At 56.2% G+C, this 265,159-nt stretch overlaps 12 protein-coding genes and 1 long non-coding RNA gene across 33 annotated transcripts; 5 read left to right on the plus strand and 8 right to left on the minus strand.

Annotated features, from left to right (window-relative positions):
* Positions 1 to 2,138: 2,138 nt before the first annotated feature.
* On the plus strand, positions 2,139 to 74,596 carry RAB37 (RAB37, member RAS oncogene family). 4 transcript variants are annotated; one of them, XM_004463815.5, is made up of 9 exons: positions 2,139 to 2,749; positions 59,492 to 59,602; positions 69,316 to 69,357; positions 70,466 to 70,532; positions 70,628 to 70,680; positions 71,634 to 71,699; positions 72,269 to 72,325; positions 72,398 to 72,474; positions 72,644 to 74,596. In XM_004463815.5, exons 1-9 carry the CDS (start codon positions 2,678 to 2,680, stop codon positions 72,747 to 72,749), a joined length of 651 nt encoding a protein of 216 aa, XP_004463872.1. In that variant the 5' UTR covers positions 2,139 to 2,677; the 3' UTR covers positions 72,750 to 74,596. The 4 variants fall into 4 exon arrangements, with proteins under 4 accessions (XP_004463872.1, XP_004463870.1, XP_012382780.2 ...); XM_012527326.4 differs by lacking the exons at positions 2,139 to 2,749; positions 59,492 to 59,602 and adding exons at positions 65,487 to 65,620; positions 68,186 to 68,296; XM_004463813.4 differs by lacking the exon at positions 72,398 to 72,474 and having other exon boundaries at positions 2,270 to 2,749.
* On the minus strand, positions 23,520 to 52,773 carry CD300LF (CD300 molecule like family member f). 3 transcript variants are annotated; one of them, XM_058284676.1, is made up of 9 exons: positions 52,707 to 52,773; positions 48,843 to 49,151; positions 47,654 to 47,768; positions 31,516 to 31,845; positions 30,076 to 30,133; positions 26,790 to 26,902; positions 25,179 to 25,201; positions 24,801 to 24,947; positions 23,520 to 24,347 (listed from the first exon to the last, which is right to left on the minus strand). In XM_058284676.1, exons 2-9 carry the CDS (start codon positions 48,921 to 48,923, stop codon positions 24,192 to 24,194), a joined length of 1,023 nt encoding a protein of 340 aa, XP_058140659.1. In that variant the 5' UTR covers positions 48,924 to 49,151; positions 52,707 to 52,773; the 3' UTR covers positions 23,520 to 24,191. The 3 variants fall into 3 exon arrangements, with proteins under 3 accessions (XP_058140659.1, XP_058140658.1, XP_004463868.1); XM_058284675.1 differs by having other exon boundaries at positions 30,076 to 30,196; XM_004463811.4 differs by lacking the exons at positions 47,654 to 47,768; positions 48,843 to 49,151; positions 52,707 to 52,773 and adding an exon at positions 47,769 to 47,911 and having other exon boundaries at positions 30,076 to 30,196.
* LOC131275092 (uncharacterized) lies at positions 56,737 to 63,565 on the minus strand. Its single transcript, XR_009182533.2, has 3 exons — positions 60,276 to 63,565; positions 59,266 to 59,324; positions 56,737 to 57,517 (listed from the first exon to the last, which is right to left on the minus strand). It is a non-coding gene; the product is annotated as an uncharacterized lncRNA (long non-coding RNA).
* Positions 74,597 to 75,999: 1,403 nt separating the features above from the next.
* Positions 76,000 to 91,047, plus strand: NHERF1 (NHERF family PDZ scaffold protein 1). Its single transcript, XM_004463820.5, has 6 exons — positions 76,000 to 76,661; positions 85,945 to 86,106; positions 87,035 to 87,188; positions 89,022 to 89,062; positions 89,886 to 89,975; positions 90,194 to 91,047. The coding sequence occupies exons 1-6, from the start codon at positions 76,221 to 76,223 to the stop codon at positions 90,386 to 90,388; spliced, it is 1,083 nt and encodes a 360-aa protein (XP_004463877.2). The 5' UTR covers positions 76,000 to 76,220; the 3' UTR covers positions 90,389 to 91,047.
* On the minus strand, positions 88,715 to 97,196 carry NAT9 (N-acetyltransferase 9). Of its 5 annotated transcripts, none has more exons than XM_004463816.5 (7): positions 97,129 to 97,196; positions 96,428 to 96,513; positions 95,392 to 95,501; positions 94,804 to 94,947; positions 93,715 to 93,774; positions 93,418 to 93,512; positions 88,715 to 93,330 (listed from the first exon to the last, which is right to left on the minus strand). In XM_004463816.5, exons 1-7 carry the CDS (start codon positions 97,183 to 97,185, stop codon positions 93,163 to 93,165), a joined length of 720 nt encoding a protein of 239 aa, XP_004463873.1. In that variant the 5' UTR covers positions 97,186 to 97,196; the 3' UTR covers positions 88,715 to 93,162. The 5 variants fall into 5 exon arrangements, with proteins under 5 accessions (XP_004463873.1, XP_058140661.1, XP_023446104.1 ...); XM_058284678.2 differs by having other exon boundaries at positions 96,814 to 97,177; XM_023590336.3 differs by lacking the exon at positions 93,418 to 93,512.
* A 128-nt stretch (positions 97,197 to 97,324) lies between these two features.
* On the plus strand, positions 97,325 to 154,795 carry TMEM104 (transmembrane protein 104). Of its 3 annotated transcripts, none has more exons than XM_058284685.2 (10): positions 97,325 to 97,449; positions 98,109 to 98,228; positions 104,833 to 104,954; positions 107,280 to 107,361; positions 107,763 to 107,859; positions 108,427 to 108,507; positions 111,637 to 111,736; positions 112,089 to 112,197; positions 135,423 to 135,516; positions 151,261 to 154,795. In XM_058284685.2, the coding sequence occupies exons 2-10, from the start codon at positions 98,184 to 98,186 to the stop codon at positions 152,019 to 152,021; spliced, it is 1,491 nt and encodes a 496-aa protein (XP_058140668.1). In that variant the 5' UTR covers positions 97,325 to 97,449; positions 98,109 to 98,183; the 3' UTR covers positions 152,022 to 154,795. The 3 variants fall into 3 exon arrangements, with proteins under 3 accessions (XP_058140668.1, XP_058140669.1, XP_058140670.1); XM_058284686.1 differs by having other exon boundaries at positions 97,342 to 97,449; positions 98,113 to 98,228; XM_058284687.1 differs by having other exon boundaries at positions 97,345 to 97,449; positions 112,092 to 112,197.
* Positions 154,796 to 156,920: 2,125 nt separating this feature from the next.
* On the minus strand, positions 156,921 to 181,088 carry GRIN2C (glutamate ionotropic receptor NMDA type subunit 2C). Of its 5 annotated transcripts, none has more exons than XM_058284680.1 (13): positions 180,292 to 181,088; positions 174,993 to 175,536; positions 172,554 to 173,152; positions 172,162 to 172,276; positions 170,975 to 171,186; positions 170,674 to 170,836; positions 170,205 to 170,358; positions 161,426 to 161,551; positions 160,943 to 161,172; positions 160,437 to 160,597; positions 159,753 to 159,940; positions 158,689 to 158,921; positions 156,921 to 158,420 (listed from the first exon to the last, which is right to left on the minus strand). In XM_058284680.1, the coding sequence occupies exons 2-13, from the start codon at positions 175,497 to 175,499 to the stop codon at positions 157,329 to 157,331; spliced, it is 3,780 nt and encodes a 1,259-aa protein (XP_058140663.1). In that variant the 5' UTR covers positions 175,500 to 175,536; positions 180,292 to 181,088; the 3' UTR covers positions 156,921 to 157,328. The 5 variants fall into 5 exon arrangements, with proteins under 5 accessions (XP_058140663.1, XP_058140664.1, XP_058140662.1 ...); XM_058284681.1 differs by having other exon boundaries at positions 171,034 to 171,186; positions 172,151 to 172,276; XM_058284679.2 differs by having other exon boundaries at positions 171,034 to 171,245; positions 180,292 to 181,033.
* Positions 181,089 to 181,999: 911 nt separating this feature from the next.
* On the minus strand, positions 182,000 to 190,584 carry FDXR (ferredoxin reductase). Of its 2 annotated transcripts, none has more exons than XM_058284689.2 (12): positions 190,444 to 190,584; positions 189,679 to 189,776; positions 186,448 to 186,537; positions 186,125 to 186,247; positions 185,853 to 185,966; positions 185,432 to 185,533; positions 184,139 to 184,246; positions 183,830 to 183,914; positions 183,511 to 183,710; positions 183,264 to 183,435; positions 182,493 to 182,663; positions 182,000 to 182,347 (listed from the first exon to the last, which is right to left on the minus strand). In XM_058284689.2, exons 1-12 carry the CDS (start codon positions 190,520 to 190,522, stop codon positions 182,211 to 182,213), a joined length of 1,479 nt encoding a protein of 492 aa, XP_058140672.1. In that variant the 5' UTR covers positions 190,523 to 190,584; the 3' UTR covers positions 182,000 to 182,210. The 2 variants fall into 2 exon arrangements, with proteins under 2 accessions (XP_058140672.1, XP_058140671.1); XM_058284688.2 differs by having other exon boundaries at positions 186,442 to 186,537.
* Positions 190,585 to 191,509: 925 nt separating this feature from the next.
* Positions 191,510 to 206,985, minus strand: FADS6 (fatty acid desaturase 6). Its single transcript, XM_058284690.1, has 6 exons — positions 206,657 to 206,985; positions 205,781 to 205,947; positions 197,736 to 197,916; positions 197,010 to 197,197; positions 195,668 to 195,847; positions 191,510 to 195,128 (listed from the first exon to the last, which is right to left on the minus strand). Exons 1-6 carry the CDS (start codon positions 206,802 to 206,804, stop codon positions 194,979 to 194,981), a joined length of 1,014 nt encoding a protein of 337 aa, XP_058140673.1. The 5' UTR covers positions 206,805 to 206,985; the 3' UTR covers positions 191,510 to 194,978.
* A 2,950-nt stretch (positions 206,986 to 209,935) lies between these two features.
* Positions 209,936 to 225,499, minus strand: USH1G (USH1 protein network component sans). 3 transcript variants are annotated; one of them, XR_009182534.2, is made up of 4 exons: positions 223,979 to 225,499; positions 220,662 to 221,876; positions 219,451 to 219,764; positions 209,936 to 210,786 (listed from the first exon to the last, which is right to left on the minus strand). XR_009182534.2 is itself a non-coding variant. In XM_004463825.4 (3 exons), the coding sequence occupies exons 1-3, from the start codon at positions 224,140 to 224,142 to the stop codon at positions 219,761 to 219,763; spliced, it is 1,383 nt and encodes a 460-aa protein (XP_004463882.2). In that variant the 5' UTR covers positions 224,143 to 225,499; the 3' UTR covers positions 218,274 to 219,760. The 3 variants fall into 3 exon arrangements, 2 of the variants coding, with proteins under 2 accessions (XP_004463882.2, XP_004463883.2); XM_004463825.4 differs by lacking the exon at positions 209,936 to 210,786 and having other exon boundaries at positions 218,274 to 219,764; XM_004463826.4 differs by lacking the exons at positions 209,936 to 210,786; positions 219,451 to 219,764 and having other exon boundaries at positions 220,658 to 221,876; positions 223,979 to 224,299.
* On the plus strand, positions 222,128 to 233,020 carry OTOP2 (otopetrin 2). 3 transcript variants are annotated; one of them, XM_004463822.4, is made up of 8 exons: positions 222,128 to 222,248; positions 225,195 to 225,380; positions 225,646 to 225,990; positions 226,448 to 226,584; positions 227,873 to 227,931; positions 228,325 to 228,458; positions 229,819 to 230,696; positions 232,557 to 233,020. In XM_004463822.4, exons 3-8 carry the CDS (start codon positions 225,678 to 225,680, stop codon positions 232,725 to 232,727), a joined length of 1,692 nt encoding a protein of 563 aa, XP_004463879.1. In that variant the 5' UTR covers positions 222,128 to 222,248; positions 225,195 to 225,380; positions 225,646 to 225,677; the 3' UTR covers positions 232,728 to 233,020. The 3 variants fall into 3 exon arrangements, with proteins under 3 accessions (XP_004463879.1, XP_058140674.1, XP_058140675.1); XM_058284691.1 differs by lacking the exon at positions 222,128 to 222,248 and adding an exon at positions 224,674 to 224,931; XM_058284692.1 differs by lacking the exon at positions 222,128 to 222,248 and adding an exon at positions 224,756 to 224,931 and having other exon boundaries at positions 225,667 to 225,990.
* A 4,337-nt stretch (positions 233,021 to 237,357) lies between these two features.
* Positions 237,358 to 243,621, plus strand: OTOP3 (otopetrin 3). The gene is made up of 6 exons (XM_004463827.3): positions 237,358 to 238,460; positions 238,547 to 238,683; positions 239,278 to 239,336; positions 239,589 to 239,707; positions 241,296 to 242,101; positions 243,149 to 243,621. The coding sequence occupies exons 1-6, from the start codon at positions 237,980 to 237,982 to the stop codon at positions 243,317 to 243,319; spliced, it is 1,773 nt and encodes a 590-aa protein (XP_004463884.1). The 5' UTR covers positions 237,358 to 237,979; the 3' UTR covers positions 243,320 to 243,621.
* An 814-nt stretch (positions 243,622 to 244,435) lies between these two features.
* On the minus strand, positions 244,436 to 261,775 carry HID1 (HID1 domain containing). The gene is made up of 19 exons (XM_058284693.1): positions 261,609 to 261,775; positions 256,695 to 256,844; positions 255,678 to 255,848; positions 254,940 to 255,056; positions 254,251 to 254,357; positions 253,905 to 254,021; positions 252,300 to 252,522; positions 252,097 to 252,153; positions 251,224 to 251,364; positions 250,977 to 251,067; positions 250,199 to 250,350; positions 250,016 to 250,094; positions 248,534 to 248,698; positions 247,076 to 247,303; positions 246,687 to 246,820; positions 246,193 to 246,273; positions 245,670 to 245,761; positions 245,391 to 245,549; positions 244,436 to 245,217 (listed from the first exon to the last, which is right to left on the minus strand). Exons 1-19 carry the CDS (start codon positions 261,672 to 261,674, stop codon positions 245,154 to 245,156), a joined length of 2,394 nt encoding a protein of 797 aa, XP_058140676.1. The 5' UTR covers positions 261,675 to 261,775; the 3' UTR covers positions 244,436 to 245,153.
* Positions 261,776 to 265,159: the final 3,384 nt, after the last annotated feature.

Genomic DNA, 265,159 nt, shown 5'->3' on the forward strand with positions numbered 1-265,159 from the left:
AAAATAAATCTGCGGGAAACAGCTGTGGCTCAAGCAATTGAGCTCCCATTTACCACATAGGGGACCCAGGTTTGATCCCCAGGACCTCCTAGTAAAAAATAAAGAAAAAAGGCATCCCAGACCTGTGTGGAGAGTGCCACACAAAGAGGAGAGGCACAGGCTCCCTCTTGAAACAACACACCAAAAAAGATGACGCAACCAGACAGAAAAAAAATAGTAATCATCTGCAGAAAAATTTGGCAATGCTTAGGGCATATAAAGTATTAATGTCCTTACTATATAAAGAGAGTTTATAAATCAGTAAGAAAAATGAGCACATTCATTCTTGAATCTTGTTTTAAAAGATTTATTTATTTACCCCCCCTCCCCCCGCACTGCTCATGGTCTAGCTCCACATGGGTCAAGGAGGCCCAGGGTTTGAACTGTGGACCTCCCATGTGGTAGAAACCAGTGAGCCAAGTCCGCTTCCCTCATTCTTGAATCTTTTTTTTTTTTTTTTTTTTTATTTAATTCCCTTCCCCTCCCCCGGTTGTCTGTTTTCTGTGTCTTTTTTTTTTTTTTTTGCTGCGTCTTGTTTCTTTGTCCGCTTCTGTTGTCGTCAGCGGCACGGGAAGTGTGGGTGGCGCCATTCCTGGGCAGGCTACTCCCTCCTTCGCGCTGGGCAGCTCTCCTTACAGGTGCACTCCTTGCGCTTGGGGCTCCCCTACGCGGGGTCACCTCTGTGTGGCACGGCACTCCTTTCGCGCATCAGCACTGCGCATGGGCCAGCTCCACACGGGTCAAGGAGGCCCGGGGCTTGAACCGCGGACCTCCCATGTGGTAGACGGACACCCTAACCACTGGGCCAAAGTCGTTTCCCTCATTCTTGAATCTTAATCCACTCTCTTCACAGTCCTCAGACTAGTATCTTTAAAACTCAGATCTGGTCCTGTCACTCCCCTACTTAAAGTCCTTCAGTAGCTTCACATTGCTCATAGATTTAAGTTCAAACCTTTAGCATGGCCCACACGCTCTGGCCCTACCTACCTCTCTAGAGTTGTCCCCCATCGTCTCTCTCCACTTCCTCTCTGGGCCCCAGCCAGACTCATCTTTTTTCAGCTCCTTGTTACCATAAAGCCTTTGCACATGCTGATCCCTTTGCCTGTACTCACCCCACCAACACCACCATGCCCTTCGCCTGACTATTGCCCACTCTTCCCTTAGAGCTCAGCAAAAACAATATTTCTCAGGGAATTCTCCTTTCATCATCTCTAGTTCAGATCCTCTTCATAACCCTTGAGTGAGATGAAATCATGGTTTTGGACCTTCAGACCTCAGAACCAGATCCTAGAAACAGTGACCCTTCCAAGGAATGTGATGTTCAGGGCACAGCAGAAACAGGCTTCTGGAACCTTTTTATCACCAACAGTCAGAGGTGGTTAGGAAGCTCAGGAGGAAGTTGAGAGGAACTCTTAAGCTATTGGTCCTTAACTTTGTTGAGTATAGACAACAAAATGAAATCCCTGGGACTTCTACCCAAAAAAGTGCACATGCACAAAACTTTTCATAATGCTTTCAATGAGGCCACAGTCTCAGCCCCGGATTCCCATGCCATTGATGCTCCTATACCAGGCCAAGATGCAGCTCTGCGAACCAGAGGCCCCAGGAGCAGGTCTCCTCTAACATTTAGAGGAGGTAGCCAGAGCTCCCCAGCCCCTGGCCAGGCAGTGTAGTAGCTACCATTGAATTCTTAGTATAATCCAGGCACCTTGCTAGGCTCGTTACGTGAATTGATTAATAAAATCCCCAGAACACCACCATGAGGTAGATAACTAGGATTATCTCCGTTTCAAGGACCCTCAGACAGGAGAGCTTAAGCACCTTGTCCAAGGTTGCACAACCAATCATTTTCAGAGCCAAGATTTTACTCCTGGAGCCCCTGCTCTTAATCAAAACACGTTCTGCTCCCCTGGGCCAATTGTTATTAACTTTTGGGGGTCGTATGCATCTTCAAGAATATCATTAAAATTCTGGAGCCTCTCCCTAGAAAAATGCAGTTAAGTAGAATTTTGCACAATATTTCTGGGACTTCAGTGACCTCCTAAGGCCCATCATTCAAACACCGCCGTTTACCCCAGACCTCCTGGAGGGAACTGTCCAGGGACCTAAAGAGAAGCAGCGCCAGCGCCGCAGGAGTTCGCCTCTGTAAACGCAGGAGGGGATCTGAGCTGTGTGCAGGGACAGAGATGCTTTGTTCACTAAGGCGAGGCAGGGAACCGCGAGTTCCCGAGACCGCGAAACCTTGAGCACCCAACCGTGTTGCTGAACCTCCGGAGTCCTGTACCTGAACGGGATACGCGCAGGCTAGACTGAAATCTTGCGTCCCTCGCATCATCCTGGAGTCACGAGACAGGGGATTGGGAGCGGACGGGATCTCAGAACTCGGGTCCCAGACGCGCAAGGGCGGTGTCGCTGTTCCTGGTGCTGAAACGCCGCGGTCGCGGAGGCGAACTGCCGCCTGCCCCCCGGGTACCGCGCCGCGGCCGCTGCGGGAGCTGTCCGGTGCTGAACCCGGATGCGGCGCTGCCCGCGGGACTTAGACCCGAGCCTGCCGCACCCAGCGGAGCCGGGACCGAGCTGCTGGGATCTCTGACGCAGAGCTCTGGGGGAGCGCAGAGGAGAGGGCTTCGAGCCGGGCATGGACCTGCAGAGACCCGACTCCTACCAGGGGGGAGCTGGCCCCCACTTCAGCGAGCATGTCCTGCATAAGGTAAGAATCTCCTCCGGCCTCCCGGCGTCCCAACGCTGGGAGAGGACGCCGTCACCAGGAGTTCTTACTGTTCCCCGCGACTTGGCTTTGGGCCTTAAAGAGAAACTGGCCCGCGTCTGAGAGCCGGGGGGCGCTTTCTCTTTGGTCCCGTTTGCGACCCAGAACTGAGGTGTGTGAGCCCTGAGGAGAGGTGGGGCCGCCGCCAGAGGCTCACTTTGCCAGGAGCTTGGCTCATTCAGTCACATCACTTGTGGCCCCTTCTCACTGGCTCCTGCCTCCCTCCCGTCGCGCGTTTTAACTCCTGCTTGCCAGAGACCTCTGATCTGCCTAACCCTGTGGGCGGCGTGTTTGTCCTCTCACCCATGCCTCTCAAGATCTGGGAGCAGAGGACAAAGATAAGTCAACTGGGCTGAAACCAGGCGCAGAAATGACCTGCAGCAGAGCCAATCTGTTGTTTGCCAATCAGGCTCCCTCAAGGATCCAGAAAACCGCTGCCCTGCAGTTCTCTGTAGCCTCCTGAAAATGTTTGCTCATTTCAAAGCTCTAAGCACACCCAGTGCTTCCCTTATTTAAGTTTCTTGTGCAACCCAAGTCCCAGTGTTGTAGGTCTTTTCTTGAAGTTTTGGAAAAAAGTATCGCGTCTCTCTGCGTAGTACTTTTTAAACCAAAATCCTTCACTTTGAAAGAATCAGCTTTATTTTTACCATAAGAAGCAAGTATTGTTCTCCAGCCCTTTCCCTGATTTGGCACTTCCCCCGCCCCTTTCAGTTTTTCCTTACATTTCCTCCTTACAATTTATTTGTTACTCCCCTGCTGTACATGGTCCTATAAATCAATATATCACTCCGAAAATTATATGAATGCAGACTTTAAAATAACCAGATCCATTCTCCTCCCCTCATAAATAGTTTATATTTGGGGAAACTGAACCTCAAAGAGGTAAAGTGACTTGTCCAAGAACACAAGCTGGTAAACAGAGCTGGTACTAAAAGCCAAGACTATGACTCAAATTCTATTATTCTTTTCTCTATACCCTTGCTGCTCAAAATGTGGTCCATGGACCAGCAGGTTGGCATTGTCTGGGAGCTTGTTAGAAATGTAATATCTACCTGCACTGCCTACCTTCACTGCCCCTCCCCTGGGAACTGCAAGATCCAAATCTATATTTTAACCAGCTCCCCAGGTAATAAATATGCACATTAAAGTTTTACATGCATTGTTCTATGCCACGCAGGCTATTTCTGAAACAAATAAAGGAAAATCTGTCAATTATTGAAAGAAGAGGGTCTTTACATTTCAATAATCCATGCAACTTCAGGTAACTGAACACCTAGGGTATAGAAAAGAGAGAAGCATGTGTAACAACTGCCCTGGTCTGGACATTTTAAAGCCATCAAAGTTTAGAGTGTACCATATTAAGATCCGTGTTCTTTGAAGTTATGAATCTAGCCCCAGTAGAGAGAGTACTCAAGCAAAGAAAAATGAATAATTATAAATCAGTTACAAAATCATCCTGGTGGCTAAATATATGGGTCTCTCCAAGTATAGTCTGTCTCACAAAGACATGAATTTTCATTTTGAAAGCTTTAATTAAGATTTGGAGGACAGATTTTTCAGACTATTGATCAGATGTGGTCTTTTCCACCTTAATTACCTACACATGAAATGTAGAATGTAACCCAAAGAACTTCCTTTGGGTTTAATGATCACCAAATTGGGAGAGACCTCATATTTTTTTAATGTAATATCTTTTTAAAAATGAATAAATTGAGTAGAATTTGGGGGAAAAAAAGAATATTATCAATGAAAAAAAAATTGGAAAAGAGACTGTTCTTACAAGTTCCAATATATTAAGGTAAGTGTCTAGTAACTGCTAATAAATACTCAGTTTGCAAGACTGAGTACCTTGAGAGCAGAAACGAGATTTAAACCTTCTATAGTACCCAACAAAGCAACATGTGCGGAAAGTTTTCCTTTTTAAATAGTGCTAATTACCTCCTGCTAATAATAGTTTATTAATGTGCATGATTTTTTATTGTGATCCACCTCAAAATCTCTTTATAAAAGGGGGTAGCAACATATTTGTATTATTTTAAGGTTGCTCTAAAATAGGCTTCAAAGAATTCTTGTTGATTAATTAGAACATGCTGGCCATGGCAGGCAGGGCTTTCCTCCAAGATTAGTTGCTAGGAAGAAGAGACTTTTTAAAACAAAAATTTTATTGAAGTATAGAAAACATACAGAAAAATGCCTTGATAAATTATCACAAAGTAAACACACCTGTGCAACCACTACCAAAATAAAGACTTAAAACCTTGCCAGCATCCCAGAAACTGCACGCATCCTTCCTCTACCATACCATTCCCTTTCTCTTCCTCAGAGACTCCATTATAGAGAAGTATCATTTAATGTTTTTATAAGCCAGTCATATTTTGCATAGGATAGCCCTAGAAACTTTCTAGAGAAAAGACATTGCTTTATGGTGAAAAGAATCTCCAGGCTTGGACTCAGACAGATCTAAGCATGTCTTTGGACCACTTAACCTTTCTTATCTATAAAATAATAATATATGACATTGTTTTTTGAATGAGATTGTTAGATAATGTAATGTAAAGCACATAATGTAATCCCTGGGCTTTAGGAAGCATTCAATAAATGGTAGTGGTTATTAGGGCACACATCTTGGGCTCCTGAGCATCTCACACCTAAAATGATGAAGAAGTTTGTGAAAAGACCAGCAGCCTCATACACAGAGATCCTCAAAAACACACACACATATTTCATAAGCACAATCCCACTCAAATAAGCTCACTTAACTCACCCATGCAAAAATCACGGCTTCTGTGCAAAATTCCCAGTCCTGATTTCCTTAGTTGAATCTCTTCTTTCCCTGTGAGAAAAGGTATTGGACACAATGAAACCTCTTGTTAAAATTCATTTATATGCAAAGCATCTGCCAAATATCATCCACCTTGGATGGCACTTGCAGTTTAGCTAGTCCAAGAGTTGGATGCTAACCCAAATGAGCTCGAGTAAATTAGAAGAATCCTGGACTGTGGGATGGAAGCTGGAAATGCTTGGAAACATGGAGTTCTTCCATCACATGCTTAGAGTTGTAAATAGAGTTGCTATTGTTCCCACGAATCTGAATATTTTATGCAACTAAATAATTTAAAGCGTGTGAACAATCTTGCTGCTCTTTTCCTCAGAGAACTCCTGGTACTCTCTTGCTACTGGTATAGTCTTGAGGATCGTCAAAGGAAATGATACAAGTTAGAGAAGTCAAAACAGTCCATGAACTGTGTTCTTGGTATGCTTGGGCCTGACCCTGGGCTCTGGGAAAATGAAATAGAGAAGGCAACTTTTGCTCTGGGTGCTTGTGAATCAGTTCAGGGTCTTAGATTCTAATTCACCATCAACAGCACACTGGTGGACATTCTGATGCCAATATTGTTGGGAGAGGGTTAAACAGTAGCTAAGTCAAAGTCAGTTTCTGTAGCATCTCACAAAGGCCAGTGACCTGAGGGGCAGAAAGATGTGGACTATTCATCTGTTTACTCCGGGCTTCACCCATCTTGGATGAAGTGAAAATAGATGTTGGTGAGGGAAGTAACTTATGCTTTATCGCCTGGTGTCTGCAAGCTCCTACCCCAAATAAATACCCTTTATAAAAACCAACCACTTTCTGGTATTTTGCATCAGCACCCCTTTGTCTGACTAATACAGATTTTGATACCAAGGAGTGGTGAAGTGCTTTTGCAATTACCTAAATGCTGGAATGGTTTTATAAATGGGTACGGGGTATTTTTTGGAGGAATTGTGAGATGCTTGATGGAAAAGGCCTAAATTGCTTTGAAGAGACTGTTGATAGCAATATGGGTGCTAAATAAACTTTTTATGATGCCTTAGAAGTAAATGATGAAACTCTTATTGGAAACTGGAGGAAAGGTGATCCGTATTTTAAAGTTGCAGAGAACTTAGCAAGATTAACTTCTGGTTAATGGAAGGCAGAATTTAAAAATGATAAGCCTGGGCATTTAGCTAAAGAAATTTACAAAGTATACCCAGAGAATGTAGCTTGGTTTCTGCTTGCTGCTTATAGCAAAATGCTAGATGAGAGAGATATACTGAGGACTGAACTGTCAGACACAAAGAAACAGAAACTAATTCTGGAAATTCCAAACCTCTGGCACTTGTAAATCAGGATTGAAGATGCAGTTATCTCAGAAAGACTTGTGGAAAGTCTTACTGTCTGATGACTTGAACCCCTGTTTCTTGCTTGTAAATCAACAAGGTTTTTGAGAGAACTGTATAAACAAAACCACTGTCAGCTTGGACTAAAAGGGACATGAAAAGGAGAGATTGAAGGAGAAACAGCTTTAAGAGGAAAGCCATGGAAGCTGAGATCTGGAATTAAGACATCACCTTGGGCCAAGAGAGGAACCCCACCCATGTGTATAGAGAGGGTGAGTTTGCACTAGCAGTTGAAGAGGGTGGATGTTCCCACCTGATGTTCTGGGCGAGTCTTGCCACCCCGGGTTACAGAGAGGGTGGAGCACATTCCCCAAGGATTATGGCAATTATGGTCAGCACTCCACAGGTCTGAGAGGGGTGGACCTGTTCCCCATGGATTAGGGAAGTCCAGGTGGTCAACTCGTTGCTCTGAGAGGGTTGAGCCTGCATGCCAAAGGTTAGGGAAGGTCAGGTGGTCAACTCATTGCTCTGAGTGGGTTAAACTTGTCTTCCAAAGGTTAAGGGGAATGTTGTCTTCATGTCACTCTACTAGGGGGGTTAAGACTCTAACCCAAAGATTGGGTAAGGTGTGGCAATCACCCTAACACCCTTGGAGGGAGAGGTCTGGAGCTTGGTTGACACTCAGATGCTTGATGAGGGTGAAACCCAGAAAATGGCCATTGGGCAAGCATGTGGAAAGGGTGGGTTCCCATAAGGCACCAAGGAGAAGAAACTATCATCTTAAGAATGACTCTCAGACTGAAATCAAATGGAGGATGCCCTGCACGTTTACTCAACTGTAGAGAACCCGTGACTCATGTTTCCCTCCCAATTTCTCCTTATGGTATGAAAATGTTTATCCTTTGTCTGTCCATTTGTGTATTGGAAACAGATAAATTGTTTTATAAGTTACAGATGTCTACAGCAGACAGAATTTTGCCCCAAGAGAAGCTGTATTTCTTTAAATTGATTGTGATATGATTTAATACTTGCATTGTTACTGATTTGAGGTTTTTTTCAAAGACTGTAATGTCTTTTTGGAATTCAGAGGACGGAGTGTAGAAGTTTGTTATGAATTCCAAAAATAGATATTGGATTATGTTTGTAATCTGGTCTGTATCTGGGCATGATTAAGGTATGATTAGGGCTTTGATTGGGCCATGTCTTTAGAGCATTCAGTTCCCATCCCTTGGTGGGTAGGGACTCACAGATAAAAGGCATGGCAAGGGACAGAGTTGGAGGGGTTTTTGATGTTGGAGTTTGATGCTGAAGCCTTAAGATGGAGTCCCAGGAAGTAAGCACACAGAGGAAAGAGAAGAAAGCCCCAGGAAGAGAGGAACACTGAGCCCAGGAAGAAGCAAGCCCTGGCAAGAGAGGAACTCTGAACCCAGAGAGAAGCCTAAGGAAGGGAACCCAGGAAACCTGAACCCTCACAGACGTTGGCAGCCATCTTACTCCAACACGTGAAAATAGACTTTGGTGGGGGAGGTAACTTATGCTTTATGGCTTGGTATCTGTAGGTTTCTACCCAAAAAAATACCCTTTATAAAAACCAACCAATTTCTGGTATTTTACATCAGCACCCCTTTGGCTGATGAATACAAAGTGGAATGATCAGAGAGAGAAGCATAAAGAGTTTTTGTCCTACAAGAAATTTCCATTCTTCTAACCCACCTGTAACATCTCTCCTGTGTAAATAGGGGAAAGTAGCAAGAAATCTCCAATACTCTCCCACTTCTCTTAGACTTGCCCTTCTACTTGTAGTTTTTGTATCCCTAAGCCTCAATGGCTCACATGCCTCTTCATTCATTCAGCAAAAAATTATTGAGCATCTCCAAAGTGTAAGAAACTACACTGGGCATTAGAGTGAATACACAAAAAAAATGGTTTCCACCTTCACAATTTTGTGGCCTACAAGACATGCACACAAATTGCTGTAATATTGTATGGAGTCTAAGAATTTCCCTAAGAAAGGGAAGGTGCAGTGGGATAACCCAGGAAGAAGAGGTCACTTCTGACCTCAACTTGAGATGTCTTCTCTCACTTATGGACTCTTCTTAAGAGTTAATATCCAAGAAAGTCAGAGTTGTCCATATCAAGCCACCTCCTCACCCCCGCGGGGCTACCACCCACTGATCTTAGAGAAGGATCTGGGTACAGGAACATTTTCATTCCCTGCCAAGAAGTTTTACCTGGTGTCTTAGTTTGCCAGAGCTGCTATGACAAATACCACACACCTGTTGGCTTAACAACAAAAATTTATTGTCTCGTGGTTTCAGGGGCTGTAAGTCCAAAATCATCAAGGCTATGCTTTCTCTCCTGTCTGTAGCATTCTGCTGCTGGCATGAAACACTCCTCGGGGACCCTTGGCTTGCATCTCTGTCTCCCTTCGCATGGCCATGCCCTTGCTTTCCTCCTGTGTTTCTCTGACTTCTGGCTTTTTCTTAACATGTATTAATTCAAATGGGCCATACCTAAATATGACCTTAGAAGGTCCTATTCACAAATGAGTCCACACCTCAAATGAGAATACATCTTCCAAGGATCCTATTTACAAGTGGGTTCTCACCCACAGGAACACAGATCAGGAAAATATCTCTTTGAGAGGGGTACCTACTTCAATCTACCATACTGGGAGAGACAAATCAACCAACAAAAGACTGTACCTCCCCTGTTCTCTTGCCTCCCACCATTCTTCAGCTCTCGGGCATTTTTTTTTTATTTTACTGAAGTATATCATTCATACATGAACACACATAAACAATAAGTGTATAGTAAAAGTTATGAACTTACAAAACAAGTGTGCGTAATATCATACAGGGGTCCCGTACATCAACCTACCACCAACACCTTGCATTGTTGTGAGACATTTGTTACAAATTATGAAAGAATATCATCAAAATCTTACTATTAACCATATCTAACATTTCATGTACTTTTCCCCCAACCCACCCTATTATTGTTTTTTTAAATTACATTTTTATTATGGAAGTTGTGAACTTACAAAACAATCATGCACATGTGTAGAATTCCCGTACAATACCCTTTCAACACACTATACCGGCTGGGGCATTTGTTTCCCATTAAACAGTGTTGATGGGATACATATTTGCAATCAAAGGATCCAATTCCACAGAAAAAATCCATTGCCTGTAAGTGAAGATAAAGATTTATTTATTTATTTATTTCTCTCCCCCTACCCCCCTCGCCCCAGTTGTCTGTTCTCTGTGTCTATTTGCTGCATGTTCTTCTTTGTCCCCTTCTGTTGTTGTCAGCGGCACAGGAATCTGTGTTTCTTTTTGTTGTGTCAGCTCTCCATGTGTGCAGCACCATTCCAGGGCAGGCTGAACTTTCTTTTGCGCTGGGCTGCTCTCCTCACGGGTGCACTCCTTGTGTGTGGGGCTCCCCTACGCGGGGGACACCTCTGCGTGGCACGGCACTCCTTGCGCACATCAGCACTGCGCATGGGCCAGCTCCACACGGGTCAGGAGGCCCGGGGTTTGAACCGCGGAACTCCCATGTGGGGGACGGACGCCCTAACCACTGGGCCAAGTCCGCTTCCCTATAAGAGAAGAAATTTTACTTTCAAAGTGAGAGCACTAGCTTCAGTCCTTGCCAGGCTTCCATGCTCAGCTCAGAAACAAACAAGAGAGCCGGGAAGTTAGCTGATCCCTGTATAATGTTTCCATTTGCCTCTTTCCCTCTCTTGCTTGCTCTGAAGAGTTAAGGATAAAGAAATGAAGTGCATATTACATCACTGGCAATCAGTGGTCCTCTCCAGCTCATTTAGCTATTTGTCGTCCCTGCCCAGATCCCAAAGCCGGCGGCAGACTTGGGAGTGGTGCTGGCTGTTTCTCTCCGAGAAGCTAATCAGGAAGTGATGGTGACTCAACCCAGCATTTCAAACTCACTTGCCAGAGCTTCAGGCTTTTGTCCCCAGAGCATTCTTCCTTTTAGTTTGGAGTCCCTGGGGCCTTTTGTGAGAAAATATCTGAGACTGGCTAGTGTTGGTGCGCTCTGCCTAATGTTTCCTCCTATAAACCATTCTGGGGAGGGATGTTGATTTCCTTCATCCTCAGGGCAGGAAACTCAGCTTTGCTGGAAATAAACAATCAGAGGTGAGTACCAGGCTGGGGAAGTGTTGAGTCCGACATCTGAAGTACCTCTAAACCTATTCCAGCAGCTCCTTGCTTCCTTCCTCCCCTTCTCAGGCAAGGGAAGCGTCCCGAGAGACCGGCAGGTGAGAACAGAGATCACAGCTCCTTTGCTAACTTGCAGCTCCCCCGCTGGGAGCAGCCGTGGACCATCTTCCCTTCAGCCAACCAGAAGAGGTTTTCTGGGCCAAGTGAGAGAGCTCCAAGGCAGCAGTAAACAACAGATCTGGAAATGTTAACCCCTAACCGATCACACCAGAGCCTCCCCAGACCTCACCCTGCTCCTGAAGCAGAAAATAATATAGCTGGTGAGGCAAGCAGGGCTCAGAATCCCCCAGCAGATGATCCCTGTTCCCCTGACCTTGATTCCAAAGTCAGTCTCCCTCTCTTCCTATTTGCATTTCTGGCTTGTTAGTGGACAGTTTTTACCCATCAACATGAGGATGTTGTTTAATGAATTGTGCTTCTGCAAATGCCCCTGGCGTGCTTGCAGATGTCATGAACCAAGTTGCATTTCAGCTCATATTGTCTCTTGCTTTGTAGGCCTCTGTCCCTGGCCACCATCAACACACACATGCACACACACTGCACACACTGCACACACTGCACACACACACACACCCCTCCTCTCACAAACAGTAGGCAGGGCCCGTGGTAAAGGGGTGTTGCTCTCTATCTCTATCTTTTGTTATGGGCTTTTTAAAGGCAAAGCAAGCCCTCCCCTTCTCCTCCTTTCCCTGTTTGAATTTTACATCCGCACCACTGCACAGCAAGTCCGGTTATCAAAAAATAGACCTGCCGTGTGTCAGAGCAATTCCCCTATGGGACAGTCAGGAACTGGCCACACCCTCTCTCTTCCAGCACCTCCCCACCCTCACGTTGAGAAGCTGTTTCCCCTTAGGAAGGGAATGAAGCTGCTGGTTCAGACTCTGTCCAAAGGGTACACACACCCCCAGCCCCTCAGGAAACTCCTCCCCTCCGGGGGGCCTTTCCAAACCCTTTGTCTTTATCCAGCAGGTTCTCCTTCTCTGGATCCCCTTCTCAGATTTTGTTAGGGTATGGCTGAGAAGTTCTGAAATCATCTTTGTGCTATAATCTAGAGAGCCCCAGTGAACCTAATAATTATTAAAAATAAATATAAACATATGGTTCATTTGCATGGCATTTTACAATTTACAAAAAGACTTTAATGTATGCTATGACCTATGTATTGTATATTAATATATGCTATGACCTATTATGCTCAGCACATGCTTTTTCCCATAGATGTTATTGTTAATTCCATATTATTGATAGGGAAACTGAGTCTAGAAAAAATAAAGTTATTTGCCCAAGGACACAGCTGGTAGGTATTATGGAAATTCAAATAATAAAAATAGATTTTTTATAACTCTTAGGTGCCAGGCACTATTTTTAGCACTTTTTATCTATTAATTCATTTGATCTTACAACAACCACATTTTAACCCCATTTTACAGATGAGTAAATTGAGGCACAGAATCATGAAAAATCTTGCCTAAGGTCACCCAGCTAATAAGTGGCAGGGCACTCCAAGCCAGCCAGAGACACAGAGGGAGGAGATCATGAGAGGGCAGGGGGCTCTGCCGGGGGCTCCGATTCTCATTACTTTAGGGTGTGACAGCAGTGGCCCCCAGCTCTGTAGGAGCAGAGACCTGATTTTGCTCACTCATCCAAGAGTGGATCCTTCTCTCCAGGCATGTTCGCATGAATCAAGCTCAGCTGCTGGGTGTATTTCCTTAGATGCCAAGCCCCGTTAGGACCAGGGGAGTGTTTGTGCTAAGCATGAAAGGTAGAAGAAGAAAAAAGAGAAGGACTTGGAGGATTCAAGTGTTTAATGATATCAGGCTGATATGGTTTGATAGCTGGCTACCCCGTGAGGACAGCTTCCATCTGCAGCCCCTTCTGACCCTCCAGTCCCTGGTCCCCCACCCTGCTGTCTGCTTCCCTAACTACTGAACTGTGTCCTAGCTTAGGTAGCATTCTGTTCTCTCCAGGTCTCCAGGTTCCTGTGCTCCTTTAGGAACCACTTGCCTTTGATCTTGAGAATGTCCTGGACTTGACCTGATTAGGAGGCAGGAGCAAGGGGTTTGGAGGGCAGAATGCCTCCTCTTCTGGAGCCCCCATCAGTCCTACCCAGAGTTGCCATCTCACACTTGTGCCTGCCCATCGCTCACGGCTGATGTCCACTGTGGGGGGTCTAGGGCTCTGGCTTTCAGGGGAGAGAACCATGCAAAGAGCAAAAAGGTGATTTCCTCGGAGACCACCACCCCACTCCCCATGCCCCCCTTGAAATCTGACATATCTGCCAGGGGATCCCCAGTGTCAGTTGGGCAAGTGTTAACATGCTGAGTGCCATGTGCCAGAGCCCAGGGCCAGGACCCATCCCCCACCCGCCAAGAGGCCATTAGTAGGCTGGTCCACCAGAGGTCTGGCACAGCCAGAGTCGACTCAGACCACGTCAGTCAGCCTACGGGGACCCGTGGACCTCAGTACACCCGAGGACTCCTTGAAGGTCAGGGACCCCTGGTGGCCCTGGGAAGGTGGGCTCTCACAGAGCAGTTCAAATGCTTGCAGTTCTGCTTGTGACCTCTAAGGCTCCCAGGTTCTAGGTCCTGACCGAGTGACTGCTTCAAAGGGCTTTAAAATGCACAGGTCCAGAAGGGAGCACCCCTCTGAAGGTCAGAATGGCTCTGGGTCCCCAAGGCAGGGATCCCTTCCATCCCAAGTCCGAGAAAGGAAGGGGTTCCCTGAGGAACTTCTGAGCAGTGCCCAAAGCAAAGAGCCACAGCCCAAGCTTGGCAGAGGCAGAGCCAAAGAAACAAAGCCAGGACTCCCTCCCTGGGCATTGCCAAAGGCCTGAGCTGAAAACCTCCAGCCAAACTCTACAATGCCAAGGCCCCGGCTCCTTGTAATGACAGGTGGGTACACAGAGAAGGGCTTGGGCAGATGAGGCGAGGGCCCAGTGAGTTCTGTAGTCATGTCCTCACTCACCCATGCTCTGAAAGGTCAGCTCCACTCCAGAGCTCACAATACAGCCCTACCAACACGTGAGAAGCAGCACGCAGCATCGCCCCTGTCCTCCACCTGCCCTGTCCACTACCTGCCCTGTCCACCTCCTACTCTGCCCACCACCTGCTCTACCCTCTGCCTGCCCTTTCCACTGCCTGCCCTGCCCACTGCCTGCCCTGCCCACCACCTGCCCTGTCCACCGCCTGCCCTGCCCACTGCCTGCCCTGTCCACCTCCTACTCTGCCCACCGCCTGCTCTGCCCACCAATTTTCTTAGAGCTGGAGGCAGTCTATTCGCAAAGAGAACTGGGCTTGAAGTATCCAAAAACTGGGATTTCGTCCTGGCTCTGCCATGAGCTCCCTTTGGCCAGCCCCATACCATGCCTGGTTTCGGATGTTCTGGGAGTGACCCAGGAAGGGCTAGCTTATTCCTTGGACAGAAGGGCAAAGAGGCAAGCAGTTCTCCTCCCCCAGGGCTAGCACTCTCTCAGCAGTGGTGTTCGCTGGCAAGGGACAGCTGTGCCCCACAGAACAGCAATCTCCAAGGGTCATGAGCAGATTGCAAAGCGTGGTGGGGAAGGCAGATCAGAAAACCCAAGGGGGCAGGGAAGTTTCTAGCCCCAGGCGGGTTGGGGGAGCCTGTGACTGTGACATAGCCTGGGGAAGACATAAAAGAGGCCTGTGTTCATGATTTGAGTTCTGCCTGAGTAGACAATAAACTTTTATTGGTGTTTATTAGTTAATGGGAACTATTATTATTAACACATGCTTAATGGTTAAGATTTGGAAAAATCAAAACAAAGAGTAAGGTTGGAGAGTGTAAACTACAATGTAAACTATAATCCCTGCAGTGCAGCAGTGTTTCAAAATGTATCCACCAAATGCAATGAAGGTGCCAGACTGATGAGAGAGGTTGTTGATGTGGGAGGAGTGGGGTAGGGTGGGGGGTGGGGTATGTGGGAACCTCTTATATTTTTTAATGTAACATTTTTTGTGATCTATAAATCTTTTAAAAAAAGACAATTAAATTTAAAAAGTTTAAAAAGTAAAAAAAGAATAAGTTTACTAGTAATGCCACTACTTCAAAATATATCTTAATTAAAAAAATGTAATTGCAGTCATATATATGAATATATTTACCTATATATCTATGAATTATATTTATCATATATATATATCACAGGCATTTTGTTTTATACAATCGATTGTCATTCTTAATACCTGCACAGTGTTACATTATATGAATACATGAAAATTCATAGCCTGTTTCAAATTTTTGAAATAAATAAAGGTACATAGAACAAAATAACAAATACCCAGGTACCCACTATCCATATTTAATAAGTGCTAACATTCTGCCTTCTAAAAAATCCACACTACAACATCCATGAGCCTTGAAAACACTATGTTAAATGAAATAAGCCAGACAAAAAGGACAAATATTTTAGTACCCTCTTATGTGACATATATTAGTCAGTCAAAGGAGTGTTAACACAAAATACCAGAAATTGGTTGGTTTTCATAAAGGATATTTATTTGGGGCAGGAGCTCGCAGATACCAGGCCATAAGCAGGAGTTACTTCCCTCACCAACGTCTATTTGGAGCAAGATGGCTGCCGACGTCTGCGAGGGTTCAGGCTTCCCGGGTTCCTACGTTCCTGGGGCTTGCTTTACTCTAGCTTCAAGGTTCCTTCCTTCCTGGGCTGGCTTCTCTTTCCTCTGCGTGCTGACTTCCTGCGTCTTCAGCATCAAACTCTAACATCAGAAATCCCCACATCAAAAGCTCCAACTCTGTCCTTTGCTGTGCCTCTTATCCATGAGTCTCCACCCACCAAGGGGTGGGAAGTCCACGCCCTAATGATAACTCAGTCATGCCCAGGTACAGATCAGAATACAAACATAATTCAATATCTATTTTTGGAATTCATAACCATATCAAACTGCTACATGACATATCTAGAAGGAAGTATAAAATACAGAAAGTAGATTAGAGGGTATCAGAGACTGGGAAAGGGGATTTGGGAGCTACTGCTTAATGAGTTTCTCTTTTGGGTGATGAAAATTTCGTGGTGATGGTTGAAAATCAGTGCCACTGAATTGTACAGGTAAAAATGGTTAAATTGGCAAATTTTATAGTATATGTGTGTAGTACCATAATAAAGTAAAATTTTAAGGGTTTAGTGGAAGAAAACAGACACCCAAGGAGCCTCCTCCAGGGAGGTGGGAGGTGGCTCCTGAGGGACCGCGCAGAGATAATGAGGAGGCACTTTGAGAGATTCTCCCAGGACCGGAGCGGTTACACACACGGTGGCTGTGAGACAGGCTGCCGAGGTCTGCGCGCTTTGGCTATCCTCTCACTCAGAGACGTTGGTGATTGTCCAAGGCCACCCAACAAGTAAGTAAAAGACCAAACCCCGGCCCAGGGCTTCTGACCCCAGCCCCTGAACTCCTCCCCCTACTCTTGCCGGAACTCCAGGGTCCTCAGGGAAAGGAAGGCTTGGCTGGAAGCTCCCCCAGGTGACCTCCCAGGATTCCGGGGAAGGCCTGGTGACAGTCTCAGCCTGGCCAGGGACAAACACAGAAGCAGGGGCAATGCCCATGGGGATACTCGTGAAGAGGTCCAAGCAGGTCCAAGCAGGCCATGGGACCAGCTCTCCCTGCAGAGCGGCTCCTCTGGGAGGTAGCCCAAAGGCCATCAGTAGGTGTCAGGAGCAGAGAGGAGCTGAGCAGCATTATCACCTGGGGGTTTGCCGTCATCAGAACCCAACTGCAGGGAGCGGGTGTGGCTCAGTGGTTCAGTGCCTACTGGGCAGGTCCAAAGTCCTGGGCTCAATCCCTGATATCTCCTAAAAAAAAAAAACAGTAACTGCAGGATCCTAAGCATTGGCAAGCAAGCCAAGATTTACTGACACCAAGACTGCTCCTGGGTGAAATCGTCACTTGATCTTCATTTTCTCCCTTATCTGCTGTCTCGTTTTGGTTGAATTTAAGATGCAATGCTCTCCCTCTCCACTAGCTGGCCTTTTACTCTCCAACATGTTTCCATGAGAGGAGACAGACAGGTGGTTTCGTCCTTCTGTTTTTGTGGTTTCGTTGTAATCTCACAAGAACTGCATGAAGTTTTGAAATGCGTGCGCCGTCTCAATTTTGCAAATCCTTCCCGCAACCAGAGAGCCGGCACTGGGCAACATGCCCGAGACCCTGGGCTGTGCCCTGTTGCTTCTTTGTCACAAAAACCCTCACCCTCCTTTGAGAGAGCACAACTTTCTGCATGAGATGCCGGCAAGAAAAAGGGACATGGCTGCTTTCTGAGTGAAAAAAACAATCACGAGATCTTTCAATAAAAGAAAAGCACAACTGGGCATTGGCTCATAGCTGGAGGGGGTGGAGGGAGACAAATAATGTTAAAATAAGAAGAGTCATACCCACTTGTAGTTTAGGACAGAGGGGTGCATAATGCAGACTAGCTAGCTCATTTGATGGTTTGCTCATTAACATCATGAAGGCAAGGAGAATGGGCTGGGACTGCGAAGGACCCCTAGAGCTGCCTTATGCCAGCATACCCCTCCTTGGAAGAAAAAGAAAAAGCAAATGCTGAGCTGCATGGCTTCAGTGGTGTTGGTAATACTCCATCCTTTCACAGGATGGTGGGCTCTGGGTATTTGTTTTATTATTATCCTTCATAATATATATACACCCATTAGGTGAACATATACTGCCCATCAAGTACGATTTAGAATGAAAAATGAGCTGGTAAATGATAGGATTGGGAATAGCTGGGATGGAGGCACAGAGGAGAGGGAGGGTGCTGGGGGAGGATGAGAGAGGCCGCTTTGTCCTGCAGGAGCCTGCAGGGAACCGAAGAGAAGACTTTGCTCAGCTAAGGGCAGCCTTTCTGCCCCCAAAGGGTGCAGGAGCCTGCTCTTTCTGCCTCGCCCTGGGGCGCAGGGTCCTTCCCCTTCCCTGCCCAGCACGTCCCCCAGGGGTGTCTTCAGGAAACAAACAACTCGGTCACCCTTGCTTGATGCAAGAACTGCAAACTGCCCCGGCAGGGCCACGTGAGGACGTGGTCATGGGGGGCTGGTTTGGGGAGGGGTTTATGCTGGGGTCAAGGGGAAGGGACAGGTGTAGAGTCGGGGTGGTGACCTTTGTCAGCGTCCTGAAAACTGGGACCACTAGAGGCCTTTGGGGGCAGGTTTGGCAACACCAGCTGGGCGGGAGCAGGGGAGATCCAGGTGTAGGGACCGGCTTGAACCAGATCCACGGCTGCCAATTCCTAGTCCATCTCATAAAATCTTAACCAGTTGGTAGGAAATCACACACACACAACTTGATTATAGGTTGGCGTAGACTAACCAACTGTCCTTTCTTGGGGACCACTGTTATTCTGGGACGTGGGTACTCAAAAGGCCTTTCTTTCATGAAATGATGGTGATAATAGTTTAGTAGAACCCTTCTTAAGCAGTCTGTCACCTAATCGGCTCACTAGGTCAGCCCACACCCGTCAGCTTCTTGGTCAGAACTGACGTCAGGCCCCCTGCACGCTGAATGCTCACAGCTGGCGGCTCTTCTCCAGAAGGCCCACTCACTCCTGTCTCACCCACTGAGGTGCACAATTACCAAGTATCAGTTGTGTTTGTCCCAAGCTGGTTTACACTGGCTGTATGTGTTAATTATAATTATGTCACTTAATTAATTCATCCACACTCTAATATATTCAGAGTGCGAGCAGAAAAATTATTGAAATGAAATAAGAATATAAACAGACAGAGAACTGCTATTTCTACAAAAATGAAATTGAATGCTTTGGAAAGACTCAATAAAAGCAGCTTATTTATAAAAATTGCTGTCAAATTAAGGAATGGTTGGAAGCAGATTTGGCTCAATGAGTAGAGCATCTGTCTACCACATGGGAGATCCAGGGTTCAAACCCAGGGCCTCCTGACCCATATGGAGCTGGCCCACACGCAGTGCTGATGCACACAAGGAGTGCCTTGCCATGCAGGGGTATCCCCAATGTAGGGAAACCTCACGCACAAGGAGTGCACCCCATAAGGAGAGTCGCTCAGGCACAAAAAGCACAGCCTGCCCAGGAGAGGCACCGCACACACAGAGAGCTGATGCAGCAAGATAATGCAACAAAAAGAGACACAGATTCCTGGTGCTGCAAAAATATAAGTGGACACAGATGAACATACAGTTAATGGACACAGAGAGCAGACAACTGTGAGGGGGGGGCCAGGAAGGGGATAGAAATAAATAATAAATAGATCTTTTTAAAAAACTTTAGGAGTGGTTGAGACAACTGTAAAAGATTGGAAGGAAAATCATAAATTTTGAGAGGGACAAAATCTGAGCGGGATTGTGCAATCAGATTGCTTCATAATCGTCTAGAATTTCTTGCTTCATTATAAAGAAACTGGAATGGGAACTTCAGGACAGAACAACGTGTGTGAGTTTTGTGCAGGAAAGGCAGTGAGCACTTTCATTCAGCAGAGAATGAAAAGCAGAGAAAGGGCCTTAAGTCTGTATCAGGGAAGCGGACCTGGCTCAACTGATAGAGCATCCACCTACCATATGGAGGGTCCAGGGTTCTATATCCAAGGCCTCCTGACCCATGTGGTGAGCTGGCCCATGCCCAGAGCTGATTCACACAAGGAATGCCATACCATGCAGGGGTGTCCCCGCATAGGGGAGCCCCACACACAAGGAATGCATCTGGCAAGAAGAGCCGCCCTGCGTGACAAATGCGCAGCCCACCCAGGAGTGGCACCGCACAGAGAGCTGACACAGCAAGATGACGCAACAAAAAGAGATGCAGTTTCCCAGTGCCACTGATAATATAGGCAGCCACAGAAGAACACACAGCGAATGGATACAAAGAGCAGACAACGGGGGGAAGGGAAGAGAAATAAATAAAATAAATCTTTAAAAAAAAAAAGTCTATCTCAAAACATTAGCAAACATCTACACATTCAGGTATTTTGAGTCAAAGTAACACATTTAATGTACCTTTTTATGATTCCCTGATTTAACTAACGGTTTCAATGAACTCATCAGTTACCAATTCCAGATACATTGGGTAAGAATGCACTTACTTGGTAAATAAAAGGCTAACTACTATATCAGTTCCTCCTAATCTAAAAAATGTATTGGTACATGAAATCAACTGGTGCTGGCAGTCTGTCCCTTCTGAGCCTGAGTGGTTAAAAACACTATTTTTCAAGGTGTCAGGCAAAGGTAGCTTTTAGCCTCACCTCAATCCCACATTTATCTTAACCATGTCTTCCAAAGGTTACCAGTCCAGTATTTTTATGTCCCTCCACTGACTCTCCACTGACAGAAGGCTCTGTCTCCTAAAAGCCAATAATATTCACATAGCTCTCAAAAAGAGACCATCCAAACCCTAAAATAATTTTAAGTGGAATCTTTAAATATTAATAATTCGAAAACCAAAGGAGGGAATCCCTAGCAATGTCAGATGAGCTATAAATCATTAGTCATTCAATCAGAGCCGCGTGGTTAAATGTCGTTTGTTTCAGCAAAATACTTTTCTGGAAATCGTACAGCAATATGGTAAATGCCTCCTTTGATCAGACCAGAGGAGTCAGCTTTGAGCTCTCCCTCCGTCTTCCTCTTTCTCTCTCTCAAGGTGCAAGTCCAGCATCCAAAATCTGCCTTGGCAAAGTCTATGGAGCAGCTGGATATGGCTGAGACAATAGCCATACACAAATCTGTAATGTTATAAAGCAATTTCCTTTCAAGCTCTTGTGCCTACCTTTCCCCCATTCTTGCCCGCTTCCTCAGCACCCCCAAAACTCATTCAGGCTTGACCAAGTTGAGCTGAATGACAGGCCACAAACCCTAAAGAACCTGCCTCCAGCAGTACCGCCAGGGTCAGCCGCTCTGTCCAGCTTTGGAATTGTCTGAACTGTGGCTTCACAAACGTCACAGGCTGCCCAACTCCATCTCTGAGGACATGAAAAGGGAAAAGGTCTGCGTTCGCACAGCCACCAATTTAGGTGGCTGGATTTTGGGTAAAAACATTATATCCAACAACATACCTTGTTTTGCAGACGCCTTTTTAAAAGCTTGACTAAGGTAATTAAAAGTGGTCCGAGTGAATGAGTCTTTCTGCACTGCTTTGCCTTTTGTTTTCAGTTCAGCCGGGCTGTCAGAACCTTCCACGGTCAGCCCATGCCTGCTGTCCAGATAAAGGCGGAAGCAGCCAGACTCCCCTAGCCATGCCAAACTGAGTTAAATTCTAGTCTTCCTGTGTTTCTAGATTTGCATTAGACATTTCTTGGTGGTGATCTTCATTAGTCTCTGTGGCAGTATATTAGCAGAAAAGATAAGCTTCTTACTATTCAATGTAAGTATGTACTTATAAATTCTGTTTGGTGCTAGCTGCTTAAAATCTCAGAAATAAACCCTTTGTGCATAATAGTTAAAAGGGCAGTGATGTACTGCTCCAAGACTTTATGTTATGACTTTTATTCTTCTGTTTCAACCCTCAGTTTGCTCTGTTTTTAACTTTTCTATTTAAAGATCTCTCTGTAGTCACTTCTTGCTCTGTAAATCTTCAAGCAATCTGGGTCAAAAATAGTTTCACTCTAACCTGACCAGCTTGTACGAACAGCTCAAGATGTAATTTAAGCCTGCTTTGGCTTGCAAATTCCCCCAGGGTGGAAAAGCTGTTGGGATTCCAGGGAATCATCTCTGGGAGCTTGGGAGCAGGAGCAGAGAGCATGCTGGGATATCCATCCACCACAGCCACCTCCCCCAGCTCTGCTCGGGGTGTTCAGAGGTAAGGGGAGTCAGGCAACCCCCAAGACACACTGATGACGACCCATTAAACACTTCTCTGCTGGTCCCTTGTCATTTCTTTCCAAATCATGATGCCTTTCCCTGACACTTCATCCTCAGCCCCCACCAACATAGAGCTAAGTGAAGTCATAGCCCTTTGTCCCCAGTCAGGAGGAAATCATTGCTCCTCGCCTTTCCTGATTTTCAGGATGGGAGAGAGAAGTGTCTGGGAAGCCGACTCTGAAATTCCTTGGGTTGCTTGGCCCTGTTTAAGGAGGGTGTACTCAGTCTTCTCCACTCCTAAGAGCTTGCCCTGTGTTCCCAAGTCTGAATCATCTGTGTCATTTATTCATTCGTTCAAAGAATGAACATTTGAGAACCCACCACTTACCAGGCACTAATGCAGGCATGGGGGATACAGCAACAAACTAAGGAAAGCCCCCACCTTCAGCATAAAATCCTAGTGGACAGGGGATAAACAATAAACCCGGGTGCCAACAAATAACTAATTTCACTAAGTATTGAAGGCAAGGAAAGAACTAGAACAACTCAGTGCAGCAGAGAGAAATTGGAAGTGGGCTGTAATTAGAACTCGAGGGGCTACTGCCATTAAGGTGATCAGGGAAGTCTCTCAGAGAGGAGACTTTTGAACTGAGATACAGTGACGGAAAGAAGCTAAATGGTCATGGGATCTGCAGGAAGAACATTCCAGAAAGAAGAGCAAATGCCAACACCCTGGGAAGGGAGCAAGCCTTATCTTGTTAGAAGGACAGAGGCAAGGCCAGTGTAGATGGAGCAGATGAAAAGAGAGGGAGACCCTGGAAATGGGGTCAAAATGGTGGATAGGGACCCATGGGTCATTTAGGGCCTCGTGAGCCTTGGAAGGAAACTACTGGAAGCAGGGAGTGATCAGCTCCATGCTTTAAAAAGATCACTCTGGGGACTGGATGTGGCTCAAGTGGTTGAGCGCTTGCTTCTCACACGGGAGGTGCCGGGTTCGGCTTCCAATGCCTCCTAAAATAAAGAATAAATAAATAATCCCTCTGGCTGCTGTGAGGAGAATGGACTGAGGGGCAGAGAATGAAAGCAGGGGGACCAGTTGGGGGGTCTGATGGTTACTTGGACTGGTTTGGAACCATGGAGACAATACAGCAGCGTCGTATTCAGGCTATGTTCTGGAGGCAGAGCTGCCAGGATTCTAGAATAAAGACAGCAAGTCCAGCATCCGGAAATACCACTGACTGTCCCTGTGCAAGTAGCTGTGCAAGTTTGTGCACCCACATGCAATCCTCCTTCTGCACATGGTGCAGGGTAGTGGCCCAGACTCCAGATTCTGGAGTCAAAACTCCCATGCTCAAATCCCAACTCACCCACTTGCTAGGAATAAAACTTGGTTCAAGTTACTGAACCTCTCTGTGCCTCAGGCCCCTGTGGGGTTGTTGTAAGAATTAAGTTAGTTACTACATGTGACATGCTTAGGGAAGAGTGTGCCTGCTCCACAGCGTATGAGTCTCCTGCAGCTGCTGTAACAAATGAACACAAATGATGTGGCATGAAACAGCACAGGTTTATTCTCCTATGGTTCTGGAAGCCAGCAGTCCAAAATCAGTCTCATGGGGCTAAAGTCAAGGTATCAGCAGGGCTGGTTCCTTTTGAAGGCTCCAGGGGAGAATCTGCCCAGCCTTTTCCAGCCTCTAAGGCTGCAGTGCCCTGCGTCCTGGCTGCATCACTCCAGCCTCTGCTTAGGCCTTCTTCTCTTCAGACCTTCTCGCCTCCCTCTTGTAAGGACCCTGTGATTACATTTATGGCCCACCCAGATAATCTCCCCATCTCAAGATCCTTAACTTAATCACATCTCCCAAGTCCCTTTTGCTTTATGGAATTAGCTATCCCATCGTACACAGTAAGCAATAAATAAAGGTTAACTACTATTATTATCATTATTACTATTCCCATGGCAGCCCCAGAGCATCTCTCTAGCTCCCTCCCCAGCTGTGTGGGAGAAGAGGCGAGGTGGAGAGACCCTTGTTCTAACTGCCAGAAGCCCTGAGTCTGGGTCCCAGGCCCGAGCCCGAGCTGGGGACACTACCGGCTGGACCAGGCAAAGGTCTCAAGTCACCGGCTGGTCGTGGTGAGGGGCTGGGGGCAGAAGGCGGACGAGGCAGGAACATGTGAGCCACAGGCCTGGGGGAGGTCCGAGAGGGAGGCCCGGAGCGCTGGCTAATGCTTCCTGATGGTGCTGTACTCCGTGGACTCCTTGTGGTGATGGGTGGGACCCTGGGCCGGGAAGGGACCCGTGTTGCCGTAGGTGGGTTCTTGGTAGGAGGTGTCCAAACACAGGGCAGCGTAGGAAACTTCCTCCTCCGGAAGGGAAGCCTGCAATAGGGTGGTGCAGGGTCAGAGAGGCAGGAGGCTACCCAGCGGGCAGAGGGGTCCTTGCTTGAGGCTGGAGGATCTAGAGGGTCCCAGACAGACCCGCCCCTTCTGCAATCGACTCCCAAGCCCCCCAGCTGCCCCTTCCCCACCCCACCCAACACGCCAAGCACCAGCCTTCGCAGAAGAGGCTCTGCCTTAACTCTGCCACCAGGATGGCCCTCGTGGCGCAGCACCCCGGGCCACCCTGCTTCTTAGTCTCCCAGGTCTCTGAGTGTCTGGCACCTGCTACCTAGACATTTCCAGAAGCCCGGGGAAGGACCTCAGGCAAGTGCTGCAGTGACTGCAGCTCTGCCTGGCTCCTGACCCCCTCGGCTGTACCCCAAAGGGAGGAGACGTCCCTCCTACAGGGTGCAACGGCAGGCTCTGGCTGGGAGACCCCCCGCAAGTACACACCATGGTGACATAGTCCACTTCTGCCTGGTCAGCCCGGACAGAGGGGGACTTGGTGGAGGCCTTTTTCCGGGAGGAGGCCCTGGAGGTTCCCGACTGCTGCAGGGTCAGGTTGGCGTAACAGGAGTCGCCCTCCAGGACCTGGAGCACCTGGGAGAGGAAGCACAGGGCGGGAGGCACCAGCCTCCTCCAGGCCGCACTGCCCTCCTGGGTCCCCTCTCCTGGGTCCCTCCGCACCGCCCACTTCCCAGTCGTCCGCCTGACCCTGCCCGCGCTCCTCCCTCTGATTATTTCCACCAACCCCTCTCCAATCCCCCCAGGGAGCTGGGCCTGGGCAAAGGGACACGGTTCTCTCCAGCCTGGCCTGGGGGACCCTCTTACCTGCTCTGAGGGTGTCCCCGCAGCTAAAAGACAAAAACAATCCCAAGTCAGAAAGCCCAGCCCCAAGATCCCAGAGGCTTCCAGGCCTGGATGAAAGCAACGCAGGAGAACGGAAGCGCATTCAGTGACACAGAGAGGAGCCTGCTCCGCACTGCCTCCTACGTGACCTCAGTCACTTGACCTCTCTGGGCTTCCATTTCTCCCCCTGAAAACTAAGGAGCCTTTGCCCCACCTGCTCCCCACATCGCAGACCACACGACCAATTGAGGGTGCAGCCTGGCTGGCCTGTGGCTCCTCTGGGATTGTTTCCTTCTATGGAAACCCAGGCCCGGCCTGGAACTTCTGCCACAGCTCTGCCTGGAGCTCCCCCGTCCCTCTACTGGCTTCATCCTCCAGGAGCCAACCCGGAGTCCTTCCTCCCTTCCCCAGCCACCCAAGGGTCTAGTCCGTCCTGCCCCGGCTCCCATGGCACTTGACTTATGGCGGTCCCATGGCCGTCATCCCACCGGATGCTAGTCAGTCTTCAGGTAGGCTGTGAGCTGCCGGGCGGCTGGACATCCCTCCGCGCGGCCCCAGGGCTTGGCTGTGCCTGGCACGTGGTGCTCAGCCAGGAAAGCCTTCTGCGGGGGCACGAGCCAGGCAGCAAGTGCGGGCCACTCTCCAGGGGCTTGCTGGGTCCTGCACTTCTCCACCTCCTCTGGCCCTTCCTCTGCCACCCCCAAGATCCCCTGCTTTGGGGACAAGAAAGAAACAAGAGGTGTTTCCTCCTCATTTTTAGTTTCAAAAGTCTAGAGAGCGAGGAGAACGGAGATTTAGGACTCGGGTCGCAGACATTCTATTTGGGAGAAAAAGTGATGCCCGAGCGTCAGGCTCCATCTCCCAGACCAAGACCTCCCTAGGCTGTGGGGAGGGGGCAGAGCTGGAGAGACACCCACTGAGATGCCCCTGGGTTCTGGGAATGTGAGAGTCGGGCAGTCGTGAGAATGCGGAAGTGAGCCCAGACAGGAAAGGGTTAGGTCGCAACCAAACCCTGTGATTGCAGCATGCAGGCCCGGGAGTCAGGCGGCTCCTCCCCAACAAGCAAGTAGGTCAGCCTGGGAAACCACTGCAGCAGCAGGAGGAGCGAAAGCAGAGGGCGCAAGCAAACTTTCTGCTCAAACCCAGAGGACTGCGGGTGCGTGGGTGCGTGTGCACGCATGCACAGGTACATGTGTGTGCACACAATGTGTGTGCATGTACATCTACACGTGTGTGTACATGCATGTGCTTGCAAGTGTGTGTGTGTCACCTTGCCCCGCGTCAGTCCTGTACCTCCTTGGCAACTACCCAGATTCTACCCAAGCGTCTGGGCACCCTCCTGCCTGCCTAAGGCAATTGCCCCTTCTAACACCAGAACCTGAAAGGGGAAAAAGAGAAGGAGGTGGGGGAGAGAAAAGGCAGTGCTGTGCAGGGCAAGCAGCTAGTCCCCAAACCTCTCAGGGCTCACCTGCAAGCCCCAGGCCTTCCCCCACCCTCGGATGCCAGCTGCCAGCAGCCTATGGACAGGGCCCCCTCCAGACAATGCCAGCCCCCCACGCTTCTACCCAGCCCAGCTCAACCAGGTCCTCTCACCTTTCTTCTGTCGCTTCAATATCCTCCAAGCCAGGAAGGAGGCTGCCACCAAGAGAAGCAGCAGCACGGCAAAGATGAGGGGAAGGAGGGTGCTGAGAGTCATGCGGCCGAGACTGCAAAAGAGGAGGCCTCTGCACTCAGACTCACCTCCCACTTCCGGGTCCCATCCCACCTGGTGGCAGGGGAGGACCATACACGTTATAACCCGCAGGTCTGTGGTTTCCAGACTGGGAACCCCCACTCCTGGGGGCCCTCAAAGATGGTTAAAAAGGAGAAGAGGCTGCCACAAGGCAGCTTCGATGTGTCTAGAAGCCTAATAGAAGGTCTCCCTGCTTCTACACGCCCCCTCCTGTGAGCACCCATCAACCCAGGAGCCAGAGGGATTCTCCCATCAAAAGCCAGAGCACTTTGCTTCTCTGCTCAAACCCCACAGCAGCCCCCATTCCATCCCCAGAAAAGCCCAAGGCTGACCATGGTCTCCACTCTCCACATCATTCTTCTTCCTCATCTCTTTCTACTTTCACTCTCGTTTGCTCTACTCCAGCCACACTAGCCTTCCTGCTGCCCCTGAAATAGTCCAGGCTCTCACCCTAGGACCTCTGTTCCAGCTGCCCTTTCCTCCCAGATGCTACTCCCTCCAGATCCCTGCTCGACTCACCCCTCACCTCCTCAAGTCTTCGATGAGGCCAACCCTGATTGCCCTATTTCATTTTGCAACCTACACTCTCGATCACTCGTACCCTGCTCTGCTCTCCTTTCCTTCACCATTGCATTTATCACCTCCTAAAAGAGGATTTGTTACGAGTTCATTATGCTCATTGTTAGCCTCTCTCTCTTTCTGGAATGGAAGCAGTATGGAAGCAAGGATCTTGGTTTGCTATGTTCATTAATGTTTCCCAGGACCCCAAACATAGTGTCAAGTGAATGAGTGAATGAATTTATCCTCCACGCAACTGCTTCAGCTAACCAAAATGTCAAAAGTAACCTAAGGCTGCAATGTCAATCTTTTCCTCCCAACTGGTTCTTCTCCAGTCCCTCCCCGGAACTCACATCCTTCCCATCATTGCCCTACTCTCTCCTCCCCTTCACAGCCAACTTCTTTCAAAGATATGTTTACACTCCTTACCCACTTGCTTCTCTCCTGTTCATGCCTCAAAACAGAGTCTGGCCTCTGCCCCTTCACTCCAAGGGCACCAGTTAGCTCCTTAGGGATAAACCCAATGGATGCAATCATTCTTCATCTTGCCTCACCTCCCTGAGAACCTGTTGGTCAAACCTCTATCTTTTTTTTTTTTTTAAAGATTTATTTATTTATTTAATTCCCCCCCCCCCCTCCCCTGGTTGTCTGTTCTTGGTGTCTATTTGCTGCGTCTTGTTTCTTTGTCCGCTTCTGTTGTCGTCAGCGGCACGGGAAGTGTGGGCGGCGCCATTCCTGGGCAGGCTGCTCTTTCTTTTCACGCTGGGCAGCTTTCCTCACGGGCGCACTCCTTGCGCGTGGGGCTCCCTCACGCCGGGGACACCCCTGTGTGGCACGGCACTCCTTGCGCGCATCAGCACTGCGCAAGGGCCAGCTACACACCAAACCTCTATCTTGAAAGCTCTTTCTTTGGATTCAAGACATAGCCCTGTCCTGGATCCCACCCCTTTCTCCACTCCCTCTTGATCTTCTTTGTAGGTTATTCTTCGAAATTTCCAGAGAATGGACTCCTTTGAGATCCACTCTTCACCTAATTCTCTTTCTCCAATACGTTCCCAATCATCTCTATCTTGCTGCCAAAGCTTCCATTTTCTGTATCTCCAGTCCAGATCATCTTCTGAGCTTCAAATCCATGTACTAACTACCTCCTGGACACCTCCATCTGGTTGGGCCCCAAGCACTTCAAACTCAAACACTTCAAACTCATCACCTTTCCCCAAAATCTGCTCTCCACACATTCCCTTTCTCATGCAATAGATCCTTCTACCCCAAATAAATACCCTTTATAAAAACCAACAGATTTCTGGTATTTTACATCAGCACCCCTTTGGCTGACTAATACAGGGCCTTTTGACCTCTTCGTATTTGCCGTATCTCTAGGCTTACCACTACCATAACCTCTTATTTGCTTAACCATCTCACTTACTGTCTGTAATTTCTGAGAGTAAGGACTATCCATATTCACAGAAATTTGTAGTATTCACAGAAATTTGTAGTATAAATCCATCCATCAATTAATTGTATCAACTCTTTTTTTGTTTTATTAATTATCTCAAAATTGTAAGTTCCTCGAAGGCAGAACCAAGTATGAGTGGTTGTTTAATAATTTTTTGTTATCATTCTAATTATAGGCTGTAAATGGTATTTACATATGGCTTTGGTTAATAAAATGAAGAAACTCCTTACCTATTACTTATTAAAAGCAGTTTGGTAGAAAAAAAGAACTTTCAAAACAGAGGTCAAATGGAAGAGGGGAAATAAATCAGGTCCCTGGTGAAAGAAAGATTGGGGGTCTCCTTACAGAGATTTTGTAGGGAGGGTAGTCTCAGCAATAAAAGACCTTGGCAAATCCAGAAACAAAGTCAAGAGAGCCAAGGAGAGTGAGAAGGGAGAAATGGAAAGGGGGCTCTCAGCTTCTCGTTTCAGTTTCATCCTTTGTAAAATGGGAACATTCACATCTGCCCTTTCCTCCTCACACAACTGTTTTAGGCAAGGTCAAAGAAAACAAAATAGTGGACAGGAAAGTCCTCTATGAGCTGTTGGATCTCTAAAGGCATGAGGAACCAACAGTATTACTGCTTTGGCCATAAGAGCTATTGTAGTTAGTAGGGGAGACAGAACTTGCCAGAGCCCTCCTTTTCCTCCCAGAAGTTGGACCGAAAGCCACCTGGCCCCATGCTCTCACCCACGCTGCCATAACAGAAGGCCTGCTTGCCTGTCTCCCATGCTAGTCTCTGACCTCCTGGAGGGAGGAGGGCAGACTCCACATCTTACATACGTATCCAGAGCTCAGCACAGGGCCTGCCCTGCAGAAGTTAACTCAATGAGTGGGATGAGTGAGTGAATGGATGAATCAACCCACCAACCAACCAGCCTACAAACTGCACTGAGCTCCAGGACGGAGGATCTATAGGGGTTAAAAGGACACAGCATGGCCTGAGAGCAAGTGGGAATGGTCCTCAGCCTCCTTACCCTCTCAAAGGAGCCAGAGGACTGGAGGCCAAGCTCTGGTCCTGGGACTGCAAAGCATTCCATTAGAAGGGTTGGGCCAAGTGGGACACAGGGGATTGCAGCATCTGATGGGCTTACCTGCCTCTGGCGCTGGGGCCGGTCATAGCAGGGGAGCCCGTGGTCTTCTCTGAGGTGGCTTGTGTTGTAAACGTGGTGGTGGTGGTGGTGGTGGAGGCAGTAGTCCACACTTTAGTTGGCGCTTGGCACACAAACCAGATCACATACCACTCTGCCTGCTGGCTCACCCCAGCCTCTGCACAGGGCTTAGCCTGAGGGTTTGGGGAGTGGGCTGCCCTGGCCTGAGGAGCCTGGAGCAGGACTATGGGGAGGGGCTGCAGCCTGGACCTCTCATACCTCCCTAGCCTCTTAGAGACTCGAGGGCCTCAGGGCCAGGTGGGGCTGGACCCACGTCCAGGGTGGGCATTAATCCTGGCCTGGGGGGGTCAGAGGGAGCCCAGGGAGAGCCTAGGACTAGGGCAGCTGGAGTTCAGGTCAACTTTAAACACTCCTGTTCTTTATGACAGTACTTCTACAGATGCCTCCTCCCCTCACCCCTGGGTTTTATTCATCCAGCAAGGACAGGGGCAGAGTGGGAGCTTGCACGGTGGTTAACATATACCCTAGCTATTTGACTTCTAAGGTCAGAGCCAGTCCTAAACAAAATCATAATATGCAGGAAGAGTCTGTATTTGGAGCAAGTTACTAAGCTTCTATCATGGGGTTACTATGCTCGGGACTGTCATGAGCATTAAACAAGATGACCTGCCCGCTGTGCTTTGAAGGCTGTAACGTGCCCCATAGGCTCCAGGTGTTGTGGGGGGGCCCTGCTGCCCCTGGTGCCCCCTTTGTTACTAGAGCCCCATGAACTTATGGTGCTTGTCTCAGGAGAAGCAGAGGCCAACAGATCAACTCATTCCAACCAAGACCTGGGGATCCCTGTGTTGACCCTCCCAGAAGCATTTCATCCTAGGACTTGGGAAGAGAAGACTGTTAAACCCAAATGCATAAATGACTCACAGTGGGATTTCAGGCACCGGGAGGGCAGCCATGTGGCTGACAGGAGGTGAGGGGGACTGTCCAGACCTCAGCGACTCGGCCGTGCTGAGCCTCTGTCTCCCCTGAGGTGGGATACGGACCGGGGATGGGAGCAAAGGCTACGAAGTCCCAGGCCAGAACTCCACAGACCACACTTGGGCTCCAAAATACCAGGAAAGCTTTGCCAGGGTCTCTGGGTCCCACGGGAGGGGGTCACTTTGGATCATGGCTAGAATTAAGGACCATCTCTATGCGCAAGAGCCCCAGACCCTGAGCTGGGTAGAGAAAACAGTGTACCCAGAAAGGCTTTCCCCCATCCTGGGAGAGAGGCCTTGGCCCTCCCAATCCCAAGCAGACAGCCAGGGTTCTGTGAGAGCCCAGGGCTCAACCACCCTCTGACCTGCTCACAGTTCTGGCACTTGAGAGAAACCTCAGGAGCCAAGACAGAGCAGGTACTGAAAAGACACATACACATGCCCCTACCTGGATCAATGGTCACTTTAACTTGGAACCCAAGGTCAGGTCCAGTTCTCTCAATCCCACACCAGTAAGTGTCAGCATCTTCTTCCCTGAGATCCACCATGGTCACGGTGAATGTGCGACTTTTCTGGTTGTCTCTGATGGACATGCGGCCCACCTTCACCTCTTGCTCTGATTCCTTGGTTTTGATGAGGATTCTGCAGCTACCCCAATCAGCTCCTCGGCACCACCACTTCTTGTTGAACTCCCACCCTTGATCATATTTACAATCCAGGGTCAACAATCCCTTCTGTGGGCCACTCACTGCCTTTGGACCGTGGATGGAGAGACAGCCTGGAAAACACAAATCCCAGAGGGCAGGGCCACAGCCTGATCCAGGTGCCTCATGAGTTGAACAACAGTCAAGGAAGGAGTACAACTTCCACGAGACAGACCTTTTATCCTTCAAAGTATTACTGGGTCAAGGCCACCAAGAAAATCCCTGAAGAACACAACTACTGATCTCAGAAGAAGCAAAATGTTGAGACTGAGCAATAATAGCTTCCTATAACTCACCCTTCCCCACCACGCTACCGCCAATATAATCTTTACATTTCAAGGGATGTCCTTTTGCAGACATCTCTGTGTTATATTGTCTGGTGGGGAGGAAATGCCTAAGAGCCCGTTTCCACAGAAGAGCGAGTACTGTGCTGACTCTTTGTGCTGATGACCCTCGGGAGGTCCCACTGAAGCATCTACATCAGAGAGCTGTGGGGGGATGTGCCTGGGGTCTGCGTGGTAAAGCACCCAGGAGGGAAGGTCTTCGAGGGTGACCAGAACAGTGGGGCCAGCTGGTCTCCACGTGTCATGGAATCCATATCACACGGACTCCCTTTTTTTCCAATAAATTGTCAATTCTAGTTCCAAACTTCTTAGTAAAAGCAAACTTTAATTAACAGCAAGCAGATGTTAGATTCAAACAGAGCGGGACCCCTGCCATGCCCTCTTGTGTCTGGTAAGACTTTTACTAAATCTAACAGAGTTATTTCACCTAAGAGTTAAAGAATGAGCAAAGTGGCATGCGTTATTAGCTCTTCCCTTCAAACAACTGCTCCAGGACAACATTCACACAATATTTTTAGCCTAGTCTTTTGCTCGAAAGCAATCAGAGCAATGGAAATACCTTAAATGACACCTCTGTCCACCAAGTATTCAGCTGAGCTAAAAGCAGACTCATTTACAGAAATGACGACTCTGACCATTTATGTACTGGCCATAAACAATACTGTGACTGTTGAGGCATAAGTTAAAGATAGAACAAGAAGCATGTTGGAGCTCTTGAAGGAGCCCTGGGAGCAATTCATGTCAGGGAAGAGAGAATATAGTCTTTCATGTGCTGAGAGACAATCAAGGCCCTGGCTAAGAGAAGGGTTGTGCCAGTGGCTTTGATTCCTGGCTCAACCACTCACAAGTTGGGTGAAGCTGGGCAAGTTAACCTCTCTGTGCCTCCTTTAAAAAATGGGGATAATAACAGTACTTACCTCTGTAATATAATATTGTGCTTAATATTAATTTTAATGTTAGTACTGCCCCTGGACAAATGAAAGCTTTAGACTGTACCAGAATCTCCTGGAAAGTCAGACTTCAAAGTGGTCTGTTTCACCACAAATCAACAGTGCTGCATAAACAGATGAATGCCTGCTCTGCACAGGCAAGGGGCCACACACCTAAATCTGTTTTCCATGACATCTGAAGGGAGCTATGAAAACGACACACACCCTTTTGAGGAAAGATGAGTTTTTAAGCTTTCTTTTGTGAACTATGAAAAAGTTTCTGCTTAACAAGGGCAAGACCACTTTAAGCTAAATATTCAAAGAAAAAAATGCATCTGAAAATTACTTACAGAAAATAAAAAACCCATCTGAAAATTGTTTACAGAAAATGAAATTTGAGATTGAGCTGGAAAAAAGTAACAAATAACTTCACTCAAATAAAGACAATATAAAATATATAAACACTCCCAAAATAGCAAAAATGAAAATACTACATATTAAAATTTATGTGGCATAGCCAAATCTGCATTCAAAAGTAATTTCTCAGGGAAAATTTTGGCATTTCCCCAAAAAGTTAAACATAGAGTTACCATATGACCCCATAAATCCATTCCTGGGTATATACTCAAGAGAACTGAAAACAGGCCACACAAAACCTGGTGCATGCATTTTCAGTATTCATAATAGCTAAGAAGTGGAAACACAAATGTCCATCAACTGATGATGGATAAACAAATACCCCATATCCATACTGTGGAATATTATTCAGCCATAAAAAGGAATGAAGTACTTATACTGCTACAACATAGATGACCCTTAAAAACTTCATGCCAAATGGAAGACATTTGGCCAGTGTGATGGTTAGGCTATTGTGTCAACTCGGCCAGGGAATTGTACCCAGTTGTTTGGTCAAGCAAGCACTGGGCTACCTGTAATGCAAGGGAATCTATGGACTTTAGTCACCATTGACTTTACTGCAGGAGTAAATCACAGATAGCTGGTCATAATTACATCCATCAGGGAGATTACCATCAGCAGTGAGTGAAGCTTAACCCAATCAGTTGAATCTCTTAAAAGGGGAAGTGACTCCAGCATTGAGAGAGAATTTCCCAGCTCATCTTTGGACAGCCAGCATCTCCCAGACCTCGTCAAGAATCTTCATTGGACTTTCATCTGAACCTGGTTGCAGGGAACCTGGACTTGTGCATCCCCACAGCTGCATGAGAGAGTCTGATAAATCTCTTACTCTCGACAGATATCCCTTGTTGATCCTGTTTCCCTAGAGAACCCTGACTAATACAGCCAGACACAAAAGACCACATACTGCAAGATTCCATTTATATGAAATTCATAGAGACAGAGAGTACTATCAGTGGCTGCCAGGGGCTGAGGGAAGGGCAGAATGCTGATGACTGCTAATGGGCATGAGGTTTCTAGGGTTTTGTGTTTTTTTTGAGGGGGGCGGGGCGGTTGGTTTTGGTTTTTAGGTACTGGGGCCGGGGATTGAACCTGGGACCGCATAGGTAGAAAACTAGCACTCAATCACTGAGCCACATTGGCTCCCCTGAGTTAGTTTTTTCATTTATTTTGCTTGTTGGTTATTTTAGTTTTGTTTTTTTTTAGGAGGCACCAGGAACACAACCCAGGACCTCCCATATGGGAAGCAGGCACTCAACCGCTTGAGTCACAACCACTCCCCTCTAGATTTCTTTTCAAGGTGATGAAAATGTTCTGAAATTAGATGAAGGTGATGGTTGCATAAGGCCGCGAATATACTAAAAGTGATTACACACTTTTAAATAGTGGGTTTTATGGTATGTGAATTGTATCTCAATGTTTAAAGTGGGGAAGGGAAGAAAGTAAATTCCTAGTTTTAAACATGCTTTAGTTAATTTTAGAAAGGAGAAAATTTATCAAGTCTTTAACCAACAAATTGGGGGGTGGGGGGTGAAATAACAAATAGTAACCTCAAGGAAATAAGAGGAAGAAAATTATACAAAGGAGAAATTAATAATTTATAAAATAAGAAACAGTAATATTAAGTTACTACAACTTGAAACTGGATCATTGCAGCAAAAAAAGAGGAGGAGGAAGAGGAAGTGAAGAATAAAGAAGGCAGGAGGAGTGGGAAAAGAAGCAACAATAAATGGAAAATATATGGTACATGTAATCAAAATGAGTAGAGATGAAAATTTTTCAGTATGAAAGGATACTTTATAACTGTGAAATTTTCTGTTAATATATACTCAGTAAAATAGAAGATAACTTTCTGAGAAAAACAAAAACAAAACAATAAAATTTATTCAAAAACAAGCAAAATACCTGAATAGAGAAATAATCACAGAAAAAAATTAAAGCTATCAAAGAATTTACACCAATAAAGGCTCTGTTGCAAGACTTTTTGTTGCGTCATCTTGTTGTGTCAGCTCTCCGTGTGGGCGGCTCCATTCCTGGGCAGGCTGCACTTTCTTTCTCGCTGGGCAGCTCTCCTTACAGGGCGCACTCCTTGCGTGTGGGGCTCCCCTATGCGGGGGACACACCTGCGTGGCAGGGCACTCCTTGCGCGCATCAGCACTGCGCATGGGCCAGCTCCACACTGGTCAAGAAGGCCCAGGGTTTGAACCGCGGACCTCCCATGTGGTAGACGGACGCCCTAACCACTGGGCCAAGTCCACCGCCCATTTAATGGAATTTTAGAGTATTCTTCATGCAGAAAGAAAAATATCCCAGAAGGATATTGTGAGAATCAAGAAGGAATATAAAGTAGCAAAAGTGGTAAATAAGAGACTAAATTTAAATTATTATTGAAACTGATATAAAAACAAGAGCAATAATACCTTATGGAAGATAAAATGACTTGATACCTCAAACTTCTTTCAAAATAATACAGTGGAGGCAGGGTAGGTGGGAAATTGGAGGGTGGATTAAAAGAGAGGGCATGAGCTGATGGGATTGTTGTATCTGGGTGATGGGCGCACGGTGGTTTATTGGACAACTCTCTCTGCCTTTGTATGGATTTAAAATATTCCTATTTTTAAAATAAAATAAAACACAGAGAGGAAAATTAAAATATGTATGGCATAAGCATATAAATTGAAGGGGCACATGGAGATAAAGGGTTCTCAGTTCCTTGAAGTACCTAGGAGGAAGGTAGAAGTATGAATCCATATTAAGACTGTGGGAAGCCAAGGAAGCATGTGACTCTCTCTGAGGCAGTCACTAAGAGAAGAGTAAGAGAGTATATAAATTCCAAATTAACAGAAAGGAGAACATACAATAGTAAAATAATTAATCAGTCAAAAAAGGCAAAAGAGGAAAAAGAAACATAAGAGAGGCAGGAGAGATAGCACATGGTAAAATAGTAGACTTATATCCTAATACATCAGTGATCTTATTAAATGCAAACAAAGTAAATGTTCTATTTAAAATATGAAGATTGTCAGACTGGATTTTTTAAAAATGATTTACTGGTTTCAAGAGAAACATTTTAAACATAAAGATGCAGAAAGGTTGAAAGTTAAATGTGAAAAAAAGATAAAACATGCAAATGATAACCAAAGAAAGCCCAAGAATTTATATTAATATCAAACAAAACAGAATTTAAAGAAAAATACTACAAAATTTTTTAAAAATCACGTCATAAAGATAAAAGCTTCAATTCACAAGAAAGACATAAAAATTCCAATTTATAGACACCTAATAACAGGGCTTCAAAATTTAAAACTGACAGAACTATAAAAAGAAAGAGATAATCCAAAACCACAATGGGAGATTGAATATCTCTTTTGTTAATTAGAAAGCCAATGGGGTGAAATAGCAGTAAAGATATAAAAATATATAAAGGGTTGGGAAGTGGATTTGGCTCAACTGGTAAGAGCATCCACCTACCACCCAGGGCCTCCTGACTCGTGTGATGAGCTGGCCCAAACTCAGTGCTGATGCTCACAAGGAGTGCCCTGCCCACACAGGGGTGTCCCCCGCATAGGGGAGCCCCACACACAAGGAGTGCACACTATAAGGAGAGCTGCCTGGTGCAAAAGAAGCACAGCCTGCCCAGGAGTGGTGCCACATACACAGAGAGCTAACACAGCAAGATGATGAAACAAAGAAGAGACACAGTTTCCCAGTGCCACTGACAAGAATACAAATGGACACAGAAGAACACACAGTGAATGGACACAGAGAACAGACAACTAGAGTGAAGGGGGGAAGAGGAGAGAAATAAATTTTTCTAAAATCTAAAAATAATAATAATAAAATGTATAATGAATACAGTTGACAAACCTGACCTGATGAACACACAGAACACTGAATCCAACAACTTTAAAACACACACATTTTTTAAAAGTGCACAGAAAACATTTACAAAAATTGACCATTAAAAAGACCAGCCATGCATCCGAACTTCATTCCTTTTCACAGCTGAGTAATATTTCATTGCATATATCTACCTCAATTTGTTTATCTATTCACCCACCAATGGACACTTGAGTTGCTTCCACCTTTTGACTACTTGAAATAATGCTTCATCAACATTGGTGTACAAGTATCTGATCAAGGCTCTGCTTTCAGTTCTTTGGGATATATACCAAGAAGTAGGATTGCTGCACTAACTTTCTCAGTTTAGCCACAGTTTGGTGGCTCCTCAGAAAACTGAAAACAGAATTACTGTAGCGATTGCTGGGCCACATGGTAATTTGATTTTCAATTTTCTGAGGAAACACAAAACTATGGTTAAAATGGGAAATTCAGTGCTGTAGGTTTGTTACTACAACAAAATGTTTAAAAAAAAATTTTTAAAGACCTGCCATTTAATAGGTCTCCACAAATTTCTAAGGATTTAAATCATTGAATTTGTTCTCAGAATACAACTCGATTAAGCTAGAAATAAATAAAACACATAATTTGAAAATTCCTACAATGTTTAAAAATTAATAAATATACTTTAAATAATGGATGAAGAAAAATACCACAATAAAAATTAGAAAATAATTTTAATTAAATCAAAACTTGTGGGATGTAGGGTAAAAGGTAAAATAGGGGTTTTTTTCAAGACAACAAGATCATGTCCATAGAAAATTCTAAGGAATACACAATTAATACTAGAAGTACAAAGAGTATTTTTTAAAAGTGAATTCAGCAAGGTTGTCAGATATAAAGTGAAGAAGAAAAGTTGTATTCTGATATACCAGCAAAAAATAGAAAATAAAATAAAAAATAATAGTATTTATGATATCACAAAACATAACATACTTAGACATTTCTTTCATGAAAGATGTGCAAAACCTCTACATTGAAAACTATAAAACATTTCCAAAAGAAATTTTTAAAAATCTAATAATTAGGAAATTATACCATGTTCTATATTAGAAGACTTATTATTGTTAGGATGTCCATTCTCCCCAAAAATTGATCTGTAGATTTAACATAATCCCAGTCAAAATCTCAGTAGAGTTTTTTGTAGAAATTGACATTCTGTTACTAAAGTGTATATGGCATGCAAGGAACCAAGACAAGCCAAAGAGTCTTAGTGAAAAACAAGTTAGAAGTCTTACACAGTCTGATTTCAAGATTTACCATAAAGCTATAGTAATCAAATCAGTGTGAATTAGCTTAAAGGAGAGACAAAGAAGTGAATGGAAAAGAATGGTAAATCCGTAAATAAATGCACATATTTGATTTTGGGCAAAGGGACAAAAGACAATTTCAATTGTCTTTTCAACAATTGGTGATGGAACAACTAGATATTCATACAGACAAAAGGAGCTTTGATTCCTACCTTACATTTTACAAAAAAAAAAAATTAACATGGATCATAGACTTAAATTTAAAAGCTAAAACTCTACAGTTTCTAGATGAAAATTTGTAGAATATTTTCGCAAACTTGAGGTACAAGAAGATTTCTTAGACAAGACAAAGAAAGTACTAACAATAAAAAGAAAAAAATGACAAATTGGGCTTCATTAAAGAAAAAAAAATGTCTTCTCAACAAAATATATTGTTTAGAAAATGAGTATACAAGCCAAGGACTGGAAGAAAATATGCACAATATGTATATCTGAAATAGGACTTATGTCCAGAATACATAAAGTACTCCTACAACTCAATAATAAAGAGAATACAGCCAAATTTCTAAAAATACAAAATACTTTAATAGACTTCACAAAAAAAGATAGTTAATGACTAATGACACGTTAAAAAGGATTCAAGCACTTGGGCGCTGGCCTACCACATGGGAGGTCCCAGGTTCCAGTGCCTCCTAAAAAAGATGAGCAGATGTTGTCTCCCACCCCAAGAGAGCTACACCCACCACAAAGAGAGCTGGACTCCGCCTCCACCATAACGGAGCTGGACGCCAGTGCAACAGAGCTAAACTCCAACCCCCACCCCAACAAGCAGAGGCCACAAGCCAGCGGACACTGTAGCCAAGGGGGAGCAGATATGGCTCAGCCCGTTGGGCACTTGACTGTCATGTGGGAGATCCCGAGATCGGTTCCTGGTGCCTCCTGGAGAAGGTGAGCAAACAATGAACAGACAGACAAGCGAACCATGGCAAGTGGGATAAATAAAGAAAAATAAAGTAAATAAAATAAATCTTTAAAGAAAAAAAGTTTTCAATATCAGTAGTCATCAAGAATTGCAAATTAAAACTACACCACAGGGGAAGCGGATGTGGTTCAAGTGATAAGGCCTCTCTGCCTTCCATATGGGAGGACCTGTGAAAAAGAAGAGAAAGCTTGCCTGCGACTGCCGCATGGTGAGCCAAGTGCCCACGCAGTGAGCCGAGTGCCCATGTGGGTGCCTGCACAGCAAGCCAAGTGCCCATGTGGTGAGCCAAGCGCCCCCATGGTGAGCCGAGTGCCCACGCATTGAGCCGAATGCCCACACAAGTGCCTGCACGGCAATCCAAGTGCCCAAGTGAATGCCCACATGGTGAGCCAGTGCCCGTGCAGTGAGCTGAATGCCCATGTGGTGAGCCAGTGCACACATGGCAAACTGAGTGCCCGTGCAGCAAACCAGGTACCCATGCAAGTGAGTCACGCAGCAAGATGATGACACAACAAAAGAGAGAAGGGGAGAATCAAGGTGAAGCACAGCAGAGATCAGCAACTGAGGTGTCTCAGGTGACAGGGAACCTCTCTCCATGTCAGAGGTTCCTGGGATCAAATCCCAGTGAATCCTAGAAGTGAAAGAGAAGACAAAAAGAGACGTAGATACAGAGGATTACACAGTGAATGGACACAGACAGCAAAAACAGCAAGGCGGAGGTGGGGAGGAAAGAAAGAAAAAGAAACTACATCACAAACCTGCTAGCATGACTAAAATTAAGAAGACTGACAACCTCAGTGTTGGGATTTGGAAGACCCTGGAAAGTTATTTTTCAATTTCTTATGAAGTTAAACATGCGTGTATCCTACTAAATGTAAATCATACATCAATTTAAAGAATCTTGTGAGATGTATGTGAAGTAGGGCTTAAAGACATTTTATTGCTTTAAATGCATTTATTAGAAATGAAAAAAGGGATTAAGTTTAATAAACTAAGCATCTATTTCAAAAGTTAGAAAAAAGAACAGGAGAAAGTCAAAGGAAGGAAATCATAAAGATAAGATTTCTAAATGAAGTAGAAAGTAAACATAAAATAGAGAAGATTAACAAAGCAAAGAGTTGGTTCTTTAAAAAATAATAATTATCAACGCTGTTCATAATAGAAAAGGAGTAATCACAAATTGTCAACATCAGGAATGGATTGGGAGCATCACTACAGATCCTGAACATATTAAAAAGATTAAAAGTATACCTAAATAACTTTATGCCCACAAAATTAACATTTTAGATGAAATGGAGAAATACCTAGAAAAAGAAATAATGCAATAGAGTAAAAGGTGCACAAAAAGACATAGAAAGTCTGAATAGTGCTTTATAATAAATAAAAGTCGTTACTATAAACCTCCCAAAAAGAAAGCTCTGGGCCTATACTACTTCAATGGAGACAGCTACCAAATACTTAAAGGAGAAATAAAGTCTTTCTTACACACAAAAAATTTCAAAGTATAGGAAAAGAACATGCCATCTCAAACCCACCAAATGAAACTATCATAACCTGCATTCCAAAGCCTGACAAGGGAAATACAAAAAAAGGCAAACATCACTCAGGAACATAAATGTAAAGTATGAGAAAAAAGTCAACAAACTGAATCCAGCAATACATAAAAAGAATAATACATTATCACCAAATGGGGTTTATGCCAAAATTGTAAAACTGGAAAATCAATATTAAATTTTCTAATGAAATCAATGAATATAATATGCCACATTAACTGAGTAAAGGAGAAAAACCATATGATCATTGCAACAGATTCAGGGAAAATTACTGTATAAAATTCAACCTCCATTCATGTAAAAAAAAAACTCTTAGCAAAATAAGAGTTTTCTCTAATAAAGATTACCTATCAAAAAAATCAATACCACACTTAAGGTGGAACATTGATGTTTACTTTATAAGAATTTGTTAACCTTTACAAATGTAAAGGTAAAAGTACATGTTTAATGTACTTTTCTGTACATGTATTTCCTACAATTAAAAAATTAAATATCAAAAGCCAATAGCCAAGTTAACAGTGAAATACTATAGGCATTCTAATTGAAATCATGAACAAAACATGGATTCCCGATAGATAATAATGTTATTCTGAAGCAAGACATGAAATAAATAAAATGGATAGTTATTAGAAAGTCAATGACAACATTTTGAGATATAATAGCCTACCTAGAAAATTTTAAATTGAAAACTTCTAATTCATAATTAAATTCTCAGTGGAGTAGCTATATACGCTATAAAAATAAAAATCAGTGGCTTTCCCATATGCCAGTAGTAAATAGTTAGAAAATAAAGTGGAAAAGTGCCCATTAGCAAGAGCAATAAAAGTGTATTAAGGGAAGCAAATGTGGCTCAAACAGTTGGGTGCTCCCACCTACCACACGGGAGGTCCCAGGTTCACTTCCCAGTGCCCCCTAAAGAAGGTGACCAAGACAGAGAGCTGACATGGTGGGGATGGCACAACAAGATGAGGCAATGAAGAGACACAAGGAAGCAGTAAGAAATACAAGTGGGAGTAAAGGTGGCTCAAGCCATTGGGCACCTCCTTCCCACATGGGAGGTTCCAGATTCAGTTCCCAGTGCCTCCTAAAAAAAAGATGACCACACAACAAACAGACACAGAAAGAAGACAGCAAGTGCAAACAATGAGGAGAGGGGGGAGAAATAAATACACTAAGTAAATCTTTGACCAAAAAAATGTATTAAATACTTAGGAATAATCTTAACAGAGACAACAAAATTTTACTGAGAGGTATAAAGGTTTAAATACCATACCAATACACACATACACACACACATATTCTAGAGACTCTCCGAAAAGATGAGAAATTTTTAACATTTTAAAGATGAGTAACAAGAAATGACCTATTCTACCAGATATTAAAACATTATCAGGCCATAGTAAAGAAATCAGCTTGGTGATCTAGCAAAAATAGAAAAATACATCAATAGACCAGAATAGGAAGTCTAAAAACAGAGCTAGCCTATTTAAGAATTCAATATATACCATAAAATCTTAAAAGATAAGGGGGAGGGTAAGATCAATGCAGAAATATTGCTGGGATGCTGACATCTCATAAAATGCTCCATTTAAGTAAATTCGGGGCAGATTAAGGAGGGAAACAAAAAATAGCAAATCAGTTTTTAAACTTAAAGAAAATGGAAGTGAATGTTTATAAAATCTGGATGAAAGAGAAAACTCCCTGAACTTAAACTAAATGGAAGAAATCACACAAGAAAGAGTCAATAAACTTGACTGCATTCACCTGTAACACTTGAACATTCCAATAGCAAGGTTGAAAAGGCAAAGAAATGGGAGAAATATTTAGAATGAATAATGCAGACAAGGATGATTATCCTTTCTCTTTATAAAGAGTGCATACAAGAGAGCAGAGGTGACTCAAGCAATTGAGTAACACTTTCCCATATGGGAGGTCCCCAGTTCGGTTCCTGGTGCCTCCTAAAGAGAAGAACAGACACAGAGAGCACACAGTGAATGGACACAGAGAGCAGACGAGTACAAACAACAAGGGGAGGGGGGCATGTAGATCAATAAAAATAAATCTTTAAAAAAAAGAGAGTGCATACACTGGGGAGCAGATGTAGCCCAGTGGTTGAATACCTTCTTCCCATATATGAGGTCCTGGGTTCAATCCTCAGTACTTCATTAAAAAAAAAAAAAAAAAAAAAAAGTGCATACAGGGGGAAATCATTAAGACCCATTTGGAATGTTAAGTGCCTAGAAGAAGCAAGTCCCAAAGAGGAAATTCAGGTGGATAATAAAATGTGAAATATTCAATCTAAACAACCTAAAAAATATTTTTAAAAACAATGCCAATTTCATATATCCAATTGACAGAGGATTTATGCCTAACATCTTGCTGGCATGGATAAAAATGGGCACTGTGGGATACTGCTGGTAGGAATTTAATTGGTTATACCATTACAGAAAGTAACATGGCAATACATATAAAAAATATTCAACTCTTTGTTCCAGTAATTATATTTTTAGGATTTGGTCCTTAGGAAATAATTAGAGTCTAACAAAAAATTAATTACAGAATGAAGTATTGAAAGGAAACCAGCTAAGAAGTAAAAATTTAATGCCTTACTGCCATTAGGTTCTCATGGATGAAAGACTTGTTTGTTTATTTCCTAATTCTTCATTTTTAGTGTGCTTTCCAAAATGTCTACAATGAGCATTTGCTATGTTCAAAACTAGAGGGGTGGGGGGAGAAAATGCCTGGACAGGGCTGTCCAGTGGTGTGGAGAGCAGAATAAAAGCCTCTGGAAATGTCCACCTCCTAATCCTAAGAACCTGGGAATATGTTCCTTTACACGGAAAAAGGGATTTTGCAGGTATGATTAAGGACCTTGAGATGGGGAGATTATCCTGGATTGTCCAGGATACCAATGTAACCGTAATGGCTCCATTATAAAAAGGAGATGTGATGGTGGAGGCAGAGGTCAGAGATGTGGGGCCACAAGCCAGGGAATGGGGTCAGACTCTAGAAGCCGGAAAAGGCCAGAAAAGGGATTTTCCCCTAGAACCTCCAGAACTTCCAGAACTGTACAATAATGAATTTGTAATTGCTAATTACCATTAAGTCTGCAGTAATTTGTGACAGCAGCAGTAGGAAACTAAGAGAGATGGCCCTTCCATTCTTACTTGCACTGTTAGCCCAGCTAGCCTCCCAATCTACTCCTGAGCATCAGGTGTTGGGCTTGACCTTGGAACTACCTGCTCCACCCACCGCTTGGTCCCCTCTGCCCCAAAGACGCCCAGTCCTGCTGTCTGAAACCACTGTCCATGAATAACTAGACAAGAACCCACCTCGAGTTCAAGACAAGACCTCAGTAGCTTGCCCTGAGAGTCAGCGCATCTCCATCACCATACCCGGTGTGGCTTAAGTTACACAAGGTAGTTAATTTTTCTCTGAAAAAGAGAGTAATTAAAAATTCCTTCCTTTCTCACAAGAGACTTAGAAAATGAATGCTCTAAAGCCCAGTGGGAACTTTCTGCTTGACATTTCTTGTGTACTTTGAAACAATGAACTCTTCAGAAGAGGGAAGTGGCGCTGGTTACATGAGCTACTCGTGCCTGGAAGTTCTATGGTAGCAGCCGGGCAAGGGTGCCACAGGGTTCATGCCGGCCACCAGGGGTTGTTAGTTCACAGTTGTGTCTGCCAACTGCACTGCTAATTTCAGACAGAGCCCCCAGGCTGCCCCAATCACCCCCAAACCGCCCCACACACACACACACACACACACACATCCCCTCCTCGTCCTCCAGTGCCCTCATTTCCAGTCCTTTATATGCATTCCCTGCCTTGCCATTTGGTCTCATACCAGATCAGCACCCAAAGTCAGTCTTCTCCATTGCTAAACGGAGAATCCAGGCTAAGCTCCATGTCCCAGTCCCAACACAACCTTGTCCAGCCTTGTGGTCCTGAACATTTCCCCTTTCTTTCCTGAGACCTTTACCCCAAAGAGATAATAACATCCTTCCATCAGGCTGCTCTGATGCAAATGATGAAGCCACAGCGGACTTTCTGTTCCTTGGACGTGACAAGGCCAGGCTCATGGCCACGCAGAGCCCTGGTGCGGCCGTCCCTGGGCCTGGGAACCTCTCCCACTGTCCCAGATGCCTGTGTCCTTCTTGTCTACCAGGTCTCGGCTCAAATGTTGCCTGCTCGGTCCACTCTGTCTAAAGCTCCACCCAAGTGGGTTTCGCTCTGGCGTACCTTCTTGTTATGTTTTCCTCACAGTACTTACCACTTCAACTTATTTTTCTCATTCCTATGACTAATGGAATGAATGGTTAAATTAGAGCCCGTCAAAGTCACAAACCACAAATAGCTGTGCAGTTGCCTGCCCCTTTCAGAGCCCCAGACGCATACGCCTGCCAAACGCCACCTGGAAACTTTTCTCAGGAGCACTCTGCTGCTTGCCGGTTCTTCTCTCTCCTCTCCAATTAACTTTCATTGAGATCTAATTCATATAATAACAATTCACCTTTTAAAGTGTACATTCATTGGCATTTAATATATTCACTAACTTATGCAGCCATCGCCACTATCAAATTCCCTTTTATCACCCCAAAAGTAAATCCTGTACTCTTTAGCATTATTTGCTTTTCCCCTCAGCCCATGGCAACCACTAACCTACTTCCCATTTCTATAGATTTGTCTATTCTGGACATTTCATATGAATAGCTTTCTACTCTCTCTGACCTTTGGTGTCTAGCTTCTTTCATTTAGCATAATGTTTTCAAGGTCCATCCCTGCTGTAGCCAGTATCAGTACTTTTATTTCTTTTTATGGTTGAATAATATTCCATTGTATGGATAGACCACATTTTGTTCATCCATTCTTCCATTGATGGATATTTCGGTTGTTTTCACTTTTTGGCTATTATGATCAATGCAGCTAAGACCATCAGTATGCAAGTATTTGTTGGTAACATGTGGTCTCTGTTCTCTTGGATATATACCTAGCAGGGGAAATGCTGGATCTTATGACAACTCTGTGTTTAACATTTTGAGGGGCTACCAAACTGTTTTCCAAAGCAACTGCACCATTCTACATTCCCATCAGCGATGTGTCCTCTTGAATTATTTTTCAGTCTTTGAGTCCCTATCATTCAGTTCTATGAAAGTAGAAAGAGAAGGACTTTGGGGATACATTTCAGCAATCATATCACTTCTTCTCTATTTGGGTACATTTGTTCATTCAGCTAACACTTATTGAGTGTCTAATCAGCACCTGGTACAGTTGTAGACATAAAATCCCTGCCCTCCTGAAGTTTACATTCTATTGGGGTGGAAAAGAAGGAGAAAAATAATGCGGGGGGGGGGGGTGCTACTTTAAATAAGACCATCAGTGAAGGTGTCAGTGAGAAGCACAGACATGGAGAACGTGAGGGCCTGGCCCCTGGGAGAGCACATTCTGGGCAGAGGGAACAGCAAGTGCAAAAGCCCTGGGGCAGGAGTTACCTGGCAGTTCACAGAACAGGCCAGTGTGGCTGCAGTGGGTTGAATTAGGAGGGAGATGAGTAGGAGAGGAGACCTGAGAGGTGACAGCAGGAGCAGCCAGAGTGTCAGCACCGGGTAGCTTCTGTGAGGACGTTGGGTTTCAAATCTGAGTAGGGTGAGAAGTCATTGGAGGATTTTGACCAGAGGACAGATGTGAGCTGGCTTACATTTTTTAAGGCTCATTATGAGAGAAAGAGATGGATGACCTCCAGGTTTTGCCTGAGCACCTGCAAAGATGGAGGTGCCATCCACAGAGATGAGGAAGACAAGGGAAGGAGCAAGCTCAAACAGACTTTGGGTTTGGGCAAGTCACTTTGGAAACGTCCAAGTGCAGATGTGGTGTAGATGTGGATATAAGATTCGGGCATCCAAGGAGATATCCAGGCTAAAGACATAAAATTGGAAATCGTCCGCATGGAGATGGTATTTAGAGCAGGTGAGGTCAGCAGGGCAGTGACTCAAGACGGAGGAGAGAAGAAGCTCAAAGGCTGAGCCCAAGGGACCTCCAGCATTTAGAAGTTAAAGAAATTCCCTTCATTTTTCAACAAAACGGTATCCATCAACTTCAAGCTTACGGCACCCCTCTGTCTCTGTCCGCACCTCACTTCTCCATTCCCCATTGTCCTCACCGAGCTCACCTCCTCTTTACCTTTGTAGACCCTCAGTAACCCCAAATGCCTCAAATCACCTTTCCCTCCTTGCCTGCACACATCTTCTTTCCTTCCTCCCAGGCCCCCTCCTCCCCCGACCCTTCCTGTGCTCTTAACACATTCACAAAGCAGGGATTCACCAGGTCTCCTGAGCCCCCAGGAGTTCCCTCTTTTCCCTGTTCCAGCAGCCCCTGCGTGGTCAGGAATCCTGCCCTGTTCTGAGTTCATCACAAAGGCCATGTTCAATTTTTCTGCACTGGCAACCGTGGGCACCAAAACGATGCATGGCTGAGTGAAACACAGAACACCCAGGCTTCAAACCTTACTCGGAAGAACTGCTCGGACGCCGGGTGCTCGCCAGATGCCTTCTTGCTGGGCCCCCTCTTCTCCGCCAGCCACCTCCTCCTGCTGGGTGAGTCCTGCCCGGGAGTGCCCACTCACCTGAAAGCCCGAAAAGCAAGGTCAGGAGCACCCACAGGGACATTTTCTCTTCACGCGGTCCCCGGTCAGCAAGAACACACTACAAAGTCAGCTCCTTCATCTCCAACCCATCTGCTTTCTCTTACTCTCACTCTTGCACTTCCTCCTTCAGGCACTTCCCACTAATGAATAAAACTAAAAGAGGAAGGAGGGGGACATGGTGAAATCTCAAAGAAGCAGCGTTATCATGAATAAGCTTTTGAGAAACACATCCACGTCTGGGGTGGGGGTGGTCTCTCTAAAATGAGAACCTCACCGTCCTCCACCCCAGATGCACTGAGTGACCCACACGCCCTCACCCAATCCTCTGCCCCTGGCGGGTTGACTGGGCAGGGAGCCCAGAAGCCCAGGAGCTCAACAGGACTGAGAGGAACTCGGGGCCCAAGGTGGAAACCCAGGGGAGTGATTCTACATCAGAAGTTAGAATAAGGGGGTGAGGAGGCAGAGGGACTCTCAAAACCCAGAATGCAGACAGAGGGGCTCAAAGAGCAGCAAGATGTTAGCAGGGCAACATGGGGCAGCTATCCTGAGAACATTCCAGAAACTCTTCCTGCTATGCCCCAGCCCAGCAGGATAGACCTTCCAGAAACCTGTCAATTGTAGTGGGGCCCCACCCTGAGGAAACCAGCTCACTGGTCATGGCCAACACCCTCCCCCTCCCCACTCCCACCCCACCGCTGTAATTAAATAGCTGTTGAAGTAAGAAAGAATGGGAAAAAAAGAAAGGCAGTGCTAGCTCTGCCAGTCTTATGCCCTTCTTTCTGACAACTGCGCCCTCCTCCCCACCTGCCCGCCCCCATCAAGACCCCAGGCGGCCCCCGGGATGGGGCATAGAGATGGTGAGAGAAGGAGGGCCTTTCTCATGTGTCACACGCACACTGTGACCTTCTGAGGAGTGGGTGGGTCCCAAGGAGGGGCAGAGACCCCTGCATCCTAATCAAGAATAAGTGTGTATGCAGGAGGGGTGTATGCACAGAAAAACACGGGACTGAAGGGCTGGTCCAGGTTGTGGCTGGAGGTGGCCTCTCACCTTACATTTCTCAGACTGTCAAGTGAGATCAGGGATGTGGAGGGAGGGCTCAGTGGCCCTTGGCCCCCTCCCTGCTCTTCCAGCATGTCCTCTGTACGGGGTGCTGTGCAGTCACACTGATGACCTCTGCAAACAGAGAAGACCTTCGGCTTCCAGAGAGGACTGAGGAATTAAGCAGGATCAGGCATCCCAGAAAGACAAGGGGAAGTTGCTTGTGGCCATGGGAGTCCTCTCCCTTCTGGGCGACGAGCAGCATCTGGGCGGCCAGCAGCGCTGCCCGGGGCCCGATGCTCCGATCCAGGCCAGCCCTTTCCCTTTGAACCAAGAGCAGAGAATTAACCGAGTGGTTCTGAGCAGTGGTAAGACTGCACTTCCCAGGAAACAAATACTTGGGGGGAATCTGGAAGAGCTGAGCTACCCTGGAAGCCTCAGACTCAAAGGCCCATGTGAGGCCTGGCGCTTTGATGATTGGCTTCTGTAAGAGGCAGTCACCTCCCATCTATGAAAATGGTCTTCTTTGGTTCTCTCTGCCCTAAAACACCTATGTGTGTGCGTGCATGCATGTGCACGTTTGTGTGTAGGCACACGCTCCGTATGCAAGTGCCAGCTGTGTATGCGCATGTGTGTGTGACTGCTGTGTAGGCATGTGTGTGTGCCTCTGTATGCATGCATGCAAGTTGTATGTGTGCCTGCATGTATACAGGTGTGCACACTTGTGTGTGTGCGTGTGTTGCCTGTGTGTGCGTGTGCTGGTGCATTCGCTGGGTTCTTCTGGTTACAGGGAACTGAGGCTTCCTCAAGCTGCTTAAACAGCAGGAGTTCATTGCAAGACCCACTTGGGAGTTACGAAAACCAAAGTCTAAAACAGGCAGAACTAAAGGAAATCAAAGAACTACGCCTCTCAGTAGAGGAGCAAGGGGAAGCAGCCGTCCACCCGATGTCACCAGGCCTGGGGCGGGACAGTTACTCAGAATCTCGGTGCCTCAGGGCGGGAGGACTTCGGCTGGGGCTCCGCCACCTGCAACGTCCTCTCTGGGGCCTTCTAGCTCCTCACCTTGCCCTGGAGCTAATGGTGCTTCAGCACCAGCTCCCCTCACGTGACCTGGTTCTTTCCAAGGCCTTATACCAAGTTTCGTATTCAAAATTTTGGTCTTTTTTTCGTAAAGAGGGCCCCATAGCTGCGCGAGCTTCAGGCCAGTGGTAGATCGGCTAAAGGCTCCTCCCCGGATGGACCCTTTGACGTCACAGTTCTTCTCATTAAAGAGGCCGAGTCTGTTTCCCCACCCCTTGAACCTGGACCGGACTTGAAACTTGCTCCAGCCAATAAAACGGAGCCTAAGTGATGGGGTGCGGGCTCCAAACCCCAGCCTGGGGAGGCCTCCTGCACCTCCTCTTGCCCTCTTGCACCTTCAGTTCTGCCATGAGAACCCACCCAGGCCAGCCTGCTGCATGGCTGTGAGGGGCCCCGTGAACAAGGCCAAGTTGTCCCTGCCGACAGCGGGCTGACCCCTACACATAAGAGGGACCCTAGCTGAGACCAGGAGAACTCAATCGCCAACCCACTGACTTGTAGCCAGGTACCCCTGAGCTCTGGGCAGTTTTATTGTTGTAGCATTATCGTGGCAAGAGAAAATGAAAAGAAGATCCACAAAACCCAGTCCCACCCCTGCGACAGCTGCCTGACCCTCTGCTCTGAATAGCTTCCAGCTGCCCATGGCTTCTGCTCACTCAGAGTCCCCACTTCCTGACTCTACCTTGCAACTCCTCACAGATGGCCCCTCCTGCCTCTCCCACCTCAAGACCCCCACCCTCACCTCCCCCTCTGACCTGGTACAGAACAGAGCATCTGAGGGGTGTAACTCAAAACAAGTTGATCTAAATTAGAAAAGCAGTGCATGTTCACTGTAGGAAAATTAATTGTGCAATACTGATGAGGTTAAAAAAGATGAATTGTGGTGGCAGACTTGGCCCAGTGGTTAGGGCATCCATCTACCACATGGGAGGTCCGCGGTTCAAACCCCGGGCCTGAGCTGGCCCACGTGCAGCGCTGATACGCGCAAGGAGTGCCGTGCCACACAAGGGTGTCCCCCGCGTAGGGGGGCCCCACGTGCAAGGAGTGCGCCCCATAAGGAGAGCTGCCCAGCTCAAAAGAAAGTGCAGTCTGCCCAGGAATGGTGCCGCAAACACGGAGAGCTGACATAGCAAGATGACGCAACAAAAAGAAACACAGATTCTCATGCCGCTGACAACAACAGAAGTGGACAAAGACGACACAGCAAATAGACACAGAAAACAGACAATGGGGGGGAGGGGAGAGAAATAAATAAATAGATAAATAAATAAATAAATTTTTTAAAGAGGATGAATTGCCTCTAATCTCGCCACCCTGAGATCATCGTACTTTTCTGTAGTCTATAGAATGGGAAATTTAGGTTCTTGTCCAGGAATTCAGGCAGAGGCAAACCTTATTTCTGAGAAAATGTGAGCCTGTGGCCGATATCCAAAGTGTGGGTTGGTCCCTCTGCAAGATGGGAATGTGAAAGGATCTCTGATTTCCAGGATATAATCCTGTTGTCACCTTTGCCACCTCCTCCTCAGGTAGCTAAGGTGTGTCACAACAAGGTAGAATAACTGCAGTTCGGGATCCCTTTGCCCATAGAGTTTGACCTTTTCTTAAGCACTGATTAATGGGCTAGATTTATTTGGAAAAATAAAAGTAAACATTTGTTCAGCAACATTTAAGCTAAATGTTGGCACTCCTCTTTACTAGAGTCATCCTGGAACATGTACTTGCCCAATGCAAGCACAGGCATTTTTTCTCATCACAAAAGTAAAATATAGTCATTCTAGAAGAATAATGAAATATAGGTGCATTTTAAATCCCTCTTAATCCCACCACCCAGAATAGCCACTATGAAATATGTGTATGTGTAGCCACTACCTATCTTTTGTTCTTTTTCTGTAGAAAAGCAATTGATTCCAAGTTAAGTAAAGAGACACTCATGGATGAATTTTCTTCATTAACAGGTTTAGAATATTTTATCAGGGTTTTTTAATACAGGAAAGTATAAAAAGAAAAAAAGGCCAATAATACCAGTTCTGAAATACCCCCAGTTAACACCTTAAAAAAAAAAAAAAAGAATGCAAGAATATGGTTAAAAAATTGAAACAGGCCCTTGACACTGATGACTATGCTTATGAGCCTGTGTGTTTGAAATTTCAACTAGGCCTAAAGCTGCAGGGTGCCTAAGAGTTACCTCCTGAGAGCCTCCATGTTGCTCAAATGTGGCCACTCTCTAAGCCAAACTCAACATGTAAATGTATTACCTTCCTCCCAGCATGGGACATGACTCCAAGGGATGAGTCTCCCTGGCGCCGAGGGATTACTACCATCACCAGCTGGTAACGCAACTAGAAAAAGACCTTGAATAAAAGGTGGGAAATGGTAAAGACAAATGAGTTTATATGGCTAAGAGACTTCAAAAATGAGTCAGGAGGTCATCAGAGGGGTCTTACTTATGCATAGCTCAGCAGGATCCCAAAGACAGTCAAAGTAGATACAATCCCAAGTAGTGGTGCTTCTGAGGGCTACAGAGACACACAGGTTCTATGATCATGACAGATTGCTCCGGAGTTCATGGCCTTGCCAGTGGGCCTTACTTTGGAATTTGTGCTCCTAATTGTAATGGAGTTGGACTCAGATGTGACCTCTCTACACATGCCTCTTCTGTCACTTTTTTTTGAACCTATGATTGGCACTGGGGTTTGTGTGTACTCAGGAGACTTGATTCTCTGGACTGTCTATGTACCAGCTGGGCCCTGAGCCTCAGCAGAGTTGTAACACCTACTCTCTGGGTCATTGGACTTACCCAGGTCAGCTGATGAGAAGGTGAGAATGGTCAACCACCACACCAGGGAACCGGAGTGTCTACAACTGCAAACAGGAGAATTGCATCCATAAGTCATGTGGGATTTAAACCTCTCTTTCTTTAGAGGTGGAGTGGACATCACCATCCCAGGAGCCACAGGAACATAATATTGGTTGACGTGGACTTGCTGGTATTCTACTACAGACCTATTGTAACTCTAGCAATGGAAGAAATTGTGTCATTGATGTGGAGTTGGTAGCCAAGGGAGTTGCTGAGGGTGGAGAGAGGGAGGAAGAGTTGTGATATACGGCATTTTTGGGACTTGGAGTTGTCCTGAATGATATTGCAGGGACAGATACAGGACATCGTATATCCTGCCATAACCCACTGGATGAACTGGGGAGAGTGTGAACTACAATGTAAACTATGGTCCATGTGGTGTGGCAGTGCTCCAAAATGTATTCACCAAATGCAATGAATGTTCCTTACTGATGAAAGGGGATGTTGATGTGGGAGGAGTGGGGTATATGGGAGCCTCTTATGTTTTATTTTTTCCTATTTTTTTTAAATGATACATTCAAAAAATATGAGGTCCCCATATATCCCCCATCCCCCTATTATGTTTTTAATGTAACATTTTATGTGACCTATTTATCTTTTCTTAAAAAGACAATTAAAATATATATTTTAAAAATTGAAACAGCTTAGAAAGTTATCAAGTGAAAAATAAAGGTTTTTTCCTCCAATCCCCACCTCACCATTTCTAGATTCTCCAAGGTAGCCACTGTCAGTTTCTACTGCCTCCCCAAAAAAGTTTATGCCTAGACCAAACACAGACACATAAGCAAAATATACAAAAGTAGTCATACCTAAGTACATCACTCTACCACTTGCCTTCTTTACTTAATAAGTTTTCCCCAAACAGTACATACCTCATCTTTAATCAGTTGTACAATATTATATCTTATGGATATTGTTTTAGTATCCTGGCTGCTAAAGCAATGGGTTGGCTTAAACAATGGAAATTTATTGACTTAACTTTTGAAGCTAAGAAAAACCCAAAATCCCCACTGGATGGAACGTGGGAGAGTTTGGGCTATGATGTGGACCATTGACTATGGGGTGCAGTGATGCTCAGAGTTGTACTTACCAGGTACAATGGATGTGTCACGATGATTGGAGAGAGTGTTGCTGTGGGGGGAGTGGGGGGTGGGGGCGGTGGGGTTGAATGGGACCTCATATTTTTTTAATGTAATTTTTAAAAATAAATAAATAATTTAAAAAAATAAAATAAAGAAAATATGAGCAAACACACACACACAAAAAAAGAAAAACCCAAAATCAAGGTATCATCAAGATGATGATTTCTCCCGGAAGACTATGGCATTCTGGGGTTGGCGGCTGGTGATCCTTGGGCTTTGGCTTTTCTGTCACTTGGCAATGCACATGGCAACCTCTCCTGGCTTCTCAGTTCCCATGACTTCCAGCTTCTGGCTGCTCCTCATGGCTTCTCTCTCTCTGTGGCCTTCACTATAAGACCTTCAATAATAGGATGACGACACACCCTGATTCATTTGGGCCACACCCTAACTGAAGTAACCTCATCAAAAGGTCCTACTTACAATGGGTTCACACCCATGGGAATGGACTAAATTTAAGGATTTATTTTCCTAGGGTACATACAAATTCAAACCACCATACTGTGTACCCCAGAAAAACATGTACTTGATCTTAACCCATTTCTGTGGGTGTGAACCTATTGTAAATAGGACCTTTTGATGTGGTTACTTCACTTAAGGGGGGTGTAGCACAGCCCAATCAAGATAAGTCTTAATCCTGTTACTTGAGTCCTTTATAAACAAAATGAACACAGAGAAAGGAAGAAGGAAAAAAAGCCACAGAGGGAGCATCCAGAAGATGGACAACTACAGAATCCAGAAGAGAAGGGAAAAACCAGGAGATGCCGCCATATGCCTTGCCATGTGACAGAGGAGCCAAAGATTGCCAGCAGCCAGACCCAGAATGTCAGTCTTCAGGAGAAAAGCACCAGCTTGATGCAGTCTTGATTTGGACTTTCTTTTAGTTTCAAAACCATGAGCAAATAACCTCCCATTGTTTAACTGGACCCATTTCTTGGTATTTGCTTAAGCAGTCCAGGAAACTAAAACACATAGGTCCAAACTACCACAGATATCCTAGTTTTTATTTAGCCAGCACCCTTTACTGAATTATTTGCTGTACTGAGCATCCTTGGACTCATATCTTGGTGTATTTTTGCAAGTAGAGTCACAGAATTACTAAGTCAAAGGAATTTGCATTTTTAACTTTGATATTGTAAATTTCTCTCCAAAACATTTGCACCAATAGATCCTCCCACCACTGATGTTTGTATGACTTTCTATTTTTCCAAATCTAAGCCAATATTGATTGTTATTAAACCATTCTATATTTTATTGTGTCAGGTTTCTCCAGAGATACAAAACCAGTAGGAGATAGACAGATGATAAATAGATGACAGAGATACATAGATGGATGATAGATAAATTGATTAGATAGGTAGATAGATATAGATAGATAGATGAGTGAGAAAGAGATAGGATAAAATGGGATAGATAGAAAGATATTCAGTTCAAAGAATTGGCTTATGTGATCGAGGGGGCTGGCAAGTTCAAAATCTGTGGGGCAGGCTCACAGCCTGGAAACTCTTAAGCAAGAGCTGGTATTGCAGTCTTGAGGCAGGATTTCTTCTTCCTCAGGAAAATCTCGGTTTTGCTCTTAAGGCCTTTCAACTGATTGGATAAGCACCGCCCCCCCAGATTATCAAAAATAATCTCCTTTCCTTAAAGTCAACTAATTGTAGATGTTAGCCTCATCTGATCAAATATCTTTGCAGCAATACCTAGATTAGTATTTCATTAAATAACTGGGTACTGTGGCCTTGCCAAGCTGACATGGAAAACTAACCATCACAAACATACATATCTATTCATATCCTTTGTTCATTTTTCTACTGAGGTTTTCTTCTGAGAGCTCTTGATATTAATAAGGATATTATTAATATCCTTTGTTCATCATAGGTGTTACAAGTCTTTCCCTTCTATCATGTCTCATTTGATGTTGTTTCTGGTGTCTGCTGTTAAGCAGAACATTTTTATTTCTACAGTCAGATCTATGGATCTTGTTCTTTATGGCGTCTGAATTCCCTGTCTTGTTGACAAGTCATTCAGAGCCACGGTAACCACCCATTCACCCAGGTTTGCTAAATGCGCTCTCTGAATCACGTCACTGGAAGGCAGTGTACTTAGCATTAACCCAGCTCCCACTGAGTGGCCACCACTGAAGCATGACCTGATGTTAGGCTTTTACCAAGGGTTGATACAATAGCTATAGGAAAAGCTTTGCATCCTCTGCAAAATTGCAATTGCCCGTTTTGTTACTCAGGGCCCCTTGTATAAGAAACCACATAACAAATTCCTCCTAGAAATGCACGCCAGGAGCAAATACTTTTTGCCTGAAAGTTCTCAGTCTTTCTTTGTCTGACACTAAGTACCACATACCTCATCTTGTTTCCCGTTTTTTCTTGACTGCCAGGAAGTCTAAAATCAAATGCAATGCTCAAATGCAATAACAACCCAACCTCATTCCAGACTGGGGAGATTTGCACACACACACACACACACAAACACACGAGCATGCACACACACACACTTTCCCTTTTCCTTTGGATATTTTCTCAGATATTATCTTTAACTGTCCTGTTGAATAAATGGTCTTTGTTTTAAACCACTTCAAATCCCCTTTGAAAGTGGGTGAGGAACAAATACAGACATAAACAAAATGACTTAAGAGGGGAAAACAAAGACACTTTCTGCATGGTGACAAGATTTACACAGATTTTGTTAGAACCACGACTAATTAATATTTTCATAAATGCTCTGGAGGAAGGAGTGTGCAGTGGAAAACATCTACATCTGAATTTGACATTCAGCTTCTCCAAACAGGGATATGTGGAGTTTCTCACATGGAGAAACTTCAGGAAAATCTCAGCAGCTGTTGCGTGGAAAGAAAAACTCCACTGAATAGCTGAGTTGGTGAGTTTAGGCAGACCCACCTCTAACACTTGGGGGCCGACGCTAGAATACAAATGGGGGCCCATAAACCATACACCTCAACATTTGAAAGCTGTGAATCAGGTTAGAAAATGATCAAATCAACCAACCTTAACAAATAAACTTCACACCAACCCGGAAGCCAGGTCTGAATGAAGAATTTTCAGAAGTTCTGCCCCAAAACACACAGGCGAGGGAGAGCGGGCCTCTCTTCCACCTCCTGCGGGTCTATTCCACAGCCCGAGGGCCCTGGGATGTACAGGTGTGACACCCAAGCTCTGTCCACACCCCTGCAGACAGCCAACCTTGGGCCACCCCTCATACCCAGGGGCGCAGCCGTGGTGGTGAGCTTGGGGAGGGGCACAGGGAGGGGAGGGCTAGGTCTAATCAAGGTCCTGGATTTAGGGGCAAATAAGTCAACAGTGCTTGTAAGTTGATCAGCTCAGCTCTGAGCTCTTGATTCTGGCCCAGAGAAAAGCTTCTGGAGTCATTGTCCACAGATTCCTGATGAGCTCACCTCTGTGGGGCTGCTGCAGCTAAAGAGGCCAATAAAATGGCCCTGCCCCTGCCCCAAGCCAGGATTCAGCGGGATCCAAAATGCTGCATGCACCCCTGGACTGTGTCCCCACTGAGGCAGGAAAGGTCCCCAAAGATGGAACTGTTTCCACACAATGAGAGAAGAAAGGGTGAGAATGCTTCACCCTGGAAGGGAAAGGAGGAGAAGATTAGAAATGGCATCCCCTTCAGGGGATGGCTGAGGTGGACGTGGGTGGACTCACCCCTCACATTCTGGAATATTCACTCCAGAAAGCATCTGTTAAAGCCTGAGGAAGGCAGATTTTAGGTGTCAGTTACTATAGGCACTGCACGTAGATAGCAAACAGCAGAGTTCTTCAAACCCGGCAGAAATAAGAGCTGAAAGGCAATTTGGTGTGGAGGGTTCTGGTGAACCCTAGCCATGTGACGTTCAAAGTCACCATCATGAACACAGTCCTCCTTGATGCCACAGTCAGAGCAGAACACTGGGCTGGGGCCTGCGGGCCTGGCCCAAGGAGACGCTGGCCATCTTAATGCCTTTATGTTTTTGCTGTGTTGCGTGTATCTTTAAGTGTGCGTGAGTTGGGCTGGCAGCTCCACCTCCTAAGCCTTTTCATTTACCCTTAATGCTTACCTTTGGAAAGTGGCTATTTAGCCACTGTTTCCATTTCCTGGCTGCCAAAACAATGTCACGTGATGGGTTGGTTTAAATAACAGGAATTCATTGGCTCGTGGTTTTCAGGCCAGGGGAAGTCCGTAATCAAGACACCATCGGGGGGTGGGGGGTATATGGGGACCTCATATTTTTCTAATGTAATATTAAAAAAATAAAGACCAAAAAAATTGGTCTTTAAAAAAAAAAAAAAAGACGCCATCAAAGCACTGCTTTCTCCCAGAGGACTGGGGCGTTCTGGGACTGGCTGCTGGCGATCCTTGGTCGCTGGCTTTTCTGCCAAATGGTGGTGCGCATGGCGGCCTCCCCTGGCTTCCACTGGCTTCCAGCTTCTTCCTGTGGCTTTCCTCTCTGTATGTCTGCATTTCCTTCTGCTTATAAAGGGCTGCAGTAATAGCATTAAAACCCATCCTCGTTCATTTGGGCCACACCTTAACTGAAGTAACCCCATCAAATGTCCTATTTACAACAGGATGGGTTAAGATTGTCTTTCTGGGGTCCCTAGCCTCCAGGCAGCCCAGCCACTCATTCATTCATCTTTGAGGGCCTGCTGGGTGCCAGCCTCTGGATGCATGTGCATTTCTCCTCCATCACTAATATTTCCTTTCACTTATTTCACCTAAATTTCAGGGAAATTCTTCCCCTGCACCTTCCCACTGCAGACTTCCCTGAAGACAGCGGCCTTTCCCCTCTTTTTCCAAACTCTGTTTCTCTTTGAAATATATTCCTCTTGAAACTCTCAGTCAATGCCAATCAATGCAACTCGTCCTGGGGCATACACCCTGACATCTTGATTTTGTTTTTACCCTACAGATTTTTACTTTAGACTTTCCCATACAGAGACCCATGGACATTGTGTTAGGGTTTTCCAAGACACTGATGCCCAGAAGAAATTAAATGCTCAAGGATATTATTAGGAGAAATACCTATGAGAGAAAATGGAATAGGGGCCAAGAGATGGAAAGGAGTCAGACCATGACCTGACCCCAGTGAAGAAGAGCGGGGAGGGACGACACATCTAGCTCACTCTGTGACCGATGGAAGTTACCACAAGGCCATTGGGGACCCTTGGAGTCAAAGCTGGCTATCAGACTGTGTCTCCCTGGTACAGGCCTGCCTTAGTGTCCCTGTGCCGCCTCAGGCTGGGACTTGCCTGTGGGAAGCACAGCCTCAGCAGAGGGGCTCTCCATCAGCTTTGCTACCCGTGGCTGGAAGTCTGCAAGGCACCTCTCATTCTCACCTCAGATGTTGGTTAACTTGGGGCTGGGACGAGATTTCCTCCATGCCTTCATGCTTCTTCTGTGAATTGATAGAAAAACAAGAGTTTGTTGTGTTTGTGTGTGTCTGTCCATGAGTGCCTGTCTGTGTGTATGTTTAGAAGGAACCCACTCCTGCAGCCTCCAGGCCATCCGGGACACCTCGTCCTTGCTCAGGCCCTGAGCCCTCTCTCTGGTGCCCTCTTTCAGACCATCCTGGTGGGCGACAGTGGTGTGGGGAAGACATCCCTGCTGGTTCAGTTCGACCAGGGCAAGTTCATCCCGGGCTCCTTCTCGGCCACCGTGGGCATCGGCTTCACGGTAAGCACTCGCCGGCATTGCCAGGTTCCAGGGCCTGGGGTGTGTGTGTGTCAGGGCCCCAGCAAGAAGGAGATGGACACATACATTGGTTCATTCCAAGAGGACGAATAAAAAGACTATTTACCAAGGTGTGGGCAAAAGATCAGGAAAGCAGGAGGCCTGGTGCAGTACCTTTGGTAAATTTAAAGGAGGCTCCATTCCATCCTCAGCTTAAAGGGGAAGGGGAAGGAACCAGCACCAGAACCCAGGGGCAAAGAGGGCTGTGGAGGGCAGGAGCCGTGACCTTCTGTGGAAGGATACAGCAGCCTGTGGTAAGACCCCAAGGAGGTAGCCAGGGGTACAAATTCTCCTTATCTCCTGAGGATCCCCATTGGCTGAACACAACCAGAAGCTAGAAAGCAAAGGAGTGTCTTGACTTAAATTGCTCATCAGCCTTCCAAGGCAGGAAGGATCTGGAGGGGGAAAGGGATGGCTTAAAATTTTAAGCATAGTCCAAACTTCACATTGTCACTTGGCCAGAGGGTTCAGGGATGGTTTTTAGCCCTCTGCCTCTCCTGCGCAGCTCAGATGAAGAGAGAATTCCTAACTTTCTCTACCAGTAGCAGCTGCGAGGACCAAAGAGCCCTTCCTCACCCAAGTAGCCCCCTTTCCTTCCTTTTTGGACTGTGCCTACCGGCTGCTCAGAGCCATCCTTGGATGCCTGGGAAGAGAAACCTTTGGAGAGGGTTTGTCTCCCCCCTTGGACTGTGGAAGGGGCAGCAGCCTCCTCCGTTGACATCTCCAGCATCCTGGTGTCTGGAAATGCCCACTTCTCAGGGAGCATGGCAGCCTCTTAGCTGGACGCAGGACCTGCACGCTGTAGACAGAGAACCGGAACGTAGCGATGACGCCCTGTTGAGAGAGCGAGGGGTCCCCAGAAGTTGGGCTCGCCCCACTGGGGCCACAGGGAGGAACACAAGGGCCCAGGAGAGATGAAGCTTTGGGGAAAATGTTCAGGAGAAACATAAGAAATATGAGTCTGGCCAAGATGTGTCCCAGGCCTGGAATCCATCCTGAAACACCAGTGCCCGGAACTCTCCCACCCAAGATGGGCCTGGCTCCATGAACAGGAGGCAGGGCAGGACTGAGTCCCAGGAGCCCGAGGCTGCCAGAGCCATCCCCGGGGTCTGGGCCCCAGCTGCCAGGAAGCAAACTTGGGTGTCCAGTACCGGGGGCCCCCACCCTGCCCCCACAATCACACCCATGCTGCCTCACCTACCCCACTTACCTCTTTGAGCTGGTCTAACCTGGAGGGTAGGTGTGGGTTGGATGTTGGTGTCAGAACTCTGATTCACACTCCATAGAATTATAGGAGTAGGACCTCCGAATTTTGCCACTAGTTTGGTAAGAAAAGTGAAGTAAATCTCATGAGAGAAGAAAAAAAGCATGTGCTCAATGAGGTCAGCTCTCTGGGAAGAGCAGGCTGGTTTCTCCCCATGCCCCTGGGACGGGCCCTCCAGAGCCTTGCTGTTTACCGGCCCCAGTCAGTGCCTGGAAGGTTCTCAATTCATCTGAGCAGCTCCCACCAAGAGAGGGTCAAATGTCCAGCTCGGGCCTCAGCCTGGGAGCACCAGGGTCAAGTGCATGCCCTGGGACCATGCCTAGGGCACAGAGGCTGCTGGACAGCTGGGACACAAACCCAGGGACCCCCCCAGTGCTGGGCCCATAATAGGCTTTCTGGGGGGAGGGATGACCTCGTGGACATGTGACCAGGTCTTGACACTAGCCACCACTGCACAGCTGCTCATGTTCATACAAAGAGATAAAATGTCTCCTCCCCTCTGCAGGCCCCCTTCCCACACCTCTATGCCATGCCCAGGAACCCTCCATTCCAATTCAGTCTCCTTTCCAGAAGCAGGTGTCTTCTCCATCCCTTGGCTAGAGCAGCTGGATCTTTGCAGGATAGCTAGAGGCTCCCATGGATGGCTGAGCAAAAAGGCTAAAGTTGACTGGGTCTCATTCAAATAGCAGTGGCCTGGAGAGCCAGGCCACCAGACACTTGCTCACTGATCTTTGTTCAAGCAGAGATTTTAAATACTACTCATCACTGGTAATTTGCAATTGCCCTGTGGCTGGCCCTGGCCCTCGCCCAGAATTCCTCTATGACAGTGACAGGAGGAGGCAGTTGGGGCAAGAGAAGCTCCTGCCCGCCCAGCTCATTAGATGGAGTGCAGCCTGGGCAGGATGGCCTCCTGGCTCTTCCACTCTGGAGAAGACAGGGGAGTGGAGTGGCTCCGCCAGCTTCCAGGGCCTCGGGGACCCTCCCCCAGAAACCACCAGGCCCATTGCCTTCTGGAAGTGGCACCTGCCCAGGTCCCATGCAGGGACTCGCACATCAATGACTTCCCCAAAGCACCAGCTCCGCTAAACTGGCTGCCAAGTCCGGTTGCTCATTTACCAGGGACCTGACATCGATGGGGTGCACACGGGAACCTGTCCAGCCAGCGCCTCTTCCCCCGGAACTGAGGTCCTCCTGGCTACTTCTCACCTCGGTTTCCCCCAAACTCTCCAGGTTTGCCCAAACGCTGCTGCAGAGTTCACCTTGAAAAGCTTTGCTCTGTCCTTCCCCGACTCTAGCCTGTCAGTGGCTCACACCTGCCCACCACATGAAGTCCACTTCCGTCACCTGCGGGCCAGGCTCCTGCACCCTCAGACAAGGGCTTCTCAGACACTGGTCCAGTGTGCAGACAGATCTCCAGGGGAAGCTTGTCAGAAATGCTGATTCCACAGGACTGGGGTGGGGGGACCCTGAATCTATTTTGATCTGTACCCCAGGACTCTGATGCAGGGGGTCCATGTGCCACATTTTGAAAAACGTGAGTTTAGGCCTCATTCCTCCAACCTCTGCCCTAGTCCCCTCTCCACATCCCAACGCTGCCCATGCCGGCCCCACAGTGAGCTCCGGGGGGTTGTTCTGCCCCCAAGGAATGGCCGCCCCTGCTCACACCTGGATGTCACAGAGGCCTTCCCCGACCTCCCCAGCTTCCAAAGGTCATGGGGACTCATCACCTCCTTTTTTAGGAAGGGCATGTGATTCATGGTACAGGAGGGCAGATACATACATTTGGAGGGAAAATGAGGTATGTCTGCAATTTGGGTTTCTGTGAAGTATGAATTTGGGGGTGATGAGAGTTGTAGGGACTTAATTGAATGGGCATTTTTTTTCCAGAAGTTGATATGTGCATTTGGGGATAATGTGAGGTGTGGGGGCAATTTGAGCTTTGTGTGTTTGTGCAGTGATGTGACGTGTGTTTATGATGTGTTGTGAACTGTATCTGTACTTGTGACATGCAGAGAGGTGTCTGTAAGTTTGGATGAATTGAGGCATGTGCATTTGGGGGGTAATTTGAGATGTGTGTTTTGGGGGTAGTGTAAGGGATTGTGTGTCTGTGGTATGATATGAAGTGTGTCTAATGTGAGGCATGTGCTTGTGGTGTGAGGTGTGTGAAGTTTGATGTGAGGTGTATTGTGTTTGTGTGATGTGTAGCGTGTGTGCGATAATATGAGGTGTGTGTGTTTGTGGTACGGTATAAGGTGTATGTGATTTTGGTGTAAGGGATGTGTGTGTCACATGATATGTGGGTGTCGAGAGTTGTGTGTTGTGGTGCGATATGAGGTGTTCGTGTATGTTTGCAGTGTACACTGTGGTATGACAGGAAGTGTGTGTGGAAAGTGTGTGTGGAGTGAGGGTGTGCACTGTGGTATGACGGGAAGTATGTGCGTGCGTGTGTGTGGTGAGGGGTATATATTGCGGTATGATGGGAAATGAGTATGTGGTGTGAGGGCTGTGTTTGTGTATGCGCCGAGCTGTGTGAGTGTGTGTGCGAGCATCCAGGGCACAGTGCAGACTGTGGCGCACACGCAGCACTGGACTGGATGGTAGGAGCCCGGGGGGTGGCGTCCTGGACAGGCGCCTGCCAGGGCCCACGTCTAAGGACACCCCATCGCCTGGGGAGCTGCACTTCCAGGGCCGGTCCTCGGGTTGGGGGCAGAGCCCAGCTCCTCTGCAGAGTGCCGCTGTGACTTGTCACCGCCGCCTTGACCACTGGGCAGGACAGGACACTGCCCTGAGGGGCACTGGCAGGGTGTGGCACACGGGCCACGCCCCAGGCCCCAGGGCGGGACAGGCGGAGGAGAGCCCAGCACCCCTCTTCCTCCCAGTTCTTGGGCTTCTTCCCTCACTCAAGCCCCAGGGTGATGCAGAGGGAGCAGGTGTGTTTTCTCTGTTACCTCTGGAGGGCTCAGGACGATGTGCAACCTGCTCACCACGAGCCATGCCCCTTTGTGTGGCTCCAGCAAGACCACAGGGCAAAGAGGGTCTTGATGGAGCCACACAAAGGGGCATGGCTCGTGGAGGGTGAGCGCGGGCCACTCCCCCTCTGTCGTTCCTCCTCCACCGCTACCCGCACCCTGCAGGGTTTCTGGCAGAGCCCTGTGCAGCGTGGAGCCTCCAGCAGCAGTGGCAGGACTGGACCAGACTGGGATGTTGCTTGCAGAGAGTCCTCGGGCCTCCCGACAGCGCCCATCTGTAGGGTGCTGTACTGCACCTACTCCCATCTAAGGCTCAACTCTTGGGTCCCACCCTGTGCATAGAGGAGGAAACCCGAGGTTCTGCCACACCCACCTCCAGAGAGGTGGCCCGAGCCCCTTGCTCTCCACCAGGCACCTGCAGCCCCGCTCACGTTCCCAGCCAGGCAGGGAACCCAGCAGCGCCAGCTGATGTGGAAAGGACATCCAATCAGGCCCCCTACCCATGGCTGCCCCTCACCCCTCACCCCAACACCTAAAGCCAGAGGTGCAGCCCCTCTGTGACTCATCCACCCGGGTCCGTTGGAACCTGCCTCCGCTTGTATAGTGGGTTAGGAAGGAAGGGTCGACCAGTGAGACCCAGGGGACTGGGGGCAGGGGCACTGAGTGGTGGGCCCAGGCCCTCAGCCCCGGAACGCTGCCAAGGCTACCCCGGGGGCACACTCCCCACCCCCGCACCGGCCCCGAAGCTGCAGGAAGCCTGGGATGTCCTGGCGGCTAATCCAACGACCCACGGCTTCAGGAATGCCTTGCCTCCCAAAGGCTGAGGGCCTGCGGGGTGTCCCGCGGGGGGCCGCGCGTGAATAAGGCCCCCCGGCCTCCAGGAGCTCCCGGATCCGGGGGAGTGGGTGAAGCCCGCCTAGGAAGGTTCTCCCTTGGCGGGACTTTCCGTGCGCAGCCTAAAAGGCCAGAAGGAAATGGGAGGTGATCAAAACTAAAGGTCAAAGTCCGAGCACCAACCAGGGGCCCGGAAAACCGCAGCACAAACGCGCCACGAGGTGAAATTGGTCGGTAAACAAAGGCTGAGCTCGGGCTGGAGTGCATTAGCAAGAGCGAAACTGCCCCGATGGCGTCCTCAGAAGGCACGGGACAGCCAGCGGCGTCCCCGGGGGTCCCCCCTCGCCCCGCCCCGGCCCGGCCCCGGCCACCTGTTGCCCGCCTGCTGGCCGGAGCTCGGGCGCCTCCTGCTGGCTGCGCTGCGCAGCGACAGCCTGGCATCCCGGCGCGGCTGGCTGGGTCGCGGTGATGCAGACCACCTGCTGCTGGCGGGGTCTCCGGACCCCTCCTCCGATGGGACCTAACCGCGACGGCTAACCCCGAGAGCACTAAGCGCAAGGTCAGAGTTGCTCAGGGGACCGGCCCGCCCCTCCGGCGCTGACCCTGCAGTGCTTCGCGCCCTCGAGGGGAAAGCCCGCGGTGTCTAGGGGGTGACCGGACAGAGGGAGGAGCCTGTCGGGGTCCAGGCCGGCCGGGAGGGGGTGGGGAAGGAGGGGGTGGAGCCTGGGGCGGGGCTGTGCCTGCGCTCTCCCTCACCCGCCCGCCCGCCCGCCGGCACCAGCTCACCTCTCATCCAGGGACATGACGGGCACTCCTGGCGCCGCTGCCGCCCGGGATGGCGAGGCCCCGGAGCACTCCCCGCCCTGCAGTCCGAGCTACGATCTCACGGGCAAGGTGGGTGGGCGCTGCACCCATCGCTGGGGACTCCCATGCCGGCTCCGAGGGACACCCCTCCCGCTCCCTTCCCCCCCTCCCGCCCCCCGAGACCCCAGCCTTCCCCGAACCGCCCCTCTCAGGCTGCGTCAGCGTTGGACTCAGCCCTTCCCCCCCAAGACGGGATCCCCCAGAAGAGGGAGGGGGTGAAGAGACACCTGGAAGGGGCAGGGCGAGGAAGGTGGAAAGGACCGAGTGACTTCAAACCTGTGGACCCCAACCCAAATTTCTTCTGCCACACCCTGGCCAATATAAGCCCCATACCTGTGGGTCGGGGCCAAATGCACAATCCTCCTGGGGTAGAGGCATCCAAAGTGCTAGAAAAGGGGGCTGCATGGAGGCCAACAGCGGGACGCCCCCTGGCAGCAGGGCAGCTGGCAGTTAACGTCCTTATCTGAGCTAAGCTCTCAGCAGGGACCTGGCATCCCATTTCCAGCCCTTGGGCCTGAAACCCTCCCGACACCCAGCCACCCTAAATCCTACCCCACCCCCAGCCGCTGCCTCTCCCCTTCCGCCCCCGCAGTAAGACCAGCCCCTCCTGCCAGGAGGATGCTGCTAGCCAGAAGTCTGGCCCACTTGGGAATTTTTAGAACCTGAGAAAGATCTCAGCCGTTAGTGACAACTTCCTTCACCTGGGGAGTTGGGGGCAGGATGTAAGTCACCCCATACCAAGGCAGGTGGGCATTGGCGGTGGCCACCCGTCTGTTTCGCCTCCAGACATGCCCTTGGAGAGGCACTCACCAGGAAGTCTGAGCGATGTGGAGGGGCCCGGAGAGCCCACTCGCCCTAACCATTTCCTTTCTAGGGTATGGATAAGTGAGGGAGGGGCTGCCTGCCTCTTTCGGTGCCTCTTTCGCTGGGAGCCCCCGCCTCCACCCCCAGTGTTTCATGGGAAGCCACTCTGCGAGTCACCCGAGTCAACCAGCCCAGAGCCGTTGAGATAGGCGTCCTGTGTGGGCTGGTGGCAGGAAATGGGCCCCCACTCCTTGAGGGGAGGGGGGCGGCTGGCTGCCGGCGGGGACCTCCTGACCTCCTTGCCCAAGGAGCCAGCTGGGCTGTTTGCCTAGGAGGTGGCGAGGCTGGGCAGCTGTTGTGTTTGATGAATTGCCGGGCTGGGTGGGTAGCTGGCATCCTTTGCTCAAGTCAGCTGTGAACTGTAAAGTACACAGGTGCTTGTCGTCCTTTCTTCCTTTTCCCTTGGGGACTGGCACCCAGGAGCCAGGCAGGAGTGCAGGCTCAAGGGAGCTCCTGACCCAGCCATCTGTCCTCCCGGGTACAGAAGAGTTAGCCCTTGGCCTCCACCAGCCTGCATTCCCTGGACCTCAGCTTGTTCCAAGGGCCTGAGTTTAAGGCAGTCTGGGAGGGGTCTGGTGGGAGCTCCTTGGCCGGATTCAAGGGAACGGAAAGTCCACTTATACCAACATAACTGGCCCTAGCCAATAACGGACTCTAGGGCGGCCTCAAAAGAATGGGCCCCCCTTTTACCTAATAAAAGACCATCCCAAAGTCACATGGTAAGCCACTGGCAAGCAGGACCCCAGCCTGCATGCACCTTCTGCTGGGCGCCCCTGCCTCTGCCAAACTAAACTAATCCCAGTGCCCCATGCCCACAGCGGGAACGCCTGTGAGCTCCGTAGTCAAGGTCAGAGCCTCAAACATAATTCAAGCCTAACCCCTACTCACACCATTAAGCTGTATAACCAGCCAGTTGGGAAAATTCCAGCATTGGGTCTAGACCCTGTTCTCCAAGGCTCCCCTCCACCCTTCCTGAAATCCCCCCAGAGGAGCTGAGCAGAGACTGGCCAGACAAGATAGGGGCGACCACACTCATACACCCTTCCACCCTGGAGCGCCTGCACTCCCTCCTACAGTGAGCCGGGCATGCCAGTTTGTATCCACTTGCTCCATTTGGGAGGCTTCTGCAGAAAGAACTGCAGACTAAACCTCTCCACACTTCAGTATAAATTTCAACCTTTCCTAATTCACACAACCCTTTTATAAACATCAAATGTTATTAGAAACTTCCAAATAAATGTGACCAAAAAAAACAACAAAAAATCCAAAAGATAGCTTGCAAAAGAGAGTGCCCCACCCTCACCAGATCCTAGCCCTCACCCCTCCCGGCAGTGCAGTCCCACTCACACATGTGCACGAGTGGAACGTATGCAGAAAGGGAAGGCATCCCTGCAGGCGGGTAGATGTAGCCAGGCCATGCAGATGTGGTTCTCTGGGGCCATCAAGCACGTAGGGGACGTGGGAGTGCTGAGGTCTTGACTTGCTTCCAGGAAACTGGATGTGGACAGGAAGGTAAGAGGGAGCATGCTCAAGTGAGCAGAGCCGAGGGGTGTGGAGAGGAGAAGCAGGGTGAAGGCAGGGGTGGGCCTTCGGAGCAAGTGCCCTCCCCTGCAGGCAGCACCCTTCGCCTGCCCTCTACCCCCTCTGCCCTTCTTTTCCAGGGCGCCTCTCCCTGGAAGCCCTGCCACTCCCCCCACTGCCCATTAACTGCCTCTGCCCCCCATCTCCTAGGTGATGCTTCTGGGAGACTCGGGCGTCGGCAAAACCTGTTTCCTGACCCAATTCAAAGATGGGGCCTTCCTCTCCGGGACCTTCCTAGCCACGGTCGGCATAGACTTCAGGGTGAGGTGGCTGCAGGCTCCTCCCAGCAGCGAGTGGGGACGGCAGCTCAGGCCCCAGGGGTGCTGCCCTCTCCTGGCCTGGCCTGCCCTGCTCCCGAGGAGCCCTGTGGCTCGCTGCCTGCAGGGACCATGGAGGTGGCCAGGTTAGAGGGGTCTGGGCTGGAGGGCTCCCTGCCCACTCACAGGATAAGCAGACTAAGGGTGGAGTCTTCTGGTGCAAGGAGTGCCCCAGGGCAGGGCAGACATATCCCTCTGCACACGTAGGGTTTCCTGGCCCTCAGTGCCCCTTGCTCACTGCCCTCTGAGCTGGGTCCCCTTGACAAGACCTCAAAGACCATCTCGTCTTTCTTGTGTTCCTGGGAAGCACAGTGCTGCCCCAGGCTTAAGAGCTGGCCTGGCTGGGGGGGAGCAGCTGGTCAGAGTCCCTCCCCCTCCCCCTGGTGAATCCATCTTGACGAATCAGCACAGGGTATCCTGAGCACATCCAAAGGGTCCAGGAGAGTCAGGTCTAACCCTGGCAAGCAGGGCTATGCAAAGGCCCTGTGCATCAAGTGTGAGGGGAGCTGAAGCTTCTTGTAGGAGAATGAGAAGGGCACCTGGAGGAAAGCTGACCCTGCAGATCTAGCCTCTGGGCTCCCCAGCTGCTGGTGGACATCTCATCTCTAAGGACTTGGTTTCAGTGAAGGAGCTGAGCTCCAGGAGAGGCAGATGGAAGTGTGGAAGGGACAGAACCTCCAGTGTCTAGCCCCCTACTGCCCATGGAGCCTGGGGAGGGCCAGGCAGGCTCCCAGGCCCCCCTGGCCCTGCCGTATTGTGAGAAGAGCTGGCGGCATCCCCCAAAGAGAGGACTCTGGAGTGAGGCCCCATGGAATCACCTGGCTGGAGGCAAGGCCGGGGCTGACACAACCCCTTTAGCCGGGGATGGGATGTTTTGTCCTCAGTCGGATGCCAGCAGAGCTGGGAAGCCAAGCGGCCCCTGGCTGCCCCACCCACCTCTCACTCTGCCCTTCTCTCTTTCAGAACAAGGTGGTGACCGTGGATGGTGTCAGGGTGAAGCTGCAGGTGAGACCAGAGCCTGGAGGGGTGGTGGGGGAAGCTTGAACCACAGGAGGCTGCAGCCCAGCCCTCAGCCTGGGGCAATTTCCTGTGGGGCCAGGAGAGGAAACGGCTTTTCTTAGTCTAATGTCTGCAGAAAAAGCAGTTCCCAGGTACCCTCTCTTCTATCCAAGGCAGCTCGAAAGGCCTTCAGACCAGCTCAGCCTTCCTCCATCGCCTCCCCCCTGTCCTGGGCTTCATCTGCTCCAGGAGGTTGGACCCCCCCTCACCCCACCCCTAGGCAGGGGAGGAGGAGACAGGACAGAAAGAGCTGAAGAACTCCAGGAACTATCCATTTTCAGATCAGCAGGTGCTCAGAAGCCCGTGAGAACCGAGAGTGAAACTGCCCCACCTTCCCGGCACAGCCCTCATAGCACACTGTAATCTAAGGTTAAGAATGAACAAATAATTACGGCTACTGAAACATTATATAGATGCTTTTAAATTTAGCCAAAAGAGTTAACATCTGAAGTTACTGAGACTGGCTACACTGACTTCATGCTTCGTATGTGGTCATTTCCAACTAAAATCCTGCCAGTATAATGATGACTCCAGGCAGATCTTACCTTTGTACACAGACATTTCCTATTGACTACTCCACCTTCCTTAGTTTGATATCCATATGAAAAACCTTGTAGCTGATCTTTGTTTTCTGGTCTCCCCGCTCACCCATCTCCCAGACCACTTGATCTCTGATAATGGTTGAGACTTTGTGACTCACCCCGTCCCTCCCCCTCCCCCCCCCCCCCCCCGTTGGTACCCACCCCCACCTGGTTCATCCCCTTAATGTTTATTAATGAAAGAACCTGTGCAAACACCACCCCAGCTACTCATTGGAATTCTGCAAAGCAAAGAGGCAGTTCTGGCTCCCCCCCTTCCCCCACCTCCCCCACCTCCACCGCCCCAGGTCACTGTGCTCTGCTTGTGCAACCAATAAACTCTCTTTGAAACTCCTGTGTCCCAGGAATTGGCTTTTAAGATGCTTCAGGAGAAAAGGACCTACATTTGCTCAGTATCAACAACCCGGGTTTCCTCTACCCTGCCACCCCCTGAGCATCTCTCCATCTCTTCCCAGATCTGGGACACCGCAGGACAGGAGCGATTCCGCAGTGTCACCCATGCTTATTACCGAGACGCCCAGGGTGAGTGATCATACACTCCAGCCCCTTCCATCATCCCATTCGTAGCCTCCATCCTCCTGCTCCACGCCTCCCCTCTGCTCTCTCCCCGTCTCCAGCCTTGCTCCTGCTGTACGACATCACCAGCAGATCTTCCTTTGACAATATTCGGGTATGTCTTCCCTTCCCCTGGCTCCCCACCCACCCATAAGTAGACAAGGCCAGGGCTCCGTGGGCCAGGATTGCTTCGTGCCTTGTGGGAAGGGGATGGAGCATGGAAGGCCTCTGCCTTCTAAAAAAAAATCAGTGCTGCTGCTGGGTATTTGATTGGCAGGTTAAGTATGAGACAAAGCAGGCCGCTGTGTCACTGTGCCACCGGCAGGGCCCTGCCTGTGATTCCTGAATATGTTTCACATCCAAGGATTCAGACAGACCCCAGCCCCACCCTAGACAATCACCTGCAGAGACCAAGGGCAGAGCCCGGCCAGAAAAGCACACACCTACATCCAGCCCAAGTGGCAAGAAAGTGGTAGGCAGAAGAGCTGATCCTCATAACCAAACCATTAGAGAGTAGACAGTAAGTCAGTGAATACAAGCTGCTCTCCTGTGCTGATGATGTATAGATTACACGAGCTCCCTGACCTCTAGGAGCTGATGAGCCAAGTAGAGGACCCAGGCACCTGGATCTGAAGCAGCTTGTAAAATGAATGGCAAGTCCATGGCACACGTGCTGCCACCTCCGGCCCCCCACTCGTGGAAGACATCACTAATCAAGTCACAGTACTTCTGATCATTGAGCTCTTATGTGGCCTTAGAAGCCTCCTAGCGCCCCCCAGGAAATCTCAGGCTGATGTGTGAGAAAACCCTCTGTGCCATCCCGTAGAACTGAGTTTTGCACTGCGTGGGATTTGGTGGGGAAGGCCCACCCAGGGGAGGGGAGACTTAAGCTGTGCCTTGAAGGTAAGGCTGCAAATAGGGCTGGAGAGGCCGAGGACCCAGAGGTGTGTTCAGGATGTAGTGAGGAGGCCAGAAAAACCAAACAGGACAGAAGAAGGAAGGGGAGTGGGAGGAGGAGCGCGGCCGGATCCTCGGCCTGGCGGGGGTTCAGCTCACTCTCCCCCACAGGCCTGGCTCACGGAGATTCATGAGTACGCCCAGAGGGATGTGGTGATCATGTTGCTAGGCAACAAGGTGAGTGGCTCGGTGGCAGCCCCTCCCTGTCCTCCTCTCCCACGCCAACTCCCCACAGCCACTCGAGAGTGTCATCTGGACATCCCTCCACAGAGGACCTTTCCAGTCTCCAGGTCTGGGGGCCTAGCCCATCTGTCCCCTGAGAGCTTTGGAAATGACCATCTCCAGAGAATGCCCAAATTACTGCCTGAGAGACCCAGGGTGGCCCAGCTGCTCGGTGCCCAGTAGATCAGAGTGAGCAGGGTCAAGGGCCAGCGGCTGAGCCTGGAAAGGGTTAAACCCAACTGTGTCACCCCTCTGAGGTTAGGCCTCCACACCCTTTGCCAAGGAGAGTTTCCCCCTTCCCCTCCCTGTGCTGGGGATGAGTTCCCAGAGGGGAGCCGGGTGACGCAGCCTGAACCAAGCAGCGTCCCTGGCCCCATGTCCACCCAAGGATTCCGCGGCGGCCTCTCCTCCGGCCCGCAGGCCACCAGCAGGGGGCGTGCAGTGGCCATCCTGGGGCAGGGGAAGGCCCCGCGGGGGGGCCAGGCTTCCTGCTCTCCCCCCCAGTGACCCTTATGGCTTGACAGGCAGATGTGAGCAGTGAAAGGGTGATCCGTTCCGAGGACGGAGAGACGCTGGCCAGGGTAAGTGACTGCTCGCGGGGAGGGGCGAGGGGCGAGGGGCGGCAGCCCCTGAGGACGCGCTCTCCCTGGCAGGAGTACGGCGTTCCCTTCATGGAGACCAGCGCCAAGACGGGCCTGAATGTGGAGTTAGCCTTTCTGGCCATCGCCAAGTGAGAGCCGAGCAGGGAAGGGAACCGTACAGGCTGGGGGGCACCATCTGGGACGCCTGCCGGCCTGGCCCTGGGGCGCAAGCACATTCCGAGGTCCTCTGCTCCGGGGTGGGGTGGCCCCTGGGCTCTTCACTCCCAGCCCAGCCCCCACCCGCTCTTCCTCTTCAAGGGAGCTGAAATACCGGGCCGGGCGGCCGGCCAACGAGCCCAGCTTCCAGATCCGGGACTATGTGGAATCCCAGAAGAAACGGCCCAGCTGCTGCTCCTTCGTGTGAACCCCGAGGGCTGGGAGGAGGCTCCGCAGGCCCCAGAGGATACGGCCATCTCCCCGTCTCCCCAGGCCCCGTGGCTTCGGCCAGGGGAGAAAACCGAGGGACCCAGAACCCACTCCTTCCCTGGAGGGAGCTCTACTCCCCGCCCCTACTCTAGTGATTGTAGCTTCCCTGCATCCTGGGGGGAGGGTAAAATATTTATATTTCACTTTCATGATAATTTAATGCAGAAAAGAAAAGGTCCCCAGAAGACCAAGGTAGGGACTGGGACCCGGTCGCCTTCTAGCACTAGGACTTCTTAGGGTGACTGGGCCTGCCTCCAGGCCACAACAAGGAGGCGTGGCTCCAACCCAGCACCAGGGGACACTTATGCACTTCTGCCCAGAACCCTGGGGTGCACAGGCAGGGAGGGGCCTGATAACCATGGAGAGGGACTGAGCAAACCCCAGCCTTCATTTCCTCCAGCTCCCCAGGGAACGGTTCTCCCTAGTGAGATGAGCCCGTGTGCCAAGAGCTAGACCAAAGCCTCAAGGAAGAGATGAGATGTGGAGACTGGGAAGAGGCCCAGCTCCCCAGAAACCAGGGTCTGTCTGGCTACCCTCTGATCCCCCTCCTGGAGCCACATCCGTTTCCCTCCAGACACGAGCACATTGGGGCATCTGGGAACACTTAATTGCTGTTCCCTGGACCTCAGATCCCAGGGGAGTCCCCTCCTCCCAAATCCTTGGACTTATCTACCTTCCTACCTGTGCCCCTAGACACAGGGAAAGCTAGGGGAGACTTTTCTTCCTGTCCCGCTCCCTTGGCAGGCTCCCCTCCCAGCCCCACAGATCACTTCTTCCAGCAGCTGTAGTACTTCTACTTGGTTAAGATCCAGTTAAGGAGAAACCCCTGGCTCCTGCAGCAGGTGGGAGACAACCCCAAATGAAACTCTCCCCATGGAGCCCCCTAAAACCCAAGCTCTTCTTCCCGGACCACCCAAACCCTTAACTTCTGGGACAGACGCCAGGGCCCAATCAACTACTTCATCTCCCCTACGCCTAAATCAGGTTAGGGAGTGGAGGTCTAAAGGAAATCTGTGCAAAACAAGGTCACGTGGATAGGTCTGGGGCGGGGACCTGGGGCAACAGAGACTAGGCGGGGCCAAGGAGATCACAGGTCTCCCTGACCCCTGGGGTTGGGAGTGAACAGGAGCTATGCAAGGCATGTCCCAAAGGCACCTTTCCCGCAGTGCCCCAGGCCAGGGAAACTGGACAAAGAGGCAGGCATGGCACATTTCTGAGGCTCGCAGTTTGTTTTCAAGGCAGAAATGTTGCTGGCTGAGCAGAGTCAGCAGCTCTTCTTGGGCCTGATAAGGAAGCTCTCCGAGGCCTCTCCCAGCAGAGGCAGGGAGGAGCCTGAGCTTGCCAGTCTGTCCTGGCACCCAAGGCAGGTCGCACCCAGTCATATAGGCTGCCTTGGGCCTCTAGCATTTGCATTTTGGGGAATTAAACTGCGGTATTTTGGAAGGTGCGAGGTGTCTGCTGCTGCTTTGAGGCACACATGAGAGAGGGAGGAATCTGTTGAAGGGACAATTATCAAACTTGGGGGAACTGACATTGGGAGTCAAATTCATCCAATCTTCCTTCAGTTTCTCCAGTTGGTCACCTGTTTGCTGGGAAGGCACACTGAATCAATAGTGGCGACCCCACTGCTTCAAAGAGAAAGTGTGTTAATGCGAGGTCGATGGGCCTGGGAAATGGAGTCCCTCAGCTCAGATCTGTAACCCAGTCCAAGAAGTTTAGAGTTTTTATGGATTCAACCAAGGGGAGGTGGAGTTGTTACCAATACAATAACAAGTATAAACTATAGTATCGTGTAAAGAGTTACCGGATTTCCTCTAGGTTCTTGGCTATGTTACATAAAAGAACTTAAGAACATGCCGATGTAGTTAGGCTAGTAGTTTATTAAGGAAATGAGAGAAAATAACAGATTACAAGTTCCCCAGCATACTTGACGGTCCAGGCAGAGAAAGGAAAAGGGATGATTTAGCCTCTGCAATCCCCTTTTAATTACTCCTCCCCTAGTTAATACTGGGGGGAGGGGCTCCAGCTCTTTGCTATTTTGATCGATAACCCCACCGGTCAATTCCCCCCACTGGGAAGGGGGGAGGCAATGATAAGGTCCCTGGAGACAGTCCGGAGCTTTTTCTTGCTCCTGGATGAAATCTCATTGCAGATGGAGGATTCTGCTGGGTTCTTCCAGCGGCCTTCTTGTAGGGGTCTCTCCCTCAGGATTTCCAGGTGAAATTCCATGGCTTCGTGTTTCATGGCCATGTTTCAGATTCAGCTCCCCATTCCCTAAAGTAGCCTGCTTCCAAAGGAGTGGGCAGTAACCATTACAGTAACAAGTATAAACAATGTAGTATGTAAGAGAATGGAAGGAAGCGAAAATGCCCACTACAAGTACAAAAACTAGTCGGCGGCTACAACCTCGCCCTCAGCAGAGCGCACCCCAGCTCCCGGCGGCCCCTCATCTGCCAAAAGGGAGCCCAAAGAAGGCTGCTCTTTCACGGGCCTCATCATTTTTCTTTCTCTTGAAAACAGTCGGGAATCCTTTTCCTGCGGCCGTTACCCAGGGGTTGGTCATCTGACTGCTCCGCCTCTCCGCACCCCAGCTCCCCCACCCTAACTCCCACGCCTTTGCCCTGGGTATCCTGTCTTCAGGGTGCTGCCCCGCGAAGCCTCGTGCTCTCGGTAAACACTTTCCCAGCAGGCACGAGCCCGCACCCCCAGAAGCGGGCCCTGGGACAGTAGAAACTGACTCCGCCAACGGGAAAATCGTTATCCAAACCACTCGGTGGGGACAGAGGCGGCCCTGCGTCTCACTCCGCCCGGGCGGTTTCCCTGGCAACAGTGGTTCGCCCCTCAGCCGGGTTTGGACCGTTAAAACCTTGGGGTCGCCTCAATCCCCGCCACAGGTGGAGGCCACCAGAGCGGGGCCCGCAGGCCCCTCCGCCCAGTACCAGGAACCCACCCCCGCCCCTCCGGCCGCCACTCGGGCCGCGGGTAACAAACACTTCCACTTCCTGAGTCCTGCGCCTTGGTCGCCGCGGGGCGCCAGGGCGAGCGCAGGCCCCGCCCCCGCGCGTTCCGATTGGCCCACGACGGTCACCTCCGGAGCGCCCCCTCCCCGCCGGCCCCGATTGGCCCGCGGCGGCCACACCCTCGGCGCGGCCCCGCCCCCGGGGTAAGGGGCCTGCGGGGCTGGGGGAAGCGCAGACGCCGCGCGCGGCGGGGATTGGTCCGTGCGCTGCTTCCGAGGCTTCCCGCAGCCGGCGGCCGCCGCTCCCCGCACACCTGCTCGCTCCGCCCGTCCCGCGGCGCGGGGATCCCCTGCCCGCCCCCTCCTTCCTCCCAGCCTCGCGGGACGCGGGAAGGACTGGGCCGGACCCGACGGGACCCGCGTGGCGCCGCTGAGTCGTTGCCCGGCGAGATGAGCGCGGACGCGGCGGCCGGGGCGCCCCTGCCCCGGCTCTGCTGCCTGGAGAAGGGGCCCAACGGCTACGGCTTCCACCTGCACGGGGAGAAGGGCAGGCTGGGCCAGTTCATCCGGCTGGTGGAGCCCGGCTCGCCGGCCGAGAAGGCGGGGCTGCTGGCCGGGGACCGGCTGGTGGAGGTGAACGGCGAGAACGTGGAGAAGGAGACGCACCAGCAGGTGGTGAGCCGCATCCGCGCCGCGCTCAACGCCGTGCGCCTGCTGGTGGTCGACCCCGACACCGACGAGCAGCTGCAGAAGCTGGGCGTCCCCGTGCGGGAGGAGCTGCTGCGCGCCCAGGAAGAGCCGGGGCAGGCCGAGCCGCCGGCCGCCGCCGAGGCGCAGAGGCCCGGCGACGAAAGTGAGCCGCGCGAGGCCGAGAAGAGCCACCCCGAGCGTGTAAGTGCGGGGCCCCGGCCAGCGGTGGGGAAGGGGGCCCGGGTCCCCCGCACGTCCAGCGCCGCCCCACCGGGGTCTTCCATCCCCCTCCCCAGACCGCCTGGGCCCCTGAGCGCCCTGGCTGCCTGCACCTCTTCTTTGGCCGTGGAATTGGGGTTGGGCGAGGGCGGCGCAGGGGGAGCCCCGTCCCCCTTGCCTCCGCCCTCTTGGTGGCGTTTTCTCCCGTTTCTCGGAACCCTCCAATTAGTTGTGTATGATGAGGAAAGGGATCTCTCCTCGGCCATGCCCACCCCAGCCCGCAGTTGGGCCGGGAGGCGGGTCCCCGCCGCCCCAGAGGGGCGCGGCTTCCTCCCAGGCCCGGGTGGGTGGCAACTGAAGCTGGGGAGACAGCGCGCGCGCTGCCCCGACTCCAAAACGTTAGAGGAAGAACGATCTCCCTTCGCGGCGAGGCACTGCCCGGGGCTGGGAGTGGAGGGGGCACAGGGCGGCTCCCCCATCCCCCCATCCTCCGCCTAAACCCGCGGGCCTGGGTGCCCTTCACCTCATCCCCCTCCTGAAGGCTCGGGTAACTTCTGGAGGGGGATGAGAGGAAGCCCCACGGCCTCAGGCGATGTGGGGGTGGGGTGCGGGGAGGAGGCGCCGAGGCTTCTCCGGAGCGGTGGCTCTGCCACCCGGGAGAATTTATGATCCTCAGGAATGTGAGGAGTAAGCTCTAGCTTTTATCAGGGCGCGGGAAGAACCTTGGAGGAGGAGAAAGCTGTCTGGGGGGAGAGGGAGTGGCAATCCGGTGTACCACGTGCAGCAGGTGGGCTCACCGCACTTGGCCAGGCTCCCTCCTTTCCCCGAACCACTAGCTCATTGGTTGTTTTTTGCCCATGTTTGGCGTTGCCCCAAATGATCCCAGTTTGGATCAGCTGCAGGAGGGGCAGCTGGCAAAACAGGCCTTGTTGATCCGAGCCTCCCGTCCCCAGGGAGGGAAACAGGGAGGCCTCAGGGTGCAGACAATGAAGTAAGTGCAGGGCCCGGGCTCGCCCAGGACCTGATGAGCTTGCACAAGTTCTCTTCCTGGTGGCAGCGTGTAACCGGGGTGCTGGGGTGCCAGCCGGAGCCTCTCTGGACAGAAGAAGGGCACAGTTCCGTTTAGAGGTAGAATATGGAGCCCCAGAGGCTCAACCGGTTGTGTGAAGGAAGTGAGGTCATCGGGAGCCCTGTCCAGTCGAAGCCAGGTGCCAGGAATGCCAAGGCCTCCAGGCTCCCACTTCCTGCTGGTGCCAGGCTGGCATTGGCAAGGGGTAGAGGAGTAGCTGGGCACCCCTGGCTGGGGTTGACACTAGGGAGTTAGAACCCGTGACCTCAGGTTCCAGGCAGGAAGCTGTTTTGAACTTTGTGCTGAGAGCATCGATTTGTCTTTTTTGTTTTGTTTTGAACTTTGGCACCCACACAACCCACCCACCCCCAAGCCACAGTGTGTTCAGCTCCTCCCTTTGCCCTTTTTCTGCTGCTGGGTGCAGTGGGGGCGGGCCTGGGAGGGAATTGGGAAGCGTGGAGGCTGGAGGCTTCCCCCACCTGAAAAGGCAGTGCGGGGGCCTCCTGCTCCCGGGGCTGCTCCCTGGGTGAGCACAGATCCCCGGGTTGTTGGTGCACCACTTGGGCCAGCTACACTCGTTAGCACTTTTCTAAGTCAGGAGTAGGGAGCAGAACTACCTCCAGCCTGTCCTAGGGAAACTATCACCAGGCGTCATGGGGTTTCAGGTCAACAAGCAAGTCCCAAGACCTCCCCGAGTCTTGGTTTTCCCATCTGTAAAATGGGGGCACTGGATTTCATGGTGCGTGCCTCCTGAAGTAACGGGAGGTACTTGAGCTCCTAGGGGCTGAGCCAAGCTCCTTTAAGCACTCAGGTCTCAGGTCTGGGTGGCCAATCGGGACTGCCAGATCCCTCTTGTAGAAAATTCCTGTAATCTGGTGCGGTGAGTGTTCAGGCAACCCACCCTGCCGTTGCAAAAAATTCTGTTAACCATTGTAAGAGGTGTGTTTGCTTCCCCCTAAAAAAGGCATTCCTTTCCTACATAAAATATTTCATTGACTTTTGCTAATTAGTTTTTGGCCTAAATTTGTTTGCAGGGTGGGTCTGGGCCCAAGGAGCTGAGTTGGAGCTCAAGCTGTGCCCCCCTCTTTTGTGAATGGCTCTCCCCTCCCCACCTCCATGGGGCGGGAGCAGCAACACCCAGCCCTGCTGCTCCCCTGCTTAAAGTCTGCCCATTCACCCCTATCACAGGACAGGCCTAAATGCTCTCAGCTTGAGCCTCCCCCACCCCTGCACTGGCCCAAAGCACCGGCCACCCAGGTGGTCTAGGTGACCACCTGGAGGCAAGTTACTCAGCCACTCTCAACCTCCTTTCCTAAATTGCGGCGATAGCAGCTACCTCACACAGTTTCCAGGATTAATTGAGGAGATATTTATATATGTAAAGCAAGTAGCTCGGTGCCTGGCACACTAAATCCGTGCTCAGTAAGTGTTGATTACTATTTGAGTTAATATTTCACAGTGATTATTACATGCCCACCCATGGGCTCTGCATCTGCCCCTCTGGTTGGGCAAGAACAGCTGTGGCCCAAGTCTGGCTCTCAGCAAGTGCTCAGTCAATGGCCGCTCTGTTCAGTAATTATGTTGTCACAATAATTATTAAACAATAGCACAATCTGGCAGCCTCCTCTCCCAAGCCACACAGAGGTCTGAATTTCCCTCAGGCGTGCCATGGTCTCGGCCTCTGAGCCTTCACGCCTGATATTCCTCTGCCTGGGAACGCTTCCCTCCCCAGCCTCTCCTGTTCTCTGTCCTTGCATCCTTGATGGCTCTGAAGACGCAATCTCTTAATTATTATAATCACCCTCCCAGGTGAGGAGTCCTGAGGACAGCAGAGGACAACAGCCATCGCTCACTTGTGTTTTTAGCCTCAGCATCTTGCACTGTGCCTGGCACAGATTCGGCAAGCTTGGTAAATGTGTTTTGGATTGATGAGTAAAGGCATAACAGCTGCCAGGGACCTTTGTCCCTGTTCCTCTCAGCCCAGCACACCTGGGACTGTTTGCGCCAGGAACACAGAGATCAGAATTCCAGGTGGAAACTTCCCAACCCTTTTTCTTGCCAAACGGCTTCCATTTTAAGACCTTTCTTAGGCGCCTAGAAAGCTGGAGAGTCTGGGCTTTAGAGGTCAACCAGATCAGAGTGCATCCCAGCTCTGCCACCGACTGGCTCTGGGACCCCAGGCCGGCTCATTGATGCCTGGGACACCAGCACTTCCCTGCAACGTTGCTGGGGAGATTCGATGAGAAGATGTGTGTGTGGAAAAGTGCCTGGCTTGGCGTGGGCTGCCACCAGACCTAACCCTGATCCCAAAGGCAGGGACAGTGCTGACCCCCCAGGTAGCCAGGGGGGCGGGCACAATTAGCCTGTCAACGCCTTTCCCAAGGAGGACCCTTCCACACTGATCAAGGCTTAGGGAGGACAGAGCAGGGTTTGGACCACAGGGTGTTTTGATTTAAAAATGAACGGGCACGTGCTAGTTTGCTCGCTTTGGTGCCTCTTACATGGAGAACTCGGGGTCTTTTTCTTCCCTGGGTCTTACCTTCAGGTTCCTGTTAGTTTTAGACAGTAGTTCTGGGGACAGTTCTCTTGAAGATAGAGGGGGGCTTCCTTCAAGGAACCCGATATGTCAAATAGGAGCCCTGCTTCCCGTCTGCAGACTTCCCATCGCAGGGGTCCCTGGGAGTGGGAGCCGGAAGGAGGAGCCCAGTGAAGGGCTCGTCTGTTCTGCAGGCCTCTCACTGGGGGAAACCAGACCCCCAGCAGATGCCCCTCTGCTTTTGCTGCTCTGCGACAGTGGTCCCACCTGGGAAGGAGACTCAGCCCAGAGCCACAAACCTAGAAACCTTTCACTGATTGCCCAACCCTGCAAATGCGGGATTTTCTCCATTTTGTAAGTTGATAGGAAGCCTTTAGTAACTGATAGCTATCACTTGTGTCTGGTGACATGCCCTATCTCATTTAGTCCACTTGAGGGCCCCCCCCCCCAGGTATCCCCCACCCGCCCTACAGGTGGAGGCTGAGGCTCAGGCAGCGCAGGAGAGGCCTCCCGGCTGGTGAGCTCCCACCACACAACAGAGGCCATCCTGGAACCCACGGGTGTCTGACCCCGGGGTCTGGGCCACAAGGCTGGGTTTTGCTTGTGGCCCGACTCTTGAGCGGGTGTCTGCCCATCACCTTCCAAGCTGTGCTGGGCCATGGCAAGGGCATAGTCAGGCTGCTTGAACCCCCTTCCTGGCAGGGTCCACGTCAGTGGGCCCTCCTTTGGGACAGGGTTCCCAGACACTGGTGTCCCCAGCAGGACATCCTTTGGGTGCCAAGAGGGAAAGGCGAGCAGGCCCTGATGGAAGAGCCAGGCTTGGAGGGGCAGGCCCTGTCCCCATCCCTTCCGTGATCCCCCGAGAAGCCCCCCCTGCTGGTCCCGGGGCTCCCCCGTAGCTAAGAGTGCTCCCTGCAGGCTCGGCTGGAGTGAAACCTTCCTTCTCCTCCCGTGCCACAGACTGACTCTGTCCCCCACCCCCAGGGATCACCTCGGGGACAGCATGGTAATTTGCAAAGAATATCTGCCTGGGTTCCTTGCGCTCACTGAGTTCACTGCTTCTCCTTTCAGCTGTGTGGACTTGGGCACTGTGCTTGAGATCTTTGACCCCGAGTTTCCTCATCTGTAAGATGGGAGCAATAACAACTTCCTCCCAGGCTCCTAATTGGGTTTTCATGAGGAAATACCCATAAAGCACCTCGCCCATGGCACATAGCAAGTTCAATAAGTGGTAGTTTTTATTATTTTACTACTGAGCCCTAATTTCCAAAGCTTCTTGAAGGTCCTTACCTAACTTTTGGGGGAATACCTATAAGGAGTTAAGTCCAGAGACTTCTGAGAGGAGGAGGAGGGATGGGATGGTGGAGAGCCTGCGGGGCGGGCGGACACGGGGCTCCGGCTCTGGACGGGGTCCAGCCAGGCAGCAGCCCAGGTACCAGCCTGCCCCATCCCAGGCTTGCCCAGCCCTGGGGAGGGAGACCTGAGCCAAACCCACCCCCACCCCCGCTGCCCACAGGAAGCCTGCCAGCCAGCAGGACCTGGCCTCAGTCCTGCGAGTGGGGGCTCCAGAAAAGCAGCCCCCCCTGCTTTAGCCCCTGCCTCCCTCCCAGTCCCCATCCTGCTGGGCTCCAGACAGGGCCTCTGCGCTCAAGGGCAAGGATTAGCAAGTGCAGATGTCCACCATTCCTCAGCCTGCATGGACTTGGGGGGACGCTTGGGGGGGTAGGGAGTCCATTAGGTGGAATGAGGTGACATCAGGGCCGTGGAGCCCTTGGTCTGGGCAGCAAAGCCCTTTGCACCTCACCTAGGGTGAGAAGAGGACACCTTTGTGCCAGGAGGTGCCCGTCGTGCCTTCTGGGTGCTGGCCCAGAGGACTGAGCTCCTGGCCACCTCCCCACCTACCTTAAGGACAGTGCCCCTTGCTGCCCAGCCACTCATGACCCCCAGACAGGGCCAGCCCCTCCATCCTGGTTTTCTTGCAAAGCTAGCACCAGGGCCAAAGCTGTGTCCCCAGATCCTGCGGAGCAGGCTGGACCGCCTCCCAGGGCAGCCACCTTCTTCCCCCACCCGGGGCCCACCAGAGGGGCCCAAGCCACCGCTGCCCTTGGGGCTGATTTCCCTGCTTCAGGCTGGCCCTGCAGCGGTAGCACCATCCATATTTGCATAACAGAGCCCTGGGCTGGGGATGCACTGGGGAAGGGTAGTTTTGGGGGGTGGGTGGTACCTCCATTGTTCCCCCCACCCTAGTGGTCTATCTCAATGCTCCTGCCGCCCCGCCCCCCTACCAGAGCCCAGAGGTGGCTGTCCCTAGAGGGGTCCATCACTGAGGCATGGGCCAAGGGGGCCCCCAGCCGCACACAGCCCTCCCCCAGGAGGGGCCGTTCCCCAGAGACAGTCACCGGGATTAGGGTATCGACTTTCCTCAGCTTTCCAGGTGGCTGCTGATGGCGCCTATTGAATTCCGTGCCCGTCCTCCACTCCCAGGGCTGCGTGGGTGGAGGTGACTGGGCGGCCACTTGGGCTGGGCTCCCGGGGGAGCTGTGGAAGGGGCAGTCATGATGGGCCTGAGAGAGGATTTGGAACAGCCCAAGAACTGGGGTGTGGTGAGAAGGACCTAGAAGCAGCTCTCCAGGCAGCGGCTTTTCTGGGAAGTGGGTCTGGTGTTGTCTGAGAGCAAGACGCCCGGCGGTCCTCCCAGAGCCAGCCCAGCCGCACTGCCCGCTGCCCCAGTGTCTCCTCGCTGTGGATCCTGAGGCTGCCATTGTCACCACAGGCCATATTCCCCTTGAAATGCCCCCTCCCCTTGCTCTGGGCCTGACTGGAGCTGGCACCCCTCTCCCACCTCCAGCCAGGCCCTCAGACCCCCCAGAGAAGTGCCCCGGGGGAGTCGTCCTGCCAGCCCAGCCTCCACCCAGTCTGGGATGGGCGGGCTTGATGGGCTGACTCAGCAGCCAGCAGTGACACCTTGGAGACAGCTGGGTGGCTCCTGCTGGGGGAGGGATGGAGAACAGCCAGGCTGGTCTCCTGGGATAAGTGGGAAGCCCCCACCCCTCCCTGCGTGAAGGGAGGGCACCCCTCCGGACTTGGGAAGCAGACAGGACTCCATAGGTCCTGTCAGAAAGTTCCAGAAAACTACCCGGGGCTTATTCCCCTGTCCAGCCACGCGCTCTGGCCCTGAAGCCACTGCCAGATCACCCTAGAGGGCAACGGTCCCAGTGCAAGGGTGGGGGAGCACTGGAGACCTGGGTCCCCTGTGTCCCCCATCTGGAGGCAGGGGGTCCTGGACTAAAGCTTGCTGAGGATCCCCCAAGCGAGCGGCGAGTGCAGCCCTGCCACCGGGTCGTGCTCACTGCCTGTCAGCCATCCAAGTTTTATCCCTCAGCTCAAGCTGCAGCTCTCACCAGGGCAGCTCTGGCTGCAAGAGGCCCTGAGCACCGGAAGGAAGGCAGGCTGTGGTTTCATCAGCTCCCAGGTCTCCTCCCAGCAGAGGCTGCAGCCACCACCGCGGAGAAAGAGGCGAGCCCCAGAGCCCCGGTGTCTGCCACTCTGACTCCAGCAGGGCCTGAGCTCCCGGTGGGCCCCCCACACACTCTGGACTTGGGGTCCTTGGGGGCAGCCACGCAGTGGCAGCAGGAGCACTGGGTTCAGAGTCAGAGACCAGAGGCATTTCCTCCACTGTGAAGCTGAGTGACGTCAGGCAGTGGGCTTAACACCTCTGAGACTCAGTTTCCCCATCTCGAAAATGGGGTGGATGAGTCCTGGCCAGGTTGCTCACAGAGGTGCCTTGGAGTGAATGGACGGAGGGGGAGGGGGTGTACCCTGTGACTCACCCTCCCTACTTTCTCAGAACCCCCTCTGGCTGGGACAGAAAGCTGAGCCTGTCCTGGTGGTGGCAACTGGTCAGACCTGTTCCTGCTCACCTAGGCGGCTTTGTAGAAGGATTAGCTCCGGGGGGAGAAGAGACTTGCTTGCTCCCGGAACCAGATCCCGGGAGGACTGTGCAGGGCCAGGGAGGGGCTGCTCCCCGAGCAGGGCATGCAAGTACAAGCCTTCCTCGGCAAGCTGGGCCCTGCGGGGGGGAGGAGGATTTGGGTGGCCCCAGGGAGAAGAGGATGCTGCGTTTACCCTGGCTTCTGTTCCAGAGCAGCTCCTGGGGCCCTAGCTCCTCTGTGGGGCCCCCACCTTTTTATAGTTTCTGTTTGGGGTGAGAGTCCCCCCACTTGTGACCCTGGTGAAGGAGAGGGACCTCTCACCCAGTTTTGGGTGAATGGGAGCTAGAGCTAGGGTCACCCGTTGGCCTCCTTCCTGTGGCCTCTCCACACCCCCACCCCCCAACATCCTGAGGCCCAGGCTAGAAAGACCCGCCCCAAGCGTTGGAAGGAAGGAAAAGCCAGTCACCCTCCACCCTTACAGAGAGCAAAGGGTGGGACTGAGCCTCGGGGAAGGAGCTGCTCCCCTGCAGAGGGTGGCTGCAAGTTGGGGTGGGAGGCCCTACACCCTCCCCTCCACCACCACCACCACAGGTTCACAGTTCTGCTGAATGTGACCCTGCCTTAGATTAGCAAGGGAAAGTCTGTGTGTGCAGGGTCCTACAGTCCACAACGTACTTCCACGTACCTAAACGCCAGCCTCACAGCTGGCCCGGGAGGCAGGTGTCAGTAGGATCAATCTATCAGTGTGGAACCTGAGATTTTCCAGAAGGAAATGACTTGCCCCGGGTCACACAGCTAGTGCAGAGGCTGGAACCTGAACCTGGACCTTGACTTTTATCCGCTGGTCCACTGCTGCGTCCCTGCAGGCCCGGGTGATAGCTTGGGAGGGAGGAGGGACCCGTGTAAGTGACTCACTCCTAGTCCCTTGTCAGGTGAATGTCTCCTGGGCTGTAGCTCCTAGGTGGACCTGCTGGAATCTCTCAGCTGAGTCAGTGCTCCAGTCTGCGTGTCCCCTGTGAGTCGGTCACACCCTCCAGGCCAGGGTCCCGCTGCTCGCCCTTTGGCCCAGCCCTGCTTTTCATGCCCCCACTTGCTCCCCAATCCAGGCTCCTTGGGGACCAAGGGGGTCCCCGAGATTCTGCTGCTTCCTTTACCAGCAGTTGGGCCTGAAGCTCCTGAGGCTGGCTGAGCCTTTGTTTTGCCAGCAGCGTCTTTGTCCTGCCCAGGACCCCTTGCTGGGCCTCCCACCCTGACTGCTCATCCGCTTTCGTTAAACACCAGCCCCAGCCTCTCCCGCTGCAGAGGATAGGGTTCAGCGGGGCTAGGGGTCCCTAGTCACAGGGCCCAGGGACCCGGCCAGGCTGACAGAGACTAAACACACACACCCACTACCAGGAGGGCCAGACTGAACTATTGGGGGGAGGGGCAAGTTTTATCAAACACATGGACATGATTTGTCTTAGAATGTCAAAGAGAAGGGACCTGAGGGGTAACCTGGCCCTCCCCCTCATTTCCCAGAAGTGGGCAGAGGCCTGGACAGGGCAGTGTCCTGCCTGGCGCCACCTAGGCGACTTACGGCAGTGCCAGCCCAGTGTTCCCTCACTGCTCTAATCTAAGCAAATCTCCATTATCCCCGCACTTCTTCCTTTGGCAGGGGTGGGATGGGCAAAGGGCACGGAAGGTGGGGCCTGGGGCACTGTGGAATGTAACCCACCCTCTGTCCCCCAGCGTGAGCTGCGGCCTCGGCTGTGTACCATGAAGAAGGGCGCCAACGGCTACGGCTTCAACCTGCACAGCGACAAGTCCAAGCCGGGCCAGTTCATTCGGGCAGTGGACCCAGGCTCACCGGCTGAGGCTGCCGGGCTGCAGGCCCAGGACCGCATCGTGGAGGTGAGGCCTCCTCACCCTCTGCCTCACGCTCTGCCCAGCTTCCTCCTTCCTGACATCCTCCCTGCTGATAATCACTCCTCGGGGCCACCATCCGCCATCTGCTTCTTGGTTAGCCCTACAGGGCCTAGCCAGCCCATAGTGCTGGATGGAAGGAAAGAAAGAAGGGGAGGTGGGCAGATGGGTAGATGAAGACAAGGAGGGAGGAGAGAAGAATGGATGGAAATATGGATAGATGGAAGGAAGGGTGGGTAGTAGGTAGGTGGGTGGATAGATAGATGAAGGAATAAATGGACGGGCAGAGGGCCTGACTGCTTCCCTGTCCCACTCTCCCCTGGGTTCTTTTCCACTCAGCAGACACACTGAGCAGCCTGTGACCCACCCATCAGTCCAAGTAGCTGCCTGGGGCCATCCCCAGAGCTTCCCTGCTGCCCGTGGTGCCCGCATCAGGCACAGGGATGGAAGGCAGTATGGAAATCCTTCTGCCAAGCCTAGGCCCTTAGGTGTGCTCATTATCACCTCTTGAGCTGTGCCCAAGGAGAGGAAACCTTGGGCAGGTCCCAGAATCACAGAGTCTTAGAACCTTAGAACTGAAAGATCAGCTCTTCCAAGACTTCTCATTTTACACGTGAGAAAACCAAGGTGCAGAAAGGACAGTCAGCTGGCAAGGACAGGGAAAGGCCAGATCCCTCGTGCCCCGCTCTCCCAGCTGGGTTTGTTTAGTCTCGTCTGGATATTTTCCGCGGCTTTTCCCACGTGTCCTGTCTCCCCATCTGAGTCAAGTGGGAGGGCCATTTGGCCTAGTTCAGGACTCTGTGGACGATGGGGGCCTCAGTGTCCAACCCAGGGACAAAGAGGCCAGTACCTCCCTGTACCTCCCTCTGCCTCCCCTGCTGAGAACCTGTGACCTTACCCTGCCCCCACTCCGCAGGTGAACGGGGTCTGCATGGAAGGCAAGCAGCACGGGGACGTGGTGTCCGCCATCAGGGCTGGTGGGGAGGAGACCAAGCTGCTGGTGGTGGACAAGGAGACCGACGAGTTCTTCAAGAAGTGCAAAGTGACCCCATCTGAGGAGCACCTGGCCGGTGAGCTGGGGCCAGAGCTTCCTGGCCTGGGTGCCCCCTCCCTCCCCTTCAGGGGTAGTTGGGGGAGAATAGGACCTTGCGTCAGGAGAGGAAGTGGGTCGCAGTGGGTTTCTGCAGATGGTATGAGCTGGCATGAGGAGAGGTTAGAGAGGTGGGACAGCTGCTCATTCAGGCTGAGGCTCCAGCACCAAAGGGAGGCCTGAGCCAAGCCTCCCTCCACCAGCAAGTTCTCAGGGCTGCATGGATGCCAGGAAAGGGTTAACTCTGGAGAGGCCTCCCAGCCTGGCCTGGTCAGATCAGAGTCCAATGACTGGGGCCCACCAGCCCGTTGTCTTGGAAACTCGGGCCTGCTGGCTCTAGAGAGCAGTGGGTCCCCCTTTCAGTCCCTGGGCCCCTGCCCTCCCCCTCCCCTACCATCCTCTGCCAAGCCTGGCACCTCCCCCTGCCCAGGCCCATGCCAGACGGGGCAGGGAAGGGCTGAGCAGCACCCTGGCCCCTGGCCTGGACTTTCTCCCTGGGAAGATGGCTCCGTCAGAGGTGCGTGCTGGCCGGGCCAGGCGGGGGGTGGAGCCTCTGTGGACTTTGCAATGGGCAGAGCCTGCCGGCAGGTGTCAGAATTGGATTTATAGGGGGCGGTCCACACAAAGGGCTTGCCAGACTCAGATCCGTAGCTGGACGGGGGCCCGCCCAGCGGCACGGCCCTCTTCCCACGCCCCCTAGAAGGGGAATTGGTCAGATGGAAGTCCTGAGCAGACTCTGGACATGGGGGTGCCTTACCCATTTTTCCCAAGTTCGTGGAAACCAGAAACTCAAATAATCCTCACCTTAGTGAGGGGGAAACTGAGGCCCAGAGAAGCCCCAGCCTCGCTCTTGGGGACATGGTACTGGGAAGACAGCTAGAATCCGGGCTCTGCTCAGCAACTCACATCCCTTCCTCTGCCTCCTCCCCCACTGTCCTCCCTTACCCCTTCACCCCAGTAATCGCCCCTCGGACATCCCTCTTTCCAGCTGTTGGGAAAGGCCTCGAAAATCCACAGAGGTGGCTGCCTCCTCCCCAGGGGTCCCTCCTGGGCTTTTGCAGGATGATGCCCTCTACCACCACCTCCCAACTGGAAGTCACCTGGGGTGTCCCCCCCAGAGGCTGCAGGGACCAGAGCGCCAGTAGCCACGTGGGGCCTCTCAAACTTCCTGCCACCACCAGGTTTCTGACTGGGGAAGGGGCCACCGAGAACACAGCCGAGCCTTCTTGCCCTCCTTTCCAGACTTGCCAGAAGAGGCAGGTGGGCAGGGACCAATCAGAATCTGGGGTATGGTTCCGAACTCTAGTTCTATATCGCTAGCACCTGGGAAGCTTTTGAAACTATGTCAGTCCTAGGCCTGCCCCAGAACCAGAGTCAGACCCCCTGGCAGCAAGCCTCCCAGGTGATTCCTACACAGCCAGCCTGGGATTTGAATCCATCCAGGCCAATAATGCTTTTTTCAAACAGCTTATTACCCATTAGTAGTGGTTCATGAAATCAGTTTAGTAAGTAGAGACCAGAATTTTTTTTAATGAAATTGAATAGAAAATATCAAAGGGCATTGCATTTTGTATTTCGCAAAATTTAGTTATACACATGTATAATCTTTATGTGCTGGGTAGTCATAATGTCTAAACGTAAAATGTACTTAAGTGGGTGATAGTCAAAAAAACTTACATACACTGACTCAGGGAATAAGATCTAATTGTCTGCCCAAACCCAACGACGCTCACCTCCTCTCCACTCCACCCCCAACCCACCCCTGTGCCCCAAAGCTTTTGCACTCCCCTCTTCTCTCTCTCCCTTTGCCTAGGTCCCCTGCCTGAGCCTTTTACCAATGGGGAGATTCAGAAGGTAAGGACTGATGCCCCCGCTGCTTCTCGGGCCCTCCACCACGGCTGGGGGAGGACAGCCGTCTGGCTCAGGCTGAACCTCAGGGTCCTCATTCCAGCTCCTTCGTGAGCCCCAAGGCAGCCGGGAGAGGCCTGGCTGGGTCCGTCTGTGGCCCGCTGTACTGGGTGACAAGCCCCCGCCTCTCAACTCCCCGCTGTACAGAAGAGGCCTTTCTTCCCCCCAAGAACAGAGTTTCAGTGTCTGACCTCAGCACTGCCGGGCCCCTGCTGCTTCCAGTCTGGGTTGGAAGAACAAAGCTGCTCCTCCCCCTCCCTCCCCGGGCAGAAGGGGGGTGTGGAGGCTGGGGACCAGAAGGCAGGGCCCATTGCCAGCTGAAGCCACGGAGGACCCCAGGGAGAGCTGAGTGCCAAGCTGATAGCTTCGCCAAGCCTCCACGCTGGATAGGCAGGCTTGGAGTCACGCTACGGAGCCAGGCCTCAGAGCAGCAGCTCTCTGCGGGGTCTGCTCAGAGGTTCCCTCCCACAGTCGGGGACCTGGGGCTGGGGATTCGTGGAGTGCCACCCGTGTTCCCCACAACAAGCAGAGGCCCCTTCTTGGTCACTGACCCAACAGCCTATTGGAGAGCCTGAAGCTTCGCTGGAGAGAGCAAAGGAGCATTTCAACTAATCCCAGGCTGCCCTCTGATCCTTTGAGGAATGTAAAATTGTAAATCCCATGAAACCCCCAGCAGGGTCAGGTGTTGGGGGTTTGGGGTGGATGGGCAAGGGCCTGTATGGAACTTCTCACCCCTCCCGTCAATCCACACCGCTCCTCTCTGCGCCAGGAGAACAGCAGTGAAGCCCTGGCCAAGGCAGCCTCCGAGAGCCCCAAGCCACCCCTGGTGAGGTCTGCGTCCAGTGACACCAGTGAGGAGGTAGGCTGGCAGCAGGCCAGGGGCGGGGCGCTGGGTCCGGGAAGCCGGGTCCCAGGACACGCTTGTCCGGGCACACAGTGCCTCTGTGGCCCCGTGCTCGTCCACGTTCCATTCTTGTGACCTGGCCTCCCTGGCAGTGCCCCCAGGGAGCCACCGCCCGAGGAGCAGGGGTCTCCTGGGGCTGACTCCCGACTTTCTACCTCCCCTCCTCTTCACAGCTGAATTCCCAAGAGAGCCCCAAGAAGCAGGACTCCACGGCGCCCTCCTCGACCACCTCCTCCTCCTCCGATCCCATCCTGGACTTCAACATCTCCCTGGCCGTTGCCAAAGAGCGAGCACATCAGAAGCGCAGCAGCAAGCGGGCCCCACAGATGGACTGGAGCAAGAAAAACGAACTCTTCAGCAGCCTCTGAGCCCCTCTCCACGGGCCACGCAGGAAAGCTGGAAGGGCCGAGCCAGCCCCCACCCCAACTTCTCTCCCTCTTCCTCCTCACTCACCCCTGAATCGACGCACCAATCAGCACCAGCATCTCCCTTCTTGATGAATCCGATTTTCCTAGAGAACTATGTTCTTCCCTTACTTTAGGGAAGGTGACTGTTTTTCTGTCCTACCCCACTCAAAAACAGACTCTTTTCCTTACCCCTCACTGAGTGCTTCATTCCCTCAGGTGTCACCTTGACCCCCTACCTGGGACATCACTGGGGCCTGCCCCAAGCAAGGATTGTAGGACCAGACAACCCCACGCTGATCAAGGAACTCTGATTGTGGCAACCACACCCCTGGGTGGACAGGCCATCGTCCTCAGAGCTGTGGCTCAGGCCTTTATTTTTGTCATTTGATTTTTTGAGTGCAGAATCAGAGCTTAGAGGAATTTTTGTTTCCTGATTAACACGATTCTTCCTGGTTGTTGTATCCAGGGCATAGCAGTGGCCTCGACTGTACACTTTTTGGTCTTCCACCTTCTGGAGTCCCAAGCAGCATGGGGAGGGTCTGGCTAGCCCCTCCCCAGGTCTGAGCCAAGCACCGTCGTTGTAAGGAACTCCCATGAGAAATTCAGTTGGCTCCTCCAAACCGCTCCAGCCTCTGTGTCTTCCTTTAGAGTTACCCCAAGGGGGGAGAGTAGAGCTGGCGGGACAGTACCATCCAAAGCTCCCTGTGGTCCCAAGTCCAGGGAGTGGGAGATGGGTGGCTTTAACCAGAAATCCGTGTCTGATCCCCCAGCTCCTGTGTGCTTGAGCTCTCTGGTTGGTGGGCATACCCCAGCTCTGCCTGTGTGCGCAGGGCTGCTGGGCGCTGACCTAGTCCAGGACCCCTCCTGGTGCAGGGATGTCTGCCTGGCGCAAGCTGAGATCCACGTGCTCAAAGCTCTGAGTGGCTTCTGAGATCCCACAAGTATTAGAAGTGCAAATCCCAGGACTAGCCAGCTTGGGACGGCAGGGACTTGGCTTTAATGCTCTGTCTGGCCAGTAGGGTACAGGATTTCCAGGAGCGGCCAGAGCTGGCACCAGATAAAACTATCTTATCCAGCCCCTGGCCTGATTGGAGGGCAGTTAGCCAGGGCCAGGGGAAATCAGACCGGTCCCCTCTGAGCCGCAGGACAAGCTGCAGAGCACAACAGGGCAGGGGGGACTTAACAAGGGCAGAATGCCCTGTCCCTCCAAGAAAAACCCAAAGTGTAAACAGTTGGGCCCTAGCACCTCTGGCCCCTGACGGCATATCCTGGAGCTTTGCCAGAGGGACCTGAGGACTGGGGCTGCCAGCCAGGGGCTTCCAGAGCAGGTGCTTGAAGGATGGAATGGAAGCTGGCTCCCCCAACCCATGATGCGACCGCTCAGAGCCGGGTTCCTGGGACCCAGGGGAACAAAGGTGGGGAGGAAGCCAGGGCACCGCTGGGGGTGGAGGAAGGGCAGGCTGCCATCTGTCCATCTAGCTCCTTGCTAGGGTCTGGACCCCACTAGCGTGTAAAGGAACCCTCTGAGGCAGCCTTATGGAGGTGCCTATCGCCCCATGCCCTGCCTGACCTGCCTGAGGACTGCCCCTGGGCTGTGGAGCCCCCCCTCTGTGGGGATGCCCTGGGGGAACCTTGAGGGAGGGACAGGTGGCTTGGAGGATAACGGGAAGTTCTTGCCTTGGACTCTGGCAGGTTCTACATTCTACGGTTCTAATACAGAGCGGGGAGCTGGGAGCTGGCAGGCCTCAGACCTCCCCCAAGACTTCCAGCTCAGTCACAAAAGAGCTGTGAGACCTCAGGCCAAGCACCTGGCTTAGCCAGGGCTGCTTCCCCACCGCGAAAATGCCCTTTAGAGTCTCTTCCAGGACTGTTCTGGCAACACACCTGCTCTTCCTTGAAGGTCACCACAGGGGGGAGGGTGGCAGAGGGGTAAGACTCAGGGTGCCCGCCCTCTCTGACCCAGGTGGGGGAGGCCTGGCCAAGCTACCTTGTGAGCCAGGTTGCCTGGCAGTCTGGCTGTCCCAGACCTGTGCCTCCACTGCCCCCTCGCGGCCTGGTCAGGTGCAGCTAATCCCAAAGGTGTGGGAGTGAGGAGAGAGCAGGAGGCCCAGCTTTTCAACAGGGGCTGTCTGCAGTCACAAAGAGCTATGTCCCAAACCAACTTTACTATAACAATAAACAGTTCTAAAGAGGAAAAAGCAAGGCCACTCGTCCCCTTCCTAAGCAGCTTCTGTCCTAGGTCCCAGCTCACACACTCCCTGGGCTCACCCCCAGCCTGCTTCTGCAGGACAACGGGGCTGAGCTACTCCCACCCCATCCCTACACAGGCTGGACACAGGCCTGGGCCTCCCAGGGAGCAGAAGGAGAGGACACGGCGAGCTGGCCAAGATGTACTTTACTCCAGGCCAGGGCCTCGGCCCCACGCAGCTACTCTGACCTTTCAGAAGAAGGGAAGCTCCGTTCTCCAGGTCCCCTTTGCCTCTGGCCTCACCTCCACCCTGACTTCCATGGGTGCACACCACCTTCCCCAGGTTTCTAGAGTGCGGAGCCAGGTGGGGCCTGGAAGGGCTGGCCCTGGGGTCAGCTCAGCCCCATCAACCACCAAAGAGAACCGGCAAGTCCAGCCCAGAGCCCCAGGGTTCCTTCCAGCCTGGGGCAAGACCAGGAACACTGGCCCTGAAGCTGCCCTTCATTTCTCTTCTGGCCTTGGGAGAGGGTGGTCCCCCTACCCCCATTCACATGGGGTGCCCCCCGTGAGGCCAGGGCTGTTGTTGGGCCTCTGCCAGCCCGTCGCTGTAAGGCCTCTCTTCCACGTGGCTGGTCTGCACCAGAAGCCACTGCCGCTCCGGCTCGCTCACCATCAGTCTGAGCGTCACCTCCTGGAAGACGCTGCTCACAGCCACCTAAGTGAGCCAGAAAGGGCAGCGCCCCAAGTTAGCCCACACATCCCAGCACTGCCCCGCCCCACCCAACTGAGGAGACCTCCTCACCTGCTCAAAGTGAAGTTTGTGGAACATATGGATACTCGGTTCATTTCCTTGCCCAATTTTAGCCTCGAACTTGGTCAGACCTAGCTTGGTCACTCCTCCCAGGGGAGAAAAGAAAGGGGCAAGTGCCAGAAGGAAGGCCCACCCCACTCCCAGCCTCCACCCTTCAATCACGCCCAGCCTGCCATGGAGGTACCTGTCACCCCCCACCCCCACCCCCCGGCCTGCAGAGGGCGCACCCCTGGCGTGCTATCCCTCACCAAGCCTGGGCACTTCTCCCTACACTCTCCTCATACTTACCGTACAACATCATCATGAGAACAGCCTCGGTGCCAAACCCCCTGCCCCGGCAGCTGGGCTCTAGGAGAAACAAGGGCGACGAGAGCTGCTCTGTGGGACGAGCACTGGGTCTGGGTGCTTCACCAAGGCGCTTCACTTCAGCCCCACAACCACCCTGTGAAGCTGGGGCTGTTATTACCACTTTGCAGGCGAGGAAACAGGCTTGGAAAGGTGAAGTGGCTCGCCTGAGGTCTCAGCTCGGAGCCCCGGCTATTGGACTCCAGAGCCAACCCCTGTAACCTCATAGGCTGTCCCAGGGAGAACTGTCAGTAGGCCCTTGCAGAAGGCTGAGAGCCAGGAAGTTAGCAGAAACTGGAGGTCCTCCTCTCCTAGGGTGGGAAAGTGCTGCAGGGAAGGTCATTTCTTTTTGGAGGATTCCCCAGCCCATGCCAAGGATGGGGCAGAATGAATTTTAAAAGCCCCCAGAGGGAAGCGGATGTGGCTAAACTGATAGAGCATCTGCTTACCATATAGGAGGTCTAGGGGTCAAACCCAGGTCCTCCTGGCCCGTGTGGTGAGCTGGGAGTGCCCTGCCACGCCGGGATGTCCCCCACATAGGGGAGCTCCATGCACAAGGAGCGCACCCTGCAAGGAGAGCCACCCCACACAGAAAAAAGTGCAGCCCGACTAGGAGTGGCGCCGCACACATGGAGCGCTGACGCAGCAAGATGACACGACAAAAAGAGACAGATTCCTGGTGCCGCCAAGAATGCAAGCGGACACAGAACACCACACAGCGAATGAACACAAGAGAGCAGACTATGGAGGGGAGGGGGTGGGGAGGGGAGAGAAATAAGTAAAATAAAATTCTTTAAAACAAACCAAAGCCCCCAGATCCAAAGGTTTAGTTCACCCCTAAGCAGGAGATGGGAATAAAGTGACAAACCCAGGGCTGAACCATCAGGCTAATGGGGTCCTAGTGGACTCACCTTGCCTGGGGCCTCCCACCCAGCTCCCCAGACTGTGCAGCCTCAGCAAGCTTAAGGGTCAGCAGATCTGAAGGAGGGAAGGCATGGGGGAGAAAAGGTAGTAGGGCCAGGTGGAACGAACCTGCAATCATGACCTCAATCTCCCCCAAGGTCGGGTCCCCGGGGTCTGTAAGGAAGAGGTTCACATCTCCTGCCATGCAGCTCTCCTCGGGGGTGCCTGGCTGGGCCTGCCATTTCTCTGCATCCAGCACAATAAAAGTGCACTCTAAGGAGGGAGGGGACAGGGGCCCAAAGAAGTGAGGTGAGGCGATGTTCCTCCCCAAGCCAGAGCACTGCCGAACACCACTGTCTCTTGGTCCAGAGCAGGAAAGGGAGCCCCGAGCTTCCTTTGGCTCAAATCTGCCTCATACAGAAGACAGTCTTCAAACAGCAGAGCAGGGGGCCCAAAGAGACACAACGACCACCCCAAGCTTGTGGCAAAGGCATACATTTACAGCCAGAGCTTTACTTTCTCTAAATACCTTCAGGCCCGATGCAGGGAGTGGGGCAGAGGACAGAAGTGACAGCCACAGGGACTGGCCCCAAGGGCAGGAGAGTATAAGGGTTCCCAGCATCTTCCAGGCTTTCACGAAGCTCAGCCAGGCTGCAGCTGGGACTGAGAAAGGGGGCAGCCCCCGGGCCCTCCCACCCCCGGGGCTCTGGTCCTCACTGTCTGCATCCTCCCGCCAGCTGTGCTGCATCGTGTACTCCTGCTCCAGGGTCAACGGCTCCGAGGCTGTTAAACGCTGCAGCTCCTCAGATTTCATCCACTCATGGTACCTGCAGGACAGAGGGATGGCCTTAGACATGCAGGAGTGATTCAGAGGCATGGGTCTGGCACTTCATAGAATGCAGAAATGAATGGGAGAGAGGGAGGGGGCACGGGGAAACACAGGGTTCACTGGAGACCCAAAGAAAGGGGTATGGCTGCTCCAAAGGCAGAGGGCCACACGCACAAGACATAGCACGAGGCTAGGCCTGTGAAAGAACAGCAGGAGGGGACAGTTCTCTGTGTCCAGCTTCCTATCCTATCTCAGGGGTCAGTGCAAGGGAGCAGCCTGGGGCCAAACATTCCTCAAATTCCTGAGGGGATATAAATGGCAAGTTGATCTCAGCAAAGAAAGCTGGACAGAGACCCACAAAGGGCGCTAGGAACCCCCAAAAGGAAAGCTAAAGGGAGAGAATACACCTCACACCACCCCAATCTACCAAACATTTGCCAACTGCCCCTGCGAGAATTCCATCCTGCATCTTGGTCCTGGCCTTTTCAAAAAGTCGACATCATAAAATTCCATCAGCGCAGAGTTTTAGGATAGGTTAACATGAAGTTTCTGAGAACCGAGCATATTCATTGGCACCAGGAAAATGTCACTAACTTACAGTTAAGCGAGAAGACTTTCTTTTTTACACACATTGAGTTTATATAAAACAACTCCTTGCTGAAAGGTTAAAAAGAAAGTGAGACGTTGAAAGGGAAAAGCAGAGGAAGGGCAACTTCCTCCAGGGAAGTCATAGCCCTCTCTTTTCAGCTTTCATTTTTTTCCTGTATGTAATTACTTCTCACCACCAACATTCCTTCTCAGAGGAAACAGCCTCTTAGAATAGGGCTAAGAAAGGCTGACGCTCTTGGCTGTGTCTTGGCGAGGTGACCTCTCCAGCCCTGGGGAGTGGCACCACGGTACCCCAGCTCAGGCTGGAACAGTTACCTGGGAACATGTGCGGAGGTGTAGGGTACCAGGACCACCTTCTTTCCCAGCAGCAAGGTGTTCTGATTCAGCCTCATGGTAGCAGCCTGGGGGAGGGGAGGGGTAAGAGTAAGGACCCTGAGCTTCCTCCCCTTTAGGGCGGGAACCTGGGCTCTGAATTCTCTAAATGGGGCTAAGTTGGCAGAAGATCCTCTGTACTGCTTTCTCTCTCCCAACACTTTAGAAAACACGGACTCCAAACCCCTCGCAAGAGGGAACCAAACTGGTTAAGAGTTCATTAGACAGCCCTTCATTTACAACTCTAGGGGCCAACCTGGACTGCCATTTCGGCCTGCCCTTCCATCCCACCTCCCATCCCTCAAACCCAAGCTCCTCTGTAGACTTACCCCCAATGCTCCCACCAGCATCACTTCCCCCAGTCCAGAGACTCCATCCTAGCTTCAATTTTCAGGTCCACTTTAAAGCTTATTTCCAACCCTTCCAGCGACCCCCCTACACGGCTCTGACCCACCCTCTTCCGCGCCCTCAAGTCTGTTTTCCCACACCACTTCAGGGTGAGGCAGGCTTAACCTTTCAGCCCCTCCCCTTCGGGAGTTGCTGCAAACTACTCCTCTCGACCCCTCCAACCGCCGCAGCCCCGGAACTGCCAAGTTCACACCCACTCCCCGCCTTCGGACACGTCCCCAGCTGCAGCGGCGCACCAGCTGTTCCAAGTAGCCACGCTTCCACACCCGGCCGGCGTCCGCCTCCTTCCGCATGCGCAGAGAGACGCACCCGCCTACTTCCGCCACGCAGACGGGAGCCGCCAGGCGCCAATCCCGGTCCCTCTCGCCAGGCCCCAATCCGGGCTCCGCAAGGCGCCCAATCAGCGCACTGCGCCCCGCCCCGAGCGCGCGCAGAAAAGGTGGGCTCCCGGCGCGGCGCAGGCGCGCTGTGGGCGCTGGTGAGGGACAGCTGGAGCCGGCAGCAGCCTAGGGGCCCGAGGCGGTGGCCGCGGCGTCCAGGACGGAGCTACGCTGCAGGTGTCGGGTCGGGTGGCTGGGGGGCGAGGGGGCGGCAGACTTGGGGCTCCTCCCGGAGGGAGGTAGAGGAAGAGAGATAGGCTTGGTGCGGGGCGCTCAGAAAGAGCAGGAGGCTTGGGCGTGGGGGACCCTAAGGCAGGGCAGAGGCAGATGGAGGTGGGATGAGGGGTGAAGGCCGGGTTAAAAGGGGGAGGCCCTGTGCCAAGAAATTGAGTTGGAGGGACGCCCTAGGAAGGCCCCCGGCCTCTTGCCATCGGCGGAGGAGGCAGACGTTTATGGCAATGCCCCGGGTGCCAGTGAAGCTCCCTGCTCCTGGAATCACGTAGGGTACCACCTCAGAGTAGTGCAAAGCGGGCTCTTGGGTAGGGGAGACGCGATGCTCTCGGAGGCTCCTTTAAGTCCCTTGGAGTCCGAGCAGCACTGAATACACTCGGCCGTGCACGGAGCAGTACCCTGCACGACGAGGAAAGAGCTCCAAGAAACCACCCTGACTTCAGTTATCCACGGAGACCTTGCCCTCCGGGATGAGTCCCGTGACAGATAATTGGGGCAGTAAGAGTCTGTGATAAAAGGGCACGAGGTTAGGAAGGGAAGTCTGCGAACCAGCCCCTACCCCATCTAGACCTATCATAAAAATTAAGTCTGCTCCTTTGTCTTAGGCAGCCCCAGCAACCGCCGCCGCCACTGCCCCTGCACAGAAGGAACCTTGACTGGTGGACCCTTCAGTTTTGAAAATGGCCGGTGAAATCACAGACACCGGGGAGCTTTACTCTCCCTACGTGAGTTTTTCTAGAACCTACTTTGTCCATATCAGTGCTCCTGTCTTCTGGAGAGGCACGTGGCCTGGGGATGGCTCTTTGGGACTGCGTTGGTCAGAGATCCTGCTTGAGTTTGTGCTGGTGAAAGCTGGGGAGAGGCAGCTTGATTTCAGAAGCAGCCACACTGCTTATGGCATGGCTTAGAACAGGTCCTAAGGCTGCGCTTCAATTTTTAGATGTTTATCAGAGAGTGGTCAGACCAAACATTCTTGACTTGCAAACTCTTCTTTTTTGTTAGAGAAATTGGAGTTTTATAGAAAAATCATGCAAAAAATAGAATACCCATGTACCACCCTATTATTTATTTATTTATTTTTGAGGTATTGGGGGCCAGGTATTGAACCTGGGACTGAGTATTTAGGAAGCCAACTCTCAACTACTGAGCCATGTCTGCTCCTCTGTGTTGGGTTTTATGTTTGCTTGTTTGTTTTTGTTTTTAAGAGGCACTGGAAACTGAACCCCAGACCTCCCATGTGGGAAGCAGGTGCTCAACTGCTTGAGTCACACCTGCTCCCCCACCCTATTATTAACACCTGCATTAGAGTGGTATATTTGATACAATTCATGAAAGAACGTTTTTATAATTGTACTATTAAATGTACAATTATAAAAATTGAGTTATGTACAATACGTCCGTCATTTACTATAAGGTTCACTGTTTGTGTTGTACAAGCCTATGTTTTTAATTTTTATTCTAGTAACATATATATACCCTAACATTTCCCCCTTTTAACCACATTCACATATATAATTCAGCGCTGTTAGTTATGTTCACAGTATGCCACCATCACCATGATTCGTTACCAAAACTTGATAATCAACCCAGATAGAAACTTTATATAATTTAATTTACACATTTTCTACCCTGTTCCCTGGTAACCTAGGTTCTAGATTCTGGCTCTATGAATTTTGACTTGCTTACTCTGTGTAATGTTTATCTCAGGGGTACTACCACTTGCAAACCATGCCGTCCTTCAGATGGACAGTGATTGTCAGCTGTTCACTCTGGGTTCTGTTTGCCTCAGCAGTTTAAGGCTTCGTTGGTTTTTTAGCTGAATTTTATTTTTTTAGGATTTTTTATTTTTTATTTATTTCTCTCCCCCCCCAGTTGTCTGTTCTCTGTGTCCATTTGCTGTATGTTCTTCTGTGTCCGCTTGTATTCTTGTCAGCGGCACCAGGAATCTGTGTCTCTTTTTGTTGCATTGTCTTGCTGCGTCAGCTCTCCGTGTGTGCAGCCCCACTCCTGGGCAGGCTGCACTTTTTTCTCCCTGGGCGCCTCTCCTTTCAGGGCGCACTCCTTGTGCATGGGGCTCCCCTACGCAGGGTACACTCCTGTATGGTATGCCACTCTTTGCACGTATCAGCGCTGTGTGTGGGCCAGCTTCACCGCATGGGTCAGGAGGCCCTGGGTTTGAACCTTGGACCTCCCATGTGGTAGGCGGATGTTCTATCCATTGAGCCAAATCCGCTTCCCTAGCTGAATTTTTAAATTGCACAACTTTTATAGTCTTGGATGGTCAGCAAAAGCATGCAGAGACTTCCATTTGCAATTTGCTGCAGTCTGCAATTAAAACAATTCACATGACCCACTATCTTGTCTTGGGCCTTTGCCCCATGCATGCGCACGCACACACACTCCCCCCCACATACCGTTTATCTTCGCTGTGTAATATGAGGTTGATAATGGTTATGTGACCGGGTCCTCTTGTCTGGATATAAAGCTGGAAGACTAAAATAACCAAATGATTGACTCGTTGTTCCAGGGGAAAGCATCACTGCCTTAAGTAGCAAGAATCCTCTTTCTGGAAAGTATGCCATAAACAGCTGCCCTGCTTTGCGTATCCCTAACCTGGGGAATCCCTTCTTTGTTTCTGCTAACCTCAGAGTCTCCATGGTAGGGTGCAGTGGATAAGGAAGTTCTCTGAGACACCCGGAAAAAGCCTCCCTTACCCTGGGGGCTTCCTGCTAGGTCTGCGCCGTTCCCATGCAGCATGAAAGGAACTTCCTCCATCTCTGTACCCTAATCAGGAAAGTCTTTTTTGAACCTTGGAACAGATAATGTCCCTCTTGTTGAAATTGTGTAACAGCTCACAGCCTCCTCTTGGAATCATCAATGAAATGGTCACACGTCCGTCAAAGTCAGCACAGTTCCTGCTTTTTTTACAATCTCTCTAAAGTGAAGAGATGAGGAAATGGGTCATTTCTATATCTGAGTTTGGGGAAGGCAAAACATTGATGTGCCCAAATTTCTTGTGTTTCCAGTTGTCCAGGCAATGATGGCAGGTTCTGCTTTTTCTCTCTCCATTTCCTGTATGTTTAGTTTTCTTGAAGGTCTGAGTTTGGAGGCTCTTCCCCCTCCGGCCCTCCCCCCCCACCCCCCACCCCGCAGTGCTCTTCTGTGACCACTTCTGTCCTTATCAGCAGCATTTCTTTTTGTTGCATCATCTTGCTGTGTCAGCTCTCCGTGTGTGCGGCACCATTCTTGGGCAGGCTGCTCTTTCTTTCCCGCTGGGCGGCTCTCCTTACGGGGCGCACTCCTTGCACATGGGGCTGCCCTACGCGGGGGACACCCCTGCGTGGCAGGGCACTCCTTGCGTGCATCAGCACTGCACATGGGCCAGCTCCACACGGGTCAGGGAGGCCCGGGGTTTGAACCGTGGACCTCCCATGTGGTAGGCGGACACCCTATCCATCCAAGTCAGCTCCTTCCTTCCTTCCTCCCTCCTCTTTCTCTCTTTCTCTCTCTCTTTCTTTCTCTCATTTTTTTTTTTTTTTGTACCAGGGCCAGGGATTGAACCCAGAACCTTGTATGTGGGAAGCCGGTGCTCAGCCACTGAGCTGCATCTGCTCCGCTGGCTGTTTACTTCCAACAAGTGCTTATATTCACTTGTCCTGCTGTACAGAGCGGTGGGGACAAGGTGGTCAATGTTGGCGATGAGGAGGTTAATCAGGAGGTAGTGAGTTAACCAGGCGGTGGTGACCAGGGTTTTGAGGTGAGAAGACATCTTCCTAAGGTTTCCTGAACTCCACCACCCTGGAAAATGATTCTGGGTTCCTCTGTGAGAGCAGAAGAAGGGTGTGAGGTCTGTCATCCCCTGAGCCAAAATAAGCTATGGGACTGTCCCCACTGCTGAATCTGCTCCAGACTCCCCTGCAGACCCCAGCTCATGACCTGTCGGCGGAACCCTGCTTGGGCTGCTTTGGGGAGACCAAGTTCCTATCTCCTTGGTTCACAAATGTGTAAGAGCCCATAACCAGGTCATTCCCAAGACAGAGCTCTCCCAAGCACTGCTTGCCCCTTGTGAGTTCTTTTCCCCTTCAGGGTGTTTGCTTTAGCTTGAATTATTCTGCAAAAAGTATGTTTAATGAACAAGTGAGCCTGGAGGGGGCTTAGATGCCAAATTCTCCCCGAGATGGTGCTAGATAACGGAACGTGGTTCAGGCTTGCACGTCTCCCTGTGAGTGAGCTCAGGTAGGCATGTTTGCTCCCCTCTTTACAGGGACCAGGAGTGACTCCAGACTCCTGCAACTGTAATTGAAGACAAGGGCCAAAGGGGTCGGCAGCTGGGAGTACCTTCCGCCAGCCAGTCCTTGCTGCGGATTGTTGCCAGCGCCTTCAGAGAAAAGAGCCCTTGTTTCACGGCCTTAAGTTCTAGCTGTTGCTTCCACAGCTCTGCTGCCTTCTGTTTCCTTTGACGACGTCCGAGAGGGGAAGCTGGTGGAAGGCCGCTGTGACCACTGCCCCGTGCGCCTCACGGGGAGATAGCTGGGATGCTGTCCCAAACTCCCTCGGGCAGAGGAGCACAGGGCAGCCATCCAAAGGAAGAGGCCCTGTGCCCTTTCTGGCTTGGTGGCCAAGGAAGAGTCAGGACTTGGAGGAAAACCCTGGGTAGTCTTCAGCGGCCACAGCATGCAGAGGCATTCTCTCTTGAGACGGCGGCAGGGCTGTATTCCCCAGTTTTCTGCCGCTTTCCTCCCCAGGAGGCAGGCCCCACGCAACCCTCCTTCCTCTTCCTCCTTCCTCACGTCTCCCCCACACGGACCTGGAGCTCAGTTCAGCCTTGCTTCCGGCCTCCCTGAGATGGGTCCTTGCCAATCACCTTTACTGGAGGTACAGAAGATTTAACTCTCACCAGGACAGTCGCTAAAACCTTGGAGAAGGAAAAGGAGCCCGACATTATCCTTCAAAATTCCCTGAGCCCTCGTGAGACACGAAGTGCTTGTTTTGGAACTAAAATATCTCAACAGAGCAGTGCCACCATGAGTGCCTGTTCAGTTCCCAGCGCTGACATTTTAACCCTGATTAACTTCTTTGTGAAGTTTTTAGAGGCTCATTTTCACTCATTTATTTGCAGTTTCTGTTGGGAACATGATTGTTACACTGTGTCCCTATCACAGTGATTCTCAACCACCTGACCTCTCATTCCTCAGGGGACAGTTAGGCCTTTTTGGTTGTCATGATGGGGAGTGTGTTCTCCTGGAGTCTGGCGGGTAGAGGCCAGAGGTGCTGCTCAGCATCCCAAAGCACAGGCAGCTGACTCAACCAAGAATCACCTGGCCCCAAGAGTCAGTCATTCCAGTGTTGAGAAACCCTGCTCCACAGCAGACCCTGGAGGGCTTCCTGGTGGAAGGAGCGTCAGCCCTCAAAGAGCAGATGGGACTTGAGGGGTGCAGGAGACAGGCCTCCCTCCTGAACTCTAGTCAGAGCGTACGTGTTCTGTGGGCAGCACCTTCTCTCAACAGGATGCTGCTAGGACTGGACCAAGTTGCTGAGAAAAAGAGGCAGCTGAGGTCAGCAAGAGTAAAGACTGCAGAAGCCTTTGGGCTCGGCAGGTAGGGGGTCACTGGTGATTTTCCTGAGGACAGTTTCAAAGCGTTCTGGGGACAGAAACCACAAAGTGCAGAAACTTGGAAATGAGGGCAGAGGATCTAGGTGGCTTCTTCAGCGAGGCGCATAATGGTGTCGAGGAGGTTTGTAGGCCGAGGGGAGGAGCTGGTAGGGAGAGAGATTGACAATAGAGGGAGGAGAGAGCTGCAGGGGGAGGGGTTGCGCAGACAGGCAGGACGGCCGGTGGAGGCCGTAGGCCCCGCGTGTCAGGTGGCCTCCAGCGTCCCCTAAAGTAGGACCCTAAGAGATGAGGGTCATGGCAGGGCAGCTAGAAGAAGGAGGTTTGGAAACACTAGGAAGTCCGCGGGCAGAGAGCAGGTCACCTGACACTGCCCGGCAGAGTGAAAGGAACTGTTCATTTATTGTAGGACCCGTCGTCACAGTTTGTTTTTTTAATCATTTCCAGGAATCTTAGGGAGTAATGGAAGCAGGTGCTGGGCCTTATCCAAGGCTGGGGGTTAGAAGAGGAAAAGGTGAGGATGAGGGAAGCTAGGGGCACGAAGTGCCTCGAGAAAAGATCCGACTGTACCGGGAAAATGGAGATGGTCTTCTCCAGCAGAGAGGGTTCGAGGGATTGGGACTCATCGTGAGGATAGAGGAGGTTTGGTGTGACTGGGGAGTGGGTAAGAGCAGGAGGTTTAGGTCAGAGAAGGAAATTTCCTGGTCGAGCTCTTCAGAGAAGAATCATCGTAATTACCCGAACTAGAGTTGGCATGAGTTAGAGTTATGTTTAGAACCTGGAAGGCAGTAGCCCAGCAATTCCACTCCTGAAAGAATTGAAGCCATATGTCCATGTAAAAACTTGTGCACAACTGTTCATACAGCATTAGTTATAAAAGCCTAAAAAGAGGAAACAATCTAAATGTCTACCCCAGCCGATGAGTGGAAAAACAAAATGTGGTCTAGCTATACCACGGAATATTATTCAGCCAGTAAAAGGAATGAAGCCCTGACATGCGCCAACGCAGATGAACCATGAAAAGGTTGTGCCAAGTGGAAGAAGGCAGACTGAAAAGGCCACATGTCGCATGATTCCATTCACACAGAATGTCGAAGAAAATAGGCAAATCCATAGAGACAGAAAGTAGCTTGGCTGCCAAGGGCTGGGGGGAGGGGGGCCTTTTTGTGATGGATGGCATTAGGCAGAGGAGATGGTTGCCCAGCCTTGCAAATATACTGACCCCCCCCCCGGAATGTACGCCTTCAAGGGGCGGGTTTTGTGGGGCGTGATTGGGGGCCAGAGGGAAGCGGGCGGCTTGAAGGCTGATGCCCCAGAGGACGACGGCAGGGGCCGAGTGGAGAGGAGGACTGAGCCGCTGCCGAGCGACCTCGGGAAAGTAGACGTGACCTTGAGGCCAGGGTTAGGGGTCCCCTGTGCCCGGGAGCCCAGGTATGGCGACCGGTCGTCAGGAAGCCCACAGTCTGTGCAGCAGAGAGCTACGCCCGTGGTGCAGTTTTGCATCATAGGAAAGGGTGGGGTGAGCGGGCCGCCAACAGGGGACTAGAGCTGGTAGTGACAGGAGCCCGCGGGCCGGGCCCGAGAGTACAAGTGTCAGCGTGCCCTCCCCCGGTTTCAGCACAGGCCTCGGCGGGTCTCCCTGGGCCCTTACCTGCTCCCCAGTGAGCCCTGAGGGCAGGAGGTGAGCCCCAGCGGGTCTGACGGCCCTTCCCTTCCAGGTGGGCCTCGTGTACATGTTCAACCTCATCGTGGGCACCGGCGCGCTCACCATGCCCAAGGCCTTCGCCTCTGCCGGCTGGCTCGTCAGCCTCCTGCTGCTCGTGTTCCTGGGCTTCATGAGGTGAGGGGCCGCGGGGCGCCGGGGGGCCCTGCGCGAGGGTGCTTGAGGGTGTCTGTGGTCGGAGGCCCCCCTCGGGGTTGCCTGGAGAGGGCCAGGGCTGCGCTGGCACAGCCTGGATGTGTCGGTGGAGGCGGGCGGGGAGTGCGTCACGTGCCCCTGGTTTCTTCCCCAGCAGATTCCCCTGCCCTGTTCTGTTTCATTCATGGCACCATCGGTTTTCACTCTCTGAGAAAATACCACCCAGCCGCAGAGAGTGAAGCTGGCCGACACCTCATGTGCTACGGGAGACCAGCTGGGAATTTAGAATTTGTTGGAGAGAGTTCCCAAGTGTTGGTCTCGCCCTGTTTTGTGCCTGGTGGCAGATAGGAGGGCAGTGTGGTCCCCAGCCTGCAGGGCCCCTGCGCCCTAGCCCGGGGCCTGAGAAAGGGTGGACTCTCCTCGCGGCTCTTCTCAGGAATTGGACCTGGAGACCTTGAGTCTTTGGCAAGTGCCCCGAGCTAGTCGGGGCTGCAGGGCACGGCATTTCCAGCCCCCCCAGCCAGCTAGGAAGAGGCGGGCGGGAACACTTGGGAACAACTGCAGGGGCCCTCCCCAGACAGGGCGGGGAGATACCAGTGCTGCACCTGGCACTCCTCCCGTGCTTGGGGAGCGGCACTGAACAAAGCCCAGATCTGTGCCCTCGCTGACTGTGTGCCCTTTCAGGGAGGGAGACCGTAAGTAGTGAGCGTAATAAATAAGCAAATTGTAGGGTATGTCAGAAGGTTAGAGTGCTGTGGTAAAAAGGTCCATGCAGCAGAGGGAGGGGAGCAGAGAGCTTTAAATAGCACGGTCAGGAGTCTTGGAGAAGGGGGCATTTAGCACAGATTTGAAAACGTAAAACGGGGGTAGCAGATGGAGCAAGTTAAGACCTAGAAGAGGCTGAAGGGGGCAGGAAACACCTTTGTTTTTCGGTTTCTTCTCCCATTTTCTTCAGTGTACTCTTGCTTCATTACATACTACAAACCCTAGCTGCCAAGAGCCCTAGGGGTCCCTGTCCTGACCGGACTCCGCTGTCCCCTTTAAAGGACCTTCAGCCATCTGAATGGGCAGTGATTGTTGGGGGCCTCCAGGAAGGGGCTGCCGCGCCCCTCTCCTTGCTCAGCCCATTTCTGTTTGACCATGATCAATGAGTTGGCTTTGTGCAACCATGAGAAGTCTTTTCATGCCTTAATTAAGATTGATTTTACTTTTACTTCCAAAAAGAAGGGAAAATCTAAAGAATGGACACTTAGGCAAGATGATGAGGATCCTTCCCAGGAGATGCCGAGGCGACTGGAATGGGCGTTTCAGAGCTGGCTGCCCCCAGCTGGCGTGGACGTGGGTTTAACTCCCGCGGGGCTGAGCCGCTCTGCTCTTGACCGCTGGGTGGGCGTCAGCCTGCTGGTGGCTGGCAGCACTTAAGGGCACAGGGCGAGTCTGGTGGCAGAGCCATGCTGGCCTGTCGAGGAGGAGGGAAATGCTCCACACCGCACGCTGCCTCCCGGCAGGATGGGCTCACACCTCGGGCTTCACTGCAGGGAGGTGGCCCCCCTGCCTTTCGCTAGCAACAGCATCCGGGTGTACCAGCTACCTCCACTCTAGCCGCCAGCCTGTGCGTTTCTCATTTCTGTAAGAGGAAAAGGAAAGGTGAAGTGCCCGGTGCCTGCCACCTCCCCGTTTCGCTTTCAATTCGGGCCGTAGAAATGAAAGCTTATTTTAATATTAACCCAAGCAAAGCACTCTTAGGAAAGTCAAAGTACTGCCAGAAAAATACGGGGGTGAATTCCAGAGCCAAGTATTCATTTTCAAATACCCATGCCTCTGCTCCTTCCATCAGAGCATGTAACTGGGAGTTGACTGCACGGCTGTGTCTTAGCAAGGAGAGATGAAGGCCATCTGCTCTCCTTCCCGGAAGCTACTGGAAGGCCCCTTTGTGACTCAGCCTCCTCTACCAGGCTGGAGCACCGTCCTGTGGCTCTCCTCCACGCCCCTGTCTGCCCCCCCAAAAGGGTCCTCTTTAGTGTGGGTTACGGAAATGTCCCTGGCATCACTTCCGCCCCCAGTCTCCCTCTTTCCCTTGAGTGGAACCCCGCCCCCAGCTTATTTCGTGTCCCTCTCTCCGTCTGCAACATGTCGACAGTGACGTGAAAGCACGCACAGGTATAGGTGTGTGCACCAGGCCTTTGAGCCCCACCTTGAAGTTCTTGGAAGAGAGAATGCTTTGGGCTTGTTGCCCCTACAGTGGCTTTTCCTTTTTCTCTGTGCCTCCTCCAACCTCCCAACTGCCCCCGCGATCAAACCCCTCAGCTTCATGACGACTACCTTTGTGGTGGAAGCCATGGCAGCGGCCAACGCCCAGCTGCGCTGGAGGAGGACCGCAAACCCCAAGGTGAGTGTGTCACCCCGTTTCTGCAGCAGTGCCTCCGCTTGGGGGACTATCGTTCTAAGCCCCCAGACCTGAAGCCTAATTGCCACATCATGTTTGCAGAACTTTGCCATTTTAACACGGCACCCGTGGCGGGGATTGCGAGCCAGCTCAGTCCTGCCTTTGCACCCGGGAACCGTGCTGCGACTTCCTTGAGCATGCCCGCCCCTCGCGAGGCGACAGTGGGGGAGTGTGGCGTTTCCAGGAAGGAAATGGGAAGGGAATGGGCCCCATCCCTCCAGTGCACAGGGCAGCGCCTCAGCCAGTGTCAGTCCTGCTGAGGCTGAGAAGGCCTGGAGCAGAAGGTATCTGCTCCGTCGGGCTGTGTAGGGCCTTCTATCCTCCTCTGTCCCACACCCTCCTAGGAGGAGGACGATGACGACTCCTCCACGGCCTCCGACAGCGACGTTCTCATCCAGGACAACTACGAGCAGGCAGAGAAAATGCCCATCCTGTCTGTGCGTAAGTCTCGGGAGCCCAGGCAGACCTGCACGTCCCCCCTTCATGCAGAGGTCCTCTGTCCCCTCCTGCCTGGTGGCCAGTTCTGAGGAAGGTGCTGTGGGAGAGTAAAGAGGCCCAGGCTCGGCCCTGCTGCCTCTACAGTGCGCCAGCATTTGCAGCTTGGGCCAGTTACTTGACCTCTGTGCCTCAGTTTCCCACCATTAAATTGGGACAATTAACTCTTACCTCATACTGCATTGAATACACCTGGGGCACACCAGAAGCCTGGCTCTTTCCTTCCTCCCATCCCCTTCCCTCACCACACGTCCCTTCCCTTACTCATGCGGCCCTGGGCAAGCCACGCTGGGGGCCAGTGTCCCTGCTCCCCTTACCCCCAACAGGGAGCCTCCCTAAGTCCCCTTGGAATCAGCTCTGTTTTAAAATGCTTCAAGCAGACGTTAGAAGTTTTCTCAAGCATTAGCTGGGGAATTCCTTACTCTGGTGAATTCAGTGAGTTGAGCTGTCCCCTCTCGGAGCGTCTCCTAGTGAAAGAACCTCTTCCTCTTCCTTGTCCTTTTGTCTCCACAGAGAGACGTGCATCTCCCAACCTTTTTGAAATCACAGACCGGGTAGAAATGGGACAGATGGCCTCCATGTTCTTCAATAAAGGTATTCGTGCCTCTCCAGCTCTTTATTCAGGGTAGGGCCTGGGAATGGAGGGCAAGGGCGAGCTGGCGCTTTCCTGCAAACCCAGGCCCTTGCAGTGCCGCCTGGGCAGAGCTGCGCGATGGCTAGGGATGAGGTGGGAGGTGGGAGGTGGGAAGTGGGAGGAGCAAATTGCCAACCATGTTTCTCCTCTGGCGTTCTCCTGGACTCCTCTCTGAGCCTTGGTATTAGGGACAGAGAGACTACTCCAGCTCATTCTCCATGAGGAGGTGGAGGTTCCTGAGCAGCTTTCCACCAGGGGAAGCCGATGGAGGCCGGCTGTGTGGTTTCTTCTGGCCTCTTCAGTTTAAGACAGCACAGAGCAGCTCCCTGCTAAATGCCACCTGCACGCCCAGGCTGGGTCTTCCCTGTGGCCAGCAGAGGGCGCCAGGCACCCACGTGCAGGGTGGCCTTCTGGGCATCCCAGAGCCCGGGACTCTGCTTGTGGTTTACTTCACCACCTGCTCTTTGGAGGGATTTGCCTGAAATCTGAAAACCAGACCCAATTCAGGTTTTGGGTCATTGGGGATCCCAGAGACAACATCTTATACCTCCATGGCAAATATCATTCTTTGGAAGATGAACTATTCAGAGGTTGTTTTTTTTTAATGCTTGAATCTGTCTGTTTCCCCTTCATATGGTCTCGGGCACATTCTCAGTAAATTCTTCCCCTTGTGGTTATCTCGGAAGGTTTTCTGTCCCTTTATCAAAACCCTCTTTGCAGAGGGGGTGTCCCCACTAGTTCTGTCTATTCTTGAGTGTGGCTGTACTTAGAGCCAGATTGAGGGGGGGGTGAAGCTGTAGAAACTAGAATCTTCCTGATTGCTTTTTAGGACACTTAATTCAGTTCTTCGTTGCCTGTGTGACTTGACCGTTCAGCCTGGGAATCTGTGGACGGTCGTGATTATTAGCAAAAGGCTGCCTGGGGGTCCGGTTCCAGCCCTCCCTCCTGGGCCAGCTGCACAGAGCGTTTCCAGAACTCAACAAAACTGATTGGTTACCTTTAGGCCACTTACTGCTCTCTGCACTTCTCCTTTGCCTCTTTTCTTTCATTCCTTATCTCATTAAGACTAAGAGAGCATAAGCATTTATTCCTGGCAGACACAAAATCACCTTCCAACGGCAAGCTTTTTGCACGTTGGAGGGAGAACATATGCCTTCTTAAACCTTCCTCATTTCCATGTTTTAAGATCTTCCCTCATTTCTTTAAGAGCTCTAGGAACTAGTGTTTTTGTTTTGTCTTCTGTTTTATTTCATGGGTTAGACCCCAACTTTACCCAAACCCAACAGAAAGTAAGCACAGAGCCGCCTTGCCCTTGGGAGACGCCTCCTTCGCACCTGCAGCGTTTCTCAGCCTCAGCAGGACTGACACCTGAGGCAGGGTAATTCATTGTGGGGGGCTGCCCTGTGCCTTGGAGGGTGTCCAGGCACATCCCTGGCCCCTACCCAGTGGAGGCCAATAGCACACCATCTGGTTGTGACAATTAAAAACATCCCATAGATTGCCTGCTGTCCTGGGGGTAGGGGACAAAATCGCCCCCAACTGAAAACCACTGCTCTGCTGTATTCCTGGTTCACAGATTGTCAGGTTGGCCTTTGGAAGACTGCCTCTTCCACGGAATCCTTGGGCTCCCTTGGGGTCCAGACCCAGTTCTTATCGTTAGAAATGCCAAGCCTAGTCATTGGTGTGCCCTCAGGAATGTCACTGGTCCTCCCATTTTGTGTCTGGTAATGAAATGTATTGATCAGGGAAAGCCAAGGGCAGTGTATGAAGAGCTGACGCTGGAGTGCATTGGCAGGTGGGGGCCATGCCTCTGCTCACAGAGCTCTGACGTCAGAGCAGAAAGGCAAGTGTGGGCGACAGGCAGACCCCAGGGGCTCCTGAGCTTGGACGTTGAGGAGTGTCAGATGGACATGCCTACGGACATGTGCGAAAAGCAGGAGCGGGGGCACTCCTGGCTCCTTTAGAGTCGCGTTTCCCCGTCTGTCTTCCCTCAGACCCTAGGAGCAGAGCCGACCTCAGATAGCCCAGGAGGGCCGTGTCCCAGGCTTTCCCCTGGAGGCTTTTCCCAGCCACCAGGATTGGGAGGCAACTGTCACTGCATTTTCCTCTGTTCTCCGAGAAACCGGCAGCTCGGGACCAGTGACATTAAAAACTCGAGCGGTCAGCCTTGGCGGGAGCCTGAGGTCAGCGGACGGGGGCCGAGGCCCCTCTGCTTTCCTCAGATGATCTTGGAAGCTAGAATCCTCTATGGCAATAGCACAGGTGGAATGCCCCTTACCACACAGGGCGGAGATGCTTTGGCCCGGCCTGGGGTCCCGGAGCGAGGCTCCGATGCTCTTAGGCCTGGAGCCTGGCGGCCGAGCTTCCGGCTCAGGCACCTTCCAGAGGGGAAGGAGAGGTTGGCCTCTGGGGGGCGGGCACGTCGCATCGGGTGCCGCCCCGAGGCAGCATCGCCCTGACAGATACCCCTCGTGAGAAGGACAAGCCTGTCTTCAGTACACGCTCCCATGGCTCTGCCTGGAAACCTGCGCCCCTTTCCCATCAGGCACTTGGTGATGGGATCAGATCCGGAGTGAGCCGCTGGGTCTTTCCAAATCAAGGTCTTTGCACCGTGTTGACTCTAGCTTCGGGAGCTGGGCCATCCCAGGGAGCTTCTCTTGGCGTCTCCATTCCTCAGCCTCACGAAGGCCCAGCAGTGCAGGGGGCTCGGGCTCCTGGCTGGGCGCAGCTCTCCTCCCCACGCTGCCTGTCCTGAACTCGCAGGCACCGCCGGCTCTTTCCCACCCCAGCCCACCCCAGCCCACCCCTCGCCCTTCCCCTCCCGCCTCCCCTGGATCTGGAACTTCTCAGGTTTTCCATCCAACACTCCCTTTCAGGTAAAGGTCACCAGGATCCCAGTGTAGCCTGCTAGAGCCAGAAACCAGGCTTTGGGATGGTTTTCCCACTCTCTCTTAGGGAAACATCTTTAAGAACCGAACGCTATTGACACGGTGCAGATTGAGTTATCGATGAGGTGCAGATTGAGTTGTCCAAAAAGATCAAAATCGTCTCTCTCTGGCTCAGTGACCGACTGCCTTTGTCCCTTTCAGTTGGAGTCAACTTGTTCTATTTCTGTATCATCATTTACCTGTACGGGGACCTGGCCATCTATGCTGCAGCCGTGCCCTTCTCCCTCATGCAGGTGACCTGGTGAGTCCCCTGCCCCACCTCGGCAGCCAGTGCCGTTTTCAGGGTAGAAGCACGTGCCAGGCACACCCACCAGCGCCTAAGAAACACGGACGCCCGTGGCCCTGCTCTTCCTAGACCACGGCCAGCTGTACCCTGTCCCAGTTCAGAGCTCGGGGAGGAGAATGAGCAAGGGGGCGTCCACAGCACCAGCCCCTGCCAGGCATGTCCCAAAAGCTAGGAAAGCAGAGTTGCAGAAAGTCGCTGTTGGAGCTGCAGCGGCTGGGCAGGGGGCACGGGGGTGGTTGGTGGCCAGCACCACGTACCAGGTGGGGAGGGCCACGCTGATTGCAGGGACCTGCCCTCGTCCTTTCAGCAGTGCCGCCGGCAATGACTCCTGTGACGTGGAGGCCGACAGCAAGCACAACGACACTGATGTGTGCTGGGGTCCCCTGCGCCGTGTCGACGCCTACCGCCTCTACCTGGTGAGTGTCCTCGCTGCTCCTCCGTCCCTCGGCCAGGCCGGGCCCCGCCGCACCATGCAGGGGGTCCGGGGGTGTTTGAAGTGCCCCGGCTTTCTGGTGGAACCCTCTCCCCAGGCAGGACACTCAGCCCACTTCACGTCTCCACACGTCATTGCCGAGGCCTTGGTCCTGGGCAGGAAGTGGACTGTGTCATTAGTACCACCCCCGCAGCTCCCGGAGCAGCCTGGCGACCAGGGCTCAGGTCACGTGCAGTTTAGAGTGGACATCCGGGTCCTTGCCAGCTCCAGGCCCATGAACTCTTATAAAGTTAGCTCAGGGCTTCGGCACACTCCTAGCCAGGTCTGACTTTCCAGAGACTGCTTCGTGCTGACCTCACCCCTGGCCAGCCCGTGAGCATAGGGTTTGATGATGGATTTCCCTCCTGGGCGCCTGGGACCATCCATCTCACCGCTGACCGCGGCTGTTCAGCGACTGCCAGCTCCCTCCCTTCCTCTCTCCTCCGGGCTCATTCTCCACTGCTTGTGCCTCGGGCTGGGGAGTGGGAGCTGTGTGATCCCCCAGCCAGGGCCCGGGTAGTGAGACCCACCCCCAGAGGCAGCCCTTCATCTCTGCCTGCTTTGGGGGCGGGAGGCGGAAATACTTGCTTTTCCCTGTTGCGGCGGCTGTTAATATTTGCAGCTTCTTCTTGGTCCTCTTCGGCCCTGGCACAGATTTAGGTGTGCTAGGTGACACCGCCTGACACATGGCCACTTAGCTGATCTGGAGCAGGGGCAGGGGCAGGGGCCGGGAGAGGGCCACCCTCTCCGGGGAGCCGGCCTCTTCATCTAACCACGGCAGAGGTCTCCGCGGGCCCCGCCAGCCATGCTATTTGGGTCTGAGATAACAGTTCCACTCCCATCACAGGTCTGGTGGGACTTTGGTAGCAAGGTAGCCGCCTGGCGCCCCTTCCCACTTCCCAAGCCTTGGGGGGGCCGGGCAGCCAGGAAAGCTGCGGCGCCAGAGCCTCCAACGAACCCTGAAGGATTCCAGTAGCCCCGGCATTAGGAGGGCCCCTCTTTGTGCTCAGCGGCGTGGGCGTGATGAAGGGACGAGAGCGGGACCGGGGCCTCGGGCGGCAGCAGAGCACCTCGGCTGGGTCTTTCCTGGGAGAGGCTGCTGGGGTCTGAGGAATCTCCCTCCCACCCCCCTGCCCACCAGCAAAAGAGATCCCGCTCGGGGAATATAGGCTGCTGCCGCTGGCCTGCTGAATTATTTAGAGGCATTATGATTGCTTTATTAAGTCGTTCTTCCCTTACGCCTATCAACCTCTCTCATGACGGAAGCCTCCCTCCCCGAATCTCAATAACTCTTTGCCTGAACAGAAGGAACCCTTCAGGAAAGCAGACGGGCATTAATTACTGCCTGCGTCGCTTAGATATCACATTTATAACTCGTAAAGCTAATTGTCATGAGCACCTGCAAAGGCCGCAAACAGGGAGTGCAGGGCGGTGAGCAGGAGCGCCAGCTGCCTCGCTGGTGCTTGTTGTCTCTGGGAGTCGGTGCTGTCCCCTGCCCCCACCCGCATTCCTCAGGAGGCTTCTCTTGGGGCTGTGCTCTTCTGCCGGGGCTGGGGGACATCAAGACAGAGGGCCCTTGGGGTGACTGCAGAAGTTATTTTACAGCTGTGCCCCTGGCCCCCGCGCTGGACGGCGGCTCCTGACCCCACGGCCTGAGGCTCTCGGCAGGCCTCTCTGTTTCTCAGGGAGCCAGGGGCAGAGTGGCTGGTGAGGGTGGCAGTTTTCTTCCTTCATCATGAGCTCTCTTTGCAGGTGATGCTCCACCCCCAACCCCCCGAGCCTGACCTGTTCACAGAGGCAGGGGGAGTTGAGGCTTCTCCCTGGTCCCGGGCCCGGGAAATGGCCTCTTCCGGTCATGGGGGAGAAGGTTGTCCTTCCCTCTTCCCCCAGCCATTCAGTTCAGAGGATTGTCCGTCCCTTCTAGAGACTCCCACTGCCTCTTACTGCCAGCTGTGCTTGATGCTGCTGCCAGCCATCCCTCACCTAAACTGTTCAGAAGGGGGAGGGTGAAGACAAAGACATAAGGCACCCTTCCCACCCCCGCACTGACCACCTCTGTCTCGGGTGCGTGCTGCTCCTCTCCAGCCTGTGTCTTTATTTTTTTTTTAAGATTTATTTTTATTTCTTTCTTTCTCTCCTCTTCCCCTCCCCCCCCCCGTTGTCTGTTCTCTGTGTCTATTTGCTGTGTCTTCTTCGTCTGCTTCTGTTGTTGTCAGTGGCACAGGAATCTGTGTCTCTTTGTTGTGTCATCTTGTGTCAGCTCTCCGTGTGTGTGGTGCCATTCTTGGGCAGACTGCACTTTTTTTTCGCGCTGGGCAGCTCTCCTTACTGGGCGCACTCCTTAGGGGGCGCACTCCTTGCGCGTGGGGTTCCCCTATGCGGGGACACCCCTGCGTGGCAGGGCACTCCTTGAGCGCATCAGCACTGCGCATGGGCCAGCTCCACACGGGTCAAGGAGGCCCGGGGTTTGAACCGCGGATCTCCCATGTGGTAGACGGACGCCCTAACCACTGGGCCAGGTCCACCTCCCTGGCCTGTGTCTTTAGTTCTCACCAACCTGCCCTGCTATTTGGGGGGATGAAGATGCGGGCTCTTTAGTTTGTGGTTTCACTTTCAGAACGTCCTCTGGCGACGCTCTCCCTGGGGGTGCCCCTGAGCTGCACACACAGGGAGGGTGCTTGGGACTGGGGACATTCGCCGTCTCTGGAGGCCAGCCTGTGGGCAGCATCTGGCTTCTTTACAACAAGGCCACCTTCTCCACCAGCAGCTGCCAGTCGCTTCCCAAAGCCCTTGACCTTAACGAATGGAAAATTCCTCCTCCCCTCCTCATGCCCCGTGACCCCCGTCCACATCCTGTGATTCCCAGCGCAGCTGACATGAGTCAGTTCCTCCCTCCTTCCTTGGAGTAGCCACAGGAACAGGGTGCTGCGAGGCCAGAGGGTCCCTGAGTCACTGGAAGCTTCTAGGGGCCTGCCGGCTGCAGCTGGAGCCTGCGGCCACCTGGGCCCCATTATTTGGGCCCTTGGGAGTCATCACTGGCATCTGCTCTCAGACCCTGGATTCTTGGGGCCCCCCCCATCCCTCCTGCTCCTTTGAAGAAGCAAATAGGAAAGCGTTAGATGCCCCCACTCTTTCAAACGAGTAACCCTGCCTGCAGGCCAGGGACTGTCTTGGGGTTCCTTCTGCAGAGCATCTCTGGGTGGTGGGGAGAGCGTTTAGCATTTCTTTCCTTCCTACTTAGCAAGACGGAGCCAGGGACCACTGGCGAAGGAGCAGGACTGTTTGTGAAGCAGTTCCATCCAGGAACCAGGCTGTCCTGAGCGTGGGATGGGGCTGGTGTCGCTCTGCTCTGGGGCCAAGAGCATTGCCAAGCGTTCTCATTTCACCCTCTCCTTCCTGCAAGCTTCCCAGCCTACCCCTCACGCCCCTGGCCTGCGGTCCTGGACCCATCGTCACCCCCTCCTAGAGTGTCCGAGGGAACTCCCAAGGGGGCAGTGGGATTCTCCGCATCCCAGAAGCTCCTCACCCTTTGGAAGAGAGAGCAGCATCCACTGCTTACAGGTGGACAGGTGCTGCCAGGTCACAGGCTGCCCAGCGGGCACCGGCTGATCAGAGCTGGGAGCGCAGATGGCAGAGCAGAGCTTATCCTGGCTGGAGACCCGGCTCTAAACTGGCGGCGTTGCGCAGGGGGCCCTCGTTGGGATGGGACAAGGTCACCCTAGCTTGCCATCCTGCTTTGGACACAGGAGCCAGGAGATGCGCCTCCGGGGCCTGGGTGGCTCGGGCGAGAGGCTGCAGGATCCGGGTGCCTGGCAGAGGACCTGGCACCCTTGGCGGGAGCAGGCTTACTCCCAGACTTCCTTCCAGACACCCTCTTGGAAGAAGCAGGATATTTGGGGGCAGCAGGAGGGGTTCTGTTTGCCGAACCCTCTTCTTAGAGATTAGGGCAGTCGAGGTGCAGCGTAGAAGCCCACATTTTCTCTCTGCCAGGAGGGCATGCTTTCTTGTTCCACCCTGGCCCAGTCTTAGCACAGCAACACTTGCCTCTGCCAGTTTATAATCCTGAAGACAGCAGGCAACCCTCTTTTTAAAGCCTACTGGTTGCTTCCTAAAATAGTGCCGGCTGCAGGAACTTAGTGGTGAAAGAGGGAGTAACACACGCCCGTGGCAGGACCCTGCCCCGCTTTGGATGTACCGTCCCACTGCTTTGTCTTAACCTGGGTAGCACGTTGCCATTTACCTTCCCACCTCTCCCAGTCCTGCCAACCATCCGGGCAGGCACGGGGCATCACCCCTTGCAGAAAGCCGAGAGTTGGAGATGCCGGCTTCCCAGGGTCCCAGAGCTGGAACCCAGGCAGGGGCCCCTTGGACCCTCAGCCCAGCCCTCTTTCCCTGGTGACACGGACGGACTCGCTCTGCCCCACGTCGCAGGCCTGCCAGACTCCCCCGGCGACGGAAAGGGACGGGGAGGGGCTGGCGGCCCGCACGCAGCGCTGGCTGTTTTCCGAGGGTGGTGGCGATGGAGCTGAGGACAGTGTCTGTTCACTGACCTGGGTTTGCACGTCCTGTCGTCCACGTGATTGAGTCCGCGTCTCTCTCGTCCGCGCTTTGCTCCTAGATAGCGGGACGGACTTTCTGTCACTCAAGGAGTGTTGGAACTGAATGCCTCTTCCCAAGGACATTTCCCTTCCCCTGCCGTGGTCGCTCTCTGTTCCTTCAGCGTCATCCGCTGTGCCCTGGGGCTGTGGCATCTGCTAATAAGTGGGTCACTGCTGTCATCATTTGAATATTTATTCTTGCCAATTCTGGGGCAGGAGGTGGCCTAGAGGCCTTCAGGACCCGTGAGAAGCCTTGTCTGGAGCTCCACGCTCGAGGTGTGGTGATTTCACAGGGCCTGGGGGCTCTCGAGCCCCCACGGTGTGCAGTCCGGCCATGAGCAGGTGCTCTCCTGGGCACAGCTGCAGTGGATTACAGTGTAGACACTGCCCCGAAACGAGGGAGGAGAGGTGGCCCCAGGAGGAAACGTGGAGAGTCCTTGAGCTTTGTCATGGAGGAGGCCAGTGACTTGGGTCCATCTGTAGGAGACCGGGGCCCTCTGCTCTGGAAGCAGGAAGCCACCCCGCCAAGCACTCTGGCATTCTGGAGACTCCCGGCCTCTGGTGGTGCTGACAGCTTCCTGCCTGGACAGCGTCACCCGCCTGGCTGACACGCACGAGGCAGAGCTCAGCCTAGCACCCAACTGCAGGTCAAGAGGAGGTGCCTGGTTGTTGGGGATGGGGAGGGCGTTGCTGGCAGGGCCTGGGACGTGGACTCACCCCTTAGTAGGACAGTGGCCATGGGGGCTTACTGGGGCTTGCTCTCCTTTCTTCATCTCCCCAGCCTCTCATCAGCTCCTCCTCATTCAGCTCTGAGGCTCTTCTGCCAGGCCCACCTGTGCGGCCCTGAGGTGCAGTGAGTGGGGTGAGCCCCCAGCCCCACCGAGCCAGAGGGCCCTGTGGGTGGGCCTGCCGGCTTGAGCCAGCCCAGAGTGTCGTCCTGAGCACCTGGGGATGTTCATGTCCAGGGCACGGTTCACCCCCAGATGTCTGAGCTCTCTGCTTCCGTCCCCTGACCTTGAATGAATCCCTTCTCTGCTCCCCAAAATGCACGTACCCACTGCCCCCACAGGCTCCAGGTCTGTAATATGGAGTAGATTGAAATGACTGACTTTAAAGGATTAGCTTGTCTCTTTCTTTTTCAAGGAAATCAATAATTCAGTCACAGGGCTGTGTTTTTCTTTTTTTTTTCCTTTTTTTCCTGGGGAGCTGTCTGTGTATCTTGTAGTGAGCGGCTGCTTGTTTTTTTTTGGTGCACTCTCCATCCCCCCACTCCAGCCTCTTCTAAGCGAAATTCAGATTACCCTGTCACTCGCTCTGACACTGTGGCCCCTACCAAGGGACCCCACGAATGCCCAGCACCTGTGGCTAGTGTCTGGGCTTGTCCCCAGCCCACCCCAGGCCCTGCCCAGCTGCTGCCTGGCATCGCTCCAGCCCCCCACCTTTCCTGGCACACCGTGGCTGCCTCCCTTTCCCAGTCCCCACGCCCTCCGCCGCCGCCCTCTGGGTGTGGGGGCCAGGCCGCCCTCTCCAGCTCAGTGCGAGGGGTATTGTTTTTGTTTCTAATGCAGCACACACGGACATGGGCTCCATCGGCTGGCATCAGGCCTGCCATCCATCACGCCCCTGTCCTGCCTCTGCAGTGGCCGGTCCCCGGCAGGCCAGCCTAGAGGACGATGCCTGGCCCCCAGCACCTGTCCCCGGAAGCTGTTTATTGGAGTTAGTTGGCATCCTTCAGTCTTTGCTCCTTTCTCCTGGGTGAAGGGACCTTGCCTCCTGGCTCCTGGGCCGGCTGAGCTGCTCACACCCTGCGCCCATGAGGGTGGTTTGATTGTGTCTCTGCCTCCATCTCCATTGTCAGGAAAGGAACAAGTGCAGCCTTACAAGTACCGCTTGCCCAAAGCAAGCCAGTTTTACTTGTGGACACCTGCGGGGGGAATAGAGCATTTTGACTTGCCTGGTTGCTCAGACTTTTCACCCCCTGTCACCCAGGGAAGTGAACCAAGATGGGGAAAATTATCTCGTGTATCAAAACCTGGTCACGTGGGCACTCCGCATACTCAATTCTTAAGAAGCCCATTATTTGAAAATCCCAATGTATGAAACAAATGGGGGGAGCTGATTATTTGTTACAAAGTGATTCTTTACTTTACAGAAGGACTTGCTGCAGGTTTCTCTTAAGTACTGAGTTTGCCTAGTGCATCTAAAATGGTATCCTATGAAAATTAGGTATTTATAAATAGAACTTTCCAGAGCCCATCTCTTGTGAAAGGGAGGTATCCGTGAGTTCATGGGCAAAGTGCAAAAGCCCAAAGCCCCTTCAAAGAGCAGGAGAAGCAGGCAGAAGCGGATGGACGCTGGATGCGGCCCACCCAGAAGGGATAAGCAGGAACCCCTCCCTACCTGCGCACGCTTGGCCCTGAGCTGGGCGTGTGGAGCCCGTTACGTTTATACTCAAGCACATGCCAGTTTGCTTGGAAGCTTCCAAACAGGCCTCCGTGGGGAGCAGCCGTCCCTGCTGGGGCCTTCTGCGCTCTGCTTTTTCAGGACTATTCTTGCACCCACGTCACACAGATCCCCCTCAGAGTCTCCGCACAAGGGCTGAGCCTTCCTTGCTTTGCGAGTTGCGAGCGCAATCGGGCGTGAAAACCTGGTGCTTCTTGCTGCCCAAGCTGCCAGGACCGGTCCTGGCCGCTGACCCTGTGTGCTGTCAGCCATCCCCCTCTGAAAGCTGCGTTCCTAGCAAACTCCCAGACCCGGCCGCCTGGGCCAGCTTCAAGTTCTGAGTCCCCCTCTCCTTCCAAAACTCCCACTTCTGGGCAAAGAGCTAAAAATGGCCTTGCATTCTTTTTTTTTTTTTTTTTTTTTTTTTTTACTTTTATAAAGGGCATTTATTTGGGGCAGGAGCTTACAGATATCAGGCCATAAAGCACAAGTTACTTCCCTCACCAAAGTCAGATTTTTATGTGTTGGAGCAAGACAGCTGCTGATGGTCTGCAAGGTTCAGGCTTCCTGGGTTCCTCTCTTTCCTGGTCTTGCTTCTCTCCGGGCTCAGGGTTTCTCTCTTCCCTGGGCTGGCTTCTTTTTCCTGTGTGCTTACTTCCCAGGGCTCCAGCTTAAGACTTCAGCATTAAAGTCCAACATCATGGGAAACGGACTTTGGCCCAGTGGTTAGGGCGTCCGTCTACCATATGGGAGGTCCGCGGTTCAAACCCCGGGCCTCCTTGACCCGTGTGGAGCTGGCCATGCGCAGCGCTGATGCGCGCAAGGAGTGCCCTGCCACGCAGGGGTGTCCCCCGCGTGGGGAAGCCCCACGCGCAAGGAGTGCGCCCGTGAGGAAAGCCGCCCAGCGCGAAAAGAAAGAGCAGCCTGCCCAGGAATGGCGCCACCCACACTTCCCGTGCCGCTGACGACAACAGAAGCGGACAAAGAAACAAGACGCAGCAAATAGACACCAAGAACAGACAACCAGGGGAGGGGGTGGAATTAAATAAATAAATAAAATCTTTAAAAAAAACAAAAAACAAAAAAACCCTCAACTCTGTCCATGGTGGGTGAGGGCTTAACTCCCTGATGATGTGGCCCAATCAAAGCCCTAATCATAACTTAATCACACCCAGGTATAGACCAGATTACAAACATTATCCAGTATCTATTTTTGGAATTCATAACCATATCAAACTACTATACTCCACCCTCTGAATTTCAAAAAGACAATATTTGAAAAAACCGTAAGTCGGTAACAATGCAAGTACTAAATCATATCACAATCAATTTAAAGAAATACAGTTTGTCTTGGAGCAAAGTCCTGTCTGCTATAGACCTTTTTTTTTTTTTTTAAGATTTTTATTTATTTTATTTATTTCTCTCTCCTTCCCCCCTCCCCTCCTGTTGTCTGTTCTCTCTGTCTATTTGCTGCGTCGTCTTTGTCCCCGCTTCTGTTGTCAGCGGCACGGGAATCTGTGTTTCTTTTTGTTGTGTCATCTTGCTGTGTCAGCTCTCCGTGTGTGCAGCGCCATTCCTGGGCAGGTTGCACTTTCTTTCGTGGGGGGTGGCTCTCCTTACGGGGTGCACTCCTTGCATGAGGACACCCCTGCGTGGCAGGGCACTCCTTGCATGCATCAGCACTGTGCATGGGCCAGCTCCACACGTGTCAAGGAGGCCTGGGGTTTGAACCGCGGACCTCCCATATGGTAGACGGACACCCTAACCACTGAGCCAAGTCCGCCACCTGCTATAGGCCTCTGAAAGTTACAAAACAATTTATCTGTTTCCAGTGCACAAATGGACAAAGGATAAACATTTTCATTACAATAAGGAGAAATTGGGAGGGAAACATGAGTCAGGGGGCCTCTACTGTTGAGTAAATGTGCAGGGCAGCCTCCATTTGATTCCAAGGCCTTGTATTCTTTAAGTTAGTGTCCAGGTTGTTGAGTTCAGCTCTTACCCATGCCCACCCCCTGCCCCCACTTTTTTTTTTTAATCCGTGCAGAAAAAACTGTGATCTAAGTAATCCCGTGGCTTCCAGTACATTGAGCACATCTAAATGTTCTTGAAGATTTGGTGCTAATTAGAATGAAAACTCATGGTGTCGCACAGTCCGTGCTTATCTGATCCTCGGACTCCCTGGGTGGGTCTGTGGTACCCGATGGTGGCCCCACGGAGATCTGTAAGGCGGTGCTACCCCCGAACAACTCCCGTCACAGGGACGTACAGTAGAAGCAGAACCTGGCGGTTTTCTGAGGAGAGCCCCAGGGCCTTGCGGTAATTATTTAATCAACTAAAGCCCTCGTCCTGAGGTAATAACCCTGCTCGCCTCTGCTGCTGGTGCCCCGGCCAGCGACCACCCTGCAGGCTGCCCCGGGAGCAGCAGCTGTGTAGGGGGCTAAAGGTACCCGCGCATTTCTTCAGGCCACCCCGTGGCCCCGAAAGAAGGAACCCAAGCACCTCAAAGGGCTTACAACCAGCAGAGAGACGCACAGGGCAGGGGTACGACGGGCGTTAGCCGGGGCTGAGCAGTGAAAGTAAGGTGCATGCTAATGACGGCCCCTGATTAATTAGCCTGAGCTTGTCTGGAGTGGGCCTCGGTACATTTTAATAAGCCTCCGAGTGCGGCAGAGGCACCGCAGAGGGTGTCGCTGAGCAGATGTCACCTGCCGGGTGTGAACCGGGAGGGAAGGGTCGAGAGCACCGCAGGGCATGTTCCACCCAGCTCAGGAAGAACCTTCTCCAGCTGCGGCTCAAGCCCTTCTCCGAAACCCCTCACGAGGCCAGGGGAGGGGACGCCAGACCCGGCGGCAGGTGCTGACCCAGGAGGGAGGCCCTTCCTGGCTGTGACCTACATGCAGGCCTGGCCCCTTTCCCCCTCTGCCTCAGGGAGCCTGTGCATCACCTGACGGGCAGGTGACGGGCTTCAGGAAGACACCCCAGCTGCTGCCTTTCCCCCGGGTCCAGGAACCTGAGCCTTGGCTGTTTTAAAATTTAGTTCATGAGAATGCTGTCAGACATGGGTTAAAAATAGAGTCTCAAGCTCTACCCAGGTCCAGTGTGTTGGAATCTATGGCCATAAGGCCAGGAAACCCTTTTCAACAAGCCCGGAGGATGGTTCTTCTGAACTTTCCCCTATAAGAAATTCTGCTGGGACCCCTCGCTGTGGGGAAGGTCTTGCCAGCACCCAGCATCTCCCTTTTAGAGCTGCCTGCCAAGTGCGGCCGTGGGGCAGGGGTCGGGCATTCTGTGCCATGTGTGACAAGCCTGGTCCCAGGGAAGGGGAGTGGCCAGACCGTCCACAGGTCTCCAGCCTGGCGTGCCGAGTGACACACCTGGACTTGATGTGTAAGCACGTTAGCAGTGGAGGGGACGGCGTGACTCCTGCTCGAATCAGACTATTTTCAAAGACTGGGTGTCCACAAGAGAAACGGCGGCCCAGCAGCGTCCGTTTGCTAGTGGCTGCTTTATGACCTGAAGCAAACAGGTGCCTCCTGTGTCCCCAACAGATGGTGCCCTTGGCTTCCTCTTTAGCTTCCTAGGAAGCTCCTGGGCCAGGGGGGGCTCTAGAACCTACCGCATGCCAGCTCCCTGGAGAGGCAGCTCGCGCCGACCATCCACCAGGGAGGAAGCTGGTGGATCGTCCGTGTAATTCCTAGACCCAGTTGGACAGAGCTCGTTAATCAGCCAGCTTGTTGTGTCTCCCCTCCAGCCCACTTCCAAGGTTACTCAGTGCTGGGGAAGGATTCTGCTCTGTCCCCAGTCTGTTTGCAGGGCAGGCGGCAGCAGGGAGGGGGTGGAGCTAATGGGGCCTCCTCGTGGCTTCTCTCGCCAGGGCCCCGTGTTCTGGGCACCTGACTACTTCCTCCCCGCATCAGCTCGGGAAGTGCAGGGGGTGGGGGCGGGGAGAAGAAGCCGAGGTCACCTGCAGTGCCTCCCACCCCTCTCTCAAGCGCTGTGCCAGCATCCCATGGTGGAGGCAGCCGAGGGCAGTCCCTCTGTCTCCTCACTGCCGTCCTGGGGCCCACATTGGGCCCCGTCCCCATGCCCTGCCAGCTAGTTGCTGGAGCTGGTTACTGGAGACGCAGGCTCTCAGGTCCACGGGCACAAGCCTCACTCATCCCTGAGCATAGCTGAGCAGTTCAGGTCCTGAAAGAATCAGGGTGCTTTTTCCCAGGGGAGCCGAGGGGCTGTGGGACCCCTTAGCACCGCCGGCATCCACTGTGCTCACTGCCCACCTGCCCCTCAAGCCTCCTGGTTCTCAGGACCTGGAAGGGTTAAGGGGCCCGCCAGGCAGAGACCCTAGCTTTCTCACTGACCTGCAGTAGCCTCGCCAGTCACAGCTCAGGGGGGAAACAAGGCAGTGTGTCCATCCTCCCCTGCCCTTGACATCCAGGATAAACAAACCAAGACAGAGAGCTGGTTGTGATTCTCAGTGCAGAGATTTCAAAGCCTAAGAAGCAGGAGCCAGTAAATCAAAACCCATGGTACCCAGAGACGCTTTGGTTCTTGCATCTTTTTTTTTTTTTTAAGATTTATTTATTTATTCCCCCCTTGCAGCTTGGTCCTTTCTTTGCTATCTCTGTGTCCATTTGCTGAGCGTTTTTTCTGTATCTGCTTGTCTCCCTTTGTTGGGTCATCTTGCTGCGCCAGCTCTCCACGGAGCATGGGCCATCAGCTCTCTGCAGTGCACGGGCCAGCTTTGCCTTCACAAGGAGGCCCTGGGACATGAACCCCGGGCCTCCCATATGGTAGGCGGGAGCCCAACTGATTGAGCCACAGCTGCTTCTCTGGTCCTTGCATCTTGAAGCCTGGCCCAGGGGGGCTTGAAAGAGAAAGGTGGTGTTCTCTTCTGGAGGGCAAGGCCATGACCGTTTCAAGCTCTCCTCCCTCCGAGGAAAGACCTGCCTTCCACTACAGTGCCCGTTTTCTCTTCTGGAGAAGGGCTCAGATCCAGCTCGCTGGAAGGACCTGGGATAGTGGCCTCCTCACTCCATGGCTGCAGCCACCCAGGACAGGGCTGTCCCCGCTGTGCTCACTCTCCCTCTGGAAACTTCTGTCTCTTTAGAACAGAGAGGAGACCCCTTCCCAGTGACTCAACAGGGCAGGGGAGAGGGGGGCATTGTGTTACTTTTCCAGGCTGGAGGAGGTGTAGGCCTGCTTGCTTTCCTGCACAAAGACTGACCCAGGGAGGTGAAGATTTTCTGCCTCTGCAATTTCAAGCTTTTGAGCCTGCATTTAAGTGAATCTGACTGCCATTTCTCAGCTTAAAACCCACTCCTCTCATCTAAAAGGCGAGGTCTGCTCCAATCTCCTTCTGAAGACTTCTCTCCCATCACTGCCCCACCCTCGCTGGTCACTGTCCTCCAGAGACACGGGCACCCTCCAAGCTCTGCCCTTCGCGTGCTGGGTGCTTGTTTCAGGGTTTTTCCAGCCCAAGCTCAGGGCCCTTCGCTGATGTGCCCTCTGTGGCCCAGCCCTCCCCTCTCCCCACCTCTGCCTGACATTCATTAGACTTTGATAATTATTTATTTACCAGGCCTCACTGCGAGATCCTGGGGTGGGTCTGTGTCTCGCCACCTCCATCCTGAGCCAGCATGGGGCGTCAAGCAGAGTTGTTGCTCAGTGAGTGTCTACGTGGAGGGCGGCTGCTCCTGGTAGAGGGCGCACCCCTACTTCTTGGGGCCGAACATCGGAGCAGCTCGCTCCATCGGCCCTTGGCCTGCTGTCTGCCAGGGCTCCCCACAAGCTGGCGGCCACAAGTCCAGCTGGACAAACCCCGCGAAGAGCTGGTCCCCCCGCTCACCATGGCCAGGACAGAGGCTACCCCTCAGCATGGCCAAGGGGCACCCCAGAATCGGGAGGGCTGGAGGTAGAGGGGAACAGTTAGAAGCTGTCCCAGTGCCATGGAATCATTGGCTCACCACCCATCCCTTTCACTGCCACCTTCGGCACCTGAAACACGAGGTGAGACATATGGGACAGGTGCCCTCTCCAAAGGCAGCTCTTTCTCTCCAGGCAGAGCCACCAGCCCTCACCCACTGCACCCCACTTCCCACAGTCTGACACCACCTCCTCCTCAGGGTGTTTTCAAGGCCTGGTAGTGAGTCGCTCAGGCCCTGGGTCTTTTCACCAGGACGGGTGAGTGCTGGGTTCTGCCTGCTTTCACCTTTGTAAGGTCCTGGCTGTCCTTTAGAAACCTCGGTGGCTTGTGATCTTTAAGTGAGTGACTGTATGGGATTTCCACAATATTTATCTTTTCCTCCCAAACCACAAAGGTAGGGAGGAAATACTTGGCTCTGTGCCCACCACCGGGTGCCAACTGGCTTTTCAGCTGAGAAAGAGGCAGCACGGGCACGCAGGCTGGGAGTGAGCAGCAGTGCCAGACGAACGCCATTGGACAGGCCAGCCTCAAAGGGGAGCACCGGGGACGGTAGAAAGGCGCCGCTTCTGACGTAATCACAGGAGGCACTTAAGGCCCAAAGAGGGAACGGGTCCTGGCACCCTGGGCCCCAGTCTCAGTTGCGTCAGAGGAGTTGTGGATCTTAAGCACTTGTGCTACCACTGAACCTAAGATTTCTAAAGTGGAGACAATGACCGATTCACGGGGTGTTGGGACTCAACAGGGACCATCGATGGTCTCTCCCCTTCAATGAGAGGCTTCAGTCTTCTAGGGAGTTCCAAGAAGCTCTCTGAGGGCCTCTGGGATCTGTGCTGACAGGGCCGAGGCCCTGGGGGAGGCAGAGTGGCCTCCCCGGGGAGGAAATCAGGAGAGATGGCTCTCTCTCTGGGCAGCTCTCCTGACCCAAGGGTGGGCTTGGCCGTCAAGCCCTGGCTGGAGGGTTTGGTTCCTCTCGTCTGTTCCATAGTTCAGGGGCCACTTTAGAACTACCTTCTGGCTCATTGTTGCCTTCCCAGAGGCCTCCTCTCAGAGGCTCACGGCCTCCAGCAAATGCAGACTTGCCTCTTGGCGGGAGCTGCAGGCATTCCGTGCCTCCACACATACAGGTTCAGAATGAGGCTGAATTTTTTGGCCTGAGCAGACACGGTTTTCTGCTGAAGGACATCATGAGATAACAACTGATTTATTAATATAGTGAATTTCCCAAGCTCATGAAGCACATGCTTTTTTAGAATGTTCTAGGCACAAGGTGTATCCAAAGTACCTTCCAGGTGAAGGGTTTGGAGGGTGGAGGGTGGAGGTGGAGTCCAGGCATTCCAGGAAGGTCCTGACAGACGCTAAACTGTAAATGCTCTGCAGGAGGTGAGGTAAGTGCACTAGAGGAGGTGGGGTAAGTTTTCTAGAGAAGGCAGGGTAATGCTCTAGAGGAGGAGGAATTAGGTGCTCTAGAAGGAGCACCCCAGCCTCTATCTGTGCCCGTCACCCACTCTCCACCTGGTAAGCAGAATGTGAGCTGCTGGCAGCAGGACTGGCAGTGTCTGCCGTGTGGGTGGGTTGGCATCTGGAAGCCTGACCAGCCATCTGTCCTGGCAGAAACCCCCTCCCCACACTCTCATATTTCCCATAACAAGGCCCCCATATTCTCTGTGCCAGCCCATCACTGGGCAGGCCTCAAAGGGCAGCACCGCTGATCTGCCCTGGGGGAGAACCGTCATTTCTCGAAGCTCTTACACAGTTCCGTTGGCAAGTGCCAATTCTGCAAAACCCATACAGCCTCCTCTAGATGGCACGGGGCGGCTCAGCACAGAGTTTTGGCAAATTGGCTGTGACAGTTCAGTGGCCTTTATGCACATGGCACAGTCACGTTTTTCAGACACAGTCCTGATTCTCTCACCGTCGTTTTCTGCATGACGACTGAGCCTTCATGTCTAGTCAGGCAGCACTTGAACTCTTCTAGAGAGCATCTTAGACCAGTTTTGGGCTCGGGAGGAAGTCGTGAGAGTCTCGTAACAATGGTATTGCCCTAATTCTTTGGGTAGGAAGCCCTTGCTTGGCTGCTCCTACCTTGGATGTTCGGAGGACTGAAGGGGTGACACCTTCGGCACGACCTGTACTTGCTGGGGGCAGGTGGGCAGGGCTGACATTGGCCAAACCCCTTCTGTGCACCCCCAGTGCCCTTTGGGAGGCTTGATAACTTGCCAGGGTCTCCTGTGCACACTAGCGCTATCAGAGCCACGGGACTCTGCAGCCCTCGCCGTCCTTTTTGGGGGATAAATCCCCAGAGGCTGTGATTCAAGTTTGGAAGATTAAAAATCTCAAACCAAAATGTACACAGTATTTAAGTGTGCCTCGATGATGGGGGAGGTTGTTGGTGTGGGAGGAATGGGGTGGGAGAGTTGGGGGGTATACAGGAACCTCATATTTTTTAATGTAACTTTTTTTTTTTAAGATTTATTTTTTTTATTTCTCTCCCCTTCCCCCTTCCCAGTTGTCTGATCTCTGTGTCCATCTGCTGCATGTTCTTACTTGTCCACTTCTGTTGTTGTCAGTGGCACGGGAATCTGTGTCTCTTTCTGTTGCGTCATCTTGTTGTGTCAGCTTTCCGTGTGTGCGGCACCATTCCTGGGCAGGCTGCACTTCCTTTCGCGCTGAGCGGCTCTCCTTACGGGGCGCACTCCTTGCAGGGTGCACTCCTTGCGAGTGGGGCTCCCCTAGGCGGGGGACACCCCTGCGTGGCACGGCACTCCTTGCGTGCATCAGCACTGCACATGGGCCAGCTCCACACGGGTCAAGGAGGCCCGGGGTTTGAGCCGCGGACCTCCCGTGTGGTAGATGGACGCCCTAACCACTGGGCCAAGTTCACTTCCCAATGTAACTTTTTTGTGTATGATGTATATATTTTCAAAAAAACACAATTTACAAAAATGATGAGGTGGGGGGGTGGGGAGTGGATTATATGGGAACCTCTTGTGTTTTTTGTGTTTTTTTTATGTTTTTTTAATGTAACATTCTTGTGATCTATTAACTTTAATAAAAAAAAAATAACGGGGGAAAAAAGGAAATAAAAACAGAGTCCTTGAACATTTCGTCACTGCACTTCAAGGACCTGTTTGAAGTTTAGTTCTCATTTAGGGATGGGTCGATGCCGAGCTGCCATGAACCCCGATGAACTCGTAACCCCAGCTCCCCACAGGAGCGGCCCGTTTCCTTTATTCCTGCAGGGGGAGCCCTCAGGATCAGTCCAGGAAACTCAGCTGGGCAAGCAGTGTGTTTTCCTCCACCTGAGCGAACGCCCGAGAGCCCCAGGCACACCCAGCCCCATGTTCCAGAACCAGCCCCCGGAGATCCCTGGTATTTGGGGCGATCAGGCAGCCAGCCCCGCTCAGCACTCCAAGGCTTGTTACCTTGTGGAAACGTCACACCCCTGCCCCCACTAGAATTAACAGAAATCTGTCGCACCCTAGCTCCAGAAAAGAAGGCTCTAAGTGGACCTGCTGGCCTTCGGTGTCAAAACCCCAGGCACCGCCAGGTGGTGCGAAGGGAAAGCTGCTGAGGCCTGAATTCTTGGCTCTCGGAGGTGCCATCTCACGACACCAAGGGAGCCAAAAGCCAAACCGAAAAAGCCCCGTATTTTTAGAGGGAGATAAATAAGCAGGTTCGTAAAGGGCTGCCCACCTAGCGATCTAACACAGGGCAAAGTGCTCGTCGCCAAGACAAACTGTCACCCTCCTTCACTTCCAAGCCCTCCCTCCGCCTGAAGGAGCACCGGGGGCACTGCCCGCCCCGTTCGGCGTTCATCCCACTGGTCGCTGCCCCTTTGCTCCAGTCCGGGTGGGGAGGCAGGGGCGGAGGGGCCCATCGACATCCCGGCTGCCCTGCTTCTCTTTGGGGTCTTCTCCCTGCCCCTCGTGGTGGGAGGTAGTCACTGTGTGGCTCCTTGTCCCGTGGCTTCGTTTTGGCATGCAGTCGCTCACAGCATTCTCAGGCGGGTGTCCTGTCTCGCAGGCATCACTTTTGCACTTGTGTCCTCTCTTCCCTGTCCTCTGAGAGGCCGTCCATCCCCCCCCTTCTGGGAAGGGTAAGAGGGGACCAGCAGTATTACTGAATTTCATTGCGGCTGAGGTTGTGCTTGGCAGCTGCAGTCCACTCCAGCTCTCCCCAGAAAGAGAAGAGGTAATGGCAAAGAGGATTTTTGGAGCTGGTTTTGTTTTGTAAGAGAAGAGCTGGGGCTGGCAGGTTTGTGGGTGTCTGGGGGCTGTGAGGGCATGGATTCCAAAAGGCAGGCGTGAGAAGCTGTGCTCCTTTGAGGCCCCTCCCTCCTTGTGTGCACACACTTAAGGTTTCCGCCAAGACACCCTCCCCCTGGGGGCCAGCCCCCCCAGCGTCCAGACCCCTTCCTTTTGGAGGTCCCTGGGAGATGCTGGTGGGGAAGGGCAGCTATGGTGCCCCAAGCTCCCTCACACATGCATTTCCTCCTTTATTGGGGGTGAATATCATTCTCCTCTGAAACCACTGGGCAAACTCAGAGCAATGCTGTTTCAATTTGCTCTTCCTAAATGAATGAAGCCTGTTGATTTCGCGTCTTTGGGGAGAGTTTTTTCTCCTGCCATAGTGAACTGTTTTCAGCAAAGCAGGTGGGCTTTTGCCAGCACAGGCACTAGGCAGGAGGGAATGGGTGAGTGGGACGAGGCAAGGCAGCAGGACTGGGCTGGACTCTCCGTCCTCTGCAGGACTAAGCCTTGCCTCCAGACATTTCCCCATCACACTCAGCGCATTCCACAAGTCATTGTGCAAGGCCCTTCCTAGGTGCCGTGATAGGATGATTCCTGGCCCACCGCTGCAAAAGGTAACCCAGGGAGAAAAGAACAGCTGAAAATGACACGAATCCAGTAACGCAGTACCAGCTGTGTGCTTAGTAGTCCACTTAAGAGCCCACTGGGAGGATTCAAATACTTCGGGATACTCTTGAAAGAGGCTGGAGCTTGAGCAGAGCTTTGAGCTGGTGAAAAAATGAGGAAGATGTAAGAGGGAAATTCTGCGCAGACAGAAGGAGTCACAAGGGGGGAAAAGGCATGAGGCTAATTAGCTTGCTGTGGGCACAGGAGGTGTCGGAGAGGAGGAAACAGCCTAAAACAGGGCAGGGGACAGGGATTGCAGCAAAAAGATCATTGGGGGGTCAAGAGCCTGGCATGCTCCCTCGCTACCCCTTACCCTGTCCCCATCTTTCAAATCCCTTGGTTTCCCCATCAGTAAAAATGGGGGTGTCGTCCTCGGCCCTGAGTACCTCACAGACCAGGAGAATAAGGAAATGGTGTGGACATGAGCACTTTGTAAAATGCCACCTAGAGGCGGTGGTCTCATCATAGGGCAGCTTGGCTTCAGCAGCAGAAAGTTCTGGTGGACAGTGGCGGAGAGGAATAGCAGCCAGGAAGGCGCGCCTGAGACGACGTGGTGGCCTCGCCAGTAGATGCAGGACTTAGGGGATTTGCAGCCTTGTCAGCTGGGATGTTTGACTCGGGATTAACACAAAATTAAAAATTTCACAGTGTTTCTCTTACCAGCTAAATATGCAGAGAAATTTGGGGACAGAAAGAGCTCTTTGCTTTACTTTTGTTCTGATGTTGCCTTCATACAGTTAAAGGACCTAATACGTTGCCAATCCTGGGCTTGTTTTGTGTGTGAAATCAGATTTATCGAGTTGGAGCATTCCCTCGTAACAACTCTGTGTCGTAGCATTAAGGCTAGAGAAGATGGAGGCAAGGTGAGCCAGCTCAGCAACAGCGCGTCCAAGTCCAAAGTTGTTGATTTGAAGATCCCGTTCTCTCAAGTAGCAGGGGTCTGTGTTCACACTGCGCCAGACCACTCCCAAGAGGAAAGCAGGGGAAGTGGATTTGGCTCAACTGATAGAGCGTCCGCCTACCACATGGGAGGTCCAGAGTTCAAACCCCGGGCCTCCTGACCCATGTGGAGCTGGCCCATGAGCAGTGCTGATGCACACAGTGCCGTGCCACGCAGGGGTATCCCCTGCGTAGGGGAGAGCCCCAAGCACAAGGAGTGTGCTTCATAAGAAGAGCTGCCCCACACAAAAAAAGCGCAGTCTGCCCAGGAGTGGCACTGCACACATGGAGAGCTGATGCAGCAAGATGACACAACAAAAAAGAGACAGATTCCACAGTACTGCAGACAAGAATACAAGCAGACAAAGAAGAACACACAGTGAATGGACACAGAGAGCAGACAATGGCGGGGGGAGGAGTGAGAAATAAATAAAAAAATAAATCTTTAAAAAAAAAAGGAAAGCAGTGGCACCAGTGCATGCCAAGCCTTCGCCAGCCGGGTGCCAGCCTGCTCGTACCTGTGCTTCTGTACTTTCGGGCATCGGTCGAGCCACCATTCTGTCCAGGACACTTCAAGTACAGCCCCCGCCAACCCCCAAAAGGCCGATTACTCCCTCTCCTGCATCTTTCAGACACTGATTCCCGAGAGTGGGTTTCCTCCATGTCCCCGCTGCACGGGGCAGAGCAGGACCTGCTCTTCGCTCCTCCTGTCCTTGAACCTCATCTCTGGCTGCAGCTGGAGCAGCGTGCTCCTCACGGACCTCGACGCCAGCTCAGCGCCTGGCTGCTTGGTGCAGCTCCAGGATGGGAACACAGGTGTAAAAGAGCTGCGGCCCCTGCCCTTGACGGGACACTGGTGCCAGCCACAGGGACCAGGGGACACCCGTGGCCCAGACACTGCTGACGCCAATGAGGGGACTCTGCGGCAACAGATTGGTGAAGGAACAGACATTTGAGTGGGACTCGGAGGACAGACAGGACTTTGACCAGCAGAAACGGAGCCACGAGCTTGCCCGGCAGAGGCAGCATGGCAGGAGGGCGCTGGACCTCCGGGGGACCTCAACCAAGGGCTACTGGACTGTCGGTTTGGCAGGTAGAGTCTTCAGAGATAAGACAGAAAAAGAAGACTGGAGTCATATCCTGGGGGCATTGTCCTCTGAAATGGGGAGCCCTTGAGAGATGAATGAGAGCGGGCCAGGCCAGGCTGAGCTGTAGGAGCTGATGCAAGCACCAGCGGACTAGAAGAGAGGAAGGGAGGGCTGCAGCAAGGACCAGAGGAGAGGACAGGGACAAAAGGCACTGGGCAGAGACTCCCCAGGTGACAGTTGCGAATGCTTTCCTGCTTCCTACTTATCCTTTATGCGGGTCTCCCCCCCCCCCCCCCCCCGTCCGTTGTCTGTTCTCTGTGTCCATTCACTTGTGTTCTGTGTCTGCTTGGATTCTTGTCAGCAGCACCAGGAATCTTTGTCTCTTTTTTGTTGCGTCGTCTTGCTGCATCAGCTCTCCGTGTGTGCAGCGCCACTCCTGGGCCAGCTGCACTTTTTTCGCGCTGGGCAGCTCTGCTTACCAGACACACTTCTTGCTCATGGGGCTCCCCTATGCTGCTGGGGACACCCCTGCATGGCAGGGCACTCCTTGCCTGCATCAGCACTGCACGTGGGCCAGCTCACCACGTGTGTCAGGAGGCCCTGGGTTTGAACCCTGGACCTCCCATATGGTAGGCGGATGCCCTATCAGTTGAGCCAAATCTGCTTCCCTTTTTTTTTTTAAAGAAGTACTTTTGACTGCCACCATCTTGTCCCCACCTCCTGTGATGAGGTGGAGCTAGAAGAACCCTTGAAGAGGGACTGTTTGAAGTGCTCAGCAGCCTGTGGGGCTTGGGAAGCTGCTCAGGAGCCAGCTAATTTATAACATCCCATGGGCTAGATGGAAAGACCCGCGAGGATGGGTTGCCTTTTGGGTCTTGTGTTTCTTCTTGTTGCAAAGGGAAATGGTGAACACACAACTGCATGGTTTGGCTCTTCAGCACACAGACGGACCTACTGGGCCATCTGGAAACCAGAGCTTGCTCTTCTTTTGCCTTCCTTTCCTTCCAGAAGACCTCAGCAGCCACGCCTTGGCTGGGCAGCACGAGCCACCGCCTCGTCTCTGTCCTCCCTCCCTCTGGATGCTGCCCCTGCAGTTGCCAAGCTCTGAGATGAACTCATTTGCAGAGGACACCTGTTCCTAACGGGCCGCGGCTCGGTCTGTGCCTTCAGCCGGGCTCCCTCTGCTTGTGGCTCCGTGCCCAGGCTGCCACTCTGCCATCCGGGCGTGCTGGCTGTGATGAGGGGGCCCAAGTCCCCCCGAGCAGTGCAGGCAGTCTGTGCTCCTGAATGTTAGAAAGAACAAATCCCAGCCACATCCAGCCACGCGTGTCGCAGCTGTCAGCCACAGCCACGTCTTCAGAAAGCCCTTCCCCTGCAGTCCCCACTGAGCACAGACCTGCGGTCCCAGAAGGACGTGAGAACACCACAGAGGCACGGCCCCTCCACCGGCCCCTCCCTTGGGCTCCTTTAGCCTTTTGAGGGTGTGTGTGCTCGGTCCCTTTATACAGAGGGGTGCTGTCAGTGGGCTGGGGTGGGACCCGTCCTACGAGGTTGTACAGAATGAGGCCAAGGAAGAGGACGGAGGTGGGCTCTGAGCTCCTGCAGGAAGGAGGCCACTGCCGTCGGCCACGTCCTTGGCAGGGCTTGCCTGCGGGTGGTTCTGCTGCCCCCCTCTTTCAGGGGAGACCCCTCCCCACCCAGCCCTTTGGCAACAGCCATAGCAAATGGCTTTGTATTTGCCCTTCCACACGTCACCTCCTTCTCCCAAGCTTCAGAAGAGAAACTCATAGTGGAAAGTTCCCTCGAAGTGGGAATTTTCCTAAATGACTGACTGATGGTGCCGCATAGCCCTGCTGGCAGACCAGGCGGTGGTGCCTGCGTTACTGGAGCAAGGATGGGGGGCTCCCGCCCCACTGCTCTTGCCCGGAAAAGCCCCTGCTCCCGCCTCCCCCATCGTCCCCAGCATCGTGGAAGCTCCTCTTCCCCTGCCTCCCCCCTGAGCTGAAGCGGGGCTGGTTCTGAGCCTGGCAGAAAGCTCTTCTTCCCACCCCGTGGCTGCCAAGAGGCCTCACCCACCCCAGCTAATTAGAGCCTTTTCCTTAAGCGGCACTTTAGTCATTCATTCTCACGGCGCTAATGGACTTGGCTAAGAGGGCACAGCTTCTCCCACATCCTGCTCTCCTTGCTGATTGGGGCCGGGTGACTGCGGCTCAGCCTCCCGGGCAGGGGGGTGGGGCCCACCCAGAGGAGCAGCTGTGGCGCCTCCACCCAGAGCCAGGGCCCCCTCCTGCATCTGCCTCCTCGCTGGTGGGTGCCATTAGCATTACAGTGAGGAAACGGCAGAGTGTAAATGTTAATAGGGTCTGGTGCCGAGCACGCTTCCGGGTGGCAGATTGGAAATGGTGCCATCAGCTTAACTCCACTGAGCGGCTTTAATTCCTCCGCCCACCCCCCCCAGCAGCCAATTTGGCCTGGAAATCCTTCCCCTTTCTCAGGCCCTGCCCTGCCTCTGCGAAGGTTACCACCATTTGCTTTTGCAAAAAAGGGTTTAGATCTCCCCCAGGCCAGTTTCTTGGAACGGAGTTTGAATTCTTTAATCAAACAATAAACAAAAGCTAAACACTACCCACTTCTCCAGAAAGGAGCCTGAGGGGGATGTGCTTTGAGACACCCACTTCTGGCCTCCAGTCCCCACCCCGGCAGCCGCACTCCCAGCTTTCCTGGCGTGCTTTCTTCTCTTAGGCAGGACCCCTCCGAGTGAAGTGTCCTGGAAGTCTCCTGAAGCTACATGTGTTGCCAACCCTCCCGCACGTGTCTTCCCTCCGCTGCACTGCTTGGTCCAAGCGCCTGTGCCCCTCCTCCCCGTGTCCTTCCTCCCCAGCTTGCCTGGAGGGGCCAGGGCCCATCTGCTGAGTCCCCTGGGTCATCATTCCCAGGCCCAGCTCAGTGCCAGGTTCACAGGTCCTCGGGGACCTCGCTAGTTGGGGAGGACAGAAATGAGCGAGCCAGGCCCCAGGACGATGTCCGATATTGCCAAAAAGAGCAAGAAATGGCGGGGAAGCATGGCCCCAAGCCTCTCATCTCACCCCGGCACTTGAAAGCTCCGCTGGGTGGTGTGTGACCCCAGGGAGCCTGGCCCGCACCCGTGGAGGAGGCGTGGGCTGCCCGGGCCGTGGGAGGATGGCTTCTTCCCCGGGCAGACGGCCCGCTCTGCGCAGCCGGAATCCCGTGTCTTCCTGACCCTCATCTTCGCCACCCAGGCTGTCTTCACGCTGCTCCTTGGCCCTTTCACCTTCTTTGACGTCCAGAAGACCAAGTACCTGCAGATCCTGACCTCCCTGATGCGTTGGATCGGTGAGTCTGAGAAGCATCCCCCCGTCGTGCCTTCCTGAACCTTCCCTGGGGTGGCCGCTCAAGGGCTGCAACCGCGACCAGAGCGTGGCGGTGGTTTCCAGGAGCTTTGCGTCCGGGGCCTCCTTCCACCCTTTCCGCGAGGCTGGGAGGAGGCCAGTACTCCGCCTCCCTTTTCCCTGGGGGGACATGGGTACCGAGGAACAGCAGTGGCTTTTTGAGGCACATAGTGAGGGCTGAGCTGGGGCTGGATCCTGCTGACAGCAGGGCCACCGTCTTTTCCCCACGACCCTACCAATGTGTCCCCTGAGCCCAAAGGCCGACGCACAGTGGCCCGGCCGACCCGCCATCTACACGGCCACGAAGCCCACCGGGCGGGGAAGTAGCCACTGTGCACCTGTGTCCCTGGCCACCAGGGCTTGAAGACACCCGCTCGTGGTACCCCCTGAGCAGTGAGTGCCCTGCTGTGTGAGCGCACCCACGGGCCTCGGGTGGAGTCTGGGGGTCTCTTGCCCCTAAATCAGGTTCACTGCAGGGAGCATGTCCACCCCCGGCCACACCACCTGCCACCCGCAGGGAAGGGGCCGAGGCTGCTGCTCCGGGCGTTCCCGCCGCCCCATCAGCTGGCGCTTGTTCTGGGGATCGGGGTTCCTGTTGGGATGGGCAGCAGCAGAGGACACGATGACCCGGCCACTGGAGGGGCCTGCCCCGAGGGCGCTGCTTCCCAGCCCCTGCCTGCCCTCGGCACCGAGGTTCCAGAGGCGCCGACTAAGGCAGTGCTCTCGCGCCCTCAGTGCTATCCAGACCCCCCCCCCCATCGCCCCTGCCGCGGGTCGCAGCAGGAGATCGTGGTGGGCTGTTTCTGAGCCAGATGATTTGATTGCTAGCAAGTCTGGTTCCACCTGCTCAGGGGATCCCAGCGTAAGGTGGTGCTGCGTCAGGGGGCTTGAACCTTTGGCCTGACGGTCGCAGCGGCGTCCTCCAGCCTCCGCGGCCCGAGGGGCAGGGGCTCCCGCTGTGCACGGCCCCCGCTCCATGTACTGGGGGAACGTGCCCCTGGTGGGATGTTCTGCCTTATGTTGAGCCAAACCTGCCAGCCTGTAGCTTCTTCCCCCTCTTGGAACTTCCTTCCAAGGAAATGAGAGTACGACTGAGCTGGCTTGTGAGGCAGGCGGCCACGGGAGCAGGTCAGCCCGGCGGTGGCCCTCCGGGGCCTGTGATTTGATGAGCCTGGCTGTCATTGTCCACCTGAGAGCTCACCTGCCCAGTACCTGGCCAGGACAGAACTCCATGCTCACCTGTCAGCTGGTCTGATCGCGCCCTCACCTGTGGGGTGTTGACCCCAGGCTCCATTCACAAGTTCCAGGTGGACACGACCGCCTTGGGCAGGAGGGGTAGAAACGCGTCCCTTAGAACTTGAGGGTCCCAGTAGCTCCAAGGACCCAAGCTGGATTGGAGTCTCCTTGGGTGCTGGGAGGGTTGGGTTTGTGTCCAGAAGTGCGGTCCCCAGGACTCAGAATCGCCAGCCAACTGCGCGCCTCCTTTCGGGCTCTCAGGTGGCGTCCTTGAAAGCCCCCTGGCTGCTTCTGACGCCCTTTCCTCAGTAAGGGCGTGCCTCAGTCGCCCTCCTTGCTGCCTGGTCTAGTCCCAGCTCCTTGCGCTCCCTTCAGCTGGCCCTGAACCCCCGAAAGGCTGGGCCCGCCCTGCTCAGATGGGGCGCCCTCCACCTGCGGCATCACGTCGGGCAGAGGCTCATTCAGCGCTGGCGCCGGAGCTGAGCTGTGTCCCGTTTCCTCCGCCTCGCCCAGGAGGACGGGAGCAGGTGGGGCGCGGTGGAGGAGACGCTCACGCTCCAGCTCCGTGACGGATTCCTATGTCGACCCACGAGTGGACGGTCCCCTGGTAATGATAGTTGATGGCTTCCGTCGCACCCGGGCCCGTGGGCGCGGTGAATTCCTCTGTGCATCTGGTGAGCGATCCAGTCACTGAGAGAGAGAAGATGGTAGAAGGGAGAGGAGGTAAACAAGGGCCATGGTCTTATTCCAGAACGCAAGGCGCCTCCGCCGTCAGCGCGAGGGGCCTAGAGGCGTCTCGGACAGTCCTGCTCCCTTTCGGGTCGGCTTTTGGAGGCTGCCGAGCGCCAGGCCCGCAGAGTGGATTCGAGGGCTCTCAGCGGAGAGCCCCGTCCCCTGGCGCCGGCTTCCTTGCCACCTCCTAACCAATATGCCCCTCCCACAGGGCCCCTGGCCGGCCCCACCGCCCGCCCTCAGCTGGCTCCTCTGTGAGGAGGCCCCAGCCCTTTCCGAGGCGGCAGCCCCCCCCACTGTCCCACCCCAAGGTCCCCAGAGCCCTCTGAGCCGCCCCCACGGGGCACGAGCGGGAGGCAGGGAATGGCCTGGGAAGGTCGCTGGTGCTGCGTTCTCGGCGTGACATTGTCGTCTGCTGTCCCAGAGCTGCTGTCTCTTTACTCCTGATCCAGGAGATAATGAAGGCAGGCGCCTCCCCAGGGAGCATCACTTCTCCCAGCGCCACGGTGGGTGGCAGGGCACACGCCGCTATCGCTTTCCTGCCGCTGTTAAGTCAGCGCTCTGGGTGGGAGCCCGGGGCCCAGCCCCCAGCCCAGGGCACTGGAGCCACCTGCGCAGGTCTCTCCTAAGCGCAGCAGGAAGGTGTTTTCACGTTCAGAGGAGGAGGAAGGGAATGGAGGCCCCGGCGGCGCCTCTGTGTCTGAGACCGCAGGCCCCCCATTGCATCTGTGCGGGCGCCCAGGAGCAGGGCTAGACCCTACTGAGGGGGTGCTTCCCTTGGTCCAAGCCCACCCCAGGCGATCTTTCTAGAACTGGTCCAGAGGCAGTGAGCATTAAAGCCCAGTGCGTCCTCTCAGGCCCGTGCCAAGCTTCGTTGCAGGGAGCGCCCCCTCCATTTTGCTTCTGCCAAGCAGCTGCATGGCTGCGCCCCTCCCGCCAGCCTCCTCCTCTCCCACCCTCCCGCGCCTCCTGCCTCTTCCCTCTGCCCAGATTGGGACTGTGCCTTTCCAAGAGAGCCGTGAGGGGCTCGGGGGCAATAAGCTGCCTTGGATTCCAGGAAGACCACGGGGAGAAATGAGCACCAACAGGACCGGAAAGTCATCAATAACTGTGCTGAGCCGGAAACTTCCTTGTGCCTAATTAGGAGTTTGTTCTGCCATCTGTTGGAATGAGTCTGGGGAAGATTGCCAGAGCCCCCGCTCTCCCCCCGCCCGACCCACAGAGCAGGGCCCTGGAGTTCAGGATGGTGCTGAGGCATCCTCGTGCTGCCAATGTGGGATTTAGAGGGTTCCGTGGCCTTTGCAAATAGCACGAGGCCAGGAAACCCGTCAAGAGGCTCCATGACAAGTGACAGTACTGATTCATTCGTTTGGCTCCCCACATACGTTCTGGGGCGGACAGGCCAGCCTGTTGGGGACACCTGGATTGCACATGCCCCTGAACCCACGTGTGCAGTTTCTCCCCAGCTGTCCCCAGCGAGTGCGAGTGCCGTTCCCAGCTCAGCCGACCTCCCGACCAGCTTTGTCACCCGGGCAGCTGCCCCGCAGGTGGCCACTGCAGAACAGCCACGGCCGTTGAGCCCCCCGGGCTTCGGGTGCAGCGGGCCAGTGCCCTGCAGGTGCCCACACCGTACCTCCTCCCTTTGTCCCCTTCCAGGTGGGTGGGTCGGTGTCCACTGTCAGCGTGTAGGGACAAGCCTCCTCGGCCTATTTCTCCGTCTGCAGCCTTGTCCCCCAGACAGCTGTGGAGGTGAAGCAGGACTGGGCTTCAAGCCCTCAGCGTCGGGCCCTGCTCAGGGACCCTAGCCGCGGGGAGCATCGCTGTCCTCATGGTCCCTCTCAGCCGTTGCGTCCCAAGCATGGTCTCAGAGCAAGTGTCCCTTGGGGCTGGCCACAAAACATGACCTCAGCCACCTCCAGAAAGGTCTGGGGTACCTGCCTCTCCCCCGCCCCCTCCCAGTTTACAACTTGAGGCATTCCCGGGCGGCTCTGGGCACCCAGCCCTGATCTCTGTGCATGCCAGGAGCGAGCCCTCCCTCCAGCTGTGCAGCCACACCCCACCCCGGGCCCACAGGCCAGCACAGTAACACGGGAGCCTGGGCCTCCAGCCCCTACACTAAGGACTGGGGACTGTTCCCACGGCAGTGGCTGCCCAGCAGGGAGCTGGCCGGCCGGCCGAGACAGCACGTGGGCTCCGCCCGCGGTACCAGCCTGCCGCTGCAGGGCCTTGCCCCGGGGACAGAGCAGCTGGCTGGGCTCAGGGCGCCCCAGTCGGTGTTACTGAAAAACCGAGTCTGTCTGCTCCAGGCAGCTTGGCCAGGGCCGGGAGGCCCCACAGGGCCCCGCTCCTCTGATTGTGTATTCAGAGCAGACGCTGCCGTTACTCATGTCTCCAAGTTCCCAGTAAACTGGGCCAGATGCACCGCCGTCTCCAGGCTTTCATGGGGAAACTCAAGCCTGTCTCATGAAGGGCTGGGACCCACTCACCCCACTTCCCCCTGGCAGGTGCCCCAGATTTGTTTTGCAGACCAAGCCAGCAAGGAGAGGTAGGTGAGGGCGGTGGCGGTGGCAGAGGCAGAGTTCCCCGGGGCGGCCTGGCTGCTCCTCCCAGGGCTCCACGGCTGCTGGGGCGCCTGCCCCGGGGACTGTTCCAGTCCCTCACCATCGGGGACTGCTCTGATCACTCACCATCGGCCACCGGGGCTGCCAGGCCAAGCCTCTGTCTCCCGCGCGTCCCGTCCCATGCCCCACTGGCTCGCAGCATTTGAAGTCCTTCACAGCCACACTCCATTGTCCCTTCGCTCAGTGAGGGCTTCTCAGGGGCCCAAGGAGGAGCCCCAGAACCAAGGTGGCGTGCTCGTGCCCCTCCCGGCAAGCTCCCCCACCCTGCCCTGTTGTCAGCTGGCCTGGGCCCGGGCCTTTGCCGCAGCCCCACCCAGCCTCTCTTGGGGGGGGGGGTTCTCAGCAGGGTTCCCCAAAGCTATTAACGTCCAGCCTTCACTTGCCCCATGACCAGTGGAGGAAACCCAGAGGAACCTGTCGGTGTGTGTCCCAGTTGGGTCTTCGTTTTATTCTTGGTCTTCTAAACGCCTCTCTGTGACGGCAGGGGCCAGTTTATAAGGAGGAACCTGGGGTCTCTATCTGAAGGCTCTTAGGGTACAGTGAGCACTTAATTGAAGTATGTTGGAACAGAGCTAGCTGCGCGCCTCCAGATGACACCGTTCATTAGCGTCAGGACTGGCCCCAAGTTGTGCCTTGGCCCTAGCCCCGGGGTCCTGGAATTTATGTTTCTACAAAGGAATGCGGGCGACCTTGTCTTGGAACAGCCCCTCCTGATCCTCCCCTCCTTCTCTCCTCCCCCGTGCCTCTCTGCATCTGGCAGCCTGCACGAGAGCAAAGAGGCCGAGCTGCCTTCGGAGCGAGTGGCAGTGAGCAAGTTTTATGTCCAGTGCCCAGGCAGGAGATTAGCGGCCCGCACCCAGGACCCCTTGGCTTCTGCTCTCGCAGTGATTATGAACTGAGCTCGCTCTGACAGCACAAGAATGAAACCTTTAGATCCTGCCCTCCTAGGAGTCACTTTCCATACTTTCGCGGGTGTGGAAAAGTTAAAGGATGGGAGAAAATGCCAGAACTCTTGAGTTCAGACCTAAGACTTGATTGCTTCACAGACTCAAACACCTGCCTCTTTTCAAATGCTCCCTTCTCGTGTCACACTTGGGTCTTGTGGGGTCAGTAATTTAGCCAAAGTGGGGAGACTGTCGGTCCTGTAAAGCTGATTGTTTAGACACCCTTCTCTTCTGCTTCCATGGTGATGAGTGGACAGAGCCAGAATCCTCCAGAAGCCACAGGGTCTGACCCAGCATGGGAAGGTAGTCACATTGGCTTAAAATCCTTCCTTTCAACTGAAATCCCAGTTGTTTTGGTTGGTTGTCATAGACAAGGCCTTTCTGGCACCATCTTCCTTCAGCCTCGCCGCAGCCCCGAGAGGTAGGCTCTGCAATCACCTTCATATTTAAAGGTGATGAGGGAAGCCGACTTGGCCCAGTGGTTAGGGCGTCCGTCTACCACATGGGAGGTCCGCGGTTCAAACCCTGGGCCTCCTTGACCCGTGTGGAGCTGGCCCATGCACAGTGCTGATGAGCGCAAGGAGTGCCCTGCCACGCAGGGGTGTCCCTACGTAGGGGAGCCCCATGCGCAAGGAGTGTGCCCCGTAAGGAGAGCCGCCCAGTGCAAAAGAAAGTGCAGCCTGCCCAGGAATGGTGCTGCACACACGGAGAGCTGACACAGCAAGATGACGCAACAAAAAGAGACACAGATTCCTGTGCCACTAACAACAACAGAAGCGGACAAAGAAGACGACGCAGCAAATAGACACAGAGAACAGACAACTGGGGCGGGGGGGGGGGGAGGGGAAAGAAATAAATAAAATAAAATAAATACTTAAAAATAAAAATAAATAAAAATAAAGGTGATGAAACAGAGACACTGGGGAGTTCAGTAACCTACCCAAGACACCCAGTTAAGGGGCAAAACCAGGAGCTGAACCCAGTCTAGCTGGGAACTTGAGCTCACTTGTAAGCAGCAGCAGCCGCCGCCCCCTGGCTCTTTCCCAATTCCAGAACCTCCCACCTCGCCGAGCATCTTGCTGAATGGCTCTCCTAGCGCAGGTGGAGCAAATTCCCAGTCACCTGCTCCTGCTTCTTAGGGCGAGGACCTGCTTGCCCTTCAGGGGCCCTCGGGCCAGCGTTACCCACCTCGCTGCTCCCCACCCTCCCGGCAGGGCCTCGGGCAGAGGCGGTGTCCATGCCCAGGGCCCCACCAGGGGCAGAGGGAGAGCTGGTGCCAAGTCCGCCCGGATCCAGCTCCCTGCCTGGAGCCGCAGTGCCCAGGCTGCTGGCACGCACGCACCTGGCCATCCGTTACCATCAGCCCTGCTGTATTGATTCTCTGCTCGGAGAATCCCGGCAGCCGCCTGATGAATGGGTCTCCACCGTGCTCATGGCGGCCGTCGCGCAGCACTGGCCAGTGTCCACAGCCGTTCCCGGGAAACAGCAGGCTGTTCAGGGGGCCCTCTGGGCCAGGTTCAGAGGCCAGCGAGTTGGGGGGCAGCTCTCTGGAAGGCAAGGCATGACCTGGGGCCAGAAGGTGGACGGGCCTGAGGCTGCTGACCCACAGCTCCAGAGCAGGCGTGGGGAGGAGAGGCTTCTCCCCGGGCCCTGGCAGTGTGGCTGCGCACCACTGTGTGGAGTTAAGGACAGTAGGCATGGGCTGTGCGGTATGGCCATGGGGACATCTGTCCCCCTCTGAGCCCGGGCCTTTGGGCAAAAGCCCTCAGGGTTCCAGAGATGCTCCCTGCTAGCCTGTGCCTTTGTGAAGAGGTCCTGCTGGCTGCTGACTGGTGGCTGGCTGGCCCAGGACCCAAGCTTCCAGAACACCCCAGGTCCAGCCAGCGGCACCCCCCCTGCAGGACCCCCTCTGGGCCTATTTGTCCTTCAGCTTCTCAAGAAGGCTTAGTGTAGGGAGGTAGATGTGGCTCAAGTGATAGAGCGTCCGCCTACCACGTAGGAGGCCCAGGGTTCAAACCCAGGGCCTCCTGACCCGTGTGGTAAGCTGACCCATGCGCAGTGCTGCCACGTGCAAGGAGTCAGGTTGACACCATGCCACGCAGGGGTGTCCCCCGTGTAGGGGAGCCCCACATGCAAAGAGTGTGCCCCACAAGGAGAGCCACCCCATGCAAAAAAAGCATAGCCCACCCAGGAGTGACGCTGCACACGCGGAGAGCCGACACAGCAAGTCGAGGCAACAAAAAGAGACACAGATTCTCGATGCCACTGAGAATGCAAGTAGACACAGAAGAACACCGAATGGACAAGAGAGCAGACAATGGGGCAGGGGATCAGAAATTAATAAAAAAATTTTTAAAAAGAAGGCTTAGTGTAGGCGGCTGAGGGTGAGAGTTAGAGCCGGGACCTGGGGCAGAAACCCTCCCCGCTCCCAGCTTGTCAGGTGCTTCACAGATCCGCACACCCTCCAGAGCTCAGGGCCAGGTGAGCCCGCACTGCCCAAGAGGAATGTAATGCAAGCCACAGAGGGCGCAGTTAATCTTGTAGCGGCCCCATTAAAGTTTTAAAATAATTTTAGTATATTTATTCAACCTGACATCGAAACTATCCTTTGAACGTGTAATCAATATTGAAAAGGCTAAGAAATGGTTCTCTTCTAAGTCTTCAGAGTCCAACGTGTATTTTACCCTTTCGCACATCTCGGTGCAGACCAGCCGTGTTCGGGCTCAGCAGCCTCGTGTGGCCGTGGCTGCCGTGGCAGCGTGGCCGTAAGAGCCTCTCCCAGAGCCAAGGAGTGGCCTGGCCGCCTGCCAAGGGAGCCTTACTCAGGCATGCCCAGAAGCATCCTTTGCCCAATCCCAAAGCCAGTCACGGGGGGCAGGGAGCATTGGGCTCCTAGGGGAGCTGTGCCCTCCCTCGGCGGCCCCCCAGGGGTCTTCCAGGATAGACAGCACCCCGACCCGTGTCAGCCCCGCACAGACCCCAGGGTTCTGCCGGAAGAGCCCGGCGCAGGCCACAGGCGGGAGTACCTCGCCGTGGCTCAGAAGCCAGGGCAGTGCCAGCCTGTCAGCCACTGTGCCACACCAGGGGTCCCGGAAGGAGCTCTTCTCACAGCACACCCCACGTAAGCCGGCGCTCCCGTGATGTCCGAGAGCAGGAGGCAGGACCTGGCTTCGACTCCCCGCCTGGAATTGCTGGGACTCTGCAAAACGAGCTTCAGAGCACCAGGCCGCGGGAACTCCTTTACGGTCTTGCCCCATTCATGGCTTCACCCACCCAGGAAGGCCCCGCTCTCCTCCCACCAGGCCCCAGGTGAGGGTTCCAGAAGGGCAGGGGATGTTTAGGCCGAGAGGAACTCAGAGGGGCTGAGCTGCCAGGCTGGACTTTTGTTTGTTCCACTCTCATCAGCTTATGAATCAGCCCTGCCTTCCTCTCCCTGCAGGCAGCAGTGGAGGAGGCTCTCTGCTCACCTGCCCTAGCCCCAGCCCACCTGCCCTAGCCCCAGCCCACCTGCCCTAGCCCCAGCCCACCTGCCCTAGCCTCAGCCCACCTTTGTCCTGCAGCGGAGAAGGCCATGAGGAAAGAGGCCGCCGGGAGGCTGGCCAGCTCCTGGCAAGGACTCCTGAGAGGACTTGCTGGCAAAGGAAGGAAAAGGGTGTCAGTAACAGGGTTCTCCCGAGAAACAGAACCAACTGTGTATGTGTGTGTGTGTATTTAAGAGGTTGGTTTGAAGGAATTGGCTCCTGTAGCGCACCTGTGCGGGCTGGCAGGTCCAAAAACTGTGGGGCAGGCTGGGATCTCAGGCAGGGGCTGAGGCTGTAGCCTTGGGGCAGAATTCCTTCAGGAAACCTGTTTTTCCTTTTCAGGCCTTAGGCTCATTAGATCTACTGACTGTAGGTGCTGATCACACCTACAAAACACCTTCACAGCAGCCTCTAGCAGCTGAGTGGCCCGGCCTGGCCAAGTTGACACAAAATTAATGCTTAGTGTGGAAAGGCAGGGCTTGAGGGTGTGTCTGGAACATGGCATTTCTCTCTTTTTTTTTTAAAGACTTATTTATTTCTCTCCCCTTCCTGCCCCGCCTCCCTCCCCCCCAATTGTCTACTCTCTGTGTCCGTTTGCTGTGTGTTCTTCTGAGTCTGCTTACATTATCAGGCAGCACTGGGAAACCGCATCTCTTTTTTGTTGTGTCATCTTGCTGAGTCAGCTCTCCATGTGTGCAGCGCCACCCCTGGACAGGCTGCGCTTTTTTCACGCGGGGCGGCTCTCCTTGTGCAGCGCACTCCTTGCACGTGGGGCTCCCCTACGCTGGGGCACCCCTGCATGGCACAGCACTCCTTGTGCGGCAGCACTGCACATGGGCCAGCTCACCACATGGGTCAGGAGGCCCTGGGGATCCAACCCTGGACCTCCCATGTGGTAGGCGGACGCTCTTTCCATTGAGCCACATCTGCTTCCCGGCATTTCTCTTTTGACCACTTTAAGAGCTTAATTGACAACTCCTTAAATGTGTGAATATGTTGGAGTTTTCTTCTTGTGGTTTTGGGCTTTTTTTAGGAGGTACCAGGGATCAAACCCACAACCTCATATATGGGAAGCAGGCACTCGACCACGTGAGCTACATCCGTTCGCTGCCTGAATGTGTTTTGATATAAAATATTGCCTGGCGCGCCACACTTGAAGTTGTTGGCATTTCCATGAAGGTAAAGCTGATGTAAGGTGAACCCAGTGACCTCTCCTTGGCTAGTCCCCACGCTGGAGGACAGAAGCCATCAGGTCCTGAGTGGCCGCGACTGCCAATGGTGTCACTGAGCAGGCTGCCCTGGCACCTCCAGCCCCGCACCTGGTGCCAATTTTACTTTCAGTCTAAGCTGAGGCAAAGGGGAAGGGCAGTGTCACTCCCAAAGCACCCAGTCAGGATGTGGGGGTTTGCCTGCCCCTGTGGGCCCCAGGTGCTGACTGGCCCCGGGTGCTGACTGGCCCTTCTCGCCGGCTTTGTCAGCCCTCCCGAGGAAGCTGGGGAGGTGGGAGGATGGAAGCTGGCCCTAGAGGCACAGCACTAGGGGAGGCCAGCCTGCGGGCCTGGCATCGGCTGGTCGGAGTAAGTTGTGGGATAGCACGCCTCGCTAGGGGGCTGCAGGTCGTGCAGCCCTGGGAGTGAGCCCCGCTCTGTCGATTTTCCCCGAGCGGCATCCAGTGTGACGGTTGTTGGCTGCCCCACCTCCAGCTCCTCCTCTTCTGGCTCCCCTAAATCCTGAGGAGGTCATGGCAGCCACATGAGTCCACCCAGTCCAAACCCATTCCTCCAGGTAGTCCTCTACCCTTGGGTTTGACTACCTCCAACGACAGGGATCTCACTACCTACTCCAGCAGCTAATGTGACTTTTTTTTAATAAATGTTTTTCTGTTGTTAATTTTTTTCAAACATTTTAATTACTGAAATTACCATTTCTCATTTTCAGATACAGAAGGCTTTTTTTTTAAGATTTATTTATTTATTTATTTATTTATTTATTTCTCTCCCCTTCCTCCTCCCCCCCAGTTGTCTGCTCTCTGTGTCCATTCACTGCAGTCTTCTGTGACCGCTTCTATCCTTATTAGCGGCACTGAGAATCTGCGCCTCTTTTTTGTTGCGTCATCTTGCTGTGTCAGTTCTCCGTGTGTGTGGCGCCATTCCTGGGCAGGCTGCACTTTCTTTCGCGCTGGGCGACTCTCCTTACGGGGCGCACTCCTTGTGTATGGGGCTCCCCTATGTGGGGGACACCCCTTCGTGGCAGGGCACTCCTTGGGCACATCAGCACTGCGCATGGGCCAGCCCCACATGGGTCAAGGAGGCCCGGGATTTGAACCGCGGACCTCCCATGTGGTAGACGGACACCCTAACCACTGGGCCAAGTCTGCTTCCCGCCTGTTTCATCTTGATACATTACCAGGCCCAATGAGTTGGCGGGGCTGGGGGCAGTCAGTCTAGGAGGTGGCTGCTGAGCTCTGTCCTCCGGAGTTGAGGGGAGGGGGCCAGGGACAGGGGGGAACTGTGGTCCAAAGGACAGGACCCACCCCATCGTGCCCTTCCCTTCCCCTCCCCCACTGTCTCCCCGCTGGGAGGCATTCCTAGGCCACTGCTCCTGCTTTTCATCTTGCCATTTTGGACCCAGGCCCAGCTCATGTTTCCCCTCTCCACTCCCAGAGAACTCTCGAGAATTTGAGGAGTAGCCCAGAGCCTACCCACATTCCTGCCTTCCCCCAGTCCAGCTTAGCGGGGTCCCCTCCAGGTCGTGGGGGGCTCATTTCATAGGGAGCTGCTCCGCCAAGTCAAGACTGCCTTCTTTGGCCCTTCATTCTTTCCAGGCGGCTCTCCTCTCCTTCAGAGCCCCTCACAGCTTGCAGTCATGGGCTCTTTGCTGCTTTGACGAGGTGCTCCCTGCCCGATGGCGGGCAGGCGCCAGAGAGCCAGGACTGTGCCTGCTTTTGCTTCTCCAGGTTGGGTGTGGGGCCTGGCTCAGGACCTACGGGGCAGGTGAACCCCCTCTTGGACGTGGAGTGTTCTGCTCTGCTCTTTCCTGAACTAGCAGCATTTCCACACTGTGGAGCCAGCAGTCATGTGAGCCTTTTAGGAGAACAGCGCCAGGTGTAACTACAGAGCCAAACTCGTTCCCAGAGCTGCCTGGCACAACCTCTCCCATTAGCACATCCCTCCTGGGGTGGTCCACAAGCCGCCACCCCAGGAAGCCACCACTTTTCAGTGCTCCTGGAATTGCCTCCTGAGAGCCTCTGGCATCTTCTTTTGACTCCTTGACAGCACAAACATCTAGCCCTTGAGGGTAGATCGGGTTTTTGGAAGTAGATCTAGAACTTGTTTGAAACTAAATTACGAAAACAAGATGGACATCTATGTTGGTTTGAATCTTTCGTGGACCCCAGAAAATTATGCTCTTAAATTGAACTTCCTTTGGTTAGATTAGATCAATTAAGGGCCATTTGATTAGACTGCTCCAGTAGAACATAGCCCGGGGTGGGTCTTGATCCTCTCACTGGAATTCTTTATGAACAGAAGACACAGGAAAAATGCATCAGTGGCAGAGAGAAGCCTTCAGAAGTTGAAATCAGTTAACCACACAAGGGCAGAGCCACAGACAGCAACCCAAAGCAGAAGTAGCCATGAGGCCCAGAGGAGAGGGCAAGGCAGGAGCTGACACCACCGTGATGCCCTGCCACATGCCTCATCACCCACAGCTGAGCTTGGGAAGAAGGTGAGCCTGGAGGAGAAGGCGAGTCTGGAGGAGAAGGCAGAGACCTGCCAAGCCGCCATTGTGCCTTGCCACGTGGCAAGGAATCCAGGATTGCAGGCAGCAGACCTTTGGGGAGAGAGCTTTGCCCGATGCTGTGAAATTGGATTCTTTCCATGGCCTCAGAACTATAAGCTTTTAATCTAATAAATCTCCATTATAAAAGCCAACACATTTCTAGTATATTTCTCCCAGCAGCTTTTAGCAAACCAAAACAGCGACTAATCTAGGAAGTAGCATTTATGAGGTAAAACTATTTATGGCTAGAAGATTTTGAGGTACATTTTCTTATCCTTCATAGACATGGCTTTGCAGGTCATTCTAAACTTCTAGAAAATGCCCTACTGCATCACTGATGTAATGAAGTCTCTGCATTCAACTCTGGAGGACTCCTAAGAGTAGGTGTACGTTCTGCGTGTCTTAGTTTGCCAGGGCTGCTATAACAAAACACCACAGACTAGTTGGTTTAAACAATAGGAATTTAGCATCTCATGGTTCTGGTGGCTGGTAACAGGTAGGTAACAGTAGGGCACGTGCCCTCTGAAGTCTGTAGGGTTCTGGCGGTAACTGCCCACAGTCCGTGACTCAGGCTGTGCCTCCGTCATGTGGCCGTGTCTGCCAGCACGGGCTGACTGTATCACTGTATAAAATTCCTCTCCTGTGAAAACTATTCACACTGGACTGAGGCCCACCTGAAGCCAGTTTGGCTGTATCTTCACTAATAACGTCGTCAAAGGTCCTGTTTACAGCTGAGTTCACATTCCCAGGACTGGGGGTTGGGTGGGACACATTTCTATCTGTAACAGTGGTAGTGCTTAAGAAAAAATCAGTCTTGTGTCTTTGGAAACACTTCATAGACTGGCTTATTTGCAATAAGGAAAGCTCCCTAGTCAGGGCTTCTCCAGATTTCTTGCTTTCAAATAAGCAAGCCAGTTCCTCCCTGCATGTCTAGCAAGTTCTTGGAGATTTAATACCCAGAAAACAGATGAGCAGAGAGGCAAGACCTGGCACCCGGGGTTGGAAAGAACAGTGGTTAGGGAGTGATCAGCTCCTCCCTTCCCTCCTCCTCACCCGCTCTCTGGGCACAGGGGCCGGATCCTCTAGAGGATTTCTGAACCACTGCCGGCCTCTGCACTGGCCCCGGCCGGGAGCAGCGCCAGGTCCTGCTGCACAGGATTGGGCTCTTGCCTACAGCACCCGCCCCCTTTGGCCCTGGCCCCCATGCACCACCTGGGGTGCCCAAAGCCTTGCCGCAGCCCCAGGGAGGCCCCCACACCCGCGTGCTCTCCAATTCTTTGTGCCTCAACCCTGGCTAGCCTTCCGCTCAGTCCCTGTCCCCTGCCTCCCCATCCCAGCCCACTTCCTGTGTGTAGCCCTTGTACAGGAACCTCCACCATGCCCACCCCTTCCTGCAGCCACCCGCAGAACCTCTGTGACAAACCAGGCTGCTGTCCTGTGCCATCGCCTCCACCCCCCAGAGGGTTAAACCAGAGGCAGCTCCCACGGCTGCGACCTCAAGGGGGGCCCTGGGTCAGCGCCGTCCCCTCCCTGACGGACCAGAGCTGGGGAGATTTGTGGTGTCCCTGGAGCGAGGAGTCACAGGGTGTGCAGTGAGGAGCGGTGGGGACAGCGCGAGCAGGGTTTAAGAGTAGGAAACAAATCATCCTCTTTATTGGCAATTTCCACAGGCTGTTCATGCGCTCCCCCCGCTTCTCTCCTGTCCCCGAAATGTCAGGCAGTTCTGATTAAAAGTAATAGATGAAGTTTCTCTTGCTCCCACTCCAAAGTGTCATTGTGGAAGGATATTGGTCTGGCTTCCTCTGCATCCCAGGAGAAAGGCCCCTTCCAGGGAGCTGGGAGCTGGGAGGTAGCCTGGAGAGGACAAGGACGGCCACCACTGGGGAGGGGCCAGCAGCCCCTTCCAACCCATTGCCCATTCACGCCTATCTGTGCTGCTCACCAAGAAATGTCAAATGTCGTCATGGGGTTTGCCTGAGGAATCGGGGCACCAGCCGAGCAGGACGGTCAGATCTGGTCTGAACAGAGGTACAGGGAGTTGTGGGCTCCAGAACTGGAACCAGGGACGCCATCGGTCCCCATGTGTCCAGGGGCTAATGGTTACGGTTCTGGTAATTCGGATAGCAGAAGCCGGAGGGACGTAGAAAGAGCCAGCTGCGTCTAGAAGTACCGCTCGCCCGGCGAGGGTCGCGAAGGCCGGGGACGCACGTCCTTTGCTCCTTGGCCGTGGTATGCCGCCCTCGGCTCAAGCCTGTCACCATGTCGCTGGCACCCTAGAGGGCCGGCGGCTCGTTTCCAGGTGCCAGGCGGGAGGGGGCTGTTGGGAAAGGCTGCCAGGAGAGCTGACTCTTCATCAGGGATCAAATCCCCCCTGCTCTGAACAGGTGGGGAGCGGGGCCCTTCTCACTTTTACAGCAAATCAGGGTTAGCGTCGCTCCTGCGCCAACTGTGCCTCCAGGCCCCGAAGGTAGCCAAGTGCCGCCTCCCTCGGGCACTCCCAGCCTTGGCCCTGGGTGCCGTTTCTTCCCTGAAGCGACCGCTGCCTGAGTCCCCTCTGCTCGGGACCTGGCAGCCCTGCCCACGCGCCCTCAGGTGTCTGACAGCTGCCCTGTCCCGAGGACTCTGTGCCCCTCTTCCCGGGAAGTGGGCACAGTGCCCCGGGCGCCGTCACCCCAGCTCAGCCCCCTCGGGGTGCGCTCCTGGGGCCTCGTCTGCTCAGGGTGGGGAGAACGGGACCCGGGAGAGACTGCGCAGCTGGAGTAGAGCCCCGGGCAGGTCAGCAGCCCCCACCCCCGAGGGTGGCGGCGGGGCGGGGGCCATCAGCACTGACGCCCCTCCCTCTCTCCTCCGCCAGCGTTCGCCACCATGATCGTGCTGGCCCTGGTCCGCATCGGGCGCGGGCGCGGGGAGGGGCACCCGCCCCTGGCCGAGCTCTCGGGCGTCCGGAACCTGTTCGGGGTGTGCGTCTACTCCTTCATGTGCCAGCACTCGCTGCCGTCGCTCCTCACCCCCGTGGCCTCCAAGCGGCACCTGACGCGCCTGGTGCTCCTGGACTACGTGCTGATCCTGGCCTTCTACGGCCTCCTCTCCTTCACCGCCATCTTCTGCTTCCGGGGCGACAGCCTGCTGGACATGTACACCCTCAACTTCGCGCGCTGCGACGTCGTGGGCCTGGCCGCCGTCCGCTTCTTCCTGGGCCTCTTCCCGGTCTTCACCATCAGCACCAACTTCCCCATCATCGCCGTGACCCTGCGCAACAACTGGAAGACGCTCTTCCACCGCGAGGGCGGCACCTACCCGTGGGCCGTGGACCGCGTGGTGTTCCCCACCATCACCCTGGTGCCGCCCGTGCTCGTGGCCTTCTGCACCCATGACCTCGAGGCCCTGGTGGGCATCACGGGCGCGTACGCGGGCACCGGCATCCAGTACGTCATCCCCGCCTTCCTGGTGTATCACTGCCGCCGGGACACGCAGCTGGCCCTGGGCCCCGGGGCCCTCAACAAGCACCGGTCCCCCTTCCGCCACACCTTCTGGGTGGCCTTCGTGCTGCTCTGGGCGCTCTTCTGCTTCTTCTTCGTCACGGCCAACATCGTCCTCAGCGAGGCCAAGCTCTGACGGCCGCCCCGCCACGCGCCCAGGGTGCCAGGAGGGGCGCCAGCCGCCCCGCTCCAAGAGCCATGGGCCACGAGGGCAGGCGAGGCCGGGGCGCTCGGAGGGGACCTGCCACCTCTCCAGCTGGGGGTCCGCCCCCCACCCGAGCGTCCACGCAGCCCGCCCCGGCCTCGCTCGCGGGCAGCTCTCCTCAAGCCGAGGTCTGGGCACCCAACCCTCATGGGCCCAGGACTCGGGAAGGGGCTGTCCCCTCGGCTTTGCACACCCCCCGCCAGGGGCGATGCAGTGCGGGCACTGCTCGTTATTTATATAGAACACGTCCCCCCTCTGCCCCAGGCCTCCTCCTGCAGCCTTCTCTGGGAGGTGGGCGCCACTGGCACAGCCGTCTCCGCAGAGGCGACTCCCAGGCCCCAGCCCTCCTCCGCGCTAAGCGGCCACAAGGCCAGGAAGTGCTCCTTGACACCCGGGTCCCTGGCCCAGAGCTCGAGGGCCCTGGCTGCGGGCGCCGACTGCGGTTCTGGGCCTGAGCCTCGGTGAGCTCGGCACGGCAGGCCGAGTGTCCCCTCTGCGGGGTCAGCCCCTGAGCCTGCGACCCCAGAAGGGGGCTCTGCTCCCCTGAGGACTGGAAGCAGCTAGCGGGGGTCCCACCCGCCCCCCACCCTCAGCGTTTGGGAGCACCTGTAGGCGGGTGGTGGGACAGGGCTTCATGGTCATCGTCCCCAAGGTCAGGCCGCGCGGCAGAGGCTGGCTTGGCCGTCCCTGCCCCGAGTCCACTCCAAGGCAGCTCCCTGGGGAGCTGGGCTGTGGGTGCTTAGCGCCCCACCCACCTCCCTTGGGCTCCGTGGGGTGAGATGGTTCCAGGAGGGAGAGCCCGGCTCCCGGCCACCTCCCCGGCTCCCTGGGGGCCCCCCCTGCGCAGTCCCGCGTGCACCTGTGCCCAGGTCCTCGGACCCAGGTGGCTGACGCACTCTGCCTTCTCAACGTGCCTTCTTCCGCTTTGGGGCCTGGGGGTCCTTCCCGACCCTCCCTGGCTTGCCCCCTGCCCTAGGCCCCAGGCCCCCTTGTCCAGGAGCCCAGGAGCTGCCCCTCCCCCTTCGACTCCAGTGCCTTGCTCAGCCCTCTCCCTAGGGAGCCTTCCCCTCCCCCACTGCCAGCAACGCTGGGGTCCTGGGTGGTCTGAGGGGACAGAGAGGGGGTGCATGGGCAAGTGATGGCCTTAAGAATGACGCCCACGGGGCGTCTCCAGGCAGGGCACCCACCCCTTGCAGCCCGAGCCTGGGAGAATCCCTGTGCCACAAGTGGCGGGACCTGTTCTCCTTCCCTCTTCTCGCCCAGCCTCACTTCCCACGGATCATCCCACAAATACTCATTGTCCATCCACAGGAAAAATAAATGCCCCGTCCGCATCTGCCGTGGTGGCTTCCCCGCAGGAGACCCTGCCCCTGGGTTGGCGGAGCAGGAAGGGCACCGCCGTGGCAGTGCCAAGAATGGCGGCCCTGGAGCTGCCCCAGTCTTTAATGAAATGTCAGTGAAAACATCTGTGCTGCTTCCCCTTCTCCAGTCCCATCCCATCTTGCTTAAGGACAAAGGAAATTAAATCATCCTGCCACTCCAGGCTCCAAACCAAGTTTTGGACACAAATTTATTAGCATCGTAAAGCCCAGGTTGATTTATGTGACAATCTGGAGCCATACACAGTGGTGGAGTCAGGTGGCTGCGCCCCCCTCCACCTCAGCCGGGCAGCCCCGGGGGGCTCTCAGTGCTGCCATCACCTTCCGGTCTCTTCTCGGTGTTCCCAGGCTGGCCGACAGCCACGGGGAGAGTGCCCCCGACAGCCAGACCCTGAGTTTTCACATCACCTGGATGAGGTGTGCCACTTGGGTCGTGGTTTTCATTTTGCAGGTGGGGCTGGGGTCGCCCATGAGCCTGTGGCAGGGAGGTACAGGTGTCGCTTTGGAGGGGAACTTCAACTCAGCAGCCTCCGCCCCACGTCGCTGTGCCCCCAAGGGCAGGCGCGGTCAAGGTGGGGAGTGTGTGTTCTCTGCCTGAGCCGCGGAGGAGCCGTGTGCCAGCAGCTCCTGGCTGCTCCCTCACCTGAGGCCAGGGAGGCGGCTGCCGGCTTGTAGATGGGGCAGATGGCAGGTGACAGGCTGGGAGGCACCGCTGAGCGGGGTAAGGTAGGCAGTGGGCACCCGGCCAGGCCCCGAGCCACACAGCTGTTTCCACCACACGGGGCCAGGAGCAGCCTCGGCAACAGGCAGAGGCCAAAGTCAGCGCTGCGGGGAGGACAGGGCTTCTGCCTCTCTCCTCAGGAAGCCAGCCCGCGGGGACAGACGCTGGCACAGCCAGGCCCAAGGGCTGCGTGGCGATGGGGAAGCAGGAAGCTGAGACTTCAAGCCTGGTGAGGGGTCAGGTCCCTGAGCAAGGCTGGCAGCCCACCCAGGCCATACTGATGGCCGCCAGAGAGCCAGCTGTCCAGAGACCAAGAACCAAGGCTGGGGGGCGGGGAGGGCCTCGATGGCCTTGATGACAGACGGCAGAAAGGAACAAGCAACCCCCGTTGTGTGCAGAGTTTTTTCTTTGAGGAGCTTGGTGGCATAGCTTGGTGGCTGTGGCTGTGGACCGAGCAGTGGCATCTGCTACGTGCAGGCAGCCTCTGGTCCACTCCTCCTCCTGGCAAAGTGGGGTGGCGGTACCTGTGTCACTGACCAGGTCAGATTAAAGTCTTAAGTCTAGTGCCAGCACAGAAGTGCTCAATAAAGCTGTTACTTACTGGTGCCATGTCCTCTCATTTACCAGCCCTAACTGCACTTGTAGCCCAGGACCCCAGCCTCATGTGACACTCCTGGTTTCTGTCCCCAGATGCCTAATTGGCTTCATAGCATCCTAATGGTCGAATTTGTTCTTCGAGCAACTGCCTGCCACAATTCGGAAACAAAATTGATTTGAATTCTTCAGGGTCTAGAGGCTTCAAGAAGGGGAGTTGTCTCTGGTCCCCCAATCCTACAGGAAACATCCAGAGTCTCATTCTAGAGCCAGGTCTGGAGCCCTGGTGGCAGCAGGAGGGGAAAGGTTGCTAGAAACTTCCTACTCCTGAGACTAACGACCCCAGGCCTTTCACCTCTCATATGCCTCCAAAAGCAAAGCACAGCACTTGTGTGCCTGGCGTCCAGGTAGGTCACCTGGCTCTTTGTGGCACAGGCCCTTGTTCACACTGGTGTCAAACCTCTGGCCTCGCTTCACCCCGATGTGTCAGTCTCCCCGCTTTCGCAGCCAGGCCTTCTTCCCTCCCCGCAGTAGTGCGGGACCCTTCCCCCACCCTCCGGGGAGAGTAGGGGCATCGCAGCTCTGCACAGGAAGCTCTGACCCTGTCGGCTCCGACCCTGCAGGGCCCCCCCCCCCGCCCCCGGGCTCACTTCTCCAGAGCACCTGCCTAGAGAAAGGAGAGGGCCACCAAGCACGGGGGGCCAGGAATGGCCTGTCCTTGGAGCCAGCAGGCAGCAGCTCAGCTCTGCCTTTGGCTTTTAATTATCTTTCCAGCTCTTGGTAGTTAATGTTCTTGGGCTGAGAGCAGCCTGGAATTCACAGCTCCCCCCAGCTTCACCTGCTGCAGCTGTCACCAGAGCTGCACCCTGAGGGGTGGGGCGGGGTTGGGGGGTGGCAGCGCAGTTTAACCCTTTCACCCCCTGCGGCTGCAATGCCGGTTGGCTCCCTCCTAGCCTCCCTATAAGCTCACACCTGTTGGACATAGACCCAGACCAGGAGAATCCACGGGCAGAGCCTGGGAGATGCGCCGTAATCGACGGGCCACCTCTCCTTGGGGGAGCACTCTCCAGCCAAGGGACAGGCTCCAGAATCCCAAGAATCATCTTCCTGGAAATTAAGTATATTAGAAGTTCCCCCACCCTACTATATCAGCCACTCGCTCCCCAAAAGCCACACCAAAAAAATGCCCACTTCCCATGACCCTAAACTAAGCAGCAAAGTCTTTGAAGACTGAAGAGAGAGTCCAGCTTCTCAGGAACAAGCCAGGTGCTGTGGAAGGGGGCTCGGGGCGTCTTCCCCGGCTGCGTGCCCGCTGCCTGCAGCCCCAGCTTCCTCTATGGCGTACAGGTAATACCTGGCCCACCTCGCCAAATACAGCGAGGTCTCAGGTTCACTGCCGCAGCAGTTAGAAGAGGGGCTGGTGGAATGGAACCGCAAGTACTCGTGATGTGTTTGTGGACGGATGGAAGGACAACTGCTTGCTTGCTTCACGCTCCACAGGGTCAGACTCAACAGCAGACGAGAACGCAGGGGAAATTAGAAGCGAGGGCACTAAAGAAGGGCCAGGGCCTATGACAGGTGACAGAGAAAGCAGGTGGAAGCAGGTGCCCCAGAGAGGACAAAGATGGAGACGGTGGGGAGATGCTCTGCGCTGGGGCTCACTCCCACTTGAGGGTCCCAGCTCCAGAGAGGCTGAGCAATGCCTAACCCCTGACGCCCCCCTGGCCAGGCTTCCAGAGCCCACATCTGAGCCTCGTGCAGCAGCCACGCTCGTGGGTTCCTGACCGCAGCAGACCGTATTCTGCCTTTTCCACCGTGACACTGTCAAGGCCTGCGAGGTGGCCCCTGGGCAGGCAGGACACCCACAGCCCCTGGCAAGAGCCTTTCTTTTCAGGGAGGCCAAGGATGGGCATCAGTCATCACGCCAGAGCCCCGTGAAGAGCACATCTGCCACATGCAGTACCGGGGAGGGTGGCGCTGGGGCTGAACACCAAGCAGCAACTGCTGCCCGCACCCCTCCCGGGCACTCTCGAGGCTATCTCCCCAGGAGGAGCGGACACCCCGGCTGGGCTGTTCCCATGAGGCTCCCCTTGCCCACAGTCAGGAGTGGAGAATGAGGCAGCCAGGACCAGCGGGTGGTGAAAGACGTGTTTAATGCCCCAGGGCTGTGATGGGAAGAAACTCCAGCCGGGGGAGCAGGAGCAGGGCAGCACTGCCCCGGCCCCCAGGGTTCCCACCTCTGTGCCCCCACGCCAAGCCCCCAGCAGCCAACCCTGGCACTGTGGGTAGGTCCCACTGCCCCCGTTCTCCAGGCTGTGGAAGGGTGAGAAGGGCTTGCGACGTAAAGGACAGTAACAGCCCAGCGCACACCAGCACCCCAAAGCTGCTGAGGTCCCTGAATTGGCCACTGAAGACATTGCCTATCACTGTGACTCCACTGCCGGGACTCCTGCAGAGGCCCCCCCGGCCTCCTAGCCCTGGCAGTGTCCTGCAGAGACGCCAGCCAGCCAGGGGCCAGAGTGGCTGGCACCCTCACAGGCCCCTTCACACTTCCGACTCCAAGCTGGAGATCCGCCTCCAGGCGCACGGCCCCCGGAAGGCGTGAACTCCACAGGCCACCCTTCCAGGCCCCCACTCTTCCAGGCCCCCACTGTCCCGGTAGCCTGGGCTCAGCCCCAGGGTCCTACCCCTGTGGCCCTGAGGCCCGCAGGCCCCAGAGAGCCAGGGGCTGTGGCGGAAACAAGGCGGGAGGTGAGGACTGACGGGCCCCCAGCACAGCGGCACGTGGGCCTGGGCGTGGAGGCAGGCGTGCGGTCTGTGAAGCCGGGCGGGGGCCCCTGCCGCGCCCTCCAGGCAGGCCTCCAGATGGCACGGCCGCCGCATCGACTGCGCCTGCGTCACGCGCCTGCAGGCCCAGCGGGCGCACGCGGCGGGCGGCGGGCTGGGCCGGGCAAAGGCGGCGGCCACGGAGCTGGGCAGGGACGCGTGGCGCTGGCGCGGGCCCCGGGCCCAGGCCGCGCGCAGCAGGGCCTCCCGCCGGGCCAGCTGCTCCGGCCCGAGCAGCGGCAGGTCCTCCGGCTCCGGGGGCTCCGGGAAGAGCGGGAGGAAGGGGCGCCCCGACCGCTCGGCTCGAGGGAAGGAGCTGTAGGGACAGCGCGCGGGCGACAGGGGGCGCTCCGGGAGCGCGCACCGCTCGGAGGCCCAGAGGTGACTCCCGCAGCGCCCCGCCCGCACGGGCCACCGGACCTCGCAGGCCGGCCGGCGGAGGGCCCGCGACTCGTGGGGCCGGGGCGGCCCGGGCGTTGGCGGGCGGCGCGGGGGCGGCGGGGCCCTGCGCAGTGGGGTGGGACATCCCCCATCTGGCGGCGCCCCGCTCGGGGGGCTCGGCTCGGGGGGTGCGCCGGGGGTGGGGGGCCGCGAGCAGGCTGGCGGCGCGCGGCGGCCGCCCCCCCAGTTCTCAATGGTGCGTGCGGCGCGGTCCAGGGAGCTGCCCACGCCGGCCGTGGTCACCAGGTCGCGCGCCGCCTGCAGCATCTTGAGCACGCTGGCCTGCGCCGCGCCGGCCGGGAGGTCGGGGCTGGGTGGCGGCGCGGGGCTGCTGGGGCTCTGCACCCCGCCGAAGCAGCTGTAGATGCCCTGGACAAGAGGGACACACCCGTCACGTGCCCAGTCCCCTTGGGGACAGGCCCGGCTGCCCCGCCGCCACCCCTGGTCCCAGAAGCAGCCTTCTCTAGGTGCTAGGATGCGACTAGCAAGGCTCCCGGGGGTGGCAGCTCCTGAAGGCAGTTACAGCTGGTAAAAGGCAGAGGGGGAGGCACGCTCTCCCTGCGCTTGACCCCCTCGATGAGGCCATGGCCATCGGCTTTAGCAGGGTGGTGTCCCCACAGCCGGGGCCAGCACCTACCCTGCTGAAGGCCAGCAGGAAGTCCAGCCGGGACGCTGGGCACACGGAGTGGCGCAGCCTGCGGTAGACCAGGTGCTCCCAGGCGAAGACCATCAGGGCCAGCCCCATGGCCACCAGCAGCATGTAGAAGACGCCCGCCATGTTGTCGATGTCCAGCTTGCTGCTCATCACCTCGTTCTTCTCATTCTGGCAGATCCCCGACAGCCACACGGTCTCCAGCTTCTGTGTCTCTCCTGGGGGGCGGGGGTGCACCGGCTCAGAACCCCCCACAAAGGACCCCAAGGCTCATCCTAAGCCTAGAGCAAGGAGGGGGCGGGGGGCGGGGTGTCACACACGCCCATGTCCCTCTGGTGTGACCACACAGGGATCCAGTCCAGTGGGAGGAGAGGGGGCACTAAGCAAGAGAAAGGAGAGCAGGGGCTGGGGTGGGCAATGCCCAACGCACACGTGCCCCAAAAGCCCGGACGGCTGGTGAGTCATCCAGGGTGCCCACTCACACACGGGCCATTAGGGAGCGGGCAGGGAGCTGGGCTCAGGGGGCGGCAAGCACTGATTACTGGACCCTGCCGGGGAAAGCAGGCAGCTTTTTCTCTAAGAAGGATGGAACACCTCTCAACCCAAAGCTCCCCCTGTATTTGGAGCAAGCTGGGCTGGACCACTCACTCGTGCGAGCCCCGGTGCCCAGGCAAGCCTGGCCCCCGCTCAGGACTAGGCAGGCCCGGGGGGCCACCCCAGGGAATCTCACGATGGAAACGGGGGAGTGGGGGCCATAGTGGGCACGGGAGGAGCTCGTCTGGGAAAGATCAGAGGAGGAGTCTTGAGGGAAGGGAAAGGGGTTCGGCTCCCCCACCCCCCAATATGAGGCATGAGCTCCTGCCTGCCTCCCTGCCCCTCAGGCACTTCCCATCCTTCCCAGTTCTCCATCCCACCCCCACTGCCTCGCCCTCTCTCCCCCAGAGACCTCCCTGCCCAAAGGCCCTGGGGACAGAGAATGGCGGTGACCCAGCGGCGAGCAGCCAGCCCCCCCGGGGCCCCCGCCGGCCCCCCACAGCGGCAGCACCCACCGTCGCCCAGGAACTGCAGGAGGGCCAGGTCGATGGCCCGCTTCCAGTGGGAGTCCTTCTGCATGGCGATGCCGTAGCCCGTGGTGGCGAAGACCTTGCCCGACCCGATGGTGACCAGCTTGCAGCCCTCGTCCTTGCCCGCCATGTAGTTAAGCACAGCGGCATCGTAGATGAAGGCGTCCAGCTTCCTGGGGACATGCCGACCTCTCAGGGCCGGGGACTGGCAGTGGGAGGGACAGGCACTGGGCCTGGGGCCTGGCGGGCAGTGCCCGGGAGGGGCAGCCGGGCAGCCCCTTCGCTGGCTCACTTGGGTGCTGGAGGCAGAGGGAACCCCTCCCCCAGCCCTGCGCCCCCACCACCCTCCTCCTCAGAGAGGACAGAAGACACAGACTCTGCCTGCCCGGCCCTGCCACGTCCCGACAGGCCAGGGAAGGTCGCCGCCACCACCTCAGGCTGCGTCTCTGGGCCACATGGTGGGTGTCCATTTTGGTCCCAAGTTCCGCTCTGTCCCCAGACCCACCCTCCTCCAAACCCTCTCCTCGCCATGTCCCCAGGAGTCCCACGGCCTCTCCAAGGAGACGGTTCCACTGTCCCACTTTGGGTCTCTCAGGAAGGGGCAGGGCTGGGGGGGGTGGCACGTGGGCAGAGAGGGTCAGGTGGCAGGCACAGGGCTGGGAGACCCACCCCGACTTAAGGCTGGTGAGCGCATCCTCCACCGAGCGCTGGTTGAACTTGACCATGTGGGTGTGCATGTCGCGGTAGTTGCTGCGGATGTTCCGCTCAGTGCTGCCATTGGGCACCGTGCCAAAGCGGAAGGGGGGGTACTGGCCTTGTGGCCGCTGGAACTGCAGACAGAGCCCCCACAGCTGCTCGTGCTCCTTCCCGACCTTCCAGGCACCAGGGGACGCCCCCTCTGTCCCCAGAGCCCGGCCCCGGAGTCTGGGCTTGCACACTGCCCAAGCAGAAGAGCCTCAGAGCTGTCCAGGCCACTTGCAAGTGTTACAGATGGGGAAACTGAGGCCCGAGACGGGGAGGGACAGACCCAAGCCACCGCCCCTCCGTCCTCCATGCCCCTCCTCACCCGGCTCCCTCGCTCCTGCCGGTTCCAGCCTCCAGTTCAACCCCCAGTCCCCCGGGGTGCTGCGTCCACCCGCAGCCTGCCCCTGGCCTCCCCGCCGTGGCCCCGGCACCTTCTTGTCGCTGAGGCCAGACACGGTGTCGATGTACTGCTCCTGGATCATGAAGGCGGCCAGGTTGGCGGTGTAGCTGGCGAGGAAGATGACGGCGAAGAAGGCCCAGACCAGCACCATGATCTTGCTGGTGGTGCCGCGGGGGTTCTCGATGGGCACCGAGTTGTTGAAGACCAGCGCCCACAGCAGCCACACGGACTTGCCGATGGTGAAGGACGGGCCCCCGCACTCTGCGGGGAGACGGTGGCCCCTGGGGCGCCTCTGCCAGGCCCGGAGGGGCTCAGGTCCCAGCCCCCAATGCCACGGCGCCTGTCTCAGCCCTGGCCTTGGGGCCCCATCCCCGGCCGCCCCCACCCCAGGACAGGGCAGCCCACCCTCGTTCCTCTCTCGTGCGGGGATCAGGAATTCTCAGAAGGGTCCCCTGACCCCAGAGCCACCCCCCTGGACCCCCAGCCTGGCGCCCCTGCTGGGGCGGGAGCTGACTTTTGCTGCTGGCGAGGTTCCGGTTGTAGCTGACGGGACTGAAGTACTCGAACATGAAGACGGTGACGGCCACCACGGTGAGACACATGACGAACATCATCACCCACACCGCGGGGCTGTAGGGCTCTGGGGACCAGGAAGGAGGCTCAGGGGCCTTGGCCCCGCCCCACCCCGCCCCCATGACCCAGAAGCACTGGGGCACAGACAGGTCCGTCCACACGGTCCGAGTGGGTCCCCTCAGCCCCGTGGACTGAGCCGAGGGGGTCCCTCACTCTCAGAGCAGCAGAACCCCGGAGAGACCCCCTTCCCTCTGCCCTCAGACAGGCATACATCACCCCTCCCCAAGAAAGCCCCTCGACGTCCCCACCTCCCCTGGTTCCCATGCCCCCTCTTCCCTATCCTGGCCTTTCACCAAAAGAGGACCTATGCCCACTTCTCCTTTCCATCCCCACCCCCTCTGCCTGCACCCTGCCTCCACCCACCGTCCCACTGGGCCTGACCTCACTGAGCCCACGGCTTTCTAAGCACTCAGCCCCTCTCCCTCCCCTGCCACTGGCACCTCCAACCTCACTTCTGCCCTGCCACTCCCCTCGCCTCCCAGCACGGGTGATCTGCTCCTCCTGCCTGGAACCAGAAGCTCTGCGGCTGAGTCTCACTCCTGATTCTACTGATATGGAAACTGAGGTTCAGGGAGCTGTAGAGACTGATGGAATCATTTTGGTCTTCTCAATAGAAATCACAACTGCCAAGAGGATGTAAACGGGGGAATTCCCAGGGCCAAGTGCACATGCCCAAGACAAGAGGTATGTGCAAAAAGAGCCAGCGAGGCACCTATGCTTTGACCTGTAGCTATTCTCTAAACTCATCGTAGGGACAGACAGGGAAGGAGAGCTCTCCCACAGGTCAATCTGCAAGGACTGAGAAAGGTGTTTATTTTTCTTCTTTACTATTATTTTTGTTGTTGTTGTTGTTGTTAGCTCATGGCATTTAAGGAAAGCTCTGTAAAAACACTAGCTGGATACAAGCTTAACAAAGTCTCAGAGTCTAAATTCCAGCAATAACACATTAAAATATCAAAATATCCAGGTTTCAACAAAGGATTACAAAACATACAAAGAAACAGGAAGCGATGACCCAGAAAGGAGAAAATAAAGGCATTAAAAACGATCAGCGAAGAGAACCAAATCTGAGAAATACCGTTTTTTTTTAAAGACTTTTTAAAAAATGGCCCTAAATATGCTCTAAGAGTTAAAGGAAAACATGGACAAAGAACTAAAGGAAATCAAGAAAACTATAGATGGACATAAACAGAGTATCAACAGAAATGGAAATTATGAAAAGGAACCAAACAGAGCTGAGGACCACAGTAACAAATTTAAAATTCCCTAGATGGTTGCCCAGCAGGTTGAGGCTGGGAGAAGAAATAATCCATGACCTTGAATATAAGACAATTGAAATCACCGAGTCTGAGGAGCAGAAAGAGGAAAGAATGGCATGAACAGGTCCTGAGGAACCTGTGGGTACCACCAAACATACCAATAGATGCATTATGGGGGTCCCAGGAGGAGGAGAGAGAGAGAAGGGGGCAGGGAGAATATTCAAAGAAACAGTGGCTGAAAACTTCCCAAGTTTAATGAAAGACACAAATATACATAATCCACGATGCTTAACAAACTCCAAACAGGATAAACCCAAAAGCCCATGCTGTGGCCTATTCTAACCAAACTGTTGAAAGCCAAAGAGAAAGAGAATTCTTAAAGCCACAAGAGAGAAGTACCATGCCATATACAAGGGAGCCCCAGTAAGATTAAATGCTGGTTTCTCATGAGAAACCATGGGGAAGCGGCTGTGGCTCAAGCAGTTGGGTGCCTGCTTACCACAACAGAGCTCCTGGGTTCGGTTCCCAGTGCCTCCTCAAGAAGACAAGCAAGACAGCAAGCGGAAACGGGGGGCAGGAGTGGGGAGAAATAAAGTAAATCTTTAAAAAAAGAAAAAAAAAGAAAAGAAATCTCAGAGCCAAGAAAGCAGTGGGATCACATACTTAAATTGCTAAAAGCCAAAGGAGAACCAACAAGATGGCAGTGGAGTAAGGAGCTCCTAAAGTCAGCTCCTGCTACAGGGCAGTTAGCAAACACCCAGAGCTTTCTGGAGCTAGCTGAAGCACCGTTTTGGGGGCTCCAGGTGGCCACATCCTTGAAGGAATGGGAGAAGGAGGCTGGCCATCTGCAAAGAAGACTTGTAAGTAGGGTGCTCCGCGCCCCAGAGGCTGGTGCCCATCCTCCACTGGAGGCACAAGCCACCTCAGGAGCTGTTCTGCAGCTGGAATTGAAAGCTCCACTTCCCAAAAATGGGGCAGGAAGAGATGGTTGGGTACCAACTTCAGCTAGCCACTGCAGAATAAATTCAGTGGGCTAAAGTATAATCATGAGAACAGCTGGAGTTTGATCTTGTTCACATCAGAAAGAGGCCGGGAGCCGCCATCTTAACTCTGCTCCTGGCACAAGGGGAAGTGGGGCAGACTGAAAATCCCAGTGCTGGTGGGGACCGGCGTCTTTCCATCCACGTCAGATTGCAGCTCTAGCCTAGGCCCCAGTGCCATCTCCAGCAGGGAGGAGGCTTCAGGGATCTGCGCCAGCCTCTCTGGGAAATTGCTGGCCAAGCCGCGGAAGCTGGTGATTGTCCTACTTTGGCGGCATGAGCCATCCCAGGAGCTGTTCTGTGGCTGAATTGGAAGATGAAGCTCCATTTCCCATAGATGGGAGGTCAGGCAGGGCACTGGGGGGAGGCGGTTGGCTGCCAATTTTGGCTGCTGATTGGTGGACTCTTCTGGCTAGGATGTAACCCTGGAGATGGCTGGGGTTTGAATCTGCCTGGGTCGGAAAGAGGCTGGTGGCCACCATTTGACTCTGCCCCTAGTCTGAGGGGAAGCCCAGCTGACTGAAAATCATAGATGGGAGGAACCCGTTTCTTTCACCAGATCAGCCTGCAGCCCTAGCCGAGGCTTCAGCCTTACCTCTGGCAGGGAGGAGGCTGGCGGGCCCTGCATCAGCCTATCCAGGTAACTGTGGGTACCTTTGGCTGACAGACTGAAAATCAGAAGTCTAATGGGGCAACTGAGGTCATCTTGAACCCACACTGCATAGATTGCTGCCCATACCTGCAGCTCCATCCCCGCCCCAGGCAGAGGAGAAAGGGGTGTGAAGCTTCATCAGTCTCTCTGGGCAACTACAGTCTAGGCCTGCATGAGTTGGATTATTCCACACAGCTGTGACTCTGTCCCTACCCCTGGCAAAAGAGAAAGTTGGGAGGAGCTTCATTGGTCCCTGGTGTAACAAGGGCAGCTTGAGCCCCCACAGCTTACAGCACCAATTACAACCTTGGCTCCTACTACATAACCAGCAAGGGAGAAAGGGTAGGTAGCCCTAAACTAAAGAGAAAAGCTGCACCCTGAATGAATACTTTAGTAATACAGATGCCAAGACACCAACAAAAAGTTACAATCCACACCAAGAAATAAGAAGCTATAGCCCAGTTAAAGGAAAAAGATAAGCCTCCAGATGACATAAAGGAGTTGAGACAACTAATCATAGATGTTCAAACAAATCTCCTTAATAAATTCAATGAAATGGCTAAAGAGATTAAGGATATTAAGAAGATATTGGATGAGCACAAAGAAGAATTTGAAAGCATATGTAGAAAAATAGCAGATATTATGGGAATGAAAGTTGCAATAAGTGAAATTTTTTTAAAAAAATTTGAAATCATCTTAGCAGGTTTGAGGAGGCAGAAGAAAGTATTGGTAAGCTTGAAGAAATGGCCTCTGAAAGTGAACATACAAAAGAACAGATGAAGAATGGAAAAAATTGAACACGGTCTCAGGGAACTAAATGATAGCAAAAGCCATGGAAACATATGCATCATGGGTGTCCCAAAAGGAGAAGAAAAGGGAAAAAGGGCAGAAGGAATATTTGAAGAAATAATGGTAGAAAATTTCCCAGCCCTATTGAAGGACATAGATATCCCTGTCCAAGAAGCACAACATACTCCCATCCGAAAGAATCTAAATAGACCAACTGAGACACATACTCATCAGAATGTCAAAGGCCAAAGACAAAGAGAATTCTGAGAGCTGCAAGAGAAAAGCAATGCATAACATATAAGGGATATCCAATAAGATTAAGTGCTGATTTCTCACAAAAACCATGGAGGCAAGAAGACAGTGGTCTGATATATTTAAGATACTACAAGAGAAAAACTTCCAGCCAAGAATCTTATATCCAGCAAGACTTTAAAAAATGAGGGTGAAATTAGAAAATTCACAGATAAACAGAAACTGAGAGAATTTCTAAGCAAGAGACAATATTTTCAGGAAATACTAAAGGGTGTGCTAGAGCCTGAAAAGAAAAGACAGGAGAGAGGGGCCTGGAAGAGAGTCTAGAAATGAAGATTATATCAATAAATGTAACTAAAAGTGTCAAAAGAGTGGTGAAAATAAAATATGACAGATAAAACTCAAATAGGAATAAACTTAACCAATGATGTAAAGCATTTGTATTCAGAAAACTGCAACTCAGTGTTAAATCAAAAAAGCCCTAAATAACTGGAAGAGCATTCCATGTTCATGGGTTGAAAGACTAAATATCATTAAGATGTCAATTCTACTCAAATTGATATATAGATATAATGCAATCCTGATAAAAATTCCACCAGCATTAAAGAAAAAATTGAAAACACGATCATTAAATTTATTTGGAAGGGTAACAGTCCTGAATAGCTAGAAACATCATAAAAAGGAAAAGCAAATCCTCATCTCCAGACTTTAAAACATATTACCTAACTACTGTGGTAAAAACAGCATGGTACTAGCATAAAGACAGACACTTAGACCAATGGAACCAAATTTATGGTTCAGAAACAGACCTTCACGTGTATGGTCAAGTGATTTTTGACTAGCCTGTCAAACCCACATAGCTCAGAGAGAGCAGTCCATTCAACAACTGGTGCTGAAAGAATTGGATATCCATAGCCAAAAGAAGGAAAGAGGACCCCTATCTCACACCTTATCCAAAAATTAACTCAAAACGGATCAAAAACCTAAAAATAAAAGCAAGAACCATAAAACTGCTCAAAGAAATTATAAGAAAATATCTTCAAAACCTGGTGGTAGGTGATGGAGGCTTAAAGAAGAGGACTGAGATGGTCTGCTGATGTTTAATGTATGTAGAAGTTTTAATTAGCTTTACTGTAAAAGTGTGGAACTGTATAGAGTGGATGGTAACACATAGTAACAGCTAGTTTATAAATGGGGATGTGGCTGAAAATAGTAGTCTAGGTATGTAAATGCCAAATGACAGAATGCTAGAGAATAACCTAGGAACTGAAAAGCACAGTAAACCAAGAGGTGGATGAGAATTGTGGTTGATGGTACAAATGCAAGGGTATCCGTTGTGAGCTAGAGCAAATGTACATCACTACTGCAGGGTATTGAGAATGTGGAGAAGCAAGGGAAGAATACAGCTGGAGTGACCTATGGACTGTGGTTAGCAGTAATAATATATTTTTGCATCTATGTGAAAGATGTACTGTGTTGATAATGAGGCAGTATGGAAAATGTGAGCCAAATGTATACTATGGACATGGTAACAATCGGATATTATCTTATTTGTAGTTCCACCACAGTGTGGTGTGTTGAGAGAGGGGTGTTGTTTGGGAATTCTACACATGTGCATGACAGTTTTATATGTTTACAATTTCTGTCATAAAAATATCTTTAAAAAAGAATTAATTATAGGGTGAGTTGGGGGAAAAACACACCAAATGTAAGATAAGGACTATGATTAGTAGTAAGATTTTGACAATATTCTTTCATAATTTGTAACAAACGTCTCACGACAATGCAAAGTGTTGGTGGAGAGGTGATGTATGGGACGCCTGTATGATGTTGTGCATGTTTGCTTTGTAAGTTCACAACTTTTACTACACACTTAATTGTCCATGTATGTTCATATATAAATGATATAAAGATAATAATAGGGTTGCTTGGGGGAAAATACTTTGATTAGTAGTAATATTTTGATAATGCTCTTGACAATGCTCTTTAATCATTAAAAAGGTTTAACAACAATGCAAGTTATTGGTGGTAGGGCGAGTTATGAGAGTCCTGTATGATGTTATATATGTTTGTTTTGTAAGTGCAGAACTATTATTATACACTTATTATTTATGTATGTTTATGTATGAGTGATATACTTCAATAAACTATTTTTTTAAGCCAAATAAGAATTCCATATCCTGGAAAACTGTCTTTCAAAAATGGAGAGATTAAGACATTCCCAGGTAAACCAAAGCTGAGGGGCTCTGTCACCACCAGCCTGGTCCTGTAAGATGCTACAAAGCATTCTTCAAGTTGAAAGGACAGGACACTACACAATAGATCAAAGCCACATGAAGAAATAACATCTCCAGTGAGGGTAACGACATGGGTAAGTATAAATGCCAGCACTACTGTATTTTTGGTTTGTAACTCTACTTTTTACTTCCTACAGGATCAAAAAGGCAAACGCACAAAAGGTAATGATAAATCACTGGTTTGGGACTCGATGTAAAAACGTAATTTGTGACAAGAATTACATAAAGTAGGGGTACAGGGGTTTAGGAACATAGTCTGCATATAATACTGAGTGAGATTTTAATAGATTTAGGATGTTAAATTTAAGCCCCATGGTAACCACAATGAAAATATCAGAGGATACGCAAACTCAGAGAGTCAGAAAGTAGAGTACAAGTTACCAGAGGTGGGTGCAGGGGCGATGGGGAGTTCATGCAAAACGGGTGCAGGGTTTCAGTTTGGGGAGATGGGAAAGTTCTAGTAAATGGATGTGGTACTGGAACATAGTGAATGTGAATTCCAATGAATGGTATGCTTGGGAGGAGCTGAGATGGGATAGGTTATGTTAGGTGTATGTTTCCACAATTACAAGAAGAAAGAGAAAGCAACTAAAGAAACAATAACAAATGTAATACATGGGAAGTGGATGTGGCTCAACTGATAGAGCATCCGCCTACCATATAGGAAGTCCAGGATTCGAACCCAGGGCCTCTTGACCCATGTGGTGAGCTGGCCCACACGCAGTGCTGATGCACACAAGGAGTCCCGTGCCACGCAGGGGTGTCCCCCATGTAGGGGTGCCCACGCGCAAGGAGTACGCCCCAGAACAGCCATCCCATGTGAAAAAAGCGCAGCCCACCAAGAAGTGCCGCACACACGGAGAGCTGGCACAGCAAGATGACGCAACAAAAAAGACACAGATTCCCAGGGCCGCCGAGAACGCAAGCAGATGCAGAAGAACACACAGCAAATGGACACAGAGCAGACAACGGGGCCTGGGGGCGGGGGCAGGGGGCAGGGGAGAGAAATAAACAAAATAAATCTTTTTTTAAAAAAGCAATCTGGGATCTAGTAAGGGGGGAGAAAAGGCTCAAAAGGACATTATTTGGGAATACTTCACATCTCATTGGAATGAATTACAGCAGATAACAATTTGCTAACTCATAATTCCCAAACAGGAATTTGATTATCTAGAAAGAATTATGGTCTAAATGGAAATTACATAACTAAACCAATAATTTATTTCATTATTAGAGATTATGTCCAATAGTTAAAGCTGTAATATAAAAATTAGTATTATAATTAATTTCTCTTTTATTTGAATTATTTACATTTAAAAATGGTTTTTTATGCTATTTTTAAAAATTGATTATAGTAAGTCTAACCTGGCCTTGCACTCTCTTAAAATTTGTAATTTCTTTCAATCTATTTTTCTATTTATTTTACAATTTTACAATAAAGGACTTTTTAACAGCTAAAAACAAAAAGCCATTGATTATACATTTTGGGTACAATCATATGGTATGTGACTATATCTCAATAAAGCTGCTTAATAAACAAATAAATAACTGTGCCAGAAATAGCAGCTATGTACAGAAGGGGAAACCGAGATTCAGAGGTGAGGAATTTTCTTGTTTGTCTTTTATTATTATTATTGAAATAATGAAAATGCTTTAATAACGATTAAAGTGACGAATGCACAACTATATGATTATACTAAATGTCACTGATTATACACTTTGAATAAACTGTATGCTTTATTAATATGTATCAATAAAATTTGTTTAAATATATATATACACAAATCACCCCAAAAAAGACATTATTGGGACATGAAAAATTAGAATAGAGACTATGCTTTATATCAAAGTAACTTTCTTGCACTTGATAACAGCATTTAAGATTTAAGTGAATATCCTTGTTCTAAAAAAATGCACATGGCAGTATGAAGCGTTCTAGGAGCATGAGGTATACAGTTTACATTCAAGTGTTCAGAAAATGGATTGATAGATGTGGATGAACTGATAGATTGATGGACAGAATAATATAGCAAATGTGGCAAAATATTAGTTAGCAGATCTGGGTATCTGGGGGGAGAGGGGTATGTTGGAGTTCTCTGTATAAGGTTCGTATTATTATTTAACTGTCCTATAATTTTGAAAGTAGTTAAAAATTAAAAACACGCAAACGCCGACTTCACTTCTTCCCTCTCCATCCTACTTGTCTGCAGCCCAGGCCTCCGACCAAGCTCCAAGGCACTCAGGCTGCTGTGCCTGCCCTTCGAGGGCCCCCAAAACCCCATCTCCATCATGCTCCACACGTCCACCTCGTGGACCCCTCTGCCAGGGCTCCGGCATCCCCGGGAGCTACCCCTCCCGCCCCAAGCCTCACCCAGGAAGGCCGAGGGGGACACAGTGCCGTTGCTGCGTGCCACCATGACGCTGATGCCCGTCTCCACGAAGGGCACAGAGAAGTCCACGATCTCGGAGCGCTCCTCGTTGATGGTGAGGGAGCCGATGGCCATGTCCGCCCGCTTGTAGTAGACCTGGGCCGGGGGGCCAGTGGGGCTGCAGGAGGAGCTCCTGCTCGCCGGAGCACTCTCCCCGTCCCCTCCAGGAACCCCCTCCAGCACCCACAGGCTGGGGGCCTCGAAGCACAGTATTCAACCCTGACCCCCCGTGGGCCATGGCTGGGGACAGCCCAGTCTCCCCCACCCGCCACCAGCTGGGACGGCCTCCGGAGCTGGGCCCAGGTCCTCCCCTGACTGACCCCAGCCCAAGAGGAAACACTGAGCCACGTGGGGGCGTGGGGCAGCAGGCGGGGGTGGGGCCCGGGGAGGGGGCCTTGGGGCCGGACCTACCTCCCCAATCATGCCGTTCCACACCCCGTGCACCCTCTTGCCATGCTTGCCGTTGGTCACCAAGTACAGGTCGTAGGAGAACTTGACCACCTTGGCCAGCTTCTTGAGGATGTCGATGCAGAAGCCCTTACAGCAGAGCTTGGTGTAGGGCGCGGCGTCACCACTGCTGGCGCCATCACCGAGAGAGCACCAGGGCAGGGATCAGACGCGTCGTGGCCCCACCCAGCGCCGGCAGCATCCCCCAGGCTGGTCAGTGCCCCACCCCCGCCGTCAAGACCCAAGCATAAGACGCACACGACACCTGACAATCACACGGCAGCACCCAGCGCCCAGCGGGCTTCGCCGTGGGTTCTCGCGGACCTGAAGGTGTGGTTGCTCTGTCTGCGGCAGGGCACGGTGTTGGGCACGCAGCCGCCTGTGCCAGGGTCCGGGCTCTCCACGATGACGAAGGGCCGCTCTTCCAGCGTGGCCACTGTCAGGTGCCGGCTGTCCACCACGGGCTGCAGGGAGGCACTGTAGCGAGGCCACACCGGGTACTTCATGTGGAGGATGCCACGCTCCCAGCGCCCCACCTGCACGGGGAGACCGGCCTCAGCCTGGGACCTCCAGCCCTGCCCCCACCCTCTGGGTGGGGCCCCTGGGTAGCGTCTGCCAGGACCAACGATCCCCCTCCCCCACTGAAGGACGCTTGGGCCAGGACAGGCAGAGCCTGGCTGGGAGCATGTGGAGAACAGGAGGGGCAGGGGCAGGGGCTGGGCAGGGGCCGGAAGGGCAGCTCCGGCAGCCTCCTCCAGCCTGGGACCCTGCCCGCTCCAGTCCAGCCTCCACGCTGCTGCCAACCCAAGGCAGCTTCCTAAAGCCCAGCCCTGAGCCCCACGACCCTACTGGGTGCCCTGACCTTCAGCGCAAAATCCTAGCAGAGCACCTATTGCCCCTCACACGAGTCCCACTTACCCCTATCACCCACCCTTCTTCCTCAGTCTCCACACCCCCAAACACACCATCTGAAAATGCCCCAAACCCTCATGCCCCTCTGTCTATACCAGGCCAGGACCCCTTCTCGGTGGGCTCCTATACAACCCTTCACAGCCCAGCTCCAATGGCGCTTCTGTGAAGCCTTCCCCAGTTTCCTCCCTGGAGGCAGAACTAATTCCTGCTCCCCCGCTCTTCATCCATAGTGCTTTGCACGTACGTCCGGTCAAGCACTGATCTCGCCATATTCTGTTGGTTTACACGTCCGTCTGGCCAGCACAGGGTACTCCTCAGGGGGCAGGACTGTGATAAGTTCTGCGGGGGCTTGGGGGCCCTGAGCAGGGGCATCTCACCCACCCTGGGAGGAGGCTTCCCAAAAAAGGAGGTTTTCTGCTGAGACCTGGAGGAGGAGGATGGGTGTGAGCAGAGGGAGTTCCCTGCTCTGCTGTGGGCCCAGGAGGAGCTGGGGACACCGTGGGAGGATGCCAGGGGCCCCTGGGCTCACCCCCTTCTCACCATCTCCCAGAGGCGGTGCCGGTTGAGGGCGATCACAACCATGGAGGGCTGCACCAGGTACCCACCAGGGCTGAAGGAGAAGTCTCGGCCCTCCCAGGTGACGTTCAGCAGGTGCCTGCCGGCGGGGAGAGAAGCAGGGTGTCCGCCCTCCGCTCACCCTCACCACCGAGCTGGTCTCTGCTGCCTGCTTCCTCTTCCCCAGATTGACCCTTCCACCCCCATCGGCCCCTCCCCCGCTGTTTGTCTGTTGTTGTTTTAGGTCAGGAAACCCAGGCCCAGAGAGGTGAGGCCCATTGGCCACAGGCACACAGCCAGTGGAAGGTGCGGCCAGCGCGCCCCTGCTCTCTGCCACCCGGGTGCCCCGCAACGCCCCGGCCTGGACAGGGGCCCACCTGTAGAAGGCCTCCCGCGCAGGGCCGACGGGCCCGGGGTGGCCGCGACAGTCCCCAGCCGGGGCGGGCAGGGCGCCATGGTGGCGCTGGTAGCCGTGGGCGCCCAGGGCCAGGATGGCCACGCCGTCGCGGACCTTCTGGCGCAGGCTGAGGCGCCAGCTCTCGGTGACCACGCTGATGAGGCCCACGGGGAAGGCGGCGGGCGGCGCGTCGGTGCTGCCGAGCGCCAGGCTGGGCACCAGCCACACGTGCCCGGGCCCCACCAGGCCGGCCTGCGCCGCCTCGGCGAACAGCACCTCGGCCTCGTCGCGCGCGCAGTACGCCACGAGCACCGGCGCGTCGAGCTGGCGCAGCAGGCGCTGCGTGCGCGTGCGCGGCCCGCCCGGCCCCAGCTCCAGCGTCAGCACGTCCAGCAGCCGCCAGCCCACGTGGCCCGCGTCGGTCACGGCGCGCACGGCGTCGAGGAAGAGCGCGCGGCCCGGGTGCAGGCTGGTGACGACGGCGAAGGCGCTCCAGCCGTACTCCTCCAGCACCTTGAAGAGCACGTGCAGCTGCTGCTCCACCGACACGCCCAGCTGCAGGAAGGCGGAGCCCGGCTCCTGGGGGCGGGGCCGGGGCGGGGCTGAGCCGGGGCGGGGCCCGCGCGAGCCCCGCCCCGCGCCCGCGCGCCCTCCCGCCGCCGGCCCTAACCCGCTGCCCGTCGCAGCCCCTGGGGCGCTTTTTAAAGGACCGCACACCCCCGGCCCGAAGCTGGCCCGCCGCAGCCGCAGCCCCGGGGAGCTGCCAGGAATGCACGTTCTCGGGCCGCACCCTCCAACTGTTGGACCCGAATCTCTCTAGGGGTGGGGCCCAGCAACCTGCGTCTTAACACTTCGGGCGATTCTGGAGCCGGCCAGGGGGAGGTGCAAGGCCCAGACCAGATGGATCAGTTTCAGAGGCGGACGCTGGGCGCCCTCTTGGAAGCACGGGGAGGACGGGGAACCCCGCGCGGCCGGCTCACGTCGGGGCCCTCGCCACCGCCTCTGCCACCGCTAAAGCCCGAGCCACTGCCAGTTCGCCCCGGCGACCTTGGTCACCTCCCCGAGTCCACTCTAGCCCCTCCAAGATGTCAACACACTGAAACTGTCAGGATCTTTTTTAAAAAAACGAATCAGGGAAAATTCGACATGGAAAACGATCCAATTTCTTCAACAAACAATTGCGAGGGAAAAAAGGGGGAGGAAGCGAGCTGGGGGAGGAGTCAAGAGATGAAAGGAGAGAAACCAAATGGGCGAGTCCGGATGTGTGGCCCTAACCTGGATCCTGACTGAAGCAAACGTCAAAATAAGCGTTCGACACTTAGGAGGCAATGGGGAAAATCTGAACACTGACTGGAGAGTCCATGATAAGGGATTTTTATTATTTTATACGTGGTAATATATCATGTTTGTTTTTTGTTTTTTTTTTAATCCCTTATTTGCTAGAGACCCAGACTGAAATATTTACAGATGAAGTAATATGATGCCTGGGCTCTGCTTTGAAATAAAACAGAAGAGGGGGTGGGGTGAGGATGAGACCTGGCTGGCCAAGGGGTTAGGCTCATCTGCTTTGCTGTGTTTAAAACTCTCCATAATAAAGTACCACCAGGCAGGTGGGCCTGTCCCCTTCCCTGACCTCCCACTTAGGGTAGACCCCCAATATTTCCCCAGGTGGTAGGGGCCCCTCTCCAGGCACACCACTCTCTGCACTGCAGGGCCTTCGTGGACCTGCTCCCCCCACAAACCCTTTCCTTCCCCCCCACCCCACCCTCCTCATCGTCCAGATCTCAGCTAGACCTCATTTTTGTGAAAGACCTTCTCTGACCAGCCCGCTCTCCAAACGGGGGGCCCCTGGTGGACTCCCTCATGCCATCCTCTAATTTTCCTTGCAATTGCTTAGCCCATTTGTAACTGCAGGTGAGGCATGTTTACAAGTTTTCTCCATGGAACCACAATCTCTGCGTGGCAAGGCGGTTTCTGCCTGGATGGTAGTTGGTGCCCAGGCCTCAGATGGCCATGGGCCACAGAACGCTCCGGAGGGCACAGCATCAGATGCCACCCCCCAGCCAAGGAGGCCAGAGAATCAGAGGGATGGTGGCCCTGAGGGGGGACATGGCCACCCAGCCAGATGTGGGTTTGCCACCTCCCCACCCTTATCCAGACAGGTGAAAGCAGCCCAGAAAGTGTATCTTCTAGAACATGGGAACATCGTTCCCAAACCTCTCTCTCCTCACCCACGCCATGCCCTGCGCCCCCACCTTGCAAGTTCCACCCCATCCCAGCTTCCCAGGAACTAACTCTCTCCCTGCCCTGGCCCGTGTGCCCAGCCCCCAGGTGCCAGGCCCGGCCTCAGCCCTCCCCTCCCCACAGCCCTGGTCTGGCTCCAGGCCCCAGGGACAGGGGGAGATGAGTGGGTGGGCACCTTGGGGGTGAGGACCACAGCAGAGCCCCCGCTGATGCTGAGGATGGGCACGTGGGTCTGGGAGGAGATGAAGTCAAGGATCTGGGCCACGGCCTCAGTGCCCACGTTGTCCTCGAAGACGATGCCGTGGACGCGGGTGGCACCCAGGAGCCCACAGATCTGGGTGAGGAGGCTGCTGGGGTTGGTGCTGTTGACCCCCACGGTGAGGGGCTGGATCTCCAGAGGCAGGTCCAGGAAGCTCTGCGGCGTGAGGCGGGCACGGACCTGGGCCTGCGGCGGCCCCGAACTGCCGAACACCGCGGCCACCGTCACCGCCTGCTCGCCGGGCCCTGCGCCCGGCCCTGCCCAGGCACCCAGGAGCGAGGTGAGCAGCAGGGCCGGCCCCAGGGCCCCACCCATGTCCACTGGAGGGTCCTGCAGAGAGACCAAGACAGGCACGTGGAGGGAAACAAAGGCACAGAGTGAGATGGACAGACAGGAGATGGCCGGAGTCACAGGGACACACATCCAGCAGATGGCAGAGGGAGAGGAGGGGCCCCACTCTCTACAAAGAGAGGCAGAGAGAGGGAGACAGACAGACACAGACAAAGAGAGACACAGACGTTAGTGGCGCTTCCAAGGGTGTCCCCAGAGGGGCAGGGGCTGGGGAGGACACTGAGCCACCACCCCCTCCGTTCTACTGAAGCCAGCACACTGGGCAAGAAACTCAGCGATCCGGGCTCTGCCCTAGGAAGCTGCCCCAAGAACACCCACCCAGAGCTTCCGTGCATGGATTTCAGTCGGGCAGAATGGAGTTCAAGTCCCAGTTCTGCCACTCAGTAGCTGTGTGATCGTGGCAAGTGGCTTAGCCTCTCTGAGCCACGTTTCCTTGCCCATGATAATGATGGCCCATCAGCCAGTATAGCAGGCAGCTCCTGTCACCCACCCACACCCATGTCCTCTCAGCCTCAGTGTAAACTGTCCAAGGCACATGTCACTGGTCAGCATCCCCTGCTTGCCATGGAGCCAGCCCCAAGGGACCCCTGTGTGTGGCCCCAATGGCACAGAGCCCCCTGCTCTTGGGCCCTGGATGCCCCTGTAGCACCATCGTAGCAGCTCTTCCACAGCAGTGGTGTGATGCCACTACCTGTCCAGCACCAAGGCATCTTGTGCACGAGCTGCTGTCCCAGGCCACTGCCACTGGTTTGTGGGATCTTTTGAACTGCAGCCAAGGGCCTGACGCGTATCCCTGCTAAACATCACTGTTTGGGATCGGGACCAAGAGCCAAGCCAGTGAGGGTAATTTGAAGCCTGAGTGGCACCCATGGATGTAGCCCTTCCTCGCAGCTGGCCATCGGCCACAGCTTTGACACCTCCTTCATCATTATCACATCCCAACAAAACCTCGGAGCAGAGCCAAACGCTGAGCAGGGTGCCGCTCCAGCCACCCCCACCCCCCCAGAGGATGTGACCATCTTTGCTGCAGAAACAGGAAAAAACCAGGCTCCTGCTTCTGATACCCCCAAACCCCCACCCCAGAAGCCACAGTCTGGGGCCTGAGAAGATGGCTGGCCAGGCTCTAGCTTTCTAAGGGACCATCCTTTCTTTCTGCTGCCTAATTTCTCTCTTCCTTTTGTTCAAGTCTAATTTCTTGCAGACCCATATGCGGGGGCTTTCCTCAGTCTTTAGTTCTCTCTAAGGAAGGCAGAGAGCAGGAAAGCACAAGAGGCCACCAGGGAACATTCAGGAAAGCGCCACTTCTCCCCAGGGGTGCTAAAAGGATCTCTTCAAGGTGGTCTCCAAGAGACCACTAGACTGTCTTTAACTAAGAAATTTAACATGACACACGTGCCTGGAGCATCTTCTGTGTACAAGGCACTGGGTAGTCAATATGGGTGAGCGTTGTGGGAAACTGGCTTACCTGTTCCTTATTGTAAATGTTACACCTGTTCTATTGTAGACGTTGCAGTTGTTAGATGTTGCAGTTGTTCTATTATTGTAGATGATGTTGCGGTTCTAATACCAAACAGCTGCTCGGTAGTTTTCAATAAATACGAGGTGGAAACTTGGGTTGAGGCTCTCAGTTCCAGAAGCTATGAGTTCCCTGGTCCCAGCTTTGTTTCCTCTCTTATGTCTCTTATTTCTTTAAGTTCTGCGTTGCCTTCCCTTTGTGCAAACCCATTGTGAGCTGATTGCAGCAGGTGAGGCAAGGTCCCTGTCCCCCAAGAACTCAGACTCAAACTGCAGAATAAGCAGTTTGCTATTAGCACCTCAACCTCCTTTTTCCAAACTTATTTTTCCTTCCACCAATATCCTGCACTCAGTACTCTCTCCAAGCTTCCAGTCTTCCCCAGAAGTACCTTCCCTTTGTTAAGGACCTGATAAGAGCTTACAGTGTTTTCATCCCAGGAGAACTGTATCTTTAACAATAGTGTAAGCAGTACATTTAGGTGCCTGGGGGTAGAACTTCAGGGCTGAGAAGACAGGGATTTCGGTGTGTGTGGAGATGCCGTGTTTATTTGGGTACCCTTTGAAATGTCCCCCACATATATGGTCTCCTAGGACAACAAAAGAGAAAATCAGCCCACATCCACATTTGAGTCTGGGAGGGGATCCCAACCCAGGCCATGCCACGCCACACCTCAGCTGCCACCAGGAGATTACAGTCACGATGGCATGCTTGCCATGCCCTCTGGGAGGTCTCTCTATGCTCATCTGCAGCCACAGCTGCCCAGGGAATTTCAAACACCACAGGTGCCTTGCTCCCTGGGTTTCCCACACATTAGTTCTCTGCCCTCTGGGAAGCCACAAGCCTCCCCCAGCTCTGCCTTCCAGCTCTGAGCTGAACGTGGGCACCGGTCAATACAGCAGGACCGGCCACAGGTAACTGCTGAGCACTTGAACTACGGCTAGTCTCAAGTGAAGTATGCGGGAAGTAAAGCACACCCTGGATTTTGAAGCCTTAGTATGAAAAAGAAGAATGTAAAATATCTCACTCATCCTTTTATATTGATTACATGTTGAAATAACACTATATTATGATATACTGAGCTAAAATCTACTATTGAAGTTAATTTTGTCTCTTTCTCTTTCCTTTTTGAAATACGGCTACTGGAATGTTCAGTGGCACTCACCCTATTTTTATTGGACAGCAGGGCTCCAGATGGAAGACACAGTCCTCTCCCAAACCCCCAAAGGGCGTTGCTGCTAGGAACTCTCTAGAATGGAAAGGTGTCCTCCTGGGTTGGGGATGGGGAGGAGGGGAAGTTGAGGCAGGTTGTGGCTCCCACCAAGGGGTCTAATTTGGGGGCAGAGCCAAAGAATGCCTCTGGAGGGAGGAGCCTGAGTGGAGCACGTCTCTGAACTCCAAACAGCAAGAGGCAGCCTCAAGGAGACATGACCCCAGAGCCTCCCCACCGCGTCCCATCAGCCACCCTCACACGCAGGAGGGGCACCCCAGCCCTGCCCTCCTCCAATCTCCTCACTTGCCTCTCCACCGCCCACCACCCCTGCCTGCCCCTTGGGCCTAAAACTATCTTCTGACCAAGGACCCCTCCTCAAACAGCACAGCCGCTCCCACGGGCCCATGAGTGAAGTCCAGGTGCTCCAGTCCCAGAGACAGGACCCACACACCCTGACCCCAACCAGTCCCCCTCCCCTCCACGGACCACCCCCAGCCAGTCTGGTGGTCCACTAAGCCCACACATCCTTCGTCTTGGGCAGAATGTCCTCTTGCTGCTGCCTCCCCATTGTCAAAATTCTCCTGTCCTCCAGAGCCCAGCCTACGCCCCTCTCTCACAAGGCACCTGCCTCGATCCGTGGGGGCCCTGGGTGGTAAGAGCCGGGCTCTGGGCCACTGCCCTTCTGCCCTGGCTCTTGCCCCTGGGTGCCCGAGCTCCCTCTCTGGCTCTAGTGAGGCTCCCTCCATTCCCCCAGTGTCAGTGTCTGCCCCCTTGCCAAGGCCCCTCCCACGCTGGCCTGGGGGCTCCTGGAGGGCAGAGGCCTCCTCCTAGCGACCTCTGGGTCACCCAGTTCACATAAGGATCCCCGAAAGGTGGGTGCTCGCTCTTCCCTGATGCTCAGCACCACCTCGAGTGACCTAAAAGTCTCTGCCTGCTTAGGGCTGCTCTCTTCCCCTCCGCTCCCCAAATCTCAGGCAGGCTTCCACACTGGATGTGCACGCACACATTTTTCACACTCACGTCAGATTCCGGTGACTCCCCCTTTCCCAGGCCAGGAGCCCGGTCGCTCTGGGAATCTGCCGCCACCCCCAGCAGCACTGCTCGCGGAGACTGAGGGACCCCCAGGTGACCCGGACCCACTGCCCTGGGGCCCAGTGGCCCCTCCTTGCCGTCGGGTTTCCCTCCCTCCCTCCTGCAGAGCTAAAACCAAACCCAGGCGTCGGGGGAGAAGGCCGCCCCTCGGCCTTGCCTCCGCTGGCGGGGACACAGGGTTCTCCAAAACTAACTCCCCCTCTCCCCCCACGCACTCCGCCCGGGCCCCCCGGGGGGCGCCCCGCCCCCTCCCCTCGGCAGGAGTCTCTTACACTCGGGCTGTGAAGTTCGGGGTATTTTTAGGTCGGCGATAAATAATTCATAGGGAACGTGGCATCAGGCTGCCCCCGCGGGAGGAGGGGGCGCGAGCGGCGAGAGCCACTGTCACCCGCGGCTCAAGGACACTCGCGATGCGGCGGCGGCTGCGACTCCGGGCGCCGGCACCCGCGCCACGCCTCCTGGCGGCCGAACTGGGCACCACGCGCCCCGCGCCCCCCGCCCCCTGCGGGCGTCCCCGTCGCCTCGCCACGCCCCTCCATTCGCCCAAGCAGGGTCGCGACCCGCAGCCCAGCTGGTGGGGGTGGCCGAGCTCGCCTGACGTGGGGAGGGGGCTGAGGACAAGGCCGGGCCGGCCCCGGCGGCGCGCGGAGCGAACCCGGGAGTCGCGTTCCTGCGTACCCGCCCGCGTCACGTCCCTCTTCTACCCGAGTGCGGAGTTTCGAACCGGCTAGAAGGCGCCCGGCGCCGCCAGGCAGCAGGCGAGCTCGGAGCGGGTGCCCTCCCCAGACAAGTTGCTTTCCTCGGTTTCCCGATGGCCGGGAGGCGGGGTCCGAGCCAGGACGCACCAATATTCGAGGGCTGAGCCGCAGATGCCGGCGAACGGCAGGGGCGCGAACGGTGCGCGTCGGGCTCGGTTGGAAACCCCCGCCTCGCCCACCCAGCAGGGCCTCTGAAGGGTCGCGGGACGCACCCGTGGGGACTTGCACGCTGCCGGGCGCTCGGCCTCCGCCGCTCCCGCCCTGCCCGCCTCAGGCTTGGGCACTCACCGCGCTCCGCGCCTCCCTTCCAGGCCGTCGGGGATCGAGAGAGCAGAGCCACACGCCGGTGCGGAGGCCAGGGCCCAGCGCCCCGGGGCGCACGGCTCTCCAGGGCCCTCCTTTGGCGTCCTCGGAAGCCTGGGTCCGCCGGGCGCGGAGTCGGCGCGGGAAGGGCCCACCACCCCGTGAAGCCGCCGCCGATTCCCTGAGGTCGCAGGAGGGAGCGTAATGCCAGGGCAGAGGAGAGGAGGAAGGGGTGCTGGGGGGAGGGCTGGGCGGCCCAGCGGGAGAGGGGCGGGGGGGGGGGAGGCACATGCCCGGGATGGGGGTGCGGTACAACGAGGGGCCGGGTTCCTGGAGCCCCGACAGCCCCTCTCGCCCGCGGCGCTCCGTGCCCTCTCCGGCCGGGCCGTGGCCCAGCTGCCGGTCCCCCTCCCCGCCCCAGCGGCTTCCAGCAGCAACAGTTGGGGGACCCTGCCGCCCCGACTCCAGCGGGCCAGCACCGCCCCTTCCCCGCGGGGTCGCGGCGCCGGGCGAAGAGGGAGCAGGAGGGCTCCGCCGCGCAGACGATCGTCCCAGGCCCCTCGCCCGCGTCCTTCCCGCGCGCCGCGCTCCTCGGCCTCTCCTCGCCTCCGCCGCCCGCCCGGGCCCCCCGTCCTTCCCGGGGCGCCGCGCCGGAGCCGGACTCCCCCCGGGGTCCCGCGCTCGTCGCCTCCGTCCTTGCCCGGGCTGCGCCCGAGCTCAGCCCCAAGTTGGCGGCGAAGTTGGCGCCCCCCGGCCCGGCGCCCGCCACTCACCTGAGGGAAGGGGCGCTGCGCCCGCGCCGACAGCCCCCGCCGGCCGCCCCGCGCGCCGCCTGGCCCGCTCGGGCCTCCTCGGCGGGAGCCCGAGCCCCGGCGCGGCCTGGCAGGCCGGGCCCGCCCCCGCCGCCCGCTCGGCCCCCGGGCTGCGCCTCCGGCTCCCGGCGCTCGACTGCGCGGAGCGCTGACCGCCGCCCGCCCGCCCCGCCGGGGCCGCCCCGCCCCGCCGCCCGCGCCCTCCTGGCCCCTCCCCGCTCCCCTCCCCGGGACTGGCCCCCCCAGCCGAGCCTCGCGCAGGGCGGGTGCGCCTCGGAGAACGCCCCGGGCCGCCCGGAGCTCTGGGTTCGAGCCCGCCGCGCACTGGCTGCGTGACCTTGGGCCAGTCGGTTCATTCCCAGGATCCCTCGGCGCATAAAGTGGGGCCAGGGGCTCCTCTCGACATCTTGGGGGCCGGAATAAAGCGCGAGTGAACCCGCTTTGGAACGCAAAGGGCCACGGAGGCTGATGTCCTGTACTTAAAATGCTCGTCGATCTGGCTGGAAACCCACAAGGCGGAAAAGGACACCGACCCGGTGGGGAGGCACTGAGAGTGGACGCGGGGGGGACCCGAGCCATCCTCCGGGCAGAGCAGGCGACGGGGCGAGCTGCTGCCCGGTCCACTCGCTGCCTTTCTCTTCTCACTGGGGTTCCCGAAAGCAGCCAGGTTGGGCCCCTGCCCGGGTGCCCGCAGTGGGCTGAAGGGGGCCACACGCAGCAGGAGGCCAGAGGTCGGGTGGGTGTCCCGCAGGGCTGCCAAACCCCCGCCGGACCCCAAGAGGTCCCTGAGCACCGAGCTGGCTCCACAGCGCCACCTGGTGACCGAAGGGGAGCTGCGGCCAGAAGGTGACCCCTGGCCCCCAAAGAAGTCACACATCGCAGGTGGTGGCAGCTGTTTATTTCCACCCTCTTCTGACCCCGTGACCTCCCCATGGTCCAGCAGGAGGTGGGGGAGCCTGCACCGCTCCCACCCCCAGCCCTGAGGTCATCTTGCTGAGAGCTGAATGCACACGGTGGGCGGGGTGGTACAGAGCCCGGCTCCTGCTGTCCACCAGGTGTAGCACCCGCCCCTTCCCTGCCAGGGGCTGAGATCTAGGCGCAGGGTCCCAGCAGCCGCAGCATCGCCTGAGGATCCACCAGCTTCTCCCGGGGCTTCCCCGCACCCTGGCCCCGGGACACCTCCTCGGCATCCAGCTTCTCCCAGTCCGAGAAAGAGACAGGCCGGACCCCTGAAGAAGGGGGAGCTGAGTCACTGCCTCTGCCTCCCCCTCCGTTCCCAGCCCAGAGCACCCCTCCCAAAGGGTGGGACGGCCTGGGGCCACCCTCCCGCTCCCCCCACCCCACCTCGCAGGCCCGCAGCACCCGAGTGCAGACCTCGACTGCTGAGCAGGGCCTCGATGGCCACGTAGCCCGGCCTGGGCGCGGAGGCCAGCAGCCCCGCCCGGAGGTCCTGCAGCAGCATCTGGCTGGTGAGGAAGCTGTCATTCATGGTCGTGGCAATGACGCCCGTGGGCCCCCGCTTTACCCAGCCACTGCAGTAGAGGCCTGAGAGGGGCAACAAAGGGGTAAGGACACCCTGCCTGGCCAGCCTGCACCCCAACACACATGTACATGTGCACACATCCACCCCAATCCTCCTGGCAGCCCGTGGCAGCTGGGCCACTGTCCTGCGCCCCAGTTTCTTCTCAGTCTGTTTTCACCATGCCCGGGCTCCCTGATGGTAGCAGGTGGGCCTTGTGCACCTCCTCTCCAGCAGGTCCTCAGTACACATTTGCAGAAGGAACCAATGACTAGACAGGGATGTGGGGTGATGTAAGCAGACCAGCCTGGGAGCACCCTGAGGACAGGGGCTGCCTTATTAGTCTCCAATCCCAGCACTGAGCACAGGGCCTTGCCCAGAACAGGCCTTGGTAAATGTTTGTTGAATGACTTAATGACCAGACGTATGTGGTCATCTCATTAGACTAGGAACTTCCTCTGGGGCTGGAGGAGGGTGAGGCAGGGTCTGGCACTGGGCCTGGGTCGCAGCAGCTTCTCAGTGCATGTCACTGGATGAATGAATGAACGGCACCAGCTTCATTCAACGACACCAGCCCTCTGGTCCCCCACCATCACTCAATACCCAGACTTCTTGTTCACTCTCACCTGGCATATCCACAACCCGGCCCTCCGTATTGGGAATGATCCCGAGTGTAGGGTCAAAGGGCACGCTGGGGTCGATGGGGCGGCTCTTATACCCAATGCTGCTCAGCACCAGCCCACACGGGAGGTCCTCCGTGTCTCCCGTGGTCACAGCTCTGGTGGCCTCCCCGGCACCCTGTTGGGGAGAATGTGGGCTGGGGTGGGAGAGGCCTGAAAAGGGCGGTGTGCCTGGGGGTAGTGTGAGACTCACCTCCAGCCTGGTGACCGCCAGGCGGATGCCTGCTGCCCTCTGCCCATCTGGGGAGGGCAGCACCTGCAGGGGGCTTCGGAAGAAGCGGAGGCCCCAGGAGCGGGAGGCCAGCGCCTGGCAGGCAGCCCCCTCTGCGCCCGGCTTCTCCGTGGCTGTTCGAAGCAGCAGTTCCGTCAGCCGCCTCCTTGGGCGGGCGGCCTCTGTCGGCCGACACAGAACGAGTTAGGGCTGTCCTGGGCCACTGCCCTCTCCCCCACACCCTCTCTGACCTAGAGCTCCCCACCCTTGCAAGCTAGGGGCTCAGACCAGGGCCCCTCACCCTTGATTCTGTCCTGGATGCCCAAGAAATCTGCAGGGTCCAAAACGGGCCGGGTTCCTGGCAATTGAATCATTTCCCGAAGCTCCTTGGGGGTGGGGATGGGGAGTGGGGGTCGAGATCAGGCCCAGAGCACCAACCACCCCAAAGCCCACTTGAGCCCAGCCCAGGCGGGACACCACCACCCACCACCACGGAAGGCACTGGGCCCCAGGGGCCCTCCCTGGCCCCCCACTCCAGATCCTGTCCTACCCAGCCCACAAAGGAGGCCCTCTGCGGGGAGCTCAGCCCCTCCCCCTCTGGCCCCAGCACCTTGATGGTGAAGGCCACTTGCAGGGGTCCTCGACGGCCCACGATCCACACTGTCTTCACCTGACTCTGCCTCAGTACCCCCAAGGCAGCCTCCGTGATGTCTGTTTTCTGGTACGAAAGGAGAGCCTTGAAGTCACCAGACAATGACAGCAAGAACAGGACTTTGATTTTGGTCACGTCCCTACCCTGAGGCTGGTTGCCCGAAGTCGCACCACCATGCCCCCTGGTGGCCAGATGGACCACTGCCACCAATTCTGCAAATGGCTCCAAGGAAGAGGGAACCAGACGAGCATGGTTTTATTCATCCTGTGTTTACTGAGTGTGCCAGGTCCCTTCAAAGGGGCTGGGGAAAGGGATCGTGGTGGCGGTCCCCAAAAAGTGCCTGATCTGGTGGGGAGACAGATGTTCATCAAACACTCTTCAATGAGTCTAAAATTGCAGTGGTGGCACATGCCACAAAACAGAAGTAGGCAGGTCTATGAGGGTATTACAGGGGACACAGATCATTCAAGGAGGTCCCAGAAGACTTACTGAAGTAAGAACTAAAAGATAAATACAGGGAAGCGGACTTGGCCCAATGGGTAGGGCGTCTGTCTACCACATGGGAGGTCCAAGGTTCAAACCCTGGGCCTCCTTGACCCGTGTGGAGCTGGCCCATGCGCAGTGCTGATGCGCGCAAGGAGTGCCCTGCCACGCAGGGGTGTCCCCGCGTAGGGGAGCCCCACGTGCAAGGAGTGCGCCCCGTAAGGAGAGCCGCCCAGTGCGAAAGAAAGTGCAGCCTGCCCAGGAATGGTGCAGCACACACAGAGAGCTGACACAACAAGACCAGGCAACAAAGAGAGACACAGATTCCCGGCGCCGCTGATAAGGATAGAAGCGGACACAGAAGAACACACAGCGAATGGACACAGAGAGTAGACAACGGGGTGGGAGGTGGGGAGAGAAATAAAGGAAATAAAAAATAAAAGATAAATACAGGTTAACTGGCTGGGGCAGAAGGTAAGTTGGAACAATGTTCCAAGCAGGGGGGATGACATGTGCAAAGGTCCTGTGGCATACTGAAAAGAAAAATAAAGGCTGTGTACGTGGAGCGCAGAAAGTGAAGGGGAAGACGGTGTGAGATGAAGCTCTTGGGGCTGACTTTCAGAAACTTCTGTCTAGGCACCACGGGGAAACAGAGGCATTGCGTTTGGCTTGGAGGGGTGAGGCCTGAGCCCTGAGCCCTGCAGGCAGGGCACCTCTCCTCGGTGTCACCCCACCTCCACCCCTCCAGCCCCTACCCTATCTGCTCACCTCCAGGTGCTCAGGTGGCATCAGCAGGATCCGGGCCACATCCAGAGCCACATTCCCCTGCCCCAGAATCACGGCTGTGTCACAGCTCAGGTCTGGCGCCAGCTGGAGGAAAGACTTGATAGGGTCCCCCTTGTCTCGGGTCCAGCTAATCTCACACCGTCTCCCCAGCCGTAGGTTCTCCCTCAGGTTCCCCCACCCTTGCAAAGTCCACCCCTCTTGCGCCTCAGCTCAGGGCCCTCCTGCCCTGGCTGGGCCCACCTCTTCCCAGAGCCCCCTTGGCCGACCTCTCCCACCTTGGTTAGCCCGATGCCGCCCATCTCCTCCTCTCTCGACACCTCCCAGCCATGGAGGGGCAGCCCCCTCTTCCCCGAGAGCTCTAGCTGGGGAAGGAAGAGGCAGCTGGGGTGCCCCCTGAACTCACCTCCTGGTTCTCAGGAAGCCCGTTGTACCAGCCCACGAAGGCCCGAGCCGAAAGCACCCCGGGGAGCTCCTCGCCGGGGATTCCCAGGGCCTGATGGTCCTCTGCTCCGTAGCTCTGAGAGGCGAAGGCCCCAGGCCCAGAGCCCTCAGTGCCAGCAGGCAAGGGCCAGGTAGCTCTGTCCCCGCTGGCTCCCGCCCTGACCCAGGCCCGGCGGGGTCCCGACCTCGGGCAGCTGCTCCTCCCCCCGCCCCGGCTGGCATCACCTCACTCACCAGCACCACGGCGTGGTAGGCCTCCCGCAGCTCGGGCACCAACACGTCCCTGCCCACCACCACGTTGCCCCGGAAGGCACAGCGGTCCGAGCGGGCCGTCTGGGTAAAGGTGTTGATGACATTCTGCAGGCCCCCCGCCCCGGGGTGGGAGGGCTTAGAGGGTGGGGCAGCTCCAGGCACCTGCTCCCCTCAGCCTGCAGTGTCCCCAAGGATGGAACCACGGTGGCATCCAGAGGGCTGGGGACCAGGGAGCCTCCCTTCTCCCCTCATCTTGTCCAAACTCCCCAGACCCCACCCCCCGATGCCCAGAGACCCACCTTCACCTCGGGGTGGTCGGGCGCCACACCAAAGCGCACCAGGCCGAAAGGCACGAGCTGCTTCTCGTAGATGTCCACGTGCGCCCGGGGGTGGTGCTGGGGCAGAGGGTGGCGGCTGGTGGGGTCAAGGGAGAGCCTGGGCCCCACGGGCTCCTTCCCTCCCCTGGACCAAGCACGAGAGCTCAGTGCAGAGAAGCGGGTGTGGGCCGAGGACACAGGCTGAGCTTAGACCTCTGCAAGGTGGAAGACAGCCCCCCGCCTCCCCACCTGCGCAGGGAGCTCAGCAAGGGGAATGGGGCGGCACGAGCAGCAAGGGGAGCTGAGGTGAGCCCTCGAGAAGGGCTGCCAGCCCATCGAGACTATGAGAAATACGGCCGACTAAGGAAGGCCATAGCTTGCCCTCCACTGGAGTGGTGAGAATCAGAGAGGCTCCTTCGTCCATCCACCTGTCAGGTGTGGCACATACCTGACCTCTTTCAGGTATGTGCTTCTAGAAATGCCCCATCAGCTGACCTGGAAAGAACCCTGCCTTAGCTGTGGTCTCTAAAAATGTCCTCTTGAAAAGGGAACCAGCAGGGCAGAGGGGCAGGGCGGGAGGACAGGGGCCCCACTCCCAGGCCTAGAAAAATTGTCTCACTCACAGATGAGTTCCAGCAAGGCTGGCCTTCCAGGGGCCTTGGGGAGGGCACAGGGCTGGGGGCCGGGCACACGAGCTAGGCCTGCCTCTTCCACCAACCAGCCACGTGACCCTGCCAAGTCCCAGGATCTCACCGGGTCTCCATCTCCTCCACAAACTGGGCCACACGACACCTCTTTCTCAGGGCTGCTGGGAAGCATCTGGGAAGTCACCATGGTGCGGGCCTCCATGTTCAGAGTCGAGCAGTTGGGGTGCTATAGACGGCACGGCCCTGCCCCTGTCCCCGCTCTGAGCTCTGGCTGTAACTAAATCCTCCCAGGCCACTGGAACTCGAGCCAAACGAGGCTCCTGCCCTCCAGCTGCCCTCGCCCCGGACAAAGCACACACTCACCTCTTGGCCTTTATCCAAACCCCTTCTTCCCCTCCACTCCACCGTCTGCACCCCAGGCCAGGCCCCCCACTGCCCTCCCATGCCTCCTGATGTTCCCCATTCCTGGCCCAGGCCACACCTGGCCACCCATGTCACCGCCCTCCAACACTGGTGCTGCACTCACGAGGAGCACTGGCTTTAGAGTCAAACAGCTGTGGGCTCCAGGCCCAGTTCCACCACAAACTGGCTCTGCGCCATGGGAAACGCTCCTTCTAGCACAAGAAGCAATGCCAGAAGCCCTGAGCCGGGCGTGCAGCCCTTTGGGTGCCCAATAAGCCGACACTACCGCTATCATCACTGTTGCTGCACGCCGCCACCTTGCTCCAAAGCCCTCCCTGGCTGCCCACAGGGCACGTTCAGGCTGCTTTGCCTGGTGGGGGATACCTCAGTGCCATCCGGCCCCTGCCCCCCTTAACTTCCATTCTTTCCTGCCATGGGCCCCTGGTCCTGTGCCCCTGCACTCTCCAAGGCCACTTCTTTCCTCATCCTGAGCTTTCGCAATTCCTTCCTATCCCTCAGGCTCTTCCTTCTCACCGGGTGAGGTTCTTCCAGTCTGGGTCCCCCTCCCTTCCCCCAGGCATACCCCCGGGGGGGGGGGGTCATCCACTCAGGTCAAGTTCCCATGGAACTGCTAAGGACCTTCCACTCTCCTCCACCCCAGGCACCTCACACCCATCCAGATTAACGTCACTCCCCCCCTCCCCCGCAAAGCTCTCCCCCTCTGCTCCAGTGTCACTTCTACCCCACCCACCTGGAGGCCAAGCCAGAACCAGGGGCTCCTCCCTGACTTCCCTCCCCCTGCCCCATCAGTCCCACATCCTTCCCCTGCCTCCTCCTCACCCACAGCCACCCAGCTGCCCTGCCACACCCCTGCTGGCAGAGGGAGCATCCCAAATCAAAAGTGCCCCAAACATTCTTGGCTCAGGGACCTGACCAGGCACTTGGGAGCTCCCAGTGGACAAGGACAAGGATGACCTGTGTCCATCCCCCAGCACCTCCCACGAGGAAAGCAGGTGCAAGGATCTGCCAGCCCTACCTCCTCCTCAAATTTCGGACTCAGCTATCACAGCTTCATTCCTTACACAAAGCCCCCCTGGACCACCCCAGCCCCGTGAGCGCGCTGGTCTCAGTGCCAGAGCCCAGGCTGTCCTCCCAACAAGGCAGCGTGCCTGTGGCCTTGCATTCCGGGATGACTCCCCCCACGGGGAGGACCTCTCCAAAGCCCTTGACCTTTTCAGTACAGCTCAGTGCCTCTTCTCCAGAAGCAGTTTCTGATTGACGTCACCCATCCCAGCTCACTCTGCTCACAGCATCATAATTAGCTCTTCCATCTGTGTTGCCTACAGGGTGTGCTTAAGTCACTTTTCAACGTGGTGATCAACTCTGCCCAAGACTCTCTCAGTGTTAGCACTGAAACGTGTGTATTCTGGGAGACCCCTCAGTCCTGAGCGGTTTGGACTGGTTTGTTTCAAGTACGTGAGTGTATATAATTCATCCTTTCTTCTGGCTCTCCAGGGACAGAGCGAGGCAGGACCACTGTCTCCTGTCTCAGGAGCCCGCGGTTCCCCTTTCCTCTCAAGGCTCTCCCTCCCTCTGCCCTTCCTCCCTGGGTCTGATTTGGAGTTTCAAGGGTAGTGATGGTCTTGGGACCTTGCCTGTCAAGGCCAATCCTGCAAGCCCAAGACCCTGGCCTTCATAGTGTTGTGTGTGTGTGTGGGTGGGGAGCGGGGGGCGGGGAAGGCTGAAAGAACAAAATGGCATGGTGAGGGCTGGAGGCAAGCACAGAGAGGAGGCTAAATTACAGAAAGCCCCGAGAAGAGGGGGTAGCCTTGAGATGCAGGGTGCTGGGGAGGGAGTGGAGGCAGAGGAGAAAGAAGGGAAGGTGAGGGGCAGAACAAAGCCATCCTGCAGGTCTGCAGAAGCTCCCCAGGGCGCTTGGCCAGGAAGGCGTAGCTGGCCACCCACTGCCCACCACTGCCCACTGCGCACTTCTGTAGCCGAGGACCTATTGTGGCTAGGTGGTCAGGGAAGTGGAAGAGTCCAGCCTAGATGGGCTGGAAGTCCCTTCCCGTCAGGGATTCAGGCACTCTTAAAACCCAAAGCCAGGAGGGCTTACCCTTAGGATGGGGCAGCAGGTGAATCTGGGGGAGAACCAGAAGGAAGGGCTTACCTTTAGCAGGTGTTGGGCTGTGTAGAAGCCAGCTGGGCCGCTGCCCACCACGCAGATCTGGGGGGTCAGCTCCTGTGTGGAGAACGGCTGGCGGAAGCCTGGGGGCAGGGGGCATAGGTCAGCCCTACGCTCCATCCCCAATCCCAGGCCAACTTCAGTGTTGACCAGAGCTGGAACTTCTCAAGCCTCCCTGTCATCTGCATCCTCCTGCCGCTCTCCCCCGCCGCCCGCAGCTTTGGCCTTTGCAGGTCCCTTAATTCATCTGAAACCCCAAGGCTATGTCTTCACCCAGAGCCCCACGCCTCACCCACAAACTCAGCAGACCGACGTGGCCTACAGGCAGCCCCCGTCACCACTGACGCTGCCCCGGGCAACCCTTCATCACTTTCGTTTGGGAGGTTCCTATCCACTAGCGAGAATCGCACATCCTTCCAATGGACCCCCGTCACCCTACCTCACCTCCGTGGATCTCCCCCACACCGCCCCCATCTTCCCTCTTTTGACCCCTCTCTCGCCTCAAACTTCTCTCTCGCCCCACAAACCTTCATGTCACCCCATTCACCCCGCCTCACACCTGTGGGCCTCACGGTCCCCCCTTCTCCCCTTCGTTGACCCCGTCCCACACATCGGCCCGCGGGCCCTCGTCTCGCCCCCGGTCCCTCCTCTCGCGGCTCTCCAGCCCTGCCCCGGCTCGGCTCCGACCCCTCCGCGGCGCTCGCAGGCCTCCCGCGCGCCCATCCAGCCCCAGAAGCGCCCTGCTCCTACTCAGGGGACTCCCGGCGGGAGGCGGCCGGCTCCGAAGCCACGCCGGCCGGGGCCACCAGCGCCAGCAGCGCAGAGCCATGGTGCCGAGGGACCACCTGCGAGCGGCTGGGATCCCCGCGCCGGTCCCGCGCGGGCTCCGGCTCCGGCCCCGCCCACGCGCGCGGCCCCGCCTCTAGCCCCGCCTCCCTCGCGCTGGGAAAGGCCAGAGCTACGGCTCCACTCCCACCTCCGGGAGAATCCCGCCCCCCAAGGAGAAACCCGCCCTCGGATCCACCCCCTACCGCCTAAGCCCCGCCCCCCGGGGCTTCCGGGCCGCAGGCGCCTTCACCCTGCAGCCAACGATCTGGCGAGCTGGAGGAGGGCGAATCCCCGGACCAATAGCCTCCGCGTCTTGGGCGGCTCTCGTCGCCCGCTGATGACGTCAGGCTCAGTTTCCTTGGGCAGCCTATCCTCCTGCCCGGGCCTGGTTTGCTCCCAGCCAATCCCGAGCGCAGTTCGGGGCGCGCCTCCGCTGGCTGATAAGCACGGAGTCGGAAGCCGGGGCGAAGTTCCCGGCGCGTCCGTCGCTGCTCCTCACTGCGGCTGGATGTCGCCCAAGTCGGGCCAGGGGACTGTTAAACCTTGGGGATCTTCTGATCTTGTCTCGCCTCACGCACCCCCCCTCGCCATTATACAGGCGAGGAAGCAGAGGGAGGGGAGGGGCTTGCCCAAAGTATTGAGGACAGAGCCAGGGCCCCACCCCACCTCTCACCACCCTTTTCCAGCAGGGCCAGGACTAACGGGACGCCAAAAAACTCACGAATAAAGACACTTAATAATGTAATATTTTTCATCAAAATCAATGCAAAAGGTCCATAATAAAATTTTAAATAAATACAAGATCTGCGGTTCACGTCTGGTCCGATAAGCCTAGTGCGGTTCCTTCTTCCCAAGAGCCCTCTTGCAAACATGTGCTTGCGGAAGCCTTCTTCTGACGCCTCCCCACCCAAACTAGGTCACTGGGTTAGGTGCCCCTCTTGTCCCCACAACACCCCTACCTTACCTTCATCATTATTACACCATCTTGTCATTTTTTAATGATCTTTTTTATTGAAGTATGACAATACAGAAGTCATAAGTATACAGCTTGATGGATTAGCACAAGGTGTGACCATGTAGCCGCTATCCAGTTCCAGAAATAGAGCATGGCCAGCTTCCCAGGACTCCCCCCTGCACCACCTTGTCACTCCCTTCCCTCCTACTGAAAGAAGTACTGTTTTGATTTCTCAAAAGTTTCTATGGAACATAACCATGCTTGTTTCTTTACAGATTGTCTCTGGTTGCTATGGCTGTCTAACTCTGGGTGTAAAAGCAGAGATGAGTAGTTGTGACACATGATATGATCCACAAAACCTAAAATAGTAACTATGGCCAAAAATGTTTGCCAACCTCTCCATGAGGGTTGGGGCCTAATCTCATTCACTCTTATATGACAAGATAATGGATGCTCATGAAGAGTTTATCTTAATGATCAAATTGTTGATTAGCCTTTCGTATGGGAAGAAGAAATTGAGGTTCAAGATCAGATACCCCAAAAAGCCTTGCAGGGCTCCCCACCTACAGGCAGTATATCTGGGGGTTAAGAACATGGGTTTTGGAGTCAGGCACACTGAGATGGAATCCTTCTTCCACCATTTACTAGCTATATAACATAGACAAATTTAATCTCTCCAAGGTTTATTTTCACCAACTATGACACATGGAAAAAAACAATACCAGCATGTTATAAAGATTAAAAAGAGATGGCATAGTTTTAGTAAAAGCATCTGCCATAAGTGTTGAATAAACATTAGCTCTTCTCACCATCATTATCATCTCCCGTGCCTCTCTAAATTAGAACTAAGGTCTCTGCAGAGTGCTAGAAAGGCATCCTGTCACCACCCCTCACCTCTCAAACCACAGGCATTCCCAGCCCCCATCCTCAGAGTCACAGAAAATTAAGCCTCAAAGTGATTGAGTGACTTGTTCCTGGGGTATGAGAGGTATGGCTAGGTCTGGTCCTAGGGCCTCCAGCTGCTGCCCACTCCCCACTCAGACCAGATCAGTAACAATGAGTCACTGGTAGTATATTAAGATGGTTTCAGGGAAACCGACTTTGACCCAGTGGTTAGGGCGTCCGTCTACCACATGGGAGGTCCGCGGTTCAAGCCCCGGGCCTCCTTGACCCGTGTGGAGCTGGCCCACGCACAGTGCTGATGCGCGCAAGGAGTGCCCTGCTACACAGGGGTGTCCCCCGCGTAGGGGAGCCCCACGCGCAAGGAGTGCACTCATAAGGACAGCCACCCAGCGCGAAGGAGGGAGCAGCCTGCCGAGGAATGGCGCCGCCCACACTTCCCGCGCCGCTGACGACAAGAGAAGCGGACAAAGAAACAAGATGCAGCAAAAAGACACAGAAAACAGACAACCGGGGGAGGGGAGGGGAATTAAATAAATGAAAAATAAATCTTTAAAAAAAAAAAAAAAAGATGGTTTCAGTCATTAGCCAGGACTAAGCAAAGGCGGGTGGGGGGTGGGGGAGGAGTCTTTTGTGACAGTGCATTTTTCATATGGAGAATTTATCAGTTTCATCAATTGCTGCCCCAGACCTTAAGGCCATTTCTCAGCTGCTAATGCATTTCAAAAGAGCAACTGCCAGGCCTCCTTCGATCCAAAAGGGCTGCTTGAATCCAAAACTCTGCTCTAGCAGTCAGTCTCCTGGCAGGAAACCGATGGCATGCTCAGAAGAGGGGAGTCAAGAGAGTTTAATGAAGGGAGCTTTTACAGGGGTAAGGGAAACCAGTAAGGGATGTGACGCACTCCCAGTCTAACAACAGCTGGAACTCCAACCACCCCAGACCCTGAAGGAACAAAAGGAGGGAGCAGTTATGGAACGAGGGGGAGCTGTAGCTGTCGCGGAGGGCAAGTGGCAGGAGCTGTGATTTTTGATAAAGTGAGGCAGGACGGTGAAGAGTAGAGAATGCATCTGCAGGGGCAAATGGCAAGTACCGAGCAGAGCTACCTAAGGCCACGGTGGGTTCTCCAACAGTACAGGGCTTAGAGAATCCCTTCACCTGCCACCTGGCTCCTCTGCTCATCCCAAGGGTTCCCATTTGCTGGCCTTCAGCAAATGGCCAGCACCCCTCCTTTACCCCATCCAAGGACTCAACTGAGGAACAAGGCAGTTATGTGTTCAGAACATAACTCATTTATTTTAAACCAAGAGTTCCCAAGAGGGAACATTTGGCAATGTCTGCAGACATTCTTGATTGTCACAGTTTGGGTAGCTAGCATTTAGTGGGTGGGGGACAAGGATGCTGCTAAACATCCTACAATTTGCAGGGCAGCCCTGCCAAAAGAGAATTACCCTGTCCAAAGTATCAATTTTTCAACCCTGCTTTCAACCACCTGCTCTGGCCCCCGTCCTTCTCTGTCCCTTCCTCAGCCCCCAGCTGGGCCCTTCCTCACACAGCCTCAGTCCAGTTTTCTAGAGTCTGCCCTCTCTGGGCTGAATCTTGATGGTGGCCCCTAGCTCCTCAGCCTCTCCCGCTGGCAGCATCCGTAGTTCCGGTTCCTTCATGTTCCCAGCTCAGTCCCAGGCTTATCGCCTTCCTATGCGGTCCTTCCCCTCACAGCCAAGCCCAGTCCTCGACTTCCAGCCCTCCTATCTCCACCGCCACCCCCTTCCTTCTCCTCCCTGTCCTCTCCGAGACCATCTGTCAACCAGACCCTGTTACAGAGGGTAATTCTTCCAGATATACTCCTTCTAAACATAATGGAACAAAACAGACTTTTTCTAGAGTAAGCCAAAGTTATGCTGAGATATTTCTACTCTTTCCCCAGCTCTACGCCTAAGGGAATTTCTCCCCTTATTTCCCCCAAGTGCTCTCCCCACGAAACACACTCACTTTTATCTCACTGATAGCCCCGACCTTGGGAACTGCTGAGCCATTGTCTTGCTCAGGCTTCTCTGGCTGAAAAACGAGGCAAGCCTGCCAAAGGTGATCTCTTCCTGTAGGCCCTGGGGAGAGGGCTCCTTGGGGGTACAGAGCCTCAAAGGGCCCAGGGAGAAGCAGTGGCCCACCAAGCATGGGCTGTTTCGGCCCCAGGGACACCTAGCCCAGGGGGCTGGCCCCTCCCTTTCCTAGCTTGCCCCCTGCACAGGGCTTCTCCCGCCCCAGCTGCCATCCCTTCACCCTCCAGAGGCCCAGCCAGAGGGGAGGGATCCCGCTGTTTGGTCCTGAGATGAAGCTGGCTAAGGTCCAGGCGGACCAGAACACCCAGCCACCTTTATTTCTTCCCCCAGACACTCTTTAAAACCCAGAAAAGCAAGCAGGGCAGGTGACCCCCAGGGCCTCGGGTATGAGCTCCCCTCCCCCATGGCCCACCCAAGCAAGGGCCCTGCACCCCAATCCCCCCGCCACCAGCAGGCAAGCCACTCCTTCTGGCCCCAGGAATTTCCAGAAGAAGTGGGAGAGCCAGGGTTGGGTTGGCGGGGGCAGGTGGGCAGAGCCCCACCCTCACTGCAGCCCCACAAGCTCAGTGATTGCGGGGGCCTTCACCATGAGCTCCTCATAGCGACTCAGAAACATCCAGAAGCGAGCCAGGTAGGAGTCCTCATTGTACGGTAGCTGCTTCTCGTGGAGGAACTGGGACACCACCGGTTTCACCTGAGAGAAGAGGGGCGGGGGGCTGAGCTGGCCCTGCCCCCAGGGGCCCTCTTTTCTTCCCTGCGCCAGCTCCTACCTGCCTTGGTCCCTGTTGCTCCAGAGGAGCCGAGGAGCTAAGGTGATGGGGAGCTCCTGTCTCTCCCCTCCCAGCAAGCAAGAGAAGGGGCCTCTTCCCCCCCCCCCCCCGTCCTCCCCCAGGACTCCAGGTCTGCCTGCCAGCCCTCCTCAGCACAGGGCATAAAATCCCCTGCCCCCTTTCACCCAGCACCTCCTGTGTGCCAAACATCTCAGACACAGTCTCCACTTCATCCCCAAGACCTGTCCACAGAAGCACTGCTCAGCCCCCATACAGAAGAGGAAGGGGCGGCTCGGGGAAGCTCAGCAGCCTGTCCAGAGTCACTCGGCTAGCACCGGCCCGGGTGTCTGAAGCCCACACCCTCCCAGGCGACCTCGGATCAGTCCAGCCAGGGACTCAGAGGCAGCTGAAGACTGCAGGTGCCCGCTCTGCCCGCAGACAGCCCCTCGTCCCAGCCCTCTACCTTCAGGCACATATTGTCAGAGAGCCTGGGAAACAAGTGGTGCTCCACGTGGCAGCTGATGATGGAGTGGCCGAATGCCCAGTCCAGCACGGGCAGCCGGGGCAGGTTGAGCACCCCGAGGCTCATCATGTGGATCCGTCGGGGCTTCTTGTCCTGGGAGAACATGGGCAGCCCGATGTGCTGCAAAGGACAGGCAGGTCACTCCCAGGGCAGGGCCCGGCAGCCCGGCACCCCGGCCCACTCCAGGCCAGGCATCGGCCCTGGCCCAGCCTTCCTCACCTGGCACTCCAGACCCGGTGGGCTCTTCTGCCCCCCACCCCACAACTCCAGCAGTATCCGGGGTAGGCGTGTGGAGGCCGGGATTCTTGGCCCAGCTCTGGTGCCATCCCTGTCTGTGCCTTGCGCTGAGTCTCACCCATGCCTGGGCCTCGCCCCGCTCTACAATGAGGGGCGTGGCCTGGGCACCCCTCGGGCCCCATGGCACTCTAATGCCGCTGGAGGCCCTCCCACACTCTCCCGTCACTGTGCCTTCACTTCAGCCTGGAGTGACCCTTCCCTACTCTCTTTGCATCAATCAAATCACTATTCATGTTCAAGATCAAGTTTACACGTCTGCTTGTGTTTTTATTGGTTCACCAGTTTATATAAGTGACTTCCCTGCCAGGCACTGTCCCCATTCCAGCAGGACAGGTGGACACGACGCGGTTATGGGATTATGTAGTTAACGGCTGCTGCGGTCAGTGCTGGGATGGTACGCACAGGATGTTCTAGAGGGGCGCTCTCCGGCCTGGGCAGCAGGGGGCATCCCTGTGCAGACGGCACCAGTACTGAACGCGGAGCCTCCCCTCTCCCTGGCTCCTTCATCTGCCACCTCCTGGCGCCTGGCTTGTCTCTGTGGAGGCCCTTATTCTCTGCACTTGGGTACCGCACTGGTGGTACTGGCGGGCAGGGACTGCAGCCTTACCTCCTGGCTCCCCACCGTACTTTATAAAGTTGCCTGAGCTTGCGTCAGTCTTTTTTTTTTTTAGGAGGTACTGGGGATTGAACCTGGGACCTTGTATATGGGAAGCAGGTGCTCAACCACTGAGCTACACTCACTGCCCTGCATCAGTCTTGATCCACGTGGAAGTGGCAGCGTGGCAGCCGGTGTTGGGGAGAAGCAGAACCCAGAGACCGCAAGTCCCTGTGATCACCCAAGCTGGGCCCCACAGGGGAAGAGGCGGGAGATGCTGCCTCGGTGGTCACCACCTCGGGGTGGCCGCCCCGGCACCTAGAGCCCAGCCTGGGGTTCAGCACCTTGGAGAATGCCCCCCCCTGGCTGGGGCAGCGGGGAAGGCCTCACCTGGAAGATGTTGACGTGCAGGTAAGGGTGGGCCAGCAGGGACCTGGTGACGAGCATGCAGACCAGGGCCGAGCCGGGGCTCTGGAAGCCTGACACGTTCAGGAGCAGCCAGTAGTGAGAATAAAGGCCCAGGGACATCAGGCAGAGCGTCCGCAGGGCCGTCCTCAGCGCCACCTCCCTCAGCCGCTCTGCCGGGCGCGCGAGAAACAGAGTGAGGGAGCGGGGCGGGCAAGGCCCTAAGCCGGCTCTCTGGCGGCCCAGTGGGGGAGGCTCAATCGATCCGCACAGCCGCCCCAAAAAGTAGGTCAACGCAGCTCACGATGAGGCAACAGAGACGTGAAGCAACTTGGCCAAAGCCTCACGGAGAGGGCGTGGTGGCCCGGGATTTGGAGGCAGGTCTGGCTGCCCCAGGCCCCTGCCACTGCCTGATACTGCCGCCACAATATTCAAAGTTAAAATTATAACCTGCCGTATCACGGGAGGCATTTGCAAAGCACTTTCACATCTATGCCTCATTGTGCTTTTGCAGCAGCTCAGAGGTCCAGGTAAGAACCCTGAGGCTCAGAGGGGTGAAGTTACCTGCCCACGGTCACCAGCCAGATGGGGCACCCCAGTCCGAGGCTCTTTCTCCCCCCCACCTGGCTGGCCCCACTGGGCCTTAACTCCACGGGAAGGTGCCCTGCAGCTGGCAGGGGAGGTGGGGCAGGCCCGGCCTGCAGTACTCACCCACAGCCACCAGGGGCGTGACGACGGGGATGAGGAGCGGAGCCAGGAACATGTAGACGTAGCGGTTGAGGCGGGGCAGCCTCCACGTGCTCGAGTCCCCCAGGCCCACCACGTTGGTGTAGCCGTGGTGCATCTTGACATGGCCGTAGTTGGCATATTCCGCGGTGAAGGCCGTGCACACCTAGAGGAGGGCCAGAGGCGGCCAGGGGCCACGTCGGGCATGAGACGTGGCACAGCAGGCAGGGCCTGTGGGGGCCCCGAGAAGCCCCCACGCCCACCCACACACAACCTGCCCCCACCCTGCATGGCAGGGCCTTCCTGCCTCACGCCCCCAGCTAACCAGCCTTGACCGCCACCGCTCAGGTATCAGCCACCAGCCACCAGGCGCACGGCAGGTGAAGCTCCTGGCACTGACCTACGCTTATTTTGTGTGCACTTTTCTGTACCTTCACCTCCTTCCTTTGCCGGCCGAGCACACAGCGGCGAGGGCAGGGGTGTGGGAGTGTTGTGCGGGCTAAGGATGTGTGTCCTGAACTGTCTGCAAAAATGGCACCTAGGGTGGGGTGCCACGTGTGGGGGCTGAAAGCCAGCTGCTCCCAAGGGGGGACTCTGCACAGAGGGAAGCAGGCGCTCACTCTGACTCCAAGGAGAGCAGGCACTCGGAATGCAAACGAGCTGCTAGGATGTTTCTTATGCAGATATATGCAAATGAATATGCAGATATATCTTCTTTCAATAGTTGATCCAAGCCAGAAGATTTTGTTAATTTTATTGAAGATGCTGCCTGCTTCCAGGAGAACATGAGGGGCTTCCCCGTGCCAGGCACGCTGAGCCACACCAGGGCAGCAGGGCCCCCTTGGTGGAGTGCTCATGACCCACCAGGCTCAGCCCTATGCACTTGGCAGTTGTGAGTCTGTTAATCTTCCAAACCTAGGGGTTAGTGATGGAATTAATATTATTTACAGCTTATGGAAGTGGAAACAGAAAGAGAGAGGCCCCAGGTCCCACAGCTCCTGGGTGGCAGAGCCACCATCTGAGTAGCCCAGAGTCCAGCCAAGACCCAGCCTTAAGGAGCCAAAACAAGCCACTTCCTCCCACAGGGCCCTCAGCCGGAGCACCCAGGCTTGGAGTCCCGGCAGTAGGGGTGCAGCCAGAAGAAGAGAGATAAAGAGGGAGCTTGGGGAAGCAGATGTGCTGAACTGATAGGGCATCTGCCTACCACATAGGAGGTCCAGGGTTCAAACCCAGAGCCTCCTGGCCCGTGTGGTGAGCTGGCCCACGTGCAGCGCTGCCGCACGCAAGGAGTGCCGGCCCACGCAGGGGTGTCCCCGCGTTGGGATGCCCCACATGTAAGGAGTGCACTCCGTAAGGAGAGCCGCCCCGTGCGAAAAGCGCAGCCCACCCAGGAGTGGCGCCACACACACGGAGAGCTGACGCAGCAAGATGATGCAACCAAAAAGAGACACAAATTCCTGGTACCACCGAGAATGCAAGTGGACACAGAAGAACACACAGTGAAAGGACACAAGAGAGCAGACAACCGGGGAGGGAGAAAGGGGAGAGAAATAAGTAATATAAACCTTAAAAAAAAAAAAAAAAAAGAGGGAATTTATCTACACATCCTGTGTGCAGAGACATTCATTCCCCGGGAACTAAATTCAAACAGAAATGCAGCCGGAAGCTCTCTCTCCCTCTAAAGGACACCGGAGGTGGCGCAGGTGAAGATATCAACAACTGCAGCTCTACAAAAGTCATGAGAAGTACACGATGAACCAATAGGGCTGCGTGGGCCTCCCAAGGCAGAAGGTGTAAAGGGAGATCCTAATTCAGCCTTTCCTTGGAGCCCCAAAAAATGGGACTTGGCACCTTGCCCTCTGATGATGTAACCCACCAAGGGATGGATTTTGCTCTCTGCTTTTGTAACCTGGCAGAGAGACAAGAGCTAGGGGTGGGGGTGGGGGTGCAGGAAAGGTGGCATCTCTCCAGCCCCACCCGGGCTGCAGGGACTCTCAGGAGGACCTGCCACGTGTGAGCCTGTACCCCTGGGACCACACGCTTGGTTTAAGTGAGCGCCTCACCTCCTTGCACCTCCACGGCAATGCCAGAAAGGACGTGGAGCCGAGACCAACTGAGCGTCTTAGGAACAGGACCCCGGGGCCCTGGGGGGGGGTGGCACCTCTGTCAGGTTCTCACGCGAGCCCAGAATCCTGGGTGCAGTGGGGGGCACCTGTGAGGCATGTAACTCGTGATTTGTGACTCAGCACATACTTCCAAAGCCTGTGCCTGACTTGCCTTTTTAATGAATTAGAACAGATTTGAGGGTACTTCTATAACACCGGAATTCTCACTCCCATTGAGAAGGAGCACACCGCGGGGCGTCTCGGGGCTCACAGGCGGTGGGAAATGACCGCGTGCTGCTGAGATAGTTAGCACCCCGCTGGGCCCAGGGGGTCACAAGGACAACAAGGCCTGACAGAGGAGGTAACGCCACCAGGGCCACTTTCAGATTCAGCACTGGCCACACCAAGCCTGCTCCCCTCAGGACCAGGTATGCAGACTGCTCTTGCCGTGGCCTGCAAAACAGAGGCCGCCCGGTTAAATGTGAATTTCAGAACAACCAATAATTTTTTAATATAAGTACACCCCATATGGTGCATGCATCCGTTGTTCTTCAGAAATTCAAATTTTACTTCATGTCCAGTTTTTTACCCGGCAACCCTAACACGGAGGCCCACAAGGCCTCCACAGCTCTGAGGTCCACCAAGAAGGGGCCGCTCGGGCCCTGGGAGTCCGTGAGAGAGGGTCTCGAGGGAAAAACACGAGCTGGGCAGACACCAGCCCAAGGTCTCTTCTGCCTGAAGACGCTGCCCGGGAAAGTCCCACAGTCCCCTGTCCTCAGCCTGCCCGCGCCTGCTCCCCTCCTCTTCTGTGCCCATCTCCGGGGTGGCCCCATCGTGCCTCCTACCCCTAGCCAGAGACCTGATGGTTCGCCACGAGCCCTCCCACTCCTGCCCCCCCAGGTTCTGCCCCCACCCCTGCACCACCCTTGCCATCTCTCCGCTGGCCCAAACCTGCTTCTCCAGGCCAATCACCCTGCCTCGTCTTGCCCTCCTCCTCCAGCCCGGTAGAGTGACCTATTTAAAACTAAATTTTAACCAGGTTTATAATTCTGCAACCTACTCTTCGTACAAAAACTAAAATAAAACAAAAGAGGAAAAGGACATGAAAGAGACTGGAAACTTCCATCACCTCCCAGGAGGAAAATAGGACAGCTGAGGGATGGGGTAGGAAGAAGATGCCTCACACTATACTTTTTAAATTTGAATTACGTAAACCTAGTATCTATTCAAAAATTAAATTTAAAAGTATTTCTTTAAACTACCAACTTGGGCAAACCCCTCTGTCCACTGGACAAAGTCTCCGCTCGTCTGCTTGGCTCCCGGGCCTGCCTTGCCCCCTTCCTCTGGGGACCCCTTAAAGGTCTAGTAACCCCAGACATCTGAGGGTCTGCCCCGTTCCCCATGGCCATGCCTTTGAACCCGTGCTCCATCTGAAAACCCTAGCTGCAGGGTTTCTGGAAAGTCCCCCACCCCACCCAGGCTTTCTCGCCCTCTGCACTATTTTTTTTTTTAAGATTTATTTATTTATTTATTTATCTCCCCTTCCCCCACCGCCCCCTGCCCCCACCTCGGTTGTCTGTTCTCAGTGTCTCCACTCCGTTGTTGTCAGTGGCATGGGAATCTGTGTTTCTTATTTTTGTTGTGTCACCTTGTTGTGTCAGTTCTCCCTGTGTGCGGCACCATTCCTGGGCAGGCTGCACTTTCTTTCACACTGGGTGGTTCTCCTTACGGGGTGCACTCCTTGCACATGGGGCTCCCCTACGCAGAGGACACCCCTGCGTGGCAGGGCACTTGTTGCGCGCATCAGCACTGCGCATGGGCCAGCTCCACATGGGTCAAGGACGCCCGGGGTTTGAACCGCAGACCTCTCACGTGGTAGATGGACGCCCTAACCACTGGGCCAAGTCCACAGCCCGCCCTCTGCACTATTGCAGTTTGGAGCTGATAAGGCTTGGAGGTGGAGGCTGTGCTGCACACTGGAGGAGGTTTTGTAGCGTCCCTGGCCTCTACCCTCCGGATGCCAGTAGCAAGCCCCTTCTCCCCTAATTATGACAACCAAAAGTGCCTGCAGACGTGGCCCGTCCCCACCCCCGGCTCCCTCCCCCCACCTGACCTGCTGCCTGCCCTGGTCCCCACATCACCTGGCTTCCAATCCCAGTGGCACATTCCAGCTGTGCAGCCTTGGGCAAGACCTCCCCTCCCAGATCAATGTCCCAGCACCTATCAGATGGGGACGCAGCCATCCTAGGAAGGTGGTGACCGGGAAGCAAGGTGATACAGTGAAGGACAACACCAGTGACAGATGACAGCTGGGATAACTGGGAAATGTTAAGGGCTCCACCCACGATGCAGGACCAGGGCTGAGGATTCAGGACCACCTGGCCCCTCCTTTGCCTGCGAGGGGTGGTCTGCCAGCAAGGGTCCCCACCCCTGGGAGCTGGCCTGGAGAGACCACCAGAGCAGAGACCACCATGAGACCCCCTTCCCAGAGTCCTCAGGCTGATCCCACCAAAGGTGGAGGGGACACTTCTTCAAAGTGCATTTTGTGAATCTACACATTGGAAAGAGTGGCGCCCGTGCACACACACGCAGACACGGTGTACCAGCATCGGTTTCCTAGTTTCTCCCTGGAGGAAATCCGGGGTCAGGTAGACCAGACCGCTCTGTACAATTTTGCAACATCCTGGGAATCAATACTTATTTCAAAAACAAAACGTGGTGTTTTTGAAAGCACATTTTGTATTGCAGATCTGAGTCTGCCCTCTAAGTAAGTTAAAGAAAAATCATAGTTGAGCTTTGACCAACCCCTAAGTGGAGAGGAGTCTTCAGGGAGCTGGCCCAAGGCTGGGGGCCACAAGGAACTCATCTGGGAAGAGAAGGAGGATCAGGCCAGGCTGGAGGTTCCCGCCTGTTTCCACCCCCAAGCGGGGCCAGGGTGAGGGCGCTGGTGTGCCCTGGGGGACTCCCCTCCCAGAGCAGAGCCATGCACGGGTGCGGCTCCCTGTGGACCAGCTGTGACTCCGCCCCCAGGGCGCAAAGCTGAGCCACTGCCACAAAGAGCCAAGTGGCCAGCTCCGCCTGTTCCCTCCCATGCAGGGAACATCCTGGACTGTCAGGGAGTGACATGCGGAAGGGCCCGGAAGCCTCATGTTTTCTGGAGCCAATCCTTCCCAAGCTCAGGACCAAAACCCTGGTGGCCCCGGGAGCCTCTGCATACAGAGGCCACCCGAGGGACCCAACCCAGGGTGGGGGCAGGGCGCGCTCACGCGAGGTCAGGGCTGTCAGCAGGCGGGGCGGGTCCCCAGGACGCTCCGAGGAAGAAGGGGGATTTCTCACGCAGACCAAAAGTGGGTCTTCAGAGGGAGATGAACCCCAGCATGGGGAGGTGGGTGTGATTTCGGAAGCTTTAGGAGTGAAACAACGGGACCCTCAGCGGAAGTCTCCCCCCTTCATCTTCCCCACCCCTCCCCCAACCCAGCAGGTCAGAGAGGGCGAGGTCCCCGCGCCCCACAGGGAGACCCCGAGGCTAACCCTGCCAGGGCTGGGAGCCCAGGAAAGCCAGTGGCACTGGAGCTGTGGAATCCGCAAAAACCAAGAGGAACCTCAGAGGCTGGGACGAAGTTATTCTGAAGTGGGGCCCACCAAGAGAAGGGTTAGAGAGAGACGACGCAGTGACACGGAGCAGGAGAGTCAGGGATCCGGGAAGGGTCCCAGGTCCTAGGCAGAGAGAGCTGGCCTTTTATGCCAAGCAAAGTACAAGGTGGATGGGGTCACGGCATCAACACACACACACACACACACACAACGCTGGAGAGCTCTGCAAAGCCATATCAGTCTTTTGGTTAACAAAAGCAATAGCACAACAACAATGCAATGACAACAGCAGAGCTGCCAGCCCTTTCCTCTGAGCAGCCCAGAGGAGCAAAACGAAGCTACTGCTGAGCAGGTAAGAATCAAGATCAGGTAGGCGCTGGGTGGTCTCCTTTAACCCTCACGTGGCTTCGTGAGGGAGCCCACAGCACCATCCTTTAAGAAAAACAACATTTAGATCTTGAACCAGGTAACCTGTCCAAGGTCGGGCAGCCAGTGGGGTCGGAGTTCCAGTTGGGGTGTGTGGGCCCCAAGGCTTCCACCCATGCCGTCTGGGTGGAAGAGATGAATGAAGCCCCTTCCCCACCCTGGGAACTCTGCCCTCCCCAGGGAGTCGTGGGAGAGAAACACCCTGTGGGAGGGCAAAGCAAGAAGACTCCCACACCAGTGGCCTGAGAGCTAGTGACAACTACTGGCGACCAGACGGCAGTGTCACAACCCCTTCCCGCCCCTGCCCCCTCCTCCCCAACCCAGCCACACACACTCTAGAACTTTGTCCCCCAGTCACCCGCAGGGGGGTCATCCACAGACGTCAATGGAAGATCCACCAAGAGCTCAGCCCCGCGCCAGGAGCGAGAGAGACCGGCATGGCAGAGTGCAGCGCGCAGGACGCAGCCGCGAGGCCGGCGGGGCCCGGGGCAGCTCGGGGGCTGGGGGGCACGGGAGGGCTGCTCAGGGGTAGCGGCCTTGGCTCCCTGCTTCGCGCAGCATGGGATAGCCGCAGTCTAGGCCAGGGGTTCTCAGGTATTGGGAGGGACTGGATTCACCCAGAACTCGGTGAAAACATCACCGCCCAGGTCCTCTGCTACTTGAACGAGCCTGGGCTCGTTCTGCTGCACCCCAAAGGTGGAACACTCCTAGGTTGGCCCTATCCAGTGAGAAGTCCTGCTGGCCAGGGAGCTCAGGATTCAAAACCCGGCTCGCTCGGCAACCCCCAGCTCCCAGCACCCAGGACAGCTTTGAAGAACCCAAACAGCTACACCTGCTCCTCGCGTCTCAGTCGCCTCCTCACACTGCGGCTGTCGACAGCGCGGGCCGGTGTCTCCCCGCCTCGCTCTGTGGTTTACAAGCTCGGTGGGCAGCTGAGCCAGATTCCAGGGACCATGGCTGAGGTCCCTGGAAGGGAAGTTTCCTGAACTTGACCCCGAGGTCAGGAACTCTTCGGCTTCTCTTGCCTTTAGCACGTTAGATGTGTGCGCTGGTGGGAGGGGCGGGGAGGGAGGCTAGAGCGCCAGGTGGGAAAGCTTCCCTCCTCTCAGCTATGTGGTGCAAGCCTTCGAAAATGACCTGCTCTGGGCCGAGCTGAGTTCACGGGTAATCGTTTCTGCCAGAAAAGGACTATTTCAGCTACTGGCTTCGTATTTGTGAGGGACAAGGTGGCCAGGGGAGGGCCCACTGGGGGACAGGAGGGAGCAAGTTCAGCAGAGGAACTGGAGAGGACGGCCTGGCCAGACAGCCTGGTCTTCCTGGCCTTGCCCCAGGTGAGAAGGCAGAGGCAGAGGGGGTGGAGGGGTGGGACAGGGGGTGGCTGAGGGGCGGGGGTCAGGAGAGAGGAGGCTCCTCCTGGAACAGAGCTGGGAGAGCGGGGGCGGCTCTCAGGAGCGCTTCAGTGGGGCATGGCCCACACCTAGGACACTGTCACCTGGGCCCCTCGGCCCCCAACCCCTCTGTCGGCAATTCACGTTTTAAACCTTGATTGCAAAACTCGAAGTTCCTGCCAGGACCTGCCAGTCACAGGCGGCCTGGTAGGAGGCACAGGTTTGAGCCTCTACCTGGCCCCGGGTTGCAGAGAGGCACGGGCGTCCCCAGGAGAGGCCTGGCTGCCCCGGGCTGGTGCGCTGCCCTGGGTGGACACCCGCAGAACCACCTACCACGCCATTGGGGAAGTACATGCACACAGGGGCACACGGCGGTGTGCAGTGCACACTCGTCTGCACAGACCACCAGCAGCTGCCTGCACGCCTACACACTGCTGCACACACCTGCATGCTTACACAGCTCCGTGGCGTGGCCCAAAAAATACCAACAGCCACCCCACCCCACCCCCAGGCTCACCTCCACAAAGAAAAGCGCCCAGATCTTGCTCCAGCGTTTGGACTCGGTGAGGGCTCCGTGAGTGGCCAGGTGGCTGCCCTTGACAGTGAGTGTGTAGTGGCACACGCCCAGGATGGTGATGCCGAGGGTAAAGACCAGAACGTTCTCATAGCTCAGGCACAGGAACCCTGTGGGGAGGGGGTTGGGAGGGACAGGGTCTTTCTCCAGCTCCTGGGGATGTGGGTCTGCAAACCTCAGCCCCACCCCACCCCCCCCGGAGCCCTAGAGGGACAGGGCAGGTCCCGCTGGGGGCTGAGGGGGCAGGGTTGGCTCCCTCTACGGGATTCGGGACCCAGCAGAGTCCCCTCGGCTTGCCAAGGTTGCTGGCAGAGAGCCTTGGTTGGATTTCCCTGCCGTGCTCCAGCCAAGCAGTGATGGGGGCCCGGAGAGGGTGGGGGTTCACCATTAGGGGACCCGCAGCAGAAACTCCCACCCACCCCTGCTCCCCACAGTGGGACAACCTCCCTCTTGACTTCCCCTCTCGTCCCCTCACCCCAGCCTTCCCAGAACTCCTCTCAACTTCGCCCTCCACTGCCCTCCTTCCATCCTCCAATTCCCCTCACCGCTGGGGACAGAGGACACACACTCTCAAGCCAGCCTTTCGGGTTGAAGACGGGACCCTCCAACCTGGGGTCCTGGGCGGCGCCGGCGATCTCCCCCTCCCGATCGCCCTAGCCTGCTTTGGTCCTGGCCACTGCAGCCCGGACCGGCCGGTTACTAGCTCCCGCAGCCCCGCAGCCCCGCAGCCCCGCCGCCCCGCCGCCCCGCCGCCCCGCAGCCCCGCAGCCCCGCCGCCCCGCAGCCCGCCCCCGGCCGCCCGGGCCCCGCGCCCCTCACCGGCCGGCACCGCGAGGAGGCTGAGCGCGAGGATGGCGCAGTCCACGCCGTGGCGCTCCCACCACGAGCTCGCCCGCACCACGTCCTGCACCCGCGCCTCCAGCTCGCCCAGCAGCTTCTGGGCCCCGCCGCTCCCCGCCGGCTCCATGGGCTCCGCGGAGGGCTCCGGTGCGCGTCTGCGGCGCGCGGCGCGCGGGGAGCGAGGGCGGGCCGGGGCGGAGTCACGCGACGGCTGGGGACACTCCCCCGCTACCCCCGGGGGTCACGGTGCCAAGCACCCGAGCGCCTCCTCCTACCGTGAGCCAGGCCCAGACCAGGTGTACCCACCTGGCGGGAGGAGCCAGATCCACCGAGGGAGGAGAGGGACAGGCGCGGGGTGGCGGGCTTGCCCGGGACCACCCTGGGGCGACAGCCTGGGGCTTGAGGGTGAGGTGGGGACGCAGAGACCCCAGTGGGGACCCCCGACCACCCAACCTCCCTGGAATTTTCTGCTGACCCTGCTGCACCGTTCTCCGGCTTGTGGCAGCATTTGCATCCCCCAGCGCTGAGTGTTTTCTTAGTGGCGTTTAGCAGCCGCCCTCACGTGCTGCAGGTGATTGCCCCTCGTTTATCTCAGTCCTCAGACTGTTCTTCCCATCACTTGTCAGTCTTGCTCGAGGCATACCTTTAGTACCTAGGACAGTGCTTGGCACAAAACCGTCTCTGAGTTCATGGGGCAGGAAGTTCCAGGACTCACGTCCCCCAAAGTTCACCAAGCAGTGGGGATCCCCTCTGAGTCTGGCCTGAGCACGGGGAGCTGCACAGAGTCGGTTTCCCAGCGCAGTGCTGTCCGGGTGATTTGGGGGAGGGAGGGCGGCCGGAAGTCACCATGCCCGGGCATGGGCATACCGCCCCGGGTCCCTCTGCACTTCTACCCAGGGAGGCCTGAGTCTGAACCCAGGGCCAAGGCCAGGGGCAAACTGCCCTCCGAGAGTTGGGGGCCAGCGACTACCTGTCCATCAGCCCTCCCCCTCCTGCCCGCCCTCACCCACCCAGCCACCGCCCTGGCACTGCAGGCGCCTGCCTTCCTTGGTCCTGAAGACAAGCCACGGTTGTCTGCCAGCTCCCCCTCTGCCCCCGAGGATGGCGTTCTCCGCTTTCTACTGTGTTTTACCTTTTCCCTGGTGTCCCCTTTACAAGGGAGGTCTGGGGTGGCGAGGGCAGCAGCATGTTGCACAGGGACACGTTCTCTCCCGGGAAGGAGAGAGCGAGTGGGAGTCAGGACTTGCTTTCCTCTCTGCCTTCCTTGGAGTTGTCCTTCACACATTCTTAGGAGCTTCTCCCTCCACTTCCTTATGAAAGAGGGAGATTTTTCACTCGATCCCTCTTCCAAGGGGTTTGTGATCTCACCACACACACCCCCAGGGCACGCACATGCACGGGCACTACACTTGCCTGGCACCTGACAGGTGACTGTTGACTTGCCCATGTTTATAGGTTTTGTGTGTCCCCCGCCCCCGTGAGGATGGCTTCACCCCCATTTTACGGGTGGAGGCCCGGAGGGATGAACCGATCTGCCCAGGGCCCCACGCTTCCTGAATGGCAGGCTAGACCTCAAATCCAGGACGTGTCTTCCGATCCCATCTCCTTTTACCTCCATCAGAGCTCCTTAAGACAGAGAAGGGGGAGGTGTCCCTTTCCCTCCCCTGCCACCCACCTTCGCATCTCTCCCTCTCAGGCATACTAGAATTTTCAGGGAGGAGATATGTACACTTTTTAAAAGCATATTTGCTATTATTATGAGATATTACAAATTTATAAGGAGGGAATCCCACTGCTTTTGTCATACAAACCACAAGAGCCCTCCCACCCTGGCCCCCTATTGGCAGGGAACTTTCTGGAACCAAGAAGTGCCTCTCCGGGCCCCGGCTGCCCCCTGGATGTCTAAGTGGCACTATTAGGCGGCAAACAGTGCCCAAGAGCAGCAGAGGCAGCACCTGAGAGGAAGTCAAAGGAGCCGGTGTCCCTGCGGGGTGGGGCGGGCTGGCAGTGTCCCTGGAGGGAGGCAGCTTGATTTGGAATAGACTTAAACCTAGGGGAGAAGGAAGGTAACAAGGTGCTCTGGGTTCTTGGAAGTACGGAGCAGGAGTGGAGTTTGGGAGATTTGGGGGGTCTTGTAGAAGGGAAGGCAGGAGAGGGCAGTTGGGACTGGGGCAGGGAGGTGTCACACTTGGCAGACTGAGAAGCTGAGGCTTGATGCCACAGGCCTGGGGAGCCACAGCAGGCTTTAGAGCGGGGGAGTGACTTTAATGTAATGCTCATCCAGCGCAGTGGAGCAGCCACTGGCATGAGGGAGACCCAGTTGTTTGCTGTTTCAGGACCTCCAAACAAGGGTTCTGAGGATATAGATGCAGGGGGCTGTGGGGAGAAGATGGGGAGATACAAATGCCCAACAAACACAGGTAAAGATACTCGGTATCATTGGCCTTTAGGAAAACACAAATTAAAAACCCAGGAAAAGAGCACTTGCCACCAGGATGGCTCAAACGAACTAGACTGGCAATACAAAGTGTTGGTGAGGATGGGGTGCACTCGTGCCATTTTGGTGAGAGTCTCAAGTGGTCTGACCTCTGTGGACAACAGTTTGGCAGTTTTTTGTAAAGTTAAATATCCACTTACTGTGTGACCCAGCAATTCTCCACTCCCGGGAACTTACCCAAGAGGGAGGAAAACCTCTGACCATGCCAGAACCTGTGCCTGAGCATTCCTCGCAGACTTACTCATAATAACCCAAACTGGAAGCCACCTAAGTGCCCATCGAGTGGGCGCAAATAAACAGACAGTGACACATTCTACAGTGGGGAGCAGCCAGCAGTGAAAAAGATCAGCTGCTTCAGATAACGATGTTTATGAACTGATAGGGGCCACGCGTGAATGAATCTCACAGAAAGCATGCCGGGAAAGAACCAGACGCGAACAGGAGCTGGCCGTGCGGTTCAGCCACACGAAGCTCCAGAGCAGGCAAAACTGATGCCGAGTGCGAGACGTCAAGCTGGTAGCTGCCTGCGGGGAGGTAGAGAGCGACGTTAACTGCAAAAGGGCCTGAGGAAACCTCTGGGGGCGATGGAAATGCTCTGGATCTTGACATTTGCCAAAGGACCCTTAAAACGGGTGCACTGTATTAGATTTAGTCCTACTTCAATAAAGTTGATCAAAACAAAACAAAAAAGAGCAAGGCAGATTTTCTTTTAAAATGGAAAGAGCTTTCATAGACCCAACCAAAATGTAAAGACTCACAAGAACGCTCAGAGCAGCAATATCCCAAATAAGCAAAAAACCGGGAGCAACCTGAATGTCCACCTGCAACAGAATAGATCAATAAAATGCAGCATGTGGCTGTGGGAATATCACAAAATGAGTCAGACACGAAAAGCACACACTGCAAATGCAATGACTGCGCCACGATGATGAAAGAGGTTGTTGATGTGGGAGGAGTGGGGTGAGGGGGCTGGGGGATATATGGGAACCTCTTGTGTTTTTTAATGTAATATTTTGTGTGATCTAATAACTTTAAAGAAAGATAATTTTAAAAATAAAATAAACAAAAAGCACACACTGTATGCTCCATTTATTTTTTTTTTCTAAGATTTATTTTATTTCTCTCTGCCCCCCCGCCCCGTCTGCTCTCTGTGTCCATTTGCTGTGTGTTCTTCTGTGTCCACTTGCATTCTCAGCAGCACTGGGAATCTGTGTCTCTTTTTGTTGCGTCGTCTTGCTGCGTCAGCTCTCGTGTGTGCGGCGCCACTCCTACGTGGGCTGTGCTTTCTTCACGCGGGGCGGCTCTCCTCGCGGGGTGCACACCTTGGCATGGGGCTCCCCTATGCAGGGGGCGCCCCTGCATGGCAGGGCACTCCTTGCGCACAGGAAGCCCTGGGTTTGAATCCTGGGCCTCCTATTTGGTAGGCAGACGCTCTATCAGTTGAGCCACATCCGCTTCCCACTGCAGGCTCTGTTTAGCTGGAGTTCCCACACAGGCAAAACTCGCCCATGGCGTCAGAAGTCAGGACGACGGCTACTGACCTGGGAGGCTGCCCACTCGAGGGGACCTCTGGGAGCTGCCTGTCTTGTTTCTTGATCTGGAGCTGGTTACCCTTGAGTGTAGCAGAAAATTTGTCACTTGTGATGTGTGTGCTTTTCTGTACATAAAACATTTGTTTTACTTTCAAAATTATAATAGGTTTCTGGAGGCATAAATCATCAGGTAAGCAGCACCCACAAATTTGACACACTCAAGGGGTGGCGGTTCCGGCCTCTGGGTGCCCTTGGCCGTGGGGTTGGCAGGTGAGCCTGTGGAGGTGGCCGAACAGCTGACTCACTCCTGCCAAGCGTCATCGGAGCCGGGTGACACTCCCAAACTGCTCCCATCCCTCTCGTCGTCCTGACCTCAGCCCCTGGTCCTTCCCCTCCCTGCTCCCAGGATCCTGCTCACCAGGGGGAGAGCAAATCGTGCAAGTGGGGGATGAAAGGCTGCGGGGGGCTGGCTGCGCACCAGGCCTGGTGGCTCGCCACAGGCCCTCAGGGGCAGGAGTCAAGGGACAGGCCTGGGCAGGCTCCTGGACACCAGAGGCTGCCGCCCTCTGGCAGAGCCAGCCAGGCCCGGGGACCTACTTCTCCAAGAGCTGCCTCTGCCCAACCTAAGCCCTCACCTCTCTGCACAAGACTCAGCATATGTGAAGAGCACAGGTAAGCTTTGGAGTCAGGCTTACTGGCTGTGTGACCTTAGGTGAATTATTCAACCTCTCTGAGCCTAAGTGTCTTCTAAACACTTTTTAAAAAAGGTGAGACTAATATAAATAGGGGGGGTTAATATTTTCTTCCTATACCTGGAATTGTTGTGCCCATCCACCTTGGAGACTACTGGCTACTGTCTAGGGTCTGAATTACTCAGTCCTGTCTCCAGCTACTCTCTTGCTTGGGCCGAGTGACTGCTCACTGACTTCTGACTCCTGACAGGTGTTGTCCTGTCCCACCTTTGCATCTTTATTCCCAGGGCCATTGTCTCCACCAACAACAACAACAACTAAGCCCCACCCATCCTCGGAGTTCTAGTGACTTCAGCCACCTCCTGAAGCTGATGGAGAGTTCACCCATCCAGTTTTACTGAGCTCATACTCTTTGCCAGACACTCCCGCTCTCTGCATCCTCCACCTTCTCCAACCTCTTATCATCCACCAGCTGACATCAGACCTCAGTTGTCACGCCCTGCCTGGCAGTAGTCCCTCTTGCACACTGCATCTAGCCATAGTCTTCAACCTGTCTCGTGGGCCTGCATTGTCTGCCTGTATCAGTCAGGAAGAGTAATATAGCTGTTGTAACAAACAACCCCAACACCTCAGTGACTAAACCCAATACAGGCTTATTTCTCACTCCCATCACAGTCCAATGTGAGCCCATCCTTCAAATGGTGTCTTGGGTGTTCAGCCTCCTTCCACCTTGTGATGTCTCTGTCTCCAGCTCGGGGCCACCATGACTGCTGTGGCCGTGGAAGCGAGAACAGGGAAAGGTGGCTTTTAATCTCCAGCCTGGAAGTGGCCCTTGCATTCCCCTAGCCAGCACCCAGGCACATAGCCCCAACCTAACCGCAAGGCAGCCTCCCTGTGTGCCCAGGAAGAGAGGACAGCTTAGGTGACCGCAGCCAGTCTCTGTCCCATGGCCACCTACCCTGGGGACCCCCTGAAGGCAAGGACTCTGCACACACCTCTCTCCTAAATTCCATCCACCCATTCCCCCAACACATACTCCTATCCCATCCTGCCCAGCACTGCGCCTTGTGCCCAGCAGTGCTTGGTATTCAGTAAGGGACCGACAGCCTGGCAGGGGTCTGAAGGAGAAGGGGCCGGTGCTTGGCAAAGAGGCAGGTCCTTCCTGTTCTTTGGACCAACTTGCTTCCTTGGGGCCTCACAGGGAGGCTGGCGCACAGTAGATGCTCAGTAAACATTTGTCGCATCAGTCGATAAATGAAGAGATGGATGCATGGAAGGATCAGGAAAGCAGCCTCCCGAGAATGGAAGATGAAAGCCTCAAATCCTATTCAGTGCTGGAGAAGACATGTGAGGCTCCTCCAGACTTTACTTGAACTTGGAGGTGGCACCTTCCTCCCAGGCCCCGGGGGACCCACTCGGGCACCAAGGGCCTGGGGAGGTGGGGGTGGGGGTGACCCTGGCCTGGCCTCCCCGGGCCCCTGGAGTCCCCACCCCGGGGCAGCGATGACTGCTCCCCTCTGCCAGCCAGCTCTCTATTTGCTGGGGCTCCTGGGGTTAATTATTGTTGTGGATGGGGAGGAAGGCACCCCGCCCTGACCCCAGGACGTGGAGGGGGTTCCCGAGAGCCGGGACCCAGGGTGCAGAGGACTGCAGGGCAGGCTCTGGGAGGCTGGGGGGTGGCAGGGCAGGTTGGGAAGGCACATCCTGCGGGCGGTTTAGCCATTTCCAGGCCCTGCGTCCGGCTGGCCGGGTCTTTAACCCTTCCTTGTCTCCCATCCATCTGTGCCACCCCTCGTATCATCAAAGCCCAGCGAGGCCCAGCTCGTGAGGCAACCGGCATTATTCACAGGGGTGGGGCCGGGCGAGCTGGGGGAGCGGTGACCTGACGGGCAGCTCAGATCCTGGCCGGTGGAGGGTAGGGCTCTGCACCCCACACTCCTGACTTGGGGGGACCACATCGACAGGAGCATCTCGGCAGCCTCCTGGCCTCTGAGGACCCCACCCCCCGCCTGCTGCAGCCCCCCTGCAGTCTCCATCCCACCTGCCCAGGCTGCCAGCCACCGGCTCTGCAGGGACAAAGAGAGGTTAGTGACGGTCAGGGGACAGGGGAGGGGGAAGAGAGGGGGCAGCCTTGAGGCTGCTGGGGCTCTGCTGCGGCCCCAAGGGCTGTCGGCCTCGCCCCACTTTGCCGAAAAGAAAACTGGGGTCCAGGGTGCCTCTCCAGGTTACAGGGCAAGGCCGGTCCTTGGAAACCCAGGGCTGGGCAGGCTTGGAGGAGACACCTTGTCCTTCCCGAGTCTGGTCAACACCACAGTCTCCTGCGTCCCTCTGGGTGGGGGGTGACTAGAGGGTTTGGATGGGGCCTGGCGGGAGCAGTGCCAGGGCTGGAAGGGGAGTGACAGTGCCTCCAGCCACGGCTCGGGAGCCGGAACGCCCAGGGTCCAGTCCTTGCTATGTGACCCTAGGTGAGTTGCTGAACCTCTCTGAGCCTCAGTGTCTGGAGGGGAGGGGGGCGGTTGGAGGGAGCTGAGGGTCACTGGAGGGGGCAACAAGATCCTTTCTGAATGCCCCAGGGCACGTGCTGGCTGTAGACTCAGGATCACAACATTCCCTGTGTTATTGTAATGCTAAGCTTACTGCTAGTTGGCTTGATTTTATTTAGTCCTAGCATATAATGGCATTGATAATGATAAAAATGGCTTCCCTTTCCAGCCAGAGAAGAGTCTGAAAATGTTCACTCTCCACTTCCCTCGCGCGTGCGCATGTGTGCGCGGAGGCAGCTGGCGGTGCAGGGGGCGGCCTGTGCAGGCTGCGCAGAGGTGTGGCGGGCATGGGAGAGGGGCGTGGGGACCGCCCAGGGGGTCGGATCTGAGGCCTCCTGAGGCCTCCCCACCGCCAGCGTCCTGCGCTGCTCCTCACCTCCTGGGCGTCCAGGCCTGCGCCAGGGCCTCTACTCGCCCTCACGACCGGGCTCCACGGGGCGCGTCATTATGCCCACTCACAGGTGCAAACACGGAGCCTTGGAAAGACTAATTTGCCTCCCCAGGAAGCAGCAGAGCCCTTGGTGCAAGCTGGTCACCGCAGCCCAGGGGACCGCCCCCAGGTCCCCGGCGGGCCTCTGCCTTGGCGGGGGGCAGAATTGGTCATTCTCTCCCCACTGCCCCGGCCCCAGCCAGCCGGAGGCCAGGAGCTTAGAGGGTGGCCTGGTGAGACCCCAGTTCAGGGAGGGCGTGGCGGCCAGGGGCGTAGGGGAGCTCTGTCCTTCCAGCTGCAGGGGCGGGGCCCTAAGAACAGAGAACAGGCAGGAGGAGAGGACACAGGTAAACTCCAGACCAAGTCAGAGCCTTGCCTCACACTCTCACACACGTACATGCACACTCACGCCCACTCAATACAGTGCTCACACTCACATGCTCATCCACACACCCCTCGCCTGGGCCCTGCGATGTCCACCCCCACGTCACAGCTCCCCGCCAGGAGTGTCCTCGCTCGCACGCACACAGAGGCCTACAGGAGCGCTCGGTGCATACAAGTCCGGGACCGTCTTTGGCAGCCCTGGGGCTGAGCTGGAGGTGCCCAAGGCTGGAGGAGAAGGCAGCGAGTCCCACCTGCCCCCCAGTCCCGCCTCCCTGAGTCCCGCCTGCTGAGCTCCTGTTCCTGGGCTGGGGAGCCCCGGGCTCAGGGCAGGAGGAGGCCAAGGGGCCTGGTGTCAGGAGAGAGCCCGCAGAGGTGACGGCGGAGGCAGGCGGGGACCACCATGGAAAGAGCTAGAATCCTGAGACAGCCCTGGCACCTCTGCTCTCAGAGGCTTGAGAACCGCCTCGAGCCGCCTGTGCCTGGGTCGGCTTATCTGAGAAAGGGGGCAGGGGCCCTGGTCTCTCGGGTCTGCGGCTCCCGGCAGGCAAAAGGTGCCTTCTGAGAAGTCACCATGCGGCAAAGAGAAGGGACCAGGAGGTGGCCACGTCCACCAGCTCCTGTGGACCCCCTGAGCCTCCACGGCCCCTTTGCTAAGATGAGACCAGTAAGCAACGCCTTCCTGCCCTGGGCCCCCTCAGACGACGGCCTGGGCTGCGAGAGCCCCGCTGGGAGGGAGGCTGCGTGGCCAGGGACAGGACTCGGGCAGCAGCTGCTGCAGCCCGGCCCCTGGCCCTCTCTGGGGGGGAGAGGCAGGAAGGGGGGCAGGGAGAAGGCGGAGCCCCTGGTTGGGGCAAATGCTCTACAGGCCTCAGCCCCCGCCTTGGCTGGCTCGAGGCCGGAAGCCTCCCCCACCCCAGACTACACCCCAGTATCCTGCCCAGTGACCCCATGACCCGTCCTGTCCTCTCCCATCCCAGTCCCCCAGGGCAGCAGGCGCTGTGGGCCCCACCAGGCACCCAGGTGGGGGGACCCAAGGTGGAAGAGATGCCCGGCAGGGGGGCGTTCCAGCACTGTGCTCGGACACGCGGGTTTCCAGACCAGAGAAATCAGGCTTCATCCCGATTCATCCTCCTACAGTCCTGTGGCCTCGGACACTTGTCTGACCTCCATTTCCCCACCTGTAAAGTGGGAATGATGATGACAATGTAGGACGTGCTTTACGGGGTTGTGGTTCTATTGTGAGGGTTAAGTGTCGATAAAGTGTCTGACATAAGTACCTGACACCTTGTTTGCGCTCAATAATTGATGGTAAAAGCTTGACACTCACCTCTGGGGAGGAGGGTGGCCAAAGGGACCCAGCCTAGGAGCCTGAAAGCTGAGCCTTCCTTCACTCACTGCTTGTGGGGCCTTAGTAAGGTCACAAAGCCTCTGGCACTCAGTTTCCTCACCCGCCCATCCCACAGGGGTAGGGGAATTCAGAGAGTGGTGAATTTGGGGCCCAGGGGCCGGAGGGTCTGCCGCTCCCCTCCAGGAAAGCTGCCCAGCTCCTCGGGGGACACCCCTGGCCTTCTATGGCTCTCCCACTGGACCGTGGGCCGGCCGGCTGACCCCTGCTCCATTCCTTGGCCACTAGCTGCTGGTCAAGTGGGGATGGCCTCAGTGGTATCTGCAGGAGGGCTGGGGTGGGCTGGGGGCCTCACTCTCACTGAACCGTGAGCGTGTACTAAATACCAGGCAGTGGGCTGAGTGCTTTTACGTGCATTATCATTTCACTCTCCTGATAACCTCTGGGGTTACTACTACTATAATAATCCCATTTTACAGATAAAGAAACAGACTCAGAGAGGTTGGGTAACTTACCCAAGGCCACACAGCTGGAAAGGGGCAGAGCCAGTTTTGCTGTCCAGGTCTCCCATATAAACCGAGCTTATCACGGATGGGGACACAGGCACGCACTGTAGGAGGACAGGATGCCGTGCCATCTGGAGCTGGCTGCCATATGGGGACAGCTCGGAGACCTTGGCCTCCAGGCCTCAGTTTCCTCACCTGTAGCCTGAGAGGGCGGGGCCACATACCGTGGAGGCCCCTCCTGGCCTGCCACACTCTGGCTTATCCCACCGCCCCTATCTCCACCAAGTCAGTGATCCCACTTATGACACATTAACTGCACAGCTGTCTCACCAAGGCTTCTCAGCCTGGGGCCCTGGGGCCCTGGGCCCCGCGGGGATCAGCATGATCCATGAGCTGCCTGGAATTACGAGCAAAATTGAGTATGACTGTGTCTGCGCCTTTTGCATTTTTCCAGAGAGTATGCATTTTGGGATCAAATCACAATCCCCCAACAGTTTAAGGATTATTGACTATTCTAAATTTTTAGAATTTCCCCGACCTCCATCTCAGTCTCTAGGGGGATGGTCAAGGACGATCTTACCGTGTGAAACTCTTCCTTTGCCTGGGTTCAACGTCCCCCAGGCTTGCCGGGGCTGGCCCCCTTGCTTCTGGCCCCCAGGCTTCCACCCTCAAGCTGCATCAGAGACCCCGACCCCACCGCTCCCGGCTGGTCTCTGCCTCCACGCCGAGGCTCCCATCGCTATCCATCTTCTCATCGCGAGTCCTTCTCCCCATGTCCTTCCCTCGACCATCGCGACCACCAGCGGGTCTTTCGTGAGGTAGGTGCTGTGACCGGGATGGCCAGTAGGGGTCACCGGGCAGACGGGCCCTGGGGAACGTCTAAGGGCAGAATCGCGCACCTCCCTGGCATCCCTGGGCAGGCTGGAAAGCGTGGTTGAAGGATACCTGTGTTCTAGGTATGCACCTGCTTGGGCAAGTCCCTTCCCCTGTGTGGGCCTCGATTTTTCCATCTGCAGAGTGGAGGGAGGTGGTCAAGAATACCTAGCCGGTTGCTAGGCAACCTTCCTGGGCCAACCTCCTGTGGGCCTTTCTGATGGACGCTGGGGGCAGGGGGTCTTGAACTCCCCGGGGCAGAAACACTTGGCCCAGCATCCTTAGGGGTAGAAACAAAATGACTCTGGGGCCCTTTCCCAGACTTGACGGAGAAAACTGAGTCCCTTGTCCCTTAGAGGAGCCTTGCCCCTGGGAGAGAGGTGCCTTCTGAACCAGACTGCCCCAGCGCTCCCGGGGAGAGGGGACTAGTGAAGGAAAGGAGACCGCCCGTGGAGGCTGTCTGGGCCTGGAGCCCAGGGCCTGGGGGGGGGGGCGCAGCCATTTGGGGTACAGCCGTCCAGGCCTTCTGGGTGGGAAGAGGGAAGGTGTCATCCTGCCTCAGAGGTGCAGGCCCCAGGGACAGGGCCGGAGCCTGGACCTCCCTCGGGGCTTCTACATCGCCTTTGCCACCAGCTCCTGGTCTGGGAGGCACAGGACCCCCTTCCAGGTTCCCAGAGCCCCCTCCAAGGACTGGGGCCCAGTGCGCGCCCGCGCAGAGACCACCCTCGGCCGCCCCACCCTCTCATGCCCCTCCCCCACCCTAAGGCACAAGACACAGGCCGGACAAGAGGGGGAACGTTCTCTACAAAAGTTATAATGAGGCTGAAGGAGGGGTTCACAGCAGAGGGGTGGGCCCCGCAGAGCCCCCCGCCCGGCGCCAGCACAGGGAGGGCTGGGAGGGGCTGAAGCAGAACCTGGATGGGGCGCAGGAGAGAGAGGGCAGCACCTGGGGCTCCGAGGAAGACACGTCGGCACTTGGGGTGGCCCCAGGCCCAGAGAACAGGGAGAGGGACTGGTGTGGGCTCAGGGTGTCAGGGGCAGGCAGCCAAGCCCTCGGGGCCTGCAGTGGGGAGCGGGGAACCCCTCCCCGCCCCTGCTCTGAGTGTGTGTGGGTGGGAGGGCAAGGCCTCCACACCTCACGGGCCCCTCCCATCCCCCCTAGACAGCGCAGGGGGAACCCGTGGTGTTCTTGGGGGGTTCAAGGCACAGGAGCTGGGGCTGCCGGGACGGGGCTGCTTCCCAAGCGCACGGCCAGGAATGGGGGTTGCTGCTGGGGGGCATGTCTGCGGGTGGTGTGTGCGGGCTCCCGAGGGGGCTTCCCACGGCAGTGACCGCAGTGTGGTCTGGCTGGCGAGCTCTGAGGACACGTGTCCCTCGGGCTCACGGCTGTCACAGAGCAGAGACCCACGGTGAGCTCGGGCTTACCCACCGCCCACGGGGAATCGCGCGGCTGCCGAGCCCCAGCTCAGAGACTCGCCGCCGTGGCCATGGGGCCTGGGGACCAGCAGCAGCTTGGGTTTCCCACACTTGGCCATGCTAGGCGGACACCCGGCTACGCCCGCTGCTAGCACCTTGTGCCTCCAACCTGGCGCTCTGGAGTACCTGGGGGAGGGGGCAGGCCGCACAGCCAAGGAGGGGGACTGGAGGGGGACAGGGTGGGGAGGGTGGAGTCAGGCTGGGTCCCACCCAGGGTGAGCTGGGAAAAGCACCCGTCCTCCACCCTCAGTCTGGCACTCCAGCTCCCCAGCCATGGCCCACGGTAAAGAAGGGGGCTGGCCATGCTCGGGCACAGGACGCGGCAAGTCAGGGCATTTGGCTGAAGAGGCTGGCTGGGGAAGCTCCCTTCTGGGGTGCACGTGGGGGAGGAGGGGCCAGGGGAAGCCACCCAAACTCTTTCCTTCCCGTAAGTGTAGGACGGAAGCAAGACTCCAGCCCGAGCACAGGAGGGGGGGGGTGGGGAGATATCGGCACCTGAGGCAGGCAGTGACCCCGGCTCCCGGCCGCCTCGGGTGGGACGGCCCCCACGTCTTGTCCCTGGGACCTGGTGGCCCCTGTCCTCCCTCTGGGGCTGCCCTTTCACGGATCCACTTCTCCTTTTCGCCCGCTAAGATGGGGTGGCTCAGGGCCTCCTGGACCCTCAGGCTGCTCCAGGCTCTCCAGGGAGATGGCTGGGGAGAAGGGGCCCTGGGGCCGCGGGGCTGGTGACTGGGACAACCTCGCAGGCCCGCCTCGGGTTGTGGCACCTTGGAATTCGTTTTGGTCTGGGGAGAGGACTCCCCGGTCACCTGTGGAAAGAGACAGAGGCCTCAGGTGAGGGAGCCGCAGACCTCTCCGGGCAGGCTCCCAGCTCTAAACCAGACTGCCCCCCCCACTCCTCCCCACACCCAGGGCAGGGTCAGAGATCTACCAAAAAAGGGTGGCAGCATCTGCCGGGAGGGAGCATTCGGGGCAGGGATGGGCCAACAACATTGGGTACCCTACAACGGCGTTTTCAAAGTGGCAGCTCTGCCCTCCGAGGCCCCCAGTGGCCCTGCCGGGGCATTTGTGCATATCCCTAGCCGCAGGATTCAGGGACCAGCAGGCAGAACGGCTACCTTGATGGCTGGAGCCACCGGGGTGCCCTGCTGGCTGCCAGATCCCACATCCCCAGGGAGGCCCCTTGTCCCCAGGCCCTGGAGCCACACAGCCCAGGGGTCAATCCCAGCTCTGCACTCGGCAGTGTCCGGGCTTTGGGGTGTGTTATTTTAATCCTCTGAGCCTCCACTTCCCCGCCTGCACATCACCCCGTCCCACGTGTCCTCCCTGCACCACCTCCCACGGAAGTCGTGCACAGGCCTGGCCCACTAGCCGGGAGATGGCCGCGTTCCAAGCATCCGGGCTGCAAGTCCTGTGGCTCATCAAAAGCTAAGACACCCATCTTGCCACCTTTCCCCCTCTCCAAAATCGAGGTGCATTTTGCCCTAGCTGTGATAAGAATGCCTGTCATAATTAAATTGGCAGCTTCTTTTTCTGGGCTGGTGGTAAAGAGCACAAGACAGTGCGGTGTCTTGCAGCTGACGGCGACTTAGATGTGACAAAAGGCGGGATTGTATCCCCGCTCACTCCTGAAAAAGCAGACACCTACCTCGGGGCCCTCCCCAGCCACCCCCAGCCTAGACCCAGAAGCCCGCCCTGGCACTCACAGCTCCGTGTCCTCCAGGGCTGGCGGGCGCTCCAGCGCCTGCCGCCGCCTCCGCACGGCCCCCAGGATCTTCTTGCGGGGCCCCAGGGGGATGCTGATGCTGCGGAGGTCCAGGTCAGAGCACAGCATCAGCGCCTCCAGGTCGATCTTCTCCTGCCGCAGGAGCGCCGCCACCTCCCCCACGTGCAGGGAGGCCAGGAAGGCATCCAGCGGGTTTGTCTCCGGCTCCAGATCCTCATCCAGGCCCAAGTCCAGCTCGTCCCAGGGCAGCTCCTCCCCGCAGCTGCGGTCCTGCAGGCTGTTGGCACTGCCCAGGCTGTCGTCGTCCAGGCTGGGGGAGCTCTGCAGCCGAGCGCGCGGGCCCGGCCCGTCGGGGCCCCCTTCCTCGCGGCCCAGCCCCTGCAGCCCGCTGCTCAGGTAGTTCCTGCGGAACACCATGGTGCCCAGACCGGGGCGCGTAAACAAGGAGTCGTGGCCCGAGTCGGTGCTGACGTCCGAGTGGGCTGGCTCCGCCGCCAGCGTGGCACGGGAGACGCTGTCCTCGTCCGAGAGGAACATGTCCCTGAGCGGGGAGCGGCCCCACTCCTGGGGGTTGGCGTATGTGCCCGGGCGCACGAACATCACGTCGCTGCCCAGCTGCAGCCCCGAGAGCGAGCGCACGCTCTTGCGGCCGTCCTCGGAGACCTTGAAGGTGCCCTCGCCGCCCTGCTTGCGCCGCTCCAGCTTGCGCTGGATCTTGGTCTTGCCCCGCGCGGTGCCGTGCAGCGTGGCCTGCGAGTAGGGCAGGTGGCTGCCCAGCGCCAGGGGCTGCAGCCGGCGGCTCAGGGTGCTGGAGGTGAGGCTGGAGAAGCTGAGCGTGTCGGAGCGCTCGGCCAGCTCGCGCCGGTAGCGCCGCTCCATGCGCTCGTGGTGCTTGCGCTGCAGCTTGGCGCACTCGCGAACGCGCCGCTCCGCCTCGCGGAAGGCCTTGTCCTTGAGCTTGCCCACCAGCCGCGGGTTGAGGCCGCTCTGCTTGGCCGCGACCGAGTCCAGGCAGCGCACGCACTCCATGTGGCCCTTCCTGGCCGCCATGTCCAGCGGCGTGTGGTAGTCGTTGTCCAGGCACCAGATGTTGGCCCCGAAGGACACCAGGAAGGACAGGCAGTGCAGGTGGCCATTGGACGCTGCCAGGTGCAGGGGCGTGTTGCCCCAGATGTCACACTTGTCTGGGTCACCCCTGCAGGGAGGATACGTGATGCAAGCTGAGGGGTGGCCAGGGCCCCCAAAGGGCTGTGGGTCCGAGGCCTCTTCTCTCACTCGCGGATGGGCAGGCCTGAGCCGCCAGACCCTCCTGGACTGAGCTGGGTAGGGGTGGGGGCGGGCATGGCCCAAGCACCAAGGGGTGGAGCTACGGAGGGAGAAGGCGGGGCTACGGAGGGAGAGGGCGGGGCTAGGGCGGGGCCTTCCCCGGATAGCAGAGGGCTGGGAATCTCAGGGGATAAATATTTGATGCCCAGAGAGAAAGGAGTGAATTATTCATGGGGCCCAGCAGAGAACCCCAAGAGGGAGTGGGCCCGGGCCGAGGCTGGGTCTCCAGGCAGGCGTGGGGGTGAGTGTGGCTTGTGGGCCTAGCGGGGGGAGAGGGCTGAGAGGGTGGGGTGTGCAGGGCCTGTGCTCGGCGGAATCGCGAGGGTGCATGCCTGCAGCTGGGTGCCCGCCACCTCGGCAGGGAGCAGGGCCAGGCCTGGCAAGCCCGCGTGTGAGAGCAGGTGTCGGGCCTTGGCCTGGCCCGGGAGGGGAGTGTGGGGGCAGCCAGGACAGCAGGGGAGGAGGGCAGCCCGCAGCGAGGGCCCAGGCCACCTTCCCCTCCCCGGGCTGCCCTACGCGGGGGAGCTCTAGGACATGGCTGGGGGGGGGTGTCCTGGGTCCCCCCCAGCCCCCTCCACACCAGACTGTGCCCTCCCCAGTACAGGCTCCAGCTGACGGGAACCAGGGAGCCAGGGCTCCTGCCGAGCTCTCACCCCCCCCACACACACCCTCCGGGACCTGGCTCAGCAGCCCTGCCCCAGGCCCCTGCACCAAGCTAATGAGGACACAGGGCCACCGCCCCCCCAGGGCCAGGGGAAAAATCACTCCCTGTCTCAGCAGCCCCCCAACGCCCCCCCCCTCAGTTTCCCCCACAGGCCTCCAGGTCCTACAGGACAGTGTGGGGAGGGGCTGCTGGTATCCCACCCATGCCCCAGGCAAACATCAGTCCTTGCCCTCTGTAAGTGTGGGGGGTGGCATACCAAGGGGGAGCCCTCTTCCTCCCTCCCATGAGTCTCCCTGAGGGGGGCCAGGGGTCACTGTGTGCCTTCCTGGGGTAGAGAGTGGCCAGTCCCACCTGCTGCTGGGCAGGGCCCTAGAGCAGCCACAGAGGGAGGGCAAAAGGCGTCCCCCTCCCACTACAAGCCAGGGCCGGCCACCCTGGCCAGCCCAGCCCCTGCCCCTCTGCCAGTATCTCCCAGCGCCAGATGGTGGGAGCCCTCCTGGGGCCCCCCTTCTGCTCCTTTTCCCTTTCTAGTCCACCCCCTGAGGTCAGCGCCACCTGACTTCTAAAACTGCTGGGCAGGGGAGTCATTCCGGTGCCACTTCACCCAGGGGAGCCCGCGTCAGTGTCCTCGGACCCTGCATTCCTCAGCGGCTACCTCTGAACCTTCCTCGGCCTTGAGGCACAGACTCTGCTCCTACCCCCATCCTAGGGGGTGGCGAGAGAACCCCTTCCGGGGCAGCCACCTCACAGCCTCCCCGTTGCTCAGCCAGGCCTGCAGAGGGGGAGGGGCACAGCGGGAGTTAATAGGGTGGCTGAACTCGGTGACATTTGGTGCTGGGGACAGTACCCACAAATCCCAGGAAGAGGCAGGGTGAGGGAGAGAGCTGTCAGGCCCAGGCCGCCGGCTGGGGGAGCCCTTTGGCTGCAAGGTTGGGGGGCACAGGGAAGACCCCCTCCTTTCCTAGCCTTCCTATGCCCCCTCCCCAGGCTTCTCTGCCTTCTCCCAGGTTCTCATCATGCCCCTCCCTTCCAGCTGTCACCCGCCCAGAGGCCACCCACCCCTTCCCCTGGCTCCGTAGCCTCCCCCACCATCATGGTGCCCCCAGGTCCCAGGCCCTCTCCCCCTAGCCCCTCGTCCAGGTCACAAGCATCGGGCCTCAGCTTCTCCCCCAGGTCTGCCAGGCCTCGAGCCTTAGGGTGATGGGCGAAGCAGTGGAGAGTGGCTCCCAGGAAGGGGGAGAAGATGCCCGGGCTCTAGGGCTGATGAGGGGCCTGGCCAGCGCAGCTGGGGGTGGGGAGGTACTCACCCGCGGCTCACGATGAGGCGCAGTGACTCCAGGTGGCCGTGGTAGGCGGCCCAGAGGGTAGGGGTCATGCCATCCTCGTCGGGGGCGTTCAGCTCCTTCCGGGTGGCCTCCTTGAGGAGCTCCAGGTAGCCGTCCCGGGCCGCCCGGTGGTACTGGTCGTTCATGGCGCCCGACGTGGACGGGGCGGGCAGGAGGCACCGGGAAGCCCCCCGCGGGGGAGGGCAGCCGGGCTAGGGCTGAGGCATGGGGCCGGGGGAGGGGGCCGGGCAGGGGCCGGGGCCAGCCCCCGCTGCCGCAGACGGAGGGTGCGGAGCGCCAGAGCCGCGGCGACCGGGACATCTGAGCCGCTCACCCCGGCTGATGGGGGGGGGGGGGGTCCGGGGGAGGAGCTCTCGCTGCCCAAGGGGACCCACCCCCAGGCTTCCCCTGGGTCCTAAAGGCCCTGTCGCTGCCGCGCAGGGGGGATCCGCGCGAGGCCCTGGCATTTCTCCAAAAGTGCCCACTTGGAGACAGTCTAGGGACAGCCTGGGGACAGTCCGGGATCCGTCCTCACTAGTGCGCGGGCGCAGCGGCGCCCTAATTTCCCACCCGTCAAAGGAACGGGCCAAGGGCTGGGGAGGGCTGCCCGCGGGAGGCGTGGAGGGGAGGTCCCGAACATCGGGGCGGTGGGCCCAAGAGGACGGCGTCGTCAGCGGGGAGGACGTCGCGACCCCAGCGGCCGCGCCCTCGCGCGGGCTCCGCCGGCCACCGGCCAGCAGGGGGCGCTGGAGGGCCGGGCGCGGGCTCCGCGAGCCGCGTGGGAAGGGCGCCCCGAAGCCCCAGACTTGGCAGCCTCCCTCCGAGCCGGGGTGGAGGGGAGGGATAGAAGGAGGAACTTGGATCTCCGCGAGGGCCGTCGGGGAAAGGGAGGCTGGGGTCGCGATCTTGGCGCAGCCACCGGGAGAAGCACGAAGGTAGAGGGCTCGCCGGGGCTGGGAGGGCGCCCGGGTGGGTGTCTGCGGGCCCTTGGGGCGTCCGCAGGGCCCCAGCTATCGCGGTTCTGGGGGACCGGGATCAAGGGGCGCCTGGGCGGGGTGCCCTCTGGGTGCCGCAGTGCGGGGCTGCGCCCGAGCCGGGCCGCGCCGGGGTGACGGGGCGGCGCGGGAGGGGGCGCCTCTTAACAGATAAATATAAATCTCGCCTTATCTGGCTCCGGCGCGCTCTTCCCTAAATTCAGCCCGGAGAGAAGATGGATCATGTGAGCGCGCCTGAGACGTTTATGGAGCCGAGCTGCCAGCCCACCCGCGGCTGTAAATCACCCTGCCCTCCCGGGTATAAAGCGCCCGTCCAGCCCGGCGTGGGAGAGCGGAGACGCCCGCCGCCCCCCGGCCCCCAGCTCAGCCCGGGCTCCCGCTCCAGCCAGGTGGGTGCCAGGGGCCGTCGGAATGTGCGGGTGGGGATCTCGACACGACGGGACCCTCGACGGGGCTCCAGCTGCAGCTGCCCTTTCTCCCGTCGAGGAGGCAGGCTCCGTCTCCCGCTTTCCCGGCGCCTCCTCCACCCGCGCGACCCCCCAGCCCCCGCCCTCGGGCTAGGAACTCCGCGGGTCCCCTATCCGGGATCAGCGGGGGGGGCGGGGGAGGGAGCCATCGCGCTTGACCTGGGGTCCTGTCCACTCCCCCCGACAGTGACTCTCCAACCTCCTCCAGTCGCCCCCGCCATGTCCGAGGAGCGGGCCCCGGGCCCCAAGGAGAGCCCGCCGGCGCCGCGGCCCGGCCCCCGCGAGGTGTGGAAGAAGGGCGGCCGGCTGCTGTCCGTGCTGCTGGCCGTGAACGTGCTGCTCCTCGCCTGCACGCTCATCAGCGGCGGCGCCTTCAACAAGGTGGCCGTGTGCGACACCGACGTGTTCGCGCTGCTCAGCACCATGATGCTGCTCGCCGTGGTCTGGACCCTCTTCTACCTCCTCCGCACGGCGCGCTGCCCCGACGCCGTCCCCTACCGGGACTCCCACGCCGGCCCCATCTGGCTCCGAGGTGCCAGGGGAGGTGGGGTGGGCCAGGTGGGGCCCTGCAGGCTGGCGCTCGGAGAGGAACTGCAGAGCGCACAGCCAGGCAGAGCTGGGACAGGTGCCTCCAGAAGGACTGGATGTGGCTGTGGGGGAGGCGGGAGGGGGGCAATTGGGGCAGAAAAGGAAGGGAAAGGGTCCTGGAGGAGGAATGAATAGGGAAATGCAAGGCAATGCCTTTTCTCTCTCCAAAGACTGGAGAAGGGAAGTCATGGGAGAGTCTTGGGTCAAGGTCAAGAGAAGACAGCAGCTGAAAGAGCCCAAGCAGGGCCCGGCCTTGACCTTAGCAGCCCCAAAGCAGAAAGATGGGGGCTTGAGGACATCATCCATCACTTCTTCCATTCACCCATTCATCCCCCCGCTCACCCATCCCCCCACCCTTCTCGCCCTCCCTCCCGCCGCTCTGGTTCCCCCCTGGTTCCCAGGCGGGCTGGTGCTGTTCGGTGTCTGTACCCTCGTCATGGATGTCTTCAAGACCGGCTACTACTCCAGTTTCTTTGAGTGCCAGTCAGCCATCAAGATCCTGTACCCGCTCATCCAGGCTGTGTTCGTCATTGTCCAGGTGCATGGGCGGGGCGTCCCTCGGGAGCCAGCACCCGGCCAGGGGTCAGGAGACCCGAGTTCCTCTTCCCCTCCTCCTCTGAGCGATTAGGTAAAGCGAGCACAGGGTAGTAGCGGCGCTCATGGGAGTCCATACATCTGGAAGCACTTGGAATTGAAGTAATATTCCAACACCCCGAGCTCCTGCTTACAGGCCCTGCAATTTTATTTCCACCTAAGCAGTGCCGGGAGCTAACACCTAGCAGGTGTGAGTTGTGGCAGCACCTCTGTCTCCTAGAACCTAGACGGCCCACCTTGGGTGCCCATAGAGGGCCCCGCTCCCCGCCTGGGGTCCTGTGGCAGGCATGGCTAGTTTAGCTGCAGCTCCAGTTCCTACGTTCTGGGCTTGTTCAGGGAGGTGGGTATCCTGTCTCAAGTTCAAACGAGTTCAGCAGATAGATTTATATCTCTACAGATATAGATCTTTATTTCTTGCATAAACAACACTTTAGAAGATCTTTGGCCCAAGAGGTGGCCAGAACAGACCACAGACAGCCCTGTGCCATGGCAGGATGACCATAGGTATGGGTCCCCCAAAACTCACCCTGCTGCCCAGCTTCCACTACTCAGCACACTCAGGACTTCAGCATTTATCTCGTTTTCATCTCTGACATTTTTGAAGTGGGGAGAACACTCACATAAAATGAAAATCCAGATAACCTGACATCAACAGATACCATAGCAGGCGTTCTTTGAGAGCCAAATGAGAGTACGACCTTGCATGGGGACAAAGGATGAGGACGGGGGTAGAGGACCTTGAGAAAGGGAGGTGAGAAGTCGCTGGAGACACTTTCTAAGCAGAACCTAGCTGGAGGCCGGCCTTGCTCCCAGGAAGAGATAACTCAGTAGTCAAAACTGCTTTGGGGGAGCAGAAGTGGCTTGAGTGGTTGAGCTCCTGCCTCCCACATGGGAGGTCTCTGGTTCAGTCCCTGGCCCCTGGTACCTCAAAAAACAACAACAATAACAAAATCTTTATTGGACCGTGTCCCACAAAACCACACACACGCACGCACACAAAGCGATCCACCAAGACCAGCGAGGTGACATTTTGCAACTCTTTAAAGAAGAGAGAACCACTATTTTCTACAAACTGTTCCTTAGAATAGAAAGGATGCGCCCCATCTCATCCGATAAAGCCACACTAAGCTGATAACTTAGCCTCAGGGCTCTCGAGGTGGCGAGAACCTGATTTGAGTGTGGACATGAACCTCCGGAGCTGAGTCTGTCCTCCCCGTTCTCTCTCAACACAGACTTACTTTCTCTGGGTCTCCTCTAAAGACTGTATCCACATCCACCTCGACCTAACCCGGTGAGTACCTAGTCCACGGCTCCGTGCCAGCGGCCAGAGCGCCTGCCTTGCAGAAGAGACGAGAACTTTCCAAGCTGGAGCCTGGGGCCCCTTTCTGTGCCCTCACAGGGTCCCAGGCAAGGCCCCGTGACCGCTCCTCCCCTGTGCCGTGTGCATACGTGTGTGTGTAAGAGCATGTGCACACCCACAGGTGCCCAGCTGGATGGGCTTTGTCGTGGGCTGTGACACCCCTGGCCGGGCTAAGTGGACCTGCCATCCCCGTTCACAGCAAGGGCCTGGCGGCTTCTGGCTTCTCAACCCCCTCTCCCCGTAGAGCTCCCACCTCCGCCTCGCCAGGGGCCCAAGGGGAGCCAAAGACTCCCGCTGGCCTCTTTGCTCTCCCTCCCCTAACAGGTGTGGTCTCATGTTCACACTCGCCACCAACCTGGCCATCTGGATGGCGGCCGTGGTGGACGAATCCGTGCACCAGGCGCACGTCTACAGCAGCGCTCACAGCAACGCCAGCCACGCCCGCCTCGCCCCTGACCGTGAGTCCCCGCCGCAGACGACCCCCGCGCCACGGCTGCCTCGGGCCGGTGCCCTGTGGGTGGGTAGAGTCAGTCTCCTGTGGCTCCACGAGGGCTGGGAGGAAAGCTGGAGGCCAGGAGCCCCCTCCTCCCCCAGGCTCCGCCTCGAAGAGGTGCTGATGTGGGTAAGCCAGGAGGCGGGGTACCGGGGGCATCGCCGTCGCCCTCGAGGGTACAGCCTCAGCCCTGCTGTCTCCATCCCACAAAAGAAAGGACTCCATCTACAGGAAGACAGATGAGGCTGGGGAGAGGGGGCGGGAGGCAGAGGGGTTTGATGGTGGAAGCAGGGGCACAGATGGAAGGTAAGAGTGATGCTGACTGCGTGGCAGTGCGCCGAACGTGGCTAAGTGTCCTAAACTCTCACCCCTACTTCACCCTCACGACTTCCCAAGGAGATGGGTACTATTAATATCCCCACTTGACAGATGAGGAAACTGAGGCACAGAGAGGTTACATAGCTTGCTCAAGGTCACAGAGCTTGCATTGGAGAGCCAGCATTCAAACGCCCAATGCAGGATGGGGGAAGAACAGAGGGTACAGCCCCTCTGGTCCTCGTCCCTGGACCTCCTCAGGGGCTCCTCCCGCGGCCAGAACCAGATTAGGAGGCCAGGTTCATCTGGACCTCGCTGAAGGCCCACACACCCCACTCCCGGCACGGGAGGGTCCCGGATGGAAAGCATGGGCCCCGTCCTCGGGGAGACCCCAGCCCAGCAGGGGAGTTCCTAGGATGGATAAAACCCTCAGCCTGTCGTGGTGGGGGCCGTGGGGGTGGGAAGAGGCACGCTGGGAGGAGCTGCCTGACGGCCTAATGGCACTAGTCTGCTTTAGCTCAGCCTTCGCAAGTGGAGCCGCAGTTTCTGGGGGTCAGAGGAGATGTTTGTCAAAGCCTTGGTATCCTATAAGGCAGTCACTGGGCGCGAGATAAGATTCCTATCAGCAGGCTACAAACCGAAGTGACAGGAGGTCACAGTCGAGAGCTGCTCACAGCAGCTCCCTTTCAGGGCTGTCACATCCTAGCGTTTGCCGTGAGGAAGCTTGAGCTTTGGGGCCACCTTCAAACAGGGGCAGGACCACGTCCATCTCCGAGAGCGAGGGGTGATCGCTGGTGGGAGGGACCAAGGGTGGTTTTCTATGTCCCACGGTCTCTGGCACATAGTAGGTGCTCAGTAAATATTTATAGAGTGAATGAGCATCTGGTGGTGAACACAGCAGACAGGGGCCCTGCCCTGACAAAGGTCACAGTGTAGGGGTGCAGCTCTTGAGATGGGGCATCCCCGGGAAGGTGGGAGAGCAGGTCCACCCCGTGTCCCTCTCCCCACAGTGGAGCGCGCGGGCAGCCAGCCCGGAGGAGACCCCTGCTCCTGCAACACGGTCATCTGCCAGATCTTCCAGCAGGGCTACTTCTACCTGTACCCCTTCAACATCGAGTACAGCCTCTTCGCGTCCACCATGCTCTACGTCATGTGGAAGAACGTGGGCCGGCTGCTGCCCTCCACCCCCGGCCACGGCCACGCGCCGTCCCGGGTCAGCCTCTTCCGGGAGACCTTTTTAGCCGGCCCCGTCCTGGGCCTGTTGCTCTTTGTGGTGGGACTGGCCGTCTTCGTCATCTACGAGGTCCAAGTGAGTGGGGACGGGGGCCGCACCAAGCAGGCCCTCGTCATCTACTACAGCTTCAACATCGTCTGTCTGGGGCTCATGACCTTGGTCAGCCTGAGCGGCTCGGTCATCTACCGCTTTGACCGCCGGGCCATGGACCACCATAAGAACCCCACGCGCACCCTGGACGTGGCCCTGCTGATGGGCGCCGCCCTGGGCCAGTACGCCATCTCCTACTACTCCATCGTGGCCATGGTGGTGGGCCTGCCCAGGGACCTGCTGGGGGGCCTCAACCTAGCCTATGCCCTGCTCATGATCGCCCAGCACACCTTCCAGAACGTCTTCATCATCGAGAGCCTCCACCGGGGACCGCCCGGGGCCGAGCCGCAGGACACCCCCCCCAAGGAGCCCTGCCACGGCCTGACCTTTGCCAACCTGGACGCCCTCCACACCTTGCCCAGCGGCCCGCCCACCCCCAGGCTGGTCGACCCCAGTCCCGCGGGCCCTCAGGAAGCGGTGGCCGTCATCTTGGCCCCCAGGGGCCACTGGAGACGCCGGTGCCTGAAGGACATTTCTCTGTTCCTCCTGCTCTGCAACGTCATCGTGAGTAGCAGGGGCGGGGGCCTGGCCTGGAGGAGGTGAAGGCCCGGGCAGGGTGCTCTTTCAGGCCCCTTCGCGTCACCTTCTCTGTCTCGCCCCCGGCCCACGCGAGAATCTTGCCGCTCTCAAGGAAAGGGCCAGGTTCAGAGAGGGCGAGGGGCAGCCCTTGGGCAAAGAGCATCGCAGGGCGCACAGAGGGAAGGGCATCCAGCGCTCTCGTATCTAGAGCGCGACCCCGGAACTGGAGGGGTCCCAGGAAAGGCTGTCCTGGGGGCTGGGCGGAGGCGAGACAGAGCTGTGAGAGCAGGCATGGAGGGCGGGGCCCTCTCCCCCCCATGGGAGGTGTGACTGACCCCGGGAACTTGTGACCTGCCTGCTTCTCAGAATAACTGGAGCAGCATCAGGAAGTAGCAGAGAGCAGCGTAAGTGTGAGCAGTCTGCGAGCGGAGAGCAGGCGGGCTGGCCTGGGAAGGGGGCGTCTAGGGCAGCTGCCCCCGCCCCCGTGAGTCAGCAAGGCCTCTTACACAAAGCGAGGCGTGACTCCGCCATCGATACACACATCCGCCCTGCACGGAAAGACCCCAAGACAGAACACCCCCATACCGAAGGCCTCCCAGCGCAGCTGCAGCCCAATAGAGAAATGCCCTGTGTAGATAGACTCTTCAGTTGGGAGATCAAGATCTCTAAGATGGAAACATGTACCAATGTGGGTACTTCCCAAATAGAGAAAGCAGCTCTGATGAAGGCTGAACTCAATATAACAACAGCCCCTAGCTAGACCCTGCCAGAGAAAAATGTCCCCAATAGAGAAACACCCTCCGATCCCAGAGGAGTGTGTCCCCAGCGTGGTCCACGTGCAATGTACCGACAGCCTTAACAGAGGGGTGTTAGTGAGAATGGCTCGTCCTGGGCAGTCCCAGAGGGGTGGCACGACCCCCTGCAGCAGCCTCCCAACCAAGGCAGTGTCACCAAAAAAGATGAGTGCTCCCCAAGCTCTGGGCCCAGCAGCAGAAGCAATAAGGCTGGACGCCCCATCACGTCTTGGGCCAGCTTTGGTGCCCATCCCACCCTGGGCCCGCCCCCATGCCCACCCAAGCCCCACTTAGCACCCTTCTGGACGGTGGTTTTTGCTCCAGTAGCTGAGCCTGGATTACCTCGGAGAGGGGCCACTCTAACCCCTTCCTTGTATAGAAGAGAGGCTGAGGCTCAGAGAGGGGCGGAGATGTGCCCAAGAATGCACAGCTAATTTGGGGGGAGGGGAGAATGTGTGCCGCAAAACCTTTGCTCTGTGCCTCATACTCCAAAACTGAACTACCTGAGCTCACAGTCAGGAAAAAGCAGGATTCCACTTCAGCCTCCTTCTCCTAAGGCTGGGGAGGGCGGGGCAGCTCACAGAGAGCTGGGATGGGGTCCGGGGGAGCCATTTGGTTGACCGAGGCCTGTCTCCCACCACCCTACCCCCACCCCTGACACACATCTCTCCAGGGCAGAGATTTAGCCATTTGTACCTAATTCTCACATCACCTCTGAAACCGTCTCCTCTCCTCTCCGTCATCCCATGACCGGCCCGTCCACCAGGGTGGTGGGAGATGGGACAGTGGTGGGGCCCGAGCCCTCGGTGAGCCAGCTCAGTTGAGCACAGTCTCCTGTGCTCTTTAGCGCTTGTCCAAGGCACCGGAGGTCCCCACTCAGTCACACCTGTCCCCACCGTGCACCCCGCGAGAGGCGGGGCCCCTGCCCGCGCAGCCCCGCGCAAGCCCCGCGCAGCCCCGCGCAGCCCCGCGCAGCCCCGCGCAGCCCCGCGCAGCCCCGCGCAGCCCCGCGCAGCCCCCGCGCGCGTGACGCGCCCCTCTCTCCGCCCAGCTGTGGATCATGCCCGCGTTCGGGGCCCGCCCTCACTTCCGCAACACGGTCGAGGTGGACTTCTACGGCTACTCCCTGTGGGCCGCCATCGTCAACATCTGCCTGCCCTTCGGCATCTTCTACCGCATGCACGCCGTCTCCAGCCTGCTGGAGGTCTACGTGCTGTCCTGACGCCCGCCGCCCGGGGACGCGGGGCTCCCCGCAGGGCGCGCCCAGAGCGCCTCCGCCCACGGGCCCCGGGCTCTGGGGCTCCGAGTGGAATTTTCACCAAAGTTATTTTTCCAGGATGAGTTTTAAATCCCCATCAGGACTGGCCCACCGGCCCCAGCATGATCCTGGGCAGGGGGCGGCCAGGAGACGGCATCCCGGCCCAGACCCCCTCCAGGCAGCGTTTCTCAGCCCCCAGCCCTGAGGTCTGACCAGTGCTGCCGCCGGGAGCCGGGAACCAATAAACCTGTGATTTGCCCCTGCCCCACTTCTTGTCTCCGCCACCCCACCTGAGATGGTCACAGGAGAGGATCTTGGGGGTCAGAGCTGGCAGGGGCCTCTGGAGATTTTCAGGTCCCCAGGTTTTAGGTGGGTGAGCTGTGTCCAAATTACAGACCAACTAAGAAGGGGGTAAGGCTGGGAGGCGCTGGGCAGTTCCCACACTGCCTCGTTCCTCTCTCCTTTACCCCCGGGGTGACATATATTTTTATGAGTTGTTTTTTTCTGTGTTCCATGACGCAAAAAGGTGAGTTAAGAGCACTCACACCTTCCAGCCCCACATTGCACAAAGAAGGAAACAGGCCCAGAAAGGGGAAGTGACCTGCCCAAGGTCACTCAGCTAAAGAATGACTTTCCACTAAGAACCATAATTTTCTCTTTTTTAAAGGCACAGAACATTTTTTCCCTGCCCAAAGAAAATATTTCAGGAACTCAGGTTTATGATATAGGTGTCGACAGGCTGTTCTGGTTTAAGAGGAATCGGGGGGCTAAGATTCTCCCCGTCTGGGCCTCCCCTTACCCACCACCCCCAGGGAGTGGTACTACTCCCTGTACTACTCTCCAAAGGTCGGGGTCCCTGTACTCCAAAGGCGGGGGTCCCTGTACTACTCTGAAGGGATTGAGGACTTGGGAGGGAGACAGAGGCCAGAGGCTGCGGGGTGGGGGGCGGGGGAGGGTCCCAGGGGTCACCTCCCACCCTCCTGCTGTCAGAATGGGACTCTGACCTGTCTCTTCTGCCCTAAGTTCAGGACACCTTAAAGGAGAGAGAGGGTGCGGGGCCATCTGGGAGAAGAGGGTGCTGTGAGGCTGCACCCAGGCCTGGTGCGGGTGGGATGCACAAACAGAGACCCCAGGCCTGGGAGGGCTGTCCAGTTCCAGCTCAGGGGCCAGAGGAGAGTGTGGCCCCGACACAGCCCTTCCTGCGGCGCCCACCTGCCCACCCCGGGGCGGGCTCCAGCTCCAGGCCCGCCCCGGGGCCCCGATCCCGCGGCCCCGCCCGCCCCGCCTCCGGCCCCGCCCGCGCGCCCCGCCGCCTCGCTATTGGCTGCAGCGGCCAGGTCCGAGCCCCCGGCGGTAATTAACGAGTGATTAATGAGAATCCCAAAGTCAATAGAAAAATCGATGGGCAGCGCGCCTAGAGAGGCGCCTGCGCAGCCCGCGGGGGGAGGCCGTCGGGGGCACCGGTCGGGGCGCGGGGGCCTCACGCGGACGGAGGAGAGGCGCCGCTCTAGTCGCAGGTCCGCCGGCCATGCCCGCCCAGGTCTCAGGTAAGGCCCCCGCGCGCCGCAGCGAGGGCCCGGGGCGCCGCGGACCCCGCCCGGAAAGCGGGTTCGGGGACCAGGGGCTGCAGAAAGTGGGGCGGGAGGGCGCCCCGAGCGCCGGCCCCTGCTCCCCGCCACGCACACCCGGCCCCTGCTCCCCGCCTCCTTCCCGCGAACCCGGGCGCGCCGAGGTCAGCGGGAGGTGCTGGCGCGCACAGCCGAAAAGGGGCGTCGGACCAGGAAGGTGTGGGGTCGGGGCTCTTGGGGCACATGCGTGGCGACTGTCCGGGCCCTGCAGTCTCTCGGGAAGACTGGAAAGGAACCCCGAAAGTCCCCGGCGCCTGGCCAGCGCCGCGCCCAGCGCCCCACGGCTCGCGCTTTCGTCACCCGTGTCTAGACGCGACCCACAAACCAGTTTGGCGTCGGGGCCCTCCCCTCGGCCTGGCGTTGCGCCGAGGGGCGTGCCGGGGGCGGCGGGCTCCCTGGCAGCGCCCGGCGCCCTCGACCTCTCCCCGAAACTCCTACATGTCGCCGGTCCCCCACGCCCCCACCGGACCGAATTCACCACTTGGACAGCTCTCCTAGGGGCGGTGGAAGCTTGGACCCCGGGGGTGGGGGTCACAGAGGACCCCGTACCCTATCCCTTAGCGTCCCCTCTTGGCCTGCAGTCGGAGCAAACCTGCTCTCTGGAATTACCAATAATCCAGCATGGAAAGAACTAGAAGGAAATGCACAAATAGCTGACACTGAGAACCCGTGGTTGGCCAGGCTCTATTCTATATGTATTCAATCATTCAGTTGTGACAAAACCCCTATGAGGCAGGTATTATGCATTAGTTTGTTCCTTTATTCACCCAAGAAATATTTGTTGGGCATCTACCATGTACCAGGTACTTATTCCATAGTTCTAGGTACCCTCATAAACCCATTTTACAGATGAGGAAACTGAGGCACAGAGAATTTAAGTAGTTTGTCCAAGATCATAGATGTAGTAAGTGACAGAATCTGGGCTTTTAATCACTAGGGCTCTTCCGCCTGGGGTGGTGGGGTTCTGGGGAAGGGGAAATGGGGAGATGGATGGAAGAAAATGAGCAGAGATGGGGATCCTGGTGGGTAAGATAAAGATGGTCTGGAAGCCTCCTTCGGCTTGCGGGAGGGTTGGTGGGGAAGGGTCTCTGTCCACAGTCCTGGTGCTGAAAATGCCCCAGAAGCTGCTGGAGTGGGTCAGGACTGGCAGGCCTGTGCTCAGCTCGGGGTGGGGTCCAGGTGAAGCAGGAGCCCCTGGCCAGAAGGGGAGCCGGCCACGCCCTAAGCCCCTCCGCAGTGGAGGGGGTGGCCCCAACAAGGCAGCCCGCAGGACGCCGGGGCAGGGAGGGAAGGCTCCAGCCAGAGGCGTCAAGGCCAGTGACGAGGACCAGCGAGAGCCCTTGGCGAGGAGGTGGCGGCCGAGGCAGAGGACCAGCAGGCTGCAGGTGCGGCGGAGGCCCGAGCCCCCGTGAGAAGCGCGGAGCCCTCCAGCGGGGCCGGGCCTGGCGTGGGGGCAGGAGCCCGCCGAGTGGCGAGGTGGCGCTGGGCAGGGATACAGGGAGACCTGGGGAAGGGGAGAAAATCATTTTGCAAAACTTTAGAAGAAGCCAGAGTTTTAATGCTCCAGGTGCTTTAGAAAGGAACAGTTGAAGATAAGACACTGCAAATATTGAGCAGGTTACACGGGAGAATGGGGACCTGGGGGGGCTGCATTTTAGAGCTAGATGTGGAGAGGGTCTTCTGCTGGCTACCTCGGAAGGAAAGTCCAAAGTCTGAGAAGCTTGGAGTCTAAAGGGAGAGCCAGAGGCCGGCGCAGACGATTAAAATAGATGGTGATGGGGGTGACGGCCCAGCAAGGAGCACAGGGGCCGTGGGAGCCCCGGGGGAGGGCGCCTAAACCTGCCTTGCCGTGGGGGCTTAGGGGGCCCTCAGAGGAGACGGGGTCTCTGCTCAGCCTGAGGAGCAAGCTGGGGTCGGGCAAGGGGCAAGCAGGGTGGGCATCAGAGGCAGAGGGAGGGCAGTGGCAGGGAGAGAAGCGAGAGCAGGGGCCCCTCTGGGCACGGCCCCCAGGCAGGGGGTGGGGTCCAAAGGCAGTGCTGGAGAGGGAAGTCGAGGCCGGGCCAGGAAGTCACTACCTTGCCTTGTGTACTCTCTGGGCACAAGGACCTGTGCTAAGCACTTTATACACGTCATCTCATTTTGAAAGGCCATATTGATGTCACACTAGTAAGTCTGGACTTTACACTGAGGGTAAATGGCCGCATTTGCGGGGCTGTCAGTCAGAAAGAGGCGCAATGGGCAGGGAAACCAGAAGTCCAGGCAAGAGAGGAAGATGTGGTTTATGAGCCGAATGGACGGGCGTGGGGCCTCTGAGGATATGAGGGGTGAGGGGAGAAGCCGGGAAGATGGCCAGGTCCCAGCTCCGAGAGCGTGGGTGCTAGGACCAGGCCTCCAGCTGCCTGGAGGGGGGCAGTGAGCACTGAGAATTCCCAGCACGACCACCAGGGATGGGGGAGTGAGGGCAGGGCAGCTGTAGCCTCAGAGAAGGGAGCCTGTGGGGGCAGAGGCTGGCGAGGGAGCCCCCCGAGTCGGCTCAGGAGAAACCTCCCTGCCAGGAGGACCCGCAGGAGCACCCAGAGCTTGCTGGGCCATCCCTGCTCTCTACTGCAGCTCAGTCCCACCAGCGACGAGCACCCAAAGGGGCCCAAAGGGGAGAGTGTGTTGGATCAGCGATGGGGCAAGAGCTGCAGGTGCAGGGTGGCCCAAGACCTGGTCCAAGGGAGGAGTGCCCGGGAGTGGCTGCGGGGAAAGCTTGAGGAGAGTGGAGAGGGTCAAGGCTGTTTCCCGTGTTGTTCTGGGCATTCGTGGGTGCCTGGGGGAGAGGTGCAGGTGGACATCAGCTCTGTCACAGGCACGGGCGTGGCATTCATGCAATCCACGCTCATGGGCAGACCTCGCCCATCAACCCCAGAACTTCCCCCAGGAGCATTAAGGTGCTTTAAAATGAACTTTAATTGTATAAATAATGTGTTCATTTGAAAAACTGGAACATTAAAGCTAAAGAAAAGCCTACCACTCCCCTCCTTTCTCCAGAAGAAACTCCTATTGAGAATCTGGTGGGTATCCTTCTAGATCTTTAAAACACAATTTTATCTACACCCATTATTCCCATAAAGTATGGAGTATCATTTCAGGCCACAGTTTTCTCTCCCACAAAGCCTAGACTCAGCCTCTGAATCCTGCTCAACACAACACCCTTGGCAGTCAGCACCCAATTCCTCAGGATCAGAACAAGAAATAACACCTGCTCTTCCTCCTGGAAGGCGATAGGGCACACACTGCCTTTTGGTGGCAAAAAGTTGCAGCCCTGGAAACTGCCCCTAATTCCCTTGCAGACATTATTAGCCCACCTTAGGATCAGGTAGAACACCGAGGCAGAAAGTGAGGTGGCCCAATAGGGGGTGGGAGTCCCCAAACCCAGTGAAATAATCCCCTAAACGTTTAAGTGGACCAGAAAGTGCATCCACATTCCTTGGTCTGTTTGGACAGTCTCTGGTCCTGTAAGGCAGATGGAGCAGCTGCCATTATTTCCAATGTCTTGACCAGAGAGGTTGCCTGGCTCACCTTAGGTCACACAGCTGGTTAGGGATGGGGATGGTCCTGAACCCAGGACCCCCTGGCAGTCAACCCAAGACCTGTTCTCCTTCCCTAGCTCCTGCTGAGGCTCCGCCTGTGCCCTCCCCGGAAGCACAGGAGACTGCAGCGGCCCCGGGGAAGGAGAACGGAGTGGATATGGGGGCCGAGGAGACCGGGGCCCCCGCCGGGCGCAGACAGAAGTCCTGGCTGCTGCGGCACTTCTCGCTGCTGCTGCGGCGGGACCGGCAGGCCCAGAAGGCCGGGCAGCTCTTCTCGGGGCTCCTGGCCCTCAACGTGGCCTTCCTGGGGGGAGCCTTCATCTGCAGCATGATTTTCAACAACGTGGCCATCACCCTGGGCGACGTGTGGATCCTGCTGGCCACGCTCAAGGTCCTCTCCCTGCTCTGGCTCCTCTACTACGTGGCCGGCACCGCCCGCCGCCCACACGCCGTGCTCCACCGGGACCCGCACGCCGGGCCCATCTGGGTGCGGGGTGAGTGCTGGGGCGCGGGGAGGGGGGCGGGTGGGGGAGGCAGCGCCAGTTCCCGGGGAGGTGCCAACGCCCTCCGGGCCCGCCAGGCTCCCTGGTGCTGTTCGGCAGCTGCAGCATCTGCCTCAACGCCTTCCGCGTGGGCTATGACGTGAGCCACAGCCACTGCAAGCTGCAGCTCGAGCTCGTCTTCCCTGCCATCGAGATCATCTTCATCGGCATCCAGGTGACAGGCCCCTCCCGTCCCCCTGCCACGGGGCACACGCCCTCTCCGCCCACATGCCCACGCGCTGCCCACCGAAACCTAGAATCTGCCGCAAAGGCATCTCCCTCCACGCCCGGGGGCACACACACACCCCACAGTTCCCCCCAGGAATGCCCGCATCCACGGCCCACGTGCACACATGCCCGCCATGGCCGGCCTCCGCGCACCCACCTTGCACACGAAGTGCAGACACCTGTAATGCAGCGCCCCACTCGGGCTCGCGTGTATCTCATTGTGCATCCCACCTATGCGAATCCACTCAGAACATCTAACTGGCTCCTGAGCGCCTGTGGTGTGGCAGGCATCCTGCTACCTGCTCCACTTGTACCTTCTTTGTTTCCCCAACAAGCACGCAGCCTAATTTTGGCCCTGTTTTAGAGCTGAGACTGAGGCTCAGAGATGGTTTGCCGCTGGCCCAAGCTCACACAGCAAGGAAACAGTAGAGCCCGGATTCCAGCCCCGGCCTTCTCACTGTCTCATCCATTGTGAATACACCCAGGCACCCGGGGCGCCCCTCAACTCCAGCCCCTGGGCTCAAGACCCTCTCTCTTTCAGACCTGGGTGCTCTGGAAACACTGCAAGGACTGTGTCCAGGTCCAGACCAACCTCACTAGGTGAGACAGGTCCCGTGGCCTCCAGCTCCTCCCGGGGCTCTCCGGAAGCCCAGTGCCTGCCCCCTCGCCAGCCTCCCCGGGCAGGGCGACCCAGAGCTGTGGGTTGGTCTGGGAATAGGTCCCCGTGGCCCCTAGGACTGCCTCTCTGGGAATCCCAATACCGGAAGGAATCTGGCTTTGGGGGTCAGTGGTGAGGGCCGGGCCCCCGGGGAACGAGTCAGGTTGCATGGGCAGAGTGTGGCCCTCCTCCAGGTGCGGCCTGATGCTGACCCTCGCCACCAACCTGCTGCTGTGGGTACTGGCCATCACCAATGACTCCATGCATCGCGAGATCGAGGCCGAGCTCAGCGCCCTCGTAGAAAAGTTCTCAGGTACGGAGAGGAGCCCAGGACCCCACCCCGCCCCCAACACACCATGCACACGCACCCCACACAGGCCGCACTCCCTCAGAGGTGAGAGCAGTGAGTCTGCAGAGTCGGGGCAGGTCAGGACTCAGCAAGACACTGGGTGAAGTGTGCCAGCGGGACCCACCTCCCTGCCCCGAGAGCTGTAACACCCAACCAGCCCTCTCCAAGGCGTGCGTCCAGGTGAGCCAACCACTTGTCCTGGCTGAGCTGGTACTGATAAGTGGTTCAGGTATGCACCCCACCCGTGGTATTTGCATTTTATTTGCAGGAAACTAAAAAGCCTTCGGAACTGAAAGGAGTGCCTTTGACATACAATTTTAGGCGCTAGACATATCAGGAGGGACAGGAGATGGCTGGGCAGAAAGAGCTCGGCCGATTGTTCCACGTGCCCAATCCCCTACCTGTACAGCCTGCCCCTTGGCGGCTGTACCCCATCAACACGTGTGGCCTTCAGCCACCTGTGTGACACAACCCCCTCCCCAGCTGAGCCCTGCCCGCACACTCATTCACTTCCACACCCACGGTAGGGGCCACGGCACACCTGGGTGCTGTGTGCCGTCTTCAAACCCCGGATACATTTTTGGGAAAAGCTGTGCAAAGGGCGAATTTTTGGCAAGGGACATCCTCAAGTCTTTTAATGTTTAAAAATAATTCAAACATGTAAAAGAGTGGAAGAGCAGCGTCTACACCTCGCCTCCTAGATGTAAGAATGTTGCCCTCGTGCTCATTCATGCTTTGCTGAAGGACTTAACGGAAATTCAGGAAACCGTGGTACTGCACTTGAAACATTTCCGAATGCATCTCTTTAAAACAGGTGTTTCCCCCACATTTCCACAATGCTTAGAATTTCTAACATTCCTTAATGCCGTCCACATCAGCTATATTAATCCATATTCAAGTTGCTCCGATGGGCCTGTGAAATGTCTTTCATAGATGGGTTTTTCAAACCAGGATCCAATCAAAACCAGCAATGAACTTGGTTAGGTCTCCTTAATAGCCTATTCTGGAAGAGTTGCTCCCACCCCTTTCCTCACAACGTGCAGATTCGTCCCATTGCGCCCTAGTGGTGGCATCTGCCTTGTTCCTCTCTCCCCTGCTCTTCCTCTGAGCTGGGATCATGCACCAGCATCTCCATTAGGTTTGGGCTCCACCTTCCAGCAGCTGCTTTCCACAGGTGCCGCCTCCTCGGCTCATGCTGTCTGATCGGCCCACAGCGGGGCCCTCAGTGGGGCAGCCAGGCCCCTCCACGGTCACGTTGCAGGTTTGCCCTCGTGCTCACCTAGCCGTTTGTGGACGTGACCTTGGGCACCAGGGATGACTTACCTTTGAATGCTCTGATAAGCATCACACCTCATGTCTTCAAACCTTTGGTAAAGGAATGACCGTCCCGTGGTTTCTGATTTGACCCCGGGCCTCAGTTTCCACCTCTGCAGGGCGAGGGGCTGGGTCACTTACACCTCCGGCCTATCCCAGGGGGACCAGGACCTGTGTCACCGGGCCCCCTTCCAGCAGGGCCCGCCTGAACGTCGCTCCCCTCCCGCCCCCCTCCCAGGCAACGAGACCGCCGCCTGCCTGTGCCTCAACGCCACCGCGTGCGAGGTCTTCCGGAGGGGCTTCCTGATGCTCTACCCCTTCAGCACCGAGTACTGCCTCGTCTGCTGCGCCGTGCTCTTCGTCATGTGGAAGAACGTGGGCCGCCGCCTGGCCCCGCACGCGGGGGCGCACGCCGGCACCCCGCGCTTCCACCTCCACGGCGCCATCTTCGGGCCGCTGCTGGGCCTGCTGGCGCTGGTGGCCGGCGTGTGCGTCTTCACGCTCTTCCAGATCGCGGCCAGCGGCCCGAGCATCGGGCGCCGGTACTTCACCCTCTACTACGCCTTCTACGTGGCCGTGCTCCCCGCCATGAGCCTGGCGTGCCTGGCGGGCACGGCCATCCACGGGCTGGAGGAGCGAGAGCTGGACACGCTCAAGAACCCCACCCGCAGCCTGGACGTGCTGCTGCTGATGGGCGCGGCGCTGGGCCAGGTGGGCATCGCCTACTTCTCCATCGTGGCCATCGTGGCCACGCGCCCGCACGAGCCGCTCAACCGCCTCATCCTGGCCTACTCGCTGCTGCTCATCCTGCAGCACGTCGCCCAGAACCTCTTCATCATCGAGGGCCTCCACCGGCGCCCGCTCTGGGAGGCGGCCCCCGAGGACACGCGGGAGGCTGGGCCGCCCCGCCGGGGCTCCCTGCTGGAGCTGGGCCAGGGCCTGCGCCGGGCCTCGTTGGCCTACATCCACTCCTACAGCCACCTCAACTGGAAGCGGCGGGCACTCAAGGAAATCTCGCTCTTCCTCATCCTCTGCAATATCATGGTGAGTGGCCGGGCCGGGAGGCGCGGGGTGGGGCAGGGCTGGCCAAGCAGCCCCAGAAAGCCTCATTCAGGAAGGGATGGATCAAGGCCACTGACTGTCCCAGGGGCACTGGCCTCTCCTTTGGATTGTCAAGGACGTGCGCCTTATCCCGAATAGCTCGATGCTGTTCCAGAGCAGGGAGTGTGCCCCCGCCCCCCACTAAGTGCCTGGCACAAATGAATGTGCGAAGCAGGCGACTAAATGCTCCTTACAAACGTAAGATTTCTGCCCTCTGGAAGCTTACTGGCTACATGGGGAGACCCTTCGAGACCAGTTAGAGAATTGGCACATAATCGCTGTCCACTGAGTTCAGTCAAAGGAAGGGATGAGAAAGCATCTGGTTTTCTAAAGACTCCCCAGGGGAAGATGTTGACAAGGATAGCTCGGTTCCTGGGAGCTGGTAAGTCCCAGGCCTGCCTGAGCCTCTCCGTGCCTTATCTCAGCACCTCGCTTCATCACAGCCACTCTGCAGGCTGAGGAAATCAAGGTTCGGGTGGTTTGACCTGCCCGAGGTCCCCCCGTCTTCCAGGGGCAGTGCTGGGCCAAGAGATCAGGGTGGTCTCCCCAAGCCCAGGTGGCGGTGGCCGACTGGAAACACAGGCAGACCGTGAAACGCCTGGGCTAGGCCCTGGGTGGGTAGAAACTGGCCTCAGAGTGCGGTAGTTGCTCAGAGAGACGTGTGTGGGCACAAGGGGCCGAGGGCACTTCAGGAAGTTGGTCTGAGCTGGGCCTGGAAGAACAGGTAGAGAGTGTGGGCAGGAAAGGGGGGGGTCAAGATCAGAGCACGGAGCAGCCCGCCTGACAGCACACTGAACCCTGGGAATTCTGGGGGGAGACCGGGAGACTGAGGCCTCTGTGCTAGGAGGGGGGGGCAGCGCTGAAAGCCCAAGGGTGAGGGGGTATGTGCTGGAGGAGCCCCAACTCTGGGGCCTGCTCCCCCAGGCCGGGTGTGGAGGGGCAGCGGAAGGCCCCTGCCCCACTCGACACGTCCTCTCGCCCCCGCCCCAGCTGTGGATGATGCCCGCGTTTGGCACGCACCCGGAGTTTGAGAACGGGCTGGAGAAGGAATTCTACGGCTACCGGACGTGGTTCACCATCGTCAACACGGGCCTGCCCCTGGGCGTCTTCTACCGCATGCACTCGGTGGGGGGGCTGGTGGAGGTCTACCTGGGGGCCTGAGGCTGCCCTAGGAACCCCCCCACAGAGCCCTGAGCGCCAAGGCGGGGAGAAGGGGGCCTGGTCTCTGGGCAGACACCCCATTCCAGGAGGGCCGGAGCGGGGTGCGCCCTGTCTGTGCCCCGAGACCAGGGCGGGGCCTGGACGGGAGTGTCTGAGGCCCAGGCCAGGCCTGGCACCCCGGTGAGAACAAGCAAGGGGCGGCCCCGCCCCTGCGCGCACACCCTGCCTCCTAATGAGCTCGTTAATTAGCTGCCAGGCAGGGTTCAACAGCTCTCTCCCACTGCCATAAACCCTGTTTGTTTGATCGATTGCGTTCGGGCTTCGTGGCATTTGTTCCCAGGGACGGAGCTGCCAGTCCTGGTATGGTGGGAAGGGACCGTGCTCTGGGCAGGGCTGGGGGGCTGGGGGCCTGGGCGAGCTCCAAGCCAGTCCTTCCCTGTCCGACCTGGGGGAGGAGGTGGGAAGAGGGGCCTGGCCAGGTGGGAGCGGCCTGGCCAGCTGCCTCGCCTCCCCCACTTCTCCTTCCCCACCCCTCACCAGCCCGCCCTATCCCTGGGGACAGCAGGCTGTGGCCTCCGGCTGCCCGGTGGATCTGCCAGCCCCTCCCACAGCCCCCCCAGCTCCTCCCACAGCCCCCCAGCTCCTCCCACAGCCCCCCGGCTCCTCCCACAGCCCCTGGGCTCCTCCCACAGCCCCCCAGCCCCTCCCACAGCTCCCCAGCTCTTCCCGCAGCCCCCAGCTCCCTGAGCCCAGGAGGCCAGGGAGGCCCCCTCCCCTCTTGGCCCCTCCCAGGCAGCTGGGCACTGGCAGGCAGGGAGGCTGCCCTGGGGCCTCCAACACTGTCTCAGCGGGTGCCCAGGGTGGCAGAGACCCCAGGGGCCATGAAGAGGGCTGGGAGTCAGGCCCCTGCGTGGTTGTCTGTGGTGGCCACAGCCCAGCGGGACAAGCCCCGGGTGAGAGGGTTCAACTCTCCACTCCCCACCCAGGAAAATGACCAAGGCTGGTTCCCGGTCCAGTGTCGAGGGCCCACGGGGGCCGACCCCGGGGTGCAGAGTCCCCAGCTCCCCTGCAGACCAGAGCCACCGCCGGGCTGCCCCTCCCAGCACAGAGAGGAGCTTGGAGAAGGAGCTTTTATTGTGTAAAGAGGCCGATTGTGCTGAGCAGAGATTGTATGACACGGGTGGGCTGGGGACACCCAGAGGCAGCGCTGGGCCCAGCTGGGGCTGGGTGGCGTCTCACCCCGCCGGTCAGCGGGGCAGTAGGCTGAGCACCCAGCACCCTTTCCCCACCTCCGTTATGGATAGAGGGAGCCCGGCTACACCCGCCGGCCCGGGAGAGTAGAGCTGGAGACCCTCAACACCCACTCGAAACCCGAAATTCCACAGGGGTCCCACAGGCTGGTGCTGGCAGCCTGCCAGCCCCCAACCCCCTGGGCGAGCAGCCCCCACAGGCCTTGGCAGTGGGTGGGGCCTGGGGCAGGCACCTGGGGCTCCCTCACCTGCCCGGGTGCCTCGGGGGAACCCCACAGCCCTTCTCGGGCTAGCCCCTTAGCGCACAGCGGCCTGGTGGGCTCTGGGGTGGCAGCCCAGGGCCTGGGCGGGCACTGAAGGGTCAGCACTCAAGTGGGTCGTGGGTATGAAGTGGGGGTCTGGCCAGTCCCCGCCTGCCCCAGCCACAGGGGGGCCCCGGGGCCTCTTGTCACCCAGGACCCACCACTCTGCCCCACCCGCCCAGATCGTGGGAATTTAAAGCTCAGAATGGTGGATCTGGGGGAGCACCGGGGGGCCCGGGGGCCTCGGTCCTCCCGGGCCCTGCCCCTCGCCGGCCTCCGGCCTCACACCCGCTGGATCTCAAACAGCTTCACATCGGTGTCGTACCAGACCGGTGGGTCCACGTTCCTGGGGCGGGGGGGGGGGGGTGGCGCCTGAGTGGGCGGCCTGGCAGGGAGAACCTGGGACCCTGGCCCCGACCCTCCTGACGGCCCACCCTGGGCAGTGAGTGCCCACCCCCTACCAGAGAAGACCACCCTGATTCCCGCGGCGTCCCCCCGCCTCGGAGGGTGGGGGCCCACCTCAGGTAGATGACGCCCCACATGTAGGTGCGGAACCACAGGGCGGTGCCCGCGTTGGCCTGGTACTTGCGGATGAGGATGGGGTGCGGCACGGGCAGCAGCCCCACCAGGGTGCCGTGCTGCAGGAACCGCAGGATCTCCGACTCGTCCGTCAGGCCCCTGCGGGGAGGGGGCAGCCGGGGGCTCCAACGCGCTCGGCCGTGCGCGGGAAAGCCCACCCCTGACGTGCAGGGGAGCCCCGCGGAGCCCCCCTGCCCCCCGCCGCACCCCCAGACTCACTTGTCGATGCAAATCTTCTCCACCTGGGGAACCAGCACCTGCAGCAGCCGCATGATGGTCTGCAGCGGCAGCTTGGACTTCCAGGAGAGCACCTGCGGGGCAGCAGGACGGGCTCCTGGGGCTGGGGCAGCCGCCCCTCCCTGCGCCAGGACCAAGGGCGCCCCCAGGCAGAAAGCACTCCCGCTTCCGCAGCGAGGGCCTCTGCGGAGCAGCAGGGGCTGTGACCGTGCATCACATTGGAGGGGTCCCCAATCCAGGGCAATAGCGGTGACCTTGGGCAGTGGCACGGAGAAGGGCCTCGGTGCTGGGGCTCCTGTGGGGGAGCTTGGGCAACAGTGTCCGCAGACAAGTCACCGAGCCCGGGGTGGGGGGGTGGCCACCGTGCGGGACCCGAGGCCCGCCCCACGCCAGAGCCCTGGGATTAGGACACCTCTGAGGGCCTGCTGAGCTGTCCCGACCCGGACCCCGCCTGGGTGCCATCTGCCCAGACCCTGACCCCCACTCCTCCGGCGCGGGCCCTCACCCACTCCGACGTGGGACTCCACTGCCCGCTGGCCGAAGCAGTGGCTGGTGGCTGCTGCTCCCGCCACGGCTGGCCCGGCTCCTGGGGGAGGAACGGGGAGTGAGGGGAGGTCTGGGGGGTTGGGGGGGCAGAGAGGCAGGCTGCCGCCCACTCCCCCCACCACAGGGCACCCCCTGGGAGGGCGATGAAGTCTCTCACCGCGGAGGGGGGCGGTGACGGGGGCACTGGCTCCTGAGGGGCAGGCCCAGCCCGGCACCCTTTGCCCCGGGCCCCAGGCCCGGCCCAGCCAGGTGACAGGTTTAGGGCCAGGGGCTGGCGGGGCGGCCGGGTAAAGGCCAGCTGCAGATAAGGCTGCCGGGGGCGGAACCCGAGGGCTTGGCCTGTGACCAGCCAGCAAGAGCCCGCGGGCCCACCGTGAAGCCCTGGGTGGGGGTCCCCAAGGACCCCAGGGTGCCCAAAACTCGGGGCCAGGGAGGAGCCCCACCCGGCCTCACCCTGCCCCAGGAGTCTCCCTCGTCCGTGCCCGCGGCGGGGCCGCCGTCAGCGGCGCTCTGCGGGGGCTCAGGTTCCAGCGACCGCAAGGTGCCGTCCTCCGACACCTGCGACTTCTCCGTCAGCTTGTCGATGCCTGGGCAGGAACAGGTGGCGTGAGGGCCCCCCCAGCACCCTCTACAAAGCCGTGTCCCGCGGGCCCCGCCTCAGAGGTGCAGCGCCTGCCCCCTGCTCCCGCTCTGCACCCACCCCTCCCAGCCGAGCCCCCTAACCCCCAGCCCTGGCACCCAGCCCCTCCCCGCAGCGCCCCAGCTCAGGCCACGCCCCTTGCCCGAGGCCACGCCCACCCCCGGCCGTGCCAGGCCCCCCCAGCCCAGCCCCAGCTCCGCACCCGGGGTGGCCACCAGGCTGGTCTTGAGGGTGCCCGGCTCGGCAGGGGCGGCGGGCCGGGAGCCCTCCATGGAGGCGCCCTCCTGGGAGCCGGCGCGGGACAAGGGCTCGGGCGCCCGGCGGCGGCGCTGCAGCGCCTTGTGGATGGCGGGCGGGTCGGCGGGCAGGTTCGCCAGCTGGTGGAAGACGCTGCGCTTGCGGATGATGGCGTAGACCAGGTTGGAGTTGCCTGGGGGGCGGGAGCACGCCTCGCCTCAGGGAGAACCCCTCGGCCCCCCACCCCACTCCACCCGGCTGGGCTTCCCGGAAGGGGCGGTGAGTGGGCAGGAGAGGCTACAAGGAGCCCGAGACCAGGAGCTGGGGCGGGCCTGGCACCAGCTGTGTGCCCAGCGATGGCTACGCCAGGACGTTACATTGTCAAAAAGAGCCTCTGGCCCGAGCGCCCCAGTGCCCCTCCCCTGGTACTAAGAAGACGCCACACCTGGCCAAGTGGGGTGGGCCCCCGCACGACCGCGTCCACACTGTCTCTCTCCCTTGAGCCCAGGGGCCAGGGAGGCGCCGGAGTGCCCCTGGCTTCCCGCACGCCCCGCTGCCTTCCCTCTGCTCTCAGGGCGAGACAAAAGGGCTTTCGGCAACCTTCAGTGCCCTCTGCCTCGCACGTCCCTGCTGCGCCCCCCACGCCCCCTGCTGGCCTCGTTCCAGCCACCCCCTTGTGTTTTCTGTTCAGCATCCCACCCCAGGGCCTTTGCACACGTTGCCCCCTCCCCATGTTATGCATTTCTATCCCACCACACCCGCATCCATCCCTTGTAGAGTGCCATAAATTTTACTTACTTTAGAAATAATAACACCTACTAGTTGTCACCAGGCGCTGTGCCAAGTGCCTTTTTTGGGTTATTTATGGAATCTTCCGCATACCCTCTGAGATAGGGACTCTTGGTACCGTTGCTATGACTATTCTACACATGAGGAAAGCTGACACTCAGAGAGGTTAAGTAATGTCCCCATGGTCACACAGCCGATAAGTGGCAAGGCCTGAGTCTACATCGGGCATTCAGGTACCTTGTGACACTGGGTGTGGGACCCACTGTGATGCCCGTCGGGGCCCTACCACCCTGAACTTCCCTTTCGGCAAATTTAGGGCGACCTCTTTGGCCAGCGGATCATCCATTTAAAACCTGCCACTGGGCCTCCTCCCCAGACTGAGCTCCATGAGGTGGGAAGCATGCCTGCCTTGCTCTCGCTGGAGCTCCTGCACCTAGCACGGGGCCTGGTACACAGCAGGCACTCAATAGATGTGTGTCGAAAGAACGCGCTGGGAGGGGAGGGCCAGCGGGCCACACCTCTCCAGAGGCCAGATCTTGGGCGGTACCCTCCTTAGACCGGAAGGTGCCTCGCTCGCCCACTGCCTGCTGAGGCGAGGTGGTGGTGGGGGGCCCGGGCCCGGGCGGGGCCTCACCGTCGAACTGGTACTGGATGATGTTGTTAAAGACCTCCAGGAGGAAGAAGACCAGGTGGTGGTTCTGCGCCGCGGAGAAGAGGAACCAGGTGGTGGAGAAGGCCTCCAGCAGGTGCAGGAGCTTGTTGGCGGCCACCATGGACAGGCTCTTGAGGTAGGGGGACACTGCAGGGGAGGGGGGCGGGCTCACCTCTAGGACCCAGACCGGCCACCCTGCTCGGCCTGGGCCCCTGCCACCAATCCCCCCCTGTGCCCTGGAGACCAAGTCCGCCTTCTGCTGAGCCCAGGACGCAGCATGGGCTCCCCCCACCCTCTGCCACGGGGACAGCTGTGCTGTTCACCAGCTGCTCACGCACCTCCCCTCACCCAGCCCTCCCCGCACCCCTGAGAGGGAGGCAGGACGCCGAAGGGTTATCCCCAAGTCATAGATGAGGATACCAAGGCTCAGAGAGGTTGGTCAATTTGCCCAAAGGTCCCCGGTTACAAAACGAATGGAGAGGGATATAAACCCAGGACTTTTTAAAGTCTTTCTAGAACACCAAACTGCTCTATCCTTAGCTACCAACCACCTGCTGTTTCCAGCCCAGTGGGGAGCGGATCTGAGCTGAAGCGCCAGTGTCAACTCCAAGTCCCCTATTGACCTGGAGCCTTCCAGGACTCCTGTCTCTCTCCCTCCCCAGGCTGAGGACACAGAGGCAGGGGTGGCGTCCTCCTTGTCCAAAACGCTTTCTCAGAGCTGGCCACACTGAGTTGGCGTTGGGTTAAGATTTGCAGCACGGAGCTAGCGAGGGGACAAGCAGGGGCCCAGGCCTGGCCCCGGACCTCAAGGTCCAGTGAGAGGCTTCCACGGCCCCACCCCACCCAAGTCCAAATCGGACCACAGGGGAGTCAGCCACCCCCACCCACAGGACCGTCCTCTCCAAACGGCGCCCGTGCCGAAGTCGTCCCCGAGGCTGTGGCCGCCCCGCTCCGGCCCACCGCCGGCCTGCCTGCCCTCCCACCGGCCACCTTGCTGGGCCCAGCACCCTGGCCAGCAGGTATCTGCAGTCCCTGCGGGGCGGGCCCAGGAAAGGCAGGAAGGAGGTGCCCTTGACAGCCCACGCCCTTAACTCCAGCCGTCTAACCCTGGGCTGTCCAGAGGGTGGCCATGAGCCCTTGAAATACAGCCGGTCCTAGCCGAGACGTGCCAAGTATAAAACACACGTGGGATCTGCGAGACCAGATGTGAAAAAAGGAACAGAACATCTCGATAGTCTTTTATACTGGCTACGGGTTGAAATGATAATTTTGTATTAGTGCATTAAATAAAATGTCATTAAAGTTAGTATCACCATATTCTTTTTTTAGGGGGTACTATAAAATGTAGCGGGTACGTGGCTGGCAGTCTACCGCTACTGGACGGGGCGTGGGGCGCGGGCAGGTCAGCCTGTGGCCTGGCGCCACCTGGCGGTGCGCGTGGGGAAGGCGGGCTGGGCCCCCTACCGTTGACCACGATGGTCAGCAGGCAGTCGAAGAGGGGCTGCAGCCGCTGGTGCCCGCTCGTGATGATCTTGTGGAACACCTGCCGGGGAGGGAGAGGGGCCGCCATGGGGTCCCCGCCGCCGCCGGACTCGGCCAAGAGGGCGTCAGCCCACCCCCGGATCTGGCCGCGGGGAGCCCCCTCACCACAATCAGCAGGTCTGCGTGGGTGCCGGTGAAGACGGGGATGTCCATGGGCACGCGCACGGAGTACGGCTTGTTCAGCCGCACCCCGAAGTTCCGCTCCCCGCTCAGCAGCAGCAGGATGAAGACGCCGATGTGCATCAGGCCCACCCGGGCTGTGGCACGTGGAGGGGGGGTCGCCACCCAGCTCGGGGAGGGGAGCAAGGGAGACCCCGGCAGGGACCCATCTTGGGAGGGCTCGGCTAGGGGCTCGGCCCCCTGCCCCTCTGCAAGGGACCCCCCGCTCCTGCGCCCCTCCCCATCTCACACTGGTCCTCCGCAGGGCCCCCGCTCCTGCGCGCCCCGACACACTGGTCCTCTGCAGGGGCCCCCGCTCCTGCGCCCCTCCCCATCTCACACTGGTCCTCTGCAGGGGCCCCCGCTCCTGCGCCCCTCCCCATCTCACACTGGTCCTCTGCAAGGGCCCCCCCCCCGCTCCTGCACCCCTCCCCATCTCACACTGGTCCTCCGCAGGGGCCCCCGCTCCTGCGCGCCCCGACTCACACTGGTCCTCTGCGGGGCCCCCCGCTCCTGCACCCCTCCCCATCTCACACTGGTCCTCCGCGGGGCCCCCCGCTCCTGCACCCCTCCCCATCTCACACTGGTCCTCCGCAGGGGCCCCTGCTCCTGTGCCCCTCCCCATCTCACACTGGTCCTCTGCAGGGTCCCCCGCTCCTGCGCCCCTCCCCATCTCACACTGGTCCTCTGCAGGGCCCCCCCCCGCTCCTGCGCCCCGACTCACACTGGTCCGCCCGGGCATCGTTGAGGAAGTAGAGGATGGGGACCAGGATGTCCAGCACGTCACTGCTCTTCAGCACGAAGAAGAGGAATTTCTGGAGCGGGGGGAGAAACGGGCTGGGCCGGGGGCGGCTCTGCCCCACCCCGCCTCTCAGAGTCACCCAGCCGCTGTCCCCACCCCGGCCATGCGGGGCTGGCCGCCGCCCGTCCCTGGGCAGCCCTGCCGGGCTGGGCCCCTCGAGGCCGCCCACCTTGTTGAAGTCGCAGAGCTTCCAGAACAGAACCAGCAGCTCCTGGTGGAACTGGATCTTCTTGGTGGAGTTGGGCAGGTAGGTCTGGAGCAGGGGGTTGGACAGCAGCCGGGCCATGCCCTTGAGGATGAACTGGAAGTCCTGGGGCAGGGGCCAGAACGGGGCGCCTGTCCAGCCCGGCTCCCCTAGGCGCCGGCCTCCTGCCTCCTCCACGCCCCGGAGCCTGAGGGACCCAGCGCCCGACACCATCGACGGCTCTCCCAGGGTGGGCGCTGCAGGAAGCTGAGCCCAGGCCTGAACCTGGGGAGGCCCCCGCCCCTCGGCCCGACCACCGCACCCCTGGGACACAGCAGGCGCTCACGCCAGCTGCTGCTGACGCCGCCCCCCCCCACGCCACCCCGGCCCTGCCCCCCGGACCTTGGCCCACCCCTCCCCAGCGCACACGTGGAGTCTTCCACCATTAAGGGAGAACACGTGCTGGACCCTGGCTCTGCCCCCCAGTTCAGGCCTCAGGACGGGCGAGCATCAGCTAAAGTCACGACACTTATTTTACTGCTGCAGAAGTTAGAGAGCTGGCAGCTCAAGGACCTCCTCAAGGGCTCGCAAATCCACATCATTCAACATCCACGGTCATTTCCTCTCACCTCCCTGGAAGCCTTCCAGCCTACCCCTGACCAGCTGAGGCCACCAGGCCTTTTCTGTATCTCGAAACCCCGCAGGTGGCCATCGCTCTGTCACCTGGGTGGCCCGAGTCCAGGATGGCCATGGTTCCTTCAGGCGGGGGTCAGGATGCCCCCCTCCCCACCACATCTCCACTCCCCAGGGCTAGGTGGGCAGCAAGCATCCACCCAGTGAGAGTGGCTCTGGACTCACCTCCTCGCGGTGGATGCGGGACAAGTAGTTCACAAACAGGTTCTCGGGCCCCGGAGGCTGCGGAAGGTGGGGCCGCGGTGAGCGGGTGGCCTCCCACCGCACCCCGCCCTCTAGGGCGTCCCTCGAGGTGCCACCTGGGTACCTCTTGTCCGGGGCCTCTGCTAGAGGGGGGTCCGCCCGCCCCAGCCCTGCCGGGTCCTTACGTCGGCATCGTCCATGGCAGTGCCCGTGGTGGTGCCGTCCACGGTGGGGCTGGCGCTGGTGGCGCTGTCGTGGTCCAAGGTGACGATGAGCACCTGGGCGGCCTCCTCCACCAGGGGTTCCCGGTAGTCGGAGAAGAGCAGGTGGTTGTAGGGGATCCCGTAGCCCACAGGGTCATAGGCACACACGGTGTTGAGGAGGGAGGTGAAGAGGGGCAGGGCGTGTCTGCGGCGGGAGAGGGTGGGGGCTGCAGGGGTGGCCCCTCCGACCACGCGCGGCCCCGTGGGAGCTCAGCCGCCCCCCCATTCAGCAAGCGCTTCGGTGCTGGGGCCTGGGGAGAACTAGGGACTCGGCCCCTCCTGAGCGGGCAAGCCGCCCTCCTCCACGCCGGCGGCCGGGCTCTGAGCAGGGCCAGGCGGCGCCCAGTGCTGAAAGAACGGGGCAGCCACTCTCCCGGGGCTCTCGTGGGAAACCTTGTCCACATGCCTTGGAGGCGAGGCCGAGTCCCTCCCCCGGGACCTAAGACCGGGGTTGGAGGCCCCGGGGAGAGAGTGGGTTCCCCCCAGGAGGCAGGGCAGGCACTCAGTCACCCCACAGCCAGACCCCCGAAAGACCAGCCGCAGAGGATGTCAGGGTTCAACCGCCTCGTCTCACAGGTGAGGAAACTGAGACCCAGAGAGCTTAAGGGAGGGACAAAGGCACGGGTGCTCAGGGGCAATTTGTCTGGTAAGTCTGGGGAGAAAGGAAAACTGGCCAGCTCCTAACTGTGGCCAGTGGGAGGTGCCCTTCTCTTCTGGGGACAAAAAAGCTCGTAGTTGACCAGGAGGCCAGCCGAGCCTGAAGGAGGAGGTGTGCCCGGCAGCGGTTGGGGCCTGGCAATAAGGGGGGCAATCCTCCACCCTTAGGGGCACCGAGCCCTGAGCTGCCAGTGCAGCCCTGGGCACAGCTGGAGCTGCACAGCTGGCACATGAGCACCGCTCCAAGGACTCGATCCAACCACGTGGCTTGTGTGACACCTCAGGTACTCCTGTGTGCCCCCTTAGTCCACGAGCGCTCCCACGTGGCGGGGCTTCCCCATCCTTCAGGGTAATTGTTACACCCTCTCCCCAGCCAGTGAATAAGCCACATTGTCCAGTATGGCAGCCGCCAGGCACACGGGGCCACTGAGCGCTTAAAATGTGCCTGGTCCGAACTGAGATGTGCCATAAGTGACAAACAGACACCGGAGTTTGAAAATTTCATATGAAAAAGAGAATTTAAAATATCTCAGTAATTCTGTGCAGCGATTCCACATTAAATGCTAATATATCTTATATATTAAACGAAATATTATTTCACCTGTTTCTTTTTACCTTTCTAATATCACTACCAGAGATGTTCAGTTTGCTTTCTATTTCTACTGGACAGCTCACCCAGGGGGTCCCAAGTCTGGACCCCGCCGGCTCCAAGGACAGCGGGTATGACGGGGCCATTACGTTACAGGTCATCACCAACAGGGGGCAGCACTTCCCCTCACATCAGGCTGACCCGGCAGGTGCACGGTCCCAGCCGTGGGATGCCTTGGACGAGAAGGAAGAAGAGGGAAAGGCAGGCCAGGGGGCCCTCACCTGTTCTCCGTGGAACAAAAGAACTGCACCCACGGGTTGGTGCTGCCACTGTCCGGAGCCGGGGCCAGGTACATGGCCTCAGAGAAGCACGTGAGCAGCAGCTTCAGCAGCTCCATCCTTGGCAGGGAGGGGGAGACGGTTACGGTACCTGAGGGTCCCGGCCTCCCTCCAGGAGAGTGCCCCCACCCAGCCCAGGTCTTTGGGAAGAAAGGCCCCCTTTACATCCCACAGGGGTGGAGAGGGGGTCCTCAGACGGGCGACTGGGTCGCCGGCCCCGAGCTGCCGAGGTGGTCCCCTGCCCAGGGTCCAGCCTGAGCCGCCGGCTCTGGGTCTGAGCGGGGCTCACCGGTTCATGTCGTGGGTGTAGCTGGGCTGGGGGGAGTGAGCGAAGCCCACCCCAGCCTCCCAGATGTATTCGCAGCTGTCCAGGGAGTGGATGTCCTCGGCTGAGTCCTGGGGACAGATTGGGGAGAGCTCAGCGGGGAGGGGGGCAAAAGGGGAAGAGCAGGGTGGGCAGCCCCCCGGCAGCCCCAGCCTCCCCCACCCCTGGGGACCGTGACTCCCATATTCTCCTAAGACAGAGCCCTCAAGGTGCGCCAGATCCTACTGCACAATGAAAGAAATGAACGCCTTTAGACACCTTGGCCACCCATTTTTCTTCAATGTCATACTGGGTGTTCCCGCCCCCTCCCAAATGCTCTGTCCATTTGGGGGGGTCAGAAAGCAGGTGACCCTAGTGGTGTGTGAGGGCGGGAGCAGAGGACACCCAAGGTCGAGTCCACGGGGACCACAGAAAGGGGGGTGCCAGGCCTCCTATGTCCAAGCCCCACCCCCACCCACGAGCAGGCAAAGACAATGGGTGCCTGTGCCCAGTGCCTGGATGCCTGGGGCAGGGCCGGGCACCAGCTGGCTCCTCTCCAGCGGTGCCAGCCACCGCCACCTGGCCGGGTTCGTGTGTGCCAGGCAGCCCCTGACCCCACGGAGCCCGCCCAGGGACCTGCAGCCAGAGCCGTCCCCCTGGGCTGGGGCGCTCACCACGGAGCTCCTGCGGTGGCTCTGGACCGTGAAGTCTGGACAGAAGAGCAGGTCGGCGATGGCCAGGAGCAGGGATTCGGCTAGGGGCCGGGCATTCTCGTCGTCCTCCTCTCCCTGCTGGGGGCACGACACCCACGGGGCCATCTCAGTGGTAGCTGGCCCAGGAGAAGTGGCCCAGAACTTGGGGATGGGGGCAGGGCAGGGGCTGAGCCCAGGTAGCACCCATGGCCAAAGGGATGGAGAGGGGCAGGAGAAGGAAGAGTGGGCTCCTGCTCGCCCCCAGCCTCCCACCCAGGCCCGAGGCAGATGGGGGCGGGGTGGGGGTGGGCCTGGGACACAGGGAGCAGGAAGGAGGGTGAGCTGGGCACTGTGAGGGACGCACTTGGCTGGGGCGCAGCCACGCCCCCAAGGCTCAGCCCCCTAGGAGGTCCCCAAGGCCCCACCCCTCGTTCAGGGGCCTAGAGATAAACCCAGGCTGGGGGAGCTTGGCACATGGGGGACAGCCTGGCCCTTCCCAGCCCTCGCAGTGCCCAGGCACCCTGCCTCCATGTCTGCCCTCAGCCACCCTCCAGCTAGAGGGCTCAGAGACCCCAGTGGAAGGAACCGGGTGCCCAGGAGGCGGGGTCGACCCCCATCCGCACAGCTCCCCTCCTCCCCGCCGTAAGAAGCCTGGAGGAGCGTGGCCCTGGACGGCGCCCGCCCTGCCCCTCCCGCCCAGCCCCGGCCGCGCCCACGGACCCCTCCTTGCCCTGCGCCGGGCACTGTGGACCAGAAGAAGCCCCTCCAGTCGGGGTCCTCGAAGATGTAGGGCAGCACGCGGGTGAGCAGCCGGCTGCAGTTCAGGACCACCTGCCTCTCCTTCTCCGAGTGGCAGCCGCTCTCGGCCCCCTGCACCAGCTTCTCCACCGCCTGTGGGCACAGGCAGAGCGCGGGCCACACGGGGTGGCGCGGGGTGGGCCCCTGGCACTGGGTCCGGGAGGGGGCACCCCAGGTCACACAGGAGGGGGGCAGGGGACACTTGGATGGCTTGTGGAGGGACCCCATCCCTGGCATCAGGGGGCACCTTGGGACAGCAGGGCAGGGGGGGCACTGCAGGCCACAGAGGGGAGGAGGCGGGGGCACACTGGGTGGCATATGGTGGGACATAGGCCCTTGAGCTGGGGGTCGGGCACCCCAGAAGGGAGAGGGAGTCAGGGGCATGCTGCGATGGCATGTAGTAGGTCCCAGCTCTGAAATCGGGGGACATCCCAGAGAGGAGGGGGGAGGCAGGGGGCACGCCTGGACGGCACATGGTGGGTCAGAGGCCACCCCAGGCCACACAAAGGGGAAGCATGGCAGCCCCAGTGGAGGCCCCAACCCACAGGGCCGTCTCTCCAGGCAGGACACGTTGCCAGCTCAGGGGACCAGGACGTGGCGACAAGCAGCCTAGAGCAACATGGGAGGGAAAGCCCGGCCCGCCACTCCCTGCCCGAGACCTCACTAGGAGACATGACTGAGCCTCTGCGCCTCAGTCTTCCCACTGGTAAAAGTGACGCGGGCAGTGCCAATCACTCGGCCCAGGAAAGGTACCAGCGGTTGGCCAGAGGAAGTCCTCCCAGATGGGAGCTGCTGTGATGACTGCCCCAGCGCTGGCCAGGTTGGGGAGCTGGGCGAGGCCTTGGGACCACCCAGACCTGGCGGGGGAGTCCTGGGTACCTGCCCTGGGGGAGGACAGTGGGGCTGGCAGGGGTGGCGCGGGACCAGGCTTCCCCTTACCTTGTAGCACAGGGTGGCCAGGTTGGAGGGCGACTCCTCTCGCACGGCTCGGATCTCCGCCGCCGGCACCAGCGCAAACACATCCTGCACCGAGGTGGCCGTGTCCGCCCAGAACTGGTCCCAAAAGGCATCATCGGTGGCTTCCACGGGCTACGGGGCACCACGTCGCAGAGTTACACAGCCCCTCCCTCCCGGGCCACAGTTTTGCTCACCCTGTGGCCAGGAGAGACCCCGGGAGGCAAGCCACACACTCCAAACGGGGGTTATCCTTCAGCCACCACCACCCCCGGCCAGCACAGCCAGGCCGGGGACAGTCAGTCAGATGGCTGGGGGTCAGCTGGCCATCAGTCCATCAGCTAGCGCCCAGCCCAGGCCCTGAGGGACCATGTGGCCCTGGCTAAGTCCCCACCAACCTCTGGCAGGGCACACTGACCTGGGCACATCCCCAGGCAAGGCCACTAGGTCAACTGACCTAGACAGAGGCTGCACCCGCGCCCCACAGGAAGACGGCAAGAGGGGCCACACTCCGTTCCCTTCACCCAAGTTGTCCACACCACAGGCCCCAGACTCCGCCCTCTCGCGGCACACCCTACAGATGCCAAATCCAGCAGATTCAACCTCAGAGTCTCTCCAACACACACCTGCTCCTCTCGGAGCCCACTGCCAGCGCTGCAGCTCAGGCCCCCGCCACTCTCGCCAGGGCCACCACCTCCAAAATTTCCCCCCTTTGATCTACCCTCTACACTCCCCCCAACCCATGCTCTAAAACCCAGCACCAAACACACTGATCCCTCATTCAAAGACCTTTAGTGGCTCCCCATTGCCTGCTAGATTAAGTGCAAACCTTTCTGACTTAAACATGCACACACACACACCTGCAATTACTACACCAAGACACAACCCTGCTTTCCTCTCTCTTTGCCTTGGCTCGGGCTGTCCCCTCTTCTTAGCATGCCCTCCCCTTCCAATGCCACATTTCAAAATGGAGGAGGTATGCCTTAAAAATGCTTATATCCCTTAAATCATAAATTCCATTTCTAGAAATCTCCCCTAGGTAGATGATCAGAGATGTACACATATGAGGACACTTTACTCAAGTGTTACTGATAACAGTGAAATAGTCAACAGTTGGGGAATGTTTAAAAAGTTAAGTCACATCCATACAGTGGACCATAGGCAGTCATTAAAATCAGGTTTTTAAAAAACATTAATGAATGGAAAATACGGTACAGTGTTCAGTGAAAAAGGGCATAAAACTACTTATAGGACAAGCACAATGGCGGTTACATTATGTATTAACGAAAGACTAAAAGAAAACGAAGCAGGAAGTTAACCGCAATTGTCTCTCTCAGGGGGTTTCTTTTTTCCCCTACACTTTCCTGTAAGAGGGCACATTCTTTCTGAATGCCCATCTGTTGAGGGACCAACATGTTTAAGGCATTTGTCCTCCCTCAAGCCACCCTTTATCACCTCCTGCAGGAAGCCCTCCCAGGTTGCTCCAATCAGCTCAGCCTTTTCCCTACCCTGAAATGCACAGGCCCTGCTACCACAAGTCTGCACTGAATACGAACTACTCTTATCAGCAGAAAAAAAAGTATCTCTTGTTGAGAATGAGTCTGTTCTCTTGAAGCTGCTTTTCCCAAGAAGCCTCCCACATGGGACTGACTTGCCCCCGCTTGGAAGCCGCGCCCTGCACCCGCGCTCTGGCACTCAGGCGGCCCCTGACTCTACTGGTCTCTGTGTACGTGCCTCAGCCACCCTGCAGTAGAGGCTCCGGCCTGGAGACCCCTTCGGCCTGCTCGCCGGGCAGGGCTGGGCACCGGGGGTGCTGTCCACACTCAGAGCTGGGTGCGGGCCTCACCAAGGTCCAGGCCTGGCCTCGCCCCAGCACCCCCACCCCAGGCCACGGGGTAACCTGTGGCCACAGCCTTCAGGACAGGCCTGGCACAGGACCTGCTCGGCCCAGAACTGGTAGAGCAAGTTGGCTGGGGGAAAGGAACAAAGGAGAAAGGAGGGCCCTGGGGCCGGGCTGGCCCTCGTGTCCCCAGCCAGGATGCCTTCTGACGCTCACCTCACCGGGGTCCATCGGCAGGACATCCCCTGGGGCCAGGGAGGGGTTTGGGTAGGACACCCCAGAAAACCCTCGGAGAAACTCCCCACGTCTGATGCCTCCCAGGTAGCCACGACCCCCTTAAAGGGGCAGGGACTCATCCGGGTACCTGGTGGAAATGACCTCTGACCTCATCATCCAGGCCAGGGTCACCTGGGGGCTGAATTTAAAATGAGGGGCGTGATTTAGGAGGGAACTGGGAAGGTCCCAGGGCAGGCCACTCTGAAACCAGGAAAGATCCCAGCTACAGACGCTGGCTTTGAACTTTGGGAGTCGTCACTTCCATCATCCCCCTCTCCCCAACTTAGGCCTCCTCTCCAGGTACCACTGTGGGTGGCTCAGGCCCTCGGATTTGGTGGCCATTGCCTGACCACAGCAGGCTAGCCTGATGCTACAGGCTAGGCCAATGTCACTAGGGCCCCTTAGGCTTCTGCAGGGAGAGACATGGCTCAGCTCCTGCCTCAGTTTCCCCAGCTATGTTCCACGCAACCCAAGGGAGCTTCTAAAATCCCAGCTAGTTTTTTTGAAAACAGTATTTTTCCTGGAGGCAGGCAAACCCAGGCTAGCAGGGGCAAAGCGCTTACCCTGGCAGGAATCCAGAGGTTTTTCACCCAGCTTGCCAGGTCCCTGCTCGGGGCAGACCCAACACAGGCCAGGGGACCGGCCTCTCTGGGCGTTGGGGGACAAAGGACTGGCAGTGCTCTAGTCTGTGATATGTGACCTGTCCTGGGAGGACAGCATCATCACTGCAATCACATGCACATACACATGCACACGTGTATGCAAACACACAGCCCCAAGTCTCATGTGTTCCGGGGCAGAGAATCTCCAAATAGATGGGATCTGGGAGAGGGTTCCAGAGCCACAAATGTTCCCCTCCAGGGGACCACCTGCCCCGGGAATGGGTCAGGAAACACAGCAGAAGCTGGGCCCTGGGCAGGGACAGGAAGAAAACAGGATGCAGTGCAGGAAGGCGGGCAGGGCTGGGCAGGCGGCTCGGGCCACGGCCATGGGAAAAGGTGCCGGGCCTAGAATCCGCTGCCCAGAGCACTGCCTCCTCCGTGGGCCTGGAACCGGCAGGCACCCTGCCCACCATGGGCCTGAAGCTCCTTGGGGACATTGAGCGACAGGGCCTGGGGTGGTCATCTGGAATCTGCTCTTTGCCCTTATGCTGCCCAAGCAGGCCAGCACCTGAGGTCCAAGGCCGCCGGCGCCCAGGGCCTCTCCTGCAGCGCCGCACCCCACCTGCCGGCCCCAGGGCTCCTGGAGGGAGGCCCAGGCCAGTCTCTGGCTCCTGTCCTGTCCTAGGCAGACAGGGGAATTGAATAGCCCTGACTCCATGACAAAGCGTCATGGTGTTCGGGGGACGGGGTCAGAGGCTACCCCAGATCCTTTGGGACCCCACAGAGCCAGTCCCACCGGGCCTGGCGAAGGACCCCAGCTGCTGAGCCAACAGTCCCCAGCACATTTTCCAGCAAGGTGTTTCCTCCCCGGGTAGGCAAACATGGGAGCCTCCCGCCCTCCTCTGCCTTGGCCCCACGTGGAAGGACCGGCCCACCTGCCTCCCTCCTGCCACCCACAGACCTAGAAGCCCCATCCCAAGAAAGCAAACACCGGGACTCAAGAGGAGTCTTGGGGAGGTGGGGAGGAAGGGAGGAGTGGAGGAGGGAAGGAAGGGAGGAGGGAGGTGGGGAGAAGGAGGGAAGGAAGGGAGGAGGGAGGTGGGGAGAAGTGAGGTCTGGTTTCCATCAGAGGCCTCGCAGCTGGAGCTGGGCTCTCCAAGGCCCTGGGCATTTGCCGGAACACCTGCCCCTTCCAGGGTGGGGAACAGGGCTGTCAGGACCAGACGCTCAGCCTGGGGACCGTGACCAGCCGGCTGCGCGGAGATGGTTCCCTGAATCCCACTCCCACCGCCAAGAGCAAGAAAGACTCTGGAGAGCAGGGCTGGGTGGGGAGTCAGAGGGCTTGACTCCTTCCAAAGTGGGGGACCAGGAGATTCAGGGGAGAAGGGGTGGGCAGGGAAGCAGCCTGGCCGTGGGCAGGTTGTGCGTGTCTGGGGGACGAGGAGGTGGCCTGTAGTGCCACTTATAGACTCAGGGGAGAGTGCGAGCATGGACAAGGCTGAAAGGTATCCCCCGCCCCACGCCAGGAGGCCAAGGGCACCCGCGAGGGTTCCCAGCCCTAAACCAGAACAGAGGGGACGGGCAGTGTCCCGTCCACTGGGCCCGGATGAGGAGGTCCCTGGGCAGGAGAGCGCGGCGGTGCCCAGCTGGGAGGCCAGGCCCGGGGGGTCTGCGAGCTCCCAGGAAGCCCCGGGCGTTCCGCGGCCGCAGGCACAGACCCGGGCCCGGAGGAGGCCGCTGCCGCCGCGCACCAGCTGTTCCCCGGGCCCGGGCGGGTGTCGGCCCGGCTTTGTTTGCATTGAGTCAGCGGGAGCTGCGCGTCGGGGACCCGCGGGCACCGAGGGACAGGGCAGGCAGCGGGGCGGGGGGCGGAGGCTGGAGAAGCGAGGCCGGGGACGCAGGGGGCGGGACGACAGCGGCGTCGCCGGCTCGGGGAGTAGGCACACGTCAGCCTAAGGTGGCAGCGGCGGGGAGGGGGCTGTTCCCGGGAGAGGAGGTGGGGGGCGGGCGGCGAGGCCAAGGGATGGAGCCCGCGGTCCAGGCCGAGGGGTCCCGCTCCGGGCCAGCGCGGCCCGCACGTCCCCCCGCGTGGGGCCGAGCCGAGCTCGCGCAGCGCCCCCCCCCCCTTCGACCCTGCCCAGCCCCCAGCCCGGCAGGTGGTCGAGGGGGCCCGGGGCGCACCTGAGTCTTGGTGGTGAGCTGGATCACCGCCTTCCGGAAGTTCAGCTTGGAGTCGGCGGATCCCATGTCGCTGGAGCCCGCTTCGGCCCGGCGGGGGCTCCGGCTCCGGCTCCGGCTGGGGTTCGGCGGCCCCCGCTGCTTTCGCAGGAGCTGAGCGGCGCGCCCCGCCCGCCGGCGCCAGGCCCCGCCCCCGCCAGGCCCCGCCCCGCCAGGCCCCGCCCCCCGCACCTGCCGCGCCCGCCGCGCGGGGGTGCGGGCGCCGGGCACCCGGCGCCGCCGCGCCGCCGCGTCCTTCCCGCCGCGGTCCCGGGGCTTCCCCGCCCTTCCTTCCGAGGTGTCCTCGCTGCCTCTCCCCCTACTGCCCCGTCCCCAGAGCCCCCAGCCCCCCAGGGTCCCCGTCCTCATTCTTCATCCCCACTCCTTCCAGCCCGCCCTCTCCACCCGAGACTGCTCCTCCTTTTTCTGAGCACCCGTTCTCTCAGTTTCCCTTTTTCTGGCCTGTCAAACCCACGTGCCCAGCCTTGGGCCGCGCAGTCATTCCTATCAGAAGTCACCCCCCCCAGGCTCAGCCTTGGCTCTGGGGGAGGGAGGCGCTGGCTCCGGGCCCGGCTCCAGGAGAGCAGCAAAGCAGCAGCCTTGCCTGGTGACAGCAGGTCTCCTGGGCCGCGCCACACCCCTGCTCTGAGAATCCTCTCCCAGGCCACCCATTCCAACACATGTGTTCCAACGACACTGTGTCAGGGATGGGGGCAACGAGGGCATAAATCTCAGGGTCTGCTCTTTGAACAATTAGCTTGGGAGAGGAACAAGTAAAGAATTAGACATGGTACAGGTGGGTACGGCCTTCCACAGAGGCAAAGTGACAAAATAACAATATTAATAATAATGTGACAATATCTCTAACACAGCAAGACTCTGAGGTAGGTATTATCATCCCCACTTTATATCTGGAGAAATTGAAGCTCAGAGAAGTTAAGTTAAAAAGCCACACAGCTAGTAAAGAACAATGCCATAAAATCAAATCCAACTGTGGTTCCAAAAAGGCTGCACTTTTTCCACATTATCTTGCATGCTATGGATGAGGATGCTTCTGGAGATCCTAGAAGCTTCGAAAGGAGGGATATTTGAGCTTACATAGGAATGCCTCATCCAGGCAGCCCAGGCATGGAGCAAAGGCAGGGTGGAGCGTGTGGAGGGGAAGGGGGCAAGGACGCTGCTATTTTAGAAAATGAGCGGGCTCCACGGGCACAGTCACCAGGTATTTCATCCTTTCTCCAGAGCTGGGCTTTTGCTAAATCCTGGGCAGGTCCTATGGCTTTTCTAATGACACCGAGATAACAAATGAATAGTCCCTTTATTAGGCCTGTAAAAGAAATCCATTTCACACTACAAATCATTCAACCCCAGTCCAGGCCAGAATGACATTAAAAACTCCAAAACTTAGCCATTGAAACCGCAATAGGATATCCACTACCCACGTATTAGAATAGCTTTTTAAAACAATTGGCAATACCAAATGCTGGTGAGGAGGCGGAGCAACTGGAACTCTCTCATGCATGAATTGCCGGTGGGAACGCAAAATAGAAATGCAGCTACTTTGGAAAACAACCTGGCAGTTTCTTACAAAATTAAATATACAATTACCAAAGACTCAGTAATCCCACCCTAAGTATTTACCCAGGAGAAATTAAGACATATATGCATCCAAAAACCTGGTTACAAGTATTTATAGCCGCTTCATTCATAGTCACCCAGAACTGGAAACAAGCCAAATGTCCATCAATTGGTGAATAAACAAGTTGTGTTTCATCCATGCCATAGGCCTTAGTACTCAGCAATAAAAAGGAACAAACTACTGATTGATATAGGAACAATGTGAATGGATCTGAATTATACACCTGAAAAGGGTGAATTTTACTGTATGAAAATGGTACTTCAATAAATCTGACTTTAAAAAATGAACCAAAAGCAGAATGTCAACCGGGTCGTCCCAAAGTGTTATTGTGGCTCTTTTCTCCTCAGTAGCATTGTGCTAAGTAAAAGAAGCAGACACAAGGGCTATGCCTTGTACTATCCCGTGTATACGACATTCTGGTAGAGACAGAACCATAGGGACAGAAAATGAATCAGTGGTTGCCATGGTCTGAAGGCAGGAGGGGATTAACTGCAAAAGGGTAGAAGGAAATATTTTGGGGTGAAGAAAATATTCTTTATTTTTGTTATGATGGCAGTTAAGTGTCTCTAGTGCTTGTCAAAACTCACATAATTATACACCTAAAAAGGGTGAATTTTACCAATTTTACTGTATGCAAATTAAACTTCAATAAACCTGACTTGAAAAAAAAAAAAAAAAGCGAATGCCAACCCAATTGTCCCACAGCGTAACTGTGGCTCCTTGGGTTTTGCGCATCCCTCAAAGCCATTTCTATGGTTTGCCACCAGGAACTCCAGCTGGCACTGGGTATTACTGGTGCCCCGCGGCCCTCACTCTTCCTGCCAGCTTTCACAGAATGGATTGAAAGGAGTCCATTCATCCTCACACGCCCTCAGGAGCCGGAGCTCTTCATCCTCTCAGCTGGACACCCTGCTCCTGGGAGAGGCTGAGCCTCCAGCTCCAGGAACTCTTACAAGGCCCTTGCAGACCTCTCGCTGTGGTGTGGAGAAATTAATAACATTGTCAGAAGGATCTGATCCGCACGTAGCTAAGTGGGAAAATTCCCATTCACCCCGTCATTTGTTTACTGTCCCAAAGTTCAAATTAACATCCTCCTTAATTCCACCAGTGATCATGATTTTAAAATCCTGTTATTTATATTTTTAGTGATGAATACTGACATGTGTAGAGCAAAATGACCTAATGAGTAGGATTTGCTTTAAAGTACTGCAGCAACGAAAAGAATTAAATACAGAATAGATGACACAAATATGGCAGAAGCCTGGTAATGGTTGACTCCTGTTGAGTACACGGCGATTCATTGTACTATTCCCTCTACTTTTGTGAATGCTTAAGAAACTTTCAGAGCACAAATTTTAAGAAAAAAGAATGGGCGTATACTGAAGAAAATATTATAATAAAATGCAGCTTTTGAAGGTTTAGAGAAATTACTTATCCCTTATTCACTTGTAGGTTCTTCGCTATGATTTCCCCATAAACCATGTGGTGTCCTCCTTTTATTACTGTATACTGCCTGTAGCTGAGGCTCCCTGAGGCCATTTTTTTATGTTCAATCATCAATCAACCAACAAACATTTACCCAGCACCTAGTAAGTGCCAGCTACTGGGCCTGAGCTATGGAGGCAAGTTCCTTCTGCCAAGAAAGGGAGCACACCGGGGAAACAGTATGTGCCATAGAGAATTATGGAGTCGGGAGTGGAAGTCTGTCCAGGGCTCAAGTGGAAACGGGTCAGGAAAGACTCCCAGAGGAGGGCAGGCTGAGCTGAGATTTGGAGGATAACTGGGTGTATCAGTCAGGGGCCCAGGAGGAAACACACGCATAGTAACCCAAAAGAGCTTAATCAAGTGACGATTTACAAGGTGAAGGGAAAGCAAG

This window comes from Dasypus novemcinctus, chromosome 21 (assembly GCF_030445035.2).
Source record: "Dasypus novemcinctus isolate mDasNov1 chromosome 21, mDasNov1.1.hap2, whole genome shotgun sequence".
In the NCBI taxonomy this organism is placed as follows: domain Eukaryota; kingdom Metazoa; phylum Chordata; class Mammalia; order Cingulata; family Dasypodidae; genus Dasypus; species Dasypus novemcinctus.

Bases quoted from the DNA above. Each gene is read 5' to 3' on its own strand.
- RAB37 (XM_004463813.4), top strand. From the start codon at position 2,678: ATGGACCTGCAGAGACCCGACTCCTACCAGGGGGGAGCTGGCCCCCAC. The intron at 59,603-69,315 runs GTAAGCACTCGC...TCTCTCTTTCAG, and splicing joins CCGTGGGCATCGGCTTCACG to AACAAGGTGGTGACCGTGGA. The intron at 70,681-71,633 runs GTATGTCTTCCC...TCTCCCCCACAG, and splicing joins CTTCCTTTGACAATATTCGG to GCCTGGCTCACGGAGATTCA.
- CD300LF (XM_058284675.1), bottom strand. From the start codon at position 48,923: ATGCTGGAAGAGCAGGGAGGGGGCCAAGGGCCACTGAGCCCTCCCTCC. The intron at 47,769-48,842 runs GTAAGGTGAGAG...TCGGGCTTTCAG, and splicing joins CACTTGACAGTCTGAGAAAT to GTGAGTGGGCACTCCCGGGC. The intron at 24,948-25,178 runs GTAAGAGGGTCC...TTCCTCTCCCAG, and splicing joins CGGGGACACCCTCAGAGCAG to GTGCTCCAGGTCCTGGAGGG.
- NHERF1 (XM_004463820.5), top strand. From the start codon at position 76,221: ATGAGCGCGGACGCGGCGGCCGGGGCGCCCCTGCCCCGGCTCTGCTGC. The intron at 87,189-89,021 runs GTGAGCTGGGGC...CCCTTTGCCTAG, and splicing joins ATCTGAGGAGCACCTGGCCG to GTCCCCTGCCTGAGCCTTTT. The intron at 89,063-89,885 runs GTAAGGACTGAT...TCTCTGCGCCAG, and splicing joins CCAATGGGGAGATTCAGAAG to GAGAACAGCAGTGAAGCCCT.
- NAT9 (XM_023590336.3), bottom strand. From the start codon at position 97,185: ATGCGGAAGGAGGCGGACGCCGGCCGGGTGTGGAAGCGTGGCTACTTG. The intron at 96,514-97,128 runs GTGCGCCGCTGC...CCCCTCCCCCAG, and splicing joins GTGGCTACTTGGAACAGCTG to GCTGCTACCATGAGGCTGAA. The intron at 93,331-93,714 runs GTAAGTATGAGG...TGGCTCACTTAG, and splicing joins TCTCATGATGATGTTGTACG to GTGGCTGTGAGCAGCGTCTT.
- TMEM104 (XM_058284685.2), top strand. From the start codon at position 98,184: ATGGCCGGTGAAATCACAGACACCGGGGAGCTTTACTCTCCCTAC. The intron at 107,362-107,762 runs GTGAGTGTGTCA...ACACCCTCCTAG, and splicing joins GGAGGACCGCAAACCCCAAG to GAGGAGGACGATGACGACTC. The intron at 112,198-135,422 runs GTGAGTGTCCTC...TTCGCCACCCAG, and splicing joins ACGCCTACCGCCTCTACCTG to GCTGTCTTCACGCTGCTCCT.
- GRIN2C (XM_058284680.1), bottom strand. From the start codon at position 175,499: ATGTGTGTCCCTGTGACTCCGGCCATCTCCTGTCTGTCCATCTCACTC. The intron at 161,173-161,425 runs GTCAGCTCCCGC...GTCTCCCCGCAG, and splicing joins GAACCTCGCCAGCAGCAAAA to AGTGCGGGGGCCCGTCCTTC. The intron at 158,922-159,752 runs GTGGGTGCTGCC...CCCGCCCCCCAG, and splicing joins CCTGCAGTTCCTGGGCGACG to GAGAGACACAGAAGCTGGAG.
- FDXR (XM_058284688.2), bottom strand. From the start codon at position 190,522: ATGGCTCTGCGCTGCTGGCGCTGGTGGCCCCGGCCGGCGTGGCTTCGG. The intron at 189,777-190,443 runs GTAGGAGCAGGG...CCCTGCCCCCAG, and splicing joins TCCCGCCGGGAGTCCCCTGA to GCTTCCGCCAGCCGTTCTCC. The intron at 182,348-182,492 runs GTCTGCACTCGG...CCCCTTCTTCAG, and splicing joins GGCCCTGCTCAGCAGTCGAG to GGGTCCGGCCTGTCTCTTTC.
- FADS6 (XM_058284690.1), bottom strand. From the start codon at position 206,804: ATGGAGCCGGCGGGGAGCGGCGGGGCCCAGAAGCTGCTGGGCGAGCTG. The intron at 195,848-197,009 runs GTGAGGCCTTCC...TGTCCTTTGCAG, and splicing joins TGCACGTCAACATCTTCCAG to CACATCGGGCTGCCCATGTT. The intron at 195,129-195,667 runs GTAGAGGGCTGG...CTCTTCTCTCAG, and splicing joins CTGACAATATGTGCCTGAAG to GTGAAACCGGTGGTGTCCCA.
- USH1G (XM_004463825.4), bottom strand. From the start codon at position 224,142: ATGAACGACCAGTACCACCGGGCGGCCCGGGACGGCTACCTGGAGCTC. The intron at 221,877-223,978 runs GTGAGTACCTCC...TCCTCCCTGCAG, and splicing joins CGCCTCATCGTGAGCCGCGG to GGGTGACCCAGACAAGTGTG.
- OTOP2 (XM_004463822.4), top strand. From the start codon at position 225,678: ATGTCCGAGGAGCGGGCCCCGGGCCCCAAGGAGAGCCCGCCGGCGCCG. The intron at 227,932-228,324 runs GTGAGTACCTAG...CTCCCCTAACAG, and splicing joins ATCCACCTCGACCTAACCCG to GTGTGGTCTCATGTTCACAC. The intron at 230,697-232,556 runs GTGAGTAGCAGG...CTCTCCGCCCAG, and splicing joins TCCTGCTCTGCAACGTCATC to CTGTGGATCATGCCCGCGTT.
- OTOP3 (XM_004463827.3), top strand. From the start codon at position 237,980: ATGGGGATGGTCCTGAACCCAGGACCCCCTGGCAGTCAACCCAAGACC. The intron at 238,684-239,277 runs GTGACAGGCCCC...TCTCTCTTTCAG, and splicing joins TCATCTTCATCGGCATCCAG to ACCTGGGTGCTCTGGAAACA. The intron at 242,102-243,148 runs GTGAGTGGCCGG...CCCCCGCCCCAG, and splicing joins TCATCCTCTGCAATATCATG to CTGTGGATGATGCCCGCGTT.
- HID1 (XM_058284693.1), bottom strand. From the start codon at position 261,674: ATGGGATCCGCCGACTCCAAGCTGAACTTCCGGAAGGCGGTGATCCAG. The intron at 248,699-250,015 runs GTAGGGGGCCCA...CCTCCCCTGCAG, and splicing joins GCTGACCATCGTGGTCAACG to TGTCCCCCTACCTCAAGAGC. The intron at 246,274-246,686 runs GTGAGGCCGGGT...TTCCTCCCCCAG, and splicing joins AGGGAGACTCCTGGGGCAGG to GAGCCGGGCCAGCCGTGGCG.